We start from the raw sequence: 286,908 nt of genomic DNA, 5'->3' as shown, positions 1-286,908 counted from the left end.
GAATGAAAGGGTTAAAAGAAAATAGAGATGATTGTGTCGGTGCTGTCATGTATGTCAAGCAAGTCCTAAGGAGTTTAATTTGGAAACCATTAGGAACAAAGATAAAGTTGTAGAAAAGAATATATTGAAACTTGGAATTTGCAGTCTTCATTTGTGGATATGTAACATGGAGTGGGTCTTCAATATTGCTTGCAAACTTCCAGCAGTGAAACAAGGAAAAAAAATTTCAGCAAAAAACAGCCAAGAATTTATTCAGAACAAAAAAAAATTCCAGCACTTATTCAAAGTACAATTAAAAATAAGGGTCTCTTTATTTAGGAAAGGAAGTGATACATCCAATACTGGCAATGTTGCACGAAAATTCTTTAATAATCCAGCAGTGACGGGAAAAATTTAAAATTTGAATATCAATATGATCAAACTATTTAAGGACTCGCTCATTGATATGAACAGTGTAACCACAAGACCGGATGTAAAAATTATCTAGGAGAAGTCTTAATGTCTGTTTGGTCTCATTTCTAATGATCAGTTTTTAAAAGCCATTCCAATGTTAGTGTCTGTGAATAGAATGGTAATTCATGGTGTTTCTTTGATTAAAAATTATAGTATCCAATAGGTTCTTTCTCAGAGAGTGCAATTGAAGCCAGGAACAAAGCAAACAAAACTGCACGAGTAGATCATGCACGTTTAACTTCTTTTGCCGAAAATACTTGGGATACAGCTAATTATTTATTAATGACATCTGACATATACCTGTACTGCAAGAAGAACAAAATGCAAGAAGTATAAATCTATACTGCAAGAAGATTCAGCTAATAACTGTTCTGAAGGTAAATATTGGAGAAATCAATGTGTATCTTTAAATTTAGATATTTAATGGTTTTGTTAATTTTGTTAATGATACATTTTAGACAAGGTCACCAGCACCTTGTAGCCAATCTGATATTTCCGATGTCTTTTCACATAATTAACACCGTATGTTTTTTTTTGTACTTGCAAACAAAAAAAAAAAAAAAAAAAACACTAGTTGTCAGAAAAGTTGAAACATAGGAATCCCAAACTTTTATGTTTGAGAAAAAATTGTGCCAACTAGCCTCAAATTGACTCAATTCTAGTGTTTGATCAAAACTAAAAATTGTAACAAGCTTAACTAAAAAAACCGTAACTAAATTTAGTCGACTGATTAATCTTTTTAGTCAACTTATTAGTAAGACTAAATTTATTCGACTTACTTTTTAGTCTAACTAAAATTGGTCGATTACATTTTTAGTATAACTAAAGTTAGTCGACTGAGATTTTAGCGTAACAAATATCAGTCAAATAACTTTGTAATCTAACAATTTAGTCGACTAAACTTTTTAGTCTAACTAAATTTAGTCGACTAAATTTTTAGTTTGCGAAAAACATATTTTTACTGTTACCCAAAAAATACTTTTTTAAAATCTTGCTATGCGTTAGTTATGAAGTGGTTTGAGCGCCAAGTTTTTAATTACAAATTGCTGTAAGTTACAATTTTTATCTGCAGGGTATCTATTTCAAGTTTTTCAGGTTTTTGGAGAAAGGTTTTTGAAGTATACACTTGGAATTTTGTAATAAAACTTATCTAATTAGTCCCCCGTTAGTATTAAGTACTTGTTTTAACTTTCAATGAAAAGCGGTTCAGATCTTGATTTTTTCAATTTCTAATTAAAGTGAATTATAAATCATAAAGCACATGAGAAATCAATTTATAAAAAAAAAATGGTGCCATGTTTTGAAAGGTGTGTTATACGCAGAAGCATTTTCCTTTATATAATACCTGCAATGATTTTTTGAGGTAATAATATGTAATTTATTTCGTTTTACACTCATAAAAACTCAGATGTTTACGGTGACAAAAATAAGATTGAAACAGGCAATTAATGTATTTTATTATTTCTATATTGTGTAATTGAATATATATCTTGTTCAACTTTCAATTTTGTTTTTCTTTTAAAAATTATTATTAAAATGCAAATAGCTAATTATATTTTCAGTATAAAATATCAGCTGTTTTTGACGGAGTTGTTCTGCTAACAAACCAATTTTTATTCAATTCAATAAAAGGAAATTTGGGACAATACTAGGTACAAACAAAAGATGTTTGTTATCTAAATGTAACAAGTTATATTACGTATTTAAGATTTCTTAAAAACAATAAATTTTGATGAATGTCTTCAAATTGATTTGTTTGTCATAATTCATATTATGTTCATATAATTTCATGGTATAGGTAATTCAGTTTTTTTGGCACTAAATCTTGTTTTAGTCAAATAATTTTAGTTAGACTAAATTCTTAGTCGACTAATTTTAGTTAGACTAAAACTAACCTTAACTCCCACCCCTACTCAATTCTGCCATATGTTTTTGTATTCCACAAAAATGTGTCTAAAATCCTATTTCTGCTTAGTGATGCATAGTCCAATTCTTGAAGGCTTGTTGTAAATATTAAATGTTGCTCCACATAAGGATTGCTGAGATACGTTTAGAATGAAAACTTTATTTGTATTTCAATTGTATCAACTTATTACAGTGAATACAATTTTTTCTTGAATGTATAATTATTAGAATTAAAATTTGATAATAAATAATTTCTATAATAAATAGTTTATATCTTAAACTATACTATTTATCATAACTATGAAACTTTTTTAAATTTTAATGTTTGTTGTTAAGTAATTTTAAGAAATAAAAGAGTAATGGTTCGTATTAAGAAAACAAATCAAGGAAGTATCATTAAACCATGCAGCTGTAATTGATAAGCAACTTTTAAAAACGGTTATTTTCATAGCCACATATTGTTAAAAACCTATTTTGGCATTCGAACCTTCATTCTGCAATTAAAGTGAATGGAACTTCTGGAGTTATTATTCTACTTTTATTTGTAATAAAATACTTATTTTCATGTTAAATAAAAAAGGAAGTAACGTAAGTAGAAGACAAAAAATGCCGGTAACCCCTAAAAAAGACAAATTAATATATCATACTAAGATTTTTAAATATCAAAACTGTCGGTTTATATCTTTTTAATCAAAAGTCGAACTAGTCCGGATAAACCGACGAAGAAACCGGAACAAAACCGGTTCTGAAAAAGACCGGACTTTTTTATAAATATATATATATATAGAAACAAATAATATCTCATAATTGATGCTTTGTTAAAAAAATTTCTTCAAAATGTTAAACAGTTCTCTAGTTATAAAGTTCTTTCCTTTTTTTCTATCAGAGCGACCCATAGTGCATAGGTGGTTTTTACAGATCACGATTCAATTCTCAAAAATGGCATGAAGTTTTTCATGATTTATAGAGTATCATTTAGAATTGCTCCAGCGAGTCTAAAAAAAAGAAGTCTATTTGAGAAAAATATTTTCTCCAAGAAATTTACTGACCCGTTCACTCCTGTTAAACCAAGTAAATTAGCTGTTTTAGCCAGAAGTATTCTTTGTTTAGCAAAATTTTTTGATCTCTATGTAATTGATACAAACATCTAACAATAACAGGACTGTGTTAGTAGCGGGAAGTGGAGTAATATGATACACTTAACTTAATTTATTTTAAAAAAAAAGTTTCTTTCGGCTGCATAGCCTATAGAAATTTTTTTTAATGAATAGAAATTTTGAATAGGAATAGAAATTTTGACCAATAGTATTAGTAGCTACATTTTTATATTAGCAGCTACTAATATAAAAAAAGATTAACTAGCCATCAAAGAATATTTCTATTGGTCAAAATTTCTATTTCTATTTAAAATTTTTATTCATCAAAATAAATTTCTATTGGCTACGTAGCCAATAGAAATTTATTTTTTTTAAATAAAAAAAAGATTAACTAGCCATTAAAGAATATTTCTACTAAATATCAGATCTGGTGATGCATTACCTTTTGAATTACTCAGTTAAACTATAAAGTTGAAAGTCTTCAGTTAAACAAATAAAACAAAGTATGATCTTATAAGACAAGAAATCTAAACAAATATATTTTGAAAAATCACCAACAATTTTAATTAAAAAAAAAAAGAAAAAAAAAAAGATAATTCCACTGCCAACTCATAAATCAAATTGAAATACACCCGATTTTCCCTAGCAGTGTGCGACCATTTATTTCATGATACACATTGTAGCCATTGTTCTCCATGCATATATTCGGAAAACAGTCCCTTTCAGTATACAGATGAAGTGTCATCATTTTACAGATTTTACACTTTATGTGTATACTGAAAGGGACTGTTTTCCGAATATATGCATAGAGAACAATGGCTACAATGTGTATCTCTTTCTCTTTTTTTTATTGATTTTTTTACTTTTGCCTGATGGCTCACTAAGTGACTGTTTGTATGGTGGACTCGTCAAGACACCTAAACACCCTTTGCGCTGCCCTTTTCATTTACCTCGTTCGTAACTGCTCTCAATTGGTAAAGGACTAATTTCAGTTGATCTCCATGATTCGTTTAAAGTTTCTGAAATACTAGGTCTCAAATTAGTATTGCTGGATAACGATGGTATCTTTAATCTCAAGTTGATTGTTGTGTTCATTTCATGTTTCTTCATTACATTTGTTGTAGGTACTACTGGAATTTCCGTTGTTGCAGCTGCCTTAAATTGCCGGTTTTCAAAGATGTTTCAACTGACAGGTCAAATCCCTCGTCTAAAACCCATTAACTGCTATGGCTAGGCTGGCAAAATGAAGAAAAGCTTTAGTGAATATGGTTTCAATCTGAAGTTCAGTTATGATTTGCCCAAGATATGACCTTAGCCATAATTTCTTTCAGAATCATTGTATGTTGTCAGCGGTGTAATGAACGACACATCAAGAGGTTACATTCTGTGTGCACAATGCGGTGGTAGACAAATTGTTATGACATGATTTTGTCTTTCAAGGGTTGTTGCCTTTAAATTTTTTGCATGTAATGCATGTCTATCTAAAATCATTTAAGCTGAGCTTACATAACTGAGTTCGAGTAAGTTAACAAAATGTCTATGTCATCGCGTACATAAGTCTTTGGCAAGAAATGGATCCAGGTAGTGCCTCTCCATTAGCTCCATCTTCATCTGTGCTCGAGGAAAGGTAATCATTAAAGAGACATATTCACCAGAATCACTCATGTATATCACTGTTGTTTCTATCCTCCCTTTTTCATCTGATGGCATGATTTCAACATGCTTTTTCTCTAAAAGGATTGTAATTTATCAGTGGAAGTGATCTCCTAAAATAAACCTGGTTTTCACTTCAGCGAGCTTTATGTTGCTTGGATCTATAAAAAAATATTTTAGATGCACATATTACCCACCATCTCATATTTCCCCATTTTCCCCTAAAACTATGATCTAAGAAACTTTTTTAAATGTAACAGCTACATAAACTTACAGATAAAGAAATTTTTATCGCAAATTTTCCCCAAAGTAAATATTCTTTTGATTTTTTTATAGAAACCATCTATATACTATTTTGGAATTGGAATGTTGGATTCACAGTGTTTTTATCAGACACTAGATAATCGGTATCGTACAAGTCGATACCGAGAAGAATAGTCTCGTATCGCGTGGTATCGCTTATATACTAATGTCGATACTATCAGTATCGGTTCGATACCACTCGATACCGAGAAGGAAGGTCTCGTATCGTGTGGTGTCGCTTATGTTCCAATGTCGGTACTATCAGTATCGCTTTTGATTAAAATGTGACTTATTGAATTTTTTATAAACAAAATACAAGTGCAATTGCTTTTTAGAGATTTAGCTATTGCTTTTTAATAATCTACAATACTTTGGCTATCGTCCATTCATTGCTTTTTCCTTTGCCGTACTTTCGTTGGTATTTTAGGATTTTCTTCAATTAATATTGACAAAGATAAGTCTGATTCATGTTCTATATCACTTTCATTTTCTTGTTCGATGGGCCATTTTTTAATGTAATTTTCAAGAGCGGAATAATTCTGCATTATAAATACAAGCTTATCTGCCTTGTCACTATCGAGATTGTATCTACGATCAGTGATGACAAGGCCAGAAGCAGAAAATGCTCTTTCAGATGATGCGGAGGTTGGTGGAGTTGCCAACCAAGATCTTGCAACACCCGAAAGGATAGAAAATTCCGCTGCATGCTGCTTCCACCATGCTAAGGTGTCAGTTTTTCCTGCATTTTTGGATCTTATTGTTTTTTGGTATTTTTCCATTTTAAGTTTAATAGGAGGGTTTTTGTGTATATGATGTGAATTAGTATCTTCATTATACTTTGCTAAAATAATATTGTACTTATTTTCCTCCCAACCTTGTGCATTATCAGCATCGGAATCGTTACTACCGTTGTTATTACTGGAGCTTGAGACAGACAATGAAGAGTTCTCAAAGTGTTCTTTGGTTGTGGGATGGTTTTTAACCAGTTTTTGAATATTTTCATCGTCAACATCAAGAAGATGTCCACGAAAAAATGGATGAAGGTAATGTCCTAGTGCAAATGCGGGTAATTTACGGCCTCTTATTTAGTTCTGATAATAAGTCCTCCAAGAGTTTTTCTAATAACTTGTTGTTTCCATGAGTAACATAATTATTTTTTTCTTTCTCGATGAAGTTGATGAGTGCTGTTACTTTCCACAGTGACATGTTAATTCGGATCTCTGTGTCAGAAGATAAAAAAACCGATAATTCTTTAACAGATTTAAGCACTGGAACAATAGCTTCAAAGAGTAGGAACTGTTCATCTGTAGGTACGGTTTTCTTCCAATCATCACCTTCTGTATCGCGTAAGTATATGAGTGGAACCTTCAGTCGAACCATGACGTGCAGCATATCGTAATGGCTGTTCCATCTCGTGGTTACTGTGGAGGGTATTTTAAAATAACTCACATCTAACTTAGAACAAGCATCTTTCAACGAAGCACTGAAGGCTGTCAATTTATGAAGCCTAGTAGTAAGTGAGCTGGCTTTAAGAAAAGCATCTTTCAGTTCCGGGGTACCCTCAACTGTTCTTTGAAGTGCAGTGTTGAGTTTGTGATCACTGCATGTAACAGAGCCTTCTTCTTTAGTTATTAAAGACACACTATTGTTTAGAGCACATGCCATATTTGATTCCTGATCAATAACACACAGTTTATTGGGTATTTTTTTAAATGATTCAGGGTATGAGAGTGTGTTATCAAGTGGTTTTGCAATGTTGATACCAGTGTGTCGTTCTTTGAATAGGCACACTTCTAATGTAAATTTCTTTAGGGCAAAGTCTGGCGAGATATAATGTAACGTCACGGACATGTATGAATCATTTGGTAAAGCTGATTGAGTTTGTTTTTTGAGAAAGTCGCTGAATGATTTATTGTGGCATTTGGTAACATTTTGTTCATAAACCTCTTAAAATTTTCAGAATCAGCAAAACTGAACGGCAAGCACTCAGTAGCAATCAAAGTAATGATGTCATGATCAACTACTAATTGACGCCGATCTTGAAGTAGGCACTTTTTTGTAACCGCCTTCTTCGGGAGAGTGAGAGTTTTGAAGGCTACATCTTTTGCGGATCCAGAAGCACCTGCCTCGATTACGTTTAGTTCTTCATCTACTTGTGATCTCCGCTCGTTTTTTTTTTTTTTGAAGTTCGATGAATAACTTCCTATGTTGTGTTTGAATATGCTTTCGCAAGCCAGTAGTATTGGCTTGCTTTGTTGCAAGCTTATTTCCATAAGTTTTACACAGAGCAGATTCTCCTGAAAATGTAAAATACAGTTTAATAACAAATAGAATAGTTTTACTTTTTTATTATCATTTTATTTTATTTTTATTAAAAACAACAGAGCCGGGACACTTCGAACTCACTTGGGGCCTGAGGCAAAATTAAGTTTTTGGGGCATTTACTGTAAATTTTACCTCAATAAAATGTCATAAGAGTTAAATAATTTCAAAAAAATTATTACCAAAAAAAGACGCTTTGATAGGCGTGAATTTAATTTTTTTTTTTTTTACAATTAGTATGAAACAAAACCAAATTCAGAGTGGGCTGGCATACAACCTGGCCTTCAATTTAGCACATTATGCTTGGCAATTCATGAACTATTGCTCCACCAATTAAATTAATTTTTTTTTAGATCTTAATAGTTAATAAACAATAATAGTTATAACGTAAAGATGTAAAAAAAACCCTGCATTTTTAGTTAAAAAAAAATTTAAACAAGTTAAACTCTCATGAAAGACATGGACCTAGAACTCCGTGCTTATACGCCATAACTTTATCCGCTTGGCCATGCAAAAAGTTAAGTTACTAAATGTAACAATAATTCTGCCTGTAAAATAAATTTTAGAATTATTTCCCGACATTGCCGGTAATTACCTTTTGAGAATAAAGTATAAAAAATACTTAGTAAATAGTGCTTACCTATATTTTTCTTGAAATAATCCCAGATTAAAGATGGTGTAAAAGGCATAACGAGTGAAGATTAGTTTTCTTTAACAACTAAAGTATACTTATGTTTAATTGTTTAAAACTAAAGTTTAGTTGTTGAATGTTGAACACTGAACAAAGCGAGAATTACGATACCACGAGAGATTTAGTTAAAGTAACGATACCAGAAGAGAAATTAAAATATGAATGCGATATCGCACAATTAACTAAATCAAAATAACTGTAGTGACTGTTACGAAATCAATTCCCTTTGAACAATCATTTCTAATATTCGTTTAGAATAATCATTAACCATTGCCACAGTGTCACGAAATGACTCGAACCTCTTGTCCCGAGAAAACCCTTTGGAGGTTTGAGAGTACACATGTGTAGAATAACACTAGAGTTGGTTTTGAAATCTTTCATCATCGTCCGAGAAAGAAAAATCAGTTTAAAGTTTTTAATTTTATTGCTCAAAATAAAAATTTTACAAAAAAATAATTTCTTTAAAAAAATCTTGTTCTCTATTATAACATATAAATTTCTTCAACATATAATGTGTTTGCAACTCTAAACAAAGCAAAACCAAAAAAAATACATACAAACTATTCTTGAAAGACAAACAGTTTTCTACTTTCAGCTTTGAAATTCAAGCTGTGAAAAACATTAATGATTCTAGATACTTATCCAAAATTATTCTACTCAATTGATTAAGAAGCAAGCCTTTATTAAACTCTTACATAGCATATGTAATTAATAACTGTAAATTTCTCTTCCACAAATAGAAATCAAAATAAATGTTTACTGTTATACTCAATCAAACAGTTTCGAAGATTCCTAGGATAATCCCGATGGATGGCTGGCCTCTTGAAACGTTGCCAATGAAGACTGAAGTTGTGGTGAAGTGACTCTGTGGCTTGCTCAGAAAAGATGCCCAGAGAGTGGTTGTGGCGATCAATAAACTGTGTCACATGGAAGAAAACAGCATGTGCTTTGGGGGTAACACTTGTGTTTGGAAGGTTGAGATAGGAAGCTTTAAACTCTTCAATAAGCTCACAGTAGTTCTGTTGGAGTGTATTCCCAAAGCAGGCATGAACAACAGCATCAAATTTTCTAAGGGTTTCAATAAATGGAAATGCCAAAAAGCAAGCATGCTTCTCTGCAAGTTGTTGATGTGAGTCAACATTTCTCAAAAGCTTTCTACACTCATTGCCAGCAAATTGTCCTCCATGAAAAGGTTGTTGTTGAATGTTGATCATCTTTGGCCACTCATCTGCATTTTGCCAAACCTGACAGAGGTTCTTAAGAGGTGGTTCACAACACTAATAAGAAGGTGAAGTTCCATAGGAGGAATAAAATCTAGGACAAGAGTATCATCAGAAAGTCTTATTATTGGCTGGTGAACAACATTTTGAAAGTCCCTTGCCTTTTTTGTTTGGGCACCGGCTGTTTGTAAGCCTTCAAAATCAGAACGATTGGAGCCAAATGTTCGAAGCTCACCACTGTGATGAAGATTCTTTGACTCAATGTCACACCAGGTGCAAGGGTGTGCACTAGAGTGAGATTGCAAGCCACAAATTATGTTAGCAAGCTTCATGTCGCATGACAACACAAAAGACATTCTCTCTAAACACAGTTTATCCAGGATTTGTTTGACATTGTCATAGTTTTCAGAAGCATTTTCTGCAATGGCCACCAAAAGTTGACGCTTCACTCCTGAGTCTTTGAAATTTTTAAAGAGAGGTTTCTTTGATGGAGGAGAAGTATCTGGTGTTTCTAAGCTCATAATACCAAAAGAAACTTTCACGAACCCGCCTCCACCATCTATCCCCACCTTAATAAGCTGGTCTGACTGAGGGCCTCTGACTTCAGCAACAGTGTTTCTTAATGACTCCATTTTATTGCAGTACACCAATAAATGTTTAGACTCTTGGCTAGTGCTTTTGGATGTATCAGTAATTTCTGAGGTGACAAAGAGGTCAGAAAGTTGCTTTCCAAGAGATTCAAACTTTTCTCTGAAATTTTTCTCCACAACACGCTGTGGAACTACTTTGTTTAGAGTTGAAGCAAGCATATTCATTCCTCTATTTGAAAGACCAATCTGGTTTTGAACTTGTACTAGATGTTGTGCAGTTAAGGTGGGTGTAGATGAAGGAAATAATTCTCTTTGTCGCGATGGACCTGCAAAAAATCACAGAAAGTTACCATTGTATCATTTCCGAAATTCATAGTGTATATTTTATTGCTATGCCCTTTGACAAAAGTTTTTTTTGTTTAAAAAGTACAGTTTTTACCTGGAGTTACTGGAAAGGGTCTTCCTACTCCTTGATTGAGATGGACAGTGCCATGGGGGGAAGAAACTTTGTTGGCATTTACAGAAACAGCCACTCTTTCTGCTGCTTTTTTGTCCTTTTCTGCAACTTCGAGTAAGTTCTGTCGTAACATTGCTTTAGTACAGACATGAGGGATGCCTCTTCCTATCAATGAAAAGCATGCTGAACATCTTTTCTCAACAATTGGCTGTTCTATAAGCTGACTGGCAGTGTTTGTTGCTCCACTTATCTGAGGGCTTCTGAATTTTGCTTTTCCCACACTATAAATCAAGCAATCACATGCTGATTCTCTTGTTGCAGGACGGATCTTTATGTTTTGATAGTCTGGCAAGGAAGGAAGTTGGACATCTCTCCCTTCACCTTTTCTTCTGAGACTTACTCGACAGTTTTCACAGATTCCAATTGGTACTCTTTGGTCTTCAAAGTTGATTCTTTGGCCCAAAATTTCTTGACTGCGTTTAATCATAAAATCAGTCAGCTGCCTGTTAGCTTTGTTCATACAGAGAAAACAGACAGTTTTCCTGTTGTCTTCATGAGTTTTTCCTTGGTTAGGCATTTTGAAAAATGACGCACACCTTGTTCTTTTAAAACGGTTTCTAAACTGTTTGCAGGTTTTTCCCGGAATTTTTTAGTTAATTATTTTTTTGCTAAAATATTTTGTATGTACTATTTGTTAAACAAATAACCATAATAGACAGTTTTTTTGAGAAAGAAAAAAAAACTCTTAGTTTATTGACCTTATTAAATAAACATAAAATTAAAAACTTTAAACTGATTTTTCTTTCTCGGACAATGATGAAAGATTTCAAAACCAACTCTAGTGTAATTCTACACATGTGTACTCTCAAACCTCCAAAGGGTTTTCTCGGGACAAGAGGTTCGAATTAATAGTCATTTCGTGACACAGTGTTGCATCACAAGCAATTTTCTTTGGAGAATTATATGAAAAACTCTAGTTAATGATAGTTACAAAATTAACTCCCTTTGAACAACCATTTCTAATACTCGTTTAGAATAATCATTAACCATTGCATCACAATCAATTTTCTTTGGAGAATTATATGAAAAACACTCTTTAATGGTTGCAAAACTATTCCCTTGGAGATTACATCCGCACAGAAATTTTTCGCTTGAATGGAATAACGACAAGGAAAATTACACATTGGTCTGATCCAGGTCATTCTTTTAGGGGGGTTGTCGGGCCAAAAAAAATATAAAAAATAAGGTTTGCGTTTTTTCAAAATAAAACAACTGTTTCATTTGATATTTAGAATGATTTTAGAAAGGTTATAAGATAGTTAGTAATATTAAATATATTGAATGGTTATATAAATTTTTTTTATTTTTTCTTATTTTTTTAATTTTATCAATAATATTTTGAAGTTTGACGTTTCTTAGGTAGGGGAAGGGGGTAGTTACCCCGAATTTCACCCCCCTCCCTCACCTTTTTGTCCGCCCTTACACACTGTTTAACATAATTTAATAATTGCAAAAATTTAATATAGAAATAAATGTTGAAAAAATCTTTTCTTTCCTTTTAATCACGGTAGAAAAAATTGTAGTAAGAATAACAGATGAGAAATTAAAATACAGAAGTAATACCACACAATTATTTAAATTGAAACAAAGATACCAGATGAGAAATTAAATGATAAACATGATGTCATACAACCAGCTTAGAGAACTTTTTTTTTTTATAATAAATGAGCCATATATATATATCTCATTAATTATACGAATTTACTATTTCAAATTGCAAATCATTTATAAAGATCGCGTGATCTCGAAGTCGATGCTGTAAAGTATCGCATCGAGACCAAGCGATACTAAACGGCACCAACATTAACGATACTTTCGATGCCAGTATCGCGTGATTTCGATACCGATACTGTATGGTATCGCACTGATACCAGACGAGAAATTGAGACTCGAGACCGATTATTTAGTGTCTAGTTTTTATGTGTTTATTCGTTATTCGTATCTTTCATGTTTTGTCGAACTTTAAAACAGAAAAGTCATCTTTTCTGATGTTTCCATTTTTGAACTGTTGCTCATTGTTGTAATAAATGTTGGTTACAATGGTGTTTGCTTATTTCCTTCCCCATTCTGCATGTTCTCTACACATAAAACCATTATCGGTAGCTTGATATGTTTCATGCAACAAGAAGGGTTCACCTTTTATTTTATGCGAATACCTTATATAATCTTTTATTAGCACCTTTCAATGTTAAAATCAATACATTAGGTGTTTGAACTGACAAGGTATATTCACCTCATCTGTTAAATTGTATTTTTTTTCCATTTATTAATCCATGTTGCAATCTCAAAAAAGCTGTGGCTTTTATTATCTGGAATAACTGCTTTGCCAATCCTATCACTTCTGTTAAATATTACCTTTGAATTAGAATTATTCAACCATAATTAACAAGCTTTAAAAATCCTGAAGCTGCAATTTGGTTTGTAAAGTAGCTGATGATTCCAGCAGAGAAGATTTCATGGAAAATATTTAAAGCTAAAGGAACACTTTGTTTGTAAAGTTTGAATGTAAAGTTTGAGCTCATATCTTGAATTCTTTTTTTAAGTTAGCAAGCAACAATTCATCTTTATAGAAAATGTGCAAAAAACTCCAAGTAATTTCATCAGCTTCAACATAGTTACTAATTTCAAAGTTGGTGAAATCAACATGTAGAAATACAAAGCGCTTTGAACTTTTAATTAGCAGCTATCATAGTTTATAGAAAATGTACAACACAAAGACGGTTTATATAAAGCTTCTTATGCTTTTTCTATATCTGAACTAATCAAAGAACCAGAAAATCGGTACTCTGAAAAGGCCTTGATAAAAAAGGGGATTAGTTCTTTTAAAATAATCACTGCAAACACAGCTATACAAGAACAAAAATTACCATCATCATCAGTACCAATCAAACTTCCCTTGTGATATTGAACACCCTTTTGTAAATACACTTTTCCTCGATTAAAGCAATAAAAAGTCAGCACTGACACTCCACTTTCCAACAGAAATATTAATCATGGTATCAATGCCACCTTTCGAAAGTGATTTTAAATGAGACGAGATGGAAGTGGAAACTCTTCTAGTAGCTGTTTTAATATCTTTACACCAGAGAAAAACTAATTATTTTGTTTGAGCAGATTGGATAACCTAGTTCTCACAAAGAGACACTATATAATTCTGGTAATATACTTTTTGATGTCGTTTCTGCAACTTCATGCATTTAGAAAACAAAACTAACAAGCATCATGGCACTGGTCAACTTATAAACACTACCTTACCGAAAACATTCAGGTAACGGAGCTGGATTTCCTTTCATACTCTTGTAAGCCTTTTTTAATTGTAATGCTCTCTATGAAGTAACATCCCCTTCATAAAGTATATATTCAAAGACATAACACACGATCATCAATTACTTTAAATAAAAATCCTGTCGGGAACTTGCGTAAAGCTGAGCTTAATTGATTTAGAGATGACTCTGATAAGGTGTTTTGGTTGAAAAGTTTTTTTTGGTGTAGGATTTTTGGAATGCTTCAATGTTATACATTTACCTCTTTTCAAATAAGATTCTTCAAAAAAAAAGGTTTCTTATAGTTGAGTTTTCTGTAAGGATCCAATTAGCTCGATTGACAAACTTAATCCAACAACTTCGAAGGTCTAGACGATTGTTCTCAGCAAAATATAAGACAGTTTTATATGGTAAGTGATTGTTGTAACAAGAGCATTTTTCAATCTTTTGCATCTAACCACATTTACAACATACATCAAAATACTTTCTGTATTGCAAAATAAAGTATATCTTATATTTAAAAAACACTTAATCTAAATTATATAAATAAAGTATATCATATTTAATAAACACTTAATCTAAATTATATAAAGTATATCATATTTAAAAAACAATCTAAATTATAGAAATAAAGTATATCTTTTATTTAAAAAAAACTAAGCCTAAATTTTATAAATGTTGTGAATTACGTTTATTTGTAAACTTTGAAATCGAAATTTGATATAGTAAGTCAAATTTTTTTTGGCCCACTAATTTTTCGCTTTCAAGACACCAAATCCGGTCATGTTAGAACAATGCAATTAAGGAATAGTTTGTGTGAATTAATAAAAAATTACTCTTTGTCAAAAAGTTTCATTTGTAAAGTAATTTCAAATTTATAAATACTGAACATTCAAAAAGGAAACGAAAATAATGATATGAATAATGTCTAGTATATCATTTTCTAAAAATGAGTAAAATAAATTAAAAAATGAAAAGGATCTTTTTTTACAGCTCTGGCATTAGATGTACCAGAGCACAGTGTGGAACTTCAGTATATGATAACTTAGTATGATAACTTAGCCTCAGTAAATTTTTTTATTAAAATTCAGTATAATATTTTAGCCTCAATAAATTTTTCGCCCTTCCAGCTGAAATAGTTTGTGAGAAATCTGGGCAAACTTTGAGAAAATCAAAAAAACTCCTAATTTACTTAAAAAGGTTTAAAACTTTAACATCACATTTTATATCATTAAAATAACATAATTGTCTTATCATTAGACCTATTCTTAGTCAGAATTTTCACACATGCTTTTTTCATCTTCAAATTTTTCATTAATTTCGTGGTGGTCGTTAAAGGTCGTTAAAGTTGCCTGTTCAATATTTTCAGGGGGTGATTTCACATTCACTTAATGTGTCTGAATCGTTGAAGATTAAAAAATCTTTCACTTCGTGAAGAAATTCAAAGGCAGTCTTACATTTTTCCTAAAACAGCTTTATAAGTTGATTGAGCTAATCAGAGCGCCAGTTGATAATATAGTCCGTACAAAAACGTCTTTTAAATTCGCTTCCCTATTTATCTTACGAGTGTGAAGTTCAAGATACAACCTCCTGTACAACTTATTTCTTGACTTAGCAGCTTCTTTCACCCATTTTTTTTCACCCTGTATAAGTACCATTACTTCTAGTGAAGCAGGCGAATGCAACAGAATTTCAGCAGCATGTGCTAATACTTTATGCACTGAAGATGGAATTATAAACCAAGAACCTTATAAATTAAATAATAATTTATAAGTCTCCATTCAATATGAACCCAACTTCTCTGCATTGATTTCCTGCTGGCAGTTAATCGCAATCAATATATTTTTCAATCGCGATAAAGTTTTAGATAAACCAGATCTTCTGGTTTATCTAAAACTTTACTAATTTCTTTGGATCGGAGAAAACTTTTCGATAAATATTTTTGTACCTGATAAGCAATTGTAAAAAGGTAAGCTTTTTTACCTGTGAGCTGAGATATAAAAATAACATTGGCATGTTTGTACTTGATACTAAAAAAACTGCAGCTTTTCATATTTGCATTTTAATCTTGAATATCAAATATCTCGAAAAAGTGAAAAAATGTGAAACTGAATTTTTTTGGCGGGAGTTAGTAAACACGTCATAGATTTTTTTGGCGGGAGTTAGTAAACACGTCATAGATTTTTTGGCGGGAGTTAGTAAACACGTCATAGATTTTTTGGCGGGAGTTAGTAAATACGTCATAGATTTTTTGGCGGGAGTTAGTAAACACGTCATAGATTTTTTGGCGGGAGTTAGTAAATACGTCATAGATTTTTTGGCGGGAACTAGTAAACACGTCATAGATTCGACGCAATCTCAAATAAACTGTTCTTAACAAATTTTTAAATTCCAACAAAAAAGATGAAAATTATGTTTCTTTCTTAAATTTCGATTTTACAACGGAATTTGAAAGATAAGCCGAAGAAATTATTTTTTTTAAAGTAATCATTAAAAAAAAAATTTAACTTAAACTTAACATTTTATTCTTTTACCGTAACAAAAGTCTTTAAAAGTACGATTTACGATTTTTTTTCGAAATTTTTGACTTTATCACTAAATTTATCTCCAAACTTTGAACTTTCATATTTTGGATCTTTCTAATCCAATGTGTTCTTAATAAAATTCCATAGTCATATATAGAATTTTAAAATGTGGCTTTTTTTAATTTTTTAACCACTTGATTCCAGACTGTGCAGTCAAGTAAAAATTTTAAATTCCTCCTTACCATGCTCGGCTTGGATAAGGTATGCTGTACTTGTGTGACAGACATCAAACTCTTTGAGTTTTTTTGCTTAACAATATTTCAAAGTTTGCAGTAAAAAAGTTCTAAAAGTTTTGAAGAAGTATTTTTGAAGAAGTATTTTTGAAGAAGTATTTCTTATCATTATTTTGTATGCTTTTGAGTATAAGACTCTTTGCTTTGTATTTCATCGGTCATATCAATTTTATTTCAAAAGTCTTTCATAGGTAATTATAAGAAATCACAACGTGAACGATAATTTAACTGAATGTTAGGCTTAAACTGTTAATTTGTCGTGCAGTTAGACACTTTCTTGTAACATGGGCAGTGTTTAATGGTAACAATATGAGCAGTCCCGGAAAGAATTTGATTTCTTATGTTTTTACAATATTGTTTTACAACACTTCTTTTGGCCTTGCAAATGAATTAAAATTCCCTTGCATCTACAAAAGCGGTTTCATATTCCCGTCTTTGATCAGAGTTTTTGATACCTACTTGTTTTCAAATAAAACACCATCCTTGCAGAACGATTGCACAGTTTTTTGTCTTTTTGAAATGCCATTAATGCGATCATTAAATGATAATATTTTCTATTGTTGTTTGGGGACGAAGACACAAGAAATTCAATAGGTGTAATTGCAAATAAATTAGAGCACTAACTTTAATTTCTGGCGCTCTTCAGAAACTTCAGAAAATCGTGATTCTGATTTTGTTACATGATTGCATGCAATCATGTTTCGTTTGAGGGGTTTTTGAAAAAGAGCAAAAAAAATGAGTCCAGCAATTTTATTTGTTGCCAAACGAGAAATTCCATTTGCAAAAAGCTCTGCTTTCAACTTATTCAATGAGGTTATACTTTCTTTTTTTTAAATAGTTTTACATTACATCTTGATTCGTTTTATGTTAGATCTTGATTCTTGATTCATCTTTATTACATCTTGATTCATTGAGTTTACAGCTCTTTACAAAAAAAAATATTAAAAGTTTTTAAAAATTTTTCAAAATCAGAATCAGGATTTTCTGAAGTTTCTGAAGTTTTTTAAATTTCGAATCCAGCAATGGAAAATAGGTATCCATTAACTAAAACTTGCTCATCAAGAGATTTTTTCTCCTAATAAAAGTCAAATTTATTTATATCACTGAGTTTAACAGGACGGATTAGGCGGAATTATTTTTCGTGGTAGCATTTACTGTTTTATCATCTATATTATCATTATCTCATATCAACTTTAAATCTAATTTACGCGGTTTAATGTTGTTTCTTCAAGATATCTGACTCTTGAAGATTCTTGACTCGCTTCCTTCAGCTCGCTTCTTTTGCTACCATTAGTTTCTTCGTAAATGGTTAGGGATGATTTTTCGTCTATTCCAACCTCTAAGTAAAAGTTTTTTGCTTGTTTGAGTTCTATTAAAGTTCTTCAATGGTTCAGGGCAAAAAGTTGAAAAATTCTTGAATGTGTGAATGTGAGAACGGCTGCAAAGTAATTTTTAGTTTTCATGGTTAACCATACCGTCAGGAAACAAAATATTATTGAAAAAATGTAAACAAAATGTCATTTGTTACTAACAGCCGATAACTAAAAGACGCCAACATCCAAACACAGCCAAATGAATGTAATAAAATGTTTAAAGTTAACAGCAGTAATGGTTTAAAACTCTCGAAAATTTTTTCTATGCCAACCTGGTTACTAGAACAAGGGAAAGTATTTGTAAAGAAGCACTTTTAATCTAGTAAATACGAACCCTTAGTAGAAGAAGCCGATCTAATAGAAGCAGAACCACAATACGCCCACATCAAATATCCAAACGGACGAGAATCTACTGTATCAATTAAAGATTTAGCACAATTAGAAGGAGATAAAAAAAAACCCTAATCCTAATCCTGAAAATGCTGACAAAAAGGATTCCATTCACTCAGAGCATACCCCACAATTAAATAAACCACTAATTACAGACCGAGAAAACTTGCTTGATAGGGTACCTGAAATGGAAATTCATCCAGAAGTACAACCTAGCCCTTTTCCAAGACGTTCTCAACGAAACCGGAAAACGCCCCAAAGGTTTGGATTTGAGGACAATTAATTTTATTAATTGGAAGAATGTTACAAGTTATAACTAATTATCAATTTACAACTCTCTTGAGAAATATTATAATCGTCGCTTTATAACTACCATTTAATTTTTGTTGTATTAATCTACGTTATTTGATAGATAAAACCTTTGGAGTTAAGAGGTGTTATTATTTATTATGGGCCTTTAAAATCTATGTTAAGGCGCTCGAATGGTTGGATTACTTTTATAAGATGAGTACTGGGTGGTTTGTAGAATCGAGGTTTCAGTTCGCAGCAGGTAATGCACTGGTTTATGACACTTTTAATCTCTTCTATAGTGTATGGTAAGTTTCGACTGCGGACAAAATGATTCATTCTTGTGATGCCTGAGTGGCAGAGAGCATTATGAAGCTCCTCTAATTTTACTTTATTGTTACTTATATACGAACAAAGTGAGCTTTCATTGCTTGATAATTTTTGAGTCAGTAAAGCGGAGCACGAGGAACGTGTTAAACAATCAGCTGCTTGGTTATACTTTCCTAGTCGATACTGTATGTCGTAGCTGTAGCAACCAAATTCAGTACGCCATCGCATAATTTTATCATTTTTAATTTTGCCTCGATGGTTCTGATTGAACATATACGAAACAGCTTGTTGGTCGGTTACTAAGGTAAAATGGCGTCCGGTCAAATAATGTTTCCACTTCCGAAGAGCTTCTACAATCGCGTATGCTTCTTTTTCAATAGCCGGCTGGTGTGTTTCATATTGGTTTACAGATTTCGAGAAGAAGGCCACTGGCTGACCATTTTGGTTTAATGTTGCAGCCAACGAAAAGTCAGTGGCGTCCGTTTCGACAACAAATGGGATTGTTTCATCAATTTTTTTTACAACAGCATTTGCAATATCGTTCTTTAGTAGTTTAAAAGCGTCTGTAGCTTGTTGATTGAGTGGGAATGTTAGGCACTGTAATAATGGACGAATTTTTTCAGAATAAACTTTGAGTAATAGGAGAAGAGTCCTACAGTTCTTTGTAAAGCTTTACCATTTAGTTGTAAAGGTAAATTAAGTAGGGGTTGCAATCTTTCTGGGTCTACCTTTATGCTGTTATGAGATACAACATAGGCAAGTAGATTTTTTGAACTAACTGAAATTACGCTTTTACTGCTGTTAAAAGTAAGTTTGTTTTCCTTCGCTGCTTCGTATAATTTCTTTAAATTAGAATCGTGTTCAGCTTGAGTCATCCCTGCTACCGTAATATTATCTAAATACGCATAGATGTTTTTTAAAGAGTTCTCATTTATAAATTCGTCAATTTTCCGTTGGAAAACAGTAACGGCATTTGTTAGACCGAATGGCAAGCGAGTAAATTGATATAGTTTGCTATCAGCTTCAAATGCTGTATATGGCTTTTCTTCTGTTAGAAGTGGTATCTGATGATAGGCGCTAGTAAGATCAAGAGAACTGAAATAGTGGTACTTGGACAATTCGTTAATTTGGTCTTCTATTCTGGGTAGAGAATAGGCATTGAGGTAAGTGAACTTGTTTATAGTTTGGGAATAATCAACACACATTCGTTTTTTGTGTCGTTCATTTGTAGTGATTACAATTTGTGCCCTCCAAGGTGAGTTACTTGGTTCTATAATTCGTCCTTTAATAATTTCTTAATTTCGGATTGAATAAACAGCTTATCGACGTGACTGAATCTTCGGGATTTAGTTGGAATCGATCAACAGTCTTTGGAAAGATTTGCAAATAATGTTGCAGGTGATATTTGCGATTTCTTTAAGCTACAAACTGACAAAGGGGGTAATATTCCTCCAAAAGGGATTGTTATATTGCTATGCTGTTTCATAAAAGCTTGACCTAGGATAATATCAGCGCATAAGTTAGGTAAGATTGACAAGGTGATATTATTACTTTTGGTTTTGGAAAATCATATTTACCCTATAGTAGCCTTGAATTTTTGTACTGAGTGATGATAATGCCATCGATACACTGCCGCTACTTTTCGTATATGGGATTTGGTAATTATCTACTATGTATTTGTTGATAAAATTGTCCGAGCTTCCCGTATCTATTAAAGCAGAAAAGTTCCACCCATTTATTTCCACCTTCCGAATTGCGTACGAAAGGCAATTAGTTGTCCAAGCACTAATAATTGCTACTATATCATCGGATTTGGTAACAGCTTATGATTTGTTTGATTTACACACTTTTGCAAAGTGTCCTCGTTTTTGACATTTGTGACATGTAGTTTCTTGAGCAGGACAAGCACTGCGTAGATGGCGATTGTTTCCACAAAAGTAGCACAGTTTTGTGGACGGAGGTGAAGTTAACTGATTATCAGTGTATTTTCTTGCATTATGCATTGCGTTGATTTGGGGTACGCTAGATTGGTACTGTTCCGAGTGCTTTTGAGCAAGTTCTAATGAGCGTGCTTGGTCGAATGCCGATGTTAGTGTGAGTGTCGTGTTTTCCAGTAGCCTTTGACGTATTATACTTGAGTTTAAGCCAGTGATAGACGCATCTCTAATAGACTATATCACAATAAGCATCGGCTGTTACTGCTTTGAAGTTGCAATCTTTTGAAAGAGTTCTGAGAGCTTGTATAAATTTGTCTAGTGTTTCGCCAGCTTGTTGCTTACGTGTTGCTAATTGATACCGAGTAAATATTTCGTTTTTTGGTTTAACGTACAACGATTTGAGAACGTCGATCGCATTTTCAAAAGATAGTGAATCGGATATGTATTCATAAACAGTTGGTGATACAAAGTTTATTAATATTCTGAGCTTTTCGTCAGATGTAGATTCTGAAGATAAGAAAAAATTTTCGAGAGTTTAAAACCAGTGAGTCCATTCTTTACCTGATGTTGAAAAATTTGGATTCGCGTCAAATTTTTCAAGACGCAGATATTTCTCCATGAAAATTACTTTTTTTTTTTTTTTTTATTTTTTTTTTATTTGATAGATAAATTGAAATAATTACACTTCTTGACTCCAAAGGTTTTATCTATCAAATAACATAGATTAATACAATAAAAGTTAAATGGTAGTTATAAATTATAATTTTACAACGATTATAATATTTCTCAAGAGAGTTGTAAACTGATAATTAGTTATAATTTATAACATTAAAGAAACGGAAAAGAGAGGAAAGCAGGAAATGGAGAAAAAAAAGCAGACGAGAGATAGGGAATTAAACAGATAGGGGATGTGCAGGGTAAATATAAGGGTTGGGTAATATAAAGTCAGATAAACTGAAGCACAAATTGATTAAAGAAGGAATACTCGGGAAAAATTTTCATTTTAAAATCGAAATTTTGTGAGTAATAACGATGTCATCTGAGTTAAAAAGAAATGTTGTTTTTAGATAGAATAGAAAATATCAAAGTACGCTATCAAAGTAAGAGCGGTTTTAGAATTAGGTCAGAGCACCAATATTACACAGACCCTTGACATATCCCTTTATCTTTACACGCCAAATCCTCTAGCCCCTAGTTTCCTATCTCATATCTAAAGTAAAACATTTATAAGAATAAGAAAATGGTTGTAAATCGAACCTTCGCACAAATCATATGAAAGTATTTTAATTGTGAAACTGGTGGTACTTTTGTGCCTATGCCTATCCGTTTTTGAATAATCGTGTATAGCCTAAACTTTAAAAAATAGGATCTCGTTACTTATTAAGAAAATATCGATCTAAGATAATTGTATCTTAGAAATTATAAAATATAGCTAAAAACGATCAAAATGAAAAGGGGCTTTAAACTGTCATTAAAACTCCGAAAATTAATTGCAAAAGTTGTCGTGAAGAAAAGGTGATACAACTCACAATTTTATGGTTTCTTAAACTTTATTATCGTTAATCAAATTTTACTAAAAACGAATTGATTTTAAAAAAGGTAGAACTTTGGCCACTTTCTCAGATTTTTTCTTGTTTTAGTCACTCTTAGTTTCACTTAATGTAGAATCCTACCACGTCCGGATAAAATGCACATGGATCCAAAAAAAAACCTGCGTAGAGGATCTACTGCAACTCATGTCAGCTTTTTTTCATCGATTTTTCTCTTCTACCTATTCCTTTCTATCATTTTTTAATCACTGGTACTCAATATGAAGCGTAAAACTTCAAATAGTGTGTCATCAATAGATGATATTTATTGCAAAAAACAAAATACCGAAAAACTCTGGTCTGATGAAGTGTCTTCAATGAAAGAAAGACTTAATGAAGAAAGTAACTCTATTGCTGGTATGCTTTTGAATATTAGAAGCTGTTAGGTACGTGTGTGTGTGTGTGTGTGTGTGTGTGTGTGTGTGTGTGTGTGTGTGTGTGTGTGCGTGTGTGTGTGTGCGTGTGTGTGTGTGGTGTGTGTGTGTGTGTGTGTGTGTGTGTGTGTGTGTGTATGTGTGTGTGTGTGTGTGTGTGTATGTGTGTGTGTATGTGTGTGTGGTGTGTGTGTGTGTGGTGTGTGTGTGTGTGTGTGTGTGTGTGTGTGTGTGTGTGTGTGTGTGTGTGTGTGTGTGTGTGTGTGTGTGTGTGTGTGTGTGTGTGTGTGTGTGTGTGTGTATTGTACTAATAAATTTTTTGATCCTGAATTATTTAAGAATATTTTTTGATTTTGTTAATTGTCTTAGAATTCATAATATTTCCACTAAGCAACTATAGCACTGTTTTTATATTATTTTTAAGGTTGTTTTTAGGCAAATTTGCTGCTAACGAAAAAATCTAAGTTTAAAAAAGTGTCATTTTAAAAAAGCTTTCGTTTAAATTAAAGCCTAAGCAATTCTCAATATCTTAATTGGTAATTCAACAATTATTAAAATTGTTTAGTATTTTAAAAAGATAATTTTTAATGTGGCTATTACAAGAATTTTTTTAAAAAAGAACCTTATTATAAATGTAGAAGGCAGATGTGCTTGCACATCACTAAATGTTAAGATTTTTGAAACATGATCTTTCCCTGATAATGAATCTTTAAAAAAAAGAAAGTAAAATTTTAGCTATTTTCAGGAGTTATATTTGTATCTCCATGACAACCAGTGTTTGTGGCAAGCATAACCAACACTTATACTTGTTATACCCAATTAAAAAAGCAGCAACATCACTGCGATGTTTTTTGAATTTTTTCTGTCACTCGTCTTATGATATTAAGGAGTTAAATACTTAACGTAGATCTTCATCTTACAAAGGCTGCACATGAGATGAAATCAGAATAGGGCTATATTAATTTAAACTTTTCTGTCAACCTTTAGCATTGAAGCAATTTGTGAAATACAGTCAAGAAGAATATGATTTTGTAGAAGCTTATTTGCAATCTTCTCGTGAATGTAAAGAAATCTTCTTGCAATTTGGAACTGATCAAAGGCCAGATTCATCAAAGGTAAACAAAAGATATTACTTTAGAAGCTTATTATGTTGCATATTGATTATAAGGATTACATGATCTAGCAAATGTTTATTTCAATTTTTTTTTTTACACAAAAACACTTGCCACATCTAGAAACTTGTTGCAAGTTAAAAACCAGCCTTAACTTTATAAGTTTTTACCTATTAACAGTGTTTAGTACTTATTATAGCTTTGTTTTGTACTCCTGGTACATTATATGTAAAAATTTTTTTTTGTATAGAAGTTTTAACTAACAGTTTTGGAGTAAAAAAATAATATTTCTTTAGCTAACATTGATATGGGAAGCATTTGAAGGTGTGCTATTGTGGATATCTGACCAATCTTTGGAATCAAATGTAAAATCTTCTGGCTTGTTTATTGTTAGCAAGATACTACAAAATCACATTAAACTTCTTTATTCATCATTAAGTATCAATTCTTCTACTGATCTTGTCAAAGCTGTCTTGAAGTGCATGGCTGTGATGTTAGCTCAAGGTTCTGCTGCTGTTGCAGAATTTGTTTCATGTTTTGATTTTTCTCTGAAAGGTTTAAAGTTTCAAGCGAAAAAGAGAATTAGAAAGGTAATCTTGTGAAAAGTTACAAATTTATTTGTTTTGCTTGCTGTTTTAAATGCTTAATAGTTGAATAATTGAGCTATGTAATTTCAAGTTACTGTTCAAATATATCTTAATGGTCATATGTATCTTATGACTATTGTTTTTTTGGCATCAACGTTTTAGATCATCAATGTTAGGAATTGTGTTTTTTAAAAAAATAGAAAAAAATATTTGATCCAGAAGATCATGTGTTTTCAATCCATTTCTAGAATTATAAAATAATTAAAAAATTATTGTAATTTTAAAAATTTATCTGTGGAAAAAAAAAAAAAAGAAGCTAGTAAATTTCTAACGTTTTTTTTTGTGATTTTTCTATTAAAGCAAAAACCTGATCCCCGCACATGTTATGTTAGGTTTATGCTTGGCTTCTTTGTTTTTGGTGATGTTTGTGCTTTGTTAAAAATGTTAGAAGAGAAAACTGTTGACAGCTTGAAGATCTTTGCTCAAGGTAAAACGTTTTCTTAACTTCATAAAAAAATAACCAAAAAATTATTATTATACAATTGAGCTTAGTTTACATCCAAATTTTTTATGGCAAAAAATGTTCAGGTGATAAAAAACAAGCTAATACCATGTCATATATTAACAATGTCTTTAAAGAATCTTGAATTTTGCTTGTTTGCTTTAGATTTAGTGTCATTGATATTTGATGACTTACATCAGGATTCTCCTGAAGTGATTGGTGCTGTCTTGAATACTTTTTTAAAAAATGTAACTTGATTTTATACTTACTTATTCTTTAGTATAATTGTTAAACTAATTGTACCAGTTCTTCAAACAACCATGGTATTTACTAAAGGAACCTAAGAGAACTGTGATTTTTTTATAATTTAACAATTGAAACTTTATTTTTATAGAGTCCTTTAAAAAAAAAAGCCCTTTAGGATATTTTATTTTTACATTTTTTTAAAGCATCATAAAAAAGTAACACATGGTTTTTTATTTACTATTTGCTTTGAGAAAAACAAAATACAAACAAAAATGAACCAAACAAAATACAATTATTCTAAATAGTTGTAGTATAACAGGGGCATCCAGCATCATCTTGGCCCCAAGAGCCCAAAAATCTACAAAATGCAGGAAAAACTTTGTGTTTTGTCTCATAAAACCTAACTCAAGGATAAATATAGTTATTATGCTATAGTTTCAATAAGATGGGACTCCAACAAAAATGCATTTAAGAGCTACTACTTTTGTTGTATTTATTAACTTTCATTTGTTATATTTTTTTACTTTGTTCTATAAACATTTTTTCAAAGATTTTTTTTTTTTGATAATGTGATCTAAAACTTATTTAAAAACTTTTTTTTTTTTTTTTTGGTAGATAAAAAACTCCAATATCTTCATTGTTCTAATTTTGTGATACTTTGAATAAAATTGAACAAAAGATCCTAACCAACCTATCTTTTGAAAGCACTGTATATCATGCTAATGCCATAAGAGTGGTTTTAATTTTTTTCTTTCTCTTTAGGTGGTGCAAGATTCAAATCTACTCAAAAAAATGAAAATACTGTTTTTTAGTTCATCAACCCTTTTTAAGTTATCAATTTTATGTAAACACAATGAAAAGACCATTAGTGTTACAGCCTTGCAAATGTTAGAGCTCCTGTGTACAAACCAGAAAAAAGGAATCTGCTTTGCAATTAAAAAAGAGGAACCTTTTGCTGGAAAGTATGTGAAGTTTAATTTCTTATACATTTTCATGGAGTGTTTCCTTTTATGGGTAATTTTTATTAATTTATGTTGTTATTCTTGTAAATTGTGTATATTAAATGATAAATATTTATAAACATTATTTTTTAGTTTATATCAATATTTAAGTTTTTAAAAAAGATAAGGTAAAGTAAATAGTTTTTCTCTCAGGTATTTTTGTTTTAATTGCTCTAGATTGTTGAATCCTGTTTTATTAAAGTTTTTGATATCCGTCAAGCAACAAGCCCAACAACAACAACAAAGCGGTTTGTTAGATCTTACTGTTAAAACATTAAAAGCATGTCCTGATCTTGTTGCACCATACATCAATTCTATTGACCTGCAAATGGAACCGAAACCTTCTGAACAATGGTGGACTAAAATTGATTTTGCTGTTAAGGTTTCTAGATATTTATTTAAGGAGGAAAAAAAGAAATAGTTAGGGTTAGGGTATATTTTTTTTTATCTAAGGAAGTTTGGGTATATATTTTTTTATCTAAGGAAGTTAGGGTATATCATTTTTATCTAAGGAGGAGAATAAAGCATTTTATTCGATAAAAAAAATAAACAATTACTCTATCCAAAATTTGTATACTTTGACCATCGCTCATTTCTCAAACTAGATTAAAAATCAAATTTAGACTTTTATGTATGTGGGGTGTAAGATTTAACTCTCAAACGTAGATAAATGTGAAGCCATATCTAGTCAGCATTTCGATTTTGTAGGCAAATAGGTTTCAGATTTATCTCAGATTTATCAGATTTAGAAAATTCTTCTATAGGTTTTGAAGAATGCTCCTAACATTTCGGATATTGTACAAACTCCTTGCGAGTTAAAGCCATTTAAAGAACTCTTTTTCAAAATACTGCTCCCATCCATGCCAAAGCGGCATTATGAAGCTGGTATTAAAGTATGTTGTTTAAAGTATTTTTGTCTTTATCAAAGTTCTGATGCTTTTGTTAGAAAACATTTGTTTACTTTGTCAATTGTTTATGATGTTACTCATTATTAGTTTGTAATGATCTTTTAAGAATATGAGATAATTTGTTTTCTTACACAAACAACATGTTATGTTGTGCAGTTTGAAATTAAATTTTGATCTCACTTTAGAATAGCAGCATTATTGTCTCATTAAGAACTATGGAGCTCTTGAGAATTGTCTTGTCACGTTGCGTTAATTTTAAAGAACTGCTTTCATCCTTATCATTTGATGAAGATAAAAAATCAAATTGGATAGACTCTTTAATCCAATCTTTGCCTGATATTGTTGCAATCATAAAAGTTCGACAAACCTCTGGAAACAATAATGACACAGAGAAAGTTTCTGATTCAAGTGATTTTTGTTTTTGATTAAAATGAGACAAGATAATTCCAAAAAGATAATTTCTAATGAACAAATTTTCTCTATAATTTTTTTGACTTATTTGACTTTATCAACAAAAAAAAGTTGGTCATTGGTCAAAATCATTTTCTGATCAATGACAATTTTAAAACTTTCTCTAGATGTTTTAAATGCAGTTGAGTTAATGGAAAGCAGTATTGATTGTCTCTACCTCTTCCAAGTTTTAAAGCCAGGGATACTCAGTGATTCAGGTTATAATATCTGCAAGCTTCTTATATTTAACAATGATGATGTTAATGCAACTATTGTTAGCAAAAGTTTTCAAATACTTTTGCTAGAAAATTCAAGTGTCCGGTCATGGTTAGACAAGGTCCTTTTTTTTTTTTTTTTTTTTTTTCTTTCATTCTAAGAATAGGCAATAAAGTATAATTTTAAACCTCATTCAATTTTTCATTAACACAGTAATTGAAAACTAAGAATGCTTTTACTTCATAGAAAATATCTGGCTCTAAAAGCTTCTTACATTTGCTTCTCAAAGTGGCCATACAGTGGAAGCATGAAAGCGACATTGTTAACAATGCCAAAACTCTTTTTATAAAGGTAAATTTCATAGTTCACTTAAAAGTTTCTTAGTAAACTATTCCTTTCTGATATAGAAACTTCTATAGTTACTGCTATTTTTAATTTACCATATAATTTTTTTAATATATTTTTAATTTATTAATTTTTTTAGTCTTTTAATTCATACTGATATATATTTTTTTAAATTTTTCTTTTTCTTTTAAATTTCAACCAAAAAGTTGTAGTGGCAAGAAACGACTTTTGAGCCAATAAATAAATCAATTTTTGGCTTGAGTCTTTGAATTGGATTTTTAGGTTTTAAACATTACTAATCAGTTTGAAGAATTAAGTTTTGAAATTACAACTTGGCTCAGCTACTTACTAAATTGGGGCGAACCTTCTGGATGTGAAGTATTTGCTGCATGTTGTATGGATTTGCTCCATGACCCATTTGCACTCTCAAACTATTGTGGTAATTAATACAATTTATGATATTCTTGTTAATGATTTCGGTGTTATAAATTTAGAATCAATTCTTGTGCGTTGACCAGTACTTTATAGCATCCAATTATTTAGTTTCTGATTTCCAAGTTAATATGCTGATGAGCAGTTTTGTTGTTATATCCCTGTTATATCTTCCAGTTCCAGTTTAAATTGATTTTGTGTTGTATTTATTTTAGTGGAAGACACATGTTCAGAGGAAGAGAAGTATGATGATTTACATTACATTTCTTTATTCTACAAAAAGAATTAAAAAGTTGGCTGCTGGTTGTGTTAAAAAGTTTTGTGATGATTGTGTTGTTTTTTTTTTTGTTTTTTTTAAGGCTGCCATGCAGTCCGTTAAGCATCAATATATTAAACAGATTGCTTTCTGAGGGTGAGGTTAGGGTGAGAGGTGAGTTTATTTAAAAGACAACTTATAAGTTTAACAAGTTAAATTAGTTTTCTCTCTCCCAGTTCTCTGATCTCAGTTTTCTTACTTTTAGATATGATTGATAAAGTAATTGTGCCAGTTCTTCAATTGATCATGGTTTGTAGCAAAGAACCCAAGAGAATTGTTAATTTTATTTCTGCTCAAACTTCAAAGAATCATTTAAACTCTTTTTTTGTCTTCTCAAAGCAATGGATTGATTTGATGGAGAAGGTAATTTTTTGCAATAAGAAAACTGAGGTTTAATTATTTAAATTTCAAATAAACATCTATTAATAGTTTAAATAAAAATCAACTAAAACTTTAAAAAGGATACTTCTAATGAAATGTGAAGTTTATCTATGTTCAAAGCAAGAATATTTTACTATGTGATACACCACTTTTCCGTCAAACTTATAAATAAGTTTGCAAAAAATTTTTAAAGTGAAAGTATTTGTAACACAATGATTGCTCAACGAAGCAAACTGCATTTTTTAAATATGCTCATCACCTGCTTACAACTAACAACTGGCAGTAAAAATAATTTTATTAGAATTTAGTTTCATAAAAACAGTTTTTGAGAAGAAAGCAAATGCAGTCAGTCAGAAAGGTTTTTTTAAAAAACCACAAAAATTCTTTGTTCCTTTTTCATCTGTTTACCGTGGTGTGACATAAGGAAGTCCTAGTTTACACTATATAAATAAAGAATTCAAATTCTTGTTTTTGGATAACATTGTAGAATAATAAACTTTCAGTTTTGTCCTATTTTAGGCGTGATTACATTAAATTCTAGGTATAATTTTACTTAGTTATAGACTTTTTAGCAGTTTTTTCTTGGTTTTCTTTGAATTTTCTAGCTGAATTTGCTTTATTTCCTGTTTCTCAGACTCTTTTTCTGCTTTTTTTTCTTTCTCTCTTTTTTGTTTTTTCTCAATTCTGTCTTTCTAATTCTTCTTTAGCTCTTTTTTTCTACTCTAAACTAGCAATATATTTTGTCAGATGTGGTGGGTGTGGTGTGTCAGGTGTGGTGATCAGATTCTGGGTGTGTAAAGTTTCAATACTAACTGGAATTTCCTATAATGGCACTTCTAGAACCATGTTCTGTTCTCAAGTTGTGGGATCAACGCCCTCAATTTCGTCCATTTTCTTTTCTGCTAGTAAAAAAAAAAGGTCACTTGTCCAATACATAAGATTACAATGGGCTCTAAAAAATTGTAATTGCTTATATGTCATCACTTTCTAAATTGTTGTGAGTCTTATCAACTGGACTTAATAGTTGTGCCATAACCAGAATTTCGACTTATTCTTTGGGATTTGTTTGAATTTCATTTTCTTGTACATTTAATGGGACTTTTATTAGACCCAAATTTTCTAGTAAAAAAGGACACAAACCGCAGCATTTAAATCCATTTAGTATTAAATTGGATTTTCCTGTGTTATAGCAATTGCAGTATGGGGCAGGGGCATAAATGTACTTTTTGGAGAAGAAATTCATGTCAGTCCGAATATCTTTTGCAACAAAAATAAACTAGGTCAAATCATTGTGCAAAATAGGTGTAATTAGGCAGCAAACAAATGATGACAATAACATTTTCTTTTCAAAATTTTCCCAAATCTAAGGTCAAATGTGATTTGTTGCTGTCTAAAAAAATAATTATTGGCAAAGGGACATTATTTTTTCATAAAAGTTCAATGAAAGGTCTAGATATGTAATTGCAAAATGTTTGGGACATCTGAAAATTGTCATCTACCCATGAACCAATCTTTAGGAAAGTCAGCTGCAATTTCTTGTGGAATTTGCTGTTCATATGGATACAAAACCTAAGGTTATGCAAATAAATTACTTGCATTTACCGTTATCATAACTGAGAAATTTTCTATATCACTATTTGTGGTTATATTATAAAATTGTTTGTTTTTTTGTCCAATTACATATTTAATAGAGGGTCACAGGTTGAGAGATGATTCGTCAAGGTTCCAAATTCAATTAGGATCCTCAAACATAGATGATAAGTCATTTTCACCCATATATTTAATTCATTTTTGGAACCACGTATTAATATTTTGTTTCGAAACAAGTGTTCCTTGATTGAAAAGCCTTTCAAATTGAAAGTGTTAAATGTCCCTTAAAAATATTGTATGCCCAATGAGTAACAATTATGTTTTGGTCAAGATTCATTTAGATGCACCATTAAGAAGTTTCTTTGTGACTGGCATTGGCTATATCAAGTAGCCAATATTTAGTTTTAACCTCTACAGATTTATCAGAAATTGTTGGATGTCCAATTTGACTCTAAGCTTGATGCTGTGTTTGCTGAACAAGGGTTGTCTTTGGTATTTTATAAAATTTAGATGCTGCATAAATTGTCATGGTCTTCTTTTTTATTTTATCCAATCCTTCATCCATATTTTGTTGTGAATATGTCTTGTAAAATATTTTTGGGCCTAAAAAATTAATATAAAATTTTTTTAAAGCTAGGACTTTCTTTTGTATACAGTAAAAAAGAAGAAAAAAGAAAGACACATCAAATTTTTCATAAAAATATAATTATTTTTACATGTAAGTTGATTGTTTTAACATGCAAATTCAAAGCTTACCATGTTCATGTGCCATTATTAATCAAAACAGTTTCTTACCAATAAGGTTTTCACAATAAAAAACCTAATTTTTCACCATACATGTTCTGATGTAATGTCCAATATGGACCAGCATATATTGACTATTTACATCTCAATAAAACAAATATTCTGATTGGCCGAATTCTCCACTAATTCTGTCAATTTTTTTTTTATGGAAAAGTTTCTACAAAAATATCTTATTAAAATAGCAAAGTTATTTTATCCAAATATTTATTTCACAATATCAGAAAATTTGTTAGATCATACCACAGTATTAAGCTCTAAACATTTTCTTTAAAATATAATGATGTTTGTAATGAGGTTAGGGCAGTAACTTCAACTTTATGATATTCATTAAGCAGCTGATTTCATGCAGTTAGCAAATCTATGATTACTGTTTTAATCACTAATCACATCTGCAATGCCCTAATTTGACACAAAAAAAAAAAAAATTCAGCTGACCAAAGTTTAATGAGCATTCTGTGCTCAGTTTAACATTAAAGTTCCAAAAATATTCATGAAAACAATAAATAATCAGTATCTTTTTGGATTTGCTTTCATTTCTTGAACTTAATGTTTTGTTCTTTGGACAGAATATCAAGTGCAAGATGTGTTTTGTTCTTCAAGCAAAGTTACTTTGTGTCATTTTTGAGGATATCTACCTAAAGATGATAATTTCAAGTATAGCATATATAAAAATAATTTAAATACAATTTATACAAAGAAGATAAATTATTAATATAAAAAAGTAAATTAAAAGTATGAAATATAATATTTATACAAAAAACATTTTTAATTGTGAATACCAAATTAGTGTATAACCAATAGCAAGATAATATAAATTGACAGCCAATATATAACAGTTTCTTTTACCACAATAATGATAGACATCATCTGGTAATTGATTGCTATGAGTTCTAATTGGTGGTTGCTACCTGATTGAAAATTGAAAAGAACATGTAAATGTTCTTCTCAAGTTTCATTCAGGTTTTTGTAAATTTTGATAAGTTAAACTCAAAAATGTGAAAATAGTAAGGGATGTCAAACAGACCAAAATTGGACATGATTTCTAGAGTTAAAGTTGCACTCTGTAATTAAACTTTAGTGATTGCACTCCACTTCTAAGCTTATCAGTGATTGCACTCCACTTCTTAGCTTATTAGTGATTGCACTCCACTTCTTAGCTTATTAGTGATTGCACTCCACTTCTTAGCTTATTAGTGATTGCACTCCACTTCTCTACTGCTCAGTAAGTAGTAAGCTGTTTGATTGCAAAATTTTGTTCAGTTACTTCATAAGTATTTTTTTTTTTTCTGATAACTTTCGTTACAGTGTGTTTAAGTACTATTTTTGCCTTGTGTAATAGTTTCCTAAATGCAACAATAATTGAGCCTGGCCATTTTGTGCTTAAGAATTAAAAAAGTTCATATTATTTTTTATCTATCTCAAAACATTTACATGAACAAATGTCAATTTCCAAAAAAAATCTGTTTAATTAACTTATCAACAGTGATTTAAAATGGAATCTTCTTAAATTACTAATATCAGTTAAGTGAAAGTAAAGTGAAAGATAGTTGTAGATTTATTACGGAATAGTTGTAACATAATGTTTAATTGAACTCTCTTTTCACAGACACCATTGAAATCTTAAAGGCACCTCCTGTGTGATATAACTTGGTTTTTCTGTTTGGGATTGAACTTCCATTACCAACTCTAATATCTTTCATTAATTTTGAACAAAAGTTCATCATTTATAAGACAGAAGTTTGAGGTTACTAAAAAGTTTTAATTCTAACAGATATAAATAATAAAAACTTATATAAAACTAAGAATATGAATGTAATAAGCATAATATGTCAATAGGATTAAAAATGTGTAGCAAGAGATTTTCATCTGCTAACAATATATACAATTTACATGTATAATGTTTGGATTGACCCTACATGATAGTTTCTTAGTGAATAAAAGTTTAACATTAATTTGGTAAAACTTACAAAATTACAAAAATTAAAAACTTACTAAATTACATTTATTGGCTCGAATAAAAAAGCAATCATTACTTGATAGCTACAAAAGATTAGCAATTGAAAAGTTATTTTTCAGGTGGTAGTAAATATGTAAATAATAAATGAAGTAATTATCCATCCATTTCTTTTTCTTTTTTCACTGAATAACCTTATTGTTTTACTTTTTTCAGTCAGACTTAGGAGCAATTAACTTTGTGAAGCAAGAAGGTAGCAATATTAAAGTATTTTTTTTCATGTATGTTTTTAAAATAACATAGTAAATTATGTCTTTAAGAAAAATGATTTTAAATCTACTTGCATTGTAGATTCTAATGTTGTTGAGATGGTTTACAAATCCACATTGATGCTCAGCCAAATTTCTTTGAAATGTGAAAAAGATATCAATGAAGCACTTCAATTCTTTGTGCAGTCTCAACAATTTTTTGTAAAAGAGATCTCCGAAATGTCTTTACAAGCATTAATAAATCATATACTGCATTTGTTTTTCAATATTCTTACTGTTCTTAATAACAGCAACTTACCAAAATTCATATTCAATCAGGTTAGCAGCGTTTTGATAACAAGTTTTCAAGCCATTTTAAATAAAATTCTTGTGTCAGGTGGAAACATTACTAGCGTATTAGCCAACATGATTTTCTTTCAAACTGGCGTTGTGAGAAAATTTTTAACGTGGAAAGATCTGATTTCTGATATCCTAGCTTTTTGTGTTAAACAATCTGCTGAATTACAAATGCACAAGTTTTTGCTGTTTATTGATGGATTATTAGAAATGATATTTGAAATGAGAAAACAGCTTTCAGAAGTATCAGATATGATGGCAGCATTTGACATTTTAAAAAAGTTAATTATACATTTGCCTAGTTCTGTAGTATTAGAGGTACTAAAAAAAATTACACTTGATCTTTTTTCTGAAGAACTCTCTGCAGCATACATTAGCAATTTGAACTCTGTACTTCTGATTGTAGAAAAAAGCTTCTCCTTTAAAGAGTTTTTAAATGATTCATTGGGGTTAAAAAAGTTTCTATTTGACAGTTTTAAAAAAAAAGACAAAGAACAAATAAAGAGCTTCCTACTAATCTACAAGTATTTTCCAGCTTTAGCAGTTAGCTACAAAATTTTGTGTAAATTATTAAAGTTAGAAGAAAAGGAGTTTCATGATGCTGCAATTGTGCTGTCAAAGCAAAGTGTAAAATGGGTAGATTCAATGGTGCTGCAAGTCACTCATCAAGGATTTTCTATTTCAGATAACTGGATTTGTTTATCGACTCTGTTATCAGTTGCATTTAGCTACAAACTTTTGACAAAAGAGCAGCATGAAGTTGTTGGTATTTTTAAAATTATTTTCCTTATTTAAATAACAGATATTTGTTAATTATATAACTTACTATCAGTAAATAGGTTTTTTTTCTTATAAAATTTTTTTTGTAAATAACTGTATGTTTAGGGAATATTTTAAAATTACATTTGGAAGAGCTGCTCAATTACTCATCTTATCATGGGTCTTTGGAAGTCCTTATTCAACTGCAAACCTTTCTTTCACTTGATGAAAGAGCTCAACTTGTTAAAAAACTTATTCATAAATTGGAAAGCAAAGAAAATCTTATTCTTTACTGTTACATAGTATCAGGTTTAAAAGATCATAGAAAATACTCTTCTGTCTTGTTGACTGGTGCTGCAGAAATGTTTGCATTAGCTATCAATAATATTGGAGTCAGAGAGATGAGCTTCAAGCAACTTCAGTCAATTCTAGAATTAATCTCTGAGTTAGGTACAGAGAAATATTTGAAGAAGTTGCAGGGGGTGGCATCTTCATGGAATGAGTTTGTGACCATTATACTTAAACATAATTTTTCAGATAGTTATTGTATTAATTTACTATCAACAGCTGTTAGCTTATTTTATAAAATAAAACAGTTTCAAGCGTTGCATGTTATATCTTTAAAAGAATTGTATGAAATGGTTATAAGTCATTCAAAATTCTTGGAAATAATGCGCCATGAGGGGAATGATAAAGTTAAAGGTTGGTTTAAAATTGAGTTAATGTTTTGTTAAAGGTTTGTTCAGTTTTTTCAGTTTATTTCATTTCATGTAACAAAGAGCATGCCTTAAACTTAGCTGCCTTAAATTCAACTATTTGCAAAAAATAGGATCTTTGGTACAACTGTTATTGAATTTGGTGAAGTTATCTCCTGATCTTTGCAGTCCTTCATTTATACCTATTTTGTTAGCTTCATACAGTGCAACTCTTAGTTTTTGTGGTAAGATACTCTTTTAAAAAGTTTACTCTTTTAAAAAGTTTACTCTTTTAAAAAGTTTAATAAAACATTACGCAGTTTTGTTGTAATGAATGAGATGATTTTTCAAAAAAATAGTTTTTTTCATTTTTTAAAAAAAAATAGACCTTATTGCATTTATAATTTTTATGCCAATCGAAATAATATGAAGATGTATAATTTTAGGAAAATTGTATTTAAAAATGTGTATATAAATAATTACATTTTTACATATAATTGCATTTAGAAATGTAATTACTTAAATATGCGCTAACTTTTTTAAAATTCATATATTATTAAGTAACTACTAGATGACACCTTATGTTGCTTATTCAACTTTTAGATCAAAAGCTTCTATCCTTGCTTAACCTGTTTGAAGAAAATGGTGTCTCATTAAGTCAATTTCAACCTTTGTCATGGGGAACTGCAGCACTTGATGCATATAGAACAGATCAATCAAAACACTTACTGAAAGAGCGATTATTTTCCAGCTTTCTTGATCAAATAGATAGTAAATGTTTAATTCGAACAGCCTGCGAATTTCCAATATATTTAAAGCTAACTGTGAGCTGAGTAGTACAATAATAATTAGTTTTTCTTGATGACATGAATAAGCAAAGTAGTTTATGTTAATGGTCATTGATCACCACAATAGACATGAGTGTAACTACTCTGCAATTATGTGTTATAATGTTTAATAGACAATTCAATGCACAGTGCATATGTTTTTATTTATTGAGGGTTAATTTTTTAGGATAACAGCTTTAAAGCATCTGATTTGTATGATCCCAGATTCTTTCTTACTTTGCTGGCATCCTTCTTCAAACCAGGTAATTTTTTTTATAGAATGTTTAGATTTTTACACAACGTTATTTTGATCCTTGTTATTTTAGTGTATCCATACTGTTAACATAACAATCTGTTTTTGTATCTTCAGTTTATTTTATTGATTGTCGTCAATTCATTGAATCTGGTTGTTTATCTCTTGTCTTTGCTTCACTTTCTTCACATGATGAGGCTATTCGTAAACTTGCCTACTACATCATATCACAATACAATGACCAAATGGAAAGCTCAAGATTTAGAGAAAAGAATCAAGTAATGTTTTGTAATGTGCCAAAAAATCACTGTCTTGTACAAGTATAATACTATTAGATAGAAGTCTGAAAAGTAGTTAGTTTTTTTTATTTTTTAAACTGGAAGGATGTTTTTTAACATTCAGGAGGCTCCATTTTTAACTCTCAGTGAGCTGCAGTTTTAAAAGTATAAGCATCTAGTTTGTACAGATGTGTTTTTATTTGTTCAGAAATGTTGTTGTCTGTTTTACTTAAAAACTTATTGTAGCAAAGTTGTTCACTTAACTTGAAGTTGTTCTGAATAAGCTATTAATTTGGTTGCACTTAAGGTAATTTACCTGCTGATGCTGTTAAAGAACTCAGTTACCAATCAGTTCATGCAGATCCCTTGTGTATGGAGCATGTTGTTTATTCAATATCTCTATTTTGTGTTTAGACCAGGTAACAGCAAATGTCTTGTATTTTATTTTTGTTATGTTTTCCAGCATTCAAGCTTACTTGGTTTATATTCATTTTCAGTAATGTTTTAAAAGTCAAAATTGTTTACAAATACGTTCTTATAAAAATTCTTTTCAAAAAACTTATTGTTTTCAAAAAACTTATCTAGGTCAGCACATGTATCCGATTCTGAGTAACTGCATTCTCTTAAAACCGATAATCAATTTTAAAGAGATGCCGTTTTTCCTTCCTCTCTTCAACAGCAGCTCTTTAGATCATCAACAAGAGAGAGTATGGCTGCTGAGATTGCTCGCAGATAGTCTAAAGGATGCCTCTGATTTCTATTTGTATAAAAAATACCATGTTTTCGAAATGGCATTTGCATACCACGACTCATCAGTCTGTGGAGCCCTAGATCGGGTAAGTAAGAGATCGTTCTCACTTTACCAAAATTACTTCTTTTCTTTTTCTTTTGACATCCTTTTCCTGTCTTCTAATACACATCTACTTCATCTCCTTCCTATATTCATCGAGCCTCTTCTAATGATCTATCTTGAGTCATCCTTGCTTCTTGATTGCTTTACTTGTATCAATCTGCTCTTTACTTGTATCAATCTGCTCTTTACTTGTATCAATCTGCTCTGGTTCCGCCGTACCTTTAAATACCAAAAACTCTTTTTTTGATCGCTTTCGAAAATAAGTTTTTGAATCTTTTTGTAAACTAGGATGCAGTAGTGGCACTGATTCGGTCAGCCTGTTGTATTGACATAGCTGCTTATGATCTTATCAAAACTCACTCGATTGGTAGTTGGTTACACAGAAATCTAAAAAGGTATTTTCACTTTAAAGTTTAAGCTGGTTTTAGCTCTTGTGTTTGTTTTGTGAGTTTGAGCAAAATGAACAAAAAATTTTTTCTTCTGCCTTAAATAAAGTACAAAAAAAGATGCTCTCTACGAAGTTAGAATATTTAGGTTTCTATTTTAAAGCTTCATAATGTTTATGTCGATATCTACTATCTCTACCTTTTTTAAACTTAATCTAAACACGAGAATCAATCTAATTTTTGATATTTACGCTTTTCCGTTTCTGTATACTTTTTAGCCAACTATTTCCTATTAACACCGACGTCAAAGTTCTTTTAGGAGATTGTTGACTTTAGTTTGTTTCCATATTTACGATTCATTAAACAACCATAAGGGGAAAAAAAGGTTATTTAACTGTGTTAATTTCCCCAGTTGTTTGAATGTTGAACAGAAGTTGCAATTTATTTTATAGAAGTAAAGAATTAGAAAGATATCTCAATCTGTTATACGTAATAAACCAAACATTTACAAAAAGCAAAGATCTGTCTTGCTCCCCTCGACTTTACTTTAGTGAAGCTTTGCTTATATCATTAAATGGACTTCAAATATGTCAGTAAGTTGTTATTACTTCCGTTTCTCGACTTTTTTTTCTATTATTATTACTAAATATATAAATATATGACTAATCATTTACTAGAAACCTTCCTGAACGTACTCAGCTTGATGTGTTATGTGTCCTATCAAGTATCGTATCAAATCCTTCTTACTTTGGTGATATGGAAAATTGGATTCGTAAAGAAGATTTTTTATTAATGCTGACTCTAGTTGAGAGCCTTGTTCTTTCACCGAACTTTATTGCTGAAGACTTGGATGAGACCTATTCAAACATTGTTTGTGTTATAATTAACAAGGAAATTCTAGATATGGCAGACCTAGCGAGACGTCCTTGGAGAGAAGTTAAAGCAACGTCAAATCGAAAACATTATTCGTCAATAAAAGAACTTTTTGAAATTACTTCGAAAAAAAATCTCGACGAACATAGCAGTCAGCTATTAACATTTCTACGGGAGATAAACTTGTAAAAGTACGTAAGAAACAAAATTTACTTATGTGTCTAATAAAAATGAAGAAGTAAGCTATTAAAATTTCTACGGGAGATAAACTTGTAAAAGTACGTAAGAACAGGGTGGCCAGTGGTCCTTGAAATCCTTGAAATCCTGGAAAAGTCCTGAAATTTTATAGGTCCTGGAAAAGTCCTGGAAAAACACCCTTTTTTACAAAAAATCCTGGAACTTTTTTTTATACAGTTATATATTCTGTTTATTAAGAAAACAAGAAAATGGAATATTATATATTCCGTTTTCTTGTTTTCATCTTTTACAAAGTTTTTAAAAAAAAAGTTAAAAAAATTTAAAATTTATATATATATATATATATATATATATATATATATATATATATATATATATATATATATATATATATATATATATATATATATGTATGTATAAATGAGTTAGCAAAAACTTTACATAAATATATGTATTTATGAATGATTTATATGCGTATTCAAATATAAATATTCAGTTGTTTCGTTCTAGGACAATATATTTTGCATTTACTGATCCATTTTATTGTCGAGAAAAAATCAATATATCCTTGAATGACCCAAAAGTTCCTTGAAAAATCCTGGAAATATCCTTGAATTTAAAATTTACTTTTAGCTGGCCACCCTGAAGAAACAAAATTTACTTTTGTGTCTAACAAAAATGAAGAAGTTCATTTCAAAGATTATTTATGTTAAAGTGAATACTTTTATTATGATATCGTAATTACGTAATTCGAACTTTTATAGTTTAAAAGATCATTTAGTTCGAACAAATTCTACGATCCTGTCAGGATTTGCTAGTAACACACCGTGTAAAAATGACAGTTAATACCAACTTCATGTCCCCTAGAAACCCCATTAGGGGTAAATAGTATATGGGTACAAGGTTCACCACAAGAAGTTTCAAAATCAATAATGACCGTCCGAGCGAGATATTCACATTCAAAGTTTTTGGTCCATAAATCTCATTTTTGTCAAAATTTAACATTTTTTTTTGTTTTTTCCTCTATATTGAGAATCTATTTATTGCTGCTAATAGAAATAACAACTATTAGCAACATTGGCACCACAATCATGTACTTGGCAGAGTGGATATACTAGGGTGTAAGTTTTAATCATATGTATTTTAAGCCAAAACATGAAATAGACAAATAAAGGTAACAAAAGGATATTTAACAATCTTCTCCTTTTTTGTCAATTGCATTACAAATGCAGATTGTAATGCATATATTTTTCATTACAAATGCATTATTGCAGATTTCAATACCAAGCATCTTTAAAAAAATTTGAAAAACAAAATAGTACTTTTTAATGCATTTGAAAAGTAAGAATATAAACTCAGGTTTTGAAAAGTTTCAATCGTATCCTACAATAATTTTCATTTAGTAAACCATTCTTTTATCATGTGGCAGAATTTAATGAAAGTATCTCTAAACGGAATTCATTAACAAAGTGTGATCCAGGCAGAAATTGAGAAATTTTTATTATCTACCAATATCTATCAATGGGAAGTGTTTGACCCATTAGTTTATCGTGTGACCTGTTGAAGTGATCTTATTTACATCTAAAATTAGTCCGTTTTACCGAAGATTAACTGAGACTGAGCTTCCCCTGAAAACAACATTTTAAAAATAAATACTGAATTTGGTAAAAACTCTTGGATAATAAAAGTAGTGTAAGGGTAAGGGAGTAAAAATTTAATGAGTAAATAAAAATGTTTTGTTTGAATACTGTATTTTTATGTGATTTCCTAAATCTTTTTTTTTTTTTATAAAAAATGCACTTTTTTACTAAATATAACAATCGGGTCTTCAGGATAAAACTTTTGCTGAGACCTAATTATTTCGTGGTGGATACAAGCTTTAAAAAATATTAGGGACACTTCATGCAATAGCTCGCATCACTGCTGTTTCTAATTATGTGATCTATATTTCTGTTACTAATGCTTATCAGGAATGTTCAATCACTGATTATTTGAATTATAGTGCCTGGTATCGATTTGGGTTCGTTCGGGTTAGTTGGATGGTTTCTAACGAACATCTTGAAATTCTAATGAAATGGACCTAGCAATTCAAAAAATATGGGCTTAAAAAAACGTTTAAAACACTTGACTTTTAAAAAAAAGCGAATTTGCAAGTAAAGATACCCCTAGGGTTATGCATTTTAAAATGGATTAACAATAAAAGCAATCCAGTTTCTTTTTGTTTATTTTTTTTAATGGTTTTTTTTATCAAATTTTATTTTTTCTAGTGATTATCTATCAAATTTTATAGTTATTCATAAATAAGTATCATCTTTTCTTCCTTATGCCTTCCTTATGAAACTTTTTATAAATTTTTTTTCTTGTTGATTATGTTACAATGATTATGATGATTATGTTACAACGATTATGATGATTATGTTACAACGATTATGATGATTATGTTACAATGATTATGATGATTATGTTACAACGATTATGATGATTATGTTACAATGATTATGATGATTATGTTACAATGATTATGATGATTATGTTACAACGATTATGATGATTATGTTACAACGATTATGATGATTATGTTACAATGATTATGATGATTATGTTACAACGATTATGATGATTATGTTACAATGATTATGATGATTATGTTACAACGATTATGATGATTATGTTACAATGATTATGATGATTATGTTACAACGATTATGATGATTATGTTACAATGATTATGATGATTATGTTACAATGATTATGATGATTATGTTACAACGATTATGTTGATTATGTTACAACGATTATGATGATTATGTTACAACGATTATGATGATTATGTTACAATGATTATGATGATTATGTTACAACGATTATGATGATTATGTTACAATGATTATGATGATTATGTTACAACGATTATGATGATTATGTTACAATGATTATGATGATTATGTTACAACGATTATGATGATTATGTTACAACGATTATGATGATTATGTTACAACGATTATGATGATTATGTTACAATGATTATGATGATTATGTTACAACGATTATGATGATTATGTTACAATGATTATGATGATTATGTTACAACGATTATGATGATTATGTTACAATGATTATGATGATTATGTTACAACGATTATGTTGATTATGTTACAACGATTATGATGATTATGTTACAATGATTATGATGATTATGTTACAACGATTATGATGATTATGTTACAATGATTATGATGATTATGTTACAACGATTATGATGATTATGTTACAATGATTATGATGATTATGTTACAATGATTATGATGATTATGTTACAACGATTATGATGATTATGTTACAACGATTATGATGATTATGTTACAATGATTATGATGATTATGTTACAACGATTATGATGATTATGTTACAATGATTATGATGATTATGTTACAACGATTATGATGATTATGTTACAATGATTATGATGATTATGTTACAACGATTATGATGATTATGTTACAATGATTATGATGATTATGTTACAACGATTATGTTGATTATGTTACAACGATTATGATGATTATGTTACAACGATTATGATGATTATGTTACAATGATTATGATGATTATGTTACAACGATTATGATGATTATGTTACAATGATTATGATGATTATGTTACAACGATTATGATGATTATGTTACAATGATTATGATGATTATGTTACAACGATTATGATGATTATGTTACAACGATTATGTTGATTATGTTACAACGATTATGATGATTATGTTACAATGATTTCATCTCAATGCTGAATTAACGCACAACTTGTTGATTACATTTCATTTTTTGTTCTATAGCTTTTTTTTTTTGTATCTTTTGTTGCAAATTTAGTTTGATATTTTTAATTTTTACACGTATGGATCTTCCTAAGAAAAAAAGTTCAATTGGAGTAAGTAGAATGCGGAAGAGTGAAACAGTGTACCTTGTTGCCACTCGTTGTCGCGACAATCCAAGCTGAAGAAAATATTTTCGTAACATAGCAACCGTGTTAAAAGTCAATCCGTTTGCTGTGACTGTCGACTGGTAATTTTTTCGAGCAGCTTTTTTCTTTCTTCGTAATTTTAATATAACTTTTCATAATCATTCAAAACTCAATCATTCAACTTGTTAGTAAAAATTAAAATTACTAATAAGTTGAATGATAGAGTTTTTCTTTTTTTAATCATAAGGCATTTTAACTAAGTGACTTAACTATGACAAAGTTTAATGTATGGCAAACTTATATGTAATGGCACCTTCATTGCAAAATCTTTAGAAATTAGCAGAAGAATTTCAAAGAGAGTGAAAAGAAAACTCCCTAAAAGAAAAAGTGATTGTTAAAATTGTGTTGATGAAAAACGGGCTGCTTATCTCATTGTAATGCAGGCATTCTTTAAATTTAACAACCGTACAAAAATCTTGTTAGCCGTACAAAAGTCTTGTTAACCTTACAAAAATCTTGTTAGCAGTTTTATTGATAATTGTTCCAAATAAAAGGTTGGTTATTTCTCCTCTAAAACATCAAACTGGTGAATTATAAAAAAAGATGGAACTATACAAGAACAAATGTGGAAATACTGCCGATTAGCTTTAATGTGGAAATACTGCCGATTAGCTTTAATGTGGAAATACTGCCGATTAGCTTTAATGTGGAAATACTGCCGATATAGCTTTAATTTAAGACATAAACCGAAATTGTAGAGTGATGTTTTATTTTAAAATGTGCTCACATTTTATAGTCTTTAAACGTTTTGGATGATCTAGTTAAAGAATATAGTAATACTATTCACTCTTAAATAAATATGACGCTTGTTGAAGTTAATATTAAGAAAATTGAAAATACAACGTAGAGAAATATATACCAATAAAAATTTGAGATATCAGAACAAAAACCAAAGTTTTCAATTGGTGACAAAGTAAGAATAAGCGAAAAAATTCCATCTTCGAAAATGGCTTCTAGATGAACTGAAGAGTTCATCTAGAAGCCATTTTCGAATGACAACTCTTCAGTTCATCTAGTTGCTAGAATGGCAACTAGATGAACTGAAGAGTTAGCAGTATCTCCAGTGCAAATACAATTCCAGTTACATACAAGATTAAAGATTGTAATAGTGAAGAAATAGCTGGAGCATTTTATGAAGCAGAAATACAAAAAGTTGAACGAGACATTTATAGAAAAGAAAAATCTTGAAGAAAGATCAAAGTCTCTTGTAAAATGGATGAGTTACCCAAACCCCTTCAACTCATGGTTAAGTAATAAAGACTTATTTTATATTCCACACGCATTAAAGTTTGCAAAAATAAAAATGGTACAACAGTAAAATCCTTATGGTTTTTTCAAATTTTTAAAGGTTTGAAATCTTAAATTTTCACAAAGTAGTTGATCGCCCAATGTATTACAACAGAAACTTTTTTTAAATGATCTTTTTAATTCTTAAAAAGGTTGAAATTTTTTCATAGATGCCATTATTTTAAGCTGAAGATCTACTTTTTAAATAAACGATAAAATCCTTCATAGCTTAACCTTCGCAGAAATTATATGGAATGCTACTTATTTTAAGCAACGTTATGAAAAAGCAACGTTGAAAACAACATAATAACGTTAAAAACCGCAAGCTTTGGTTGACGATGTGTACAACTGGTGCATTGGGTCCGTCGTTTGAAATTTTATGAAAGTTTTGGAAACATAGAAAGTGGGCAAATCTTAAAGGTGACGTTCCAAAATGGGCAATCTCTTGGCCAGATACTTTACCCAAAGCAGGCAAGATGATATCTTTCACATCAGCATAACAGCTAGACAATACCCCGTTTACTAAAATGTTTCCACACATCGTGAAAGGAGTATAAAAACCAACTAAAAAAAAAAAGTAGAAAAAATAAAAACAAACTGTACCGTTGATTTCCCTTATTCCGAACAGTCCCTAATTCCGAACAGCTTTAGTTCACTTATTGTTAGAGGCCAGCGATTAGTTACTGTTTATCGGTTTGCGGATTGTGCAAACCGATAAACAGTAACTAATCGATAAACAGTAACTAATTATCTATGCTAAACGGTTCAAATTACTTACGGATTGATTTGATCCGAAAATAATGTATCGGAAAAAAATTCGTTAAAATTTTTTCGGCTTGCAATCTGATTCGATACTTTCGGATCGGATTGCGATTCGAAAAATTTTTTTCGAATCGCAATCCGATCCGAAAGTATCGAATTATTACGGATTGTTATTTTTACGGATTTATACGGATTCAGAAAGGAAAATGTTTATGAAATAAGATTCATTTTTATTTATTTATAATATTCAAATATACAATGAAACAAAATGATATCCTTGTTAAGAAATAAAAAAAAGTCAAAATCACACTGAAAGTTAATCATTTTCCAAATTCATTTCCTCGCCACACAATGTCTTGAATTTTACTGAGTTGCTTAGTGTTTTCTTTCATATATACCAACATCTCAACCTTTGAGATTGAAAGATTGGTTCTTCTAGAGCTGTATATATTCCCTGCTGTTGAGAAAACTCTTTCAGATGTTGATGATGCAGCAGGTATACAGAGGTTTTTTCTGGCCAGCCTTGACATTATTGGGTAAATATATTGGTTTTGATTCCAGAACTCCAGTACATTTGTATTTGCTGGAACTGGTTTTAAATTCAAATACCCCTCAATTTTAGCAGAAATGGCTTTCTTGGTGCTTGTTTCACCTCCAGGATTAATGTAACCTGCACCAAACATTTTCTTCCTCAGTTGTTCAGTGAAATCAAAGTCGTCATCATGTTCATCACCCAACATTGAAGGGGAAGGAGTGCTTTGGCTAGCCAAAATTTCTTTTTTTGACAGTTCTTCCATAGCTTTCTTTACTGTAGTTTTGACTACTTCAAATTTTCCCCCCTCATCCACAAAGCACATGCCCTTGCTGTTAGGATCTAAAAAATGAGCTATAGAGAATTCAATATTCATCAACTCCCCTTCGAACCTTTTGTTTAGATCTTCATTGAAGTAGTGAGCAAACTCTGATGACACCTCGGTTTTTGGCTTGATCATCTCCCTTGGTAATCTTCCTCTGATGTTGTATAGGCAATTAATAACGGAACAGATGCTAACATTCTTTTCGTTACTGCATTTCTCAGAGAATTCTGAGAAGCCTCTCAGAAGCCGAATGACAGATTGAATAGATTCCACTTCATCATCTGTTGGTAAAAGATCTGTCAACTTACAACCTCCAAAAGCTGTAGGGTTCGGATTCTTTAAAGAATGCATCGCCGAAAGAAGATCCACCACAGACTCCACTTGATGGAGGTCAAGGTTCCATCTTGTGAGGCATCTCTGTACTAACTTTGTTCTGGAGTTATTTAAGGCTTTGGCAGCATTAACTAGAGTCATAGCTTTTTTGAGAGGACTGTTTGAAGTGACCTACTAATTTTGTTATTTTGTGGTTGAGAAATGACCATTTTATCATCAACAGCACCACTGACAACTAGATTTAGACGGTGGTTGACACACCAAATTGCACTTTGAACCCCAATTGATTTCCTAACACCTGCTTGGACATTAGCTGCACCGTCAACTGCTATCCAGGTTTTGACTCCAAAATCAAGTTCAAGTTTATTGATAGATTCATTGAGCTTCTCGGCAATATTGTCGCCAGTATGTTGTTTGGGGAAGTAGGACATTTCCACCAAAAAGCGCTTTAATTGGAACTTTGAATCTATATAGTGGAGTGTAAGGCTCATGAAAGACAAATTGGTGTGATCAGTGGTCCACACGTCGGATGTAAAGGCCACTCCATCAAGATTTGACTTGTCTGTATTGAAAATGTTTTTTACTTGTTCCTTGATGAATTTAAAAAGGAGAGGAATGTATTTTGTAGATATGTTCTTTGCTGTAATGGCTCTGAATTGACCGTTGGTTGCAGTTTTCATCATGCGGGTGAATGCGTCAGTTTGTACAATAGAAATATGTTGAGTGTCCTTAATCACCCATTTAGTAATGTCAACAACAGTTCTTATTTGATTGATGTCAGTAACTTCCCAGGCTTGGTCGGGAAAGGCGTGCGATCGCACTCTGATCTTGACCACGCATACAATATTTAATTGCGAAAACTTGCCCACGGCTTCATAGATGTTTTGAGCAATGATATATTAAAAATAACTAGATGTCTAACTTCCGCGTATTTTTTGAAGCAAAAATCGGCCATTATAGGGGGCAAATTTAACAAATCAAAAGCTTCGTATTTGTTTTGTTTTGATAAATAGCGTAAAGATTTTGCCCCCCATAATGGCCGATTTTTGCTTCACTTTTTCTTATACCGATTTACGGCAGTTAGACATCTAGTTATTCTTAATATATCATTGGTTTTGAGAACATTCAAGTATGTTTCCATGTTTGTCCGCAAAGCAAAAAGTTTTAAAAATACACGCAAAAAAAATAACTTTAATCTTTACTAATTAAATGATTTTATATTGGCGAATGCTTTAAAAAGGTTCGCTGATATAAATTGGTTTTATTTTAATACGTTGACTTATTGTTCCAGCCACACACACACAGATATTTAAAAGATTTAATAAAATGGCAGCGTATAAACTTTTTAATAACATATTTTGATTTATATTGTTAAAAAGTTTTATATATACAGCATATGATATATACATATATTACGCTGCCTTTTTATTAAATTCAACTTATTTATGTAATCGTATAACAAGAATATGACAATCAAAGATATCATATATATATAATGCTATATATGTTATGTATGTATAATATATATATATATATATATATATATATATATATATATATATATATATATATATATATATATATATATATATATATATATATATATATATATATATATATATATATATATAACAGTAGGCAATATTGTTTCGTCCCTCAGGACTCTTTAGTAATGTACATAAATATAAAATTATGTAAGGTTAAGATTTTATAATAAATTGTTTATTCGTCCGATTCAGATATAGAACTTATATCTTCACTGGTGCAGCTTTCTTCGCTACTATAATCAGTGGCAATGCTAGCATTAGCTGAATCAAGGCAAAAAACTCTTCGCTTATCTAAGAAAATATCCACAGCGCGACTTAAAATATCATAGCGTTCTTGTTGAGTGAAATTCGTGTCATTCTCTGCTATGATTATAGAGTCTTCCATTGCTGAGTGGTTCATCTTTAAACGCCTATGAGTCAAAATCACAGTCAAAATACTGAAAACGCGTTCGACAGCTGAATTAGAACCAGCAATACACATCAAAAGTTCAACTAAAAGTCTCAAGTTTGAAAACTTAATTTTATGATTAAGAAAAATATTCTGCCATATTTGCAATGGTGTGAGTGCAATGGTGTACTGCGCATTTATTACAAGTTTTGCAGCTCTCCATTCCGAAAGAACCATTTTAAAATCCATTCCTAATTTTTCTAGAGGGTAAAAAAATTCGTTTAGTAACAAAGATATGCTGGCATCACCATACATGCTGTCTGCTGTCCATACTTGCGGATCTAACCAATCCATTGATTCGAATATGGGATTTAACAGCGAATTAAATCTATCATTTATCAATGGCAGAATGATTTCAATTGCTAATTTTCTTACTTTAATGGCAGAATGAATACATTCAAAGTTAAGATTAGCCATATTGTTGAGTTCAATCTCAACAAACTCTGGGTTTGATTTTTTCAATTCGTTTCCTTCTTTGAAATACGAAGAAACAAGATTGGTTGAACCATCTTTTTCATTGATTATAAACTTGAGCAAATATGAATCAATAATATTATCAATATCTTCATTGCTTAATTCCGCTAAGCTTGCCTTTGTTTTATCCACCGCTGGTTTTAACTCATTCACCATTAACATTTGTTTTTCAAAAACCAATGATAATGGTGATAACTTTTCTAAGATGTCCAAATAACCACAAACCATACATAATAGTCTGTAGTTATGCAACCGTTTGGATAATCCAGAAAGTTTAGCACGCATATCTGCTTTAGTATCGCGATCAGCAAGAGAATTGTCGAAACCCACAATAAGCGAAGGCCAATTATGTAAAAGTTTTGTAAAGCCGCGTCTCCTGTGACTTATAAAGCGCGTTCCAAATATTTTAGGTAAGGTGTAGTATGTAATGTTCAAAGCCTCAGCAGCTTTTTTAACTGCGCATTTTAGTTTTCCAGAATTGTGAAATAAATTAAATATGGAAATGTAAAAGCGTTCACAATCTTTATACTGGGAAATATCTTTCATAGCATCTTTTATTGCTAATTCTAAACGATGGTTTACGCAGTGAATTTTTATCAGCCACATTCTATCTTTTTTTAATTGTGTTAACACGCCATTATAAATTCCAAAATTCACGCAAGCTCCGTCGGCCGTAGCGCTTACAAGTTTGTATTTGTAAGCTGACGCAGTTAAAGGAACACTACCGGTTTCAATAAAAATGCTATCAATAGCCTTTTTAATGGTATTGGCACCCATACCACCCAAACTGTTCATATCAAGTAAAGAAACTACAAAACAGGCAGGGGTCCCCTCGCGTTCAACGCGTACAAAAATCAACTCCTTTTCATCCTTTATTTTTCTAGCCTGAGAACCATCGGAAAGAATGGAGAAAAAGTTTGCTTCATTGACAATTTCAGCAACTTTTCCTTTAATGGCACTGGCAATGCATGAGATATATTCACGTGCTAAAAATTAAATATAAAAAAAAAGATATAACTAATATTTTTCAAATTAAAAAATCAAATGGATAAATCAAAAGGATAAGACCATTCGGATGTAAAATCTTGAAAAAAAATTAAACTTTCATTATAATAGTAACGTAACTTTAATTTGATTTTTTCATTTGAATTGTTTTATCAAATTACGAAAAAGAAACTGAACCTAAAAATCAATAACCTGCTTTATTGTTGTCTTTTCCTTCTAAAAGGAGTACACCATTAAGTCTTTGGCATTTGATCAGTGTCTTGAAATGGCTATGTGGCATGCTTGGTTTTAGAGCCATTTCATAGGCTGTTCTAATCATCTTTAATAGCGCTTTGCGGTTGTCTCGTGTAATAGGTAACGAGTTTTCCATATCGAGGTTAGCAACACAACTACTTCCAGGATCTTCTGAGTTACAATTATCAATCAGCACCGCTAATCTATGGCTTTGCCCTCTAAGATGGCGATCAACCTTTATTATTATCAAAGAAAAAATCACGGTAATTTTAAGTAAAATTAAGCAATTCTCTAAAAAATTTATTCACTTAGTAATGTAGTAAATTATAAGATAACTACAGTTAAAAGTTATATAATGGTAGAAAAATTATGTTTAAATTGTTTCCTGGAGTCACAAATTAAGAACAAGCTAATTATTTTAATTTTACCTGATACTTTGTCACCACACAAGTTCCCTCCGTAAACGCTGTCAAAGAATTATTCGATACTCCTTTAACTAAAGCATCCGTTAAAATTTCAGTTTTGTTCCTAGCACAAATCTTACACCATATTTTGACAACTAAGCCATTTTCTTCCGTGTATCCAATAACTGATTCTTTCCCCCACGAAAGAAAAGTTTTTAAGTTCTTAGATATTGGTTTACTATCTTTAATTTTTTTTGCTTCAGATGTCATTCTTAAAAACTTGTTATACTTAAACTTAAATTTACTTATTTCTGTTTTAAATACTAATTAAAGCAAAAAAAAAAAAGCCCACTCACTTTTCATAATCAGTGGTAAAGCAGTTCCGCTGACTCCTCGTAATTTATTTTTACCTTTGGAGTTTAATCATAAAAAAACGCTTTCATATAGTTTGACGTGTTTAAAATTTGATTTTGGTTAGTAAAATAAAAAATAAAAATACAATTCATTTGGAATGTAATTTGTTTGGATACTGATCATTATAGACAGCTAATTCAGGGGTCTAGCGCATTGCGGAATTGTTTTTAACATTTTTAAAGATACTGCTAAAAACGTTCTAACATTGTCATAGTAACTGAATGATTTAATTGTTTCTTTTGTTTGTCGTACTACAAAGAATTGTATGTAATATTAGGGAGTTTTGTAACGTGACGTTTTATCGCGGAAAAAATATATCGTACATTTTTGAAAAACTTTGTCCAAAAAACGCAACAAATGATTTTATGTAGGTGTCGAAGAATAAAAACCCACCCATGAAAATAAATAGTATATACGTATATATAGATGTAAGCTTTTTTAGAAAAGGTTGCACTACAATAATTTTTTTGGGGACGTCGTTTTGCTTTAGAATTGATAAAGTTATTTAATTTTAAATGTTTCATTTTTGTTTATATACAAGTAAATTAAGCTAATTCTTTCGTCCCCACATAAAAATAGATTCTGCAACTATTTATTTATTATGTCAATCAGCTTTTTTTTTTTTTTGGTAGTCTAATAGGGTGGGTTTTTTTGTTTTCTAAGTGGAGATTTTATAAATTTCCCCCGTCTTTAGATATTTTGTTGTAAACGCAACTTTTTACGCAAGAAAAAAAAAAAGGTAAAAGAGTTTTTTTTTTCGGTGCCAAAAGTTTAACGAGATAATTTAAGGAAATATTTCATAAAATGTATATGAGTTGAAAATATTAAAACACGAATATCTATGGAACCAAATAAGCTACAGAAGTGGTTGAAACCATTTTAAAAATAAAATATATTAAGTAATGCAATGCATTTTTAATAAAAAAGATTTACATTGGCTATAAAAATTGCCTAAACCCCCTAGTAATATGTAAAAGCAAAGCTCAGGCCAACTACGCAAAGCGCGAAATGGTTAAAAAAAGATTGACTTTTTTATTTATTTAATAAATCAACATAAAAGACGAAGTTTATTAATTATTCTAAACTTAATTTATAACAGTTTAATCAGGCAACTTTTAATTTTTGTAAGTGTCTCTCATCGGTCCAGTTAAACTTTGGCGCTTGACTATTTTTTGAAATGTTCTCAAAACATCTATGAAGCCGTGGGCAAGTTGTCGCAACTAAATATTGTATGCGTGGTCAAGATCAGAGTGCGATCGCACGCCTTTCCCGACCAAGCCTGACTTCCCATTCAGGTTTGGTAGCCTATTTTCTGCCTTGCCGTGTCTGTGTGTTGGAAGTGCCACAAGTTCCACTTGGTCCAGGCTGTGGCGATGCTGGTGTATCTTTTTGTGACTGTGGACTTCTCTTTTTTCCTCTTTCTTGTGTTTGTTCAAAATCTGAGTCTTTAGAGGCAAGCTCGTCAAAATTGTCTGGTATTGTTGATTTTTGCTTGTCTTTCCTTTCTAATTGTTTATATAAATCCACTAACTAAAGCACAATGCAAAATAATTTGCCAAGGAATTCGATCCACAAAAAAAAAAAAAAAACCCGCAAAAATTTAGTTTGAAATATTCTTAACTTTTAAGGTGGATAACCACAAAAAAAACCAAATTTCATAACTGTAATTAAATTTTGAAAACCACTATTTGATTCAAATTAATGTATATATTTTTTGCAACTTAAATATTGCTAAATACGTAGATCTTTCATAAAAAGGCAGAAAATTGTCAAAATCACGTAAAAATGAAGCATTTAATACCAACACTTGCAACACGATTTTTCAAGTTATTGTAATTTTTGAGCTTTGAAACTTTGCAATTTTTTTTCAACCCATTACTATAAAAACCATGAAATAAAGGGAATGAATTAAAATCCATGAAAACAAACTATTTTTAGCATTTTTATTTGATATTTTGTGGTTTTTGCAATATTTTCAGGGGGTAGAGCTATGTTAAAACACTAAAAAAGCAAAAAACAAATGTATATTTCAAAAATTTTAACATTCATTCCCTTCATCTAGGTATTTTAAACAACTCCTGAAAATTTGAAGTAAATTGCTTGACCAAATCTTAAGATATCATGTTGCAAGTCAAGTTAAGTATCGTTAAAATGCAATTCTGAGAAAAAAAGAAAAACAAAATACAAAAGCAAAAAACTATTAAAATCCACCAGATAAATAAGATTTTTGTAACAAAGTTCCTTCTTTATTGTCAATCCAACCTTTTTTAAATGCTTTTAACTTTTCTCTTCTTTTTTTAACTTTGACATCATTTTTTTTAAACATGTTTTTTAAACGCTTCATATCTTTTTGATGAAATGCCAATCAACTTTTTAAGTCAAATTTTACGTTAAGGAACTTAAAAACTCTGTTAAGACCATATGTACCATTACTGAAGTAAAGAACTGCAGAACAAACACCCACTTCAAGCAAAAATCTTGTAACAAAAATATTTTTTGGACATCGAGACCATATTATGTTATTAAGTCCTTCATTGCAATTTTGTGTCTCTCCATGAGTGAATTTTTTAGAAGAAAATCATCAGATAAGTCATCAAAATCTTTTTTTATTACATCATAAATCCACACAGGAATATTTACTGTAGGCTTATAAATGTCAACTCCTTCTTCACAGTTCTTCTACCTACACCAACTATTTAATCCTCTAGGGTATAGTATATGTCGTCGCAATTTGTCTGGAAAGTTAGTACAATGATTTAGAACAGCTCTTATACCTTTTTTCATTTGGTATACTTTTTCATCATCGTTTGAATTTTTATTGTTTGCAAATTCTCTTATCACCATACCAAAATAGTTTTGAATAGTGTTTATAGAATTGTTGGTGAGGTTTCCAACACCTGTTAATTTTTTCCCACAAATACTTTGCTTTCTTCGCTCTCTTAAACAATTTCCCACATGCTTTTGTATATACCCAACACATTCAAGTTTTTGCACTTCAACTCCATATTTACTATATGGTTTGCTATTAACAACATCATTGAATGATGAAGAATCACCATTACTCAAATAGTACTTATAAATTACCCCATAGTTATTTACGAATCTAGAAAATATTTCTACTGCACCAGTACCTTCCATAGCTCCTGAAGATTTGGAATGATTTAGGTGACATTTGTGATTAGCTTTCCAAGAGTTATACATAGGATGATTCACTTTGTTTTTCCATATTTGACATCCCCTGCAATATTTACTAAGTAACGCAAAGTCAATGCAACTCCCTTCACTTATAGCTGTTACTAGTCTATTTAAAGAACTGTGACCTCATTTTTGCCACGTCCCATCAATAGAAACTTTAATCAAAGCTTCTCCAGTAGTTGTTTTATTTTTTGAAATATTTTTTACTTTATTAGCAGCATTTTTCATAGACTGTAATGCAGCTGAATGGTAAGCCTTTGATAATGTTTTCATTGAATTATTAAGCGCATTTTTTTGCATACATGACATACTCATTATACAAGAGAAATCTTTTATAGCTTCATGCCCTTTACCTATTTCACGAAAAGCTATTATTGTTTTTAAATTCGCGTCAAATAAATTTCTTCCTTGCTTTGAATTACTTTTATAAATTTGATTTGAAGTGTATCTATTGAACTCATATTTACATTCATTGCAACTTATAACTAATTTGTGTGAAAACCCCATTCTAAGTGCTGAATCATCATTAATTACCATGTTACTTTCACAATTTGGACATATACAAAATTTGTCAATAATATCTTTAAGAATTTGAAAGTTGAAAAGAATGTAGTAGTTGTTTTCAGTGTCCGTATTATTGTTAAACCTGAGCTTTTTAGAACTGACACAAGTTAATTGAAATGGTATATGACTCTTGTTTTCAGTACAATTTTTTGAAAACCCATTAAATCTTCTTTTTCTTTTTCATTCATTATTTTTTTTTATTACCCATTACTATAAAATGTGTGTATATATATAAATACTATCTTTGGTTGAAATGTAAATAAAATTTGTTGTCCGAATTGCTATAAATGCAAATAAAGCTCCTTGTACTAATTGTTAAACTATAAATATTTTAGTATGAGGACTCACAGTAATCAATTGCAAACCAAGCTGGCATAATAAACCATATAGTGTTTAAATTTTTAGGCAGTTGATCAAAAAGAGAAGCATTTACAGGGTTGTTGAAAATGACTTAACAAAAAAAAATGCAGTTGCTATGGTTGTTGCTAATGACGCTTTTTTATACTTACCTACAAACTATCCAAAATACAATAATTTTTAGAATGAGTTAGATAAAACTAAGTTTATCATAATTAAAATGTATCATCGAAGCATTATATCACTTAAATATCAAAAAATTGATTTTTTCGTAAAAAAAATTATTTTTTTTGTGGTTATCCACCTTAAATCAAAATAATATAACAATGGCTTACCGTAATAAATGTAGGTGAAGAATAGTAGACTTGATCTGTTGAACGAATTGTTGTAGGTTAAGATTTCCAAATAGGACTGATTGAAAATAAAAAAGAAATCCACTATTTATAGGACGCGCACATTATAAAAATGTTATTTTTTTGGACCACACCATTTAGGGTGGAATGCAAGAACCGAACTTCAAGTTTGAAGTCGAACTTCAAACCTAAAGTGCGACTTGAGCGAATGCACAAAGCGAACTTCAACTCAAGTCAGACTTGAAAACCGCTAAAAATAGACCTTTTCAAGTCTGACTTCAAACCAGACTTGAGAGAGCAAAAATTCCTTCCGAATGCAAGAACCCAACTTGAAATTTCAAGTCAGACTTCAAATCTCAAGTCTGACTTGAACGGAATGCAAGAAGCGAACTTGAACTGAAGTCAGACTTGAAAAACGAGAATTTTTGAATTTTCAAGTCATTTTTTCAAGTCTGCTCCAGACCAATCTTGAAACCAAACTTGAAAAAAAAAAACAGACCGCCATTATCATTTTGCTGATGCGTAACAAAACTTTACTATTACTATATAACTTATTACAACCTTTGCAAGTAAGAAAATGAGTTTTTAACAAGCAAAAGTAGTTACTTGGGCATATTCACCTAATTAATTTAGAAGGTTACATTGTGAAAGTATATTTTTAAATGAATTCATTACAGAAAACTGAATATTAACATTGCGAAAACGTGTGTCTTTTAAAACATCCTGTAACTCGTATGTAATGATTCAACATGTCATATTTTGATGCCATTAGAAATGTTTATTAGCTTTTTGAAATGTCGAACATCCTAGCATTATAAAAGGCTGTTGATTAAGGCACATTTTTGTGATACAGTATAAAAGTAAATTCCATTTAGTAATAAATAGTTGCAGTTATACAAAGAGGTGATACGTGTAAAAGGAGTAAAAGAGAGTTCATGAGAAGTAGTTACAATTACATGAAGTATTAAAAAAACTTTTTTTTAAATGTTCAAAAATGAATCGGTATGAGCTGAATTTTAGAAGAAGAAGAAGAAAAAATAAGCCAAGTCACATACCAAGGTTTATTATTGACAGAGCTAATCCTTTAGAAGTTTACCACGGTATAGAATTTAAAAGGTGCTACAGATTTTTCAAAAAAAACCTTTTTATTATTAGCTAATGACATTATTAACAACAATGTTAACAATCGAGGGTGCCCCTCTTTCAACTGTACAACAACTGGCTATTGCATTTCGGTTTTATGCTACTGGTTCATTCCAAGTGAGTAGATATTCAAGAAACGGTATCAGAAAATGGCACCTTCTTATTGTAGATTTTACATTACGTTTTTAAATAACAACATTTTATACCAACAAATGATTATAACAATAAATAAACTCATTTAGAGAATAATAGAAGGTTTGGAAGAGCTGAAACTCAACTGTTTGTCCAGTGGTTTAGAACATTTCAATTCGAATGGCTAACAAAAGATATCAGTACATAAAGTTTCCAACAGAAGCTGATTCTTTGATAATTCAGCAAAAGTGATTATAAGTTTTCATGGATATCTGATTTTGCTATTTCATACAAACTTCAAACTTTTCTTAGATAAAGAAAATATTTATATTTATCAACCATTATTTAGATTTTACCAAATTCAAAAAATCCCTTTTTTTACCGAAACAAAAAGGGATTTTTTTTTGAATGTTGTTCATGTTTCAGGTGATTCTGGCTATCCTTATAAACAATATTTAATGACACCTTTTTCTAACCCAAAAATGAAAATGAAATCAGATACAATTACAACTTGAGAAGTACACACATGTTGAATGTTGTTGTTGAATATTGTTTTGGTATATCAAAAAAAAACAATACCCTTGTCTTAACATTCCCTTAGGAACAAAACTGCAAAATTCCATAGCTATAATAATATCCTGTTTTGTGCTTCACAACATTGCCCTTCTACAAAATGATTATTGTGGAGGCAATGAAATACAAAATAGCAATGAAGAATGTGGTGCTAAAGCATTCACTAAAGATATTTTTGCAGAAACAAAGCAAAAGTCAAATTTCAGACTTAATTTTTTTAAAAAAAAATTGTGTCTGATAATGGATAAAGTGTGTAATAACAAAAACATTATTTTCAAATATTTATACTACATATTATTTCAAAAGAATTACATTTTATATTTCAAAATAGTATTATATATGAAAAAAACAATTTCACTAATAAATAAAGTGATAAATTAAAACATTCCAAAAGCAATTTGGATCTGATATTGTTAGAAAAAAATAATCCTCACATAGAATAATTCTGTTGTGTTGCTTTTTTAAAACTTTGTGAAAATTTTAACTGTGAAAATTTTCACAAAGTTTTGTTTGTATTGTTGCTTTTTCTGGAGAGAGTTTTTTTTTTATATCATCTATTTCTATTTGTTTTTGCATTAGCTCTTTATCAAGATCATGAATTTCATTATATTGCTTTTTTGTATTTTTTTTTATTAAGAGATTTTTGTTTAACGTTAAACTTTGTTCTTTTTCATGAGTTAATGAGCAAGATGCTATCAATGGTTTTTAAAAGTTTTCTTTTCTGTTTCTATAAGTGGCCCAATAATTTCAGAAGACCTGTCTCCATATGTGATCTCTATTGACTTACATATGTAAATGGTATACTTACATATGTAAATGGTATATATATATATATATATATATATATATATATATATATATATATATATATACACACACACACACATAGTATTATGTAGTATTAGTATTGAGAAAACTAATTTTGTTTAAAGTAATTTTCTCAGTATTTTTAAAAAAAAACCATTATTTTCATTAAAGTATTAGTAAAAAGATAAATAAAAATACATTGTAGTATAGTATCATCCCCAAAAAGCGTCAAAATAAGATTCTGCATTTTCTAGAACATTTGCATGTATTTTAATTCAAATGGAATCTGTTAAAATGGAGAAATCAAGAGAAATTGTCTTGATCACTTAAGTGGTACATATGACCAACCGTTGTTTACCAACAACTTAGGATTTGGAACTGAAAGTGCCAAGATGAATTTATTTTTCTGATGAAAAATACATAGCAAGAACTTTTTTTTTTTACTGTTATTAACTTTTTATTTAATCGTATATTATACAAATATCATTACACGGAATTTGTTTCAGTAAAAGGTTTTTCCCGTAAAAAAAATCCATTACCGCTATTGGTTGCGAAGTGCATTTTCCGATAAACGCCCTAAATTCAACGCCTCGACTATTTTTCAAGTTCGACTTTCTCAAGCACGAGCTTGAAATTTTCAAGTCTCGTTTACGCATTCGCTCAAGTCAATTTTTCAAGTCTGACTTGACAAAGTCGAACTTGAGATTTCAAGTCGAACTTGACTCAAGTTCGGTTCTTGCATTCCACCCTTAATGGTGACGCGAACGGAACGCGATTCGTATAATTCGCTAAGCGAATTAAAGTTAAATTGATTCGTAAAAAATTTTTCGGATTAATAATCCGAACAGCAAAGAGAATCCGCAAAAAAAAAGTTCGCTAGTGGTTCGTAAATTAGTTTTCAGATTATTAATCCGAACATTTTTACGAACTGATTGTTTTAATCCGCAAAATAAGTCGGATTTAGGGTTAGGACTATTGTAATTGTAATTGTAAAAATTAAATACAATTACACATTACAATACAATATTATTGTATTGTAATATTACAGAAACAATAACAAAACTTTACTTTGGTATTGTATTGCTGTGATGAAAAACAATTACAATAAGTATTGTATTGTTTTTTTTTCTAACAATACAATAAAATTTGAGAACTATTGTATTGTTTTGTTTTAATGAATTACAATTACAATAACTATTGTAGTGTATTACTTTACATTAAAGTAGAAAAGCTAACGTATTTTAAAGTATTTATATTCATCTCTGACGAACTTACTATTATTTTTGCTATTTTTTATTTATAGATTTGAAATATATTGCAAATTTTATTTTTTACTTATTTTGATCAGAAGAAATTTACGTTAAAATTATTTTTGTAACTTGGACATGCCGATCCTATAATTATGTGTGGTTATGATGACAAATTACCATGAGTGTGTCATATATAGCACATTTATGATGATCATTAAAAAACCAAGTTATCTCTTTTTAACCGATGAAAGTTGTATAAATTGGGTAAAAACATTATTTTATACATGTTTTTTAAAAAGTAACAAATGCGGTGTTGATCTTCAAAATATAATATAATACGCAATCGGTATTAATCTTGATCTCCTTCGGATCATATTTAGATTTCGCATTACCTATCTTGTTATGTATTTCTAAGCTCTAAATGGCCGCAGAGTATTGCCTGTCTGATGATAGCCTTACTATTTAAAGTTGCCCAATTTACCATTCTGGCACCCCTTCCCCCTCCCATTATGTTTCAGTAAAATAGAATCAATCCTTAAATATTACTTGTACCCTATTTCAAGGGTACAAGGGTATAAAGTCGGCAACTGGACTATTAAAACATTTATTAAATTTTGACGATAAAATAATTTTTTTTACGACAATAACAATATATTGTTATTGTATTACAAAGACGAATTACAATACAATATTTATTGTTATTGTAGTGGGTCCTAACCCTAGTCGGATTGGCTTTTTGCGGATTTTACGAACCAAATCGGCGGTGCCTACTTATTTTTACATCTTTTATTTTTGTGGGATTTTTGAAAGGAAAACAGATTAATAAATTGGAAGACAAGGGTTATGAGAATATGAAAAAATATTTTCAAAATATATATTGCTGCCATTAAATTTTTTAATTGCAAGTAAAACACTTTTTAAAACCCTGAAAAACCAACACTATAAAACCGACTTAAAAAAAAAAGGTAATTTAAATTGCGTACTGTTGGATGTAGAATTTGATGGCGATTATTTATCTGAAAAAAAAAAGTCAAAAATTAGCAATACTTCGTAAGATATCTCAAAAACAGTACTTTTCTGCTCAATTAAAATGTTTCCCAAATTCCGAACAGATTATGGAAAGCACTTTTTTTTGCAAAAGTTGGCGTTTTTACGTGCAACTAATTAACCGCAATATTTAACAACTTTATTTTAACGATATTAACTTAGAAACTAATAAACGCTTTTAACCTTTTTATTGAATTTCTAAACGTCTTGTTTATCTTAACGTTTGTTAATAAAAAAGAAATGTCAAAGTTTTAAAAAAATTTTTGATAAATGGGGAAGCATTCGCGAAGGCTGCAACCGACCTGATTCTAATAACTGAGAATTCTTTTAGTTAGCTGCAGAAACAGGCAGTGACTGTGAAGGTTTTTTTTTTTTAACTGATTACAAAAAAATAATGGAAGACAAGATCTAATAAATAGATAATGCACACTCTGCACCAACACAATGTTATACCCTTACATTAAAATAAAAGTAATTTTAAATTTTAAAAATCTTTTTACCTTACACTAAGCTAGATGTCTACGCTAGGATAAACTATTTAATTTTTTAAATTAAATGCCATTTTTTGGGAATTGATATTACATTCGGAATTAGGAACACGTGTTTTCAATTCCGAAAGAAAACTTTACTTTTTAAATTTAAAAGTTAACAATATTTTTATAATAAAGTTACTTGTTGTTTATAATGGTTCGATTTAGTTTAGGTTCCAGTTTATTTATTTAAAATAATTAATATTAAATTCAAAAAGCAAGCGGAGTTTTTCAACTTTAAGTACGATTTTGTTCGGAATTAGGGAAATCTACGGTAATTCCGTTGCGGAAAGTTCTAGAACATTTAATGACGTTTGGATTTAATAGTTTTAATAGTTTTTGCCAGTGAAAACCAAAGAATTGTAGATATGTGTTTGCGGCTATTTGTGACGATTTTTGAAGGATATTTTAGGAAAAGTATACAGAATAAATGGAGGAAAAAATTTGTAAAAAAGAGTTATTGTTAGGAGAGAAGATTGTTACTATTTATTGATTTGTTTATTGCGAGAAATCTACAAAAACAGAGTTAATAGAAAAGATATGCATTAGTCTTAAAAGAGTAAAAATCTGCTATTGGTTGAAACCACTCATTTATCAATCACGATGTTCTTTCGTTGGAAACTTTTTCTCAGAAAAACAGCTTGTTTAAAGGATATATTTTTTACTATTTTAAAACAACTAGCAACAAGTATGCTATATCCAATTACGCTTATTAGTTTTCTTTCACCAGATGTTGGATAACATCTTGTTAAAGTTTCAAAAATAAAAAGGATTTCTTTTAAAGAGTATATATACCAGAAGCAATTCTTTTGATTGCAACAACTTTGCTGAGGCTTACGGACTGTGAACCAGCTTCAAAGTTTCTTGTCCAAAGCCCATTTCCAACTTGTATCTGCTCTGCATATTTCACTTTAAAGCCATCAGTGTAGATGAGATGCTTATGAGAAAGAGTGACTTCGTTTCCATCGCTGCAAAAGATGTTGAGAAAGTCTGATAGTTCTGTTTCATTTTTGTGAGCGATCATGTAGACCGTGGAGAAAACTAATTTCTTTGTCATTAAATCAAACGACAGAACGTTGTCCCCAACTCTCAAGTCCTTGACAAGTGTGACTTTTGGACAACTTTTCATTGTGACCACTTTTCCGTTTCCAGGGAAACATTTAGAAGGAGTAGGTTCTGCTGCTGCAGCAGCAGATGCACGAGTAACTTCCAGATGCACGAGTAACATATTGTGAGGAAGGAGAATTAAAAACAGAGATTAGAAACGACGTACACACGCAATATATAGGGAAAAGGCGGTTCTGGCGCATTGACCCTTCCCATACTTAAGGATGCATAAAAAATGGTGAACACTTCATATCATGTTCTTGGACAAAACCAATACTTAAGAGTCGTCTTTAAAAATCAAGAAGAAGTATAAAAATAATCATGTTATTTCTATACCAGTTCTTCAAGATGCCTGTTCTTCGCTTGGTTTATTGCCTTGTTTTGTAATGTCCGATGGCCAAGGTGTGAATTCCGTCTTCTAAGATGAATCTTTTGTCGTCGTTAGCGCTGAGTGCTACTTTGTTGATTTCTTCGGTGTAGACATCGTGATGACGTGATCGGAAGACGTTCATGGTGGTGAGTTTTTCTTGTTTAGTCATTAAGCAGTCACCACAAGGTATTGATAACTTCTTGAAAGTCAAGACCTTCATTCAATTTTTTCAAGACGTAAAGACACAAATGGCCACAATAAGAAGTGTTACCAAATTGCACTCTTTCACTGTTATAATAAACCGGGCTTTTCAAGTAGTCGACCAGCTCTACAAGAGGAGGCTGAGCATAAGAGTCAAAACTATACTTTTTATCCCCGTCTTTATACCAACAGACCCAATGAAATCCATCTGTGCTTGAATCTCCTGTGTTGACAATTCCACATTCTTTTTTTGTTGTCTTTTTTGGTAACTCATCCCTAACAAACACACCTTGAAAGTTTTTTAATTTTAACTGTTTAGCAGCCTTTATCAACTGAAAGTTAGTCAAAGCTTTATTAGGTAAAACAATTCCTTCTACGTCAATCCATTGAAAGTCGATCATTTTTTTAATTTCTTAAAAAGTTTATCCGAATTTTTTAACAAGCGATTTTCATCGAATAGCATCTAAAAAAGGAATGCTTGAAAAGGGTGAGTTTGGACCGAGTAATAATCCAGCTCCAACAGATTGATAACCTTTTCCAGTTTTAATGAAGAGTCCATCACCGTGAACATTTTTAGTCCATGGGGTGATAAACAATCCATCTCCACCTTAAAGTTTTTATCTTCATTCCTTTTCCATTTTTGCTCAGGTAAAAAAGACCTCGCCCAGCGATTCCATCCACCATGGCAGAACCAGCAGAAGAACCTACACCTGCTAACAATCCAGTGGCTAGAGCAGGGACTACTTTTGTGGCAAGAGTGCTGCCTATCATACCTAGTAACGGTAAAAGAGCTCAGATGAAACCTCCTTCTCTTTTCGAGTTGTATGCAATTTGTCTTTTGCTCAATTTAAGAGTGACTCCTTTACCAGTTTCATACGCTTTTTTAATTTTGTTCCTTTGCACATTAGTGATAGCTAGAACATGTTTACCGTTCAAGTCTTGATGAGAAAGCTTAATGCTAGTATCGGTTTTGTCTTGAATGGCTTTTTTAATTTTATCAGATTGGCTCTGCGAGATATTAATTTCAATATTTTGATAATTGCTCATTTTTTATGTATTAAAAATTATTTATTTCACTTCTCGAATATGATATCGTATTGTAATATCCTCTCCACGAAAATCAACCAAATCTCCATTCTGATCAATGATGCGAGTAACCATTGTTGAAATTTCAAACAGTTTAACAGGAAGATAAATCAAATGCATTGGTCTCTCGATGATTTTATAGCCTGGACTAACATTTGGATAAAACGAGTAAATGCAATTTAATTGGGTTCCATTAATATAGGATGATCCGATCACGTTGTTAACGATTCTGATGGTGTTAATGCTTGAAATTCTAACGATATGATCCGACTCGTATTCGGAATTGGAGTTTAATTTTCTTTTAGTAAACCCTAAAACTGAAGAGATGCTGTTCTTCACGTTAAAGTCAATCAAATAATTCAAGCCAGGTTTAATGGTTGATTTTAAAGTATTAAGATTGATTCCAATTTGAAGGTTGTTTGGAGAGTAATTTTATTTGCAATAATATAACTTCCACGTTGAGCTGTTTTTATTGTGTTTAAAATAGACTTTTGCAAATAGTCATTGATGTCTTTAATGTCATAGCTTCCTGATGGAATGATAATGTTCTCCCAATGAGCTCCATTGTTCATGCTGTATTTGAAAGAATTGTTTTTACTGCTTACATTTGGAATGCTGTTGTAAGTCTCAAGACCGAGAAAAGCCATTTCATAACTTTTTCCTTCGTCAAAAACGATTTTATCCAAAAAATCAGTGGTGATAACACTTGATTTTCCATCTACATCGATGATTATACCTGACATTTTTTAAATAAGAATTATTTTTTAAATTGTTTTAGAAAAATAAAAAATCGTCAAATCCGCTTCGGTACTTTCCCTCGTTCTTTTTAGAAGAGAGATCGATGACGGCAAATCCGTGAGGTTCATTCCAGCAATGATTGCAAAAGGTTTTAAATTCTTCTATTTTCTAAGGATTCAGGTTCAGGTACATCGTCAGCCGTTTCAAAGAATTGACACTCCATATCATCATTGTCGGAATATTTTTTTGAAATTTCCTCAATAACATCTTCAGGGTTTAAATTCAATTTTTCCATTTCGTCTTGTACATCATCCGTTAACAAATCAACAATATCCTTTTTAGGAAGTTTATTTTCGAAGGATCTTTTGAGTATTTTGTATTCAGGTTGAAATAGTGATTTGCCAAAGACTTGCAAGCGGTTGTAATCTAGCCACCCAGGTCTTAAAAGTAAATTTAAGAGCAACGTTGTTTTTCCGCAACCGGACTTTCCAACGATGATTCCTCGTATACTTCTTGGTAAAAGCGCGCTGTTGTTTCTTTTGGTTTTCCCAATTTTACACGACAAATTCATCACTTCCATTTTTTATATAAACTTTTTTATATATGTTAAAATGTACTGCGTTAAGTGTAGAAGAGAGACTGAAACCATTCACTTGAAAAACGAGATCACAAAAAACAACAGACCTATGTTGAAAGGAATATGCGACTCTTGTGGGATAACCAAATGCAAGTTTGTTTCATCACATACGCTCAAAGGATCATCTTCAGAAACAAAAGGATTTGGTGTGAGTGATTTGAAATGGACGGATCAGCTTGCAGAGGAGCTTCATAAACCGGTGATTCATCATTTTAAAAGAAGAAGGGTGATTGTAAACGACATTGATGAAATATGGGCCGCAGATTTGGTGGACATGCAATTGTTTTCAAAATTCAACAAGGGCGTAAAATATTTGCTAATGGTGATTGACGTGTTTTCAAAGTATGGATGGATCGTTCCGTTAAAAAGCAAAACGGGTCTTGAAGTGGCAGAATCGTTGAAAAAGATTTTTGGTGAAAGAAAATGCGTCAAATTGTGGGTAGATAAAGGAAAAGAGTTTTACAATAAGCACGTGAGAGCGTTGGGTGTGCAATTATACTCCACTGAAAACGAGGAAAAAAGTTCTGTTGTCGAGCGATGGAACAGAACGATGAAAGAGAGAATGTTTAAATATTTTTCAGCCAACAATACCAATAAATATATTGACGTATTAGATGAGATGGTGAAAAATTACAACAACACAAAGCACTCTTCTATCAAAATGACACCAGTTGAAGCTAGCGATGAAAAGAATAAAGGTAGGGTATGGTGGAATCTGTATGGAAAGGATCAAACATTACCAGCAAAACCAAAATTTTCCATAGGTGATCAAGTGAGGATCGTAAAAAAGAAGTCTCATTTTGAAAAAGGGTATACGCCGAGATGGACTGAAGAGGTTTTTACCGTGTCAAATGTTCAGCATACGAATCCACCCACGTATAAAATCGCTGACGTCAACGGTGAAGAAATTCAAGGCACTTTTTACGAGCAGGAGATGCAAAAGACGCAACAAGACGTATTCAGAATTGAAAAAATCATTCGCAAGCAAAAGAACAGATCCTTAGTCAAATGGTTAGAATATCCTGATACGTTCAACTCTTGGGTGAACAATAAAGAATTGTTAAGTTTGCAAAAATGATCTAAAATTTAATTTTTAATATATAAAATGCATGCTCCTCACAAGTTTTTTAGAAATGTTGTATCAGCAGAAGTTCACAGTTTGGATTTGCAATTAAAAATTTTGGAAGAGAGAGTTAGAGAGTTGGAGGAAAGAAGACCGAGTAACATTATTGTGTCTACGAAAACGTTAGATCATCCACCTTATTTCAACGTTAACGAACAATATGAGATTTTTGCCCAGAAAGACATTAAATTTGCTGCTCTCTCACATACAATGATAGCTTTATCCATTGGGTTGAATTTGGAGAAAGGTATTGCAGTGATAACATTAATGAATAAAATTACTTATCAATTGAATTATAGAAAAAACGAAGTTATTATTTCAGAGTCTGTAGATGATGTTATTATGGACGTGAATAGTAACAGCAAACAGGACGTGATTGTTAAAAAAGGAGAAAAACTTTGTAAGATTAACTACATTGATTTAAAATAGTTTTTTTGTTAATAAAAATGGAAATATTGAATGAAAAACTTTATCCAGTTCTTCCAACAGCTCCTGCAGATGAAGGACATGTTTACCGCCTTCAAAAAATAAGTGAAATCCAAAAAGAGATAGAGAGTGAAAAAGCAAAGCGAGTTCATCTGAGCAAAAAGTATCATCGCGTGTTTAGAATCATTTCTAATGTGGATAATGCAATGCAAGCCTTATGCATTGCTTTAGGTGTGACTGGAATTGGTCTTTTATCAACCATTATTGCCAGTCCTGCAGCGATTGCATGTGAAGGTTTGGCTATTGGCATGGGTTTTTTATCCATTGTAGGAGGGCAAGTGAATAAAAAGATGGCATTGAAAGCGGAAAAACATGAAAAGATAAAAGTGTTGGCCGAGTCGAAATTGAACACTATCAGCGAGCACATTTCCAAAGCGTTGATGGACGGGAAAATAAGCGATTCAGAGTTTCAATTGATTCTTGGTGAGCTTCAAAAATTTAAATCCTTGATGGAGGAAATACGAGTCAAAGCCAAAAACGGAATAGATGAAGTTACTAAAGAAAACTTGATCCAAAAAGGTCGAGAAGACGCGATTCAAACGTTTAACAATTTGTTTAAAAAAGGATCAACATAATCGTAAAACCAATTTATGTTTTTTTTCCACGTATTTTAAAAAGGATCAACGTAGTCGTAAAAACCAATTTATGTTTTTTTTCCACGTATTTTAAAAAGATGTTTTTCTTTAAAATACAAGACCTGAATAAAAGGGATGAAATTGTGAAAGAAATTAATGACAGACGAAAGAGGATTTATCAGAACAGCGTGAATGACAACATTTCAGATACGAATTTTCAAGCTGATGTGAGCAAGCTATTTAAACCCATCATCGAGAGCAATGAAAAGATGATCAAAAGCCTGTCAGTCGATTAATGGGTAGTGATGCTATAAGATCTGATTCGCAACCGCATAAACCGAAATCATCAAGAAGACCAAAGTATCAGCAACTTATTGCTCCTATTTGGGAAAAAATGATGCGTATTGAAAAGGGTAAAAAAGGTAGTGGTGTCATTATTCTTCCAAGCGATCCTAATGCGTTGGTGGAAAAGCTTGAATTGAGTGTAGCTGCATGGCATGCTGGGAATAAAGAGTCAAGAAATGTGGCTGTTGCTATTTGCGATGAGCGGTTGAGACAGGGGGAGATTAATAAAGAGGAATATAAATCGTTAATGAGGACCATTGATAAAATTATTTAAAAAATTGTTTTATTTAAAAAAATGCTCATTGTGAACAAAAGAAGATATGTGAAAAAGAACGTTGTTGGTGGAGGTGGTCATTAAAAATTTCATAAAAAGAGCAGCTGCGTCAAGTGTGCCAAAAGCAACAGTGAATTTGCTTAAAAATGCTGCAACAAGTAAAATTGGACAAGAAGTGATTACAGCTGCAAAATCTGCTGGGACAGAGTTAGCCCTTTCAGCCATTTCCGCTGCTAAAGACGTGGCTATTGATAAAGGTAAAAAGACCTTTGAGAAATTAAAGACTGGTTCATCTATTCAAAGTAAGAAAATGTCTAAAAAGAACGCGATTCGAATTCAAGACCTGGTGAAAATGGGACAGGGCATGAAAATAGTATGAAGATAGAATTCTGTTGCGATGGCTTGTTATAAACTTGCGATTTCTTGCGATGAGAGACATTGAAATGAATTAAATAATTTTTTTTATTATATAAAAAATGATAAGTACTGAGCGATTAAGAGTTACTGAGAATCCAGAGTATGATATTGGTATTGAAAAAGTTGATTTTTTTGAGTACCTTCCAACCAATCTCGATTTAAATTCTTCAGGCACGGTTACTTTTGAGATTGACTGCCAATCGATTCAAACAGTACCATCAGAGGCTTACATTCTTATTGAAGGAGTGTTGAAAAAGAGCGATGGAACCTTTTATGATGCTAAAGACAACATTGCACTGGTGAACAACGCTTTGATGTATTTGTTTAATGATGTGACTTATGACTTGTCGGGAGAGCAAGTGGAAAGAGTGATGTATCCAGGTCCAGCCACCACCATTCTTGGATTGATGAAATATCCTTATGGATTTCAGTTTGCTAATGGATTAAAACAGATGTGGTATATGGATACGTCAAATCTTGTTGGAAATTCAGGATTCAATGTTAGACGAGACCACTTGTTTGCAGACACTACATCCGTTGGAGCTTTTTCGTTTAAAATTCCGTTGAAACACATTTTTGGATTTTGCGATGCCTATGACAAAGTTGTTTATGGGTTCAGACACACCATCACCTTTACAAAGAAAGAATGCGATAATGCGATTTACAGAGCGGAGAGCGTTAGTGCAGGAATGATTGATCTTAAAAAATTCAGACTTTATATGCCTCGCGTTGAATTAGATGTTTCGAGGAAAACTGATTTCATGAATTTAATGGCTAAAAAGATTCCCATTCAAGTAGCTTATAAATCAAACAAATGTGAAAGACAGCTTATTCCAGCTGGACAAACAGAATTTACCTGGTTGCTTGGAAAAATCACAGACAAAAGCGTTCCAAGATTTATCGTGTTTGGACTTCAGACAAACAGACCTTCCAGTCAAACTGTTAATCCATCTATATTCGACCGTTGTGATGTTAGCAATTTTTATGTGACTGTTAATGGAATAAAGTATTCAAATTACAATTACGACTTGAATTTTGGAGAAAAGAAAGTGGTCATGGCTTATGCAGATGCGTTCTCTTTTGATGAAAAATATTACGGTACAAATGAACTTGTTTGTCAATAAGGGTTGACCTTGTTTGAGTATATAAAATTGTATCCATTGTTCTTTGTGGATATCAGCAAGCAAAAAGAAAGAATGGCGTCGGAAACAGCTGAATTAGTGGTAAACCTTAAATATCGAACTTCAACTATTGCAAATACAGTTATTTTCGCAGTGGTTATTTCTGACAAACTGCTTAAATTTGTTTCAGATGGAACCAACATGACTGCTGTTTATTAAGATGTCTTTTCAGAAAAAATTGAATTGACTTAAAAAAAAAAATCTTGTTATAATAAAATGAGATATACAACATCGTATTTGAAAAATTTGTTGAATGAAAACGGCGTTAGTAAAACAGCAGATGATTTAATAACGTTGATGATGCTTGCGGTTGAAAATAATTTGATCAGTAAAGATGAGATTTTAGAAAGAGCAAAAGAAAAAAAAGTAAAGCCTCCTCCAAAAGAAAAAAAACCTGTTGATCCAAAATGGGAATGGCTTAGTTTTGTTAAGAAAAAACCCATCGCGGTGAGAATAACCAACATTGAAACGGGCGAGGTGGTAGAATACAAGTCTCTTTACAAAGCGATGGCAGGAACTGGACGTGGATGGAAATATTTAGAGCGTCGAGATGGAAAGGTGGATAATGGAATCAAGATTGAATTTTTAAATTCTGAAAAGCTTGAAAAACGTAAAAAGCAGCAAAATTGATTTTTTAACTTTTGTCATGTTAAAAAATTGACTTAAATAAAATTCTTGGCATAAATAAAAAGATGGAAAGCATGCAAAAGGATGATCTTTTAAATGCTCTTGATGATAGCTTTGAGTCAACTTCTGATACGGCTAAATCAAAAAGTTTGCTTAAATTTCTAAAAAACATAAGAAAACTTCCAAAGGAACATCGAATCATTTTCAAAAAAATGGTTGAAGTAGCACCTTTTGAAGAAGTGATCAGAAATATAAAAGAAGGCATTTATCTGCGTAATAAATTCCTGATAGGAACAAATTGGAAACTAAATGCTAGCGGACGTAATAATTGTCGTAAAATCACTGAACATATTAGAGAGATTAAAAATATGTATTCACGTCTTTCTAAATAATTTTTTAATTCCCCCGCGAAAAGAATTAAAAAACGGTAAAAACTTTTCGAAGAAGAAAATATGCTGAAAGTGTGCCAAGATTTAGAAAAATTGAATTGACTTAAAGAAAATCTTAGTATAATAAAAATGAGTATCTATTCTTCAAAACCAGAATTAATTGCTAAAGAGCGAAAACTTGAATGCATCGAAAAAAATTTTCTTTCCATTAATAAAATGGGTGATAAAACTGATGCTAAAAAGCAAAAAGCAAAAACTACCGCCAAAGAGCGAAAAATTGAAAGCAGCTTAAACAAAAATCTTTCCGTAATAAAAATGGAAAGTAAAACTGTTAAAGATCGAAAAGTATCAATGGCATCATTAAGAAGGGATGCTAAAGAAAAAGCGATAAAAGGATATACCAGAATGACTATGGAAGAGCTTGTTGAGGCTGTTAAAACAACAAGACCCATCATTGGGTATGGTCCTGCTCCTCGTAGACGAACGACTGAGGCGAGACCTTTGCCTGTTAATGATAGTCCTACAGTGGTTAGGTTTGTTCAACCACCTGTAAAAGTTTCTGTAAAACCGACAAAAGTTTCAATAAAGCCGACAAAAGTGCAGTTTGTTGTCAAACCTTCCGCAGTGATAAAACCACCCATCGCTCCGAAACCTGTCATTGCTCCTAAACCATTGTTCATTCCACCAAGACCTGTGGTAAAACCTCCTATTGCTCCGAAACCAATTCATTTGCAAAATCCTAATATTCAAAGACCTGTCATCGCTTCAAATCACATCCTTGATGAGCAGGTTTTAGATTCATCGCCTGTCATGACACCAAAACCAGTCATTCCAACGAAACCTTCATTTTTTTCAAGTCTGACGGCAGTTGCAAAAAGTGTGGCGTCATATGTTGCAAATAAGTTTAATGATATTAAAGAATGGATAGATCCTTACGTTCCTGAAGTAGTCAAGGAGAATGTAAACGAATCAGTGAAACAAATCGATGAAAAGATACAGTCTATCAAATCACTTGTATTAAAAACAGTGTATAAACCTCTCGCGCCAAAACCATTTACAGTAAAGTTTAAAATGACTGAACATTCTGCAGAGCGTGCTGCTAGACTATTTTCTTACACACCTTCTTCTCGATACCAAGACATTGTTTCTTTTTTAAACTTGGTGAGAGAGTCGGTCATTCAAACCATACCAGGAGAAAGAAACACAAAGGTAAGAATTGTTTTAATCTGTGAAATGACTCGCGTAAGCATCTTAACAGGTGAAGTGACTACTCAGATGGCTCACTTTTCATCAAACTTGAAAATTATATTGGAGGGTACAGATTTAAGAACGGTTGTGAGACAAATGGAAGAAAAAATCTTGGAGCGAAGCGCTAATTACAACAAGATGGGATCCAATTGCGTCTTGTCGAAGATTTTAAGAATGGATATCAGATTTATCGATTATGAACCTTTCAAGGGTTCTTCCTACATGGAGCTGTCTAAAGAGCTAAAAGACAAAAAGGCGATCATCAACATGGTAAACAAGGACAACCAATGCTTTAAATGGTCTGTCACCAGGGCGCTGAATCTTAAAAATAGAGACAATGAAAGAATTGACAATGATCTTATTTTAAAATCAGAAGAGTTGAATTGGGAAGGAATGGAGTTTCCTTTAAAGGTGACTCAAGTCGAAAAGATTGAGAAAAATAATCCTGACATCAGCGTGAACGTCTTTCACTACGAAATGAATAAACCTCAACCTATGCAAATATCCAAATTTCATGATCGAAAGCACTGTGTTGATTTGTTGTATATTTCAAACGAAGAAAACAGCCATTATTGCCTCATTAAAAATTTCAGTCGGTTTGCTCGTTCTTCAGCATCAAAACATCAACATAAAAGATATTTTTGCAGAAGGTGCATGCACGGCTATGATCAAGAAGAAAAGCTCCAAATTCATCGAGAATACTGCTATGATAACGCGCCTATGAGAATCGATCTTCCAAAAGAAGGGTCGACCCTTGAGTTTAAAAACTACAACAATAGTATGAGAGTTCCGTACTGCGTCTATGCCGACTTTGAAAGTTTCATCAAACCTATCGATGACAACACTGAGTATAATAATAAAGAGTCATATACCAAAAAATGTCAAAAGCATGTTCCAAGCTCCATCGTCTATTATATCAAATGCTATGACGAAACCATTTACAAGAGAAAGCTTGAAACGTATACAGCAGAAAGCGATGAGGATGACGTTGCTCAAAAATTTGTTACTATGCTTGAAGCTAACTTTATAAAGATTTGGAACGATAGCGATTTACTACAAAAACAATGGGAAAAAAAGAAAATAATCACTGATGAAGATGAAAAGAAATTTAAAGAGGCAACCAAATGCCATATTTGCAAAAAAGATCTTAACGGTGATAAAGTATGGGATCACTGCCATTTGACTGGAAAGTACTGTGGTGCTGCTCATAAGAAATGCAACTTGGATTATAAAATTCCAAAATTTATTCCCGTTGTCTTTCAAAACTTGTCTGGCTATGACAGCCATTTGTTCATCAAGAGATTAGGTGGAAAAAAAGGAAAGATCACTTGTATACCTAATAACGAAGAAAAATACATCAGCTTCTCAAAAAGCATCAAAGTGAGAGATTCTATTGATAAGAAAGGTAAACCAAAAATATTGTATAGAGATTTACGGTTCGTTGACAGCTACAGGTTCATGTCAAGCCCTTTAAAAGATTTAACTGACAACCTTGTTAAAGATTTGTGTGAGGAGTGCTCAAAATTAGATCCAAAAACATGCAAAAAGGACTGTATGGTTAAGAAAGGTAAAAAATGCAAATGTAAAGACAATTATGAAGATTGCGCTCATAGAAGATCTAAAAAAGCAGACATCATGTGCAAAAACTTAAATTCATTCCACAGCGGAGCAAAACGAGATTTGCTATTAAGAAAAGGTGTTTACCCTTACGAATGGGTGGACTCCATTAAAAAATTCTCTGAAACACAATTGCCACCCAAAGAAGCCTTTTATTCTAAACTAGACGATAAACACATCAGCGATGAAGACTACGCGCATGCTCAAAACGTTTGGAACGTATTTGGATGTAAAACCTTTAAAGATTATCACGAGCTGTACAACATCTCAGACGTGCTCATTTTAGCTGATGTCTTTGAAAATTTCAGAGACACTTGCATAGAAAATTACGGTCTAGACCCTCTTTGGTATTACACCTCTCCTGGTTTGGCTTGGGACGCTATATTAAAGGAAACTAAAATTAAATTGGACTTAATAACCGATATTGATATGCTTCTCATGGTTCAAAGAGGGATACGCGGTGGAATATGCATGATCTCAAACCGACTTGGAAACGCTAATAACAAATACATGAAAAACTATGATCCTTCACAACCATCGAAATTCATTCAGTACTTAGACGCTAATAACCTTTATGGGTGGGCCATGAGCAAACCTCTTCCTGTTAGAGAATTCAGATGGATGACTGAAGAGGAACTTTTAAATTGGAAATCCATGCCTTGCATTCTCGAAGTTGATTTAGATTATCCTGAAGAGCTTCACAATTTACACAACGACTATCCTTTGGCTCCTGAAAGACTAACCATTGGAAAAGTGGATAAGCTCGTTCCCAATTTAAACAACAAAGAAAAATACGTCGTTCATCACGAAAACCTAAAACTCTATGAACGATTGGGTTTAGCCATCACCAAAATTCATCGAGGAATCACCTTTGAAGAAGAACCCTTCATGAAAAAATACATTGACCTCAACACCAATAAAAGAAAAGTCGCTAAAAACGACTTTGAAAAAGAATTCTTTAAACTCATGAACAACTCCGTGTTTGGAAAAACCATGGAAAATATTCTAAAGCATGTCGATATTAAACTGGTCACCACTAAAAAAGAAGCCTTAAAATTATCCAAAAGCCCTCGATATGATCGGTACACCATTTTTGATGAAAAACTCATCGCAATTCATATGAAGAAAACACAAGTCACTTACGACAAACCCGTTTACTTAGGAATGAGCATCCTTGACATCAGCAAAACACTCATGTTTGAACACCACTATGACTACATCAAGCCTAAATACGACGATCGTGCAAAACTACTCATGACCGACACTGACTCGCTCATTTACGAAATCAAAACAGATGATTTTTATCAAGACATTGCTGATGACGTACTTGAAAAATTTGACACGAGCGACTTTCCTAAAGATCATCCCGCCATTCAAAACGCTGGATTCAAAGTAGGCGAAAATAAAAAGATCATTGGCAAGTTCAAAGATGAAACCGGTGGAAAGCAAATCACGCAGTTTGTTGGTCTTCGACCTAAACTCTACTCTTACTACATCCCTGAAGAAATAGATGATCAAGAACATAAAAAATGCAAAGGTGTTAAGAAGTGCATTGTTAAAAATCACATCACTCATCAAGACTACTACAACTGCTTAATGAACAAGACAGAAAAACTCACCACCATGAACGTCTTCCGATCACGTCATCACGATGTCTACACCGAAGAAATCAACAAAGTAGCACTCAGCGCTAACGACGACAAAAGATTCATCTTAGAAGACGGAATTCACACCTTGGCCATCGGACATTACAAAACAAGGCAATAAACCAAGCGAAGAACAGGCATCTTGAAGAACTGGTATAGAAATAACATGATTATTTTTATACTTCTTCTTGATTTTTAAAGACGACTCTTAAGTATTGGTTTTGTCCAAGAACATGATATGAAGTGTTCACCATTTTTTATGCATCCTTAAGTATGGGAAGGGACAAAGCGCCAGAACCGCCTTTTCCCTATATATCACGCAGACTTATTTGTCTTGAGATGTAAAATAATGATACGAAGACGTTGTAAAACAAAAAGCAATCATAGAAAATTATAAAGAGTTCGAAGATAAGGCTTTTAACCTTATTGATCTTTGGATGAATGAGAAAAAGAAACTTTTGAACAAACGTAAAGGAAAAAAAAACTAAACTAAACTTTGGATGAACAAAAAAGAAGAAAGAAGGAAAGTTTTTTGATGAAAAGAAAAAAAGGGAGGAAAGAGTTAGAAGTCAGAGCAAAATAATTGGTTAAAGAAGTTTAGCAACAAAACAATTGGTTAAAGAAGTTTAGCAACTGTTTGTAAAAAAAAGAAAAGATATTCGTTTAAAGGCAAGCTAGAAGGGCAAAACAGGAGTAGTTAATAAAAACGGTATTATTTGTAATTTTATCAAAATAATGAATAAAAGAGTGCTAACCAGGATTATATGTTAACATAATTTTTTTTGAGAACTATTGTAGCTAGAATTAATTGAGGACGAGCAACACAATACCCACCCTTAATTAACTCTTGCCCTTCCCTAGCTATACAGATATAAACCCTCTGCCTTTACCCTAACCTCTGCATTTCTTCTATTTAGCCCAAGAATCTCTTTAAACCTCTATACATAAGCAACCGGCCTCACACTAACAGAGAACGATAACAGCCCTCATACTACATCCTCAGATAAAAAGTCAGTCATTACAATATTTTTCATCGGAAATATCCCCCTTAGAAATTATCATTTTTCTTAACAGTTTGAAACCACAGAGCAAAGCTATATGGTGGCCGAATCATGTTCTTCAAAACATTTTTACTTGTTTTTCCATTTAAATATTCTCTTCATAATTTGGGGCTTCGTATTGTATTATTGTCCTGCAGGAAAATGAATCCAGCATTATTTTTATTTTTTTTTTTTTTATTATTTTTTTAAACAACCCTTATGAAAAATACTTTATGTTTAAGAATTCCATTAACTATTTTTTTTATTACACTATCAATTTTAACTAAATCTTCAGCGCCAGAGTTAGTGAAGCATCCCAAACCATGACAAAGCACCCATAATGCTTTAATGTTAACACCATGCACTTTAGTTAAATCTTCTTCGGAGAAAAAAAACTCCTCTTTTTGAACCAAGTGTTCTAAAATTTGATTCGTCTTTCCAAAGTACTTTTCTATTGTCCACTCACTGTGAGCAAAGAACTATTTTTAGTATTTTTTCAGGCTGAAGTAATGGTTTTTTGGACTGCAACTCAACCAAACAGATTAGATTCTCGCAGAGGTCTTTTAACTTGGGCAAAAAAAACAAAGGTTTTCCAACTTTTCTTCACTTCAACGCAAATTTCAGATGCTGTCAATTTTCGATTTCTGTTAATTACAACAGCTCTTCTCTTGTTGTAGTAGTTTTCGGCTTTCTTTATCAAGAAATATTCATGACTTCCCACTTCTCTGTTTTGCTGTATCCCACAATGAACACAAACCTTTGATAATTTTAGCTCTGCTACAGACTTTCATAAACATTTATGTAAATGATTTCTTTGATGTTTCTAGCTTTGTGCGTTCAGATTTTTTTCTCGTTGAATAATATTAAAATAGCAGATTGCTTTTTCGCATAAGTTTCGCAAACTTTCTTCATTTTTGTGAAGTCTTTAAAAGGTTGATTGAAGACAGTAACAGTATTTAACTTTAAAAGGCTTTAATTTGATAAAAAGACTGATGACTGTCACTAAAGTTAGTGCGTGAAGCAGTCGTTTTGCGAAAAATCTACTTTTGGACGTTTAAAGACGTTATTTATTACTATAAAGTCTTCCCTAATGAGATTCTTTCTAAAAACAGAATTTATTGATAAACGAGTTTCTTCTTTAACGGGTAATTTGCTTGAAGTTAGTTAACGTTTAGGAGTTTTGTTCACAGACCTCTATGGTAGCAAGAACTGCTATAACTCCTTATTCAAATTACACCTCAGTAGTTTTATAACGAAAACTTGCAACACACCTTGTTTTATACCAATTTTATTTTTTCATTACTAAGTTCCATTATTTTTATTACTTGAGTTTCATGCCTTTGCTGATGCAAGCCTAAAAGCATTTGGTTGTTGTATCTATCTTAGATGTATTGTTAATGAATCACACTGTTTTGTCTCACTCATTGCCTCTAAATCTAGAGTGGCCCCTGTAAATAAATCAACTATTCCAAGACTGGAGTTAAGAGCAGTGTGTTTATTATCCTCTCTGATGTCTACTGTGAGAAAGGAACTTAAAAACTTTAAGATTGATGACATTTTCTTTTGGACAGATTCCACTATCTGCCTTCATTGATTGAATAATATGAATCAAACTTATGAGACATTTGTACAAAATCGATTGATAAAAATTCGTGATTTATTTCCTATACAATTTTGGCATTATGTGGAGACTACACGAAATCCTGCTGACATTATATCCCGTGGATGTTCCTTCAAATATATTATTGATCATGACATTTGGTTTAAAGGCCCTGATTATCTTAATAATGTTTCAGTTCCATGGTCCTCTTGCAATTTATTTGAACATAAAGATGATGAAAGTAAATTGTGTTTATTAGCTGCCACCAACTCCATTAACATTAATCTTGAGTTTATTGGTATTGAACGTTTTAGTAGTTATGAACAATTGAACAAAGTAACAGGCTGGATTCTGCGATTTGTAAACAATTTAAAGAGTCATGTTCAGAAGACACATTTAACAATGACACCAAAATTATCTGCTGACGAAATTGAATGTGCGAAGATACTGTGGGTGCGATATGAACAACGTGATGTCATGAAAAGCAAAAATTACAAACAGTTCAGAAGAGATCTTGGACTTCAAGTCATTGATGGAATTGTTCGATGTCATGGAAGAATGCAGAATGCTCCATTTTCAAAAGAAGTTAAATTTCCGATTTTTATTCCTTGTAGTAGTCAGCTGTCTAAGTTATTGATTGTTTATTTCCATAAGTTGGTGAAACACAATGGTTTGAAAGAGACTCTTTCAGAGCTGAGGACTAAGTTTTGGATTCCTCAGTGTAGAAAACTGGTTCGCAACATAATTTTAAAGTGTTTCCTATGTCAGTATTTTGAGGGAAAGCCTTATATGTATCCTCCTTCTCCACCTCTACCTTTGAGTCGTTTATGTGATGACTACCCATTTATGAATACTGCTGTTGATTATGCTGGTCCTGTTTTTGTCAAGAATATTTATGGAGACTGTAGCACTATGTTTAATGGGTGGATATTTTTATTTACCTGTGCTAATACCCGTTCTATATGCTTGGATTTGGTTCCCGATCTTTCATCTACATAATGTATTCGTGGACTAAGACGTTTCTTTGCTAGAAGAGGTAAAATTCAAGCAAACCAAGCAAAATTCTATCTGATAATGTTACACAATTTATTTCAGAACAAACACAACTCTTTGCAAGTGACAAATTGATTACTTGGCAATTCAATGTCCCAGCTGCCCCGTGGTGGGGTAGGCTGTTTGAAAGGATGGTAAGGATGGTAAAACGATGTCTAAAGAAAGTCGTTGGTAAAGCTCGTTTAAACTTTGAACAAATGTTAACATTGTTGCAAGAAATAGAAACTGTAATTAATAATCGACCCCTAACCTATGCATATAACGAACCCTGCATAGAAGCCTTAACACCAAATCATCTTGTCTTTGAGCGAAAGCTAAACTTAAATGGTGTAAATAGAAATAGTAATATTGAACATGGCTTAAATAAACGGTATAATCATTTCCAAACAGTACTTGAACATTTTATAAAACGATAGAAGAGTGAGTACCTAACAGAACTAAGGGAGTTACATAAATCTAAACGAAGTATTGGTAGCTTACAAATAACTGTCGGTGACATTGTTTTGATAGAAGAAGACAAAAAATCACGTTCGCTCTGGAAAACTCCAAAAGTCGAAAAAATCTTGGTATCAAGTGATGGTTGTTCACGTGCGGCAACAGTAAAGTACTCACAAGGAGATGGATCTTTTAAACATGTAAATAGACCCATAAATAAACTTGTTCCTGTTGAATACGCGAATCAAAGAGAAGGCATTAATGAACTTAAAGTAACATTTGTAAATAAAAATGATATTCCTCTTGTAATCAAACATTAAAGGCGGGGGAGTGTTGTATCCTCCAGGAACTTATTTGTGTAGATTATTTAAGACGGCCCGAATTTACGGCTTCTTGTTGTTAAGTAAAATATGTAAATGGATGCTTAGAGTTATAACCTTGACGTTAATAAATATCGCGTAGATTTGATATCTATTTACCTTTAGCTTAGTATTTCTTTACTTTCAAGATTCTATACAAGCAACGATGTGTGAGCCGGTGCATTATTATGATGAAAAAGTCATGAATTGTTATATCGCAACTCCAAGCGTTTTTTTGCAAACGGCGTATAACTTGGAAGTATAAAGGTGAGTTTCCGCTCATCCGTTTTAGCTACGGGAAAGGAAAAGGGATGGTAAAATTAATCATAAGAGCATGCGCAGTGATTAATTTTCAAAATTAAATTACAAATTGCGCATGCTCACATGATTAATTTTCCCATCCTTTCCTTTTTCCACAGCTAAAACAGATGAGCGGAAACTCACCTTTATTCCTTGTAAATGTAGAAGCTTCTGACCTAAACTAATGATATATTACGTCATGGTACTCAAAGAAAGCAGTTTACAAAGTGTTTGTTTGTTCGAACCCGACGTGCTTTTTTCGGTCTTCGGCCTTCTGCTGTTTTGCTGCTTTAAACTCATGAAAAGTATTTCTTGATAAACTTCAGAATGTTCAGTTTCATTTTAAACAACTGATTTAGAAGTTTGTGCTTTTTTCAGTATTAATTTTTGTTAACAGAAAAATCTTTGAATGAAAGAGCTCTGGTTTCGACATTTTTAACTCTGTATCTATATTTCGTCATCAGTTATGACCCTTTTAACTAAATTTGGATTATCGTTGACATCGTTTAACAGCCCTTGAGCAATGCTCATGTGACGGTTCTTTTAGTTATAGCTTAGAAATTTTAGAACAAAACTTGGCAGCCTTACGACTCATGCTCAAAACATCTGGAAAAATTGCACGGCATGAGGCAGCTTATATACCGACATCCTTTTCAACTTTTCTTATAGTAATTTGACCATTCTCACTAACACTTTTTTGTTTAAATATTTTCCTCGGTTGTTGATGTGCTGGGTGTCCAGAGAGGGAATTTTTTTTGCTTAATATAGACTCATCTAATGCCACAGTCACCATTTCATGTGCGTTGTAGTCCTTAAGTTTAGTTTTCACACAAAATGTACTAAAGTTTCTTTGATCCATTTTTTATATATGGTGATTATGTCAATATAGGTAGGGAACATATATACCAATATAACAAAATAAAAAAATTGAGAATCTAACGTACATAGCCTGCAAAATTCGAATGGTGACTTTTTTTACTTAACACTTCTTTTAGCTTTCTACTTTTAGCTTTCTAACAGAGAACATAAAGTTGGAATTATAAAGCAACTCTATTATACAAAAAATTTGCGTTCACTTTATACTCGATCATAATCCACAGAAGTCCCTCAAATACTTTACTGTTCCTCAATATTGTGTTTAGTCCTAACCTCATAATCCGAGAAAATTGTTTGGATGGTTGAAAAAGTATTCCTTGTAGTTTACAAAAGTGTAAACCTTGAAATCAGGCATTAAAGTATCCCAAACACAGTTGTATTCAAAATCTCACAAAAAATAAGGAGGCTTTATGGTCCTATGGCTAAATGTCAATTCAGTTTTGCATTTTTGCAGCATATTGATTCATTTTTCCTTAATTATAATAAAGACATTCTTTATTAATTATTTGACAAAGATTTTTAAACATCTAATATAAAAAAAATTTAATAAACAACAATTTAAGAAAGAAATTCTTTTCAGTTTGAAAGGGTTAGAAATATTTCTAAATGTCTAAAAAATGTGGTGTTAAAGATCCGCATTTTGAGAGGCAAGTAGCAATAACTTTTCTGTTAAACTCTCTATTTGATGACAAAAGTCCTTGTTAATAATTGGCATAAGAGAAATTTAAGTGGATGCTTTACATATGTTTGGCATTGAAGTCTGCCAAACAGTGTTTTAGCGTTCTTCTGTAGTTTGGATTTGTAAAGTCACATTTAAATCAATCTAAATAAGCTAGAAAAGTGTGGTGGAGGGCTTCAGCAGTCTGTTTACTGCAAATTCCAAGTGAGCCTCCTTTTCTCTGATGAAGTACTCAACATGATAAACGACAGCATGAACTTTTGAACTTTTTCCTAATTACTGTGATATAGTTTATTCCAGCAGCTGATTGTTACCAGAAACTTTAGAACAGTTTTGGCGGAGAAGATTTTTTGATGATGTTGATGTTTCTGATTCAGAAGTGTCTGAGCTAATGATTCCTAAGCTCACCTTTAAAAATGCTCCACCTCCATCAATTTTCATTTTGGTAAGGTGATTCAAAGCAATGTCTCTTGTACTCAGCATTTTCTCATAGACCTCTCTGATACTTTTGCAGGATTATCTGCAACTTTCACAAACATCTTTTGGGACACGAGTATCTTCAAAAAAATATTCTTTTTCAAAACTTCAATGCTTTTTGCTTTACAAATTCAGTTAATTCACGTTGAACTTTTTTGAAACAAATAAAACGGACAATTTTTCAGTTTTGTAAAGTATGTCTGATTACAAGGTTTACAGTTTTGAAAACCACAAGATATATTCTTTCCCCCACTTAATGGATTTTCCTGGGTTGTAAGGTTAGTATTAAATGGATTTCTAGTGAACAGAGACCTTCATAAAAAAAAACCCTCAAACTATATTTACACAGTTCAAAAATTTAATGGGCAAGTTACACTTAGAGCACCCCAAAAAAGTTAAAAGAAAAAAAGTAAGAGGGGGAAACAATATTTTTTAAAAAAATATTTGTAAAAATTTTTGTAAAAATTGTTTTTGTAAAAATCTGGGACGCATCACATTTTAAAAAATTTGATTTTTTATTGACAGAAAGGAAAAGTTTATCATAAAATAATTGTTCTCATACTTTGTTTTCCAAACTCTTTAATTGTATTTATACATCAATATTATTAGACTGCTCTAAGTTGGCGAAAAAACATTAGACACGCATGAAATTAATTTAGGAACATAAAATGCCTAGTAAAGTAGTATATAGTGATAGTTTAGTAGAACATAGTAACTTAGTAAAGTAGTATATAGTGATAGTTTAGTAGAATACTGGTATACCATTGTATAGATAGCTGCACAATAGTATTAAGTAAAAATACTAAATAAAATACTTAAAAATCCATTGTTGATAATAATAATTTTTTTATTGTCCTTTTAAATGGTTTAATAAAATTTTTTAACTTAAGATTTCCTCAATGTTTACGTGTTCTGCTTGATTTACGTTCAATGGTTTTATAAAATCTTTGAGCTGAAGACTTCAGCTATTTTTTTGCAATTTCTCTTATGTTTGTTGCTGTACAGAAGGACTTCAAACCTACTTATTACATCTAAAAATGGTGAGATTCGTATGTCTGCTCATTGAGCTGTCCTAGGAAGGGGCCACTCACATCAACAAATGTTGTTTACTTTAAAACTAAATAAACTTATTGTAATATGTTTATCAATAACTTAGTTTGAAATATTTAACAATTACCTCTTTGCAATAGTCTTGCGCATATCATGCGCAACTTTGAGCAAAACTTCAAAACAAAACGGAATAGTTTGGGTCAAGTTTACAGCTAAAGACACCGTGAACAACCTTATTAAACTGACTAATTTTTCCATTGGAGAGGACAGCTCAATTGGCCTTTTCAACTCAAGTTTGTAACAAATTTTAAGTATTTGTGTACACGTGTTTCCTTCCAATATTCCACCGTGATAACTTTTGGGAAGGCATCCAATGCTCCCGACAAAATTAGTAAATCCAAACCAAAATTGCATTTTAATGATGCCACATGGTTAACAAATTCCATTAGAAGATGAAGTTCTGGTAATCAAATATTATACTTATTATATATTACACTTAGGGATTTCCCAGCTAGCCAGCCCATAAGGTACCGGGGTGGGTCCCGGCCGGGCCGCAGGATGGGGCCCGTACGGGTAACTCAGACGAATCCCGCCGGTTTTTATCCGCGGGATCCAGACGGGACTAGTCTGGGATTTCAACCAGAAAACGCAAACGGGACCCAGCCGGGACCCAGATGGTATTCAGCCGGGATAGCAAGCAGAACCCATACGAAACCCAGTTGGTATTCAACTGGGATAACCCGCATGGATCCAACAATTATCCCAGGTATTATAGGTATAGTAATAATAGTAATAGTAATAATAATAATAATAATAATAATAATAACAATAATAATAATAATAATAATAATAATAATAATAATAATAATAATAATAATAATAATAATAATAATAATAATAATAATAATAATATTAATAATAATAAAAATAATAATAATAATAATAATAATAATAATAATAATAATAATAATATTAATAATAATAAAAATAATAATAATGATAAAATTAATATAATAATGATAATATTAATATAATAATGATAATAATAATAATAATAATAATAACAATATAATAATAATGATAATAATAAAAATATAATAATGATAGTAATAATAATAATAATAATAATAAAAATAATAATAATATAATAATGATAAAAATAATAATAATAACAATAATAATAATAATAATAATAATATAATAATGATAATAATAGTAATAAAAATAACAATAATAATAATAATAATAATAATAATAATAATAACAATAATAATAATAATAATAATAATAATAATAATAATAATAATAATAATAATAATAATAATAATAATAATAATAATAATAATATAATAATGATAATAATAGTAATAATAATAATAATAATAATAATAATAATAATAATAATAATAATAATAATAATAATAATAATAATAATAATAATATAATAATGATAATAATAATAACAACAATAACAATAATAATAATAATAATAATAATAATAATAATAATAATAATAATAATAATAATAATAATAATAATAATAATAATGATAATAATAATAATAATAATGATAATAATAATAATAATAATAATAATAATAATAATAATAATAATAACAATAATATTAATAATAATAAAAATAATAATAATGATAATATTAATATAATAATGATAATATTGATATAATAATGATAATAATAATAATAATAATAATAACAATATAATAATAATGATAATAATAAAAATATAATAATGATAATAATAATAATAATAATAATAATAATATAATAATGATAATAATAGTAATAAAAATAACAATAATAATAATAATAATAATAATAATAATAATAATAATAATAATAATAATAATAATAACAATAATAATAATAATAATAATAATAATAATAATAATAATAATAATAATAATGATAATAATAACAATAATAATAATAATAATAATAATAATAATAATAATAATAATAATAATAATGATAATAATAATAATATAATAATGATAGTAATAATATTAATAATAACAATAATAATAATAATAAAAATAATAATAATATAATAATGATAATAATAATAACAACAATAACAATAATAATAATAATAATAATAATAATAATAATAATAATAATAATAATAATAATAATAATAATAATAATAATATTAATAATAATAATAATGATAATAATACTAGTAATAATAATAATAGTAATGATAATATAAAAAAAATAACAATAATAATAATAATGATAATAATAATAATAACAATAATAATAATAACAATACCAATAACAACAGTAATAATAATTATTATTATTATAATTATTACAATTATTATTATTATTACTATTATTTTTATTATTATTATTATTATTATTATTATTATTATTATTATTATTATTATTATTATTATTATTATTTTTATTATTATTATTATTATTATTATTATTATTATTATTATTATTATTATTATTATTATTATTATTATTATTATTATTATTATTATTATTATTATTATTATTATTATTATTATTATTATTATTATTATTATTATTATTACCTGGGATAATTAAGGGTCCATGTGGGTTATCCCAGCTGAATTCCAACTGGGTTCCTTACAGATTCTGTTTCCTATCCCTGCTAAATACCATCTGGTTCCCGGCTGAGTCTCGTTTGCGTTTTCTGGCGGGAATCGCGGACGGGTCTCGTCTGGATCCATACAAACATACAGTATTGGACAATACATTTGCAACCAAATAATGCTAATTTAGTTTCTTTATATAAAAGTGCTGCATTTTTTCAATTTAGAGAAATAACTATGTAACTGTTTAGAGACAAAGTTCTTCAAGTTTTATTCATCACAAAGTTCATTATTTGTACATGAAAATTAATAAATTAATCAAAAGTATTAAAAAAAGTTGATTTCCTTCTGGACAAAACAAGTGCAATTCGACAAAATGTTGACCAAGCTGTTTTTCGCTATCAATATTTCGTGGCGAATCCTTTGTTGTCAATCACAGCCTTGCATCTTCGAGGCATAGATTCGATCAGGTGATCAATGAAACTTTGTGGAATCGCTGCCCAGGCCTTTTGGATTTGTTCAAACAGTAGATCTTTATTACGAACACCTTCACGATTAATTCTGCGGTTGACGATCTCCCTCAGGTTCTCGATAGGGTTGAGATCCAGAGATCGAGGCGGCCAATCCATCAGCGATAGGTGGTAGTCTTGAAACCACTGTTTGACTACTTTTGCAGTGTGTTTCGGATTGTTGTCTTGCTGAAAAACCCATTTTATTGGTATATTGCATTCAGCATGAGGTAACATAACATCTTTCAGGATATTTTTATACATGAAACGGTCCATTATTCCATCGTTTCGATGTATTGGACCTAGACTGTTAGCAGAAAAACACCCCCAGACCATTACAATGCCTCCACCTTGCTTCACGGTCTTATGGCAGTTACGTAAATCGAGGCGTTTTCCGGCCGGTCGACGTACACAGCAAATGCCATTGCTCCCAATGATGTTGAACTTCGATTAATCACTGAACAGGACAGTTCGCCATTTCTGCACATTCCAGTCAATATGAGATGTAGCAAACAGGAGTCTTTTCTTCAGGTTTTTTAGTGAAATCAGCGGTTTCTTTGCAGGGCGTCGAGAAAACAATCCAGCTTCAACAGCACGTCGTCTGATTGTTCGGTCCGATACAGGCAGCTCTAATTGCTTTTGTATCTCGACTGATGATATCCAGGGATCCTTCTTGACGGATCTGACGATCATAGAATCCTCTCTAGAAGTGGTGGAAAGCGGTCTTCCACCTTTGTTATCTGCTGCCAACTTCCCCGTAGAACGATATTTGGAACATAGTCTTGATACGGTCCATTTTTTCACGCGATATTTATCACAAATACTTTTTTGTGACATTCCACTTACGTAATCGCCAATAATTTTCTTTCTTAGTTCCAATCCAAGACTGTCGGGAGCCATTTTTGCACATGAAGTCATAAAAATAATAAAAATAAATAATCACACTTCTCAAGGCATACCGTGTTACATTTACCTTGTGATGATACAATAATGCTCTGTGGAACACAACGTCTTGGTTTGATGTGGACTGTATTGATGTAATGAAACACTTTTTGTATTTCACTTCTTGTATTGATGTTCTTCGATAAAACACTTTGATAAAACTCACTTCGATAAACTGTCTTGATAATACTGACTGATTGACTTCCATATACTGACTGAATTACATGTAGATTTACATGTCTCTTATATAGTAAAATGAACCTGTGTGAACCTGTTCTGGAAGATTCTAGATGCTTCTTTTCGATGCTTCTGGAAGCTTCTGGATGCGTCTGGGTGCTTCTGAATGTTTCTGGATATTTCTGGATGCTACTGGATGCTTCCAGATGCTTCTTCTGGAAACTTCTGGAAGCTTCTGCATGCTTCTGGAAACTTCTGGACACTTCTTTTTATAAATAAAAAAATTCCATGACGTTGACACGGACCAGACTTAAGAAAATGAAACAAACCAAAAAAGTTGCACTTGTTTTGTCCGTTGCAAAATGGCGTTTGTCAACGAAATTCTGCCTGTGTGCTGTCACCTATCAGCTGATTGCTCATGTCATGGCATGCTATGACTCCAGACTCCTGAACTGTTTGCTGTGGTAGTATAGTTCGTTTCGTTTTTAAGACGTAAAATTAGGAACACTATTTAGCATTGTTCGATGTTGGTTGCAAATGTTTTGTCCAATACTGTACATACATATATACATACATACACACATACATACATACATACATACATACACACATACATACATACATACATACATACATACATACATACATACATACATACATACATACATACATACATACATACATACATACATACATACATACATACATACATACATACATACATACATACATACATACATACATACATACATACATACATACATACATACATACATACATACATACATACATACATACATACATACATACATACATACATACATACATACATACATACATACATACATACATACATACATACATACATACATACATACATACATACATACATACATACATACATACATACATACATACATACATACATACATACATACATACATACATACATACATACATACATACATACATACATACATACATACATACATACATACATACATACATACATACATACATACATACATACATACATACATACATACATACATACATAAATACATACATACATACTCAAATTAAATCCTTACTCATCCTTACTCAAATAAAACATCTTTCAAAAAAACTTTACAATATTGCTAAATAAGGTATTTAAAATAATTATTTTAATATATTTATAAACTACGTATACTAACATATTAACAGTTGAAATATTAAAAATTAAGCTTATTAGTTCTTAAAATATTAATTTTTATAAATTTTGTCCAAAATTTTATTTATGAGGTGTTACATACATTTTAAATATATGTAATTTATATGTAATTTATACATATACTTATGATTGAAAATAAAATATTTGAATCCAAGTGTATCAGGAATACTTTTACCTCCGTTATTGTGGGGTTTACCTTTAATGGTTTCACAGAAGCATGTTGGGCATTGTTTCAGAGTTAAACTAGTTCCCTTTTTCATACCTTTATTAAAAAATCTTTTTCTTCCTAGATTGCATATGCTGCGTAATATTGAGCAATCTCTTAGGTTTTCTAGCTAGACAAAATCAGAATTTTTCCATTTTAGAGTAACTGTGCCCGGGATACCTTTACCATTCTTATAGGGATATTAGTTTTTTTGCAACCAGGAAATAACCCTGTAGGGTAGATGAAGATTTTCAGTGAATACCCAAGCTTACAGAAAACTTCCCAAAAGGCCTTCCCAAACTTTTATTAACTGGAATCCATTTGTTGTCAAGACAGCAGCGGCAGATGATCTTTTGAAAAAGTGCATGGTTTTGTTTAAAGTGATATTCTCCGTTCTTCATAGAGAGCAGAGAAGCCATAGTATTTAAAAAAAAAAAATTAAGCTAAAAAAAAAGTATGTTCAAAAAAATAAACATTTTTTCTTAAAAAATGTTTTTTGACCAATTTAGAGCATTCAAATGATGCTTATGCATAAATACAAAATTACAGATATGAGTAGTTATTTTATGATGAACGTTACCTTTCTTTCAATATATTTAGTTTTTTAAATGCAAAAAGAAAAGAACCTTCGACATATTTTCAATTTTCTGAAAATGTGATGCCTCTCAGATCTTTATAATGACGGAAATGAAGTGTCCTAATGCTTTCTTACTATTTTCGTTAATTTTTTTGGGTTACTCTGAGTGTAAACTTTAACCTGAAATTTCTGAACTGTATCTACAAAGACTTCTAGGTAAAATTCATTAATGTAAGGATACTATGTAATGGATCGTAATATATACAACGATTGCTTGCGTATTGTACAAATTAAATTACTGTTGCTTGTAGTGTTAAAGATGGAACTGTCATTCGTGCCGACCTTATAGCTTGTTTTTCAATGATAACCGCAGCTATTATGGTATTAATGTCTTAACTAAATTTGATATTTAACAATTACGATACTTTTATCGAGCAATTTGAACAACAGTGGCGATTACTATCACTGATGATATTGTTAACAATTGAAATAAGTTTGATTCATCAGCTTATATACATACATATATGTATCATACATACATGTATCATACATACATGTATCATACATACATATATGTATGATATCATATATGTACGGTTAGAGACTTTGTACATGAAGTATTCAGTTTCAATATAAAATGCATTTCCCACTAGACTTTGTTGCCGTTGGAAAAATGCTCTCTATGCCAAAAAGGTTATTATGTGTCATATATATGCTGTACTATTAAACTTTTTTTAACATATTGCACTAAAAGTAAAAACTAATGATTTTGTTCAAAGGAAGGAAAGTCGGTATAAGTAGCATTCTTCCACATTTCCAAATACATTCAAATGAATTTAAAAAAATGGAAGAATGCTACTTACAAATTTTGGAAGGATTGCTCCAACTGAGGATTAATGCTTAAGTGCAATTTGTTGTATGGTATCAGATAAGCGCAGATTTAAAGAATCAGATAAGCGCAGGCTTAAGGTTTTTAACTTAAATTATTGAGAATTTCTAGATTGAAATGTTTAACTAATTCTGCACAGATTGCTTTAACTAATTGGAAAGGGCATTAGATATCCATGCACTGGAACATCTGCTGTTCAAAATGCTGAGAATCTTATTCTTTCCAAAGATAAAAAAATGCCAGAGCGAATAACCTCTACAGTTCAGAAATTTCTAGTTAAAGATCAAAGTTTGCTACAATTTTCTACTGGCAGACTTTTTATTTTTCTACTTATATTTACTGCAATAATTTATTTTAGTTTTAGGAGGATTGTTGCTACCTCTAGTACTAAAACTAAAGCTCAAAAGCAAGAGCTTTTGTTAATAAAATATATTAAGCAAAACATTACCTAAAAAATTTGTGTTTTATTTACTTCTCACCTGCTTGATTGCTTTATAATCTCCATTGCAATCTATAAAATCATACACTTGAACTGTAATTTCATATCCGCTTTTTTCAAAAAATCTTGCAAATGTTGCCATACCAAGTGGATCAACATCTTTTTTACATTTGCTGCCTCCTTTTAGAACTTCTTTGGCACAATCAAAGACATTGAGTGGCTGATTGGTACCATCAGAAAGTACAGTCCAATCTCCATTTTTTTTCAAATTTGTAACATCATTCTCTACATAGCACACTGATACAGTTATGCCTAATTTTCGTTGACACAAATCCACTAGCATTGATTTTCTCTTTTCAAACTCTTCAGGATTATTTAAAAATGTTGATGCATGGGTAAAGAGACAGATAACATTATTATAAGATAGATCAATTAAACTTGCTTCTCTTAGCTTTTCAAGGCACTTAATAAATGGTTGATCTTCGTGAAATCTGTTTTGAGAACCAGAAATTACAATAAAGATGAGGTTTGGATAGTAGTCTCCTAACTTATCCTCCTTATACTTTAGTATAGGTCTATGATTCCTTTCGTCTTGCTCAAAATCCTTATTGTCAAAGTATCCAGGAGTATCAACAATAGTGAGTTGTAGATTTGAAACACCAAGTGTAGGATCATTCATGCTTAAAACAATCTCTTGAATGTCTGTAAAAAATGTTTTTGAGAACTATGAAACACTTGATAAAAAAATTTATAAAAAAGTAGAAAAACAGCAAATAAAAAAAAAAAAAAAAAAAACTATTATGGTAGAAGAATATTGTGCAAGTGTATAAACTATTATGGAGCAAGTATAATGTGCAAGTTTAGAAAAAGGCACCGGATTTCCAATTGAAAATGTTTGTATCTGAAAAAAGTATTTAATAAAGCGGATTAATATGACACTTGAAAAACAATTTTGCGTTTGAACTTTATGCAAACACATAACATACTTAAAGCTATAATAGTTATTTTCAAATTTTTGTAACCTTAATTTAAAGTCATTTATTTAAAACATAAAAAAACAAACCTTGTTTCTGACCAATCAGAATTTATCTTTAACAGTTTAAGCCCAAGAAAATGATTGATAAATGAGGTTTTTCCTGAACGACTTTGTCCAAACATCATGCTGAAGATACCAATATACATTAAATATATATTATAATATATTATAATATATTAAACTCTTTAAACTAAAAGTAGTAAAATTAATTTTAAAAGGTTATTAATAAAAGAATATATTTAAAATATTATTAAAAATAGAAATCTACCAGTACATTACCTCATATAGATAATCTAAATAGATTAAAAAATTGTACCCATTTAATAATTTCGTATTGTCTTTTTTACATACATTTACCATTTATTAATTTCGTATTATCTTTTTTACATACCATGTAACTTTAAATGGAGAGCGATTTTTTTTATGAGAGCTGTACATGTGAGAAATGAGCTTTTCACGAGGCTTCAAACAGTCAATATTGCTGTACTTTTTAGGTAGAAGCCCAAGTTTTGTTGCCTCTTGCCTCATTCTTTCATATGATGTAGGCATAGAAGCTATCATTTGAGGAAATTCGTCAGTTTTTAATGTTTTTGAAGCAAACGAAGCATTTTTATTACCTTTATAGACATCTTAAAAACAAAAATAAAAACAAAAATTTTTTAAATGAATAATGAATTTTATTTAAATTGATAAAAATTTGAGTAAAGATCAGTTAGAAATTAGCTTTTATTACCTGTTGGTTCTTTATTCAATGCATTTAAAAAGCACTTTGAACAATAATTGCTGGTTTCAGGATGCCCAAAAAATTCACAGTTCTCGTTGAGACACTTCATTTTTAAACTTTTTCTTAAAAAAGAAAAATGTTGTTTTGTTATGTGCAGGTCAACATAAAACTATTAAACTTTTGTTTTCATTTATTTCGATACCTAAAACATTACTCCGCTGATCTCAGAACATAAAAGAGTATTTAGCTGATAAACAAAGTAAAGTATAAAGTTTGTAAACATTTGGGCTTTATCTAGTAACAAATGTTTAAAGCAACTATGGCTTAAAATTCTTAATGCAACAAAGTTGAACATTACAAAAAATACTTAAACACATCATATACTTTTACTTGCTAGTTTGAAATTACTTAAATACTCATGTTGTTTGCATAACATTTCTTGCATATCAAATCGCATTACACAGTAAATAAGAAGTAGTTCAAAACTAGTTAGTATGGTTGAAAGTGAAAATGAACTAACATTAACAGGACTGTTTTAGTAAAACCATGATTCAAATAACTGTTTAAAATAAACAACATAAATTTGAACAGCTTTAGAAACAAAATGTATTCTATGTTGTTATGTGTTTATTCGTTTATCTTTCTTGGTATATTGAACTTTAAAAGCAGCAGCTTCATCTTTTCTGATGTTTTCGTTTTTAATCTGTTGCTTATTAATGAAATATATGATAGCAATTATGTTTTCAGTTTTCTTTCTCCATTCTTCATGTTTTAGATAAAAGCAGTTTCAAGTGCCAACTAAAATGCACTTTTTATATTAGAATATCTTTATAGTAATATCTTTGCAGTGTTCAAAATCCTGAACCCATTAAAAAATTAAGGGTCTGCGAATCGTTTCATTTCCATATCGTCATTCTGATATGAAATCGGAAAAAAAAACAACACCGGAATGATGAGAGTTCCGGTATATACCGAGATTTAAACTAACAATAATACCGGTTAAAATTTTTATAACGATTTTGTCATAATTATTCCGATGACACTTTTTTTTTCCGATATCATACCGGTATGATTACAAAAAGGAATCTAAATAATTCTTAAGAAAGTTTTGCTAAACCATCAAGTTACAGCATTGTTGATTCCACGGTGCATAGGAACATGCTCTAAGACCTTGCAAGACATCCCCAGAAATTTTTTTGGTTATCATTTGAAAACATTTCATCATTCAAAAAATGTAAACAACAATAGGAAGCAAAAACCCGACCCCAATACTCGCGGGTACCCATAGACGGGTAATTTCAATTACTTTAGTTACCCGATATCCAAGCCTTCGAGTCGGGTATTACCCGATTTAAACTACCCGAATATTACACTGATCAACAAAAAAAAACTTTCGGAAAATATCTTGGAAACCAACACTTGTTTTAAGATAAGTAAGACATGCTGATTACAAATATAGAAATCGTTTGTCTCTATCACCCACCGTTGTTGAGATATTTGGCATTGACCATTTATATATGTTTAATATTGTATCAAAGCAAACAACTCGCTGGCAAGTTACAGTAGAGCATATATCGCTGAATAGAGTACTACTTAACATAAATACACATAGTTTAAGATATAATACACTTGTAAAATACATAGGTACAACGTAAAGTTCCTTAAATTAAAAGTTAGTTTGGTTTGAATTTCTTGGCTGTAGACTTGCGTTTGTGCTGACAATTTGGCATGTTGCGCTGAAGCATCCAGCAATAGTCGGCTAAAGTTGCTGCACTCCATTGGCCTTGATAGCGTGACTCCATTACCAAGATGTCCTGATGAAAACGTTCACCATGTTCATCACTAACAGAACCTAGGTTTTCTGGAAAGAAGTCGAGATGTGAGTCGAGGAGATGAATCTTGAGGGATATGTTACAACCCATTAACTTGTACGCACTAATGCACTTCTGCACAATATTTACATAGTCAGGAGATTTATTATTTCCAAGGAAATTGGCTACAACAGACTTAAATGCCAACCATGCTTTTTTTTCAGTTCTGCTGAGTAAATCTTCGAAGTGACTGTCTGTTATGATCTTCCTTATTTGTGGACCTATGAATACACCTTCTTTCACTTTCGCATAACTCAACTCTGGAAACTTGTTGCATAGGTACCGAAAAGCATCTGAGTTTTTGTCTAGTGCCTTCACAAAGTTTTTCATGAGCCCCAGCTTTATATGAAGTGGAGGCATAAGAACTTTTTCACGCTCAACCAATGGCACACGCAGGACGTTTTTACTACCTGGCTCCATTTTATCTCTAATGAGCCAATTCTTATTTATATAGTGGTGCCTCCTATCTCTGCTGTCCCACTCGCAGATAAAGCAGCAGTACTTGGTGTACCCTGTCTGCATTCCCATGAGAATAGTGATCACTTTTAAATCACCACACATATTCCAATTGTAATCGCGATAACAATTTTTTTCAAGAAGTAGCGACATGGTTTCGTACGTCTCTTTTAGATGAGTAGAATAACCAACCGGTACTGATGCATACATGTTTCCATTGTGTAATAATACAGCCTTCAAACTTGCCTTGGAGGAATCAATAAATAGACGCCATGCTTCAGTCTTATGTTCTACACCGAGGCTTACATAAGACCTTGGATTTCAGTGCAGTAGCACATATTGTCACTCATTGCAAAGAACTGCACGAGTTCTTTGTGTCTATGTCGAAATTGTGAAGTTCTTGTACCTGGTGATAGCAAATTAAACTCTTTCAGACGTGAACCTAGCAGTTCAGTTTGACCTTTTGTTAGTGCCAGGTCCCGTACAAGGTCGCAAAGATCATCATTATTAATCAAATGAATTTCATCATCATCAGGATTGTAGTCAGAGTCTGCCATGTTGCTGGAAGACGAACTTTCTTCTTGTGTTGCATCATCGACTCTGTATTCTGTAGGTGATGTTGGTATTGGACAACTGACTGGATCATGTGGAATTGGTTTTGAAACCGAGGGAATATCTGGATACTTCACAGATGAACGAGTCTTGTATGAGAAACCAATGACATTTGTCAAACAGAAATAACAGTCAGTGATGTGATTGCTTGACTCACGCCATATCATAGGAACTCCAAATGCCAGATGGTTGTTATTTTTAGCCTTCCTTATCCAACCCCGTAAGTTGCATGCACATGTCAAACAAATGAACTGTGGTGCCCATGACTTGCCGCTGTCAACCTTTGAATCAAAGTATAGTTCATAAGCTTTTCTCAGAAATGGTGTAAATGTCTTTCGGTGGCTTTTGTCTGTGAGATAACAAAACAAGTCTGGTGAATTGATGCAGCCTCTAGACGCCATTGTTTTCACTGAAAAAAATAGCAAATGTATAGGAATAGTATAACTCATAATAAACACACAACTAATTAATAAACATACAGTTACAAGTTAAGTACACTAAATTAAACAAGCAACTCGTTCATTTACATCAGTTTATAAACATCTAATACACAGTTAATCAGTCACTATCACTAGACACTTGTCATTCATATACTTATTACATTTCCTCACAAGGGAGAATTCAATTCACTTAAAAAGGAAAATATCAAAAATCACTAAATTAGCATTCGATAAAAAATAAATGAACTCAACAGGGTTCATTTCTGTAAAATTATATTAGCCTTCTTAAAAGGCAGGTGAAACATTACCTTACTCGGTAGAAAACAAAACAAACTCGAAATAACTAATTTCGGTCTCGATTAAACCACTCACGGGTTTTCACTTTTAATTACTATGTTTAAATCAAATACTTTATTCATTACTCCTTATCTATAAACTAAAATAGCACACACGGGATCTTTTTTAAGAAGCACAATATTCGAACATAACTTCACTCGATCACAACAAACAACGACTCCCCTGCACATCTTTTAGCGGACCTATTTTCAGAACAGAATATATCATTTTAAAATATCAAAAGAATATGTTTAGTGTTGCCATCTGTTATTAATTTAGTAAACTAAACTCTATTTTCTTATTCATTCGTAACAATAAGGGATTAAAAAATGTATGTTTATGTTAATATCTTAAAAACCTGACGTGATAGAGAAAAACGGTTTTCAGATTTGTAATCAGCATGAAAAACTGCTTTAGAAAATGTAATCATCAAACAAGATATTTTTGGGTTGTTATTCAGTGTTACCCGTAGAAGTACTCGAAAATTGGCTAATAAAATTACACGATTTATTTACTCGAAAATCGAGGTAATAAAGTTACCCGATCCTCGAACCGAAATTTTCGCGCGATCGGGTATTTTCATACATTTTTGTTTGTTTGTTTTTTTTTGTTTTTTTATTGCGTTTTTTTAAATTTAACTTTATTTCAATTCCTTTAATATCACTTTTATTTCTATTTATTAGTTACATCCACTCCATGTTAGTATTAACTTTTAACTAATAAAAATTTAATACTTGCTTGGAGTGGGTGGAACTAATACTCCGTGTAGGTAATAATTTTTAATTTGCTAAAAATTGATACTTATACGGATAGGTGGAATTGATACTCAGTTCTTAACAGTTTTTTTTTTTAAACATTGTGCATTTTTTAAACATCATCTCTTAATATAAAAGTAAAAACTTCTTTTATTTAATTTATTTACTTTTTTATTTAACACGCGACACGCTTTTGTTAGCCGGTTATTGGAACTACACGTAAATCGGATATCGCGTGCTTGTTTTCATAACATCTCTTTAAAATATGTGAAATAGTTCTATATTTTTTTTTTTTTTTTTTTTTTTTTTTTTTTAATGACTTTTTTAAGGTCTTCTTTTATTAATTTTATTATGACCATTTTAAATCCTTCCTATAAAATTATATACATATATCTATACAAATATATATATATATGTGTGTGTGTGTGTGTGTATGTATGTATGTATGTATGTATGTATGTATGTATGTATGTATGTATGTATGTATGTATGTATGTATGTATGTATGTATGTATGTATGTATGTATGTATGTATGTATGTATGTATGTATGTATGTATGTATGTATGTATGTATGTATGTATGTATGTATGTATGTGTGTATGTATGTATGTATGTATGTGTGTGTATGTAAACTTTTTTTTCATATTTCTATTTATTAAATACCTATTTTAGGGCATAATGTATATATATATAATATTTTTATATTTTTATTTATGCCAATTTTAACGGTTTATATTTATTTATAACTATTTTATAAATGTTTTAAGGCCTTCTCTTTACAATCTTCTTATTTTGTTCATATATTATTATTATTATTTTTTTAATCTTAAGGCCTTCTCTTTTTTTACTAGTCAGTTAAATTGGGTGGTATGTTTTAATACGCCACTCAATTTTAATACGCGATCATAGGAACTACCCGAAATACGGAACTAACCGCTGAATCGGGTAATTTTTTAAAAAATTCGGATAATATATATTTTTTTCTTTTCTTTTCAGATGACCAAACCATCAAAAATAATTTTTATTAAGGCCAACGACGACAAAGCCGTCTGCAAAGAGTCTCATAAAGAATTTATAGCAACGCAGGGATGTACAAGTGTTTTGCGCAAACACCTCAAAGGAAAGCATGAAGATCTGTTCACAGAATTGGAAAGAAAAGATGCAGATAGAATGAGGGCTAATAACTCTTTTGAGGTTAGTTCTGTTTATTCTGAATCGCAATCACTATTTGGACCATCTGAACCAGAGCAAACACTCACCAAAAAGTTAAGGGAAGAACCAGAGAAGAAGAAAACCCAGATTAAAAAGGTCTGGGATGAGGATAATATTCATCAAGTTAGGTTGATCACACACATCACTAGTTGGGTGGTAGAAGAGATAAAACCATTTTCAGTAGTGGAAGCTAAAGCATTTATTCAAATGCTCAAAAGTGCTACCTTAGGCCAATAGAATCAAATTTCAGCACATACACTGAGTTACAGAGCAATTCCAAAAATCCATAAGTTTATGAAAAAAACGATTAGTGACTTATCAAATGCAGAAAAAGATGAGCTTGAAAGAATTGCCTTAACATCAAATATCTGGAGTGCCAGAACAAATCATCCTTACATAAGCTTGACAGGATACTACCTAAACAAAAATTTCTGCCTGAGAAGATTCCTTTTCGCAATGAAGTATTTTCCAGAAGACCATACGGCAAATAACATCAGTGCCAAGATAACAGATTTGGTTCACAAAATAGAGTTGAATCTCAAAACAGTGAGGTAGATCACCATTGCTACAGACGGCGCTGCAAACATTAAAAAGGGATCAAAAGCAAATAGAGACATTGATACCAGCATGTGGTGCCTCCACCACAAGACCCACTTGATTGTCACGGGTTCACTTTAGCTGCGAAAGACCATGAAAAGAAAATGTACATATGTCCACAATGGAATCAACTTTACAAAAAGATGACTGTTTTGGTAAACTACTTGTTTGTTTTTTTTTGTAAGCATGTGAAATTTTTGAAAGAAGCTCGGGTATGCTTAAGCAAAAAGTTAAAAGAGGCTCAAAAATATGCTTAAGCTTAAGTATATTTCTAATAAAATATGCTTATTTCATACTTTCTTAAAGTGTGCGCGTTACTAAAGGTTAATCGTTATAAGAAAAATAAAAAGTTGACTTATGCTCTGTATTTGCTTTGGTTTTAATGTAGCTGAATTAATGTTATAGTATAATAATAAAAAATAAAACATATATACTATATACAAATATTATCAATGAAATCAAAGATATAAACTTCGCATTCCCTCTCGTCCGGACCAATAAAAATGTCATCTGGAAGAATTTCGTTGGCACTTTCATAAACGTGATTATCTTAGTGCCATGATAATTTCTCGTCTTTTGAAATGCGTTTTCCTTGACCTCTAAAAAAGATGGCTAACTTTGGTTGCTCTCCTTCTAGCCGAAACATAACTTGAAGGGAACATTGCCTTTTTTCCAATCCTGAGCCGGGTTGTGAGATCCATGTATTATGTGTTGCACCTTGACCCTTGGGTACATACTCGTAAGTTTTCTTACCATGAACAACAAAGGGAAGCGGGCTCTGGTCAATATTGAGCCTTTGTCCAGGTTGGTACCGTCGCCATTTTTTGTCGTAACTTGGATCTTTAGAACCTGTTCTGATACACTTTTCTCTAATAATGGTTCCATTTCTTTGTTATGTTTCCTTTTGTTTCTTTGTTTCGATCTCATTTTTATCTCTTTTTTTTGTAAAAATCGAACTATAACATGAAGTTTTTTTTCCGCGTTTGGATCAATGTTTAATTGTGTATTTCTAGCTTTATTCCAAAGCCAGGAAAAGTTAACAATATGACCTTTCCATCTGGGGCCAATGCTATAAACAATTCGAAGTTTTTTTCGAGAAAAAAAATCTTTCGTAAAAACGCAATTTTTCACGTAAGAAAAAAAGTTCATAATCTCGAAGAATTTATCGCTGTTTGTATTTTTTTCGCCCATTGCTATAAAGCATAAAACGTAAACGTCACTAAAATTCACGAACTTTTTTTATCCGTAATATATAGTAGTAATATAATAGTAATTTTTATTGTAACTTTTATTTATTAGGCCTACTTAATGAATTTAATTAGTCATTAAGTATGCTGTGCTGTCTATTCTATTTTTATGAATATTTTTAAATTCTAGTATTTGGTGTTTAAAAAATCTGTGTAAAATTAAAGTAGAAACATGAGTTTAATTTTTTCGGATGAAGACTTAAATTTCGAAGTTGCAGAAAATGAGCTTCGCCACCGATTGCCTCGAGAGGTTGGTGTTTAAAACATTACTTAAAATTACTATATATATTTTTTTTTTTAATGATTTTTTATCGAACAAAATCAGAAATCATACTAAATAGGCGCAGAAATTATATTTTTGTTTTGTTTTTCAATATCATTTTAGTTTAATGGTCGCTTTTTTAACGAAGATGTTTCTGACAACGTTTTTCGAGAGCAGTATCGAGTCCCAAGAGCTGTATTAGATTTTTTAGAAACTAGGCTTAAAGATGATTTGCAACATTATACTAAGCGAAATGAAAGCATTTCAGTACTTTTCCAAATAATGGTATTTCTTCATTTTATTGGCACAAATATTTTTTTTCATGTTCTCAGAGACTGTCATGGAATCTTTACCAACACAATTTATAGTATTATACAGTGTAGGAGAAGCTATTTTCAATGTTAGTGTATTAAGTTAATAAAACTATTGGAAGTATATATATATTTACATGAATGTAAAATCTTTATTTAGAAATATGATTGATTACATACTTATATTATGTTAATATATACTATATATTACATACTTATACTATAACATTTGTAAATATATATTTAAATATATATATATATATATATATATATATATATATATATATATATATATACATACATACATATATATACATATATATAAAATATAATGTAGCAATACATATTTTTATTTAAATAGTTTGCTAATTAAAACATACTAAGCTTCCCAAGAAGAACCTCTTTGTTTTCTCTTATTTATATTGCTAGTAACATTTTAAGTTCTTTAGACAGCATTTTATTTGTTGTGTATTTGTGTATTATTTTGTTGTGTATTTGTGTATTATATGGCATATTTATCGACTATTTATACTTTTCTTTAGTCAAACACTATGAAAAATTTGTTTAACCAGAATTACTATCGAAAACATTCATAAATAAGTATGGAATTTAAAATTCATACATTGTTAACGAAGCACAACAAGGAACTGAATAATAGATTAAATGCAGTTTTTAAGTAATTAGTTTATTATGAAGTTACCAAAATCCTTTTAAGCTTTATCTATAAAATATCTGCATAAAAACACAAACAAAGAATGTTCAATGATTTTGAAGCGCTAACGTTGTTCCAACAATGGCCGCCAAAAATCACGAAGAAAATATCTAAAATTGAGATCAAAAATCTATCTGAAGTTTTTTTTCGAAAAAACGCATTTTTTATCTGAAAAGGCGATTCCCTTGCTCGTTTATAGCATTGGATTTAATAGCGAAGTTTTTATCTTAAAAACGGAGTTTTTAGAATGTTTTTAGCAATGGACTTTTTTTTTCTTCGCTTTTTACGGTAAAAACTTCGTGTTTTACGGAAAAAACTTCGTTTTTTATGTTTATAGCATTGGCCCCCGGTTTGAAAAAATTCTTTGTAAATAACTTCGTATAGTTCAAGATATTGTGTGGAACGTCTTCCCTTCAGAATTAATCTGCGATAGGGTGATTCGGCATCTTTAATAACACAGGTCTACAAAAAAAAACTTTTTTTCTGTTGCATGAGATATTTAAACTGATTTTTGTGTATTTTTAAACGCTGAATCCAAATATAAGGTCCATTTTTGTTGGCAAGCTCTAGTTTTTTTGCAATAACCAATTTATTTATTTTTTAAAAATTATGTTTTTCATAGGTATTTTTATTCAATAGTTATAAAAAAAGTAGCCATGTCATTGTTTTTATTAGATCAAATATATAATATGATGGCTTCTTCAAATCAACATAAGTACAAGTATAATCCTAACTTATTCTGCTACATCTGTGGTTGCTATACACTTGTTCGACAAAGACGAAACATTACTAATTTTTTAAAACTAGCATATAAGTTATATTTTGATATTTAACTTGGCAACCAAGACAAAAAGAGGGCTCCACATACTGTGTGCCATATTTGTGAAGAAATTCTTCCAGATTGGATAAAAGGAAAAAGAAAGAATTTACCTTTTGGAGTCCCCATGGTTTGGAGGGAGCCACTAAACCACATTGACGATTGTTATTTTTGTCTTGTTAATAATACTGATATCAGCAAAATAAAGAGGCAAAAAATAGCTTATCCCAGCATTCCTTCTGCTATTAGACCAATTCAACATTCTAAAGAGATTCCATTTCCAATTTTTAAAGGTTTATTTTTGTCAGAAGACGAGGAAAGTATGTCTACTACAGAAATAGAAGAATTTTTACCAGATTTGGAAGACTCCTCATGTAATGCTAAACAATTCAATTTTCCTCAGTGTTTTAGTCAGATAGAACTGAATGATTTAGTTCGTGATTTAGGACTTTCTATGCAAGCAGCAGAAGTATTAGCATCATAATTAAAGGAAAAAAACCTACTTGATAGTTTTGCAAAAATTTCTTACTAGAACAAGAGATGAAAACTTTGTTAAGTTTTTTCAGAAGTCAATTTATTTGTTTACTGTCATGATATTTCAGGTCTCCTATTACAGTTAGGTATTTCTGTATATAATCCAACAGAATGGAGACTTTTTATTGATAGCTCAAACTGAAGCCTCAAATGCACAATGGAAATATTTTTGGTTCTGTACCAATTGGTCATTCTGTTTATTTGCAAGAAACTTACGATGACATTAAAATGGTGCTTAACTTGATTAAATATCGCGAACATAACTGGATTATTTATGTAGATCTAAAGATGGTTAAGTTTCTACTTGGTCAGCAGAAGGGTTTTATAAAGTTTCCATGTTATCTCTATATGTGGGATAGTCAAGCAAGAAATCAACACTAGGTACAAAAAGAATGGCCCATTCGCAAGACTCTCACAGTGGGCATGCAAAATATTGTGAATGAACCCATTGTTAGTCGAAATAAAATCGTTTTTCCACCACTCATCTTAAACTTGGATTCATGAAACAATTTGTTAAAGCACTGAAAACTGATAGTGATTGCTTTCAGTATATAGTTACATCATTACCAGGTTTGTCAATAGAGGAAAAAAAAGCAGGAGTTTTTAATGGGCCATAAATTCACTATCTTATAAAAGATAAAGAATTCATTAAAACAAATATCAAAGAGAAAACGGGTTGGTTGTCATTTGTGGTTGTTGTAAAAAACTTTCTTGGAAATAAAAAAGCAGAAAACTATGCAGATTTAGTTGATGAAATGTTGGAAGCTTTTTGTGATCTTGGATGCAAAATGAGTATAAAACTTCATTATATAAATAGTCATCTTGAGCAGTTTCCTGAAAATCTTGGAGATGTGAGTGAATAGCAAGGAGAGCGATTCCATCAAGATCATAAGACAATTGAAGATGGTTACCAAGGACGATGGGACATACATGATGGCAGACTACTGTTGGGGCATCAAGCGAGAAGACTCAGAAAAAGTTTATAAAAGAAAGAGCAACAAGCTAAAGTTTCTTCCTGATTAAACAGTTTTAATCAAACAACATAATCTGCAATCTTTTTTAAAACTAAAGTAAAACATGATTTTGTTATTAATCAATAAAAAATTGATAATTTGGCTAGAACTTTATTTATAGGATGATATTTATAAAATGTTTACTTTAAACAGTTCACATTTACTTTCATCTGCTTTCTGCTTTTGTTTTAGTTTGGTAAACAACTTTTATTGTAAAAAATATATCATAGCACTTCCAAATGTGTTTCAAATCTGTGTTTTAGAATTATTTCTAATGTTTTGCAAAATAAAAAAAATGTTTATTGCAAAAAATCTACAGCTTTCCATAAAAATCTGATGCCAGATTTGAATTCAGCGTATCAAAGTTATGTAAGAACAAGTGTCAAATTTAATGCAATAAATTTTTTGTAGACCTGTGTAATAGTTTCTTTTTTTTTTAAGCCATCGCGAAATCTGACTTTGTGTTACACCAAACGACTCTGCTACAGTTTCTTGATTTGCTTCATAACCATAGGCGTTAATTGCTTATGCTTTAAAGGCAGCAGTATGTTGGTGGCGTTTCTTACCATCTAATTTTCGAGACTCTTCACTTTTTTTCATTGCACTAACAACTTTGTTGACAATTTTATTGAGCACATCTTTCACTGCTAGAGTGATAAGTTCTTCGTTACTTTGAAGAACTTGTGATTGTGAATGTTCACAATCTTGTTTGCTAATTCCGTGAATAACTTTAACATGAAAAGCTAGTCCTTGTTGGCTTTTAAATAATTTTTTGCAATGTTTGCATTCAACACTAGTTTCAACAGCTTATAACGGCAATCGGATTTCACTCATTTCATTGTGAAACCAAACGCTGCCAATGTAGGCTGCTTTCTCTTTATTCTCTTTGACATTATTATTACTATTTCATCAGTATCTGAAAACAAAACTTAGAAATAAAATAAACATTTTAAATATGGTATTAAATAAACTACACATTAAAAGCGAGAGAGAGAAAAACAAAAGAAAGAAATAAAAAACACTTCAGAGCGACTTCTAAACTTTATGTTTTTATGTTCAAGTATTGAGGTTTAGGTTTTGCAACACAATGGCTTCATTACTTCATAAAGTCGTTGCATTGCCAAACATAAACTTCGATTTTTGTTGTTTTTGTTGGTTTAAATTTAGAAATATATATATTTAAAAATTTTAATTAAATAAAATTTAAATTTTTTAAATAGTTTATCGAGGCTCAGGAATATGCTTACATATGCTTATTTTTTTTCCAAATCTGAGCCTCCATATGCTTATAAGCATTATACTTATAAAAAAAAAAACATGCATTTTCACAACTCAGGGAAGAGGACAATTGATCTTGTCATTGTTGCAAAGGCCCTTAAAATGACAACAACTAAGTTGGTACAGAACTGTCTGACGCGCTGGAATTCAGCCTTAGCCCAGCTGGAACCAAAAATTGTGCTTCTTCCAGCCATGGAGCAAATACACTGCAACCCACATTACTTGAAACCTCATCCCAAAACATAAAGGCCGAGGACTTTTTGGATGCCGACAGCTTGATGGCTACTTTGTTGGACAATCACCCCACACGAAAGTATGGAGCAACATATACGCACAAAGGAGGGAAATCAGCTGTAAAAGAAAATGTAATAACAGAAGTAGACAAATACTTTGATGATGCACCAACCAAAAAAAACAGTAAACATTTTGTCAATCCAGGACAATACCCTATGATTGTAAGGCTTGCTTGGCAGATTCTTGCTATCCCAGCCTCATCTGTTTCTTCTGAAAGAGTATTTTCAAGTGTAGGGAACATTTGCACTGTATGGAGAACAAATTTAAATGTTAGCAACATGGAGCAGCTGGCGTTCATGTAAATTACTGGATGAAATTTCAGTAAATTACAAAAAAACAGTAAATGACTGAATGAAGTTTCAGATTTAAAATGGTTAGGCTACTTTTAATTTTGCTAATCCTGAAATTTAATTTTTTTTTTGTTATTTGTAATTCAATGTAATAAATGAATTGTTTTGGCTATTTTTACTTCTTCAAGTATTTCTACGGGTATTCTACGGGTATTTTCTACCGTTATTCTACGGTTATTCTACGGGTATTTTCTACGGGTATTCTACGGAAACGAGTATTTTATAACTTTCTGGTAATTACCCGAATATTTAAATTCGGGTAATTCCCTGACCAAAGATTTTCGACGAATCCGAAAGAGTTTAAGAGAATTAAATTTCTATTGTTTAAAACAATAGGTTTTTAACAATGCGCAACTAGCATAGTTTGCAAAAAAAACAATAACATTGCACGTCCATCTCTTATACGTCCATGATTAAAGACGTCTTAAACTGCTTATTCCGAAAGATGTATTGTTAAGATGTCTTACGGACGTCTTAAACTGGTTATTGGAAGACGTCTTAATGACGTGTGCAAAAGCTGTCTTAAACACGTCTTTAACTAGTTGCAGTCATCTAGACGGGTTAAAGATAAGTAACATTCATCTTAAAGACCTTGCCTTGATAAACATGTTTTCCCGACACACATTCAACCATAGGGGCCAACACTCTATTTTTGATTTGCGCCCATTTTCATAAATAAAACATTCGTATTTTTTCCCTCTAATAACTCTGGTATTCAGGTCTAAGTTTTATAGCATATGTATAGCAACTATAATAACTAAAATAACGTAACTAAATTTTAAATAAAGTAAATTAAACATCAATATAGTTATAATACCTTCATATCACGGCCGCATAGTTTTCAGTTCGTATGTCAACGCGTAAGAAGAGATATTATGAAACTATTAACTATTAGCAACTGCTAGCTTTTACTAATTGTTAATAGTTAAAGGTTGCTTTGTTTCGTTTTTATTTCAATAAAAATGCAAAAGAAAGTAATGAAAACTACATATCCGCCTGTATATTTCAATGTTAAACAAACATTATCAAATACTTTAAAAGAAAATTTGATAAATCTATCACAAACAATTCTGAAAATCTAAATGCAGGGGCATGGGCATGATTTTGTGGTGTTTGAAACGATCCCCCGAATCCCCTCAAGAATATGGTTGCTAAAAACTCTTTTAAGCTTTTTTGCTTGTTTTATGTTAAACTTGATTAAAATTCATCGACAGATTTCAAATTAAATCAAAAAAAAAAAAATTTTCGTTTAAAAATTAAGACCATTTAAAGTTAATTTCAGGGGGTTAATTGGAGTTAATTTTAAGCTTTGTATGGCTATAAATCTTAAATGAAAAGAGATTTTTTTTATGAAATTTGAAATCTGTTGATGAATTTTGATCAAGTTTATGGTAGAACAAAAAAAAGGTTTTTACGATTAAAGGAAACGTAGTTGTAGGAAGAGGGCAGTTAGGGGTCGGGGCGGGGTTGGTTTAGCTCAATTTACCCTAATTTTTTGCAAGCCATCCTCATTCGACGCCAGTATCAACACACTAGAAATAGGCCCCATGCCTCTTAGTTACTTATCTTGAACAACAAAATTCCTGGGCACTCCCCTAAAATATGTGATTTCTTCCCAGGCCCCCAATAAAAAAAGCTGTTGTTCACATTTTTGAATGAGATGTGTTGCAAGGTTTTAGAGCATGTTCCTATGCACCGTGTCGTCTTATGTTGGGTGGGTGGGATTCCAGCAGATGTGGTTTTTCTAGATGTAAAGTTTGGGCAGATAATTTGAAAGCTTTTTTTAAGTTAGCAGGTAACAATTCATCTTTCTCACAGACGTTGTGCAATAAACTCCAATAAGATTTACCAGCTTCAATTTAGGTACAAATTTCTAACAATGTAATTGAAATGCGGAAATACAAAGCCTTTTAACTTTAAAAACTGTTTCTAATTTATTTTAATTAATGAACACTTTCATATAAATTATAAACCCTGTGTCTCATAAAAGTGAAAAATCCGTCGTTATCTAGTTCACCAAATTTACAATGTATAGTCAATAATGCTGAACTATTTGTTACGAGAATTACAGCTATTATAGCTTGCACCTTTAAAGATGCCCTTTATTAGGTTCCTAATGTTTTTTTTTTATTTTCAAAGAACAAGAAACTCCGAACATGTTTTGACAACTTAGAGGCTCACTTCTTTTTTTGATATTTACAAACCCTTATTTCAAATAATATATTCCCTAATAATAATATTATATTTCCTCGATGAAAACAAAAACGTCAGCTCTAATGCTACCATTTTCCAACAGTAATCTTAATCCTGATAATGGTTCAATGCCACCTTTAGAAATTGATTTTAAATAAGACAACGTTTAGGTAATCTTGCGCTTTGTTAAAATAGAAGCTAGATCAGGCCAGAACACAATTTCGTTGTTTTTGTGAACCTTATTGATGAACTTCTTTAGTTTAATCTAACATTCGTAAATATATACATCCTTGTCGACGCTTAGCCCGAAGGGGTGATGCAGTGCTTCGAGACTCCTTTCTCAGACAAGGCAATCCAAACTAATAATTTTGGCTCATATTTGCTTTTTCTATTGAGCTTGACCTCATTAGCCGTTGCGTCGGGATCAGAATTATAATATCTGCGTTGCCAGAAAGATCGGTGTTGCTTCAAAGAAAATTGACTTGCGGTCAATAATCATAATTTTTTCCGAAAAAGTGAAACTAATTTTCGGCACTTAGGACGCACAACCGCTTTCTGAACAGTTGTTTTTTTTTGGCACGTTATGCTCGTCATTTCGTTGATAATTTAGGATGCATGTTACTGGGAGACATTAAATCTCTTGGCTAAGCTACGCTGTGATAAACCATTTTTCATATCAATCAATTTTTCTACTCGTTTTATCTGTTTCTTAGGCATTTTTCTTGCATTCCAATGACTTCAGATCATTCTTTCTGGTCCTATATTGATCTCCTTTTGTTGCAGTTTATCGGGCTGTCTTAAGACATCGGTCGATTTTGGGATATTTTCTATGCGGAAGTGATTAACAATAAAGGCTTTGTCCTCTTTAAGATGCAAATCCAAAAATGTGTACAGTGGTTTTCGGAGTGCCTTTTGATTAATCAAGTTTTTAGACATGTTTAAGTAGGTTCTGAAAAAATAAAGAAATATCGTAAAAAAAATAAAGATATATCGATATATTGGTATGTTGTAGAGGATTAAATAAGGCGATAAAACAAATATTAACAACTATCTCCCGATTTTGGTTCTTTCAACTTTTTCAAAATTATTGGAAAGAATAATATATAATAGAATATTTAAATACTTTGACCAAAATAATATACTATATTCAAAACAGTTTGGCTTTAAAAAAAATATTTCAACTGAGCACACAATTATTCAATTTGTTAGAGAAATCTCAGAATCTTTCGAAAGAAAATAATATACCCTAGGAGTCTTCATTGATCTTTCGAAGGCTTTCAATACCGTTGACCTTAAAATATTGCTTAAAAAGCTCGAATACTATGGAATCAAAAACAAAATGCTAAAATGGTTTTATAGTTACTTTTCAAATAAAAAGCAATTTCTAACCTATAATGATGGCCTTCAAAGTGACTATACTGAAATAACCTGCGGTGTTCCACAAGGCTCTATTCTAGGTCCTCTTATGTTTTTAATTTATATTAATGATTTAAGCAAAGCAGCTAATCTTCGGAGTATTATGTTTGCTGATGATACTAATTTGTTCTTATCAAACAGTAATATTAATGAGCTGTTTTCTGGCATGAACAAAGAACTTAAATGCGTATCTGAGTGGTTTAAATGTAACAAATTGACCAAAAACCTTGATAAAACAAAATACATTCTATTTCATCCTATATCTGAAAAACGTTTTTTACCAACAACCATACCAAAAATTCTTATTGATTAACTAGAAATAAAAAAAGAAACTTTTACTAGTTTTCTTGGCATTTATCTTGATGAGAATGTTACATGGAAACCACATATTGACTACATTTGTACTAAGGTTACCAAAAATATAGGAGTCCTCAATAAGTCAAAAAATTATTTAAACAAAACCATTTTAATCTAACTCTATTACTCATTTATGCATAGTTATATTAACAATGCAAATATTGCTTGGGGAAGTACAAGCAAAAGTATGTTGCGTACTCTTTACCCTCAAACACGCAATACGCTTAGTTTGTTTTGAAAATCGACTTATGCATTCAAAGTTTTTATTCAAAAATATAAAATTACTTAACATTTATGAAGTGAATTTATATAAAATATTATGCTTTATGTTTCAATGTAAAATCAATCCGTCCATACACGTTTTGAAAGATTTTATTACCTTAAAAACAAAAAATAAGTATACACTACGAAATGATAACTCACTCTTTAAACCCTTTTGTCGAACAAAATTCAATCAGTTCTGTATAGCTTATCGTGCACCCAATCTCTGGAACAAAATTTTTTTACCTAATTTTGATTTATCAATTACCTTCCCAGTCTTTAAAAAGAAATTTAAAAAAATCATTCTTTTTAATGACAATATTTTGAAATACTTTTAAATTTAAGAAATTTGTATAAACACGCTCTTTTGCTTTTTGTCTTTTGTCATTTTTATTTGTCTATATTTATTAATGGCTTAAGTTATATTCTATTATAACTTTTTATGGTTCTGGCGACAAGATCATTAGATCTTCTATCAGATATCAAGTTTTTATTTAAATTAGTCTATATATCACTGATTTTATTGCATTACGAAAGCATATATCACGGACTAATTAAATGTAAAACTGAAAAAAAAAAAAAAATTAAATTTGCAATAGGTAGGATTAAAAATTATAAAAAATTGTTAGACAATACATATTGAAGCTACAAAGTTTCTCCAGATTTTTAGTTGTCACATGTTAATGACTTGTTTCCTGTCCAATAAAACCATTAGCTGACATACATTTGGCCTTCTGCGAAATCTTGTAAACGCTTGTTTTGGGCAAAACTTGAAGACAACACTTGAATAAGACATTAGTTTAGTAAAAAGCCATTACTCGACCTTGGTGAAATATTATGAAACGACAAGGCAAAATATATTGAGGGAGTTATACCTTGCTAATGCTCTGCATGGGCATAGATAAAAATTGAAATTTCAATAATTTTTATAGAAAAAGTTATTACAAATAATAAAAGTTAAAAGTACTCTTTAAAAAAGATTTTTAAAAAATTTCTTTCCTCATTACTCCCTCCATTTGTTCCTGAAGACCTATATATAATGCATATATCTCATGTATGCACAATATTTGATAAAATACAAAGGTTATGCATGATTTGGGCTTCTATTTGTTTGCGTGCGGGTCTCAATATTTGGCTGTAAGTCTTCATTCACTACGGTGAGAGTCACTTTTTAACTTCAGAAGATTTTCTGTCTTAGATCTGTTTGTAAATTAAAACGTCACTCAATTGCCAAACAAATGCTACAAAGTGGATAGCTAATTGAGCTGTGTTCAGAATAAGGTTTTAACAAGGTATAACGTAATTGTGCGCATTCCTTTGAAATTTTTCACTCGATGACATTTCAAAGTCAAGAATAAACAGACTGGAGCAAAAAAAATTTGGAAAAATTTTGTTTATTTAGAAAAAGTATTTTTAATATTATTCTAAATAGTTTTGAGTAAAAGATCATTACTTCTAATATTATTTGTCTCACAAACGAATTGCTTTATGAGGATTTCTTTTATGTTTAAGCTCAATTTAATCAGGGCTGTGTAGAGAATGTCTTTGTATTAACACGAAGTAAAGGAAGTTGGAATGATAAACCAACAGCAATTCAATGCAATTCAAATCAGCTTATCAAAATGTTTTATTACTCCTTTCAATAGAACAATCTGATTCTAACAGTAATTGTCTCCCAGAGTCAGACTTCTCTGTTGCAGCTGCAATTGACTCAATTACCAACATAGTATTTGAGTACCAAATCTCTACAAATGAACAAGTGATTTTCAAACAGCCATCTGCATTTTTTAAAAAGAAATTAGAACCTTGTGTATTACGAAATGTTTCAAGTGATTTAGTTTTCTCACACTCAGTTAAAGAAGTTTTGAAATCAATTGCTGATTATTTGATAAAGAAAGTTCAAATTTTTTCAAAAATGTATTCAAGTTCTTTCAAGTTTGACACCAAGTGAAAGTAATTTAATACTGATCCTTTTTTACGAAACTTGCTCCAAGATATTTTTGTGAAATTGACTGTGTAGTTAGATAAAATGTTTTTCAAACACTGACTTTTTCTTGTTTTACATGAAAAAAATATCTATTGGCGTAATTCCTTTTTGAAAAAATTGTTTTCAGCGTGTCATCAGTTTTTATTTTTATTTTCACTACAATTGTTTTCCTTGTGGTGTCTCTTTTGACTACGCACCCTGGTTTTTATTACTGTTACAAAAACGTTTTATTACAAGTTGTTTAAATTTTAATATTACTGATATTTTTGATTTAACAAGTTAAAATAATCTTCTTTGTAAGATCAAAGTTCCAAAGTGCACATATATCGACTAACCGTTGTATATAAGTAAAGAAAAATGAAGAAGTATTGACTTACTTTTTGGGGTAGGCACTGGAAAATATAGTTAGATCGATTTACCTTAAGGGAATGGCGCGGCAAATTGTACTTACATTGACTGCGGTAAGTTTGTAAATTTCTTAATGCAGAAACATCATTACTTTAAAATAAAAAGATAATTTTAGCTCATAAATCCCCTTTTATTTTGAATTATAATAGTTATTTCTTTGCTAATCGAAAGCAGTATTTTGTTTTGCAATGTGACTGGTGTCAATTTGAAAAACGTTGTAAAAGAGATTTTTTTTTAATTTTCAAGTAATAGCTTTAATGGTATTTTATTCTTCATCGGTGTCAAATTAGAACACGTTTTGTTGATTTTCAGACCTATTTTTTATATGATTTTTGTTGGGTATAAAATTCTCTATCATAATAGTTGGTTAATAAAAACCAGCAAGAGATTATGAAGTTATTGTTAGTTAGAACCTTGTCAAACTAAATATTAGTTAGATAAAGTTGCAGATAGAACTTTGGCACTTTAGCAGTTTGCTTGTTTTACGCTATATTGTTGTAAATTTCAGTTTATTTTGTTCATCATGATTTAAATAGAGCGATAAAATGATTAAGTCAATTTTGGCAAAAATGTCAGTTAGAACCTTGTCAAACCAACGCGACGAACTGTTTTTAGTTTAAATAAAACGGCTACCGGCAATTAAAACTTTAAAAAGTTGCTTCACTTTTTCTTACGGATTTTTTGTGAAGTTAGACATCCACTTAATATATATGAAGACCACACTGGAAAAACGAACAAGCTACATTTTTATTGTTTTGTGTAAATTGGATTTTAAATTTCAAAACACCTTAGCTCACTTATTTATTAAGCTTTTTTAATTTTCTCTTTTTTATTATTTAATTGAGCAAGGTCTTTAATAAAAATTAAAGTTTTACTGTCAACATTCTTTAGCCATTGTGTTGTTGTTATTGTTTTACCGATGGCATACAATATATGGAAAAATGCCGGTTCTAGCGCATTGTTACTTTTCCCATACTTAAGGTTGATACATTTGATGCGTTGACTTACCTTTTTTCAAAAATATGTGCTGAAGTTATAAAAAATTTCTTACCGCAATAATATTTGTTTTCTTTCCGTGAAGTTATAAAATTTTTCTTGCCATAATCCGCAACGAAGTAATACAATAATCTTATTGGTAACTACTTGTCAGGTTTTTAAAAATTTTCTAAGATGGCGCCTTATTCCGAACCAAAGACTTTATTAATTTAAAGCAGGAGGCTCAGGACAAGGTCTGCTTTTATAATGTCCGATTGCCAATGTGTGAATGCCGTCTTCCAAAATGAATCTTTTGTCATCGTTGGCGCTGAGAACAACTTTGTTGATTTCTTCGGTGTAAATGTCGTGAAGATGAGATTGGATGACGTTCATGGTTGCAAGCTTTTCTTTTTTATTCATTAAGCAGTCGTAGTAATCTTGGTGAGTGATGTGCTTTTTAACAACGTTATTTTTAACACCTTTGCATTTTCTTTCTCCGTATTTTTTTCCATATTTTTCATCCTCTTTTTCTTCTTCATCTTTTTCTTCTTTAAGAATATCGTAAGAGTAGAGCTTAGGTCGAAGCCCAACAAATTGTGTGATTTGCTTTCCTCCAGCTTCATCCTTGAACTTTCCAATTATCTTATTACTTACACTCACTTTGAACCCAACATTTTTAATAGCAGGATGTTCTTTATCAAATTCGCTCGTGTCAAATATTTCAAGTACATCATCAGCAATGTCTTTGTAAAAATCTTCAGTTTCAATTTCGTAAAAGAGCGAGTCTGTGTCAGTCATTAACAATTTTGCCCGATCACCGTATTTAGGCTTCATGTAGTCATAGTGGTGCTCAAACATGAGAGTTTTGCTGATGTCGAGAATGCATATTCCCAAGTAAATGGGTTTGTTGAAAAATACTTTTGTTTTATTCATGAGAACCGCGATTAAGTTTTCATCAAAAATGGTGTTTCGCTCATAATTCGGTTTTCTAGACCATTTTAAAGCTTCTTTTTTTGTGGTGATGAGTTTAATATCAACGTGCTTTAGAATATTCTCCATGGTTTTTCCAAAGACGGAGTTGTTCATCAGCTTGAAGAATTCTTTTTCAAAAGGATTTTTAGCTTTTGCTCTCTTATTGGTGTTGAAGTCGATGTATGGTTTCATCCAAGGTTTTTCTTTAAAGGTGAAGCCTCGATGAATTTTTGTGATGATTAATCCCATTCGCTCATATAGTTTTAGGTTTTCATGATAGATAAAGTATTTTTCTTTATTGTTTAAATTAGGAACCAGCTTTTCTACTTTCCCAATGGTCATTCTTTCAGGAGCCAAAGGGTAATCATCGTGTTTGTCGTGAAGGTAATCAGGGTAATCCAAGTCGACTTCAAGAATGCATGGCATGGATTTCCAATTTAAAAGCTCTTCCTCAGTAATCCATTTGAATCCTCCAACGGGAAGAGGTTTGCTCATCGCCCATCCATACAAATTGTTAGCATCTAAATACTGGATGAATTTCGATGGTTCATCTGGTTTATAAGATTTACCCATGTATTTGTTATTAGCACTTCCAAGTCGGTTGGAGATCATGCTGATTCCTCCTCGAATTCCTTTTCGTGTCATGTGAAGCATGTCAGGATCACTATAAAGTTCTATTTCAGCTCCAGTCATTTTATAGCAACAGTCCATACCAAGTCCAGGGCAGGTGTATTACCAGGCGGGATCGAGATTGTAATAATTCAAACACACGTCTCTGAAATTTTCAAAGATATCTGCTAGAATGAACACATCAGACACGTTGTACAGCTCGTGGTAGTCTTTAAACGTGACACATTTAAATTCGTTATAAACGTTTTGAGCATGCGCATAGTCTTCAACTTTTGCTGGTTCATCGTTCAGTTTGGAGTTGAATGCTTCGATAGCAGGTAATTGCGTTTCGGAAAACTTTTTAATAGAGTCTACCCATTCGTAAGGGTAAATGCCTTTTTTTCTTAATAAGTCAAACTGCTTTCCAGAATAGTACATAGCCACGTTTTTGCATTGGTCGTTGTTTAGATCTTTAGACAGTTTGTCTAAGCTGAAACCCATGAATCTAAAGCTGTCAATAAACCTTAATTCTTTCCATACTTCTCAAATTTGACTAGTTTTCTTATCAACAAATTTTCTCACTTTGATTTTTTTTGAGAAGCTGATGTATTTCTCATCGTTGTTGGGGATGCAATTGAGTTTACCACCTAATTTCTTGATGAACAAATGGCTGTCATAACCAGACAAATTGTGGAATAGGATGGGTATAAATTTTGGAATTTTAAATCCTCTTTGCATTTGTTATGCGCAGCACCTCGATACTTTCCAGTTAAACGACACTGATCACACACTTTATCACCGTCAAGATCTTTACTGCAAATGTGACATTCTGTTGCATCTTTAAAATTCTTTTCATCCTCATCAGTCATTCATTTCTTTTCTATTAAATCAATCTTGCTGAAAATCTTTCTAAGGTCTGTTTCAAGACTGGTTACAAACTTTTGTGCAACATCGTCATCATTGCTCTCTGCTGTGTACATTACAGGTTTTCCTTTATAAAGGTTTTCGTCAAAACATTTGATATAATAGCAGAACGAGCTTGGAACATGCTTTTGATATTTTTTGGTGTACGACTCATTATCAGGATATTCAGTGTTATCGTCAATGGGTTTAATGAAAGTTTCAAATTCAGCATACACCACAAAGGGGACTCTCATGGACATGTTGAAGTTTTTAAACTGAATGGTTGTCCTTTCTTCAGGAAGTTCGATTCTCATTGAAGCGTTATCATAACAATAAGGTTGATGATTTTTGAGCTTTTCTTCTTGGTCATAACCTTGGAGACGATTTCTGCAAAAATATTTTTTGTGTTGATGTTTTGATACTGAAGAACCAGCAAACCGACTAAAATTTTTAATGAGACAATAATGGTTAGTGTCTTCGTTTGAAATGAGCAGCAAATTAACACAATGCTTTCGATCTAAAAATTCAGATATTTGCAAAGGTTGAGGTGTTTTTTCATCATAGCAAAAGACGTTGATGCTAATGTCTGGATTGTTCTCTTCAAACTTATCGATTTTATGGTAATCAACAGGAAATTCCATTCCTTCCCAATTGAGCTCTTCCGATTTTTTAATAAGCTCATTGTCAATTCTTTCGTTATCTCTATTTTTCAGATTCAACGCTCTGGTGACAGCCCATTTGAAACATTGATCGTCTTCGTTTTCCATGTTGATAATCGCCTTTTTACTTTTCAACTCACTAGGCAGATCAATATAGGAACCACCTCTTAGAGGTATGTAATCAATAAAGTTAATATCCATTTTTAAAATCTTAGACATTATGCAATTGGATCCCAACTTATTGTATTTGACACTATTTTCCAATATTTTTTCTTCCATTTCACCAATTAACTTTCTTAAATTTGTACCCCCTAGTATAATTTCAGAGTCAGATGAGAAACTTGTCATTCGAGTAGCTTCTTCACCAGTTAAGATGCTTACAGATTTCATTTCACACTTTAAAGCAATTCTTACTTTTGTATTTATTTCTCCTTCCATGACTTTGATCGAGGCTTCTCTAACCATGTTTAAAAAGGCGACAAGGTCTTGATATCGAACAGAAGGCTCGTAAGAAAATTGTCTAACAGCACGCTCCGCTGAATGCTCAGTCAATACAAACTTTATTGTTAAAGGTCTTGGTGCTGGAACAGGTCTTGGTGTTGAAACCGGTCTAGGAGCAGGAACCGGTTTACCAAATACAACGTCTTTGAGAGACATTATCGTTTCTTCCACTCCATTTTTCACGCTGCTCACTGCATTCTTCACCTTATTTGGAATGAATGGATCAACGAGAGCATTTACTTGGTTGAAACCGTTGTAGACAGTCGTTGCTATTCTTGAAAACAACCCAGGTCTTGGTGCTGGAACCGGCCTAGGTGTAATAACATTCTTCGAGTCTTGAAAAGGCTCATTAATAATAAATGTTTCATCTGTTGTCACCCGATTTTGCAATAGATCAGGTCTGAACGAAATCAAGTCGTTAGAAACAGGACGAGGAGCAGGAATTGGCCTCGCATCAGTCGTCCGTCTACGAGCTACAGGTCCATACCCAATGACAGGTTTTGTTGTTCTTATGGCTTCAACGAGTTGTTCCCTGGTCATTCTTGAAAAACCTTTTATCGCCCGGTCTCTAGCTTGACTTTTCAATGTTACCATTGAGACTTTTTTATCTTTCAATTCTTTAGAGGATTTATCTTCCATTTTTTTTAGGGGAAGAAAAAAATTTTCAGTGCTTTCAATTTTTCGCTCTTTGGCGATTAATTTTTTTGAAGATTTACCACTCATTTTATTTGCGCCGTGATTTTCTTTAAGTCAATTAAATTTTTTTTAAATCTTGGCACACTTTCGGCATATTTTCTTCTTCGAAAAGTCTCCCGTGAAAAGAATTTTAAAAAATATATGATGGTAACCATGGCAACTATTAGTCCCTCAAATTCTGTTGATCGTATTCCCATTCTTCAAAACCAGAATCAAAATCAACCAAAAGAATATTTCCATCTTTATCAAAGCCGAGTGTGTAAGAAGTGCCATATTCATCAATCACATCATAATGGTCAACAAACACATATCGATTTCCAAGAACATCAATTAGATAACCTGATTCATCAATACTAAGCATCTTTTTAAATACCAAGAAATTTCTTAACCTGAATTCAATTTTTTTCATTTTAGCAACTTTTTCAATTCTTCGAAAAAAAGAATTAAAAAATGTTTAAGCAGCAGGAGCGCAAACTCTACGTCTATCAGAACGGCGACATTTAAACAACGCCTTAATCTTCAATTGTCGTCGTCGCTCTTCCTCATCCTCTTCATCTGACGAATCATCGTCTCCCATCTGTCTCAATCTTTCTCTCATTTCTTGCAACTCTCTCAATCTTTCTGAAGAATCTGGTAAATTTCCTTCTTCGTCTCGCTTTCTCATTTCTCCCAACTGACTTTCCATTTCTCTCAATCGTCTCAATGTTTCTCTCATTTCTTGCAACTCTCTCAATTCTTCTGAAAAATTACCGTCTTCATTTAACTATCTCAATCTTTCTTGCAGCAAATTAATTCTATCCATCTTTTTAATTTATGCCAAGAAATTTCTTAACCTGAATTCATTTTTTTTAATTTCAGCAACTTTTCAATTCTTAAAAAAGAATTGAAAAATCATGATTTTCCAGAATTTAAAAATTATTTAGAAAGACGTGAATACATATTTTTAACCTCTCTAATATGTTCAGTGATTTTACGACAATTATTACGACCGCTAGCATTTAGTTTCCAATTTGTTCCGATAAGGAGTTTATTACGCAGATCAAAGTCATTTTTTATATTTTTGATCATTTCTTCAAAAGGCGCTACTTCAACCATTTCTTTGAAAATGATTCGATGTTCCTTTGGAAGTCTTCTAACGTTTTTTAAAAATTTGAGCAAACTTTTTGATTTAGTAGTATCAGAAGTTGACTCAAAGCTCTCATCAAGGGGATTCAAAAGATCATCCTTTAGCATGTTTTCCATCTTTTTATTTACGCCAAGATTTTTATTTAAGCCAATTTTTAACATGACAAAAGTTAAAAAATCAATTTTGCAGCTTTTTACGTTTTTCAAGCTTTTCAGAATTTAAAAATCCAATCTTAATTCCATCATCCACCTTTCCATCTTGACGCTCAAAATATCTCCATCCACGACCAGTTCCTCCCATCGCTTTATAAAGAGACTTTTATTCAGTAACCTCACCCGTTTCAATGTTAGTCATTCTTACAGTGATAGGCTTTTTCTTAACAAAACGAAGCCATTCCCATTTTGGATCGGTTGGTTTCTTTTCTTTTATTTCACGTATTTTCTTTTCTTTCGCTCTTCCTAAAATCTCATCTTTACTGATCAAATTATTTTCAACCGCGAGTATCAGCAACGTTATTAAATCGTTGCTGATACTCGCGTTTTACTAACACCGTTTTCATTCAGCAAATCTTTCAAATACGATGTTGTATATCTCATTTTATTATACGAAGATTTTTTTTTAAGTCAATTTTTTTTTAAAAAATCATATTGATCGTTTTGACCACTATGAATAAACTTTCGATAACGCTATTGAACAACATTGTAAGCAGTCCAGGTCTGTCAAGTTCATCAAATTAATCGTCCATCTTTTTAATTCTGTAATAATTTCATTCATCTCAAATTCAATTAAAACTAATAAACAGCAGTCATGTTGGTTCCATCTGAAACAAATTTAAGCAATTTATCAGAAATAACAACTGCAAAAATAACGGTATTTGCAATCGTCGAAGTTCGGAATTTAAGGTTTACCACCAATTCAGCTGTTTCCGACGCCACTCTTTCTTTTTGCTCGCTGATATCAACAAAGAACAATGGATACAATTTTATATACTCAAACAAGGTCAACCCTTATTGACAAACAAGTTCATTTGTACCGTAATATTTTTCATCAAAAGAGAACGCATCTGCATAAGCCATGACCACTTTCTTTTCTCCAAAATTCAAGTCGTAATTGTAATTTGAATACTTTATTCCATTAACAGTCACATAAAAATTGCTAACATCACAACGGTCGAATATAGATGGATTAACAGTTTGACTGGAAGGTCTGTTTGTCTGAAGTCCAAACACGATAAATCTTGGAACGCTTTTGTCTGTGATTTTTCCAAGCGACCAGGTAAATTCTGTTTGTCCAGCTGGAATAAGCTGTCTTTCACATTTGTTTGATTTATAAGCTACTTGAATGGGAATCTTTTTAGCCATTAAATTCATGAAATCAGTTTTCCTCGAAACATCTAATTCAACGCGAGGCATATAAAGTCTGAATTTTTTAAGATCAATCATTCCTGCACTAACGCTCTCCGCTCTGTAAATCGCATTATCGCATTCTTTCTTTGTAAAGGTGATGGTGTGTCTGAACCCATAAACAACTTTGTCATAGGCATCGCAAAATCCAAAAATGTGTTTCAACGGAATTTTAAACGAAAAAGCTCCAACGGATGTAGTGTCTGCAAACAAGTGGTCTCGTCTAACATTGAATCCTGAATTTCCAACAAGATTTGACGTATCCATATACCACATCTGTTTTAATCCATTAGCAAACTGAAATCCATAAGGATATTTCATCAATCCAAGAATGGTGGTGGCTGGACCTGGATACATCACTCTTTCCACTTGCTCTCCCGACAAGTCATAAGTCACATCATTAAACAAATACATCAAAGCGTTGTTCACCAGTGCAATGTTGTCTTTAGCATCATAAAAGGTTCCATCGCTCTTTTTCAACACTCCTTCAATAAGAATGTAAGCCTCTGATGGTACTGTTTGAATCGATTGGCAGTCAATCTCAAAAGTAACCGTGCCTGAAGAATTTAAATCGAGATTGGTTGGAAGGTACTCAAAAAAATCAACTTTTTCAATACCAATATCATACTCTGGATTCTCAGTAACTCTTAATCGCTCAGTACTTATCATTTTTTATATAATAAAAAAAATTATTTAATTCATTTCAATGTCTCTCATCGCAAGAAATCGCAAGTTTATAACAAGCCATCGCAACAGAATTCTATCTTCATACTATTTTCATGCCCTGTCCCATTTTCACCAGGTCTTGAATTCGAATCGCGTTCTTTTTAGACATTTTCTTACTTTGAATAGATGAACCAGTCTTTAATTTCTCAAAGGTCTTTTTACCTTTATCAATAGCCACGTCTTTAGCAGCGGAAATGGCTGAAAGGGCTAACTCTGTCCCAGCAGATTTTGCAGCTGTAATCACTTCTTGTCCAATTTTACTTGTTGCAGCATTTTTAAGCAAATTCACTGTTGCTTTTGGCACACTTGACGCAGCTGCTCTTTTTATGAAATTTTTAATGATGTCTACAATACCACCTCCACCAACAACGTTCTTTTTCACATATCTTCTTTTGTTCACAATGAGCATTTTTTTAAATAAAACAATTTTTTAAATAATTTTATCAATGGTCCTCATTAACGATTTATATTCCTCTTTATTAATCTCCCCCTGTCTCAACCGCTCATCGCAAATAGCAACAGCCACATTTCTTGACTCTTTATTCCCAGCATGCCATGCAGCTACACTCAATTCAAGCTTTTCCACCAACGCATTAGGATCGCTTGGAAGAATAATGACACCACTACCTTTTTTCCCTTTTTCAATACGCATCATTTTTTCCCAAATAGGAGCAATATGTTGCTGATACTTTGGTCTCCTTGAAGCTTTCGGTTTATGTGGCTGTGAATCAGATCTTATAGCATCACTGTCCATCAAAATTTTTTCATAATTTTGCAAATCTTCATCAGTATACTCGTTCGGCATTTCAAATTTAGTCATCAGCTCCCAAAGACCTTTTCCTTCATACCTTTCTTCACCTACAATAATGTCATCTCCATCCATTTCAACGTCCATTTTACCAATGTACATTTTATCTCCAACTTTATTCACTTCAAAAGGCTTTTTTTTTTCTTTTTTGATCAGCTTTTTATTGATAGCGGCTGAAACATCTTTTCGTTGCTTTCGATGATCGGCTGGAACAGCTTACTTAAATCAGCTTGAAAATTCGACTCTGAAATGTTGTCGTTGATGCTGTTCTAATAAATCCTCTTTCTTCTGTCATTAATTTCTTTCACAATTTCATCCCTTTTGTTTGGGTCTTGTATTTTAAAGAAAAACATCTTTTTAAAATACGTGGGAAAAAAATCATAAATTGGTTTTTACGATTATGTTGATCCTTTTTTGAATAAGTTGTTGAACGTTTGAATCGCGTCTTCACGTCCTTTTCGGATCAAGTTTTCTTTAGTAACTTCATCAATACCTATTTTGGTTTTGGTTCGTATTTCTTCCATCATTGTTTTAAACTTTTGAAGCTCTTCCAAAATCAACTCAAACTTAGAATCACTTATTTTTCCATCCACAAACGCTTTCGAAATATGGTTGCTGATTGTATTCAATTTCGACTCTGCCAACACTTTTATCTTTTCATGCTTCTCCGCTTTCAACGCTAACTTTTTGTTCACTTGACCTCCAACAATCGATAAAAAACCCATTCCAATAGCCACACGCAATCGCTGCTGGACTGGCAATAATGGTTGATAAAAGTCCAATTCCAGTCGCACTCAGAGCTATGCATAAGGCTTGCATCGTATTGTCTACATTCGAAATGATTCTGAAAACGCAATGGTACTTTTTGCTGAGATGAACTCGCTTTGCTTTTTCACTCTCTATCTCTTTCTGAATCTCACCGATCTTCTGAAGACGGTAAACGTGTCCTCCTTCTTCTGCAGGAGCCGTTGGAAGAACTGGATAAAGTTTTTCATTCAATATTTCCATTTTTTTATTAAGAAAAATTATTTTAAATCAATGTAATTAATCTTATAAAGTTTTTCGCCTTTTTTAACAATCACGTCCTGTTTGCTGTTGCTATTCACGTCCATAATGACGTCATCTACAGACTCTGAAATGATAATTTCGTTTTTTCTATAATTCAATTGATCAGTAATTTTATTCATTAATGTTACCACTGTAATACCTTTCTCCAAATTCAGTCCAATGGATAGAGATATCATTGTATGTGAGAGAGCAGCAAATTTAATGTTTTTCTGAGCAAAAATCTCATACTGTCCGTTCGTGTTGTAATAAGTAGGATGATCCAACGTTTTCGTAGACACAAAAATGTTACTCGGTCTTCTTTCCTCCAACTCTCTAATCCTCTCTTCCAAATATCTTAATTGCAAATCTAAACTTTGAACTTCTGCTGAGAACACATTTCTAAAAAACTTGTGAGGAGCATGCATTTTAACATATTAAAAATAAATTTTTAGATCATTTTTGCAAACATATCAATTGATTATTATCCACCCAAGAGTTGAACGAGTCCGGATATCCTAACCATTTGACTAATGATCTGCTCTTGGTTTTGCGAACGATTTTTTCAATTCTGAATATGTCCTGATGCGTCTTTTGCATCTCCTGCTCGTAAAAAGTGCCTTGAATTTCCTCACCGTTAGCGTCAGCAATTTTATACGTGGGCGGATCCGCTACTGAACTTTTGACACAGTAAAAACCTCTTCAGTCCGTCTCGGTGTATACCCTTTTTCAAAATGAGACTTCTTTTTTACGATCCTCACTTGATCACCCATTAAGAATTTTGGATCTTTTCTTTCTGTTTGAGCCATTCCATTCAGATTCAAACAGACTTTATTCTTATTCTTTTCTTCGCTGGCTTCAACTGGTGTCATTTTGATGGAAGAGTGCCTTGTGCTGTTGTAATTTTTCACCATTTCATCTAAAACGTCAATGTATTTATTGGTGATGTTGGCTGAAAAATATTTAAACATTCTCTCTTTCATCGTTCTGTTCCATCGCTCGGAGACACAACTTTTTTCCTCGTTTTCAGTGGAATACAATTGAACACCTAACGCTCTCATATCCCTGTTGTAAAATTCTTTTCCTTTGTCCACCCACAATTTGATGCACTTTCTTTCACCAAAAATCTTTTTCAACGCTTCAGCTACTTCAAAGCCTGTTTTGCTTTTTAATGGAACAATCCATCCATACTTTGAAAACACGTCGATCACCATGAGCAAATATTTTACACCGTTGTTGAATTTTGAATACGATTGCATGTCAACCAAATCTGCAGCCCATATTTCATCAATGTCGTTCACAATCACCTTTCTTCTTTTAAAATGACGAATGACTGGTTTATGAAGCTCCTCTGCAAGCTGATCCGTCCATTTCAAATCACTCACACCAAGTCCGAATTTAGCTTTAGCTTTAATCACTGGAGCAATGAGATTTCTTTCGTTAATTTCTTTTTGAGTGGGATTGGGGATTGAATTCATCTCTTCAAGCATCATCTGATCTGCTAAATTCCTGTTCTCTTTGTCATTAAAATACTTATAAGCCAAATCGTGGTGATACGCTGCATTGTCCACTCTGTCCACCGGCTTGCTCCATTCTTGATACATGTCCGTAGAATTTAGTTTCTTGTCTAAATTCGTGCCATGACCTGCAAAGTTCATCCCAGGAATATGCATTTTTCCTGGAAATTTTGCCCACGGAAGTTTGATTTTGCTTGACAGCTTATTAATCGATTCAACCAATTCTCCTCCTTTTGTCGCTGAAGAAACAAAACTACATTTGGTCGTTCCGCAAGAGTCGCATGTTCCTTTGAGCATATTTCGATTATTTTTTGTCTTCTCCTTTCTCATATGAATAGTTTCGGTTTCTCTTTTGCATTTAACGCAATACATTTTAACATATATAAAAAAAGTTTTAATATAAAAAATGGAAGTTACTGATTTATCGTGGAACATTAATAAAACTAAAAGAAACAACAACAAGCTTTTCCCGAGAAGCATTCGAGGAATCATCGTTGGAAAATCTGGCTGCGGAAAAACAACGTTACTGCTCAAGCCTGGATTGCTCGATTACAACCATTTGCAAGTGTTTGGAAAATCCCTTTTTCAACCTGAATACAAAATACTCAAAAGGTCCTTCGAAAATAAACTTCCTAAAAAGGATATTTTTGATTTGTTTAAAGTACAAGGAGAAATGGAAAAATTAAATTTAAACCCTGAAGATGTTATTGACGACCTTTCAAAAAAATATTTCGACAACGAGAATATGGAGTGTCGATTCTTTGAAACGGCTGATGATGTTCCCGAGCCTGAAGATCTCGATTCAACCAAAAACAATTTGATGATCTTTGACGACTGGCATCTCACTAGACAAAACAAGTGCGAAAAATATTATATACGAGGACGACACTCTAACGTTTACTGCTTTTACCTCGCTCAAAACTATTTCATGCTCCCTAGACAAACCATCCGAGAAAATGCCAACTTTATTTGTCTCTTTCCTCAAGACCAAAAAAACGTTGATCGCCTCTACAGAGATCATGCTGCTGTTGACATGTCTAAAGAAGAATTTAAAAAGTTTTGCAGACATTGCTGGTCTGAACCTCACGGATTTGCCGTCATTGATTTGTCCTCTAAAAAGAACCAGGGAAAATACCGAAGCGGGTTTGACGATTTTTTATTTTTCTAAAAACAATTTAAAAAAAAATAATTCTTATTTAAAAAATGCCTGGTATTATAATCGATGTAGATGGAAAATCAAGTGTTATCACAACTGAATTTTCAGACAAAATCGTTTTTGACGAAGGAAAAAGTTATGAAATGGCTTTTCTCGGGCTTGAAACTTATAACAGCATTCCAAATGTAAACAGTAAAAACAATTCTTTCAAATACAGCATGAACAAAGAAGCTAATTGGGAAAACATTATCATTCCTGATGGAAGCTATGACATTAAAGACATCAACGAGTATTTGCAAAAGTCTATTTCTTTCAAGATAAAAACAGCTCAACGCGGAAGTTATATTATTGCAAATAAAATTAATTACTCTCCAAACAACCTTCAAATTGGGATCAATCTTAATACTTTAAAATCAACCATTAAACTTGGCTTGAATTATTTGACTGACTTTAACGTGGAGAGCAGCATCGCTTCAGTTTTAGGGTTTGCTAAAAGAAAATTAAATTCCAATTCCTAATACGAGTCTGATCATATCGTAAGAATTTCAAGCATTAACACCATCAGAATCGTTAACAACGTTATCGTCCTATATTAATGGAACTCAATTAAATTGCATTTACTCCTTTTATCCAAATGTTAGTCCAGGTTTTAAAATCATTGAGAGGCCAATGCATTTGATTTATCTCCCTGTTAAACTGTTCGAAATTTCAACAATGGTTACTCGCATCATTGATCAAAATGGAAATTTGGTTGATTTTCGTGGAGAGGATGTTACAATACGATATCATATTCGAGAAGTGAAATAAATAATTTTAATGTATTAAAAAATGAGCAATTATCAAAACATTAAACTTAACATCTCACAAGGTCAAGCTGATAAAATTAAAAAAGCAATGCATGATAAAACTGATTCTAGCATTAAACTCACTCATCAAGACTTAGACGGTGAACATATTCTTGCTGTCACTAACGCGCAATTGAACAAAATTAAAAAAGCATACAGCAATGGAAAAGGAGTCACTCTTAAACTCAGCAAAAGACAAATCGCATATAACTCTAAAGTGGAAGGAGGTTTCATTGGAGCTCTTTTTCCTTTATTAGGAATGATTGCATCTCGTGCAGCTCCAGTGCTTGCTAATGGCTTATTGGGTGGGGTTGCCTCTTCGCTTGGGTCTACTGTGATCGATAAAATTGCAGGACGAGGTGTTGTTTACTTGAGCAAAAATGGTAATGGAATGAAGTTGAAGACTGTAAGTGGAAACGGATTGTTTATAACTCCATGGGCTAAAAATGCTCATGGTGATGGACTCTTCATTAAAAAATGAAAAGGATATAAATATGCTGGTTCTGGTTTGCTGCTTGGACCTAATTCATCCTTTTCAAGCATCCCCTTCTTAGGAGCTATTCTATAAACTTCTCTAACCTTTTTCAAGAACTTAGATAAACTTTTAAACAAATTTAAAAAATGATCGACTTTCAATGGATTGACGTAGAAGGAATTATTTTACCTAATGAAGCTCTAACCAACTTTCAATTGATAAAGGCTGCTAAACGGTTAAAATTGAAAAGCTTTCTAGGTGTTTTTATGAGAGATGATTTGCCGAAAAAGCCAAAAAGAAAAGAATGTGGGATTATCAACACGGGAGATTCAAGCACAGGAGGGTTTCATTGGGTGTGTTGGTTCAAAGACGGCGATAAGAAATATAGTTTCGATTCTTATGCACAGCCTCCTCTTGTCGAATTGGTTAATTATTTGAAAAGCCCCGTTTATTATAACAGCGAAAGGGTTCAGTTTGGTGATACTTCTTACTGCGGTCACTTGTGTCTTTATGTCTTGAAAAAATTGAATGAAGGTCTTGACTTTCAAAGCATTATTAACACCTTGTGGTAAAATTTTTAAAAACTTTATTTTTTAAAAATAACAAACCAACAAACTAACAAAATAAACAAAAAGAACTCAATGCGACTGAACCGACACTTAGAGCTAAAAAATGGATGGAATTGACCGACAGGCAGGCAGGCAGGCAAATGATAAAATCAGCACCTTGGCTATTGGACATTGTAAAAGCAGACCTTGTCCTGAGCCTCCTGCTTTAAATTAATAAAGTCTTTGGTTCGGAATAAGGCGCCATCTTAGAAAATTTTTAAAAACCTGACAAGTAGTTACCAATAAGATTATTGTATTACTTCGTTGCGGATTATGGCAAGAAAAATTTTATAACTTCACGGAAAGAAAACAAATATTATTGCGGTAAGAAATTTTTTATAACTTCAGCACATATTTTTGAAAAAAGGTAAGTCAACGCATCAAAGGTATCAACCTTAAGTATGGGAAAAGTAACAATGCGCTAGAACCGGCATTTTTCCATATATCATACATCATTTTTCCGTTTTAGACTTTTTTTTTTCAAAAAATGTTTGTATAATAGTAAATTACAATTTTAACTGGTGCAGTGTAGAGTGTATGTATCGTTTTGTCTAGAAGAATATCCAATATAATAAATTAAGGAAAACTTAAACTTTATTAACTAGAAATGAGATGCGTTTTAGTAATGGTGATCAGTATTAGTTAAAAAATAAAAGGTGATTATTTTTAATCATCAGTTTCCGAGCTACTTCCTTCAGAACCGTCAGTGATGTCTGTAGCTGAGGTTAAAAGGTTATCAAAGAATGCATGGTTTTCAGGTTAACAAAAGCGCTTGAGAACCTGGAAATCTTTATACTTTTCTTTTCTGATCGCCAGATCAGTAAGGTAGAGCTGCATTAGCGTTGGAAGATTTCTAAGAATTGATCCCTTCTTTTGGGGTTTTGCTAATACAGCGATTTATATTGAGCTATTCAAATTATTTTTATATGACACCGATTTGGATGCTTAGCCTCAAATTGGATTTCCTGGGAAAGGGACATGTTGCTTTAAAGTTTACTTTCATGTCGTCAGTGAAGCTCAAAATCTAGTTGCGAGAAAAACGAATAACATTGAATGGTGTTGGTTTAGCTCAGCTTCTTCTAGGACTCTGCACCAGTCTTCTGGCAACTCCACATCAGCCTTTTGGTTTACCAGGCCCATGTTTCTGTCATACTCCATGTAAGAGTGTCCTCTGATGGGGAACGATAGCTTGACAGTCTTGAAGCGCTTGTAGGTATGGATTATTATCTCCTTTATTCTTTAAGATGCATTTTTCCACATGCTCCATTTTTAAAACTAACTCGTCACAAGTTGTGTCTTTCCTTGGGTATCCAAACCCTATATTGAAGCCCTTAACGAACACTCTGCGTTTCGTAAGTTATCTTTGTGAGGATGTGTTTCTCGGAAGAAGACATGCATTTTGCTGACATTAAACTCTGCTGAAAGATACAGCTTTCTAGTTTTGCCAAGCGCATAGTGAAATGTGTGCACGGATAGCTGCTGTCACATGGTCAGGAAGCCTGTGTGGCCTATTGTTATATCGTCCTCTGATATCTTTAGGAGGACACCCTATTGTAAAAAAAATTATTTGTAAGTGTGAGTATTAGAGGTAGATTAGTTGATTTGCGGGAGGGGGTGGGATGTTAGTGGTAAGTGTTGCAAATTTTTGTTTAACTGTTGTCCTGTTGTTTCTAAATAAACAAATTTCTCGTGCATACAAGTTTTTTTGTCACAAATCCAAATTTGAATTTTTTCTTTTGTTAACAAAATTCTTTAAAAGAATTTCTTCCTATGCCCTTCCCGTTTAATTAAGAATAGTCTACACTCACTCAAAAAAAATAATACCATTGTTAATACCATTAAAAATAAAGTGGTGGTGCTAGTATAAGCTAAAATTTAGTGAATATCTTTCCATAAACAATCCCGTTACGAATACAGTTAGTCTAAGTTAGTAATGGTAAATTAAAATTATTATTGAAATTGAACTGTTATTAGTATAATTATTAGTTTATTAATTTAACTATTTTAAGTCGGCATTTCACTATCTGTATAGTATAGGTTGCTAGACAGTGTGAAAAAAGGGGTTCGATACCCTAACATCAATTCAAAAAAGAGGTTCCACTGGATGTTTAACAATGGTTCGAAAAAAATACAGTCAACTGGTATTACTGCAGTCTATAGCTAATCTAAGTAGTAACAACTTATGATATTTCTGTATTACAAAATTATACGTGACTACATCTAGTAACATGAACTGATTGTATTTGCTCAATAATATTTTAATCTAGCAGTACCAGATCTAGTCATGATTAGCTTTGTAATACAGAAATAGCTACATGTAAAGATTCCTTTTCAATCATTTATAATTATGATAATATAAATTATTATTATAATAATTATCACAGTTATACATTTTTTGATAGGCATGTGTAATAATTATATTTTGCTATTTACCTGTTGAGGTTAAAGCTTTTTTGATGGTTTGTAGTCTCCTGTTTGTAATGCCGAACAAGGAAATAAAGGCTTTGAAGCAGACTTTCTGTTCAACATAGGTTCCACCACGCAGGACTCGTATATGATAAGAATAGCTAAGTTCATGGAACTGGCTATTTCCTTCACGACGAGTAGGTCTTCTCTTCAACACTTTATTTGTCGTAATAAGAGAAGATAGAAATGGATCTTGTTCGTCTTTTGAAGGGTAAGCATTGAATGCCTAAATAAGAGCTACTCTGTCTTCAAGATTTGTTTTTTCGAAGTACTGCAAAAATGTGCGCTGGCAGTTATCGCCTATTGTGTGGTATGAAAGTCAAGCTTTTTCGCGTTATCTATTCTAGAACCCAATGATTTTCTTTTCTTCGGCTTGTCCGTCACTTGTGGAAAATCAGATGCATCCGCCATTTCAACAGGTTTGTTTATAATTTTCTCGATTCTGATTGGTTTAGCGTTGTCACATGTTTTACAGCGAGCAATGTGATCGTTCTTCCAGTGGGCCAGTGGCGGATTAAGACTTTTCGGGGCCCGGGGCTATTTATAAGTAGGAGGCCCCGTTCCACTAACAACGACAAAAATGAATAAAGCAAAGACTTTCTTGAAAACGCTATCACTGATATTTATTTATATACAAATTTTATATTTATTTTATTGAATTAAGTTGAGTGGTTTTTTTCTGCTTTTCTTCCCCGCAAACTCTTCAATCACAACGCTGAAATCCAAAGTTTCTAATAATTTTGACTCAATAGTTAATCTTGCTATATTACTTAAACGACTATGAACCATTGTTGATCGGTGCATGTTCTTAACTCTTTTAAGAGTAGAGAATGATCTCTCAGCCTCGCAATTTGTTATGGGAATAGTTAGAAACAAGTGATATGCTATATAAACATTTGGAAATACATCAATAATATCGGTTTCAACAATCCAATTTAAAACATGCAGTGGAATCAATGTGTTTTCAGTCTCAGATTTATCTTTTTTATGCGAAAAAAAACCCGGAGACTGCAACTTTAATAATGTTACAAATTGTTCTATTTCAAATATGAAACTTTCTTCTAAATCATTTGAGTACACTTCTACAACTTTTTTCGCGCTAACTTTCAATTTCATGGTACTTATAGTTAACAGCTTCGATAGAAATCCAAATAACTTATTTACGTGGTTGCAACCATCACTTCTTATAGTTAATTGTGTCACAAGTTTGTCAATAATGACAAAAAATGTATTCACTCGAAATTTGTCGGATGCGCTTAAAGAATCAACTTGGTTTTCTCCGTTGCTCAATTTTTTATTTACCTTTCTTTTGTTCTTATTCAAATAGTCTTTTTTAATAAACGAGCTAAGTTCTTTTGATTCATTCTCAAACCTCGTAAAGTCGTTTCGTAAGTTTTTTACAAAGTCAATTAGTGAAAGTAACATACTGCTTGCTGTATGCAAATCTAATTCAACTTTTTGAAGAAATTTGCTAACTGCATTAAACCTCTTAAGTACACTGTCCTCCAAAACATTAGCAACCAAATAAAATAAAAACATTTTCTACTTTGATTACTTATTACAGCAATTTTGTTTTTTTAATTACGCTTTAAATAAAAAAAATGGTTAATGTTACATATAAGAAAAAAGATTTTAACATAACAAGACAACTTGAAAAAAAATAAACGTGAATTTTTGTTTGTATTGGTATTTTAACGCAAAAACGTGGTCCTCCAAAACATTAGCAACTTTTTTAAAACTACCCTAAAGAATGTTAATATCAATAGTTAATGGCATATCCTTTACTTTTTAGGATCAAGGAACACCTTCTCGCCATAGACTCTACGAGTTTATTAATTTTTTCTTGTGTAATCTCATTCCACGTGGTTTCAATAGCTTTATATAGCTCATCGGCGTTTTTGAAGGGTCCTTTGTGTTTTAGGGAGAGTTCAACTTGGTACCATAAATTTTCAATCGGGTTGAGATCAGGTGATTGAGCTGGCCATTTCATTACTTTAATTTGATTTGTTTCAAACCATTCTTTAACGAGTTTAGAGGTGTGTTTGGGGTCGTTGTCTTGTTGAAATGTCCATAAAAGAGGCATATTATTATCAGTATGAGGAACCACTTTTTCTTTGAGAATATCACGATAAACATACTGATCCATAATGCCATTTATTCGGTAAATAGGTCCAACTCCACTAAAACCAGAAAAACATGCCCAAACCATTGCACTTTTTCCACCACCGTGCTTGATTGTTCCTCTTGTGTATTTAGGGTCTAAGCGTTTACCTTTAGGTCTACGTACCTTTAAATTTCCGTCAGGACCTTTCAAATTGTACTTTGATTCATCGCTCCAGAGTACTCTATTCCAATCATTTATAGTCCAGTCTCTATGAGAATTTGCAAACTCAATTCTAGCTTTTCTATTCTTTTGAGAAATGAAAGGTTTTTTTGCTGCTCTAAAGCTCAAAAGTCCTGAAAGTTGTAACCGTCTACAAACTGTATTTTGAGACACGGAAAGTTTCAGTTTTTTAATAGTATCATTAGCGCTGTCAAAAGGATTTTTTTTAACATGACGAATAATTTTTCGATCGGTGAAACGACATGTTTTGAGTGGTCTTCCGACATACAATTGACTTGTTAATGGAGTATTTCGTTGCGATTTCCTTTTTGTTTGACTCCTTTCTTGTAATCTTTTACGATACGTTCTCGAAAAGCTAAATTATACTTGTTTCTTGCCATTATAATCCAAAACAGCATACATACGCAATCTTAAATTAATATTGTAATAATTGCAACACTCCGTATTCATCTCTGGACAAAAATTAACAATTAGTTGATTCTCATTGGTTAAGTACTAATAATTACAACACAACAGTTCCCTTGGGCATTATTTTCACACTTGTGCTGCTGATTTTCCGTGAGTTTTTGTGAGTAATTATAAAAAGTTGCTAATGTTTTGGAGGACCACGTTTTTGCGTTAAAATACCAATAAAATCAAAAAAACAAGTTTATTCATTTTCAACTGGTCTTATTATGTACAAATCTTTTTTCTTACATGTAATATTAAGCATTTTTTGTATTCAAAGCGTTATTAAAAAAATAAAATTGCTGTAATTAGTATTCAAAGTAGAAAAAAAGCATTTTTTTATTTGGTTGCTAATGTTTTGGAGGACAGTGTATGTGATGCCAAAGTACAGCCATGAATGCAAACTCTAGCTTAGTGATCTTATTTAACACAAAGCTTCATGACGAGTATCAGATTTTTCTTCTGTATCCTCAGCTATATGACATAGCGCTGCATAAATCCCATCAAAATTTTCTACTAAACTTTTTGAAGCATCTGACCTACATGACCATCGTGTATCTAATAGGCGCTTGAGTGTAGCATGATTTCCTTTCAATAAATCCCATCTATGTGTTGAAGCTACAAAAAATGAATACAAACTCTGGAGAACGCCAAAATAGTTGATAGAATTTATGCACTCACTGACACTGCACTGCCCAACTAAATTTAAAGAATGTCCAGCGCAGAGGACATAAAAAGCTAACTCACTCCGCTCTTTTAAACGTGCTTGAAATCCAGAATATTTACCAGACATATTGCTTGCATTATCGTATGCCTGTCCCCGACAATTGGTTATATGAATATCATATCTTTCCAGTAGATCTAAAATGTCAGTAATCAAAGATTTACCGTCGTGGCTTTTAACTTGTAGAAAACAAAAAAATCGTTCATACACGTGGCCATAGATAATAACGAAATATCACAGAAAGTTGATCCACGTGAGAAATATCAGGAGTCGAATCTACAATAATTCCCCAGTATTTTGCTTTTTTTATTTCGGTAATAATGTGCGTTAAAACCTTTTGAGACATAATATTAATTAGCTCTTCACAAATAGTTTTAGACAAATAATTTAAATTACCTTTGGCTTTATTTGCAAAAGTGTCAATGTGTTGCTTAAAAGCTGGATGAAATTGAGTCAACAGTTTTAACATGCCTAAGTAATTTCCGTTATTTGACGATCCTTTAACTTCATTATGGCCTCAAAATGCTAAACCTCTTCCGGCTAAAAAACGAATAACCGCTACTATTCTATTTAAGATTGCAGAACAATAATTAAATTCCCTTTTAATCTGGCTTACCATATATTCATCGACATGAGTAGTTTGTTTTATGAATTCTGTCCACTTAATCATACATTGAATATGTTCCTTGCTGTTTTCGTGGCCGAAAATAGTTTGTTTAGCTTTTTTCAAATTGCAAAAGCCACTTTTGACAAATGCGTTGTCATATCGGTTGAAAAAAACTTGCAAACATAACAAAATACACATCCAGTGGATTCAGAAAACATTAACCATTTTCGGTCACACTTTTCGCCATTATTCATCATTTTTTGAAAATATTTAACCGAATAATATCTGTACTGGTTTTTGAACATCCGCTTCGAAGATTCGAATTTAGAGTCTTTATTTTGAAAAAAAGCATGCCCCTTATTTAAATACTTCATACGTTCATTTTCCTTTAATTGTAATGGCCATAAAGCAGGGTCTTCGCGTAGAGTGGTATCTAGGAAAAAAAATCATGATAAATAAGCCTAATAAAAAAATAATAAGTGACAATTTATAGAATAAAAATGTTAACTGCCTAAAAAGTAAATTGTTTGTTTAGCAGATGTTAGAGGTGTCATTAAAGATAGTAAAAATTAGAGTACCTGAGTCAAGCTCATTATTATGCATTGTAGATTCAACACTTTCAACTTCTTGAATTTCATTTGAAGGACCTTGGCATTTTCCGTGTTATTGTTTTCATCTTTTCTTTCATTGTTTTTATTATTATGTACAGTTTGTGGAAATTGCATATTAGTTTGGTTTGATGAAAAAAAATTTGTCATTTTCGGAAGTTTAGTTACCATTTCCTCACTCTCTTTCTTCAATCTTCTTTTAGAAGCTCCACTTTCATATTTTCTTAGCATTTTAATTATAACTGTATAACCTGAAAAATGTTAAACTTCTTTTTTTCTCTTTCACGAATTTAGCGCTTCAGCTATTAAATGTATTCACACAAGAACTCTTTTGTGCGGAAGTACAAAAGAATTGTAGAATTGCAATCGTTAATGCATTTTCAATAACAATATAATTATTCAAGTCATTAATAATTTTCCGAAGGGAAATGTTTTTGTAGCAATTTGTACAAATGCTACATTCAATTATTGCTATAAGGCGCTGCTACCAATCTAGTAATTTTTTTTTGTAGAAGTAGATGCGCTCCTTCGTTGTCAAAGACCAGAAAAAATATACAATGCAGCGTTTTCGTTGACAGTTATTTTATTTTTGTGCTTTTGTTTTCAGACAATTTAGTAAATTTAACTTTGGCTCTTTTAAGTTAATAAAAGATTTAATTTTCAGAGTTAATAAAAAATTATTTACTTTGAATCGGGGCCCCTAAAAATGTGGGGCCTGGGGCTATAGCCCCCCCCCCCTTGATCCGCCAATTCAGTGGGCAGATAAACTAGAAAGCCAAATATCTGTGTAATCTGATCGGTTTTCTAGTTATATAGTCATTTATTATATAGTTAAACTGCAGCCGAAAATAACAGGGGGAAAAACCCAAAAAAAGCAAAAATGTAGCTTGATCGTTTTTCCAGTGTGGTCTTCATATTATTGATAAGAACATATGGAATTCTTCTCTAGATCATCGATCATCATAGAAATTTATTTAAATCTGGTCGTTTCGTAGCGATCCATTGAATTTGATAACGAAACTAAGTATGATAGGCAGACTTGGACTGAATAAAATATATTCCCAAAAAAAAGATAGGAAATTCCCTAAATTTTTATGAAACTCCGATACAATTGTGAGAAATTCTCCAGGTTTTAGTTTTAATATGAAACTAATTTGTTAAATAACATAAGAAGTAATCCGATAGTTTAATGTAGTACTTAAAACGATAACTAATATATGAAATGTTTACATCAACACATACAGATGCATTATACCATAATTATTCATATTTTAAGTGTATGTTATATGAGTGTGTTTTTCTATATATATAACTTATGTATTTATTTTTGTAATGTTAGTAAAATATGTAAAATTTGATTTAATATAGGAAACATAACTTAAAGTGTTTTGAAAATTAGTTTAAGCGCAATTATAATATGTGTTGTCGAATAAAAAAAAGACTTGATGGTAGTCGCTTATAAAATACTGCTTATAAAAAACCCTTAATGGGTTTGAAAAAATTTTTTGATGGATTTTTTTTCTCTTCGCAATTGTAATTATGATAAAGCTATCTTCGTCAATCAAAACTCTATCATTAAATAAATAGGTTTTTAGACAGGTAATATTTACTATATATTTTTTATTTTCCATAAAATCCAATATTGAAGAATTATTTTTCTTTTTTTAATTATGAGACAGTTTTACTGTGCTTGAAACTAACTTGAAGTGAGGAAGCTGGTCTACAGGAAGCGTCTTTTTGAATTATCCTTATTTACCATAGAAACAGGTATAGTCTTTGTACCCAACTTAATTTAATACAAATCTTCAAGCATAGGTGTAAAGTGGCATTAACTATTTTCAATTCCATTTGTGGTATATAGTTGGAAGGTTTTGGCTTTTCACTAATCTACTACTTGATGAGAAGAAAAAAATTTCACTGGAAATGAGGGGAGGGAAAATGAATTAAGATAGAATGGAAAAAACAGGTTTAGGCTTGCTTCTTCTACATTTTTGAAGTTTCTTAAGTCATTTCCCACCTTTGTACTGTATAAAAAGTTTATCTTATGTTAAGTACAAAGGTGATGAAGATATATAGAAATGAAGAGAAAGTAAAAATGTTCAATAATATTAACTACAGGAACTCATCTTTTCATTTAAAAACTTTTTGATTGTGTATCCAATAAAGAGAAAAAAAAAAGAAAAAAAAAAAAGGAAACACTATTTCCAATTTCTTTAGAGTACTCCAGGATGTATATTTAAAGGTAATATGTGAGTGATTTTTTTTTTTTTTTTTGATGATTGCTGTTATTAATTAAATATAATCATACCAGTTTGTTTTTCTTTAAACTACAGACAAACATACACAAATTTATATGTATGTATATATGTATGTATGTATGTATGTATGTATGTATGTATGTATGTATGTATGTATGTATGTTTGTATGTATGTTTGTATGTATGTTTGTATGTATGTATGTATGTATGTATGTATGTATGTATGTATGTATGTATGTATGTATTTAAACTTGAATATATTGCTTGTTTTTCTGTTTTAGTAAAATAGATAACAATGAATGCCAAAAGTTATTTTAAAAGAACTTTATCTTCATCTAATCTTTCTGCTGCTGGGGATATTCATGAATATGTCAAATTTCAACTGGAATACTTTCAAAGCAATAACATGAAATATTTAAAATGTGATATGATCAACTCAAGCATTCTTATTCAAAGTTCCTTCAGTAAAGAAATCTTAATGTTTATTTGTGATGAAAAGAGAATAAAAGATTTGTTAATGAATAGTGTTTTAAATTGGTGTGAACTAGCTCGTCCTTTATGTCCAATTAGTACAGAAAATGATGGAAATTCCTTGCTGCATTCAATTTCATTATATACTCTTGGCATCCATGATCGATACAACTTCTTAAGGCAACTTTTAAATCATCGAATGAAAATTGAACCATTAGATGGTGAGGTTTTAACCTTTTTTTGTGTGTGCTCTAGTCTCTTTGTAATATCTTTATTTTACTTCTCTCATAACTACACATATTTTATAATTAATCTAAAAATAGAGTTTATAATCAGTTCAAAATTAGTAATATTGTATTAAGATTTTAGTTGTTATGAAAAGATGATAATAGAGGAGAAGTTTGTGTTATAAAGCCTAATTATTAAGTATTTAGTAAAAGAAAATGTAACTGGTCATTTTATTTTTTAAAAATGTAACTGGACATTTTATTGCCTCACTATTTATAAAAAGTTTATGTTACCTTAATTTGAGAATTGAAACACCAGTAATAAATTAGTCATCATTATAATCACATCATCAACTACTATTTAGCACAGCTTCATTTTTTTACAATGACAAGAATGAGAAAAAAGGTTGATAATACATATTGTTGACAAAGGTTTATACACATGTAATGCAGATGATGATCTTTAAAGGTTTAAAAGGTTTTTAAAGAAATAATTATAACTTTCAGTATTTAGAATATCTTATTGTCAAAACTTTAAAATGCTTGATCCAAAAGTTATGAATATCATGAATGACTTTTAAAGCAAGAACTGTTGAATCTGTTGCTTTTTTTTGTCTTTTAAGTTTATCTATTTTTCATCTTTTTAAGATTTTTTTAATTATAATTCTTTTAATTATAATTCTTTTAATTAGGTGAAATGAGAAATCGTTGGTTGGTTCATTCACCACAAAGTAGCGCAACTCAGAGTTGGGACTATCTGCTGGAATTAACATCTGATAAAAAACATTTTTATCAAGGCAAACTAAAGATTTTCCCTATATCTGTGTCTTTCCATATATTTGTAATGGCCAATATTTTTGGAAGACCAATTGTGGTGCTGTCTGAACAGCCAATCAATGATAATCAACAATATGGTGGCATTTACTTACCACTACTAAGAAATCATAATGATTGCATACGGTCTCCAATAGTACTTGTTTATGATAATAACAGTTTTTCACCTGCACTTAGCTGTGAAAGCGTAGACAGTGGGTTTTTCCTTTCACCTCTTCGTTATGCTGAATCTGCGTCTCACTGTGTTCCATTGGTTCACAAGAATTTAGTGCCCTTTAAAATTCATTTTCTGTTTCCTTCAGAGCTGAGAGATCAGGACAATATTCTCTCAATGTTTTTGGATATTTCATGTCTTGATGTAAAGAAAATAAAAGTAGCGTTTTTAACATTTAAAGCTCCTTTAGCACTTTCAACAGAACTTATGAATTCATTTTTAAAAGAGGCTGTTAAGTTTGTTAATGATGATCTACCTCCAAAAAATTCTAATTTCAATAATAGTTACAGAAGAATGGGAGGCTTTGAAAATTCGCTTTACACAGAAGGGCAATCTAACCAATTTTGTTTACCACCTGTGTCAGAGATACAATCAAGGTTGTATAACAGTGAAATAACTGAGACTAGTAATAAAGTCAGAGGAGTAACATTTCAAGAAGTAGATGTAAAACAGTGTCTAGCACGTTTGTGCACAGCTGTTGGATTAAGTAAATACAAGGGCTATTGCTATGAATGTTTTAATGAGATTTTCAAATCAAAAAAAAATGTTAATAAAAATGAAAATGATAAATATGATTTTGACCGTACTAAAGTGTTCTGCATTTTTGCCGGATGTGAATCTAATGTCAGCACAAAACATTCCACCCTTTGTGATTTGCATATGGGTGGTTTGAGAAAATGTTGCTTAAATGGTTGTGAAAATACTGCAGATGATAATGATGTTGGTTTGTGTTTAACTTGTTATCAAAATAACAAACATATTTTAAAATTTAATGAATCAACTTTTGTTACTAGTTCAGGTTCTAATAAGACAGATAAACATTTTGATGAGTTTTTGTCAATGATTCACAATTTACCACCATTACCTTCAACTGGCATAAATCCATTGTCTGAAGACCAAGCTCCAAGACATACAATTTATGGAAGTGGATATCCTCAAAACACATGTGAAATGAATAATACCCAGAGTTTTAAGTTACCCCCTTCTTTTCAAACATCAAATCAGCAAAGTTTTGAAAATAGTCAATCAAGTTTGATTTGGCAGAAACCATTTGTTGATAGTAACTATAAAACTTGCAAAAAGTGTAAGGTCAAAACTGCTGACTTAAATGACTTGTGTTTAAACTGTTTTCAAAGTTTTACCTGCAAAGAATGTGGTGAAAATACTAATGATGAATTAATTCAAGGTTTGCTATGCAATAAATGCTACATGATGCAACAAAAACATGTAGTTGAAACTAGTTTTAAGAATAATCTTCACAATGTAGCATATCACAGACAAGACTACAATTTACACGAATTCAAAAATCTGGTTTGTAAAATATTTGTAAATCTATTTGTATACCTTTTTCCCATCTACACACAAATTGTTCTCAACGGTATTGGAAAAGTAACTACTGATTTTTCTTCTAAAAAAAAACTTTTACATGTGTGTGTGGATGATAATTTAAAAAAAGGAAGATTGAATCAAACCTGAAAACATTGAATGTAGCTTTAAAGAAATAACATTACTAACACAATTTATTTAACATTAAAATTTTTTATCAGAAAAAAATAGGTGTAATTACAAGTTAACTTGCACGTGTATGATTTAAAACAAAACAAATAATCCAATCCTTCCTTTTTAGTCCAAAGATATGAGTCCTTGTTCAACTCCTGGCTGTATTTTATTTACTTCGCCGCCATTTTCTAAGTGTCATGTTTGTGAAAAAAAAGAAGGTGTGGCTGTGGAAAATTTCTTTGAAATAAAAAAATGTCTGAAATCACAATGTGACTTTTACGGGAGCCCTGAATACAATGGGTTGTGTTCAGGGTGTTTCATGGAACTGACCATCAAGGAATCAACCCAAAAGCAAAGTAGGTTCTTCAATTTTATCTTACCGTGTTTCTTTTACTTATAATAATAGCTGCATGACAATTATTATGGCCACCCTAACTTTTTTTAAAAAACCTTAGAAAAGCATGAATTTTTAATATTTGTTTTTAGTTTTTAATTGTGATACTCTCGTTTGCTATTTCCTTCTTTTAGCAACTTCCAAACGTTTTCTATTAATTTAAGGTCTTAGGAGTTTTCTGGGCAATCTAACAGTAGAATAATCTGTTAGAAAGTAAAATTTTTTAAATGATTTAGCCATATGGCATCTTGCCCCATCCTGCAAATATTTTACTTCATCTGGACAAAACCATTCTACTAGTTAGGGCAATAATTTCTTTCCAAGGACATTTTTGTACTACACTTGGTTCATCATTCCTTCAAATATGTATAGTCTTCCCCATTCTTTTTCACCAAATAGCGCACTAAATTATAACAAAAGTTGAACTGTCTGAATGATCCAACTGGATAAATGGTTTTCTCCAATTTTTCTCTTTTATCACTAAAGCATACCTAGAAAGTTAAAAAGGTAGTTTCACGTCATTAGTTATTTTAAAGTTGAATAAAAAGATAGATTCACGTCATTAGTTATTTGAAAGTTGAATAAAAGCCTGAAAGTATTATTGATTTCCAATCATCTTTACTTAAATTCCTCTAGTTTCTTGCTTGTTTTAATCTTTTTTGCATCATTTTATATCTCAACTTTGTTTGTTTTTTTTTGTTTTTGTTTTTGTTTTTTTTTTGGTCGTTCTTAATTACAACCAAGATCGTGAAGACAAAGTTGAACAATTTGCTTAGACGTTTTGATACCAGACTTGTTAAGTTTTCATCATTTGTTAATTGTTGGTTTTTGAGCATTATTTTGTTTAATATTCTTCGACTAAAAAATTTTTACCACATCACCTAATTCTTTTCGGGCTTACACTATCCATATATATTTTTTTTTCTAACATATTAGACAGATACCCAAGAAATATCACATCTTTTAGCAATATCTCTTTGAAAATAATTGCTATTAGTTAGCAGAGATATAATATTAGCTTTTTTTTTTGCAATGATAAATCTTTTTTTTTTTACCCATATCTACAAATAAAAAACGCTTATTAGATCTATACTTGATTGTTTCTTAAAACGCACATATTTTATAAGTTGTCTCTTAAAATCTACAAAAAACTGGTTTATGTTTAGAAAATTTGACTAAATATTTTACCTGATTTAAATACTTCAATGCTAAATTTAGAGAATTTTCAAAAAAATTCAGTATAAAATGCTGACTTCCACAACTTACATATTTGTAGAAAGATGTTACAAATTGACTGCCAGGTAGGCAAGGGCCGCCCGCAATATAAAATATATTTTATATTGTGGGCGACCAAATGAAATTAAATAATTTATAAGTAAAAATAAGAAAAATAATATACATTTAAATTTTATTAAAGTATATTTAAATCTTATTAGTTTCATAAGGTGGGCATAATAAACTGTCACACGGCTGTATAAGAATGAAAACCGCTTTGTGAGGTATTTTTAATGTGTACCTCTCTCTTTTGCATCTCTTTGTAATCGAGTGTAAAATTTAGCTTACCAACGCAAAGAGGAAAATGCACCAATAAAGCGAAATTATTCGCTCTCATCCTATCCCGATATGGTTTTAAGAGAAGAGTTAAATAATCCCATATTGGCTTCTTCCTATACATTTACAGGCGAAAATCCTTGTTTGACAAAAGGCTGCGCAAGCTTTGGTTCACGTCAGAAAAATGGGCTTTGCGACCGTTGCTATCACTCGAACTGGCAGAATTAATACTTCTAGTAGTCCTGGTTCTCACCACTTTTCTTTCTAACATCTTTTTTAATACAAATTACAAAAATGATGTTAATGTATAATTAATACATTTTAACTTAGTAATCAATGTTACTAAATAAGTTAATATGTAAGTATTATAATGTTAAACAAACGGTTTTGGAACCTTTTGTTTGCCTTTTGTTATTATTATTTTTTTAATATTCTTTTGAAATCGTTTTAGAATTCGTTTAGCAGTTTTTTATTATAATACAATTATTTCAATATTACATTATCAAATTTTTCTATATTCACAAATATAATCTGTAACTAAACAAATTAATTATTTTAAAACCATCAATATTTTGGTTGCACGTTATGAAATATTGGTTATTTCTAGTTTTAGAAATATGCCTTAATGGCATCAGTTTTCGTGGATTTTGTTTTAACCTTATACATAAAAATAAGTTAAATTTTAAAAAATCTCTCTAAAGACTTTATTTTATAAAATTGGGTCGATGAGTTTTTTTTTGACTCGTAATCGTGTTACTCTTTTCAAGGAACAATTACCTTCTAAAACATTTAACTGATTGGTATTCATTGAACAAATTATTTCTTTGAATTGTTAACTATCGAAAACTTAGCGAGCAAGCAAACCATTTTTAATAGTGATGCATTGAATGTAGGCTCTTCAATGTATTAAACGGAAAAATCCAGATCATGTGTATTACTAGCTTATGAGGTTTTATGGCACGCAAAATGACCATTCATCTCAAACTTTATTTTATATTGTAATAATAACTATTAACTATTTTGGTTTATAAATTTTATCCCCTAATATTTAAAATCCAAGCAAATTAGTAATGTTGTAAATGATCACTTATCGTGGTATGTTTTTGGGTTTCATATTTGTTAAATTTAAAATCGTTTATTCCAAACTCAGAGCTTTTGATATGCCATTTTAAACAATGATTTGCATAAGGAAATTGCTGTCGTAATTACAAATGTAGTGCAATTTGAACCTTGCAATGGTTTGAATGTGAATGAAGTTTCAGATTTAATACAAAATGAGCAGCGCTGAGTCGTGCACACTATCGATTCCTAAAACCTCATTACAAATGTAAGGCATCACATTTGTAATGAGGTTTTAGGAATCGATTGTGTGCACGACTCAGAGCTGCTCATTTTGTTTTACAATAAACAACAACAAAAAGCACAACTGATGACCGCAGCACGGTCATCAGATGAGCTTTTTGTTGTTGTTTATTGTAAAGATTGGAAACATCTATTAAGCTTTCAAGCTCCAGTATAGAACACTTATAGCTCTGTTATAATCGTTCGTCTGTATTTTTGTTGCAGCCTAAAAAATTCAACCATCAGATAAATGGTACAAACAATTGGCAAATGCAACTTGTAAGCTTATTGCCCACAGCAGCCATCGTTAAATTGAATTGTTTAAAGTTTCGAAACTGGTTATATCACAAACGATGCTCGCATTTGTTCTAATTTTCCTGTTTCATTTTCTCTGTTCCGACAGCTTCGAAGTGATTTATGTTAAATGATTTCGAAGCTGTCGGACAGAGGCAACGAATGCTTTAAATCCTTGTGGTTACTCATATATGAGGCGTGGAAGATTTTTAGTTTAGAAATTCTTTTTGTTCTTGCTTATTTTTTAGCTAACAAACCTTTTAAGTGAATTTTTTTAGTTCACAAAATGAATATTTAAAAAGTTTTAAAAAGATATGGTGGAGAGAGAAGATTTAAAGGAAGCGAAATGAGCTGAGGCAAGTAATACTAAACTCTCGTAATCGAACGCTTAAAGAGTTAAGAATCTGAAGCGTAGTAGAAAAAAAATATTTAAAAATGATTTCTTGAGAAAGTAAAAAAAATCAATGATGAGCAGGAATAAATTTAAAAAAAAGCTTTAATTTTGAAAAAGATCACATAAAGGTGTTAGTAAAAGGTTAATATTTACAAAACTGAGTTAAAATTCGAACGAGAAAGGATAACGTATGAATAGATGGTGTTAAGTGAAAATGTAACACAAATTATAGTTTTGGGTAATAAGGAAAAGGTGGGTAGCCCTGGAAAGCGGGTAACTCCGGTAACCTTTTAACGTAAAGCTAAAACAGAAGAAGTTATTTAAACTTAAGTACCACAAAAAGCACTCGTTTAGTAAACCTCTGTGCCATATACAAAATATCTGACGCAATGCACCAAAGCAATCGGTTGGGAGTGCAAATTATTGTTTAGTGACATCAGAAGAACGTATCGTTTTTGCATTACTTGTTACCGCATCTAATTTTTGTTAAAGCATTTGGCTTTTTTTTAATTTGTGATCAAATTCAATGTAAAATAATTATTTTTTTGTTACTCTTCAAATATTTTTACTTAAACTGTTATTTGTAAATGCGGTATGATCAGTTGAAACCGGACACCTGTGTGGACGGTATCTCCGGATATCTTTTCACATAATGAAAAATTACAACTTTTCGCATAAAGAAGTTTATGAAGTATGATTTTATAAGAGAAGGATTTATGTGTATACCTGGGGCTACATTCAACTTGAATGTTGTGTTTCGTCATTTTTTTTTTTTTTAGTTAACAGCATTAAAAGCGGCATTCACTTATAAATAACAAAAATTCAAGCACACTGTTTTCAATTTGTTTTCAATTAGTAAATGACTAATATATATAATTGAAGATTCCGCGGGAAGAAACGGCAGGGTCACATTTTTTCATTTTGAGATAAATCATTATTAAACTTTTAAACCTTTATAAGTTTCGAAGTTTTAGGAAAATTTAGAAAAACTTTAAACATGCATCAAATCATTTATTTGATTTGAATTCAAATACAAAATATGCTATTATGGTTAGTAAAGCTAGAAAGTGTAAAAAGTCGTAACTTTCAAAATGTGACTCTGCCGTTTCTTCCCGTGGAGTCTTCAATTCTAAATAATGGCGCTTTGAAAGTGTAAGCGTTCCCAAATAATATTTCAACCTTATATAACAGAAAACTGAATGTGAATTTTTTGAATTAAAAAAAAATAAGGTCAAAAACTGTTAAAATACTAATTCTTACAATTTCGGATACAGAATACGTTACCTTTGTCAAAGATTAAACTTAATGTTTCGCATTTCATGGTTTTAATAGTCCCGCAACCCTGAATCTGAAAATAATCTCATAATCCTGAGGGGTTTTATATTTATAGACTTGTAAATCTTCATTAATTTAAGAACTTTTATTTCGGTCAACTTACAAAATTTGGATTTGATCTTACGTCTGCATTTACAGAGATTATGTTAAGACTAGTATCCAACCAGCACCGTGACCCTTAATCATTAAGATTAGCCGTATTTTCTCGTCTTGGGGCGTGAAAAAATCTTAGAATTGTGTATCTTAGTGTACCTTAGTGTATGAACTTTAAGGCTTTCAGCGGGAAAATGTTCGAACAGCAATTTTTTTAAATCTGGTATAGTATATGCAATGATACCAGCTAGAATTCAGGAAGTTCGTTATTTCTTAAAAAAAATACGCCGCGTAATCCTAACAATATGTGCACATGAATCAGAAATAACCCTAAACTTTCACTACAACCGACTCAGACTGTAACTTATAAATAGGGCTGCAAATAGCAACACTTCAGACTTTGCATAGTATAGATTATATATATTATAATTAAACCACGTCTTTTCAACTCGGTGCAACTTAAAATATTTTGTTTTTATAATAACAGTCCATACTATAGGCCGTTATCATAAAAACAAAATATTTTAAGTTGCACCGAGTTGTACGAGAAATAAAAAAGTTAAGAGTAAAAATTTTGTAAAAAATCCAAAATTGCGGATCTGTGGTACAAAACAACTTGAAACAAACAATATGAAAAGAAAGGTTATGCACGATGAAGAATTATTACTACTGCCAAAAGTTGTAGTGAGGGTGTGCCAATACAAGTTTGAAGAAGAACGGGCCATCTCTCTATTTGGCATGCTAAGTGCCAATAACTAAGGCGTTGGACAACTCATCCTATAGGTGTCAATCAAGCTAAACTGGATAAAAAATTTACAAAGCATCAGGTAACAACACCTTGTTGACATCGAAAGTAAAGAATAGTAAATTACATGGGTGAGAAAACACCGAAATTCAGCGCAGATCCAATTTTACAAGCAAGAAAAGTCACCGGTTAGTTAACCAACTTTAACTAACTGCAATGTTTTAAGGAAAAGCTTGTCCTTTTTCTCCGCAAAAATAATTCTGTCACTAATTATGTTTTTGAGCAAATAAAGCGTCTGCATGCGAAAAGTGAGTACTACTTGGGTACAAAAAAGTATCAATTTTGTTTCGTATGATAACAACAAATTCCCCTCAAGCAAGACCAATTAAAGTTTCCTGGGGGGGGGGGGGTTTGGCTGCGATGTTTTAGAACAGGGGTGGGGAACCTTTCTGAGCTTGGAGGCTCATATATGTTTTTTCTTGAATCCCTGAATCTGTTGCCACATCTCATAGATTGACTTAGTTTTACCTTGCAATGAACTATTCAGCATGTTATGCTTTGCCATCAGATCGCAGAGGAATGCAGCATCTCTACAAAATTATGGATTAGAAAGCTCACTGATCTCCTTTTGACTTGTAAAAAACTCCTCAATTTGTTTTCGAAGCTCAAGCAATTTTTGCAGTACTAACCCTTGTGACAGCCAACGAACTTTGGAATAGTAAGGAAGATCCACAGAATATGTTTCTTCATCAGATTGCAGAAGGTTTCAAAATTGTCGATGGCGTGAAGAATTTGCCCGTATATAATTTACAATCCCTATAACATTTTTTAATATGTCATTCAAAGTAGCAGCTTTTGCACAAAGACTTTGCTGATGGAGAATACAATGAAATGTAATCAGATAATCTGGATCAGGCAATTCTTTTTTCAAGAAAGCAATGAACCCTTCATTTTTTCCACGCATAGAAGGAGCTCCATCAGAACAAATGCTGACTAGATTTTTCAACTGAAGTTGAGCCTGAAAAATTTTTTCTTTGAAAGGTGCAAATATATCACAGCCTCGTGTTTTTCCTTTTAGTGTTGCTAAAGCAAACAACTCTTCATAACTTTTGAAGTCTACAGTTATAACCCGAATAAATAACAGAACTTGGGCAGAATCAGTCACATCAGTGGACTCATCTAAAGCAATTGAATAATATGCGTCCTCCATTTAATATATTGAGATTAATTGCTCAGAACAATTTGTAGCTAGCTCATGTTGACGGTTTATAATTGTTCGCCGAGAAAGCGGAAGCTGCTTATACTTATCCATTTTATCTGGATCCATAAAAGACACTGCTTCAATGAGGCAAGCCTTCAAGGTTTTAGTATCACTATATGGTTTTCCTCCTTTGCCAAAAATGATAGCAATTTTATACGTTGCTTCAGTTGCTCTTTTTCCATGTTCTTGAACAATCGAAATTATCTGCTGTTGTTTGCTCTTTTGAGACTTCAGTTTTGCTAATGCATTTTTTCGAGCTTCTCCCTCTAATTTTGCATACTAATGATCCTTATGAATTTTTTCATAATATCTCTTTGCAGTAACATTCTTCATAGTAGCAATTGTGAGGTCACACAACAAGCAAAGTATTTTATCCTTGGGCGGAATCATGAAGTAATCTTCCTCCCATTTTTCATTAAAAGACCGATTTTCCTCTTGCACTGTTTTTGCTTTTTTAGGGAGAACTGACATTTTGACACTAGTTGAAAAATTAGACATAAATAGAAAACCATGGTATACATTATAATACAAAAACTAACAGTCAATTCATTTCTACTGTCTCAAAAAAAAATCCGTACGGTGTTTTTATTTATTCATTTTGTTTTGTTTTGTTGTTATTTCTGTCAATCAATTACTACTGTACCAGTTTTGCCAAGTTAAACAATTTTTTCCCTTAATTAACATTAGCATTCATACATTTTATTATTTTCTCTATTATATTTAAAATGAAATTTAAGTTAATTTTACATTTCAGCTTCAAACCTTTTGCTCCGTGAAATCGTGCAAATTTGCATTTCTGAAGAATTTTTTCATTTCATTTTGCTGAACATTTTAACTTGAGCGACAAATCATTATAATTATACTTGTTGCGGCAAAATGAAAAGTCTAAAGTCTTCTAAAAAACCCTTTATTCTCTTGAACACACTTTTTGGGGAGCTACAAGAATGAAGGTGCTACTATATATATATATATATATATATATATATATAACGTAATTGCTTGAATTATAGCAGGCAAAGTTTTATTCAAATAGGGGACGAGGAAATATTTCACTGGGGAAGTGAGGGTTACTTTACACTGACACAGCATTGCTTTTAACTGAAATTTTCACAAGAAAATTTTTATAATATATTTTAAATACAAGATTTAAAGATAAAATGACTTTTTTATTTTTTCAATTTGTAGTACTCTTTTAAGCATTGTAATGCAAAACAACGAGCGAAGCTACGCATTTAAATAAATTCTTTCCCCGAAAGTTTTCCTTAGCAGCTGCATGGTCTATTGGGCTAATTGAGCATATCCCCCGTCTTGGTGCCATCATATTTTTATGCGTGTTCCAAACAGCAGGAAATACCAAATTTCTCAACATTTGTCAATATATTAATTGCGATAGCTTTCCCATTATCATTCTGGAAGAAGTATGGCTGGTTTTTACAAAGGAAAATCTTTCGATAAAATGTCGCATCTATGCTCTCTGACTAAGAACAATGGAGCTCTGATGTTTAAAGCAAAGCTCAGCGGTTTAACACGTTGTCGTTAATATATATATATATACACTGTCCTCCAAAACATTAGCAACCAAATAAAATAAAAACATTTTCTACTTTGATTACTTATTACAGCAATTTTGTTTTTTTAATTACGCTTTAAATAAAAAAAATGGTTAATGTTACATATAAGAAAAAAGATTTTAACATAACAAGACAACTTGAAAAAAAATAAACGTGAATTTTTGTTTGTATTGGTATTTTAACGCAAAAACGTGGTCCTCCAAAACATTAGCAACTTTTTTAAAACTACCCTAAAGAATGTTAATATCAATAGTTAATGGCATATCCTTTACTTTTTAGGATCAAGGAACACCTTCTCGCCATAGACTCTACGAGTTTATTAATTTTTTCTTGTGTAATCTCATTCCACGTGGTTTCAATAGCTTTATATAGCTCATCGGCGTTTTTGAAGGGTCCTTTGTGTTTTAGGGAGAGTTCAACTTGGTACCATAAATTTTCAATCGGGTTGAGATCAGGTGATTGAGCTGGCCATTTCATTACTTTAATTTGATTTGTTTCAAACCATTCTTTAACGAGTTTAGAGGTGTGTTTGGGGTCGTTGTCTTGTTGAAATGTCCATAAAAGAGGCATATTATTATCAGTATGAGGAACCACTTTTTCTTTGAGAATATCACGATAAACATACTGATCCATAATGCCATTTATTCGGTAAATAGGTCCAACTCCACTAAAACCAGAAAAACATGCCCAAACCATTGCACTTTTTCCACCACCGTGCTTGATTGTTCCTCTTGTGTATTTAGGGTCTAAGCGTTTACCTTTAGGTCTACGTACCTTTAAATTTCCGTCAGGACCTTTCAAATTGTACTTTGATTCATCGCTCCAGAGTACTCTATTCCAATCATTTATAGTCCAGTCTCTATGAGAATTTGCAAACTCAATTCTAGCTTTTCTATTCTTTTGAGAAATGAAAGGTTTTTTTGCTGCTCTAAAGCTCAAAAGTCCTGAAAGTTGTAACCGTCTACAAACTGTATTTTGAGACACGGAAAGTTTCAGTTTTTTAATAGTATCATTAGCGCTGTCAAAAGGATTTTTTTTAACATGACGAATAATTTTTCGATCGGTGAAACGACATGTTTTGAGTGGTCTTCCGACATACAATTGACTTGTTAATGGAGTATTTCGTTGCGATTTCCTTTTTGTTTGACTCCTTTCTTGTAATCTTTTACGATACGTTCTCGAAAAGCTAAATTATACTTGTTTCTTGCCATTATAATCCAAAACAGCATACATACGCAATCTTAAATTAATATTGTAATAATTGCAACACTCCGTATTCATCTCTGGACAAAAATTAACAATTAGTTGATTCTCATTGGTTAAGTACTAATAATTACAACACAACAGTTCCCTTGGGCATTATTTTCACACTTGTGCTGCTGATTTTCCGTGAGTTTTTGTGAGTAATTATAAAAAGTTGCTAATGTTTTGGAGGACCACGTTTTTGCGTTAAAATACCAATAAAAACAAAAAAACAAGTTTATTCATTTTCAACTGGTCTTATTATGTACAAATCTTTTTTCTTACATGTAATATTAAGCATTTTTTGTATTCAAAGCGTTATTAAAAAAATAAAATTGCTGTAATTAGTATTCAAAGTAGAAAAAAAGCATTTTTTTATTTGGTTGCTAATGTTTTGGAGGACAGTGTATATATATATATATATATATATATATATATATATATATATATATATATATATATATATATATATATATATATATATATATATATATATATATATATATATATATAACGCAAAAAATATATATATTTAATTTTCAATCGGTAAAATTGATTTTGGCCCCCACCCCCCGATCTTGAAAAATAAATTCTTGACGATCGGAGTTTTAGTGATGTTATTCGTAAAAATTAACATGAGCCTCAAGGTGACGCTAGCTCAAAGGTTTCACGACGAAGAATGATCGAAAAATGTTCAGCAAGATTTCTAAATTTTTAATTATTTGTTTTTAAGTTTTTAAACTCTAGAAGCGTATGGTGACATGAGTTTTTCTTAAAAATCATGTTTTCGTTAACTCATTATTCAAAAGAAGAACTTTTTTTTTGCACTGTATAGGTATGTGCGTATCTGCGATTTACGGCACCGTAAATCGCAGATACGGCAAAGATAAAATCTGTGACCATTTTTTCACCGCGTGCTCGAGGTAGGTGTCGTATGGATGGATTTTTTTCGAGGTAGGTGTCGTATGGATGGATTTTTTTCGTCTTTTTTTTAGAATTTTATATTAACTTAGATAATATTTTAAAAGTAGAGTGTTGTAAGTTTACTGCAATTTATTTATTTTTTTGCACTTACTAACTTTTTTAGTGATTTCATTGCTATTGAAAACTTCATTCCTGTTCTGGAAGTGATTTGACATTGAAGGGATGATGGGTTTTTTTTCTAACTTTTGAATCAATTTTATATATCTATTTTCTATGTACCTGCCAAATTTCATAAAAAGATAATGAAACGCTCATATTCTATTTTTGCACGCAGTAAAGGTACCAAATATTCTTCTGTTGTAGAGGTTGGAAGGGGGGGGGGGATTTACAATTATGAGCATTTTGTGTATTTGACTTTTTTATTCATTAAAAAATTGTTTTTTTAGAAAAATGAAACTTTATTTAAAATATTGGTGATTTTTTAAAGTATTCAAAACGTGATAAACACACAAACACACACACAAAAAAACCATATTCTGTTATTAGTTGAATAAAAATATAACCGAGGCAAAGTAATGCGCTAAAAACTAAACAATGAAGTTCAATTATAAAACCACCGTAAGCCGAACGCTAATTTTTAAGGTTGGTTGCAATTTTCTTAAGCATTCCTTATAATAAATTTTTGTCACTTAAATGGGCATAACCTTTAGTAGAATCATTAGTTTATTATGAAATTTTCACCATCGTAATACTGATTTAAAGCTCTTTACAAAGATGTACAATAATTAAATATTTGAATAGTTTAAAAACTTTGCACACATACCTACACTGCACAGTGGGCTAATTTTCAAAAAAAAAAAATCACTATTGTGATTTTATTATTTTGAAGCTACATAAACAAAGCCCTGTTGCATTTAATTGTATAAGAAAAAATTGTATAAATTTTAAAGTTACCTAAATCTACGCAGTTAAACATCTGTTATTAAAAACACTTAATAGGCATTTTAAAAACAAAAAAAAAATGTGGTCAAATAAGTATCGTTTACAAAAAAGTTATTTATCGTTACTAAAAAACTAACTATGGACGATACTATTCAAGGTATTTATATAATATTTTAGTAAAATGTTTTATATTATTTCTCTAAATTTTATGCGAAAAGTGCGAACAAAAAAGTACAGAATAAAGTTTATTTATTTTCTTTAACCTATTTTTCAAGCATTGAAAAAGTAGTGAACCCGCGAGATTCCGCTTAGTTATAATTTGGATGTTGTTCATAAAAGTGTATTCTAAAGATTGATTAAAAGAAAAGGCACCTATTTTTGCCTATTACTTCATTAACTTATATTGTGTAGTGCTGGTCGTGTTTTTTAGTAAACAAAATGGCGGTATTTTGTTTTCTTTACAAAATCAGTCAAATTGTATATAGATATAGTTATTATGTTTCTTGAGAAACTGATTTTGTTAAGTGCAATAAAACAACAAAAAAATTAGTAGCACACATGGATTCGCTTTTTTGAATGTTTTTTGCATCTTGGGTATAAACTTGGAATAAAAAAATGGCAAGCACGTTCTGACATTGAAAAAAGTATAATATTACAACAAAAATTGTTAATCCAGAATGCTTTTAAGCTGCAGCTAGGGTTAATAGTTGATCGACCGAAACCAGGATGCGGTAATACAAATGACGGAAATACAGCTCGAAGATTTTTTAAAAACTCACAAGTGTCTGTTGATATTATAGGAGTGGATTTAGAACTAATAAATCGGTTTCATGTAATTTTACAGGTATTATCTAGTGGCTTTCCAATAGACGCAGACAAACTCGATAACTATTGTACCGAAACTGCACTACTTTTTGTTGAAAAGTATCCTTGGTACAACATGCCTACAACAGTACACAAAGTACTTATTCATGGAGCCTTAATAACAAAAACAGCAATACTACCCATAGGACAACTATCTGAGGATGCACAGGAATCGAGAAACAAAGACTTAAAAAAATATCGCGAAGATTTCTCCAGGAAAAATTCAAGAAAAAATACAATGCATGACGTTTTTTGCAGACTTCTGGTTTCGTCAGATCCTGCAATATCTTCACTTTTAAAATCTCATGCAAAAGTTAGCAGATCTTTGTCTTCTCAAGCTTTACAAATGTTATTACCTCCGGAGATTAACGAAAACTCTGAAACTCATTCGTCTGTGATTGAGTTTATCAACAATATTTCAACAATAAATGATTCAGATGACAGTGGTGATTTATTTTAAAGTAATATAAATGAAACAATTATGATAAATGATGCAAATAAAAGTTTTCCTTGTTTTCCTTGAACAAATAAATAAGTAGAATAAATAATGAATTTTTCAATTTATTTTTTTTAACATTGCGGCATAATAATACAGTCATAATACATTATATATCGGTATTATATATAATGTTTATATATGTAATGTAAATAATACATTAGTCTATTGAACTTAAATGTCGAATTAGAACTAATTGGTTAAATACGAAAGCCCAAAGGCATTTCTAATGATTAATGTTTTTAAAACACCGCCATTTTGGATCTACCATTATTGAATTTTGGTACACTTATGTCAAATTCAAAGTTGGGGATTCAAAAAATTTTCCATTAATTAAAATCATTTTTTGACTTTTGGCCAGGTTTTTTGAAATTCCGCCCACTGTGCACTGTATAAAAATTAATGGGAAAAAAACTATATGCGCCTGATGCGCTTCAGAAATGCGTAACGGAAAAGCGTGCGCACGATGAAGTTCAGTTTAAAAAAAAATAAGCAGCAAAGTAATTTTATTTTGAGCATGAAGAAATTCATAAATTAAAAGCGGGAAATGAAATCCAAACTCAAAGGATCTTATGTCTTAAAAAAGATGTCATTGGTTGCTAAGTAATGCTTAATTGATGTAACATATAAAGCCTAAAGCAGGGTTGCCAGATTGGCCACTTAGCGTCCAAATCCGTGAATCTGGCCACCGCAAAAAATAATCGGCTTATCGGCAATTTGGCTTTGTTTGGTTTCTTTATTCCAGTATTATTTTATTTCTCAAAATGATTATTTTACTAGGCTGATTATGATTTCTAATTTGTTAAGTGTAAAATAATGTTTTTTTTGTTAATGCAGATATAAGGTAAAAAAATTATATAATTAATAGTTGAATATGTTTAATGTTTTTTTATAACTTGTAAATTAGAAGTTATAACAAAGTAATAACGAAGTAATAGTAAAAGTAAATAAAGAAGTAATAACAATTCTAGTAAAAAAAAAACAAGAACAACAGTTTGATTTTATTTATTTTTAGCATCTAAATTTTAATCAGCTATGTCTTCAGAAAAATGAAAGACTTTTTATGATGTTAATCGCCAATATAAAAAGATATGGGAGAAAAAGTTTTCATGGGTTCAAATGGTTGAAGATGGTACCCATAGAGCATATTGCAAATGGTATCACTGCATCATTAAGCCTAAAATGGCCAATCTTGTCAAACATAACAACTCTTTAAAACACAACAAAAGTACTCCATTCATTGAGAGTGTTAACGATATAAATTTATCAGAAGATATTAAAAAAGCAGAACTTCATTTTGCTTTAACTATGACATGCCACTGTGCTGTGTGCACTGTTGACCACTTGAATGAAGTTTTTCTTGTTTATGGAAGTTTACTCAAACATGTAAAAATCCATAGAACTAAATGTATGGGGTTGATAAAAAATGTTATTTCTCCTTCATTGAAAGATGATGTTGTTGAAGACTTTAAAAACAAAAAAATATGCCATAATAATAGATGAATCCACTGAAATTTCAGCAAATAATCATTTGTGCATTTTAGTTTGTTTTTTTAGTGTTTTAAAAAATGAAATTGTAACGAAGTTTTTGGGATTAATTCTAGTCCATGAAACTACAGGGGAAAAAATATTTCACTTGCTTGATGAAGAAATTAAAAAGTGTGGTCAGAGTCTTTCTAATTGTATAGGATTTGCCGCAGATGGTGCATCAAACATGACAGGATGTAATAATTCTGTTCGAACAAGAGTTAAAGATGTTTCACCTAACTGTATCCAACTTAAGTGCATATGTCATTCATTAGCATTGTGCATTGAAAACGCAGTGTCTAAATTGCCTTCTAATATTGCTTTTTTATTGTCAGAAATACCCTATTGGTTTTATAATAGTGCATTGAGACATGAAAATTACATGGACTTATTTAATGTAATGAATGCTGCTACCAAATCTAAGACAACTTGATATGCCCCTCTTCCATTTGAAAAACCTTCATTTACAAGGTAGCTTGCTCGTGGAAAAGTGATGTTTAACATTTTAATGAATTGGGAAGAGCTTAAAGCCTATTTTATTTGTGCTGAACTATCACCTTCAAATTTTAGGTCCAGATTCAAAGCAAGACTTTTGAAAGAAATGATGTTCAGGAATTTGAAATAATGAATAGTCTGTTTTAGCAAACAAAAGCTGATCCCTGTGATCTTTACAAACAAATGAATTTGTTTCAAATGAGCCTTAAGCGCAGAACTTATAATTTTAGCAGTAACAAAAAGAATATATATAATTTTGACTTTGGTGCTAAATTTATAAAAGAATGTGATTCTTTTTTACAAAAGTCCAATCATAGCATTGACTCTTGTATCAAAATAAAAAATGTAAAAGAAAGATGTCTGTGTGTATTAGATGAAGCTTATAGTCAAGTATCATCTAGACTACCATCATCAATGGAGACATAAAAATTTATCGAAATTGAATCCAGATATAATTTTAAGTACAGAATCAAGACCCAATTTTCCTGAACTGCCCTTTTTACATCTAGTAATTGATAACTCGGGTTTAATAGAAGAACAGTATCGGAAAATTCCATTTGTAGATTGGAAAGAAGAAGAACCATTTAAAGTAGGTGGCTTTCCAACTGATACTGAGCAGTTCTGGCTAGGTGTACTCCAGCATAATACTTTTAAAAACCTTGAAAACTACGCTTTAACTTGTTTGATAACACCTGTCAGCAATGCTGTAGTTGAGAGGATATTCTCTCCTGTATCTGCCACTAAAACAAAAGCCAGAAATAGAGTTTCGCTAAATATGTTAGATGCTCTTATACGAATAGGATCAGGACTGATTTTTTCAGGAAAGTGCTGCAAAGATTTCACTGTCTCAAAAAAAATGCTGACTAATTTTAGTTCAGGTATAGTGTATAAATCTGAAATTGGAGACTCTTCATTTTCAGAAAATGTTGATGACTTTGAAGATGATATATAACGATTGTGTAATGAATAAATTTTTAAAAAAATTTGTTAATGGTTTTATTTCTCTTAATAAATGTTTACCCCAAGTTAATATAAAAAAGAAGCAATCTATATAAAAACTTACATGGCATTATTCCATGAAAAGAACTAATCTTTTGTCAACTTTTCATCAATTTTTTTATAAAGGAATTATTACGTTAGAAACGACGATAACATTAGAATCATGTTTTAAATAGTATTTCTTTTAATTAAATGGATAATTATGTTAGTATTAGTATGCGGCAAAAGCTACATACTGGGGTATGAACAGGGGGGCGGAAGCCCCCCAAGTCTTCAAAACTTTTTTTTATTCTAATTCTAATTCTGGCTGTTTCAGCCCAGTTAATTTTTGTTTTAGCCCCCTTATTTTTCTTGACCTTCCTAAGCCACAGTCTCTCTATCTCTCTCTTGAGTAAATTAGATTTTAAACTTCAAAACACCATAGTTCACTTATTTGTAAAGCTAAATATCTGTGTAATTTGATCGGTTTTCTAGTTATATAGTCAATTATGTGTGTGTGTGTGTGTGTGTGTGTATATATATATATATATATATATATATATATATATATATATATATATAGTTAAACTGCAGCCGAAAACAGGGGCAAAAACCCAAAAACAATAAAAATGTAGCTTGATTGTTTTTCCAGTGTGGTCTTCATGTATATGTAAGTGTGTATATATATATATATATATATATATATATATATATATATATATATATATATATATATATATATATTATATAATAATAATAATAATAATAATAGTAATAATAATAATTGTTTTCTAATAAAGAGTTTATAATTTAAGAATCCACAAAAAAAAGTTTTTATTTACTTTGCTTGTAAACTGAACTTTTTTATTTATTTTATAACTGCGACAGTTATTACGGTATGTTGATATGATCTAAAGAATCATTGGACAATTTTATCCGATTGTCTTACTTTAGCCAATAAGATTTACTTTCTGAAAATTAAACCAATGAAATTGCGGAGAGTTTGGCTACTTTTTGGCCACTTTCGGCCATTTCTGGATACTTTATGTAATATTTCAGGCTACCGTGTATCGCAAAATATTAGGCAACCCTGGCCTAAAGCTGCTTCACAATTTTAAATGTATCAAAATATTTATTGATCGGAGTTTATTTCATCGCAAGTTAATATTTTGAAGGTACTGCGTTGATAAATAAGAAGTTTTTCAAAAGACTTCGTCGTGAAAACTTAAAACAAAGTGTTTTTGTGATCACTTCAAGTTAACCCAAGAATCTTGCCACTCGCTGTTGTAAATCTTTAAAGAATCCTACAACAACTTCAAAAGTTTGTTTTTAACAGGTTAGTTTTATCATGGAAAAAAAAAAAACTATAAATTTTACTAAAGCTAAATTTTTTTTATTTTTTTATTTTTATTTTTGTTTTTTTTTTTTGTAGTTTTACAACTTATAAACTCCTGTTATTTTTTCAAATTATGAATAACGAAAATATCCAGCAGTAACAACGGTTTCAGCTGCTCACGTGATGACGATTGTGTCTTTAATTGGTCAAAGTCTTTTTCTTTTCTTTTTTTTTTTTCAGTTTGCTTGTTATTAATGTCCGTTAAACTAAAACGCGCTGAAGATGGAAACACGCAGATCAAACCGTTATTGAAAATAGAAAAATGGATAAGCACGTTGTCACAAAAAGGTTATTGTAGAATTCAAGTATCAGGAAAACCTCAATTATAAACTTATAGTTTGATAAACTATCAATTAATAGTTAAAACTAAATTATGATGATTACAACAAAAATAAATTCGCTTTTATTTAGATGGCGTTGTATGGTGGTATGGTACAGATTCTGTTTAATTCTCGACAAACTTTTACAGAATTTTTTTGAAAAGTTAGGTTTTCTTGTCTTCAACCATTCAAAAGAATTTGCTATCGTTGGCATAATTACCTCTTTAGCTTTAACTGCCGGGTTTTTTCGCATGCGGACGATCAACAGAGTAGAGGAGCTATACATTCCACAAACAAGTCAATCTCTTGTTGACTTGGATCGAGCGAGTGAGAATTTTATACTGAAGGTAACTGCAGAGGAGTTTATTATAAAGAATAAGTTAGGCAACTGGGCATTGACAAACGATGTTTTTGAGGCCGCTCTTGATGTCCACGAAGGCGTTATGTCAATTGAAGGCCTAGAGAGTGTGTGTATAAAAAATCACGCTGGTAAATGTTTTTCTCAAAATCCTTTAGAAATATTTCAGTTCAACAAATCTTTGCTTCATAATATTAACGATACCTTAAATGCGGTTTATAATGATAAAACAATGGTACTTAGCGACGGTGCAGTGGCAGGCTCAACTTTCTCCAATTTTTTTGCGTATTTTAATTACAACCAGAACATTCGGAAAATCACGAGAGCAGAAGCAGTCAGAGTAGTATATTTCGTTAGATACCCTGAAAATAGTAATCAACATTCCGAAAATTCAGCTTGGGAGGCAAAGTATGCTGAATACTTAACCAGAATGCAACGAAATCTAAGTGCTAGGGGTTTGACATTGTTGTATACATCAGGAAGAAGTCTTGATGACAGTGTATCAGAAGCGTCGCTAGGTGATCTGAAGCTCATAGCGTCATCGTTATTTTTCATGGTAACTTTTTGCACTTTTACACTATCAAAGTTTCGAAACTCGGTGAAGGGACATTTTTGGATTGGAAATTTCGGCTTGGTTACTCTGATGCTTGGAATTGGAGCAGCGTTTGGACTTGCTATGCTAGTCGGATTTCCATATGTCGCTTTTGCAGGCGCATTGCCATTTCTCATTATTGGAGTCGGAATCGACAACATGTTTATAATTCTAGACTGTTTGGATCGTCAAGATCCAAATCTCAGAGGCTCCGAGAGAGTTTCTAAAACAATGGGATATGTAGGCGCATCCATAACAATGACCACTCTAACTGATCTAATCGCATTCGGTGTTTCAATGGTTACTGATTTTCCTGTGATAAAATACTTTTGTTTGTACGCAGCTCTCAGCATTACGATCTGTTTTATATTGGTGATCACATTATTTTTGGCTATACTAACTTATGAAGTTCGTAGGATTGAAAGTGGTCGACAAGACTTTATATTTTGCTCAGTGAATAAAAGTTATTTAAAGAGCGATTCTTGGTCTGATAGCAACCAATCGATTTCCTCGAAGGTACTCGAATTCAAATAACTCTTCATGATGTGTTAAAAAAAAATCGATATTGCTTAACGCGTTATTTTATTATTATTTTTTTTATTATTGTTTTTTTTTTTTTACTTTAGCTAATGGAGGTGATAGCAACTTACTTGATGAAGCCCACTGTAAAATGGTTGGTATTTATTTCTTCAATTATTTTGTTAGCAGCTGGTGTGTATGGGTCAATAAATATTGACCAAAATTTTGACATCCTTGACCTTGGATTAAAAGGATCGCAGTTTTTAGAATTTTACAGCTACAGGAATAAAGCATATCCAAATGGTTACGAAGTAAGCATTCTATTAGATACTCCTGTTGACTACTCTGATTCTGAAATTCAGCAAAGCTACACAAATATTAGTTCTATTTCTCTGAATAATAAGTTCTTACTCAATAAAACGTCTAACTGGCTGCTAAGTTACTTAAAATGGGCCAACGAACTCAATTTCACTGTAAGTGGCGCCATGTTTTATTCCAATTTGCAGACGTTTCTTTATCAACATAAAGAATTTTACAGAGATATAAAATTTTATGCTAATGGCACAATTAGAGCAAGTAGAATTTGGGTATTTACCGGTGATAATCCAAGCTCTATCTTTAGGAAAGATATGATAATTTACATTAGAAAAGAACTCAAAAAAGTCACTAATTTACCCGTTTATCCTATACATATAATGTTTATCTACATTGAGCAATTTGTGATCATTTTGCGAGATACCATTCGGAATTTGTTAATATGCTCCCTATCTATAGTTGTAATTACACTGCCTTATTTGAAGCAACCGCTAGTCACTTTTCTTGTTTTTTGGGGCTTTATGTGTCTCATATTCGAGCTTATGGGTCTCATGTATATATGGAACGTTTCATTAAACTCATTATCGATGATTATTATTGTCATGGCAATAGGATTTTCAGTGGATTATTCAGCACACATTGCACATGCATTTACGATTTCAAAACTTGATACCCCTGAAAAACAAGTGATAGATGCGTTAAAAACGATGGGAACAAGTGTTTTTATGGGCGGTAAGAAGATTTCATTTGTCTGCTGTTAGAGTTTCAATTGTTGTATGTATTTTTATTGGTGGTTACATCTAATCTTTTTTTTTTTTTTGGTATTATTTTTATCTTGCTATCCTTACTTTTTGTTTAAAGGGACCAGCACGTTCGTCGGTGTTATAGCAACAGGATTTGCATCCAGTGAAATCTTTAAAATATTCTTTAAAATGGTGTTTGGGATTGTAACATTAGGCTTATTGCACGGATTAATTTTTTTACCTGTTCTGCTATCAAGTACGTTTTTTAGACCAGTTTTGGGTTTGAACATTCATACAACACTTAATATTTATAAATATTTAAAGGCCATAGATTTTGATAGTTAAGAGTTTTTTTATGAGTTTGTGTTTTAACTTTAATTTACACTAGGTTTACACTTTTGATTCGTCGAACCAATTTTTTTCATACTTCACATGACTTACAATACTTTCCTTTTAACAGTTTTTTGCCGTAACAACAACGAACCTCCAGTAAAGACCGACGATTTTCAAGTAGAAGTGAGATGTCTACAAGAGATGCACGAAAAACAAAACGATGAAACTCATCCACTTACTTCACCAGAATTAGTTAGATTAAAGTAAAAACTGAACTTAGAGTTCTCGTATTTACTTCTTATATAATAAGAGAAGACTGCTGATGTCAAGATGTTTTCTTGTTATTTGAACTTTAGGGTCTTTATTTTAGTTAGCCAATGTTACTAATCCAGAAGATTTCAAACTTACTGAGAAAAATGTTTATAACATCCATGCCCCTATTTTCCTTCTGATAACTAAAATAATAAAAATAAAACTACTAAAAAAAAAACTAAAACAAACAAAATATAAACGATTAAAAAAATAAAAATCCATTCTACTTTAAATCCTTTCTACTTTATCTAATAAAAATTTAAATCCTTTCTACTTTATCTTATAAAAATGTATATATAACTATTTCATATACTTACTTCAATTATAATATGATCTTAGCGATGATTATTTATCTTAATATGATTCTTTATGTAATATATCTTAACTAATAATTAAATTCCAAAAGGAAAAAAGTTTTAACTCGCTTCATGGATCTTTCTCCAATGGCCGCGTGCATTTTGAGAACGCGCTCTTTCAAAGCCTAGTAACTAATGACGAAACGACGTTAAACATTAAACATTAAACATTAAGCATTTCTGTACTAATTATATTATAGATTAGCCAATGTTGGTAATCCAGAAGATTTCAAACTTACTGAGAAAAATTGTATCTAGAAATTGTTTTATTTTTTTTGTTTAACCCATATACGATATTTGCTGCTAAAAATATGACACTTTTCCAAAGTATTATTTCTATAAAAATGATGCTTTGAAAAGCCTCGCTGTTTTTTCATATAAATTTTGTCTAGAAACCTATTTTTTCGAAAAATATTTTTCATCTGGTTTTTTATAGAACACAAAATAATGATAATAAAATTAATAATAGTAATAATCATAATAAAAGTAATGGTGATGATGATGATGATGATGATGATGATGATGATGATGATGACGATGATGATGATGATGATGATGATGATGATGATGATGATGATGATGATGATGATGATGATGATGATGATGATGATGATGATGATGATGTTTGGGAACGTTTGGGAACGTTTGGGAACATTTCTTCTTCTTAACAGTGGTCAGTTACGTGTTTCAGCAGGTTAATGAATTAGCTCAGACATCAAAGAAGTCTTAAAAACGGTTGGAGATTAACCTTCGAGAGTACTTGTTTGAGATGAGGCCTCCCAACTCCCCAGATATTAATCTTCTGAACGTTTTAAGTTGGGACATTTTTTAAAAGGATTTAAGCTTAAGTCCTACTCTGACAGAGTCCCTAAAAGTTGCCATTAACAGATCTAAGGCCAAGAAGACAGGATTAAATCAACGAGGCGTTCTCCTTAATGAGGTAATCATCAGGTTTGATTGTTATTGATGTCATCGAATCAAATATGAAACATTTTAGGTTTGAGAATGGTTTTTTATAAAATTATTTGAAACTATTTTTTTTATTTTGACTTTCATTTTAACTTTTTTCCAATGAACTGCTACTGTCAAACAACACTGAATTTTCCAAACAAAATTGTTTATAGGAAAAACGTCTCAGAATCCACATTTCTGTCGTTATAGTTTGAACCACTGGCAAAATCGTAAAAGGTTATATAAAGTTTGTTAAAAATGGGAAAAGACTATTAAGTTTTTTTGCATATCTTCAGCTTTGGCTTCCGGTTTGTAAATCCCCGAGTTTTGAATATCCCCGGACAACAGAGTTTCTTGAGGATTTGATTTTAGAAAATGTTTTTCTTTTTGACTCAACTGTTCAGCTGATTCTTAGATCAACTTTTCAGCTGAATTAATAAATTTAAATCAGTTAGCATATCTCCGCTAAATGTTTAGGGAGCTGATCCCCTTTTATAATTACTGTACTTGATTAGATCGCCTGTATCTATCTTTGAATCACTAGAAGAAGACGAAATCGGTAATACGTAAAGACACGGACATAGTGTTCAGGCTACAGATGCACTGCAAACCACGGTAGCCAGAAATATTAAATAAAGTATCAAGAAATGGCCAAAAGTGGCCAAAAAGTAGCCAAATTCTCCGCAATTTCATTGGTTTAATTTTCAGAAAGTAAATCTTATTGGCTAAAGTAAGACAATCGGATAAAATTGTCCGATGATTCTTTAGATCATATCAACATACCGTAATAACTGTCGCAGTTATAAAATAAATAAAAAAGTTCAGTTTACAAGCAAAGTAAATAAAAACTTTTTTTTGTGGATTCTTAAATTATAAACTCTTTATTAGAAAACAATTATTATTATTACTATTATTATTATTATTATTATTATTATTATATAATATATATATATATATATATATATATATATATATATATATATATATATATATATATATATATATATATATATATATATATATATATATATATATATATATATACACACACTTACATATACATGAAGACCACACTGGAAAAACAATCAAGCTACATTTTTATTGTTTTTGGGTTTTTGCCCCTGTTTTCGGCTGCAGTTTAACTATATATATATATATATATATATATATATATATATATATATATATATATATATATATATATATATATATATATATATATATATATATATATATATATATATATATATATATATATACACACACACACACACACACACACACATAATTGACTATATAACTAGAAAACCGATCAAATTACACAGATATTTAGCTTTACAAATAAGTGAACTATGGTGTTTTGAAGTTTAAAATCTAATTTACTCAAGAGAGAGATAGAGAGACTGTGGCTTAGGAAGGTCAAGAAAAATAAGGGGGCTAAAACAAAAATTAACTGGGCTGAAACAGCCAGAATTAGAATTAGAATAAAAAAAAGTTTTGAAGACTTGGGGGGCTTCCGCCCCCCTGTTCATACCCCAGTATGTAGCTTTTGCCGCATACTAATACTAACATAATTATCCATTTAATTAAAAGAAATACTATTTAAAACATGATTCTAATGTTATCGTCGTTTCTAACGTAATAATTCCTTTATAAAAAAATTGATGAAAAGTTGACAAAAGATTAGTTCTTTTCATGGAATAATGCCATGTAAGTTTTTATATAGATTGCTTCTTTTTTATATTAACTTGGGGTAAACATTTATTAAGAGAAATAAAACCATTAACAAATTTTTTTAAAAATTTATTCATTACACAATCGTTATATATCATCTTCAAAGTCATCAACATTTTCTGAAAATGAAGAGTCTCCAATTTCAGATTTATACACTATACCTGAACTAAAATTAGTCAGCATTTTTTTTGAGACAGTGAAATCTTTGCAGCACTTTCCTGAAAAAATCAGTCCTGATCCTATTCGTATAAGAGCATCTAACATATTTAGCGAAACTCTATTTCTGGCTTTTGTTTTAGTGGCAGATACAGGAGAGAATATCCTCTCAACTACAGCATTGCTGACAGGTGTTATCAAACAAGTTAAAGCGTAGTTTTCAAGGTTTTTAAAAGTATTATGCTGGAGTACACCTAGCCAGAACTGCTCAGTATCAGTTGGAAAGCCACCTACTTTAAATGGTTCTTCTTCTTTCCAATCTACAAATGGAATTTTCCGATACTGTTCTTCTATTAAACCCGAGTTATCAATTACTAGATGTAAAAAGGGCAGTTCAGGAAAATTGGGTCTTGATTCTGTACTTAAAATTATATCTGGATTCAATTTCGATAAATTTTTATGTCTCCATTGATGATGGTAGTCTAGATGATACTTGACTATAAGCTTCATCTAATACACACAGACATCTTTCTTTTACATTTTTTATTTTGATACAAGAGTCAATGCTATGATTGGACTTTTGTAAAAAAGAATCACATTCTTTTATAAATTTAGCACCAAAGTCAAAATTATATATATTCTTTTTGTTACTGCTAAAATTATAAGTTCTGCGCTTAAGGCTCATTTGAAACAAATTCATTTGTTTGTAAAGATCACAGGGATCAGCTTTTGTTTGCTAAAACAGACTATTCATTATTTCAAATTCGTGTACAACATGGAAATTCCTTGCTGCATTCAATTTCATTATATACTCTTGGCGTCCATGATCGATACAACTTCTTAAGGCAACTTTTAAATCATCGAATGAAAATTGAACCATTAGATGGTGAGGTTTTAACCTTTTTTTGTGTGTGCTCTAGTCTCTTTGTAATATCTTTATTTTACTTCTCTCATAACTACACATATTTTATAATTAATCTAAAAATAGAGTTTATAATCAGTTCAAAATTAGTAATATTGTATTAAGATTTTAGTTGTTATGAAAAGATGATAATAGAGGAGAAGTTTGTGTTATAAAGCCTAATTATTAAGTATTTAGTAAAAGAAAATGTAACTGGTCATTTTATTTTTTAAAAATGTAACTGGACATTTTATTGCCTCACTATTTATAAAAAGTTTATGTTACCTTAATTTGAGAATTGAAACACCAGTAATAAATTAGTCATCATTATAATCACATCATCAACTACTATTTAGCACAGCTTCATTTTTTTACAATGACAAGAATGAGAAAAAAGGTTGATAATACATATTGTTGACAAAGGTTTATACACATGTAATGCAGATGATGATCTTTAAAGGTTTAAAAGGTTTTTAAAGAAATAATTATAACTTTCAGTATTTAGAATATCTTATTGTCAAAACTTTAAAATGCTTGATCCAAAAGTTATGAATATCATGAATGACTTTTAAAGCAAGAACTGTTGAATCTGTTGCTTTTTTTTGTCTTTTAAGTTTATCTATTTTTCATCTTTTTAAGATTTTTTTAATTATAATTCTTTTAATTATAATTTTTTTAATTAGGTGAAATGAGAAATCGTTGGTTGGTTCATTCACCACAAAGTAGCGCAACTCAGAGTTGGGACTATCTGCTGGAATTAACATCTGATAAAAAACATTTTTATCAAGGCAAACTAAAGATTTTCCCTATATCTGTGTCTTTCCATATATTTGTAATGGCCAATATTTTTGGAAGACCAATTGTGGTGCTGTCTGAACAGCCAATCAATGATAATCAACAATATGGTGGCATTTACTTACCACTACTAAGAAATCATAATGATTGCATACGGTCTCCAATAGTACTTGTTTATGATAATAACAGTTTTTCACCTGCACTTAGCTGTGAAAGCGTAGACAGTGGGTTTTTCCTTTCACCTCTTCGTTATGCTGAATCTGCGTCTCACTGTGTTCCATTGGTTCACAAGAATTTAGTGCCCTTTAAAATTCATTTTCTGTTTCCTTCAGAGCTGAGAGATCAGGACAATATTCTCTCAATGTTTTTGGATATTTCATGTCTTGATGTAAAGAAAATAAAAGTAGCGTTTTTAACATTTAAAGCTCCTTTAGCACTTTCAACAGAACTTATGAATTCATTTTTAAAAGAGGCTGTTAAGTTTGTTAATGATGATCTACCTCCAAAAAATTCTAATTTCAATAATAGTTACAGAAGAATGGGAGGCTTTGAAAATTCGCTTTACACAGAAGGGCAATCTAACCAATTTTGTTTACCACCTGTGTCAGAGATACAATCAAGGTTGTATAACAGTGAAATAACTGAGACTAGTAATAAAGTCAGAGGAGTAACATTTCAAGAAGTAGATGTAAAACAGTGTCTAGCACGTTTGTGCACAGCTGTTGGATTAAGTAAATACAAGGGCTATTGCTATGAATGTTTTAATGAGATTTTCAAATCAAAAAAAAATGTTAATAAAAATGAAAATGATAAATATGATTTTGACCGTACTAAAGTGTTCTGCATTTTTGCCGGATGTGAATCTAATGTCAGCACAAAACATTCCACCCTTTGTGATTTGCATATGGGTGGTTTGAGAAAATGTTGCTTAAATGGTTGTGAAAATACTGCAGATGATAATGATGTTGGTTTGTGTTTAACTTGTTATCAAAATAACAAACATATTTTAAAATTTAATGAATCAACTTTTGTTACTAGTTCAGGTTCTAATAAGACAGATAAACATTTTGATGAGTTTTTGTCAATGATTCACAATTTACCACCATTACCTTCAACTGGCATAAATCCATTGTCTGAAGACCAAGCTCCAAGACATACAATTTATGGAAGTGGATATCCTCAAAACACATGTGAAATGAATAATACCCAGAGTTTTAAGTTACCCCCTTCTTTTCAAACATCAAATCAGCAAAGTTTTGAAAATAGTCAATCAAGTTTGATTTGGCAGAAACCATTTGTTGATAGTAACTATAAAACTTGCAAAAAGTGTAAGGTCAAAACTGCTGACTTAAATGACTTGTGTTTAAACTGTTTTCAAAGTTTTACCTGCAAAGAATGTGGTGAAAATACTAATGATGAATTAATTCAAGGTTTGCTATGCAATAAATGCTACATGATGCAACAAAAACATGTAGTTGAAACTAGTTTTAAGAATAATCTTCACAATGTAGCATATCACAGACAAGACTACAATTTACACGAATTCAAAAATCTGGTTTGTAAAATATTTGTAAATCTATTTGTATACCTTTTTCCCATCTACACACAAATTGTTCTCAACGGTATTGGAAAAGTAACTACTGATTTTTCTTCTAAAAAAAAACTTTTACATGTGTGTGTGGATGATAATTTAAAAAAAGGAAGATTGAATCAAACCTGAAAACATTGAATGTAGCTTTAAAGAAATAACATTACTAACACAATTTATTTAACATTAAAATTTTTTATCAGAAAAAAATAGGTGTAATTACAAGTTAACTTGCACGTGTATGATTTAAAACAAAACAAATAATCCAATCCTTCCTTTTTAGTCCAAAGATATGAGTCCTTGTTCAACTCCTGGCTGTATTTTATTTACTTCGCCGCCATTTTCTAAGTGTCATGTTTGTGAAAAAAAAGAAGGTGTGGCTGTGGAAAATTTCTTTGAAATAAAAAAATGTCTGAAATCACAATGTGACTTTTACGGGAGCCCTGAATACAATGGGTTGTGTTCAGGGTGTTTCATGGAACTGACCATCAAGGAATCAACCCAAAAGCAAAGTAGGTTCTTCAATTTTATCTTACCGTGTTTCTTTTACTTATAATAATAGCTGCATGACAATTATTATGGCCACCCTAACTTTTTTTAAAAAACCTTAGAAAAGCATGAATTTTTAATATTTGTTTTTAGTTTTTAATTGTGATACTCTCGTTTGCTATTTCCTTCTTTTAGCAACTTCCAAACGTTTTCTATTAATTTAAGGTCTTAGGAGTTTTCTGGGCAATCTAACAGTAGAATAATCTGTTAGAAAGTAAAATTTTTTAAATGATTTAGCCATATGGCATCTTGCCCCATCCTGCAAATATTTTACTTCATCTGGACAAAACCATTCTACTAGTTAGGGCAATAATTTCTTTCCAAGGACATTTTTGTACTACACTTGGTTCATCATTCCTTCAAATATGTATAGTCTTCCCCATTCTTTTTCACCAAATAGCGCACTAAATTATAACAAAAGTTGAACTGTCTGAATGATCCAACTGGATAAATGGTTTTCTCCAATTTTTCTCTTTTATCACTAAAGCATACCTAGAAAGTTAAAAAGGTAGTTTCACGTCATTAGTTATTTTAAAGTTGAATAAAAAGATAGATTCACGTCATTAGTTATTTGAAAGTTGAATAAAAGCCTGAAAGTATTATTGATTTCCAATCATCTTTACTTAAATTCCTCTAGTTTCTTGCTTGTTTTAATCTTTTTTGCATCATTTTATATCTCAACTTTGTTTGTTTTTTTTTGTTTTTGTTTTTGTTTTTTTTTTGGTCGTTCTTAATTACAACCAAGATCGTGAAGACAAAGTTGAACAATTTGCTTAGACGTTTTGATACCAGACTTGTTAAGTTTTCATCATTTGTTAATTGTTGGTTTTTGAGCATTATTTTGTTTAATATTCTTCGACTAAAAAATTTTTACCACATCACCTAATTCTTTTCGGGCTTACACTATCCATATATATTTTTTTTTCTAACATATTAGACAGATACCCAAGAAATATCACATCTTTTAGCAATATCTCTTTGAAAATAATTGCTATTAGTTAGCAGAGATATAATATTAGCTTTTTTTTTTGCAATGATAAATCTTTTTTTTTTTACCCATATCTACAAATAAAAAACGCTTATTAGATCTATACTTGATTGTTTCTTAAAACGCACATATTTTATAAGTTGTCTCTTAAAATCTACAAAAAACTGGTTTATGTTTAGAAAATTTGACTAAATATTTTACCTGATTTAAATACTTCAATGCTAAATTTAGAGAATTTTCAAAAAAATTCAGTATAAAATGCTGACTTCCACAACTTACATATTTGTAGAAAGATGTTACAAATTGACTGCCAGGTAGGCAAGGGCCGCCCGCAATATAAAATATATTTTATATTGTGGGCGACCAAATGAAATTAAATAATTTATAAGTAAAAATAAGAAAAATAATATACATTTAAATTTTATTAAAGTATATTTAAATCTTATTAGTTTCATAAGGTGGGCATAATAAACTGTCACACGGCTGTATAAGAATGAAAACCGCTTTGTGAGGTATTTTTAATGTGTACCTCTCTCTTTTGCATCTCTTTGTAATCGAGTGTAAAATTTAGCTTACCAACGCAAAGAGGAAAATGCACCAATAAAGCGAAATTATTCGCTCTCATCCTATCCCGATATGGTTTTAAGAGAAGAGTTAAATAATCCCATATTGGCTTCTTCCTATACATTTACAGGCGAAAATCCTTGTTTGACAAAAGGCTGCGCAAGCTTTGGTTCACGTCAGAAAAATGGGCTTTGCGACCGTTGCTATCACTCGAACTGGCAGAATTAATACTTCTAGTAGTCCTGGTTCTCACCACTTTTCTTTCTAACATCTTTTTTAATACAAATTACAAAAATGATGTTAATGTATAATTAATACATTTTAACTTAGTAATCAATGTTACTAAATAAGTTAATATGTAAGTATTATAATGTTAAACAAACGGTTTTGGAACCTTTTGTTTGCCTTTTGTTATTATTATTTTTTTAATATTCTTTTGAAATCGTTTTAGAATTCGTTTAGCAGTTTTTTATTATAATACAATTATTTCAATATTACATTATCAAATTTTTCTATATTCACAAATATAATCTGTAACTAAACAAATTAATTATTTTAAAACCATCAATATTTTGGTTGCACGTTATGAAATATTGGTTATTTCTAGTTTTAGAAATATGCCTTAATGGCATCAGTTTTCGTGGATTTTGTTTTAACCTTATACATAAAAATAAGTTAAATTTTAAAAAATCTCTCTAAAGACTTTATTTTATAAAATTGGGTCGATGAGTTTTTTTTTGACTCGTAATCGTGTTACTCTTTTCAAGGAACAATTACCTTCTAAAACATTTAACTGATTGGTATTCATTGAACAAATTATTTCTTTGAATTGTTAACTATCGAAAACTTAGCGAGCAAGCAAACCATTTTTAATAGTGATGCATTGAATGTAGGCTCTTCAATGTATTAAACGGAAAAATCCAGATCATGTGTATTACTAGCTTATGAGGTTTTATGGCACGCAAAATGACCATTCATCTCAAACTTTATTTTATATTGTAATAATAACTATTAACTATTTTGGTTTATAAATTTTATCCCCTAATATTTAAAATCCAAGCAAATTAGTAATGTTGTAAATGATCACTTATCGTGGTATGTTTTTGGGTTTCATATTTGTTAAATTTAAAATCGTTTATTCCAAACTCAGAGCTTTTGATATGCCATTTTAAACAATGATTTGCATAAGGAAATTGCTGTCGTAATTACAAATGTAGTGCAATTTGAACCTTGCAATGGTTTGAATGTGAATGAAGTTTCAGATTTAATACAAAATGAGCAGCGCTGAGTCGTGCACACTATCGATTCCTAAAACCTCATTACAAATGTAAGGCATCACATTTGTAATGAGGTTTTAGGAATCGATTGTGTGCACGACTCAGAGCTGCTCATTTTGTTTTACAATAAACAACAACAAAAAGCACAACTGATGACCGCAGCACGGTCATCAGATGAGCTTTTTGTTGTTGTTTATTGTAAAGATTGGAAACATCTATTAAGCTTTCAAGCTCCAGTATAGAACACTTATAGCTCTGTTATAATCGTTCGTCTGTATTTTTGTTGCAGCCTAAAAAATTCAACCATCAGATAAATGGTACAAACAATTGGCAAATGCAACTTGTAAGCTTATTGCCCACAGCAGCCATCGTTAAATTGAATTGTTTAAAGTTTCGAAACTGGTTATATCACAAACGATGCTCGCATTTGTTCTAATTTTCCTGTTTCATTTTCTCTGTTCCGACAGCTTCGAAGTGATTTATGTTAAATGATTTCGAAGCTGTCGGACAGAGGCAACGAATGCTTTAAATCCTTGTGGTTACTCATATATGAGGCGTGGAAGATTTTTAGTTTAGAAATTCTTTTTGTTCTTGCTTATTTTTTAGCTAACAAACCTTTTAAGTGAATTTTTTTAGTTCACAAAATGAATATTTAAAAAGTTTTAAAAAGATATGGTGGAGAGAGAAGATTTAAAGGAAGCGAAATGAGCTGAGGCAAGTAATACTAAACTCTCGTAATCGAACGCTTAAAGAGTTAAGAATCTGAAGCGTAGTAGAAAAAAAATATTTAAAAATGATTTCTTGAGAAAGTAAAAAAAATCAATGATGAGCAGGAATAAATTTAAAAAAAAGCTTTAATTTTGAAAAAGATCACATAAAGGTGTTAGTAAAAGGTTAATATTTACAAAACTGAGTTAAAATTCGAACGAGAAAGGATAACGTATGAATAGATGGTGTTAAGTGAAAATGTAACACAAATTATAGTTTTGGGTAATAAGGAAAAGGTGGGTAGCCCTGGAAAGCGGGTAACTCCGGTAACCTTTTAACGTAAAGCTAAAACAGAAGAAGTTATTTAAACTTAAGTACCACAAAAAGCACTCGTTTAGTAAACCTCTGTGCCATATACAAAATATCTGACGCAATGCACCAAAGCAATCGGTTGGGAGTGCAAATTATTGTTTAGTGACATCAGAAGAACGTATCGTTTTTGCATTACTTGTTACCGCATCTAATTTTTGTTAAAGCATTTGGCTTTTTTTTAATTTGTGATCAAATTCAATTTAAAATAATTATTTTTTTTGTTACTCTTCAAATATTTTTACTTAAATAGTTATTTGTAAATGCGGTATGATCAGTTGATACCGGACACCTGTTTGGACGGTACCTCCGGATAACTTTTCACATAATGAAAATTTACAACTTTTCACATTATTAAGGATTTATGTGTATACCTGGGGCTACATTCAACTTTAAGGTCTGAAGTTCCCGAAAAACGGTTTTTCGGTTCTTCGGTTCTTCGGTATTTTTCGGGGAATCGAAAGGAATCGAAGGTTTCGGTTCTTTATCAGAATCGGAATCGAAATTTACCGAAATTTCGAATCTTGCCTAAAATAAGGAATCGAAAAGAACCGAAGTTATTGGTTCCTTATCAAGTTAGGAACCGAAATTTACCGAAGGAACCGTTTTTCGGTAATTCCAGTCTCTGTTCAACTTGAATGTTGTGTTTCGTCATTTTTTTTTTTTTTTTTTTTTTTTTTTTTTTTTTAGTTAACAGCATTAAAAGCGGCATTCACCTATAAATAACAAAAATTCAAGCACACTGATTTTCAATTTGTTTTCAATTAGTAAATGACTAATATATATAATTCTAAATAATGGCGCTTTGAAAGTGGAAGCGTTCCCAAATAATATTTCAACCTTATATAACAGAAAACTGAATGTGAATTTTTTGAATTAAAAAAAAATAAGGTCAAAAACTGTTAAAATACTAATTCTTACAATTTCGGATACAGAATACGTTACCTTGGTCAAAGATTAAACTTAATGTTTCGCATTTCATGGTTTTAATAGTCCCGCAACCCTGAATCTGAAAATAATCTCATAATCCTGAGGGGTTTTATATTTATAGACTTGTAAATCTTCATTAATTTAAGAACTTTTATTTCGGTCAACTTACAAAATTTGCATTGATCTTACGTCTGCATTTACAGAGATCATGTTAAGACTAGTATCCAACCAGCACCGTGACCCTTAATCGTTAAGATTAACCGTATTTTCTCGTCTTGGGGCGTGAAAAAATCTTAGAATTGTATATCTTAGTGTACCTTAGTGTATGAACTTTAAGGTTTTCAGCGGGAAGATGTTCGAACAGCAATTTTTTTAAATCTGGTATAGTACGTGCAATGATACCAGCTAGAATTCAGGAAGTTCGTTATTTCTTAAAAAAATAAATGCCAGGCTTCTTTCTTGGGGAATTATTAGCATTAGTTACAGGGCGTAAGATGTGTCACCAGAATGTCATGGTTTTCAATATCAGATTAATTTAATAAGAAGAAAAAATGATAGAAATTAAATTGAAACTCTATTCAAAGTCAATTGTTATTTTATGTAAAGGATTAATTTATAAAACAACTTTTTTTTTTACCACAGTGAACTGAAGCTTCGTTAAATTAACTTAATCTTCAAATAACATTGAATTACTACAAAAAACATCTGCTATTATAAGGTTTAAAAAAATCTTCCAGCGTTTAGCAAATAACGCTGTTTAAATTTAACATCATTGTCAAAGTTTAAACTTTAATATTCAACATGAAATTGTAGTCATGTGACAAATTTTATTTAATTGCATAGCATAGACAATATATATTACAATTATACCACGTCTATACAACTCGGTGCAACTTAAAATATTTTGTTTTTATAATAACAGTCCATACTATAGGCCGTTATCATAAAAACAAAATATTTTAAGTTGCACCGAGTTGTGTGTAACATTTTAAATTGCACCGAGTTGTACGAGAAATAAAAAAGTTAAGAGTAAAAATTTATGTAAAAAATCAAAAATTGCAGATCTTTGATATAAAAACAACTTGAAACAAACAATATGAAAAGAAAGGTTATGCACGATGAAGAATTATTACTACTGGCAAAAGTTGTAGCGAGGGTCTGCTAATACAAGTTAGAAGAAGAACGGGTCGTCTCTCTTTTTGGCCTGCAAAGTGTCAATAACTAAGGCATTGGACAACTCATCCTAAAGGTGTCAATCAAGCTAAACTGGATAAAAAATTTACAAAGCGTCAGGTAACGACATCTCGTTAAATGCGAAAGTAAAGAGTAGTAAATTTCATGGGTGAGAAAAACACCGAAATGCACAGCGCAGATCCAATTATACATTCAAGAAAAGTAAGTCGCTGGTTAGTTAACCAACTTTAACCATACAATGTTTTTAGGAAAAGCTTGTCCTGTTTCTCCGCAAAAATAATTCTGTCACCAATTATGTTTTTGAGCAAATAAAGCGTCTGCATGTGAAAAGTGAGTACTACTTGGGTACAAAAAAGTATCAATTTTGTTTCGTATGATAACAACAAATTCCCCTCAAGCAAGACCAATTAAAGTTTCTTGGGGGAGGGGGGGAGAGGGGGGAGGGGCATTTTGCTGCGAAGATTTAGAAGAACAATTTCGTTGCCAAAACTAATCTAACCATAATCAATCCATTCAATTTATATCTTAAAGACCTCATTTTGATTAAGCTTCAAACCTCTTGCTCCGTGAAATCGTGCATATTTGCATTTCTGAAGAATTTTTTCATTTCATTTTGCTACACATTTAAACTTGAGCGACAAATTATTGTAATTATACTTGTTGCGACAAAATGAAAATAAAAAACTAATTTAATAGTGTCTAAAGTCCTCTAAAAAACCCTTTATTTTCTTGAACACACTTTTTGGGGAGCTACAAGAATGAAGGAGCAACGGAAAAATGGTTTAAATTTATTAATTTATTGAATTTATATTACTTTTATTTAAATAGCAGACGGGACCTTAATATTCCACTGAGGAAAGGAGGGTTACTTTACACTGACACAGCATTGCTTTTAACTGAAATTTTCACTAGAAAAATTTTAAAATATATTTTTGATACAAGATTTAAAGATAAAATAACTTTTTTCACTTTATTATTTTTAGCATTGCAGTTTAAAGCTTGTAGAACTTTTAGATTTGAACGCTTGAAAGATGTTATCTTTCAAGCGTTCCGTTCACAAAGACAAACTCTTTCTATAATTACTTGCAACGTGAATGTCCCTCTCTATAACAGCTTGCAACATGAATGTTTATCATTCGAATATCTAGAAGAATATTCACGTTCAGTTTAGAGTTCGGGATTTGTTAATAAAATACTCGTTCTTTCAAAAATCTCCGAATATGTAAATCTGGGGCCGTCAGATCAGAGAAACAAAACAACGAGCGAAACTCCGCATTTAAATAAATTATTCTTTCCCCGAAAGTTTTCCTTAGCAGCTGCATGGTCTATTGGGCTGATTGAGCATTTCTCCCGTCTTGGTGCCATCATATTTTTAGGTGTGTTCTAAACAGCAGGAAGTACCAAGTTTCTCAACATTTGTCAATATATTAATTGCGATAGCTTTCCCATTATCATTCTGGAAGAAGTATGGCTGGTTTTTACGAAGGAATATCTTTCGATAAAATGTCGCATCTATGCTCTCTGACTAAGAACAATGGAGCCCTGATGTTTAACGCAAAGTTCAGCGGTTTTACACGTTGTCGTTAATTTACTGATAATTTATTTCCGATATATATATATATATATATATATATATATATATATATATATATATATATATATATATATATATATATATATATATATATATATATATATATGTAATATATGTAATACATGTAATAAATAACGCAACGTTAGCTCAAAGTTTTTACGACGAGGAATGATCGAAAAATGTTCTGCGATATTTCTAAATTTCTATTTTTATTTGCTTTCAAACTTTAGAAGCGTAAGTTCTTCTTTTGAATAATAAGTTAACGAAATATAAGTTTCTAAAAACTTATATTTCGTTAACTTATTATTCAAAAGAAGAACTTTTTTTTTTGCACTGTATAAAAATTAATGGGAAAAACTATATGCGCCTGATGCGCTTCAGAAATGCGTAACGGAAAAGCGTGCGCACGATGAAGTTCAGTTTTAAAAAAAAATAAGCAGCAAAGTAATTTTATTTTGAGCATGAAGAAATTCGTAAAATAAAAGCGGGAAATGAAATCCAAACTCAAAGGATCTTATGTCTTTAAAAAGATTTTATTGGTTGCTAAGTTATGATTAATTGATGTAACATATAAAGCCTAAAGCTGCTTCACAATTTTAAATGGATCAAAATATTTATTGATCAGTGTTTATTTCATCGCAAGTTAATATTTTGAAGGTACTGTGTTGATAAATTAGAGGTTTTTCAAAAACTTCGTCGTGGAAACTTAAAACAAAGTGTTTTTGTGATCACTTCAAGTTAACCCAAGAATCTTGCCACTCGCTGTTGTAAATCTTTAAAGAATCCTACAACCACTTCAAAAGTTTGTTTTTAACAGGTTAGTTTTATCATGGAAAAAAAAAAAACTATAAATTTTACTAAAGCTAAATTTTTTTTATTTTTTTATTTTTATTTTTGTTTTTTTTTTTTGTAGTTTTACAACTTATAAACTCCTGTTATTTTTTCAAATTATGAATAACGAAAATATCCAGCAGTAACAACGGTTTCAGCTGCTCACGTGATGACGATTGTGTCTTTAATTGGTCAAAGTCTTTTTCTTTTCTTTTTTTTTTTTCAGTTTGCTTGTTATTAATGTCCGTTAAACTAAAACGCGCTGAAGATGGAAACACGCAGATCAAACCGTTATTGAAAATAGAAAAATGGATAAGCACGTTGTCACAAAAAGGTTATTGTAGAATTCAAGTATCAGGAAAATCTCAATTATAAACTTATAGTTTGATAAACTATCAATTAATAGTTAAAACTAAATTATGATGATTACAACAAAAATAAATTCGCTTTTATTTAGATGGCGTTGTATGGTGGTATGGTACAGATTCTGTTTAATTCTCGACAAACTTTTACAGAATTTTTTTGAAAAGTTAGGTTTTCTTGTCTTCAACCATTCAAAAGAATTTGCTATCGTTGGCATAATTACCTCTTTAGCTTTAACTGCCGGGTTTTTTCGCATGCGGACGATCAACAGAGTAGAGGAGCTATACATTCCACAAACAAGTCAATCTCTTGTTGACTTGGATCGAGCGAGTGAGAATTTTATACTGAAGGTAACTGCAGAGGAGTTTATTATAAAGAATAAGTTAGGCAACTGGGCATTGACAAACGATGTTTTTGAGGCCGCTCTTGATGTCCACGAAGGCGTTATGTCAATTGAAGGCCTAGAGAGTGTGTGTATAAAAAATCACGCTGGTAAATGTTTTTCTCAAAATCCTTTAGAAATATTTCAGTTCAACAAATCTTTGCTTCATAATATTAGCGATACCTTAAATGCGGTTTATAATGATAAAACGGTGGTACTTAGCGACGGTGCAGTGGCAGGCTCAACTTTCTCCAATTTTTTTGCGTATTTTAATTACGACCAGAACATTCGGAAAATCACGAGAGCAGAAGCAGTCAGAGTAGTATATTTCGTTAGATACCCTGAAAATAGTAATCAACATTCCGAAAATTCAGCTTGGGAGGCAAAGTATGCTGAATACTTAACCAGAATGCAACGAAATCTAAGTGCTAGAGGTTTGACAATGTTGTATACATCAGGAAGAAGTCTTGATGACAGTGTATCAGAAGCGTCGCTAGGTGATCTGAAGCTCATAGCGTCATCGTTATTTTTCATGGTAACTTTTTGCACTTTTACACTATCAAAGTTTCGAAACTCGGTGAAGGGACATTTTTGGATTGGAAATTTCGGCTTGGTTACTCTGATGCTTGGAATTGGAGCAGCGTTTGGACTAGTTATGCTAGTCGGATTTCCTTATGTTGCTTTTGCAGGCGTATTGCCATTTCTCATTATTGGGGTCGGAATCGACAACATGTTTATAATTCTAGACTGTTTGGATCGTCAAGATCCAAATCTCAGAGGCTCCGAGAGAGTTTCTAAAACAATGGGATATGTAGGCGCATCCATAACAATGACCACTCTAACTGATCTAATCGCATTCGGTGTTTCAATGGTTACTGATTTTCCTGCGATAAAATACTTTTGTTTGTACGCAGCTCTCAGCATTACGATCTGTTTTATATTGGTGATCACATTATTTTTGGCTATACTAACTTATGAAGTTCGTAGGATTGAAAGTGGTCGACAAGACTTTATATTTTGCTCAGTGAATAAAAGTTATTTAAAGAGCGATTCTTGGTCTGATAGAAACCAATCGATTTCCTCGAAGGTACTCAAATTCAAATAACTCTTTGTGATATGTTAAAAAAAAATCGATATTGCTCAACGCGTTATTTTATTATTATTTTTTTTATTATTGTTTTTTTTTTTTTACTTTAGCTAATGGAGGTAATAGCACGTTACTTGATGAAGCCCACTGTAAAATGGTTGGTATTTATTTCTTCAATTGTTTTGTTAGCAGCTGGTGTGTATGGGTCAATAAATATTGACCAAAGTTTTGACATCCTTGATCTTGGATTAAAAGGATCGCAGTTTTTAGAATTTTACAGCTACAGGAACAAAGCATATCCTAATGGTTACGAAGTAAGCATTCTATTAGATACTCCTGTTGACTACTCTGATTCTGAAATTCAGCAAAGCTACACAAATATTAGTTCTATTTCTCTGAATAATAAGTTCTTACTCAATAAAACGTCTAACTGGCTGCTAAGTTACTTAAAATGGGCCAACGAACTCAATTTCACTGTAAGTGGCGCCATGTTTTATTCCAATTTGCAGACGTTTCTTTATCAACATAAAGAATTTTACAGAGATATAAAATTTTATGCTAATGGCACAATTAGAGCAAGTAGAATTTGGGTATTTACCGGTGATAATCCAAGCTCTATCTTTAGGAAAGATATGATAATTTACATTAGAAAAGAACTCAAAAAAGTCACTAATTTACCCGTTTATCCTATACATATAATGTTTATCTACATTGAGCAATTTGTGATCATTTTGCGAGATACCATTCGGAATTTGTTAATATGCTCCCTATCTATAGTTGTAATTACACTGCCTTATTTGAAGCAACCGCTAGTCACTTTTCTTGTTTTTTGGGGCTTTATGTGTCTCATATTCGAGCTTTTGGGTCTCATGTATATATGGAACGTTTCACTAAACTCAATATCGATGATTATTATTGTCATGGCAATAGGATTTGCAGTGGATTATTCAGCACACGTTGCACATGCATTTACGATTTCAAAACTTGATACCCCTGAAAAACAAGTGATAGATGCGTTAAAAACGATGGGAACAAGTGTGTTTATGGGCGGTAAGAAGATTTCATTTGTCTGCTGTTAGAGTTTTAATTGTTGTATGTAATTTTATTGGTGGTTACATCTAATCTTTTTTTATTTTGTTATTATTTTTATCTTGCTATCCTTACTTTTTGTTCAAAGGGACCAGCACGTTCGTCGGTGTTATAGCAACAGGATTTGCATCCAGTGAAATCTTTAAAATATTCTTTAAAATGGTGTTTGGGATTGTAACATTAGGCTTATTGCACGGATTAATTTTTTTACCTGTTCTGCTATCAAGTACGTTTTTTAGACCAGTTTTGGGTTTGAACATTCATACAACACTTAATATTTATAAATATTTAAAGGCCATAGATTTTGATACTTAAGAGTTTTTTTATGATTTTGTGTTTTAACTTTAATTTACACTAGGTTTACACTTTTGATTCGTCGAACCAATTTTTTTCATACTTCACATGACTTACAATACTTTCCTTTTAACAGTTTTTTGCCGTAACAACAACGAACCTCCAGTAAAGACCGACGATCTTCAAGTAGAAGTGAGATGTCTAGAAGAAATGCACGAAAAACAAAACGATGAAACTCATCCACTAACTTGATCAGAATAAGTTAGAATAAAGTAAAAACTGAACTTTGAGTTGTCGCTTTTCGTACTTCCACTTCTTATATGATAAAAGAAGACCACTCATGTCAAGATGTTTACTTGTTGTTTCAACTTTAGGGTCTTTATTTTAGTTAGCCAATGTTACTAATCCAGAAGATTTCAAACTTACTGAGAAAAATTGTATCTAGAAGTTGTTTTGTTTTTTTTGTTTAACCCATATACGATATTTGCTGCTAAAAATATGACACTTTTCCAAAGTATTATTTCTATAAAAATGATGCTTTGAAAAGCCTCGCTGTTTTTTCATATAAATTTTGTCTAGAAACCTATTTTTTCGAAAAATATTTTTCATCTGGTTTTTTATAGAACACAAAATAATGATAATAAAATTAATAATAGTAATAATCATAATAAAAGTAATGGTGATGATGATGATGATGATGATGATGATGATGATGATGATGATGATGATGATGATGATGACGATGATGATGATGATGATGATGATGATGATGATGATGATGATGATGATGATGATGATGATGATGATGATGATGATGATGATGATGATGATGATGATGATGATGTTTGGGAACGTTTGGGAACATTTCTTCTTCTCAACAGTGGTCAGTTACGTGTTTCAGCAGGTTAATGAATTAGCTCAGACATCAAAGAAGTCTTAAAAACGGTTGGAGATTAACCTTCGAGAGTACTTGCTTGAGATGAGGCCTCCCAACTCCCCAGATATTAATCTTCTGAACGTTTTAAGTTGGGACATTTTTTAAAAGGATTTAAGCTTAAGTCCTACTCTGACAGAGTCCCTAAAAGTTGCCATTAACAGATCTAAGGCCAAGAAGACAGGATTAAATCAACGAGGCGTTCTCCTTAATGAGGTAATCATCAGGTTTGATTGTTATTGATGTCATCGAATCAAATATGAAACATTTTAGGTTTGAGAATGGTTTTTTATAAAATTATTTGAAACTATTTTTTTTATTTTGACTTTCATTTTAACTTTTTTCCAATGAACTGCTACTGTCAAACAACACTGAATTTTCCAAACAAAATTGTTTATAGGAAAAACGTCTCAGAATCCTCATTTCTGTCGTTATAGTTTGAACCACTGGCAAAATCGTAAAAGGTTATATAAAGTTTGTTAAAAATGGGAAAAGACTATTAAGTTTTTTTGCATATCTTCAGCTTTGGCTTCCGGTTTGTAAATCCCCGAGTTTTGTATATCCCCGGACAACAGAGTTTCTTGAGGATTTGATTTTAGAAAATGTTTTTCTTTTTGACTCAACTGTTCAGCTGATTCTTAGATCAACTTTTCAGCTGAATTATTAAATTTAAATCAGTTAGCATATCTCCGCTAAATGTTTAGGGAGCTGATCCCCTTTCATAATTACTGTACTTGATTGGATCGCCTGTATCTATCTTTGAATCACTAGTGGAAGAAGAAATCGGTAATATGTAAAGACACGGACATTTTGTGCAGGCTTCAGATGCAGTGATCCTTGGTACTGCAAACCCTTTTAGAATCGATGTAGCTCTGTAGAGAATTACAGGAAGGAAATTTGCGTGGCCGGAATATTCAGCACCATAACACTTACCCAACACGTGTTATATCTAGAGTTCCAGACTTAACAGTAGAAGTTAATTTTAGTAATACGAACTGCCATCTATCTACTGATCCTAACATTTCAAGTCTTTCAAATATTTAACCAATATTTTTTTTATGGTTGTTGCATTTACAGGATAAGTGGCTGACTATATCTGAGAATAGGCCGTAGAAGTACAAGTTAAAATGGCTAAAACTGAAAAGTTATGTTTTTAAACTTGTACCAATAAGGACTGGAACTCTAGATATCATATTTTAGAAAAAAAACTGAAATAATTATTTTAACGTTTTTTGTTGTTGTTGTTGTTTCTTTTGTTTCTAAAAACTCGAGACCTAGTTAAATTAAATTTTGTTAGTAAAATATATTTTCACGTGTTTTTTGCAGTTTTTTAAATCAGGTTATTTTACAAAGTGATATGATGAAGTAAGATTTTAATCTCCCTCCAAGCTCTTCCGTGTTTACTCAACATTTGCACGTCAATTTCTACTTTTTGTGATGGTAATTTAAAAAATATCAGTTAATTTTTACCGCTTTAATTTTGCCACACAGTAAAATATTTACGCAGTAGAATATTTACACAGTAAAACATTAGCTGGTAATAGCCATGTTTAACATTAATTTTAGATTTTTAGTTAAACTTTCTCGTAAAATTCTCTACATTTAGCAAAATAGAGTTAGGCCAGATGATACCTTTAAAAAAGTCCATGTCGTCGTGTCACTAGACTCACCTGTAAATAAACCATTTGTTTTTTTGGGATGAATGCATTGTTCAAACGTCTCATAAAAAAACGTCTACTTTAGCAATTTGTTTTTAAATTTGCGTTTAGCAATTCAAAATTTTTACCATATAAATAAATTTTGTTTTAGAAGATATAACCAAATAAGCAAATCTTCTCAAGTCAAATCTTCTTCAAGTCAAATCTTCTTCAAGATTAGAAATAAAAAAAATTTAAAAAACTGCAGTTAAAAAAGTCATGTTAATTTTTCAAAAACTAAATAAATAATAATTTTGATTTGAACATGCAGATAATTACTGTGTACAGTACTGTGTCTACAACCCAAAATATTTTGATTATTAAAAAATCAAATGTAATCATTTAGTCATATTTTTAACTATTAACAGTTCTTTTGATCAATTTCACAAACAATCTTTTTAAAAAAATGAAGCTTTTTTCTGATCAGTCTATTTAAATAAAAATTGTTATTTGTATTTTGGATAAGGATAATATTTTTCATTTTTTAAAATCTCAAGACATCAATAAGTAGAATTAAAAACATGATTGTTATTGATAAACTATTACATACATTATATTACTTTTTCATTTGCACTTTTCTTTTGTATCTACATTCTTCAACTTCTTTTATAAGAATTTGGAAGAATTCAGATGTAGAAGTGTTCCCACCGATATCTTTTGTGCGTGCTTGGTTTGAAGTGACAATTTTATGAATACATGATTCTATAAGGTGTGCATGCTTAGGTAATTGAAGGTGATACAGCATGGCTGTTGCAGCAAAAAGCATACTCATTGGATTAGCAACATTTTTTGTTACAATATCCATTCCACTATTTCTTGTTCCTGATTCAAAAACATGAATACCTCTTCCATGATTTTCACCATGAGGTAATCCGGGCCCACCTACTAATGCTGCTGCAATGTTTGTCAGAACATTTCCATAAAGATTAGGTGTAACTATAACATCAAATTGCTCAGGCTTAGAAACCATTTGCATAGCACAATTGTCAATGATCATGTCATTAAAATCAATCTCAGGGTAACCTTCTGCGACTTCTCTACAAACTTTTAGAAACAGTCCATCACTCAACTTCATTATGTTGGCTTTATGAACTGCAGTAACTTTTCTTCTATTGTTTTTTACAGCATACTTAAATGCATAATGAGCAATACGCTCTGATTTTTTTCGAGTAATAATTTTTATCATCTCAATTACACCAGGTATGTTTTCATGCTCTAAGTTAGTGTATTCACCTTCTGTATTTTCTCTAACAACAATCAAATCCACATTATTGTGACGAGTAATAATGCTTGGATAAGATTTAAATTTAACTACATTTGCGTATAGGTCCAACTCGTGACGAAGTAAAACGTTATACGATTTACCCCCAGTTCCCATACTAGTCGCCCAATTACCTTTTAAGGCTGTTCCATTTCTTATCACTGATGTTTTTATGTCATTGAATGATTTCATTTTTTCTTCCTTCGTATCTCCAGTTAGGTAACATTCTTCAAAATCGACTGGAACACCAGCATTCTGAAAAACCTCTTCTATTCCTAGTATCAAAGATTGACCAATTCCATCAGCTGGTATTAATGAAACCGTGTGTCTACCACCATATGTAGCATCTGGAACATAACTATTGTAATGAGAAACTTTATTTACTAAATATTCTGGCCTTGAGAGCAGTCCTGAGATCAAACGACGACTACAGACTCTTGAAGATTGCAAGAGTGTAGCCATTTTGCATGTTTTGAAACGTCTGTTTATTTTATCTCCGTTAGTTCGGTTAATACCCCGTTCACATTAAAATGGCATTTTTAATAAAACTTGCTTCACGTAAAACAATTTCTTTGCATTTTTTAACAATGTTTCTTAGATATTCACTTTTTTGTTTCTTCATTATTTTATTCTATCTGAATCTCTGTATATTTTCTAATTAAATTTATATTTCTTGTTTTGTCTTCATTTTTAAGTACTTTTTCTTAAAAAAGAAGTATACTTCTATACAACATCGAGAGGTTGTTTTATTTAAACAGCTTTTAAAGTAACTTGATTAAACCTAAACTCGTTTTAGTTTGGTGTAAATGCCAAAACATTAAATGTGTCTAAAATAATATAAAACTGTGTTTCATCCTTAATATGAACGGAATGTTACTTATTTTGGTTTCGTAAACAAGGGTGTATTTTTATAGCTTTTTTGACAAAAGCTTTTGTAGAAATTTGAAGAGAGTTAGAGCATGCTAAAAATGAAGTTTGTAGAATAATAGCCATATTTCTGTAAGTAATAAAGCTTGTGTTTTCTAGGATTAATTAACTAGAAAGTCAGCCTATAAATAAACCCGAACGAGTTTCTTAAAGGCGAAGATACATCTAGTTTATTAATTAACGCATTTAAACCATGTGCACATGTGTTTCCATTTTGAGCAACATCTAAAATTAAATTTGGTAATGTGGGCTTTACATGACTGGTAGATTAACATATTAGAAATCTTTTTTTATTATTCTATTGTAAAAATGTTATACTATAATAAGAATCTTTTTTTTTCTTTTTTTTTTGAAAAAAAAGAATTACTGCTCAGGCCTAAGTTTATTTGATTTGATTTTTTGAGTGAAACAGTTTTCTTATTCTATGACTGGTTATAATATATACATAATTTTTTTTTGCATCATTAAGAGAGTAAGTTTTAGAAATACTTTACATAATAAAATTACAAAAAAAAATATTAAAACCAAGAAAAAGAATTGAATTTTCAAATTTATTTCAACTAAGATTTTACTGAATTATTGTCAATTAATCTGGTCAACATTATTTATCATGCTCTAGACAAAAATATTTATCTAGACAAAAATATTTATCTAGACAAAATGATTCGTCTCTTATAAAATTAATATAGATAAAATTATCTATCATAGATATACAACACTTCAGACCCGTCAAACTTGAATTTATATATATAAAAAGAAAATGCATCCAGGACACCAACCATCTTGCTTTGATAGAGTCAAAATGGGTTTCATGATTGGTTTTGCTGTTGGTATTAGCTCTGCTGGTGTTTTTGGAACATATTCAGCACTGAGGTATTGCTATTTTGAAAACTTTTTGTCAGCTTTGAAAACCAAAGTTTACTATAAAAAAGTATATGTATAGTCCTTTCAACAAAAAGGTTTCCTAAATAAAAAACAATATCTGATTTAATTTTAGATTAAGAGATTCAAGGCTTTAAGATGAAATCTTTGTAAAGGGTGCCATAATAGATAAATTCATAAACTTAAAAGTAGGTAAATAAGAAAAACCCATTTTAACAATTATTTTTTTTGATCATCAACACCAATCCATACTTAAAATATTCCTAAAAATGTTGTTTTATTTTTAACAGAGCAAGCATCTACTCCCCATAAGAGTTGATGTTTGCTATGTGGAGAATAGAAGAAAAAGCATTTGAAAATGTTGCATCTATTTATTGAAATAACTAAATTCAATAAGTATGTGCGAAATATTTAGATATTAAAATAGTTATTAGTTGTTCACTTGGTTTCAGAGTGTAGTTTACACTTTTTAATAAAATAATTGTCTTTTTAAACTATAAGTTTACATGCTCCTATTCAACAAATAAACAATTTTGATTTTTTTTATCCTACTTTTTAATTAGTTCATTTTCGGCACTCAGTATTAAAATCATATGAAGATTAGCTGTGATATCTTTTATGAGATTGCTGTCAGGGTATTCAAAAACTGCTTAACCCATTACTGCTGCTAATATAAATATGTAATTGAATTAGATTTACATTAATTTTGTAGTGATTTGCAGTTGAGTTTTAAAGTTTAGGAAATCACTATATATATATATATATATATATATATATATATATATATATATATATATATATATATATATATATATATATATATATATATATATATATTCATTCCTGTGAGAGCTTGAAACCAGTTAAAACTTGATTTGCTTTGTTAGAATTAGTTTATATGGGGGTTTTTCATGCTGTTAAATGAATTGCTTTCTTAGTGTCTGCAGCCTGATTTAAACAAAATAATTTAACAAGTTAATTGTAACTTTTAGTGACTTAGTGAGTTACTAGGAAAGGTTACTTTTTTCAGGTATGTTAGTTTCAATATTCTTTTATTTTTAATATCTTGTATGAATGATATACAACACTTTAAAAAAAAAAAAAAAGAAAGGTAAGTAAGATTGTTTTGGTTATAGTTTTTAAATTTCAATAAAAATGAAAACAAGTTACATGATTTTTTTATTTCAAAGAAAAAAATATTCTTAGATCCTTTTTCAAAATATTATATAATAACATAGCTAATAATAAGTTTTTATGAGGAAAAATTAGACAAGAAAACAAGAAAATATTGCAAATTTATTTTACTTGTAATTTGTATAAATTACAACTTTTGGATAGTGTATATTAACAACAGTAAACGTTACCAAAAGTTCTCATACATCATGTTGTAGCAACAGTTGGTTTAACTTTGAGTAAAATTTTTAAGCATCATCCAGAATTCACAGATGGATTTCAGTAAGCAATATCAAGTACACCTGATAAAAAAAAAGGTGTCCACTCTAGATATCTTACAGACAAAAGTCAATTATAAAACAAAAATATCCATAATGATTCAATACACAGCAGTTAGTTTTCCCTTCCTCTTAAGTGCATTTTAAAAAAGTATGAGTTTTAACAAAGGCTATCACGAGCCAAGAAATTAATAGATCTAAAAAATTGAACTTTAGCGCAGTTATTTTTTAATGTCTAAAGTTAGATATTCAATAATATTAATAATAGATATAACAGTTATAATAGGTATAATAACAGTTCTGTTATTAAAAATCTTTATATCTCAACCCAGTTCTTCTATATCTCAATCTTCATATCTCAATTCAAATTCTTCTTGTTGAAGGTGTACAATATTTTAGTCCAAATAATTCTAGTGAGAGATTTAATTCCAAATAATTCTAGTGAGAGATTAATTTAAATAATTCTAGTGATGATTATAGCAGTAAACCTTTCATCCTCAACAATACCATTTGTCAATATTGCTCTCATTTTACATTTATACATTCTTTGCAGACACACCATTTTGTTCTTTTTGTCCTCTTGTGATGTGTAGTAGGATTTTTTATAGTGTTCTAATTATTGAACTGATCAGTTTAATGAGATTGTGTGACTCTTTACACCATCTTCAAATATATTTAATTCTTTACTTATTAGATGGTTTCAAATTTATAAGGCATTCTTAGCCACCTGACACTTATTTTTAGCCACACTTTTACATGGCTAAAAATGGGTGGCTATGAATCAAGGTTTCTTTAACTAAATTATTAATATTAATATAAATACACCTCTTAAAAATTCAATTATTTTAACAATAATAAATATATTTTTAAGTAGAATAATGAGTTTAATGTAGGGCTGTTTTGTTCGTTGTTTCAATCTGTAATGTTTTTTGTTTTTTTAGGATGGGTCTTCGTGGACGTGAATTAGTTTCTAGCCTTGGTAAGGTTATGCTGCAAGGAGGTGGAACTTTCGGCACATTTATGGCAATTGGAACTGCTATCAGATGTTGAAGGATTCAAAAAAAAATTAAGATCGAGCAGATTTTATTTGGCCTCAAAATCAGCTTTCAATGACTGGCGGGGTTCGCTGCAGCTTCTAAACAAGAAAAATTCTAATAAATTCTCAGTTTTATTAATCTTTAATATAAAAAAATTTGATAAAAAAAATTCTTGCGGTATTCCCGTTCTAAAAAACGTTAAGCACTTAGAACTTTTGAGTCGTATACTCTTTTCAAATGAAAATGTGCGGTTAATAAAATACTGTTCACACTACTATCCCATTTTAATTGCGCGGTGTTACTAAAAAACAAAGTTAACAAATCTTTTTTTTGTGGCATGAAATCTGCTTTTTGCGGTATTTAAAAAAAATAACTGCCATAAAGTTTTTTTTTTGTAAAAGCGAAAATTATTTCCAAATGTAAGAAACGAACTTAAAATTTCAACTCGGGCTTCAAATCTGAAATCTGACTTGAGCAGAATGCAAGAAGCAAAATTGACCTGAAATCATATTTAAAAGACGAGAAATTTTTGAAATTTTGTCATTTTTTGAAGTCTGGTACGGGCAAACCTTGAAACCAAACTTGAATAAAAGAAAAAACCCTATTATCGTTTTGTAGAGACGTATCATACTTGCTAATAATCACATAGCTTGAACCTTAGCGAATACAAAAATGAGTTTTTACAGAGCAAAGTAGTTACTCGGGTATACTGATGTAATTAATTTAGGATATTACATTGTGGAAGTATTTTTGTCATTCACTACAGAAAATTCATATTGTGAGAACGTCTCTCATAATAATGGCGTTCTAGTTTTCTTACAAAAACCTCATAGAACTATCTTATACGCCGCATGTTATAATTGCAATGTATATTATGACTACAAAATGTTTATGAATATTTTGAACTGTCGAACATTCTAGAATTATAAAATCCAAAAATTAGTTGAGATTTTATGTTTTTGATATGATAGACAACCTCGTTGCCTAATTGTCATATAATATGCAGATTCAACGAGGCTGTCTATTATCTCGTAACACACATCATCCTAATTATGTGAGCATACATTTTCATTGTGTATAAAAAAAAATTCTATTCAGTAATATGCAATCCGAGAAGTCAAACAAGTGATAAGTGTAAAGTAGTAATAAAATAAATTGAAATACTTAGAATTTTAAGTATTCAAAAAAAAAAAGATATTTTCTTTGAAATTTTTTATTTTTAAAAGACAAAAATTTAATATCATTTTTAATTTTTTTCTTAATAAGAAGTGAATTTGTCCATCATTTTTTCAATTTCAATATTTCTATTAGGCATTGATGAATAAGATTTTTTAATTCATCTGAGGTTGTTTGATCCCAGCATTTCTTTATTTTTCTTTTAACTCATTGACATTATTAAATTGTTTTATGTTCTCACATACCAAACGAACCAAACAGCTCAATATGTTTTCAATAGGATAAATCCAGATTATTTGGAGGCTATTCAAAAATATTTCTTTGTTTATAACCAACTTGTTGTATGGCTTAAGCTATAGATGCTAGCTCTATCTTGTTGAAAAATTAAATTTTAGTTACTTATTTTTTAAAACAAGGAAACAAACTTTAAGTAGTTCTTGTATAGTCTTCAGAATCTAGAGTACCTTTAACAAATGCAATCATTAATTTTTTTCTACTTCCAAAGGCTACCCAAACCATCAAACTACCATCTCCAAAATGACGTTGAGATAATTTTTCTTCCCTTCTTGAACCATGCCAATAATACTGATAACCATCAAGCTCATCTAAACAGAACATTTTTTCATCAGATCATGCAACACCGCTCCAATCCTTGTTTCAATGCAACTTCTAACAATGTCAAGTCTAGCTTCTTTTGTCTTTGAGTAACTGCTGGTTTTTTTTTTTTTTAATTTGTAATAATTAATTAATGGATTTGATTTGATTAGTCGCTTGATGATTACTCGAACACTTGCAGCTAATGATAAATCATTTTTCAGCAGTGAATTTTAAAAAGCTTACTAACTTAAAAAATTGCTCGTTGAGCGTTTTATAATCTTTTTACATTCTCTTATCTTCTATGTAAAAATATTTAAGAGAAAAATTCAATTTGAAATATTTTAACAAAGAGGTTTTAAAATTTTATCGTTTTGAAAATATTCATAATTTCAATTTTTTTTTTTTTTTTTTTTTTTTCATTTTTTTTCTTTCTATAAACTCAAATTTTTAAAACATTCATAGGTTATAAAAAATAAATTTGCAGGCTAAAAAAATATATATATTATTTGAATAATATACTTAAACTTAGTATTTAGATATTTGTTTAATAAATAAGCTATAAATTTTTATAAAGTAGTTTTAAAATTTTAACGCGGGGTGTATTTAAGTTTGTGTAATTTTGTTTTGTATGTTCTTTTAGAGAGAAAAAGGTTTTATTAGAGGAACTGAAAGTTTTAATTAGTTAACAGTTTGTCAAGTGGTTAAGAACGTTTCAATCCAGGTTGCTGAGACATCAATATATAAAGTTTCCAACAGAAGCTGGCTCTTTGATAATTCAGCAAATATGATTATGGAAGTTCTCACTTTTCTATTTGCTGGAAACTTTAAAGGTTTCTTTGGTAAAGAAAAAAATTTATATTTATCAACCACTTTATAGATGTTAACAAATTCAAAGATTTCCGGGATGTGCTGGTGCACATATTGATGGGACACATTTTCTCCACAATCCTGGTGGAGAAAATGCAGAAATGTATCAAAATAGATAGGGATTTTTTCCTTTGAACTGTCACATCATTGCATGTCTTTCAAAAGAAATTTTATCTGCTCGTGTTCAATGACCTGGAAGTGTTTACAACTCACGAGTTTTTGCTGACTCAGACATTAAACAAGCTTTAGATACTCGTCAACACGTTCATGTTAAAGGTCATCCTTGCAAACAATATTTAACAACAACTTTTTCTAAACCAAGAAATCAAAGTGAAATCCGATAAAGTTACAGTTTGAAAAGCACGCGTCAGTTGAATGATGTTTTGGTATTTTAAAGAAAGACAATTTCCTTACCTTAATATACCCTTACGAACGAAACTGAGAAATTTCATAACCTTAATAATATCCAGTTTTGTGCATCGCAATATTGCGGCAATTTTGTGAAGCACAAAACAGGGTATAGGAAAAAATGAAATGCGAAATGGCAATCAGGAAGGTGGTGCTGAAGCATTCACATGAGATTTTTTCGGAGAAATTAAAAAAAACCAGAAATCATCACAGTGCGATAGTTAAAATATAAATTACAGTTTCACTGCAGTAAATTGTATCATATATATTTATATTACTATTTTTTTCTCCGTATTTTTTCTTCTTTCTGGATTTTCCAGGAGATTTCCATGTATTTTATTTCAAGTGGAGTCTGTTTAAAAAGGAGAAATCAAGAGAGATTGCCTTGATTACCAAAGTATTATTTATGACTTACCTTTGGTTACCAATAGTCCAGGGTTTTGAACTGAAAGTGACAAGAAGAGTTTACTTTAGTAATGAACAGCACATAACAAGACTACTTCTTTTTTTTTTTTTACTGTTATTAATTTTATATTTATCGTATATTTTACATCATTTCAAAATTCGTTTCAGCAAAAGTTTTTTCTCTTAAAAAAATGCTTTGCTGCGATTGGTTGCTAAGTACTTTTTTCAAAAAACGTCTTGAAGCCAACACCTTTTATACTTTTCAAGTTTGACTTACTTAAGTACTTGAAATTTTCAAGTTTTTTTTCTAACTCTAAAATTCAAATAATTTAGCATAAGTTCACTTCTTGAATTCCACCCTGGATGTATTTCATTGCATTTTTAGCTTAAAAGAATAAAAGAAATTATAATTAAGTTTCTCAAAATAATTTTAATTGGTCTGCCATGCTCCAATTTCGCCGCAGGTTTATATTTTGTTTCCGCTTTTTCTTTCATTTGTTTGCTCTTTTCTTATAAATTTTTTTCGTTCTTCGCTGACCTTTTTTTTTCTTTTTGTATCATTTCTCTCTTTTCTCCTTTTCATCATTTTTCTTTTCTTTCCTCCTCTTTTTTATACATTTTGCAAAACTTCATCACTCGTAAAGATTCCATAGCTAATTATTTTGTATGTCTATTTGCTTTGCGCTTAATTGGTTCCGGAAGTTTGAGCACATCACGAATTGAAGTTGAAGGGGTTGAAGTTGATGGCATAGAGGCTGAAGGTGCTAAAGCTGCTGGTATAGAAATTGAAGAAACTAGAATTTTTGTTTCAATATGTAACGCTGAGGAAAGTACGGGGTGGTGCAAAAGTTTCTACACCCTCGTGTCATGAAATAAAAACTCAGAAATTTTTTTCGGAAGCAATCAATTTTAATCTGCTTTCAAGATCATAATAAAACAAAGTCTTGAGTATGTTAATAACCTGTATGACAGCCATTATTCGCTAAGCAACCCAAAGTTCTACGACAAAAACTTTCACAAGTTTTGGATATATTGAGCAGGTATGTTCTCCCATTCGTTTTTAATGCTGGAAATTAGCTGGTCCTTTGTTCGAACTCTAGGTTCTTTATATACTCTATCCATTTATCTGTACAAACATTTTGAGGTTCTCATTAATCCATGCCATTGCAGTCTTTGATGTATGGCACTTTGCGCCATCTTGCATGAAAAGAGCATTTTTTGGGACATGGAATAACTTTTTATTATTCATATCTTCTTTATAAAATGGTAAAATGCTTACATTTAACAATCACTGTTTATAAAGATGTTTTTATTAATGAAATAAAGCTGAGTTTTTTATTGTGTAGAAACTCAGAGCATAGTCACAAGGAATAAAAGAAGCTTATGCAATAAATCAATCTACTTTTATATTTTAGAGAAATAATAGAGAATAAGGTGTTTTATTATCAATTGGTAGCCCAGAAGACTATAAATTTAAAAAATTTAATCAATAAAAGACGCAAAAAATGTTAAATTATTAAAATAAAACTATTTTATTTATATTAAAACTTACATGATGCTTTGAAGAAGATTAAAAAGTTCAACATTGATATTAATATCAATGACAATATATTGTTAATACAAAGTGAAGCTGCACTGGAAAATGTAGGAGTTTAAAGGCTTTCTGAAGTGGCTTATTCAACTTGTTTGGAAGAAAATTTAGAATCATCACCTATCAAGATGAACATTATTGACATTTAGTAGAAAAATGACTGCACTTGAAAAAGAACACGTTTTTGTTTAGCTTTATACCATGAATCAATTCTTGAGAGAAAACGACGAAATAAAACCCCTTTTAAATCCCTAACAAAGTTGACTATTTTACAAAGAAGTTGATCCAGGTTCATTTTTGTTGATGCAGGATTTTCTGCAACAAGGTGGTCAATTAGAGCACTTATGACCGTCATGACGTCAAATTAAACTTCAATACAACTTTGCTACTATGCAAAACGGAAAAAAAAAACTATGAAAGATTTTTATAAATAAGAATTACATTTCATGAATACTGACCAAGTTTGGTATAATTTGAAACCGATATCATCAAGTTCCTCTTTCATTTCTTTCGTTAATACAATAATCACTCCTCCGCCGCAATATTCTATCTTCGCCTCAGACGAAATTACACGCGGTACCAATAACACAAATGAAACAGATGGTCATTTTATCAAGAAAAACACTATTGGTCCTGATTTTGTTCGTCAAAATAGATATTCAAAAGTAGATTCTGAAACAGCTTACTTAAAGAATGAAAATTCTTCTTTGTTATCTAAAGTTAAGCTAATGGAAGATTACATCCAACAAATGCATTCAAGCTTGAAGCAGTTCTTTGAAAATCAACAAACACATAAAAACTCAGCGATCAAATCGAGTTTGCTCGAAAATTCACACCTAAGGCTTGTGATAGATTCGCGCGAGGAAAGAATTATGGAGCAACAGGATCGCATATTTCAACTTCAAGTGCAACTTACGAGACTCAGGGGCGAGATGCGCATTTTAAAGAAACGTTATTTGAACGAAAAACTAAAAAACGCTTATAAATTAAGTCAACCTAAACTAACTGAAACTACTTCAATTGAAAATTGTACAAGCACTTCAAATACTATTACAGAAAGACGCCACGACGATAATTTGCTGTTTAAATCAGAAACTAACAGGCCTTATGACGTTAAAGAAGAAGCCAACGATGGCAGCGCCAAGATAAAGAAATCTGGCAAAGATTATCTTATGATTGAAGGAAAAACCTTCGGTGAACCTGAGAAAATAGGTCTATCATATAATTTTCTTGTCGATAGAGAAATTAGTTCGGTTCCAAGAAAGGTTATCTTACCCGAAAATACCCCAAATATGAATTATCGAGATTGCGCCGTAAAATGTTTTGATTCCAAACATCTTAAGAATCCTAACTTTGTTTACAAGATTGGATCCAAAATGGATTGCTTACAGCAAACATCTCTATTTGATATTGAGTTGAATGCAGCCAAGATGAATGAAGAACTCAACAAAGTTGAAAGTTTAGTAAACTTTTTTTTTTCGCAGTTAGGTTGAACACTAAAACTAAAGTCCATAAAATATTTTTGTATAAAATTAAAGATGACTTTTTTTTAACCAAAAATAGAAAAAGGTTCCTTTAAAACCTTTTTTGCAATTTGCTTATTTCTTTAAGGAGTATGGTAACTAGGTCCTAATATACAGCCTTAGCACAGCAAGTTTATGTCGGGTTGATTTAAATTAAAAAAAAAGTTTTAATTTTTACACTCACAGCTTTCTGATATTCATAAACTCTTCCATATCCTCTTTTTTTAAATCTATTTCTTTCTCGATAAGGAGTATGGTAACTAGGTCCTAATATACAGCCTTAGCACAGCAAGTTTATGTCGGGTTGATTTAAATTAAAAAAAAAGTTTTATTTTTTACACTCATTTTTACAGCTTTCTGATATTCATAAACTCTTCCATATCCTCTTTTTTTAAATCTATTTCAACTTCATCTTCTTTATAAAGAACCCGCTGTGCTAATGATAACTTTTATCTTCCTCTCTAAAAATTGATATTCTCGGGGTGGCTTTAAAAAACAATTTTTATTCGTTGAACAAAATCTGGAAAGTGTGTATGTTTTAAAAACATAGTTTTTTTTTTTTGAGAGCTGGAACATTCATTGACTTTTATTTCTTTTTTCACGTGTTGTTTTTAAAATGGTTGCTACTTAATTATCTTTTTTAGAAAAACCTTTTTGGGGTTGCCCATTTTCTGCTACCTTTAAATGTAAATTTTCTCCCATCTTGTAAACTGATAGTTTTTTGTACATAGCTTTTTAAATCAAAATTTATCTTTTTAAACCATGCATTTCTTTTCAAATACATTAGGTCCCTTATGATCTTCTCTAAACTCCCTTGAAATATGCGCCGCATGCTTAGAACGAAAAAAGTGGCTAACTCACGTGGACTCGTGTAATAAAAATGGAGGAAAAATAAGTGAAAAGAAATACTTGCGAGACGTACTCTTTCAGATGGTTTTTAGGGATAACCGACCGCACAAAACACGAGCTGATATAAATTTTTAAATAGGATGATAATGTTCAGTAATTTATATATTTTTTATTCGTAGTCATAACTGTTTTTTTTTTCCTCTTAAAAGTTAAAAAGTATCATAATAAAAGTCGTAAACTTTCTTAACAAGTTTAAAATGAAATAGAAGAGTGAGATGATGAGGAGTGAGATGATGAGGAGTGAGATGATGAGGAGTGAGATGATGAGGAGTGGAACGATGAGGTGATAACATATGGTCATACCCATGAAAAATACCCCCCTGAAAAAGTATTTTGATGTAAAAACCGTCTGATGCAAGTCACACATCTGATGCATATAAAAACCGTCAGATGAGATTCAGATCTACAAGGTTGTGGTTTAGAAAAAGTCGTTGTCAATTCAATGTTTTATAACAGTTTTGTTTTGTAAAGCAATTACAAATTTTATATGAGAGCAACATTTAGCACATTTTGACCCCCTATTAAGAACATCGGTTAAAAGGCATGATGGAATTTGAGTGAAGGAATGTTTAAGTTGCTACGAAAATGGTTTAAATGATTGTGGAAAATGTGTGATTACCGAAAACATTCTCTTCCCCGTAATGTTTCATGACAAAACGAAAAACCTTTCAGGCTCGACTTTATATTTTGAGTTTCATTTAGTAGTTTTTATGTAACTTATTTGAATTGTCTAATCTTTTTTTACATTTCTTTAACATCATTGTGTAGTGCCAAATAAAAAGTAAATAAAACTTAAAGGACTTGCGTTGACAATTTTAGACTTAATATTTTTCCTGTTTTATCACATTTTTAGTAAAAGTTTGGAAACAACTTCTTATAGTCAGAGGAGACATTTTAATAGCAAAGTGTACCTCCTGCATTTGAGCAAAAATTTCCAATGTATAGTAAATGTGATTATAAATTTTATAAAATGTACAGTGTTCATTTTTTAGTGATCTAGTATTTTTCTGACACTTTTTAAAATAAATACAGAGTTGTTCAAGAGTAATAGTGGAAGATTTTTTTAATAAGCTAGGCTACTATGGGAACTGGAAAGAAGCCACTTTTTTGTCCAGCATTTATCAAATGTAGAAAGGGTTGGGCTCATGAAATGGTGGAGAGACCTATGGCATTTTGGAACTCCGTCATATTCTCTGATTAGTAGCAATTTGCATTAGTCTCAAGCAGTGGAAAGGTATGGGTATGGATACTCTGTAGCTAAGAATTTGAAATCAAAAGATTGTAGCAAATAGTAAAACATGTTGGCTTTTTATATATGGCTTGGGATACAATATGGTGCGATGGTTGTTCAGAGCTTGTGGAGTGCAAATGTAATCAGCTAAATATATTTCTATATTGCAGCAAGGAGTTCTTTCAATATTCTCAAATGATAGGATGATTAAACATGACTCCTTATTTATGGAAGATGGAGCACTTTGTCATACTTTTAAAGCGAAATTTAGCTGAATCAAAATGGGGGATTAAGAAACTTCCATGGCCAAGTCAGTTACCTCATATGAATTTCATTGAACACCTCTGGGCCATATTAGAACGGAAACTTCACAAAAAGAATAAGAAGCCATCGTCGAAGATATTTTTTAAAATTACTGCATGAAAATTTATCAAGAAACACGTTTCGAGGGTCCTAGCAATTCAAAAATGCAAACGGGATATCAAGTTAGTATTAATTATTCACATAGTAATTATTTAAACACTTTTTTATTGAATCATTTTCAATAAAAAATTTTTCTATTCAATTCTGTAATGTCTATGTAGATTTCGTAAAAAAATAAAAACTTGTAGCTTTTATAATGCCACAGGATGTCGTAAGGCACCACGATACCTTTTTTCCTGATGAAATATTTCCAATTAAATTTCTAGACTTTAATGTGGTTTGCTTAAAACAGTTTTTTTTTTTAATGAGAAAATTTTATACATGTTTTTAAGCTCTTTAAAAACACAAAAAAGGAGATATTCGTGAATTTACTTCTAAAATAATTTGATCAATTTAATATTCAATTTAATATGGTGTGGTCCATTTCTTCCATCTGTCTATCTATCCTCTATTTAAAAGTGCATCATAAAAACAACAAACTTAATATTCATTATCTATAGCGAAATAATAAATTTGCAAAAAACTAACCCAAAAAAAAGATACTAAAAATAAAAAAGTTTATGCTGTTTTAATTAATCTGCAATTTAAAAATTATTGACGAATTATTTCTGTAGTATAAAACAGTAAAAAAGATAATTTGTTTTTTATTTTCAATAAGAAAATATATCGTTTTAAAACTTATTTAAACTAAAAAAATAAAGATTATATGTAAATCATAACATTTCTAGTCCTTCAAAAAAGTCTCCTCAAATAGTTTGTATTTGTTTATAAATTTGAATCTATGCTCATTCAAAATCATTAGAGCAAGACATTTCAACATCTAACCGACTCAGATAAAATTTGTCGAGTGGAATTGTTGAACGTAGATCCGCAGATGAACCGTTGCTCTGAAATATCAATACAAGTTAAAAGAAGAGCACACTACTTGAAAAGACAAAAAAAAAAAAAACATTCATAGTTTTCTTTTTGTACAAAATAAAGCAACTTTTAGTTTTCTTAAACAATTTAAATTCAACATTTTTTTCAAGATTCTAATAAATAAATGACTTTAAGTATTTTATTTTACATTTTTATATATTTTTTTCGTTTGAAACAGATAATTAATAAAAGATAATCAGAGAATAGAGTATAAAAGAAATAATTTTCAAGTAACACTTCTTTGAAGCTAAAACCACACTTACGAGGAATATGCCCTGTGTAATGAGGAATCATCCCAAGAGTTTTATTATAAATTGAACCAAACGCATGCTCCTCGCTGAGTTCCAATGAATCAGAAGGACTAAAATGAGAAAATAATAATAATAACAAAAAAGGATTTGCAGAAATAAAATAGGTTAGACTGCAAATTCTTAACATATTCAACTTTCAAACTCAAATTTAAAGTCTGTTTTAATGTTTAATTAAGCATACAGCTTTTACAATTTCAAATTTCTCTTTTCAAAAACAAAACAACACATACTAGGACATTTTCTTAACAAATTTAATTTGACATTTGAAGATAAATTAGTGTTTGAAAAGTGGAAAAATAAATTGCATCATATGTTTAAAAAAATTGGTTTACAATTAGAATCTTATAATAATATTATGTAATTATGAAAAGAACAACTAGAAGGGATGCAACAACAAGTTTTGTAAAGTCTATGGATAGCTCTCTTCAAACCACTGTCAGGCTTCCTTTTACAAAGCCAGTCATTTGAAAACATGAAATCAAAGTGTAAATAGTACTTAAATCTTTGAGTGTGGTGCTGTTTATGGCAAGATCAATCATTGGCTAGTTTCTTATAGAAATATTACTTTTTTGACTGTTTTACAGTTGTTTTTGTTTTCAATTTTTTTTTTTTTTTGCATAAATAACAAATTTCACACATAACTTGTTACTACTTTCAAAAACAAATGTTCCATGACAAGCTGCACAGTAATCTGTTACAGGTCATTTGTTTTAAAAGTGCTAAACTTTTTACAAAATTTGCAGTTGCTTATGGTATCAAATCTTAAGAAGAGATGCAATAATAATACTCACATCTTACTGAAAGCAATTTCAGCATGTTGGTCTTTTTTATTCAACATTCTCAATGAATTTTTAGAAACACTCAAATCTTCATATGCATTTTTTACCCATCGACTGTAAGTACAGCCAAGCATGTGTTTCTCATTTTTTGGGATATACCCTTTATAACCAGAAATTGGAAATTCCACAATTGATATTTTGTCATCTTAAAACAGTAGAAAAAGTAGTAATAACATTTATTCATGAAATATGTATAAAAAATAAAAATAAAATGTACTAAACACTAATAATACCAACCAAACTTTTTTCCAATCTTAGAGAAGTGAATTTTCGATCTATAACCAGGATGAGATGATTCAGGCTTAGGATAATCTTCTTTGACTGTAAGTTTTTCAAAACTTTTTACAGATCCCAGTAGTTTCTTTTGTGCTTGTCTTTGTAGAAGATCTCTTCGTTTAAACTCAGAGATTGCATCATCTGTTGTTCTTTTAAAAGTTTGCCCATACTTCAGCTTATGCTGGGGAATGTAACCTAAGTAGAATTCATAGTTAGAAATGATGTAAAATTTTTTTAATGAAAAAATATAAAAACAAGTAAGATAGTCACCGCCATTTTATTTTTTTCTGAACAAAGTAAAATACAACTGTGATTGTACCAGTATAACCAGGGATTAGCTCCTTAGCATGTAAACAGTTTGTTACTTCTGGTAGGTTTTCAAGATTCTCTTTTGAGTGTACAAGCTTCTTGTGATTGTTCTTCTCTGAATTAACAAATATCTAAATCAATACAAGTAATTGACAAAAAAGTAAACACTTAACAACTGCTGTGTAAAGTTAAAGGGCTGATTATTATTTTAAAAAATATAAATAATCTTTAATTACATAAATCTAAATCTCTATTACAAACTAAATATTTTTGATTCTACATAAAGGGAATTCAGTTTTGTGAACTATATTTTTTGCTTTTTCTTCTAGCAAAAAATAAACCTCTACTCATCAGCTTTCCCTACTAAAAAACATCAACCTACAAAAACTGCATAAAAATTATTTCACTATGAATAGCTTTTCAACTTAAGTAACAGATTTTACCTGACTATTAAAAAATACCTTTTTGTGCTACTCTTTGTGACTCAACATATTCTTACTAAACAAAACAAAATGCATCAACTGTTATTAAGCAATGAGTATTTTTCTTGCTCTTACCAAAGCCATCTAATACAGGTTGTAACTATATATTGACTGTAATTTTTGACTACGATGTATGTATGTATGTATGTATGTATGTATGTATGTATGTATGTATGTATGTATGTATGTATGTATGTATGTATGTATGTATGTATGTATGTATGTATGTATGTATGTATGTATGTATGTATGTATGTATGTATGTGCTTGTATACATTCATCCATGCATGTGTATATATGTAATTACACTAAGGTGAAAAAAACATTGATGGTTTTTGCTAATTTTGTTCTTTTTGATCAGTAGATTTTGACTGTAAATTTTGATTGAAATTGGAATGAGTTTAATGCTACCTCAATAATCTTAAACTTTTGTTTAAAAGTCTTTGGGAAGCACATAATTAGAAAATCTTTCTATTATTTTCGTAAAAGTTATTTGGAATTCTTCTTAATATTAGTTTTTATATTTTTATTTATGAGCATTTTTTTTCTTTCTTATTAGTTGAATATCAATATTAATAGTTATTAATATTAACATTTGAGAAAACTGTAAAAAGAACATTTGATTTGAATCACAACATACAATGAAATTAAAATTTATAATTAGATTTCTAAAAATTGCACAAACCTTACTTTGAACAGTAATATTTGATTATAGCAGTAATTGCATAGAAGTTAATATTAGTGATCTACCAAATATGGCTCTTTCCATTTATTGTTTGGCCAAAAATTAAATTGAAAAAGTCATATGTAGTGAATTCTGAGTCAATAGTGTGGATAGAGATTTGGCAAAGAAAAAGAAAAGAAGAAAAAGCACATAAAGAAACTCAAGGATTTTTGAAAGAAGAAAGAATTTATCACAACCCTTAGGTTTTATCCAGAAAACAGTTTTTTTTTTCAAAGCAGTTTATCCAAAAAAATAGTTTTTATGTCAAAGCTGTTTAAAACCACTATTTCAAAACCAGAGAAAAATACTATTGTTGGATATTCTAAATACAATTATGGTTATAAACTGAACATTAAAACATAACTGAATGCTGAAAGGAAAAACAGTTGACTTTCTATGTATTTAATTTTACATGAAGAACATGTGCACTTATCAAAAAAATCAACAATATATAAAATCATACAGTTATGCCTAATATTCTGACTTTTATTTTTTTTTTAACAGTTCACTAAGTTTTAGTTTTATTATAATACCTTCCTATTACCATACTAGAAGGAGCCAAGAAAAGCACAAACGTTGAAATTTTAAAATACACCAACACAAATATATACTACATCATTTTAGTACCTCAGAAAGTTGGCTTGTATGGAAACCATATGTATGACCACAAGTGTACCTAAGCTGAGGTGTATGCCCACAGTATCTAAATCAAAAAAACTAAAAAAATGATAAATTCTAATGCTGATGGTAATAATGATGCTGCTGTTGCTGATAATGATTATGATGATGATGATGATGATGATGATGATGATGATGATGATGATGATGATGATGATGATGATGATGATGATGATGATGATGATGATGATGATGATGATGATGATGATTAGGAGAAGATGAAAAAAAATTGATAGTAGTATTTAGTATAAGAGCTATTTTAACTTGTACTGTAAATATTTCATTTATTAAAAGGATATATGTAACACTTACAGTAATTATAAAAATTATTATAAACATCCTGCTTGCTGTCATTAATATTGTGGCGTAAAATTAAAAATTTATAATACAACATTAGGTAAATATAATACATGATGAGTCTGCAATCACTTTAGCTAGCTATGAATGTATAAATGCTATGTATATACTTAAACATTTATACCCTGGTATGATACTGGAGCGATTAGGATTTAGGAGTTCTTTTTTCAGCAATATGGAACTTCTATCTTGACCAAACGCCATTATTGTTTGTTTTCGTTGCCAAAACAAACCCATGAGTATTTTTGTAATCGATGTAATTTCCCATATAGAGAGAAGGAGGGAAAGGAGCGGAAAGAGGGGAGCGGATAAACCGAGAAAGAGGGGAGGGGGAAGGAGAGTACTCTCGCGTGCCTAATACACGAGAGAGGACGTTTATTAATTTTTACTTGTTATTAACAAAAAAACTAAAAATTCACACCTAAAAAAGGAGATTCAGTGAAAAAATTAAAATATATATACAGTATTGGACAAAACATTTTCAACCAACATCGAACAATGCTAAAAAGTGTTCCTAATTTTACATGTCTTAAAAATGAAACAAACTATACTACCACAGCAAACAGTTCAGGAGTCTGGAGTCATAGCATGCCATGACATGAGCAATCAGCTGACAGGTGACAGCACACAGGCAGAATTTCGTTGACAAGTGCCATTTTGCAGCGGACAAAACAAGTGCAACTTTTTTGGTTTGTTTCATTTTCTTAAGTCTGGTCCGTGTCAACGTCACGGAAGTTTTTTAACAATTAAAGGAAGTATCCAGAAGTTTCCAGAAGTTTCCAGAAGTTTCCAGAAGAATGCAGAAGCTTCCAGAAGCTTCCAGAAGTTTCCAGAAGAAGCATCTGGAAGCATCCAGTAGCATCCAGAAATATTATCCAGAAATATCTATAAAAATGGCTCCCGACAGTCTTGGATTGGAACTAAGAAAGAAAATTATTGGCGATTACGTAAGTGGAATGTCACAAAAAAGTATTTGTGATAAATATCGCGTGAAAAAATGGACCGTATCAAGACTATGTTCCAAATATCGTTCTACGGGGAAGTTGGCAGCAGATAACAAAGGTGGAAGACCGCGTTCCATCACTTCTAGAGAGGATTCTATGATCGTCAGATCCGTCAAGAACAATCCCTGGATATCATCAGTCGAGATACAAAAGCAATTAGAGCTGCCTGTATCGGACCGAACAATCAGACGACGTGCTGTTGAAGCCGGATTGTTTTCTCGACGCCCTGCAAAGAAACAGCTGATTTCACTAAAAAACCAGAAGAAAAGACTCCTGTTTGCTACATCTCATATTGACTGGAATGTGCAGAAATTGCGAACTGTCCTGTTCAGTGATGAATCGAAGTTCAACATTATTGGGAGCGATGGCATTTGTCGTGTACGTCGACCGGCCGGAAAACGCCTCAATTTACGTTACTGCCATAAGACCGTGAAGCATGGTGGAGGCAATGTAATGGCCTGGGGGTGTTTTTCTGCTAACGGTCTAGGTCCAATACATCGAAACGATGGAATAATGGTCCAATACATTGAAACGATGGACCGTTTCATGTATAAATGTTACCTCATGCTGAATGGAATATTCCGATAAAATGGGTTTTTCAGCAAGACAACGATCCGAAACACACTGCAAAAGTAGTCAAGCAGTGGTTTCAAGACAACCACCTATCGGTGATGGATTGGCCGCCTCAATCTCCGGATCTCAACCCTATCGAGAACCTGTGGGAGATCGTCAACCGCAGAATTAATCGTGAAGGTGTTCGTAATAAGGATCAACTGTTTGAACAAATCCAAAAGGACTGGGCAGCGATTCCACAAAGTTTCATTGATCACCTGATCGAATCTATGCCTCGAAGATGCAAGGCTGTGATCGACAACAAAGGATTCGCCACGAAATATTGATAGCAAAATACAGCTGGGTCAACAATCTGTATTTTGCTATCAATATTTTTACTGACAAATTTTAATTCTTCTACTGAAAACTGCTGAAAAAAATTTATGTTATGTAACTCAAGTAAACCATGGTATGTACCAAGTAGTCATTATAAAGAAAATGTTCTGTTTAATATATAAAATAGATACAAATATATATATATATATATATATATATATATATATATATATATATATATATATATATATAAATACAATGTTCTACCTGATATAATATATTATATTAGATAGAACATTGTATTTATTTATATATAATTTTTATTTGTTTTTATTTTAAGTGCTATATGTGTTTTTTTCAAGTTCTCTTGTACAGTTCCTTTAAAAAAAGTATTATGTTAAAATTTTTAATAGCAGTACTAATTAGTAAGGCTGTAAAGCAGCCGTTGCTAAGTATATCTATACCGTTGCTAGGGTATTTTTTTAGTTAAAAAATTGGCAAAATTGGATCTAGGATTTCTATAGGCTTTTTATCACCCGAGCACATGGATTTTTTTTCTGATATTGGAAGATGCATATTTAAGGAAAATAAATAACTTATACTGTTTATGGTGGACCTAAGGCCACGGTTGTTATGGGTAATCTATCAAAGCACGTTGAACGCAAAAAGTGATTTTTGGCAGGTTACTCCTTCCCAGGTCCTTGCATGCACATGGTTTTTGTTCCGAAAAATCAATGTATGTCTTAGTGTCTTTCAAAAACACCTAAAAAAACTACGTACAAGTATTGGCCTTAAGAGATATTAGAGCTCAAAGTTAGGGTAAAATTTCAAATGTTGTGGTTTCGGACAACGATTTCTAGACTACTGAAAATGTAATCATGTTGAATTTTTACTTTTACTGTAGAAACCTACCCAGATTAGTAAAAAAATTAAAAAGAAATGTTTCTGTCATATTCATGTTGCTAAAACTGCTCCTGAAAGTAGCAATTACACTCCATGCGCAAAATTTTCTCAAAACGGGCCAAATTTTGGGAACCAATATCTCCGAAATCAATAAAAATTTTAGAAAAAAAAATTACCAGTGGCCTACTTTCAGTGTTTTTTTACAAAATATCTAAAAATGAGTGCAATTTGAAGACATCACTTTCAAAATTTGTTTATTTTGCCTACATTTCTCAGACAATGGCTTTTAAGCTTATAATAATTTATAACACTTAAGCTAATTTTATAACAACTTGTTAACTATTTTGAGATTTAAAAAGTGAAACTTTTTTTCTTATATTTACATAAGAATATCAAAATAAACATTATTTTTACAATTTAAAACATTTTGAACATGGTTATATATATTCAGGAAAACATCCTCAATTAAAAAATATCATCATAAGAATGGATGCCCTTTTGAAACATATGGTTTACGCATCTTCCTGCTAAGTAGTTTAGTTAAAATGCAGCTGTGTCGATTCTCGAATCTGTAGACATATTGGGATGCTTCCGACACAAGTTTTACCGCTCGCTCAACACTCTGGGAGTGAGAAGGAAAGTCGGGGATTTCAGGTTCAACATTATTGTCAATCATATATTGGATTTGCTCAATTGAAAAGTTTTGTATTGTTGGGGGCTCCGTAAATTTAGTATTGATGATGTCAACCAACTCATACCAATGATTAGCATTAAAATTAATTTCCGGAATTTTCTTCAAATTTACTTCCAAACTTGTGTTGCTTACTCTATAAATATAAATCAAAGCCAATTACCACATTTTATGTGTCTTTTTTTTTAAATTTATTTCAGTTAATTATAAAAAAAATACCTTTGCCTTAGAGCCAGTAAGATTTGAAAACCAAAGTTTCGTATATTACTGTCATTATCTTTTAGCATGGCAAATAGAATATTTTCAGGTTTTAGACACAATGCGTTGTTTTTAATATTTTTTTTAACAATATGTTTAACATCATCAAACGGGAGATTATTTATTCTAGTAATAGTAGAAAAAATAAGGCGTGGGGATTCGTGGAATTTTGAAGATTTTTTTATTTCGAACCACGCTGGAGCGTAAACCTGAACAATAAAATATACATGTTTTTTTAAAGAAACGGTTGGTTGATTGTCTCTAGTATACAAAAAAAGAAGGCGCATAGCTAGTGTTAACCACCTTGCATGGTTAAGCGGTCCAATTTTATAGGCAGCCCATTTATTAGAAACTTTACCAATATCTATTCCTTTGCAATATTCAAATAAAAGTCTTTGATCGCAACTAAGGTCTGTTAGTATTTCTTCTGGAATATATGTATATACAATTGGGTTTTCAATACATTCAAACAAAACTTGATTTCTATCCTGAATATTTTCAGCACATCTTTTACCAAGTAGACCACTGAAGCTTCTTGGCCCGGTTGTGTCACCATCAAGTTTCACAAAAAGAGCTCGTAACGGAAGTTCATTTTGATGTAAGGCGCATCAAATTAGATGTAGTTTTCTTTTTAAAAACTCTTCTAGTTTTGCAACTAAGCCACTTATTGGTCCAGTATTGGTAGCAGTATTATCAAGAAGAACAGTTTGTATACTTTCCAAACTGTTATGTTCTTGTAAAACACTGAACGTTTAGGTAGCAAGAACTAAGCCTGTAGCACCAGTGACAGGAATCGTTCTATGAGTCAAATAATTTCCACTCGATTCTCCATCTTTATAAGTAAATGTGAGGTGATGTTCAGGTTTAATGCATTTCTTTAGTACTTCTCCTTAAGGTGAGTTTATTACTTTACTTGTTTTAGTTATCTGATCGAGCTTGCTATCAACCCCAAGACAAATTAACTGCTTTTTTTTTGTTCTGAGTCCACATCTTCACTAACGATTTTTACTTTTGAGTTGGCCCTATCTAATTTGCATTTATCAATCAAAATATCTTTTATATCAACATCATTTTTCAGGAGATATTTTATGTCATATAGTAAAGCATTTGCAAGGGCTGCACCTACGTTTGACGAACACTCGTTTCTGACTAGTTCCATTGCAAATCTTGGAAGTTTAACCAAGTTGTATTTTCCAATAGGATCATTTATCGGTTTCCATTCACCTTCATCCTAAAAAAAGTTAATAAAATAAAATACTTTTTGTTTCATCTACTACAAATTTTTCATGCATTTATTAAATATTTAGCTCCGTATTGGTTAAATCACTTGTTTCTTTTATTAAGTTTACGTGTCGTATGAGGGATTCATCTTCATCAACTAGCTTATGAGATATTTTTTTTCGTTTTTTATCAAGTCTTTGAATCCTTTTGACAGAAAATCTATCAACGAAAGAAAGTTGATATGCACCTTTTGGACCAATTTTTTTCCTCTGATCACGAAGATAAGCTCTGTCTTCAAAGGTACTTTATTACTTTGAGAGCAAAGGCATACAATATGTTCTTCTATGGAATTTTCTTTATAACATGAAACTTTTCTGTCACTACAGGGAAACACATCTAATGAACAGGAACATGCAGAAATATCAAAAAGTTTGTCTAAGTTTGCATCAAGATTTCTTTTAGCGTTTGCTTTTCCGTGCTTGCGATTAATATCCTTAACAAGTACGAGAAGATCTTTAACTTTCCTATTAATGGATTTGTCCGTTATAAGAGGTAAACTTGGGTTTACTGTAGCCCAAATTGATTTTATGTTATTGCTTATTTGCTGAGTCACTAATACGATATCTGCATTTGGATTTATATGAACAAGGTAGTAATAGCACCGAATAGCTTGTCTAAAACTGCTTGGATCTGTTATTGATAATTCACATGGGCCACCACAATATTTTTTTTCACTTTTCATCCGTGTAATTGTAGCCTTTACTTTTGGCATTTCTCGTGGACTAATTATAAATGTAAACTGTATTAAAGTATAACACTTAGAGTCATGGATAACAGCGTGACTTTTTAGTGGCGGTGAAAGCACCAAAAAAACCTAAAATATCAAAACTTACTATTAAAAATCGGCTTTGCTAAAAAATAAAGAAATAAAACCCTCTTGAAAAAATTTTGAAAAAAAACCCTCGTTTTTCAAAATGAGGTGCCCATGAGCCCCAATCATTTTCATTCAGGAATTTAGTAAAACCATTAGTTCCTCCAACTAAATTAAGTAAATCCATTAGTTCCTTCGAAAAGTTGCAAAACAAAAATTATTTAGTATAAATAGGTAAAAACATTACTCTAAATATAATAATCATAAGTATTTACCATTGGTATTAAAAGATTTCTTTAATTTGCGATTTTTTTTTTTAACCTACTTTTTAATACTTAATATTTAATTTTAAAACCAACTTTTAAATACAAACAAGTTATAATACTTTTAAATACAAACAAGAACTTTTAAATACAAAAAAAATTTGCAAAATTTAAATTTAAATGCGTGTAAACGATTTAACGAAAATTTATTGGCTTCTTAAAACAATTGCGCTTTTTAAGAAAACGTTAATTGGTTACTTTATAAATTCGAAACGAGATATTTTAAAAGGAGATTATTATACTTAAAATAAAATATTTCAACATTTGAAATTAACAATTTAACTAAACTAGTCCAAAATTAAGACTTGAAATGTAAATCCGCAAGCCATTTTTAAACTAGGATACTTGAGATTTGGCAAACCTCATTTCTAACCTAGACGCAGTAACTGCAACATTACGCAATTTAAAATTCAAAAAAAAAGCTAAAATAGACCTACCCTAATATGTATGTATATATATATATATATATATATATATATATATATATATATATATATATATATATATATATATATATATATATATATATATATATATATATATAAAACGAAGAAACAACAACTATGTATGGTACTTAAAGTTTCATGCCTAGCGGCAATCATCAGCCATGAAATACAAATCAAAAATCTATAAAAACCGTTACAAATTGCAAAAATTACTGTATCGTGTGCTCTGACGTCATATTAGGAAAAAGAGGAGGAAAAGAAAGAAAGGAATAAAGAAGTAAAGAAATGAAAGAAAGCAATAGAGAAATAAAGAAAAGAAAAGAAAGAAAAGAAAAGAAAGGAAAGGAAAAGAAAAGAAAAGAAAGAAAAGAAAGAAAAGAAAGAAAAGAAAGAAAAGAAAGAAAAGAAAGAAAAGAAAGAAAAGAAAGAAAAGAAAGAAAAGAAAGAAAAGAAAGAAAAGAAAGAAAAGAACGAAAAGAACGAAAAGAAAGAAAGAAAAGAAAGGAAAGAAAGAAAGAAAGAAAGAAAGAAAGAAAGAAAGAAAGAAAGAAAGAAAGAAAGAAAGAAAGAAAAGAAAAGAAAGAAATAATATAGGCCTAGTCACCAGTATCAAATTTCGAAAGAAGAAATTTATTTCTATGCCTGCATTTTGAAACCAATTCGTTCTTCTTATTCAATAAGGTACCTTCATTAAACATAATAATCATGTACTTCTCATGCAGGCATAGCATGCAACATTTTGTGGCCGGGTTGTACGATTTGCAATGTTTGATTATCTTCCACTTAACGATAGGTGTGAAATTTTCTTCTTTCATTTTCCATATTTCTTTCGATAGTTCTGTGTCGTTCTTATATTTTTCAATGTTAAAGGATTTTTGGTGGTTCGCATACCTTAGTTTGAAAGGTGTTTCGCTGATGCCGTAATATATTTTATCTTTCATTACTGGGTTGCTGGAAGAGATGGTGGCTTGGTAGACTATGTTTTTTGCAAGACAATTTTGATGTAAAGGACACTTAGTTTTATTGATGCAATTACAGGTTTTTTCTGTAATGTTGGGGTTTTTTTGCTGCTGGTTTTTTTGCTGCTGGTTTTTTTGCAGAATGCTTTGGTTGTGGGAATTTATGATGTCTTTTATGTTCGGCATGCAGCTGTAGCTCACTTTAATGTAATTTCTATTGAAAATCTTATGGAGTTTGTGGGTAACTGGGAAATGTTTGTCGACCAAGTTTAAAAACCGCTTTCCTATATTTGTGCAAACATTTTTGCTGTATGGAGGATTGAACCAGATAATTCTTCGCTTACGACTTTTGTTGTTAACAGGTTGTAAATTGGGGATGTATATAAGCTTTTGGTCGTAACCTGATTTTTCTAAGGCTTCCTCATACATATAAGAAGAATTTCTGAAGATTTGTTCGCTAGATGAATTGGCAGACAATCGTAGCTCGATGGAATGCGGGATCTGCTTTAAAATGTTAGGAGGATGGTTGGATTCAGCATGAATATAGCTTAAAACATTTTCAGGTTTACTATAAGGCCGGAAAGAGCAGTCATTGAGGTTTAAAGTGACGTCAAGATAATTGACAATTTTCAAATTACATTGGATGGAAATAAGTAAGCCATTGTCTTTGAAGATTTGAACAAAGTGCTTTTTTATTCTTTCCATTTGCGTGCCGCTGGTGTTTTTAAATATAGCTAAACCATCGTCTCGATATAGTCCAAAATCAGCTTTGTTGTAATGTTGCGATAGTTGGAAAAGTAGGAAAATGCCAACAAGTTCACAAACCTCGGCACCGTCAAAAGCACCCATGGTAACATCAAACAAACCGCTTTTCTTTTTAACCCAAACTTGATCGTTATTAAAGAGTATCGATTTTCTTGCGTGTTTGATAATCATTTTTTGATCATTATTAATTGTTACGTGCTTCTCAGCAAAGCTAATTGCGTTGTTTAAAAGATTTTCATTGATTGAAGGGTAGAAGTCATTTATGTCAAAGATAAGAAACTTATACAGGTGTTTTTCAGTGATTATCTTAAACCAATCAGTGACATTTTGCGTACATATCCATTGATTGAGACCAAGTATACGTTTGATATCATGGTTTATTTTTGATAGTATATTTTTACTGATTCTTCTAATTTCATTTTTAGCAGGGTTTAGTAGTCTGACTGTAGGGTTGTTTATAAAGTTCTCTTTGTGGTCTTTCAGGGTTAAAAAACAGTTAGATGTTCCATTTATTTCAATTTTGTTAAAAACTTCGTGGTTTCTTAAAATTCTTTTGGTTTCTATATTTACTTGGTCTTTTATTATTGGATCGGCTTTTTTGTATGAAGACGTTATAGCACTTGTGAGTAAATTATTATATTCGTCTTTAGACAACATATACATGTTTGATGTTTTGTCAGCGTGGGTTAGTGTTTTATTTGATTTTCGTAAGTTCATTATGTCATCATTTAGCTTTGTTTGGAAGTTGGATCTTATTTTACGGAACTTGATGTTTTTGACTAGATCTAATAAATCGTTTTCAAAAGGTGTCATTTCTTTAACTTGTTGTGGGCACTTCTCGGTGTTAATTCCGAAAGTTTCAGACCTATTGTTTTCTTTGTTCTTTAAGTTTTTGTTGTTGTAATAAATTGCTTTCCATCTCATTCTTTTTATCATCAGTTCAGTTTTCTTTAGCAATTGTAATCTGTAATTTTTTTTAGATGGTATTGGAATATTTTTGATTGAGTATCTAAAGTTTATTTTCTCCATTGATTTGACGACTTGAGTAGAGTGCTCAACAGAAGGAGCGAATATTGATTACACGGAAAGCTTTTTATTTTATCAGTGACATAAATTTATTTAAAATTAGAATATATATATATATATATATATATATATATATATATATATATATATATATATATATATATATATATATATTCTAATTTTAAATAAATTTATGTCACTGATAAAATAAAAAGCTTTCCGTGTAATCAGGCTTTAGAAATGATTATAACAAAAAACATCAAATAAAAAAGCATAAAAACTGTGGCAGATAACATTAAAGTGAATTTGCCGGAGATGACATTCTAAAGATACCCAAAAGCAGTACAATACAATTCACAAACATTTAAGTAGAAAAAACTGTTTTCCAAATGGTTGTCGCGCATGCTTCTAGTGGAACAAAAATAACAACGTGCTGATGAATTAGAGCACTGTTTAAACCTGTTAACGTAAACAGGATTTTTTTGCATCGGTATGTGACAACCGATGAAACATGGGTCCCCCGTTACTCTCCAGAGTCAGGTCAGCATTCTTTTGTGCATAAAGGAGCTGGTAAAATCATCTAAAGTGGCCTAGGGCACAACAGTCGGTCGCAAAGGCCTGACAAGTACTTTTGGGATGCCTGGGGCATAAATGTCATCTAATTTCTGTAAAAAAGAAACCCTCTCCCCCCCCCCCCCCCCATATTACAGAGAAGAAAGTTCTTTTTCTCCAAAAAAGTGCAACTTGTTACAAGTCCATGGTTACGATGGCAAATCTGAACAATATAGTCAGAGAAGAAAAATCTGAACAATATAGTCAGAGAAGAAAAATGTCAGAAAGATAAAAGGAAGAACAGAAACAAGTTAGAAGGGGAATTTTTCAGAACAAAAAAAAAAAGAACTTTCATTACATTTGAAACAAATCCAAGAAATCGTTTTTGCGAAATAACTACTCCATTCATCCTGACGACAAAGCATAGTTTTATCTTAATATCATGAACTCGTTTCATGTTCTGGCATTTACAACGTTTTTAAACATTTACAACGAATTCAAAGCAACTTAATTTAATCAAGTTACATTAAAAACAAGTAAAAAACAGCACGATGTTGTTTTATCCTTTCTTACGAAAACTCTAGGATTTCAAAAAACAAGTAAAAAAATCATTTAATATCAAAAAATGACACTCAAATTACTAAGCAAAACTAGTTTTTACCGTAAAACAAGCTATATTTAAAACGCCTTATTTCTTTTCTTTTTAAAACGCCAACAAGTTATAAATCTCGTTAGTTTAGTAAAAAAAACAGAAGTAAAATTTGGGAACAGATATTGTTGACGAACAGAAGAATAAAAAGTCTTTAAAATTTAAATTACAATTAGTAATAATAATGTTAAAATTTTGTTAGGCGTGTCTTTTTACGGTTGTGTTCGATAAGTTTTTATTCCTTTCTTATACTCAGGTTATGACGTAGGTGTTAGAAGTTTGGGTGTATGAGGATATATGGGGTACCTCAAAGTTCTGTGTAATAGTACCACTCGGACCTAATAATATGCGCGTTCTTTACCGTGGACTGCTTGTGATATGATTTCGTTTATATAATTTTTGTGATGCGACTTTGTTATATTCGCTTCTGAACTTTTTATTACATTCTGATTTTGTTAATTTATAAGTAAAAATTTAGGAATCAAAACTTTTTCCAATATAAAGATTGTTTAAAGTTAAAAATTAAATTTTACATAAGAATTTTTTACTTTTAATAACAGCAAAAAAAAATTATATCACTGAAGTTGTCATGCGCAGTTGGGAGAACATAAAAGACTACAACATTTATAACATCTTATTTATATACAAACAACAAATGTTTCAGTGTAAAACTTGTTTTATACAACTTTAAAGAGCTTTTTAAGTGAAATATGATTTAAAGGACTTAAAATGATATCAAATATTGTCTTTTAGCGTAGAAGAAAAGTTATTCTTCTCAGATTCATCTTCGTCATAACTTTTCCACTCATATAAAGGCAATTTGGTGCCTAACACACATAACGAGGCTTCGGATGGTAAGACATGCTAAAAAAAGCGTTATAAAAAAGAACAAGATGAAGAGTTTAAAATAACAAACAGTTAAAAAGTCAATAAATACTAGAAAAGTTGAAAATAAGTTTTAGCTTCAATGAACATCTGAAATATATTTGAGGTATGCTTGTCAAACTCATTTTGGTAAAGGAATTAATAGCATTCAGTTAAAAAACAATTTTTTGAATCCTTGTCAACAGCATTTCCCTAGATAACTAATTTATCATGCTTCTACCTGAATTAAACCGGGTTCCATATCAACTTTTTCACTGCTATCTTTACATGTTAACTGTTCAAGTTTTTCTTCATTGTATCGCATTTCTTTAGAATCTCTATAGCTTTGTATTTTTTGGTAAAATACCCTTTTGAAAAAAGTTTTTATAAAAAAATTGAATGTGTTAAAAGATTTTAAAAGAAATTATTTCTTTTCTTAAAAATTCGTCCAATAAAAGTCTACAGTACCAATTTGAACAGCATTAATAACGTCAGTAAAAAATTACAAAAATGATCTAGAAGCTAAAGTAATAATAAAAACCAAGATTCTTGGTAGTTTTGATTGAAAAGACTTGATATTAGGTCGATGTTTGTACGTTCCAATGCTTCCAGTTCTTTAGAAACATTGATGATATGTTGGCGATGAATATCTACCTTAATAAAAATAAAAACGAATACGCTAAATAACAGTTTAAAAAAATACATAAAAAATCATTATGCTTATTTTCAAATGAAACTTAAATAATTACCTCTTTTAATAGCCATCTGTTATCAAGAAACTCTAACTCTGTTTGTTTTTCTAAATTGCTGAACGCACTCTAAAATAAAAGCTTTGTAGGTCTATTATTTACATGACACTTTCCTTTTTTTAGTTCAAAAACATACACTCTGTAAAAAACAAATAATTTCTAAAAAAGTTTACTTCAGAAGCCTGCTTTTTGTGCTTTGAAAGATTTTCTTCATTTTGTTTTGTAACCACATGCTTGTATGTTGAAAAGCTGTGTTGGAAAAATTTTTCAATTTCTTTATATGAAGCTTCCATATCATCTATTTCATGAAGCAGATCTTCTATGCGCCTCTCATCAATAAACTGGCCTTCAGCCTTAAAATTTATTACTTTGGATAAATCTTATGGAATATAAAGAGAATCAAAAATTAAGACAGTATCATACCTGATATTTCTTCAGCTGTTCAAGATTTTTTGCAAACTCCTTTGTCAGTTGGTCAATCTCTGCAATTGCATTTCCCATTTCTGAAAATTTAAAGTGAAAATATAATTTGCACACTAACCTAAAGAAGAGATTTTTTACTTCTATCTTTTTATATTTCTTCTACAACTCTATGATTCTAGTATAGCTTAGATCAAGATACATAAAACTCACTCAAAGAACTAATGGTCAATTAAATAACTCAGTCACTGTCATGATGTCACTAATGTATAATAAAAGAACTTCATATATTTTTAATGACTATTGCTGGCCTTTAAGTCTATCTTTCTAAACTACCTTCCAAACGATTATCTTCAATCCTCATAGCATTAAACTTTTCAGCGAGGGCCTCTTCAACTTTTTTATATGGTATAGAATCAATAGCTTCTTCTTCTTTAGCAATTTTAAAAGCCTGAGCAACTACATCCCTGAGCCGCAAGTTCTGCTCTTTCAACAGGAATAAATTCTTTAAAGAAAAAATATTAGTACATGAAAGTAAACCTGCTTAAAACAAATTAAACAAACTCCCCTAAATAAACTGTAAATGTCTAAAATACATGTACTGGTTATTAATACTAATTTTGTAAGAATATTTAGATAAAATAATTTTTACTCTGAAATAAATGTAAACTTTTCATACTAAAAAGGTTATAAAAAATTAACTTGGAAAAAACTTATAAAGAAAATCTGCTTTAAAAAGATTGAAATAATCTCATTGTTCCAGTACACATGATAATTTGGTGTTCAAATATGATTTTTAAATATATGATGTTCAAATATGATTTGTAATAAAAGAAGCATGTTGTAAATCACAAAAAACACCTTGAGTAAAAAAACTCGAATATTTATTATTGACATTAAACAACAAGTTTTATTTTACAAACAAAAGATTACAGGTAGTAAATCTTCCTTAATAAACCTCTGATGAACCTCTGCAAAATTTTAAATTATTACAAAAACTAACTTTCTGTTTTTGCCGCGCATTTTGAAGCTGGGATTCCTCAAGATATTTCTTCATGTCAATTATTTGTAGTTCTTTGATTTGCAGCCTAAGCAGAGAAAGTTAGCTCTATTTCCTATGCAAGACCTTTCACTAAAAAATGTACTTAAACCAAAAAATAACAGCAAAATGAGAGCAAGGAAAACTCTGAATCTAATTTTCTCTGGAAATGGTTATTTGTTATTGATATTATGCATGTATACTAACAAATTTATAAATTTTTCATAGATTTAAGTTAAAAAAAAAAACATCAAACTGTTTCGCCATAACAACTTCTTTAAAACTCAATCTAACAGTAGATGCTTTCTTCTTCTTTGATTTCTTTGTAGACTTTTTTTTTTTAGGAGGCATACTAACTATTTATCATATAAATATAAAAGAATGTTTCGTGTATATATATGTATATATTTAGGAGGCAAAAAAAAAAGTTTATAAATATATTTTTAGGAGGCATATTAATTATTTATCATATTAATATAAAAGAATGTCTTGCTAATAATGCCTTAGATAGGATTATTTTACTGAAACCCGCAAAATATTTTGTAAATTATGACTTTTTTTTATATGAAATATAAAAAACAAATAAAATACATATAAACATGAATTTATTAGAAATGATTAATGAAGAGCCAACATACATTTGCTTTAAATTTACGTAACTATGTATAGATGTATACATATATCACACATATATCTAAATATATACAGAACAAAAAATTTTTAAATTTTAACAAAAGTTTTTCAGTTTTTTGTTCAAAATTAAATTTTCAGAAGTTTCAGAACAAGCAGTTAAAAAGCAGGATGCAACATTCAAACACAAAAAAAGGGCACACTAATGTAAACATTTGGTTTTAATAAAAAGAATACAATCAAAAATACGCTATATTCTTTAGTTAAATACAGAAAAATTTTATCAATGCTCAATTAAATATTTCAAAACACTTTCAAAAACATCAGATAGCCAAACCAAATACACTGACAATGCAATACATGGTCTTGTTTTCCCATCTGACAGTGCAACTCCCTAAAAAAGAAAATAGATGCCATACATACACAAAGAAAAAGCAAAGACACAGTTTTTCTTTCACTGAATTAATAATAAGCAAGGTATTGAAGAAAATAAAATTGCACTTACCATCTGAACCATTATCCCAGTAGCAAGAGCTGGCAGTATGTAGACCAGCACCATTCTTTTGCATTATAACACAGGTCACTAAAATAAAATGTTTACTTATTTATTGGTGCAAAAAGTGCAGGCTCTTTGATTTTAATGCATTTTTTACTGACAAATTTCAAAAAAAGTTAACTCAAAATATTTAATCATAATAGTCTCCATCAAAGTCAATAATTTCCTGCCACTTCTCCAGTTACTATTCAATACTACTATGGTAAAAGTTAGCATTCTTCAAGTCAAAAAACTCTTGCAAGTGTTTTTTGCATTTGATTTTTATCTTGGAACTATTTGTCCTTCAAAAAGTGCTTCAATGACTGAAACAAATGAAAATCATTTTCTACAATGTCCTGAGAGTATGGTGGTTGGTCAAGACAATTTGGCTAAGGTTTGAAGTCCAAGAAAGCACACATGTTTATGAATAGCCAAGTTGAGATGTTATGCAAAATATAGTGTTGAATATAATATTGTGAAAAGAGATGTCAAAGATGTCAAATATAGTGTTGAACTCAAGGAGGGATTTATTAAGGTTTATATATTTTAAAATTAGCTAACCACAATGCAACAGTTTTTTTTCACATTATTTATTGATTTATGTAGCTTAAAATGTTTCTTTCAGGTTTATTTTTGACTAATTATAACAAATGCTATTTTTGATTAATAATAACAAAATTCAGCTCGCTTTTCAGCTTTTAATGATTTTTTGTTTTATTTTGTTCACTTTTGTTTAATTGTAAACTAATTATTTAGTGTTTAAATTGGAGTTTATTTAACTTTTGATTGTTATTTTTTTATTTATTGGTTAATTGATTTATAAATTTTTATGGTAAGTTCATTATTTCTGAAAAGTCAATAGCATTTTGATAAAATTGTGTTTTCTTTTTACAAAAAGCAATAGCATTTTATAAAAAAGAAACACAATTATATCAGAAAATGTAGTTTGAAATTCTTGTTTGAAATTATGGTTTTGAGTTTTTTTTTACTATGTAATTACCTTTTTTAAAACATCAGTTAAAGTGGACCAACTTTTTTTAATAAGCATTTTTGCAACCAAGTCTTAAAAACATTAAATCTAATTTTTCCATTTATATATATATATATATATATATATATATATATATATATATATATATAAAATCTATAATTAAAAAAATATACATAAGTTCATTAATGCATATATTTTTTAATGAAAAAAAAGATTTGAAGCAAAAGAAGTTAATGAAGCATAATTAACTTCTTAGTTGTCTTTTTAATAAAGAGCTTTTTTTTTACACACATTTAAGCCCACTTTATTGAAGTTTTAAATAAACATTTTTAAATAACTCCACTTTAAGATTGAAATATATTTTTAAAAATTTCACTTTAATAAGCTACTATTTTAATTTTTACTGCTATTCATGAAGCCTTTTGTTTAAAAAAATACTGAGTGGTTTTTTTAAAACTTATCTTTATAGGATATTTTATTCTTATTTGTTTAATCTCAAACCAGAAGTCAACATTTTTCTTACAAACCATTGTGTTTTGGACCAATGTTCATCCCCTGCTATGCTGACTCACTCACATATTAAACATGGAAATTCGGTATTTGTCAAAAATCATGATTTTTCATGATGCAACATTTTTACCTAAAATGTTTTCTAATAAGTATCCTAACATGATCAGGATGCATTTATGACAGAATTTTCTAGTTTAACTGCAGATTCAAACACTTAAGATTAGTAAATTTTAATGGTTTGAGTTTTATTTTTTAGTTAGATCTCTTAAAGTAAATCAAATACATACATACATACATACATACATACATACATACATACATACATACATACATACATACATACATACATACAGTGAGTCCAAAAATTATTAGCCCACCCTTGCATATCTACTTTACATTTGCTGTCATATAAAAATCATAGCAGAAAATTACTCAATATTAGTATCATTGTGTGATCTATTGTCATTAGTATATATACTACAAGTTTCAGCTTTTCTATTCCTTTTGTTTTTGTTTTATTAAGGAAATAGTACAAGTTTGTTCAAATATTATATACAAAAAATATTAGCCCAGAGGAAAGAAAAAAAGTTTTATCCATCAAAAACAGGTATTTCATCAAAGCTAATACCACGTTGGGTAACTTTTCATTTTGATGCATTCTAGTAATCTATTTGGTACTAACTTTGTTTTTCAAGAGGTTTCCAAATTCATGGATATTCTTCAGCTTGTGTTTCTTCATCCTCCATCTGATCTCATCTCATAGATGTTCTATGGCATTGAGATCGAGCAAGAATAAAAGCCAAGCTAATATTTGAAAATTATCTTGCTTGAGCCAATCCTTAACTAGACCTGATGTATGGTTAGAATTATTGTCATGGAGGAAGAAAAAATCTTGTCCAAAATTAAATTTTTGGATCGATGATAACAAATGCTGCTCTAAGATATCTCAATAATAAAATTGCTTGATCCAAAATATATAATTTGCCAACTCCATTTCGCGTGAAACAACCCCAAACAGTAACAGAAACCCCATTATGCTTGACTGTAGCCAGAGTACAATACAGATCAAATTCTTTCTTGGGTGTCCTCCATACCACCACCTTCCCATCAGACCTGAACAGATTAAATTTTGATTCATGAGACCAAATGACGGTATTCCAAAACATAATCAGCTTATTCAAAATTGTTTTGGCGTACTTCAGACAATTACCTCAATTGAACTTGTTGACTAATGGCTTCTTTCATGCTACATAACTGAAAAGCCCAGCTTCAAGAAGTCTGTTTAGAATAGTATTGGCGTGTAATGATATTCCTAATTCAGTCTTATCCTCAATCTTTACAGCATTGCAGATTTACATTGATCGATTTAACTTTGTGTACTATCAATTAATCCAATATTTGGTTGTTATTCTTTTTCGAACATGCCTGAATATATTATCAATGCAACTTGTCTGCTTGTATTTCCTAATTATGGAACATACTGTCCCTGGAGGAAGATTTGTCTTAAGAACAATATCCCATTGAAAATCACCAATCTGATGGTGCAGAATTACTAAAGTTCAAAAATCATTACTATGTACTTTGTTTTTAGGCACCATTTTATTTGATTGTTATCTAATCAAGAAATCCACATGTATTTATACTTTGATTTGTGGTTCTAGATGTAACATTGACACATTTCTATAACATTCTGAAAAAATGACAAAAGTTCTAGAAGTTTTCAAGAGAATTCTTTTCTTTCCTTTCCTCTGGGCCAATATATTTTGTATGTAATATTTGAACAAACTTTATCTGTTTTGTCAATAAAACAAGAACAAAAGTAATTGAAAAGCTGAAACTCTTAATACACACACACACACACACACACACACACACACACACACACACACACACACACACACACACACACACACACACACACACACACACACACACACACACACAATAACAGAAAACACAATGATACTAATATTGAGTAACTTTTATATGACAGCAAATATAAAGTAGTTATGCAAGGGTGGGCCAATAATTTTTAGACTACCTGTATGTATGTATATATAAACGCATGTACATACGTACATACGCTTGTATGTATATATATGCATATATATATATATTATATATATATATATATATATATATATATATATATATATATATATATATATATATATATATATACATATATACTAATAATAATAACAATAATAATAACAAAAATAATAATAATAATAACAATACTGATGATAATAATAATAATAATAATAATAATAATAATAATAATAATAATAATAATAATAATAATAATAATAATAATAATAATAATAATAATAATAATAATAATAATAATAATAACAATAATAATAACAGAAATAAATAAGATAAATCACCTATGTATTTGAATGGCTTTCCAAGTTTAGTAAGTTGATTTAAACACTGCTCAACAACACTTGATGTCCATTGGTTCACTTTGTTATGTTGGTAGGCATTCCCTCCGATAGCACCTTCTATAGACTAAACAGCAAGCAACAAAAAATATGCAAAAGATTGAAAAATATGCTGGAAATTTTTTGTAGCAAAACCAAAAAATTTGCTCATTATGGAACCTATTATCAGATAAGGTTAGTGAAGCCAGAAAAATTAATGCATTCATATCTTAAAAATTCCTAAATGGCTAAAAAAAAGTTTCAAAATAGAGTTATCAAGGCCATTTTTAAATAACTAAATTAAAATCAAATACCTCTTTTATTATATTGCTAACTTCTTCAACCACAAATGATGCCTTAGAATAAAAGTGTAAAAAAACATTAAAAAATTCAAAGTTTTTGATGTTTGTGTATGTGGGTTTATATAAGACCACAGGAGAAAAAAATAGACGCTATATTTTTCAACTTTTGAGAAATATGAATATATTTGAGATATGACAAATTTTACCATATTCCCATGTTATGTATAATAAAAATTGCCTAGTTTATGGACACATTTACTTACACATACATATATGCATACATACATACATACATACATACATACATACATACATACATACATACATACATACATACATACATACATACATACACACATACATACATACATAAATACATACATATACATACATACATACATACATACATACATACATACATACATACATACATACATACATACATACATACATACATACATACATACATACATACATACATACATACATACATACATACATACATACATACATACATACATACATACATACATACATATTTACATATTCTTTCTACTACAATCTACAATATAATTTGGAGTATTATCTCACTTGCAATCACTTATTTATAATCTAGAAGGTTGATATTATACATATATGATACAGCTTCCTTTTACTTACCTCTTCTGCATTTTGAAAATCATCCATTTTTCTTTAAAATGTCGTCACGGTTAAATGAAATCAAAGTTTGTTATCTTATAAGCTTTATTAAGGTCAAATTTTTGCGCTTAAGCCTTTGCGTAAGCATCGGTGTTGGGTTTTTCGGTTTTTAACGAATAATAAACGAATTATAACCCACTTTATATCAGACTTTAAAGATAAATCGAAATTTTTTATGCTTATTAAAATAGAACTCTTTATGTGTTTAAAGCAGCAAATTTTTTGATGTGATAAATTGATGTTCATACATAAATTTTTTATTTCAAATGTAAACTCTTTTAAAAAGTAACTTAAACGTTTTTAATCGAAAAATAACAAAACAAAAAAAACATAAAGAATGCGATGTATCGGTTTTCTTTCCTCTGGAATTTTATAGCTCTGTATGTCTACATGCAAAAGTTGTTTTTTTAACTTCCACGCACCATCCGTTAAAAAGCACAAAAAAGTACAGAAATATTTTTTTGGAAAATCTATTTTTTTTTAATTCAAAAAATCACAAGAAACCTAAACTTAATCAGCACTTTGGGAACAATAAAAGTTCTCCACAGATTTGCAATGATTATTAATTAAAAATCATTGTTATGCAATGATTAGTTAATTTTAAAAAGTTTTTTAAAAAGTTAATTTTCTCATGAAATCCGTTCGCATATTTAAATCAAGTGTATTTAAAAAATCACTTAACTGTAGTTGTTATTGCCGTTGTATTATTTACTCTAAAAAATTTCATTAACACATTTCCTGTAATTTTTCGTTTGAAAGGTAGCTTAGATACATCAGAGAATGATTCAAGGCTTATTTTTAAAAATATTATTATGTGAGAAAATAAGAGTAGGAATTCAAGTAGAAAGCTAAAAGAGTGAGGAAATCCACGAGATAATGGATAGAAATGCCGCAGATAATCAACAAAAATTGTCATAAGGGTTGTTGAAAACTTTTCTGGGGTCTTTATCCTTTGCTATCCTCAAGAAACTTTAATCATATTTTAAAAGATACCCAGTAGAATATGAAGTCATTTTAAAAAGGTTATCTGAAGACGTAGGTGAGCATGTTTGGGAATACTAATGGGAATGCAAAAGCTTTTTGTCATAACTGTAAAAGGTTTTTACCCCTAATCTAAAGGCTATGATTTGATTGGGTAATTTGGCGTGTAATTTCCCTGAAGAAGTTTTCTGAAGTTAAAACTGAACTTTCGTGTAAACACAGAAGTCGGAGTGAATCATAACATCAAAATTATCATCAGTTTTACCAATAACCAAGTTCTTTAGATTCCTTCATAGAATAAAATTTTCATAGAGTAAAATCTTCATAGATTTTGCCACGTTTTTGGAGCAAATTTTTAACAATATCTTTAGATATTGATTACTGAGCATCATTAACCGCAGCACAAACGAGTATTTTATGAAGTTTTAAAAATACTGTTTGGTTATGATCATGTACACTTTGCACCAAAGTCTAAGTTTTTTAAATTACTTTAATTACCGTAATTAGGCTAAAAACATGTTTCTTTTTTTACATCTTTAACATTCAGTCGAGCAATTGTTGTATTTATTGAAGCATATTTTACCCAAATTCGATCGCAGCCCTTGCTCCACCCCACCCTACGCGCCGGCAAATTAATAGTTCTACCAAAATGTTTTTTGTTTTATCTTCAAGAGTATTTAATTTTTCATATATCTTTAAAGTTAGTTAGGAACACAATACCTTCACAGACAGCGTTCAATCCCAGATCTCTATTACAATACTTAATTTTGTCATTATTAGTCCAAATTCCTTTTGTAACATTTTGTTCTCGTAACTTTACTGGATATTGCAGGATACAACAAATAGGAGAAAAAAGCAACATTTTTTTATTTGAATATTTTAAGAGAGAAAAAACATTTTTTCGCGAGAAGTTTCCTTGAAATTCAAAAATAGTGCAAAAGTTTAACACTTTTTTAGTTAAGCTTAAATATTTAAGGATTTTCCAAAATTTTTCCAAAACCTTAAATTCTGAAACCTCGTAAACAATTTTTGAAAAGATATTGAAAAGTATATTTAAATAGAAAACTGTAGGAAGTTGAAAAATTTCTTTTACTTTTGAAAATATTGTAAAAATAATTAAGTATAAATTACCACAGAGAACGAACACGTACGAAATACTGTATACTTTGCTTTGCATTGATGTAATGCATTTCTGTAGGACACCAAGTGAAGACATTCTCTCTTCGGCTTTCTTTATAACTGCTAGGTAATATACTCTTATTACTGTCTTGAATATTTTCTTAAACAATAATTTCCTCTGTTAATTTCTTAGTTTTGTAAAATTTGTCTTCCAACTTCCGTCACTTCTCATTCATGAATGTTCCAGCTTGAAATACGGACGGCCGAGAAGACACAAATTAAAGAAATGCAGCGAACATCGCTAGTTAATGTTTTTATATTTACTTTTTTGGTTGCTCAATGTCAAGGAAAACAAATATGAAAGTAAATTTTAACTTTTTAAAAAAAAAATTTATCGAACGAGTAGGTTTATTTATGGTATGGCGGGAAAATTCCTTCTGTATCTCCCTTCCTCGTTTATTCGCTTTACAAATATATAAAACAGAAAATAAAGAAGCAGCCGCCAAAGAACTGCCAGTTTCACGTGTCTAGAGTTGGGGGTATGAAAATAGTTTTCAATTATATTCTTCTAAAAATAATATAAAGCTTAAAATCAGTGGTGGATTGAGAAATCTGGGCCCCCTAGGCTAATGACATATTATGGGCCCCTTGTGCAAAAGTTACCAATCTGACAGAAAAAATTGTATGATGAGGCTTCATAAAGACAGGAGTCAGGAAGATCAACTTAATTGCGTAGGAAAGGGAACTAATCTCGAACACCTGAATACGCAATAAGACGCTTTTGCATAGCAGCCAAGATGCTGTCTATGATTTGTAGGAAAACGCTTATTCTAAAATCTTCCCTTGGTAACAAGCTAACTTCCTCTTTGTTGCCTTCATGAGTTGTGGTTTGAGTACTTCTAACACGCTTATGTGCACTTAGCTCGTTGTATGCATTATTGCCAGTAAGCTCCTGACCTTTACGTTCAAACAACTCAAACTCTTTTCTTAAACTGCTCATGTAGTCAGTTAGTGACTGACAGCTGTATTAAGGTCCAAATCTGTGGCTTGTAGACGTATCCTTGAAGCGATCCATAATGGTCAACCAGAGTTCAGCCAAAATTTTAAAATCAAGCTGATTCAGCTTCTTAACTAAACCGTCTGCTTCGCGTCTTGTGTCTGCTCTTTCACAGACATCGTCTCTAATATTCTCCAAAGCATTTTTTATTTCATGGTAAACCAATTACAAAACCTTTTGCTGCCTCTGCTCTGGCTGACCATCTGGTTTCACTAAGACTCTTCAAAATGGGTGTTAAGCACAGACCAGCGATGCGTTGAAGCACTCATAAACGAGTAAAGTTTCTCAATAATGTCAAAGAACGATGATGCTTGTGATTTGCAGCTTGCTGCTTCATATCCTGCTAAGTTCAACGAGTGTGGAAAGCACGGGATGTATTCAGCATATGAATTCCGTGCCTTTATTATTGCTTGCTTAATTCGGTAAACATAAGTGTCCATTAGTTGCTGGCCCAAAAACTTGATTACCTCAACGACAAGTTCGAGCACCGATCTGAAGTATTTACATTCCGCATCGAATTGCTTGACAATGTTTTCATCGATACGAGCTGCAGCCACTAAAAGGTTTCTGGTGCTCTGAACGGCAGCTATGTAGGCTAAAGACTTTTCATGCGCACAGATAACGGCTAACCCATTCTTCCAGCCACTGGACTCATCACCACACAAAGCATTTTTCTGCGTTCGAAAGTAAAAAACTTTGGCCCATTATCGTCATTGCCAAACTTACTTCCTGTTTCGTTATCATCATCATTTTCTACATTTGGAACATCTTGAGAATGAGATGTTGCCTCGGGCACAGCAGCACTTTGAACAGAAGGATCATCAAGAGGTATTTGTTCTGTAACTGTTACTGAACGTTGCTTCCCAAAGACCTCCGTGAGCTTAACAGCTTTTGACATTACTTCTGTGTGTGCTTCTATTGCAAGATTTCTTTCACGACACCTTAGAGCTATTGACTTATGATGATATGACATTTTAGCAAATTCACAAAAGATCGGTATAATACTGTATATCAAACTTTATTTACTTAGGAACAAGATAATGTTTCCATGATTATTGCATATGATCAAAGCCTGAATCTGACTGACAGATTATAGATAATAGACGCACGGATTTGTCATGGGGCCAAGGAGTCCGTGTACGGGCCCCCTAAAATCACGGGCCCTTAGGCTGCAGCCTAGTTAGCCTAGTGGACAGTCCGCTACGGCTTAAAATTATGAAATGTTTATTTTAAATTTTAACCTGGACGTAAAATCTAAATGAAAAGTAAAACACTTTTTAACAATTTTCGAATTTTTTATAATATGAAATAATACACCCAAAGCACTTTAGAAATGGAGTCGATCCAAAGCCATTGTGACCCATAACCTTATCTAAAAGAGTAGGGTCTGAACCTGACCCCTGAACCCCCCCCCCCCCCTATAGTATATAACTTCTGAAGAATTTTTTTTTCTTTTTTTGTAGCGTTTGCTTAAAATTACATCGCACAGAATACTTGTAAAACTTTTTAAAAACCATTTGCGAAAAAACATTTTTATGAAAACGATTCATTCAGTTGACGAACGTGATATACGTTTCAACATGCACAGTCAAACCACAAACTAATAACAAAAAATAATAAATTTTGGTGTCTAGATTTGATAAATTTTTTTACCGGCTTATATTCTATTTTATGAAAAACTTTGTATTGCACTTGGGTAAAAAATTCGTCTCTTCGATAGTTTTAAACAAAAATGATCAGCTAATAGAATCAAAACGGTTTAAGCAGTCTTAATGTAAGCAGTCTTAGTGTAAAATCATTTTTAACAAAATAATTTTATAATTAAATATTTACAAAACATTTCAAGATTAGTAACGAGTCAAGTTTTTTTTCTTCCGTGTCATTTGAAAAGCTCCATAACCCGTAAGGCTCAATTTCCATAAGTTTTTTAGAGCGTGATCAATCGATCAATCGATCAATTGAATGCCAGTGCAAAACGAATTAGTTGGAGTTTAACAACGTTCATCATGCGCAACGATAAATAATACTATTTTAGTATTTGCACGTTAGCATTCAATCACTTATCGCGCTTTAAAAAATCTTCACTGGATTTTTTTTCTGCTGCATTTCGGTACCTTTTAAAAGCTGAACAAAAAGTCATTTATAAATCCAATTATTTCAAATTGCTCTTCAACACAGAACGTTTCTTGAAGTCATACCGATCGTTGTTTGTACGCCGAAACCATTCTACAATTCCATTATTCTACAATGAATAAAACCTTAACTCGCTTATTTCAGTCTCATTTATCCCATTTCGCAATGATTGCTAATGTTTATGGCTTACTCCGGTCATGGCTCTCATCTTCATCGTCGTCGTTTTCTTCTAAAGCCCAATGTTGTGCTTCTCCCGAACACAACAAACAAAACATTATTGTACCCCCAAGATAAATAAAGAAAGTGATCCAAAACACCAGTTGCCATTGTGAGCGTTGCTAAAATAATGCAAAAGAAAAAGAGTTACAGAGTAAAAATTGCAATAAAATCAAACTTTGAATAAAGGTGTGATGCTTAACTAACTTTATCTTCGGTTAAAAATCCAACAAGAAGAGGACTTAAAAATCCTGTGGTGGTTCCAGCAGTGTTTGTAATACCCATAACAATTCCTGCCAAAGACGGAGCGATATCAAGAACGTTGACTTCATACCCGCTGTGTAACAGCCCTGACATGGCAACTCCGACGCACATACTTAAAACCGCAAACATAGGCGAATCTGTGTACCCTGCAATTACTATCATTACAGCTGCGGACATTGCTCCTGTAGATAAGAAAACACATTTTAAGTAAATTCTTTAAAGAAATATAAGTTAATAAAAACTGAAATTTGTTTCTTCAAATATGGAGCTAATCTTGCAGTAATTTTAAAGTTATAAGAATGTTAACTAACCAATAGCGTAAAATAGTTGACGAACAGCTCTTGTACTCATGAATTTATAGCGCAATAAATCAGCAACCACCCCTCCAAGAGGACCAACAATTGCTTTCAAAAGGAAAGGTAAGGAAGCAACAAAGCCCATCTAGAGAACAGAAAAATTAATTGATTCTCAATAATTCGTTTACATATATGGGTTGAAGTTTACATTTTTATATTTTGATTATCTTTTTACCGTCTGCACGTTGAAACGCATAATGTCCATAAGAAATAATGGTAAACATATGAGAATAGTGTACAATCCCCAATCGCTTGCCACGTTGCCAATTATAACAGCCCAAACAGGTTTTGATGCCAACATGGCTTTCCATGGGACTTTCATGCTCTGTAAAAGAAAAATGCAATGTGAGTCAACAGTTGTTATTATAGATCTCTGATAAGTCAACTTATAAATACGACATAACTGCAAAATATAAATGCGACATAAAAAAAAGAGAATATTTTTTAAAATATTGTAAACTGAGTAACAATACCTTCCTTTGAGTGACGTTTTTATTTATATAATTTCTCTCATCTTTCGTAATAGTGGGATGAGAATTGGGAGTTGCATGCACAACAAGTAGCCATAGTAAAAACCAAGCGATTCCAAATAAGCCTACATATTTATTTGAAAAAAAATTGTCTAATAGAAAAAAATATATCTGAAGGAACCAAGATAAATAGATTTGTTTTAAAAAAAAGAATATCTACCAAAACAGTAAAATACTGATGCCCAGCCTCCATCAAAACCATACTTGGTTAAAAGACCGGTTAATGGCATGGTCACAACTGTCCCAACGTTCATTCCAGCAACAGCTATTGTTACAAGAGTGGATCTTTCTTGTAAGGGTGCCCACAAACTCCATATTTGATGATTGCAGGGTAGCATAACACCCTAAAATTGTTGCATTAGAGAATATATCAACATTTTGCAACGATATTTACAAAGTTCTCATACATCTTGCTTTATGGAAAAGAGCTCGTTATAATCTGTTGATGGTTACTTTAACTAATTTTAAAACTTTTATTACACCATAAAAGTATTTAAAATATATATTGTTAGACTTTTCTATTACTTTTTATTGTAAATTATAGCTGAATTACTAAAATTTTGAGTAATGGTATTCATTTTATCCTTTAGCTCCCTCTATTTGAAACTGTTTTAAATTTATTCTATTATTTTCCGAATAAACAAAATGTTCTTGTAATAAATATTTAACTCACCAAAACAAGCCCTTCTAAAATACGCAGCACAACTAAAGCCCATACGCTGTATCGCGTTGCAACGGGCGTCAGTAGAGTCAGTAAAGATGCAAGAAAGATTGCTCCACCAAATATTTTGGTTCCTCCGAAGCGCATGGCAAACCACCCGCCTGGAATTTGTAAAAACATGTACCCATAGTAGAAAGATCCAAGTACGACACCTAAAAAAAAAAAATTTTTCCATGTTTTGAACTTGAACGGCTGTAGTTAAGAATTCCCAGGTTTATGACTAACTAATTCGGTTTATTTAATAGTTACCTATGTGAAATGTATGAAAGTTTTATTAGTTACAAATTATCCAATTTTTTAACTATCTTGGGAGAGTGTGTCAAATGGGAATGCGTATGAGAAGCAAATTTGTTGAAAGTTACTATTTTTGTTAGCATACTTTTGATAATTTTGTTAAAAAAAAAAACTTTTTACCTTGTAACCTTGACGACCAATTGAATTCAGGAGGCTGGAAGAAAAATAAAATCGATTATCGATAATAAATGTTTAAAAGTTCAATGAGGGTTAAAGCATAAGTTGCATGGGGTTCGAGAGAAAGTTGCTACAAATCCCACAAATGAAAAGTAATGAAAAAAAAAAAAAAAATTACCATGGTAACTGCAAAACCTCCTTGTGATATTGTGTGATTATTGGTCATAGCTCCTATTGCTACGTTAAGGTTTACACGTATGGCATACATGTTCATAAAACCCATGAACATCATAATTGCTAAAATGTATCTCTTTGGAAGAAAAACATCAGTTTTTGAATCCAAGTTATCGGATATTGTTGAAGAGCTTTCTGAACTACCTTCATTTAAATCGTTTTTCCGTCTTGGCTCAGGTGTGTCTAATTTTCGTACCGCTAGAAGACGCGCTTTTTCACCGGTTTCGTCAATGTTTGAATTTTCTTTTTGCTTTTGAAGCTCTGACCGATTTTGAGTTTGTTTTGTCGTATTGTGTAAAGGTAAAGGCGTTAATTTGCTATTAGCTGAGACTTCAGAATTAAAAGCTGGAGATGGTTTGTCATCTTTTTCTGCTCTCCCCGGTGTTGGCGATGATTTTCTCTTTTTATGATGATATGTACCTCCCGGATAAGTAGAGTAGTACTCTGTTCCGCGTTGTTTAGGTGTATCTTGCGTAGTGTCTTTCCAACTGTTTGAATCAACCAAATCCCTTTCTGGGTTATTGACTTCGTTTAGTGGACTAACTTTCCCAATGTTGTTAAAATTATTTTCACGAATATTATTTCGCAGTGGTACTGAATGGTCGGTGCTATTTTTGAGTTTTGCCTCTTTAGAGGGCTGAACTTTAGGTTGATTATCGTTATAAAATTCTACGTTTGCTACTTTAATATCCCAAGTTCCATCACTAAACTCCGTATTTTTCTCATTACTCCAATTATACACTTCTCCGTAACTTCTATCTAAACTTGAATCATGTTTTGCTTTGTTGCTTGTCAAAGCTGATTCGTCTTTTTGTTCGGCATTCATTGTCTGCGGGTGTTTTCCGCTTTTTACTGCATCTTTCTCAGGACTCTCTCGCGAGACATCCTTTACATTTGGTTTCGATAAACCAACTTTTGAAGGTCTGTGTGTTTGATAAAAATTCGATTTCAAATTTTTGCTTCTCAGTTTTTCTTCCTTGCTATGATCGGCCATGTTGCTATCTCAGTGATCACCTGCTCTGCATAATCTACAAATTACGCGCTTCGTTAGCCGCGCATGTTTTTAATGGATAAGGCTCAAAAAACAGACGCAGCAAACGTTATAAATTTAGTGAACATTTTGAACTTGTTAAAAAATCATAATATGTTTACTTTATTACTTTTGTCATTTATAACCCTCTAACATTAAAACATAATACAAAATGTACCTACTTTTTAAAGGTTGTTCTCATGCAGCATGCCAAAAATGAGCAAGCTTTGGTTCTTCTGGCATCAAGCATACCCCCTCTGCACGTTAAAAATACGCAAGACGTTAAAGCATAAGATTTAGAAGAAAAAAAAAAAAGTAAAAGATGCATTCTGGGTTTTAAATATTCGTAGAATTTTCTACTATATTTCTGATTTTCAACAAATTTTCTGTGCGTGCGTGTGTGTGCGTGTGTGTGCGTGCATTTCTTTTATCCATTTATTTATTTATTTTTTGTAAAAGTGTTAAATGGTGTTGATATAAACGTGAATAAACGTAAATACCGAAAAATGTTTTTAAATAAAGCATTTTTCACTGCACATTCAACCCAGTCATTAATGCCATGCACTTATGAAATTATCTTTTTTGCACTGTTATTGTCTAAAATCTTGATTTATTTTTAGCAGTAGAAACACGATCGGCAATATTTACATTGTGGTATGAAAGATATTAAATGAGACAAATGACAAAAAAACTTTAAATTTCTACTTCAACCATATGGAATATTATAGAAAAGAAAGAAAAAACAAGAAGCGTGGTCAAACGATCAGACTGTCAGCAAAGTACCTCTGCTACTGAAGACAAAAGAATTGCTGCCATTAGTCAAAAAAATAGACTATTAGCTGATCCAGAAATTACAAATATTATGAATAGTTTCCGAGAAGAAACAATATCTGTGACAACAGTAATGAGACGATTGATGAAAGCAGAGCTTGGTAAAAGAATAACCGCAAGGAAACCACCTGTTCGGCCTCAAAATAAGAAAAAGAAGATTACAGTAAGCTAAACAGCATGAAGATTTGGCTGTTGATGATTCGAAACGCGTTATTTAGACTGACGAGTCAAAGTTTCAAATTTTTGGTTCAAAGAGAAGTAGTAAACGGACGATTAAGCAGTGTGTGGTGCCCAACTGTAAAACATGATGGAGATAGTGTCATGTTGGGGGGAAGAGGTTATTTTGGTGGTAATAATACTGGTGGTAATGTTGAAATAAAGGGAATAATGACAAAAAAGAATTGAATTAGAAAATGATAAAGTAATTTAAAGAGTGATTTGTCTTTCCTAGTCACCAGATCATTCCCCTATTAAATTTTTATGGGATGAATTTGAGAGAAATGTCAAAAAACTTATGCCCAAAAGTGAAAAATATGTAGGAAAAGCTTAAAAGTGAGTGGCAAAAAATAGACTTTCAAAAATGCCACGAATACGTGTAGCGGTGATGAGAGCAAGTTATAAATTAAATTAATCAATTTTTTTTTTTTTTAATGTAACTTTCATTAATAGCAAAAGAGCATCTATTTCAAGTGATTTTTTCCCTCTCATTTTTAAGTAAAACATTAAAAACTTTAAGAAATAGAACACTTATGGACTGTAGTGAATATATATATATATATATATATATATATATATATATATATATATATATATATATATATATATATATATATATATATATATATATATATATATATATATGTATGTATGTATATATATATATATTCTTTTTTTTGTATTAATTTAGCGATATAATTCATAAAGAAGCTATTTTTCAATGCAGTTAGTTGTCCTCTAATTCCAACCTTGTCTGCAAGAAGACCATACACACGATTGCAATCAAATTTAACCATGCACTCTGTGTGTTATAAGTAGAAGCTTTTTTTCGCTCTAATGTTCGGTGCTGGAACCAGAATTACAGAAAGGCAATTGTTTCTTGTGTATCAGAAGAAAATAAAGCCTAAACAAACATTCGCCGTCACTAGTCTATCAAACGTCAAAAATTAGACGCCGTTTTTACGCCTCGGTGTCGCTTTTCTTTAAAAACAAAAACATTGCTAAAAAATCCATGCTGTATCTTAAACTCGTTACAAAAATGAGCAACATTTGAATTTACTTTTTATTTTTAAAAAAAAAAAACAAGAAAATAAGTGTAGAATGTTTTCTACAATATCAGAAGACTTCCTTGCTAAAGAAAAATTGTTACTATGGGATCCAAAATCTGTAAAAATAAAAACTCAAACGATTGAAAAAACGTTGGAACCACTTGTTAAAAAGGTCTGTTTGCATCTTGATGAAGTAGACTATCCATGACTACAAAACGCACTTGCCTCCCATAAAAATTAGTTTAGAAACAAATAATTTTATAGTTTCAAATAATTTTATAGTTTAATTTTTTTGAATAATTTTTTAAATTTGTTAATTTCCACACTTAATTGCTATAACATTTTTTAAAAAAATTTTAATCCAATTTTTAGGTTACAACTTTGGTAAGTAAGTCTGGTAAACTTAAAAAGAGAAGATCAAAGAAAGGTCCTGAAATTGCAAATGAAATTGAATTAGCAACTTTTCGGCTTGTTGAAGTTGGTGAAAGTATTGCTAATGACTTTCCAGAAATAAAGCAACCAATACTTGATGCATGCAAAGAAGCTAAAATCTCAGGTTAAAATTTATTGACATTTACTTTGAAAAATAGTTTCACAAAGATAAATTTGTGTAAAGGAATAATCGGCATGCAACCCCGTTGTTTCAGAATTTTGTAAACATCTCCAAAAATAAGGCTATTGAATTATTTTACTGAAATTAGTTTTTTCTTTTCTTTTTAAAAAAGCATATCTTTGGTGTTCTTTTATTTTAAAGAACTAAAAGTTAGTTGTTCCAAACATTTTGAAAATCCACTCAAAATACTTAAATCATGGAAATGTTACTGTTAATATTTGAAAATTGTATAACAAACCAAAAAATATGAACAATAAATGTCAGCTAAATTTTCTTTCTAAACTATTCTCTAATGGTTCAGGGAACATAAAAAAAATTTTTTATACTGAAATAAGTTTATGCAGTTGGGTTAAAATTATCAACTGGTTCTACTCTTCTCTTTATCTACAATAGAGAAAATACAGTGCTTTTAATGTGGATTAAGATTCTACATACTAGTGATCTTATTAGTTATATGAACAACTACTAAAGTAAATTCAAAACATTTTATGTTTTTTAGTCAACTAGAGCTGTCTTGTCCCTGTAGTTATTAAATAAATTAAATAAATTCTAAACTAGAAATTAAATTTCACATTAGTATTTGGTAAATAATTGGTTTTAGTATTGAAGCACTTGTTGTTTTTTACAGGTGAATTAATTAAAGTTGTTTCAAAGTTTCAAGGTTGATCTTGGAGTATCAAATTGTTCTTTAAATTTGGCTTTTTTATAGTCTCCTTTAGTACTTTGGTGAAAAATACTTTAAACTGGGGAGTAAAACAAACATGTTTTCCTTAAAAATATCAAGACTTTTACAATAATCGGTTAACAACTAAATATTAAAAATCCTTGCATGTGGTTTTGGAGCATGTGAAAAACATCTGTTTTATTTATTTTTTGAAGAAATTACCTGATAAAAGTATGATTTACTAATGAAAATTTTATCAGTTTCAAAAAAAAAAGGAAATAAAATGACTATAAAAAGGCTACATTTTGACTTTCTTTGTTGTAATTCAGTCCAACATGGGGTGAAGTCTTTTCAAGAAATAACAAAAAGTTTGATTTTATCCCTGAGATCATAATATCACAGGAAAAAAAAATCAAATTTAGTCTAATTGTATTGAGTTTAAAAAGTTTTAGAGAAATCTAATGACAAATAAAAGATAACAATGGTTACACTTAAAAGTTATGAAAGGCTTTTTTTTTTAACTACATTGGCGAAAACATTTTTAGGAGAAAGAATGCGACAATCATCAAGTGATTTTGCATATGATCCATGTGATCATGTGAAAAGAAACAAAATGGTGCATGCTGCACGAAATCTACTTTCATCAGTGACACGTCTCTTGTGTGTGGCAGACATGGCTGATGTATATAATTTGCTAACTACATTATCCATGGTATGTAAGTTTTATTTTACAATAACATCAATTTTCTTCACATATAATTAAATTTATTGTAAAAATCTGACAGTTTTGAGAAAACAAAGGTCATTTTAATAAGCACTGCAACTGTTTGGTGCACTGAAACTTTATTTTACATACACCGTTAAAGTGAACAGACATCCATTCTAATACCTGTAGTTCATAAAAAGTCAATATGAGCTGTTCACAAGAGCAGAAAATTTTTAAACAATAAAAGTCTTTAGCTATTCAATGTGTCCTGTGATATACACCTGGAGAAGTGAAATGCATAAGATTTCTAGTTCCAATAGCCCAAGTGTGACAAGGGAAAGCTTTATCAACTGCAAATAATCATTACAACGTTGAGTAACTTTCAACTTATCTTGAAGAAAATCTATAGAAACTTTTGCTGTAACCAAATATTTTCAGCAGTTAACAATTTATAACCAGTCTTTGTTAATTGCTACATAGTTTTTCTGATCAATAAATGACAATTTATATTTAAATCTATTGAAAATGACAATTTGAGGTTCAGATGAGGTAAAAAATAAATCAAACAAAGCTCTAGTGATAATATCCAGAATGTGATGTCTAAAAATAAAAGCTGTTTATCAAAAGTTCTCTGAACTATTGTTGTAGAACCTTTATGAATACCAGTATTAGAACCTGTTGTATCACCCAGGTATAAGCCAGCTAACCAAAATTTGGACGTAACATTCCAGCTCTAAAGTAATTTAATTATTGTGTTTTTCAAAATGATACTAGTTCACAGATCTTGGTGATGCCTAATAGTTTCTCTATTTTTTCCAAATACAACTACTGGCAGACAATCATAGTTTGCACCATCAAAATCTGGTAAAGGTTTGCCATCAAAATGAGCTACAAGAGATGTTTTAGGTAAAAATGTTTCTTTGATGTTCTTACTAATTGAATATTTTACTGCTCTTCTAGTTCCAGATAAGGAACTGGCTGAAAGAATAAGTTTATCTATGTTAATCCCAACTGGCCTTAAAGCTGGGGCAACAATGTGAAATGCTTCTCTTGGTGTTGCTTTTGTATGATCTAAGCTTGCTACAAACAATTGATTTACAGTTGAACACAGTTTCTCAAATTTACTGTTTTTAGATATTGTTATAGTCTCAGTGAGAAGACATATGATCTTTCTACTTCATTTTTAGTTAAGTTTTGTTAGATGTTAATAATGGTAAATGCTAATATGAAGTTCTTCATCTGATTAATTACACTGGTCTGCATCAAAAATGTTCCTGGGGGTTGTTCTTAGGTGGTTCTTAATGAAATTTGCCTCCTAAATCTGAATCAAGCATTCATATTACTCAATCTAAGATATAGACTGAGCTCTTTAGGTGGATTAGAAAGATCATTGTCCATTTGACTGCAAGTGGTTGTGTAGTGCTAACTTTTCTCCAGATGATGGTCAGCAGGAGTGGTTGTATATTGCTATATCTGTAAACAGTATTTAAAATATGTCTGAAGGTTTATTCATCATTGTCACTATTTTTACAGGCAAATAACTCAACAAGATAATTTATTTTACCCCAACCTATTGCATAATTTTGCAGTAGTTGAAGGTAGTTTAAATAAGATACCTCAAAAAATTTCAGTGATTTTGGATGAAAATTGGTTTGCGGATTTAACTTTAAAGATTATTGTGATTGTACAAAAAACACTATAAAAAGCACGATAAGCGGAAATTATAATTTTCATTTGTGAGAATATGTTGAAAAGTTTTCTAAGCACCTTTTTTATAATTTATGATTCTAAGTTTATAAAAAGATGTTTATCTAATTTAGTAACTTTTTGAATTTATTCAAAAATATCATCATATAAATGGGACTAATATCCTTTTGACATATATGCTTGGTGCATCTTTCTGCTAAGCAATTTTGTCAAGATGCAGTTGTGTCAATTCTCAAACCAGTAAACATAATAGGATGCTTTTGATACTAGTGTAACAGTTCTCATCTTACTCACTGAGTGTACTAGTTCTACACTCAAGGAGTAAGATGAGAAGTCTAGAACATCAACAGGTTAACAGAATTGTCCTTCTTTTGGAACATACCCATCAACTATAGGATTTGTGATAGGTTCAAACAAAACTTGATGTGAATCCTGAATATTTTCAGCATATCTTTTGACAAGAAAGACACTAAAGCTTCCTGGTCTAGTTGTTACACCATCTAGTTTTTAAAAAAAAACTCTTAGAGGAAGTTCGTTTTGATGTAGCACGCACCCAATGAGGTGCAGTTTTCTTATCAACAGCTCTTCAAATTTTACCACTAAACCACTTATTGGGCCAGTATTTCTAGCAGTTTTATCAAGAAGAACTGCCTGAATACTTTCAACACTGTTAAACTCTTGTAAAACACTGAACATCTCTTTTGCAAGTACCAGTTGTGTCAATAATAAGAATTGTTCTTTGAGTTAAATAGTTCTAGTAGATTTTCCATCTTCATAAGTAAATCTAATTGATGTTCAGGTTCAATAGATTTTTTGAGCAATTCCCCTTCAGTTGAGTTTATTATGGTAGAACTTCAAGTGGTGTGATCAAGTTTGCTATCCACATTAACTGGTTGTTTTTTTTTAGATCTTAACCTTCATTAACTATCTCTACTTGTGCTTTAGCCCTATCTAATTTACACTTGTCAATCAAGATGTGATTGATTCAACATCTTTTCTCAAAATATGTTAAATGTCATGTAGTGTGACGTATTTGCAAGAGCTGGATCTAAGTTTGATGAATACTCATTTCTGATTAATTCCATAGTAAACCTGGGATATTTTAACTAAATGGTAGTCTCCAGGAAATTTCTTTATTGGTTGCCATTCAGCTTCTTCCTAAAAGAAATTGCAGCACGCAAATTTGTGTACTTAAAATATATCACTAAAAAATATAATAAATTTGTGTACTTAAAGTATATCAATAAAGTTATAGTAAGTTTACCTGTTTCAGTTGAATGGCTAGTTTTTTCATTTAACAAATGCCAGATGCGCTAAATTTGATTAGCTGCTGTAACTTAAAAAACATTTTATTGGTTGTATTACATATTCCAAACTAGATATTTTAAAACTAGATAGCTTGTTTGGAACTTAAAATTTCAAAGATTAAAATTCCATTTTAGAAACCAAGAAATTTAGTCCATAATTGAGGACTTTAAATACAAATCCGCAGGCCACTTTTAATACAGTACTGCTGAAATTTGGTGGAGCTGTTGTTATACCCTAGTTACTAAATTTCATATTTGAAAATAATGGCAAAATTGACCTACCCTAATATATATATATATATATATATATATATATATATATATATATATATATATATATATATATATATATATATATATATAAGACACGCACATGCACACATACACACATACATGTGTATATATTTAATATATATATATATATATATATATATATATATATATATATATATATATATATATATATATTCATATATGCATATATATATCTGTGTTTTATTAGGTGGAAAAACAATTAAGTAAACTTAACAATGTTCAAACTAAAGAAGAATTATTACTAACATTTGACAGTTACAGAAAGGATGTAACAAATCTTGCAAATTTGACAAAGTTACGACAAGCGGTATGAATACTAAATATTTTGATAAATTTAGAATTTATCAAAGATTTTTATAAACAGTCTTAATTTTCTTTAAAATGGCTTTTAGAAAAAAATATTTCAAAGTTTTATTTAAAAATAATGTGATCACTTTGAAGCTTGTGAAAATCTTTGAGAATTTTTCTAGTAGTTGTAGCAAAAATATGCTTATGGAAACATTCTACAAGTTTTAATGATAAAAAAAAAATTTTAGGACTTGAAAGATTATCAAAGCAAAGATGAGCTGGCAGCAGCATGTGTTTCATTGAAGAAATGCAATCAAATGCTACTCACAGCATCAAAAGTTTGTTTTTTTTTTTAAGAATTTTGAGTAAGTTTATTTTCAAGGTTAAGGTATTAAAATATTTATTTTACAAAACTTTGTGGTTATTTATACATTTCTGTATAGATCAACCATATTTTTTTAATGGTCTTTGAATAGTTGTTTAAGTAAACATCAAGCGGTTGAACAGAAGCTCAAAAGACTTTCTGGTTTTACTGCTATATCAATGTTGCAGTCATCTTTTTATAGTAATTTTATGGATTCAGTAAAATGAGCATTTAAAGAATCCCATTCTAGTGATCTTAAGACTTTTCCCAAAATGATCTTAAGACTTTTTTCATTTGTATTTTAGTAAAATGCTGTATAAAAGATTTTTGTTGGTTTGTATAATTTGGCCTTAGTGTTTGTATAACTTGACCTTGTTGCTTTGTATGATTTTACCTGTTGTTTTGTATAATTCAACCTTGTATGCTTCATATAATTTGACCTTGTTGCTTTTTATAAATCTCAGTTGATAATTACGAAGTGAGTATATGCTTTTAATGGAATAGAGTATTGTTAGAATAAGGAAAGTTAGTTAAAATGAATGTAACCAAAGAAATATTATTAAATCTATCAAAGTAGTTTATCTGCATATAAATATTCTTTTTAAGTTTTGATTTAAAAAAGTAAAAAAAAAATCTTGATTCATTAAAAAAGTGGGTTGGATGAATAAATCAACAGAATATTTAAGTCAAATGGTTTATTAATTGAGCCAGTGTAGAAGTCAAAGAAACTTTTTTTGATCCTTTCGAAGGAGTTTAATGTCTCAAATTATGCCAGAATGGTAACTTTTTATTTTTGTTTTGTAAATTATGTTTATCTATTTTTAGACATGCATAACTCACCCTGAAGTTTCATATGCAATCTCAAACAAGAATTTTGTAATGAAAGAAATCAACTCAGCATTTCGCATTATATCAAATACTGTTCAAGCAGACAAAACTGTTCACAGTTCAGATAAATCAACTGGTTTACTTGCTGATCTTAATCAACTAAAGGCAAGTATTTCAGTTTCAGTTTGAGTACAGTAGAAAGTAGTTTTTTCATTCTTTTGAATTTAAAAATTTTCAACTTATAATCATTTCTAAACTAGTCACATGATTCTTTGAGTTAAATAAATTTTAAATTCTTTGTAAAAGTTGGTTTCATGTAAATGAATGCTGTTCATCATTTTCATCTGAAAATGCTGAACAGCATTTTTTTTTCTTCTTTTTTCTTCATAAAAAGCTCTGGATGAAAATAATGAAGAACATTCATAAAATAATGAAAATAATGAAAAGCATTGCTATTTGATTTTCTACTTTTTTTTTTTTTAAAGATATCTGTTTTAAATGCCACATTCCAATCAAACATAGAGAAAGATTTAGTTAATGAATGTAACAAATTGCTTAACACAATTGTCTATGAATCAACAAGTTTAGCGGAATCTAAATGTACACGAGAGAACACAAAAAGTGCAATCTACTCTGTGTGCAGAAAAATGAAAGAAGAAATGATTAAATTTAATAGTGCCATAATAAATGTAAGGAAGACTTTACTGTGAAAGTTTTTAAGATTTTATTTCTTCTTCTTTACAGTTATTTGATTCAATAATTTTGTAATTTCTTTTCCATTTTTAGATTCATAAGTATTTTTAAATAATTTTCTTAGGATAAAAATGGAAGGAATGAATTAAAAGAGGCAAAAAGCAGCATGCAGAGAGTTGTTAAGAATCTCACAAAACTGGTACATGTTTCAGTATATTTTTTAAATTGATTTTGAAAACATAAAATGCATCACATTTTTGGTGAAAGCTAACAAAAATTAAAATTCCCAGCATTCAAATCATTGTACAGCTTGTAACTTTTAATTCTATTGCTTATTTTTTAGCTTCAAAGATCTGCTGCTGAACATGTTTCAGTTGCTTTTTTGGATGTAGAGACCCCTCTGCATTTACTGGTAAAATCAGCACAATCAGGCAATTGTGAAAGAGTTGAGAAATATGTTGATATATTCTTAAATTGTGCTAGAAGACTTGAGGAGGTTGTTTTTTTAGTTTTTCATAAAATTTGTTTTCATTATGTCAATTTTATAAAAAATAAGTTTTAATGTATGAATTGTTGTTATTTGTGTCAAAAATTTAGTATGACATTACTTGTTAAGCACTTAAAGAGCTCAGTTTAATGAGAATTACACCACAGTCAATTTACTGAAAGGTTTAAACTTAATTTTATGTTTGCATAAATATAATATTATGATTGCATAAATAATATTATGATTGTATAAATAGTATTATGTTTGCATAAATATAATATTATGATTGCATAAATAATATTATGATTGCATAAATATAATATTATGATTGCATAAACATAATATTATGATTACATAAATATTTAATTATTTAACTAAAATTGTGTGCATGTTGTGCCACAAGTTATGATATTAAGTTAAGATATGTTGTACATTAACATAATGTAAATACTTTTTTTTCTGCTACTAATTTTAATTTTTAATGCTCATTTTGTGTATTCTGTATTTTTAAATTCAAAATTGAAAGGTCTCAGCAATTGCTTGCTCAATGTCACTCAATGCTGAAGGATCAAAAATGGTTTCCACTGCTGCTGCTCAGACAAGTTTTCTTTGTCCAGAGGTAATACTTATTTTGTGTTATGCTTTTATACTATGATTTTATTTGTGCCTATGTTAATGTGAATAAATCAATTTTCATAGTTTATAACTTATTTAATAATTTTTTTGGAAACAGGTAATTAATGCTGCAAGAACACTTGCATTATTTCCAGAAAGTCAAGTTGCTAATGAAAATATGGAAGTGTTTCGAAATAACTGGAATATCCAAGTTAAGTTGCTTACAGATGCTGTTGATGACATTACCTCTGTTGATGATATTCTATTTGTTTCAGGTACAACCAAATTGTTGTTATAAAAAAAATTTTTTTTTTAATTTTAAATGAAGAATATTTGTTTATAATATGTTATTGCTTTTCATATCTTCAGAGTTATGCATATCTGAAGGTATCACCCAGTGCATCGAGTCAGCGCAAAGAAATGATGCTATTACACTGGATGTAACTTCAAACTTAATACACATGCAAATGATCCGCTTGTGCCATATTATTCAGATGGAGATGGACAATTATGAGCCAGGACCTTTCACTGATGCAGTATCGAAATCCTTGCTCTTTTTAATGGAAAATAGTGTGTTGAATGTTCAGTTAAATGTCAATAAAAAATGTTCAAAAACTCATTAACTTGAATTAAATGAAATTTAATAAATATTTTGTTTGTTTAAGAAAAAGTAATTTATAAATAAAAAATAATTTGTTTTAGCTGTGCTACGCTTTGATGAGCAAATTAAATTGACTGTTAGTTCCTTATTGTCTGGTTTTTCTTTCAACAAAAATGATTTTGTTGATGCTACCAGGATGGTTCATGATGGATTGAGTGATCTTCGTAATCTAGTCCTAATGAGAAATGTATTAACTTTTATCAATTTTTTAGATTTTTTTTCTCCATACTAGAAGGAGTAATAAACCAGATTAATGATTAGGATAACCGTCTATTTATCTATTAAAATTTTAGATAGAGTAAGGTATCTTAAGTTCTTCAAATTTGAATATTTCAGCGCCTTGGCCCAACTTAACTTTTTACATATAAAAAATTTATACTTTAACCCTCAATCATTTGATTAACTTTGCTTGCTGTAATCTTACCTTTTCAGATTCTCCTAAACTATAGCCTTAGTGTATCACCTTTTGTGTGTAACTCCTACATCACAATATCTATTCTATCACACCTGCAAAGCCAGAACTTATCAATCAATATTTTTCATTTCTTTTTTTTTAGGTTGATACAGAAACTGAAAGTGAAAGCGAGTATAAAAGTGAAGAAAATTTGTTTGAGAAAATAGTTTATGAACAAGATAAACAAAGAGAAATTAAGGCATACGAGCAGCTCAAAGCTGGGGGTTTGTTTTAAGTTTAAATTAATGGGACTTCTCTTAAACATATGTTTGTAATTTCTAAAAAGTATTTGGTAAAAAGCTGTCAACAATTTTTTCTAAGTATTTTTCTTTTGAAGGGAAAGTTCATTTTCAAATTCAAAGTGAAGCTGAAGATGAAGCTGGTGTTTGTCGTTTATCCTCAATTATTGTTAATGGAGTTGAATGTTGTCCTTGCAAACCTGGCTACAATGTTGTAGTGTTAAATGAAATGGGAGTGGTTGTATCATCTAAATCCTATGACACTACTTCACATTTTGCTGGTGTTGCCATGGCAAAAGATCTTGAAAGTTTGCCTCAACATCACATTGTTTTAATTGCTGTGCAAGGTCTTACAGGTATTTTTATGTGTTAAATATTTGATATTAATTTACATATTTATTACTAATTGTATGTTGTATTAACTATTAAAGCCTTTTTTGAGTTCTTACAACAGTTGTTGAAACAAAACTTTACCAATTTATTTTTTTAAATTTTTACCAATAGATTTTTATAAGTTAAAAATTGTACAGATATTATCTGTACAATCTTTAACTTACAAAAAAACATTTTATCTTAAGATATTGTAGAATTAAAATTAATATCAAGAAAAAGTTGCTTTTGCCTATTTTATGTCTGATATTCCTTTAGGAAATGGAATTATGGCTGCTTCAAATGTTCTCAAGAGTCTTGGAGCAGTTGAGCCTATTAAATTAGGGCCACATGACACTTGGGCGTTTGCTGGATATAAAGGTGATTATAAAATAAAGACCTGGGTATCGCAAATCTCTGTACCAAGTCATAAAGGTTCAGCTGTTATCTCAAATTTAATCAATTCTCCTGCGGCTGAAATTGGTACATATTTAAATAATTTTAATCTCTATTTTTTTTTTTTTTTTAATGTTCAGGACCAAAATTTTGAGTTTGCTCCGTCTCAATAAATGCTCTTTATAAATGATTGTTAATGGAACTTCTATTTTTAATGCTTCTTCATAATAATCTTTAAATGAATTTAATTTTCAGCAGCTGTTAACAAAGAATCAAAATATCGTGAAAATATCAGCTACCCCTCATCACAAAATTTGGTAGAGAATGTTTTCAATTCTGAAGAGAATTCCGAGGAGGCTTCTAAGGTGCAGAGCTCAAGGGTATGCTTTACAATTTTTAAAATCCATTTGTTAAACCTAAACTTTGGTGATAATTTATGTGTGGTCTTTCATGTTAAATATTTACAAAAAAAGCTTGGTTGTTTGTTTGAAAATAGCTGTTATTGAGTGAGCTTCCATTGGAGGAAAGAACAAAAATAATGCGGCTATCAGAAACTTTGGATACAGAAAGGAATCGTTTAGTTACTGAGATAAACAAATGGGATTCTCAAGACAATAAGATTATATCTCTTTCAAATGATATGTGCATTATCATGCTGGATTTGAGTGATTTTACTAGGTATGTTAGTCCACGTGAACTTTCAATTAAAATTGATAAACAATTTTTTTTTTAATGATATGTAAAGGTGAATAGTACCAAAAAGGTTAATACATGTGTGGATCAATTTTATGTATGCGAGCATCTATGTATGTATGCATTTGGGCATTATATTTTTGTAATTTTATTTTTATGTGTTCTTTAACCTTACATTTAGAGGTACCGGACCGTTTAAAACAACGAAAGATGTTGTGCGAGCTGCTGAGGTTTTTATTTTGGTATTTTTATTTTGTTTTATTGCGACATTTAATCTTGAAAGTTAATTTTATTCTTCAAATATTTCAGCTAATTGCTAATTATGGATCTCAAATAAATAAACTTGCTTCTGAAATTGCGCTAATGGTAAGTTTGTCCACTGTATCATTTATATTTTATCATAGCTATGAATTTTAAAAGTTTGACACAATTTACTGACCACAGCGTCATCAACACTGTGCAGTTACATTGTGTCTGAGAATTTTTCAAAGTTCTTCTGTTAATCCATTCCAATATCTCCTTTAGTGTCCTCACAGTTTAACTAGAAATGATCTGATAGCTTATCTCCAGCGAGTGACATTATATTCCCATCAGTTGACCATGACTGCACGCAATAAAGCTGACTGTCAGGTAATAGGAGGGGAGGCAATCTTAACAGGAGTAAGTTGTTTTTTTTTGTTTTTTTACATAGATGGATTGTTCTATTTGACATAGTATATGAAGACCAAAGAGGAAAAAAGGCAGTCGCATTATAAAAAATTTTATTAGGTAGGAAAGATAATCTTTTCCAAGTAAAAAACATTCCATGACTGAAGTTTAAAAAAAACAGCCCTAAATAATGGGGAAATAATACTCCTAATTTTTAAAATTGATTTCGAAGCTGCAAAAGTGTTACTCGTTTTTCACTTTTGGTCTTCATATAAAATACGAGAAATTAAATTTTATAGTCCAAATAAATTATTGTTTAATTTGCTATTTATTTTTTGATCCATTTATTACAAAGAAAAATTTTATATGTACCTTTGCGTTTATTGTTATTGAAAATGTGTTAATATTAGAGTTTCGTTTTTTTTTTTTTTTATTTTTAATGTTAAGGTCGAAAACGTTGCATCTCTTATTCAAGCGGCTCGAAATCTAATGAACTCAGTTATCCTCACTGTAAAAGCGTCTTATATAGCATCTACTAGACATAAACAAACAGACAAGGTTAGTAAAAAGTTCACTAGGCATTAAACATCGCTAAGAAAGTTTGAATAAAGTTCATTTACTTTCTGGCTTTTAGGTGGAAGTAGTTTCGTGGAGGACGCGTTCACCTGAGAAAAAGTCTCCATTTAGGCTTGATTAATAACGATTGGTTAGTTAAATCTTGATTAATAACGATTGGTAATTTAAATCCTAGATCCATGGTTTATCTTCTTTACCTTGTATATGAGTTGCACAGATACACCTTTTCATCTTAATACTACTTACTCTTGAAACGGTTTTCGTTAAGCCTTCACTTTAATTTAAGATATTACAACTAACTTTGGTTATGATGTCTTTATATAAGGTTTGTTGTAAAAAGTGGTATGTAATTTTGTGTAGAAATACTGTTTTAAATTTTCTGATATTTATTTTTGTAAGATATGGTGTATTTTTATAATATTTTTACAAATGAAACTTTGCGGATTTTCTAAATTTTATGAATTAAAAAATCTTGGTTTTTTTTCGAAAACTAAACATAAATCATCTTAGTAGATGCATTACACTTTCTTTTCCTAAACTATTAAAAAAATCTATTTCTCCATATCTTAGCTCTCCAATCATTTTCTAAACTCGAATTTAAAATCTTTATAAATTTTTATCCTCGATCAAATCCTTTTTCATAAAAAACGTTGTCAGGTAACTCAACGAACGAGGTTGAGAATTGTGTCACATTATTTACACCAGATCAAGCAAATTCCATTTCTTTTGAATTTGCATGTGCCGTTAAATGATGAAGGATATGTCGTTAATTACTAATTCACTGGATGAATTGATTTTAAAACAACATGAAGAATGTTCCTCGTGATTTGCAAAAAAAAAAAAATTGAAAAATGAACTTGAAAAATATCCTTTAAGATCTAACAACCCCAACGTAATTCCTAATTGCGGAATAAAAGAATGTACAATAAACATTTTAAATCAAAATGATTAACAAACTGCAACCTGTAACAACTGTAAAGATTCCTCCCACATTCCTATGATGCAATGTTTAAAAATGATGTCATATTCTTGGGGAATGTTAAAAGTTAAGACTATAGAAGTTTTTTTAACACGAGTGATTTCGCTTGTTCTACCTCAAAAACGTTGATTTTAGAAGGAAAATTATCAATGTTTTCTGCCCGAAATTTTTCTTTGAACTAAATCTGTGAAAAGTAAATTATGGTATAAGGATGTTAAAGATAATAAAAGTAAACGAATATTAAATTTACTTCGAAATGAAAAGTCCACGTTTGTCTTTTCGAAATATCAGCTTTTACAGACTTATGGATCTTAAGCAACAACGAAAAGAAGAGTTGTAATCTTTTCCTACAAAGTTATGCAAAAACAATTTCAGTCATCAGAAAATTTGTTCCGAACTAAAAACTCTCAGACTTGAAGCGTTCTTCCCGGGTGTTTTTCATTTTTCATTAAAAATTGAGAAATTGAACTTTTACGATTTTTAAAGATTTCAACAAGTGAAATTTCATTACATTCTTCTAATAAACACCAAATCGCTTCAAAAATATGAAAATCTTTTACTTTAGTTAAAATTCAAACATGTATTTTAAAAATAGTTTTAATGTATAACCTTGGATAGTATGACTGGACTTGAGTCATTCATTTCCAAAAAAGTAACAATGTCAAATATTTGATTGCCTTGGAGATGCCCAACTTATACCAAAACAAGATTAAGGAAAAATAATTCCACATTGACTATACTTAAATACGCTTCAGTGTTGTATGTCCGTTTTTCTCCATTAACATATTTTTTTGGGCATACTACATTTGTCCTCTAAATTGTCAATATATTATAAAATTGTAATAATTAAGGAGGGCTAGTAAAAAACAATTAAAACTAGGACTTCCTCCCTCTAATGATTTTCAGCAACGCCAATAATCAAAAAATGAATTAAAAATCTGATCAAATACTTACCAGCGGTTATACCAGTACTTATCCTCTTTCTTTAGCTTACTATGTACAATCTTGCTTACAAAAAAAAAAAGAAAAAAAGAAGCCTCAAGATGCGAACTTTTAACTTCTAAAAACACGTTTTTTTTATAATCAATTTTATTGTCACAATTTTTCATTTTCTAAATTTCAATATGCTCTCTTCTTCACTTATTAATGCATATATATATATATAACTTAGGAAAAAATGGTTTAATAAATACAAACTAAAAAATGCATTTATAAATAAAAATAAAAAAGCAACTTCAAAAGAAAAAAAAGAAGAAAAAAAAGACGCGATAATAAACACGCAATAAGGATAATAAACATTTGAAAAAAAAGTTCTTTTGAACGGGTTTTAAAATTTTTAAAAATTATCCAAATAAAAAATCAAACTGATGGATTAAAAATGATCATTTTTTTTAACAATACATTAACATACTCTAGACCACGCATTAAAATTGTTATAAATATTAGGTTATATATATATTCACTAAAAGATATATTCGCTAAAATTTAACTTAACGGTTTTTATTTTTAGATTTTTTTTTTTTTCGTAAAAAAAAAACTTTTTAAAAAATGAAAGAAAAGAACGACGTTTAAAAAATCTAAAACTTTACAACATATCTACGAGGCCTCCATTTGAGGCCAGCTTTGAAGCTTTATTTTTTGGGTGAGTGTTCCCTCTAAAAGTCTTTCAAGCCATCGTGGTAAATCATTTCTCACGCACAAAGCTGCTTTTTTTATCTTTAATTTTTCCGAACTCGTGTAGCCGTCAGCTTCGTCGTCGCTGCTTTCAAAGCCAATAAAACTAGTAGAGGTTGTTTTTGAGTTGCTTTGTTGAACTTCAGGTCGGAATATGTAAGCATATTTACGAAAACCGTTTAGCGCTAACACAGTACCGGGTAAAAATTCTCCGAATCTTTTAATCTGCATTATTTCTGTGCACCATATTAACTGTTCGTGCAGCGTTATCCACGTGAACTTGTAAGAAGGGTCACTAAGACATAAAACGCACAAGCATAAAAATTAGACGTTGGCAAGGAAGAGATGTTTATGCGAAAAAAAAATAAAAAGGTTGCTTAGCAACGATAAAGTAACTGCTGCATGATGATAAACAGAAACTTGAAAGTAAAGGTTAAAGATAAGGTCCAAGTCATAAAGGCTTGGAATAGGTAATCTTAACTTAAAGGATTTAAGCCCTTAAAATTTAATAAACATGAGTGACTTAACCAACCCTGTAAAATTGTATATAGCATCTGCAAACGCCTGGGCTATAGGAGAAGAAGCTACTTCTTCTGCAGAAGATACATCAAGTACTACCGCTACACAAAATTGTCCCGGGCGGGCGTCATTGATGAAGGTCTTTTGCGTCTTGTACCAAAGTTTATCAAGACCTAATACGCAAGTATTTTCGGAACTCGAAGTATGACGTGGAGTTTTGTCTTCATTTAGCGTGCTTAAGTACTCACTAAATCAGCAGTTGTTAAATTTTAAATATTGCATAAAAATAGTAGTAGCATATATAGTTTGTCACTAGAATGTAACAAGATATATTTATCAACATAATCTCCATGCATAAACTAAATATATATAAAATAAATAATAAACTCGCATAAAAAAAAAAGAAACCTTACGATAAAAAGGGAAGAATAAAACCGATTGATATTCCAACAACAATAACAAAAACAAATAAAATAGTTGCTGTGTTTTGCCTAAAAATAAAAATAAAAAAGTTTTAAAAGTAAATGCCACATCTGATATAAAATTTTTCTCCTTTGTTGGCTGAGAATAAGACTAATACCATTTAAATTAGATATGCAATTGCAGGTGTCACGATGTGAAATTGCAGGTGTCACGATGTGAAATTGTCTTTAAGTACTTTGTAAAGTCCCGTTAAATTTTTGAAACATCAGATGGAATTTTAGAAAAAAAAAAAAATTCAAAAAACTCAGACTCTTGATAATAAAATTTGTTATAGTAATAAAGGTTTCATTGAAGGGGAGGATGAGGAAGATGAGGAGAAGATGGAAATGCTTTTTTAACATCTCTTCACCACTTCAACACGACGAAAAGATTGCATTTTCCTGTTGCACATTTTTAACATAAACTTGATGTTTTTTCATTGTCTGTAACTAACATTTAAATTTGAACCTCATTTTAATGATCTTAATGTAAGTCTCTGACACCTTGCTGCATCCTAACTACAAATTTCAGTGGTTTAGTGGCTTAGTTTTAAGTTTTTGTTCATTAGACCATTAGTTTTATACTAAAATCATATAAAAATCTTTAACAAGATGAAGACTAGCAAATATATTTAAAAAAATATAGTTTAAAAGAAAAAAAAGTTTAAGCTACCAGCTGGGATGATCCATAGAATCATTGATGTGCTGTACATAACTATATGTTTTCTTGACAAACCACCAAAATATGCTCTATAAAAAGAGGAATAAAGATTTCAAAAAAATCCAGAATATAAAACATTTTATCTAAGAAACGTTTTAAGTCTAAACCAATATTATCACTTTCTTAACTTTAACTCCTATAATATATTGTACAAAACATAATATAATACATAATCTAATACAAAGAGATACATAGTAGAGTAGATTAGATATGTATTATAATACTTCATTTTTATATATGTAAAAAACGCCTCATTTCTACATATAAAAACTCAAAAATATAATACTCCATTTCAAAATGCTTACATGAGCATGTTCATCTATGAGATCTAAGGCTTTAATTTCATAATTCAACTCCTCTTGTCCATTTATCAAACCATCAATGTATAATACTAAAAGATCGGTTGATTTTTTATCTGTGCAAAATCCTCCAGCATACCAGCTGTAAAAAATATTATTATCAGCACTGCGCTGCAACATTACAAGCTAAAAAAAGCATCAAAAAATATGAATTTTCTCTGAGATTTAAACTTTAAAAAAAAGAACATTAAAAAACATTTTCAGCAAATTATATAAAATTTAGGAATATGATGGTAAGCCAAGATTTTATATACCATTTTACATACATATTAAAAAAAAAAAAATTAATGTTAATTTACTTGAAAACTTTGTTAAAAAAATTAATTCAATAAATCCAACTAAAACAAGATTAAAAACCTAAAATTATAAAAACTAAATTAAAAATAATAATAAAAAAAAAATTATATATTGAAAAAAAAAAAAAAAACAACCTTTAAAGACAGTTCTTTATCAGCGCAGAGAGTTACTTTACTTTGGTTATTAGCATTTAATTTGTTTACAAACTGTACTTGGATGTCTTCATACAAATAAAGGAAATGAACACGCTTTTTATTATACTGTTTGGCTATTTCACGGAACTTTTGTAAAGGCTCACTGAAATTTGAACTTTTTTCAAACACCAACACAAGACATAACCTAAAGAAATTTTAGTAAACTAAAATAAATCAATTCTAAAAATTCCTCCAATTCAGGTTTGGATCAACGTATAGCTCTGATATTTTTATATATTTCTAATGCTCCTCTAACAATACCAACAACTCAAGTTTTTTCAATAACTAGGCAGCTCTGGAAAATTTGCAATCTAAAAGGTGTTTGAGCAGATAAGTAATGTAAAGCAATAAAAGATTCAGATTAGTTACTACTAAATGATGGAGATATGGCTGACAATAAAGAAGTCAAGTTCAAAATGGGTTAGTTAGTTTGTCAAGATACCTTTTGAATTGTTCTAATTATTGTGTCATTTTAGGATGGTTCAAAACTGATCCACTGGAGAAAAAAAATCAAATCCAAATTCAAAAAAGAGTGAAAAACTTTTTGGCTGTTGAAAACTTTAGCCTCTGAAAATTGCTACACATTCAACTGGGCTGTTATTTTTAAAAAAAACAAAAGCAAGTTCTTCTTTTTTATTTATCTAACAATCACTAAAATGTTTTAAAGCTTAATTTTTTTAAACAGAAGTAAAAAATTATTACCATCGATCAGAAGCATACTTTTTAGGGCACAGATCATCAAAATACTTCTGAGAAGAAAGTCGAGGTACATGGAAGTGTAAATTACTTGATACAACTTCACGTAGTTTTCCACGCTTCAATGCATCTCCCTGTAGACAAAAAAGAAATTAGTTTTGTACTTTCTTAAGTAACATTAAACCACTTTGGCTGTAAATAGAAAATTTATAAATAACACTTTCATAGAAAAAATCTAGTTGCTTAAATAAACCCATTTTAAAAAATGAAACAACGGAAATATTTAACTGGATTGAGTACTTCAACACTGCTTGTAAGCCAAAGAACATTTGAATAAACTATGTTCAACTTGTATTATATAAACTTTAATACTCTCTCTAATAAAGGTGCTTCAATCTATAAAATTATATTACTATAGAAATTCTTTTCTCTTCATGTTTTCAACCTCCTCAATTAGTCTTAAGTCCAGCTTCAAGGTGATTTAATTACTTCTATACACACATTTTTTTTAAAGTACATTTTCTTTTTTTGTTCTTGAATTAAAACTTGTGTTAATGAGAATTTTACATCCTTTATTTACATCCTTAAAATATTTAATTGAAAGATGTTTTTTACAGAGATAAATTGTATAGGTTGATCATTATTTAAAAAGGTTATTGAGTATACTGCATTTCCATGTGTAGCTTTTAATCTTTGAGGTAAAGACTACTTAAATTTACAAAAAGAATCCTTATCTACATTTTAAAATCCTTGTATAAGAAAGTAACAATACTTGTATATCAATAATATAAGTAAGAGAAGATATCAAGCAGAGGATGCCCATCTGATATTCAAGAAACAAGTTCCAGAATATTGAAAATGCTGTTGCGTTAAAGTCCAGCTCTATCCTAGACCCTCAGGAACCCTGTTTAAGCTATCACGTAAAAACATTTTTTCTCAAAAACAAAGATCAGCTGAAAACACTGTGTTCACTCAAAACCAAAATAAAAACAGAAATGAAATGTTAGAAATCATAAAAAAATTACCCGAACTATCTCAACTGGAGATGATGGCTCTTCTTTAAGCATAACAATAGTAGGATCAAATTTGTTGACAGTGTACTTTTCCCGCAACCGCTCATTTCGAAGATCTTTTACATCAATATAAACAAATTTTACTTTTGAACGATACTCATAGGCAACTGATAAATATAATAACGGAGGAAAAATGTGTCTACTAAACAACAAACATTGAGGTTTGTTGTCTTCAAAAGCCTGGTTAAAATACCATTCTTGATCTTCTGATGTAATCTGCAAAAAAAAGTAATTAAATAAAAGCATTTGACTTAAAATTATTGAGATAAATAATAAAAACTACAACAACAACAACAACAATAATAATAACAATAATAATAGTTAAAAACTGCAGTTAACCCACATTTGGTTTATTGCTATACACCATATTGGCATTTAACAAGAAAGGTTTAAATGACAACTTTCTTCTGTTGTGTTTAATAGTCTTTATAGATATATATAAATGTGTATTTCAGAATGTAGACAGTATAGATGGAAATCGGCTGGCAAAAAGAAAAAATTAAGATGCATTAAAATTTTTTGATTTACATAATGACAAATGATGAAAATAAAGCATTTCCAGGATAAGATAGTAATGATAGTGAAAGTCTACCCCCTCTCCCCCTCTGAGGCACCAAGCCACTGGGAAATAAATGCAACATCTCTTTAGAGATTATTTTTAAAACAAAATAGTCAGAGCTGTGAAAAAAAAATAACTCTGAGCCAGCAGAGCATTGCCCTAAACAAGGAACAAAGAGTAAATTTTATGACTAAAACTGTGAGCTGCAAAAAAAGTTCTGCAATAAAAACAAGCCTCATATAACCACTGGAAAAGACCACAGGAAAACAAATCAAAAAGTTTTAATGCTCATCTTAATCTTGTAAAAAAAAAATGCGGTCAAACAGTAAGCAAAGAAGCTGGAGAAAAACTTGTTATGAAATTTTGTGCCACCTTCTCTGGCAGATGCGCTTTTCTAAATCCCCATATAAAAATAAAATGAGAAAAATTGAAGTTATCAACTGCAAAATCATCATTAGATAAAAGAAGGGCTTGATTTTTAATGTTAGTGATTTTTTTTGTTAAAAGTGTCCCACTCAATTGGAAATTTTTAATCTGAACTTGTCACCTCACTGTTGATAAACTCAGATCAATTGACTTTCATTTATTTAACAAGATTAAGCAAACTTATGTTTCATAACTTGTGTCTGTAACCATGTTTCTAAATTGAAACATAAACATTTACAGTGGGCTGAAGCTGGATATTCAGCTCTAATGCAGAAAAAGAGAACAATTGACAAAAAAAGTTGTGAATTGTTATTCAACAAGAATTTTATTGGTTGAATATTTTGAGAAAGTATAAACAATTAACCTAGGATATTTTGCAAATTTTTGGATATGCTGCACACAGGAACTAATAAAACTGATTTAAAAAATTTAAAAAGTTTAATCAAGATAACAGAAGAATTCTTAAGAGTGTTGGACAATATCATAAAATTCAATGAAATAAATTAATATTTGCTTGAGCATTGAATATATATTTACCAGACTTGGCTACCAGCATTTGTGCCAGAAGTCTCAAGCAAACTTAAACTTAAAAGGATTTTATTTCAGATAAAGAATCTATGACAGTTTCAAACCAGTACTTTGCAGACCTCCAGAATTGTATGTCAGATAAAGAATAGAATTATGAGAGAAGTGTTGGACTAAGTGTATTGAATTGTTAGGAGAAAGTGTTCAAATAAATTGCATGTATATATGTATATACATAAATACATACATATATCCATACATAAATACATACATATATCCATACATATATCCATACATACATCCATCCATCCATACATACATACATACATACATACATACATACATACATACATACATACATACATACATACATACATACATACATACATACATACATACATACATACATACATACATACATACATTACATACATGTATATATGACATAGACTTACAAAATCAATATTGTCATGTGGATAAAGTGTGGCCAGGAAATCTCTAATGCTCCTTTCAGTTTTGTAATACTGCTTATACTTTATTGCTCTTCCTGCTATTACAGCAACAAAAGCTGGGAACCAATTAACACCTAAGTCATGTGCCAACTTCTGATCTTCACTGAACTGTAACTCATAAGTTCCAATTCCGATGGACTCTAAATTGCTGGATACTTTCTCCCATAAGGGTTGTAATTGTATACCTATATTCAATTATTTTAACTAAGGTTTGAAAAGAAGGTCCATACTATAAATGTATGTATGTATGTATGTATGTATGTATGTATGTATGTATGTATGTATGTATGTATGTATGTATGTATGTATGTATGTATGTATGTATGTATGTATGTATGTATGTATGTATGTATGTTGTTATGTTATGTTATGTTATGTTATGTTATGTTATGTTATGTTATGTTATGTTATGTTATGTTATGTTATGTTATGTATGTATATATACATATCACACAATACAAATTTCAAAATATCAAAAAATCTGAAAAAAAATTTAAATAAAGAAAAACAATTCCAAATGTAAACACTGCATACATTCTAATGACATATCTTCAAACACAGCAATAAGAAAAAGTTTATGATAGCTGTCTGGAAGCACTATATTTTGATAACTATATCTTGTTAACATATTTTTCCTTTTGCGTCGATGTGAATGAAAATTTGATCCAAATGGAAGATCTTGAAACATAAATGAAAAATATCCTTCAGGCCCTGGTCGAACTTCGTGATGAAAATTTTTCCAATTGTGCTTCTGTGTATCTGTAGTTCCATAATTATCATACTGCTGCTTACGATCAGGGTCTGATAAAATCTAGAAATTGAAATAAAATGCTAAGATAGAAAAAAAGTGGTGATCTAAACAGGTGGTAATATAGTCTTTACTAAAAAATATACCAGCATTTAGCTTTGAAATTTTTTGAACAATTCAGTTTGTATATCCAATAATTTTCAAAATTATGCATTTCAGTTTGAATTACCTTTCAATACTGGAGTAGAATGCCACTCCAACATGGTAAAGTAATTCAAACTAAAAAGTAAAATAAATACTTTAAATAGGGAAGAGTTACAAGATCATATTTAAAATACTATTCACAACAAATTGAGGGGGGGGGGGGGGGAGGTTGAAAGTTTTCTGAATCAATTATAAAAAAAAATTAAGTCCTAATTAATAAATTATTATATTTGAAACAGTTAGTATAACCAACCATCATGCATTAAATATGCAGCTGGTAGTACATACAATATGAAAGACTTCTTAACTCCCAAAATGGTTTGAACAGACTTGAGAGTTGAAATTTAGGGTTAAGAATAGGTTTAAGGAAGTTGGTTGATTGTATTTTTTAATCAAAGGTATTTTCTACAGTATACTTGAAATTAAAAAATAAACAAATTTTACTAAATAAACAAATTTACAAAACAAACCTTGTATTTATCTTACTATTAGGATCTGGTCATTTTATTTTTCAAGTTCAACACAAATTTATTAGCCTGAATTTATGGTGAACTAATGAAAAGTCATAAAATAATTACCACAAAGGCATGAGATATGAATTGCTAAAATAATGTTTATGTTCTAACAACATTATGAAATTATAGGAATAAAATTCATTGATATTATTTAGGAATATTATAGGAATAAAATTCATTGATATTATTTACTCATTTTTAGTTGAAAAAGGAATAAGTGAAAGGATTGAATTTGTAAACAAAAGTGATTACTTCATATGCTTCATTTATCTCCATCATTTTTGCTGCTGCATTTGGATCTTTATTTTTGTCAGGATGCCTATAAAAATATAAAAATCATATATATTGAAATAACTGTTTAAAAAATATTTTCAAAGATTAAGTTTCTGATCACTAATTAGAGCATTCATTCATATTTTTTTTGGCTACAATTGAGCGCTTTTTATATCCCTTTTTCAAGTTAATGTGAACACAATAAGTTTCAGTCAGATTCACCATGGAAGTAGTTTTATCTTTTTGATTAGAACTTTATTGCTGCTGAAATTTTATGTTTTTATTGCCACACAATGTATATGTATATTTGAACCTGAGCAAGATTTAACTCTTCATCTTGAAACTTTTTCAGAAAGCATTTCAAGTCAGTGATGTGGAAGAACAACCTAGTAAAGAAAAACTTCCTTGAAATAAACTTTGATGCTTGGCCTTGAAAAAGACATGGGATTGCTTTCAAGGAGTTTTCTAATTTCAAACTTCATTTCTTATTGGCATTTAAATAATATTTACTTAATGCTGTTCATAATACTGTTGCTTTTCTTTTTTTTTTTTATTCACAGTAGTCCCCCTGTCCTTCTTTTTAAGTTTTTACACAATAAGTATCAATTTTTTGTTATTATAGATCCCCGAAAAATATAGCAGATAAACATAGATGATAAGAATAAGGCATAAAAATTCTAGGTTAGGCTAAAAAAAGATTAATACAAAAAGATCAAATGCAAACTTTTATTATTCAACACCAGATAAAATTCATACTTAGTAATTTTTAAATATTGAAAAAAATTTTAATACTATAACTTAGTTACACACCACTGCTTTGCCAGCTTTTTGTAAGCATTTTTAATCTGCTCTTGAGAGTATGTTGGATCTATACCAAGAACATCATATGGTTGAATGGCACTGCTGAAAGTTGGCAAAAAGAACACCACAAGAAGGAAGTAATATGACATTGAAAAAAGTCTAAATAAAAAAATCTGAAGTTAAAAAAATAAGCTACATCTGCATTTTTAAGAAAAGCTATTTTATTGCAAATAAGTTGGTGAGCAGGACAAACTCTATAGGTTTTAAGTAAAGCTAATTTTTAAATTTATTGACATTTAATAGCTTATATTTTCATAAATGTGTCTATATATACATGTGCATGTGTTTCATGGCTGTTTTACAGCATTATTGTACACATACAATAACTGTAAATGATTGCTTATACTACTTTTTTTTAAACTAGAATCTAACACAGTTTTACGCTTCTTTGTTTACATTACTTCTTTCCTTTTTTTTTTTTTTTTTTTATCTAAAAGATGTCTTAAAGATACCTTTTATTAGAGAGCAAGTTATGATTTATTAAGAATTTTTAGAAGAATAGCTCGTTATTATCATAGATGGTAGCCAGCTATAAGATGCAAAATAAGAAAAAATTTCCGTTTTTGAATTTAAACGGTGCCGAATTGCTCGCAAACACTTTGCTGACTTAGACTGCATCTAAAATTGGGATTGGAAAAATGGTCCACCAAAAAATTTAAAAATATTATTACATCATTTGGTATAAAAAAAAAATATGCAGAAAACATATTTTTTTAAATATCCACATTTAAAGAAAATTCAAAAATGGCCATAAAAGGTTTCCAGTTAAAGAAACAAGTGATCTTGATATTGGTGTACATATTTATATAGAATTTTAAAAAATTTTTTGAAATTTCAATAAAAAAAAATTTAACTTTTAACGCAATTAATGGGCATTACTTTTAAATTAATCAAATACGAATTATATACCAAAGCATATGTCTAGAGGATAGCACACAGTTTTTTATTTAACCCATTAAATCAAACCGCAATTGTGGAGACCTTTAAAAAGCTGCGAGTGCAAGTTTTAACTTATAAAAAGAAGAGGCCCTAGATAAATTGGACAAAAAATCTACTTTAATTTTGATGAGTAGGAATCTTATGATTTTCCTTTTCATGAATTGAACCAATTCATGCTCTTGACAATTGAATTTAAGGTGTGACGAAAGATTCATTTTTAAAAGCAATGATGTCGTGATGAAGATAAACAAAATATATAAAAAACAAAATAATAATAATAACAATAATAATAATAATAATAATAATAATAATAATAATAATAATAATAATAATAATAATAATAATAATAATAATAATAATAATAATAATAATAACAATAATAATAATAATAATAATAATAATAATAATAATAATAATAATAATAATAATAATAATAATAATAGTAATAATAATAATAACAATAATGATAACAATAACAATAATAATAATAATAACAATAATATTGATATAAATAATAATAACAATGGTAATAACAATAATATTAATATAAATAATAATAATAATAATAATAATAATAATAATAATAATAATAATAATAATAATAATAATAATAATAATAGTAATAATAATAATAATAATAATAATAATAATGATAATAATAATAATAATAATAGTAACAATAATGATAATTTATAATCATAATGAGATGTTAGCATAAGATATAGAAAACAAAATATTATACACGGTCGTTTGTAAGAGGAAAGTTATTATACGCATGCGCAGTAGAGTTTAAAATAATTTAAAATTTTAAAAATGGCTACGGATGCAAAACTTATCATTGACAACGAGTAACTTGTTTAATTTTAGATAATTAAATAGGCTTTTAACTATTTTTTAAATGAAATTATTGTGAAAATAACTTTCACCTGTACTAAGAAATGTTTTAAATAAAATACAAAACCTCTGAATGTGAATAAAATCTACTTTCAGCTAAAGCTACTTTTACTGTTTTTGTTTATAATCTTTAAACCTTTTTTAAAAAAATTTTGAGCGTATAAACTTTTAAATTTTTATTTATTCAGCAACATGAACCTTTTATCTTTTTTGCATTTTTTGCTTATATGAGGATTCAATTTTTTTTGCAGGGTTAGTATAAAATCTTAATCGTTAACTTTTTGTAAACTGTTGCTATGGTACTCTTTTCCGATGTGACTATATATATATATATATATATATATATATATATATATATATATATATATATATATATATATATATATATATATATAAAGAGAAATAGAGAAAGAGATTTCAAAAAGAGTATAAATATATAGGAATTGGTTGATAAATATGAATGAATTACTAGGATTTGTAAAAAAAAAACATATATAATTGTGTATATATACCATTTTTTAAATAGTCTAATATTAGATAAAATGGAACTTCACAACAAAAATATTAAACTCCTTTGCAGAATTTGTGGACAGTTACTTGGTAAAAAGCATTATTTTACAGGAGAAATTCTTAAAGTAAAATTAGAGAAGCTGTTTCATGTTGAAATGACAGATTTGGAATTTGTCCATCCTCCAAAAATGTGTAAAAAATGTTATTGTACAATAAACAATGTGCTTTCAAGAAAAACATTAACTGCCCTTTGTCTCTGTACTAAATGGAAACCTATTCTAACACGCTTTCTTCTTCCATCATTTAGTTTCTAGGCATAAATAAATAAAAATTCAATTTTATACAAATTTAATACATCAACATTTATGCGGATATTGCAAAATCTTATTTCTATCATTAGAACAATCAAACTTCCCTATAACTTTCAGATATTTACAGTTGTCATTTGCACTACACTGGGTGACATTAACCAGGGTCAAGTCGTTATGTAGTGGGCCAAAGACATTTTTTGAGCGCCACTCAAAAAAGGTTTGAAGGTTTAAGGTTCCGAAACAAGAAAGAATCCAAAAATGATAATTTAAAATCAGTGCATGTTTAGGTAAAATACCTTAACCAATATGCATGTTTAGGTAAAATAACTTAACCGATATACTGCTATGCAAACGGTTACAGAATTTTAAAAAATAAGGATTTTACCTGCTCCTACCGGAGCGCTCTTTCTATATGTTATAAATGCTACAAAGATACAAATAAAACTAGACCTCAGTTTACATTATTATAATCTGAATATAATTTGTTAATTAATGTTTTTGTGAAGAATAAGGCCACTGCCTCAAATATATATATATATATATATATATATATATATATATATATATATATATATATATATATATATATATATATATATATATATATATATATATATATATATATATATATATATATATATATATATTTTAAATGACGACATCTTGTATGAGAGTTGAATAAATTTAATATATGAACTTCAATAAATACGAATTCTCTCAATACTAATTTTTTATTTTATCTAAGAAATTTTCGCTAGATTATTGATACTAGCATCTTCAGCTTTAATTACAAATATTATTAAATTAAATTACAAACAAACATTAACGGTAATGTCACGTTTTAATGGCTTCTTTAAACTTCGCTTTAGTTGGGCTTCTTTAATATTTCGTAGGTATAAAAAGTATGGCGTCCAGAATTGCGTTTTTACATATTGACCGTCATCTAAATTCATACCTCCATTTTTAGGTCCGCATTTGTTGAACTGAATTTCGATTGCCTCTATATATATATATATATATATATATACAGTGGCGGCTCGTCAATAGGGGCCATAGGGGCCCGGCCCCACTTATATTTATTTAAGATAAAATATAAAATATTTGGTAATGTAATTATGTGTATATATATATATATATATATATATATATATATATATATATATATATAAATATGCAACTATTAGCCTAAACTATTTGCAGACAGGTTTTATAAAAATAAATAGTTCTAAGTTAGTTCTAATTTTAAACTATATTAATTTATAAGTAATATGTTTATTTGCAATTTATTCAAAGTATTGTAGCGTTGTTTTAATTCATTGCCAATAGCGGCTGGGCCGATTTTTACTGGCCCTATTTATTATGTTTATATTAATATTATTTTTGATGCGCGCGCAGAATTTGTTGTGCTTTCAGATGGGACGAAAAAACGCACCGCAAGGCCTCATTGAACTGGCCCTTGAAGAAAAGAACCTTAAAAACATCGCGAAGTTCAAAAATCTCATCCACCATTTTTAATTCTCGATTTAAAGAGGGAAGAATTTACCGCTGCAAAAAGTCATTAGGAGTATAAATTAATAGGAATAAAAACATGGCAAACATGATATTTAAAATAATGTAACAGAAATTACTGGTATAAATGTTGGTCTGACATAAACATTTAAAGAGATTTAGGAGACAGTTAGGTGAAAGAAATTAATTTTTAATAATTTTCTGAAACTAGATCTTCTAGGACAAGTCATTTTATTCTATAATTATAAACAGGAATAATAAAAATTATAAGTTCATTGATTAGTTTGGAAAATTGATTTTAAAATATCATGGAAAAGTTTTGCATTTCTTTTATAATCAACTATCTTGTACATTTTATAATTTTGTTTAGTGAACTAGAATTTTTAGGCATATATTGTTTTATTTATTTTTAAAAATTTTAAAGCTTGTTTTCTTTTTTTTTTTACAGGGAAAAAAATTGTGACTCAACCATATTAATAATGATCTTGGTTTGTGTATTGTTTAGCAAGTTTATATATTGTGACTCAAGAAAGCTTAGCCATTTCTACGAATATAATAAGAGCTACAAACTGTTTGCACTTTTGAAATTCTTGTTCTTTTCTCAATGAGGGATTGCTAAAGTTTATTTTTTTCAAATAGCTTATGTATTATATTTTGTTGCATAATGAATCAGTCATTGAAAATTATTTACATTTTTTGGTGGCAGTTTAGTCATTCTACCTTTTAAGTTGCCAATTAGGTTGACACTGAACCAGAGCCAATATCAACCATGATGATAAGCATTAAACACAAGTTTTAAAGACTAGATTTTCAAGTAAAGATTAAAATTAGTCAATATTATTATTAGTTTGATACAACAAACTTACAAACAGCTAAACAACAGAAGATATAAATAACTTTTTTTTTTTCAATTACAAAAACTCTACCACTGGTGGTACTGTTACATTTCATAATACAACTTCAACAATTGCTGCTTCCAAAAAGGCACTAATTGAAAATATATTCAAAGTTTAGATTATTTAAAAATGTTGGACATTGACTGTTACCATCGAAATAAAATAATCAGAATATTTTATTGATATTTTTTTTTTTTTTTTTTTTTTGGGGGGGGGGGGGGGTTAAAGCTAAAGCCAAAGAACTTAAACTGTAAAAATATTCATGTTTGTTGTGTATGCTTACAAACAGATATGAAGTTTTTATTTTTATTACATAAAATCGTTAAAGCATCTTTGACAATGTAAATAATCTTGAGAAGTTTACTATTATTTATGACTGACATTGTAAATGTTGTATTTAAGAATTATGGATTTAATTAAGTATGAAAAATATGTATTTAATTTAAAAAAATATGTGTTGCATTATGAAAAAATCTTTTAAAAAACATGTTTATAAATTTTTTAATGTATCTTTTCTGTTTTTCTTGACCTTTTCGTCATTCTCAGAAAACGTTATGTGAATTACATGTTAATCTCTGATTAACATGTAATATTAATCAGAGATAGTTAAATGTATATGTAATGTTACATTCTTTATTATGTTATCGAGTGTTAATTAAGATTAAGTGCCCTTCTTGACTGAACTAGTGTTGATAAAAATTTTTAAACCATGCGAAAGTCATATTCTAGTTACAATATAGTTTAAAGTTATCTTATTACAATAACTTAGGTTCATCAATAAGATAATTTAACATGAACAAAATTGATAGTTTGTTAGCTAAACATTTCTCGTCATTGGGCCTTCAAGAAAAACTAGAAATCAAAAATCTTGGGGCATACCAACCAAAAGGTGTTCGTATAACTCAAGTTGATGGTAAAAAAACACGAACATTTTGTGTAGCATGGTTTGAAAAAAAATCATGGTTAAGTGTGAGTGATGAAAAAAATTCGTTGTTTTGTTTTTATTGTGTTTTGTTTGGTGGCGAGAGCTTGTGGACAGAAAATGGCTGTAAAGATATGAAACATCTCTCTGAGCGAATACAAAAACACGAATCCAGTAAAACACATATAAATAATTCGTTGCAGTTTCAAATGCTCGGAAAGACAAATATTTTATCGACAATTCATGCTGGATACAGTCTTAGCATAAAAAAACATAATGAATTAGTTGACAAAAACAGACAAACATTATCGAGGATTATAGATTGTATAAAATTTTGTGGTGTACACGAATTGCCCTTAAGAGGACATGACGAAACTATTGACTCAAATAATCGAGGGGTATTTTTAGATATGGTTTCATACACAGCTCCATTAGATAGTGTGTTTAGCGATAATCTTAAAAATTCAAAAATAACAAAAAGTACTTCGAAAACAAACCAAAATGACATTTTAGAATGTATGTATAAAGTATACATAGAAGAAATTAAACGTGAGATTGATAAAGCAAGATTTGTTTCCTTGCAAGCAGATGAAACAACTGATGTATCTTGTCGTTCTCAGTTCGTCATTATTTTGCGTTATTTAAAAGGTTATCAACCAGTTGAAAGATTTATAGCATTTATTGATGTTAATGATAGAACTGCTATGGGTCTTACAAATGTATTAAAAGAAGAATTGAATTGTTTTGGTCTGAAAGAAAAATTAATTGCACAGGCTTATGATGGTGCAGCAGTTATGAGCGGATCAAGGAATGGAGTCCAAAGTCTCATGAAAGAAGTTTACCCAAATGCCCATTATGTTCACTGCTATGCACACCAATTAAATTTAGTTTTGAAAAAAGTTTGTTCGTCGAATAAGCGAGTAAGAACATTTTTTTCTACTTTAAGTGGATTTGGCGTGTTCTTTACGTCCTCGCCAAAACGAAATGATTTACTTCGCGAAATTTCTTTTAAGCAGATACCAAGAGTTTGCGAAACACGATGGAATTTTCGTTCAAAAATAGTTACTTGCATAAAAGAAAACAAAACAAAGATTGTGGATTGTTTTAATAAAATCATAAACGATGAAGGATAGGATGATACAAGCGTGTGGCAATCTGTTGGGTTCAAAAAATGTTTGGAAGATTTAGAGTTCAACTTTTTTTTATCTTTCTTTTATTCAATTTTAAAACATGTTGATGTACTTTACAATATATTGCAATCAAGTAACAGCAACACTATTACAATCAAGGAAGCTTTTGAAAAATTTGAGTTATCCATAAATTTTGTGCGAAATAGCATCACTGATGAAGTTCCTGGATCGATTCTTAACGATTGCAAAGAAATACCTGAAAACCAAATGAAACGAAACACATCAATTGAACTACTAATAGAAGATGCTAAAGATGCTTGTGATAAAGTTATTTTCGAAATTAGCGACAGGTTTAGAAGCATTGAAATATTTAAATCATTTTCAATTTTGGATCCGAAAAATTTCAATTTTAACAGACAACATTTTCCTCGGAATCTTATAAAAAATATTCTAACAAACTATCCAATGCTGAGTGAAGTTAAGTTGATGTCCGAATTAACCGTTTTGTATGAAAATGCTTTTTTTAGTGATGTTGGCAATATTAATGCCCTATCCCAATTTATGCATAAAAATAACCTGATTGAAACATTTTCTGAAGTATCAAAGTTGATAGATATTGTTTTGGTCACACCTGTGTCTACAGCTGATGCTGAACGGTGTTTTAGTACTTTAAAAAGAGTTAAGACACTTTTAAGAAATTCCACAGGTCAAGATCGGTTGAATGCATTAGCTGTACTATCAATACATAAAGATTATTTACAGGATATTGATCAGTTTAATCAAAAAGTAATCGAAATGTTTTCTCTTATGAAACAGAGAAGAGCAGAATATTTGTATAAATTAATATGCTTAAATCTTTGTTTTTAACATCATTCTTTATTTCAAGAGATATTATACCTTTATAAAAATTATAGTGTTAATCGTAACTTTTTATATTTGTGACTTACTTCTAACTAACTAAAAGTTTTTACCACAAAATTAAAATAAAAAAAAAATCTAAAGAAGTAATATTAAAATCTGTTCAAATTATAATGCAGCACTTTTAGGGCAGCTTTTACTGCTTTTTACGAAGGTTCAATTCAATGCCATTAAATACTTATGCTTTATTTTGGGAGTATGCTAGCGCTTAACTCTGTCAACCAATCGAAAAACGCTAGCGACCAAAGACTTTCTAACAAACACCGAAGTATCAATTACGCTGACAGCAAATCGTTGCGATATTTTTCGGTTAATATTTGCTGGCCCCACCAAAGTTTAATGTCACCGGCCGCCACTGTATATATATATATATATATATATATATATATATATATATATATATATATATATATATATATATATATATATATATATTATGTATATAAATTATGTATATATACATAATATATATATATATATATATATATATTATGTATATAAATTATGAATATATATATATATTATGTTATTAGCATATAACTATATTATGTTATAAAATATTATACAATATTATGTTACTAACATATAACAATATTATGCTGTCTTCTTAAGAATATTGAGCTCTCTATTTGTCGAATACACTAACAATGTTAGTGTATTTTACAAATAGAGTGCTCAATATTCTTAAAGAAGAGAGCAGTAATAAAAAAGTCAAACATTTATCTAGTTTTTTGTTCTTTGACAGTCTGTTTAACTCCTTCAGAAGGTTTTAAAAAAAAATAGATAAGTGTTTATACTATATATATATATATGCATATATATATATATATATATATATATATATATATATATATATATATATATATATATATATATATATATATATATATAGTAACATCGGAAAAGAGTACCATAGCAACAGGTTACAAAAGTTTAATGATTAAGATTTTCTTTTAACCCTGCAAAAAAAATTGAATCCTCATATAAGCAAAAAATACAAAAAAGATAAAAGGTTCATGTTGCTGAATAAATTTAAATTAAAAAATTTCTACGCTCAAAAATATTTTAAAAAAGGTTTAAAAATTGTAAACAAAAACACTAAAGTTGCTTTAGCTGAAAGTAGATATTATTCACATTCAGAGGTCTTGTATTTTATTTAAAAAATTTTTTCGTACAGCTGCAAGTTATTTTCACAATAATTTCATGAAAAAATAGTTAAAAGCCTATTTAATTATCTAAAATTAAACAAGTTACTCGTTGTCAATGATAAGTTTTGCATCCGTAGCCATTTTAAAAATTTTAAATTATATTTAACTCTACTGCGCTTGCGTATAATAACTTTCCATTTATTTCTAAAGTCTAAACGACCGTGTATAGCAAAAGAATATTTCTTATGTTTGTGAACGTTATTTTTGTAAATAACGTTGTGGATATGGCGTAAAAGATCGTCCACGCAGTTGAAGACCAAGAAAACGCCTAAGAAAGGAGATTTTATCATGGGAAATGCTAGCTTGTTAAAATCCACAGCATAGATACTAAAATCAAGCTGTATTTATTCAAGTCATTGAAGGAAGAATGGGATGAAATTCCACCTGCTTGTATTAATCGATTATTTAGTTCACTTGAACGATAATATTTCAGTTATTTAGAGAGATTTTCTCATTTAAAGAAAGTTTTAGCGGCTAAAATAACTTACAATTATTTTTTATGTTTCATTTGTACTGTGAGTGAAAAAAGAAAGCCTCAGTTTGTTTCAAGCTTCTTGTTTCTTTCGGTGATAAATGTTCAGTTGCGCTTTTTTAAGCTCTTCTAATTAAGCTTGGAAGATATTACAGCCACTAATGTCCTTAATGTTTTTTTTGAAAAAAGCATTTATGATTTTTCTAGTTTTTCTTTTAACCTTTTTCTGGTTGTTTTTTTATCCCGTATTTCATATGAGTAGTCAAGTTATTTTATAAAAATTAGTACTAATTAGGGTCGGTGAAAGGATTTTTGATGCCCTACGCAAAAAATGTTGTGCTGTTTTTCCCTCTCATTCCTAATCCCCTCACATTGTGTAAAATCAAATATTCCATCCGTAAGATCTTGAGGGATAATGATAGGGGTGATGCCAGTCAAGGTCCTCTTCACCGCGGTTGTATCCATACGCACGCTGAGCCATCGCGTTGATCTTATATCATCATTTAGTGTGTACCATTTAGTGTGTATTTAGTATCTACCTGCCTCTAATCAAGCATATGTAAACAATTTACGTTGTTTTCAAAATATTTATTACAATAAGTCATTTTCAAATAAAAAATTAAAAGTTAAAAACTTAAACGAACAATTCGATCCAATTAGATTTTACTGGAAACTTCATTGATTACAGAATATAAACTTCGGCGGTCATTTTCTCAGCCTCAGCCTTAATCCGCTCCTGTTTACTTATGCACCTCTTTTTTGATTTTTTTGTGCGTAAAACTTTCAGCATTAAAAATCGATTGAATGGACCTTTCCCATAAATCGGCAAAAGCGCAATGCATTGTGGTAGTTGTATTTATTTAAATCAAAACAAATGTTGAAAAGCCTAATAATTTTTGTTGTATTCCCATTGGAAATTCGCTTGTAAATCGGCATTGTGTTTTTAATTGTAAGCTGCCAAGTTAGCTACAGTTAGCTGAGAGCTAAAAAAAGAGCTGGAAGAGCATAATTAAATAACTTAATTAGATTTGTAAATGTCATCTTAATGTTTAAAGGAGATCATTACTAAAAATAGGCGACAGTATTTCTTCGCCTTTTTCATATTTCTTTTTATGTAATGAAAAACCATCTTAAATTTAAATTTAAAACAATCAGCGAAGTAAAATTTTGATATGTAAAAACCATTTTTTATACATGGAATAATATAGAGTGGTATACGCAGCCATAAATGTGGGTCCTATAAATGTGGATTCGAGTCCTCAAATTAAAGCAAACTAACAAAAATTGAAACTGGTTTCAATACAAAGTAATCGCTTTAATCTTTCAATATTTTATTAGAAAAATATATTTAGATTACATGATGTGCTTAGAGTTTCTGTAAGATGATGCAACATTATTTCTCTAAAAAGCTGAAAAGTGAATGTCATAAAACCAGAGCGCAAATAAAATGCCACATCACGGAACTCTTCCTATAATTTTTTGACAACTAACATATCCGGCTTCACAATCGAAGTTTATTCATGATAAACATTTATCGTTTTATAGACTTCATTTTGAACTGAGAAGAAAAAGATTAAAAAAATTCTGCTCCTCTTTCTATGAATTACAAGCATTAGTTAATAGCGTACAAAAACTTGAAAATAAATTTGATTAAAATCTGTGAAAAAAAATTGGAAACATTCATAAAAACGAAGATTTAAGTCCGTATATATAGTTTAACTCATAGACAGTTTACTTAAGTATAGCGTCTTGAAATCTTTAATCTTCAGAAGTTCTCATGTATTAACTTCACTTAATGTATCTATAGAAACTAAAACTGAGAAAAAAAGAGGCGTGTAAGTCTTTGATTAATTTGAGAATATTTTGATCTCATTTTATCAGAATTAAAAACCCAGATTACACTTTTCTATCCAAGATTATATTTGAATAAAAAGTATAAGTAGCCGTCCTTCATTCCCAGGATGATGTGTCCCTCATTCTCAGCCCAACTTGCTTTTACTTGCTTGACCTATTTGCTACCAAACAACGAGTAAAAGTAGGTTGTGAGTTTTAAGCAAAAAAACAGCAATAGCTATAATGAAAGTAGAATAGATTTTCGTGGTTTTTGTGAAGATTTTGTTCGATTGAAATTCATAAGCAAAATGATCATAACGATTTTTATGGAGATTTTATTTGATATTTAAAACTCAATCTTGATTATTTATGAAAATTAAATGGAGCAGAAAATGTTTCTAACTTTATAATTTCACTTTTTTTCACAATTAAGGATATTCATTTACAATTGGTTAAAATTTTCTGCAGTTTACTTTTCTTTCTATGGATTTTTTTAATTTAAATTCTATAAAAACAATATTTATATGCGTAATAAATTTACATAAAATAAAACAATAAATTTATATCTCTAAATGATAATAAGTTAAAGCCAAATTTCCTTAAAGAGAAGAAGATATCGAGAAATGTATATATTATTTGAGATCAAAGAAAACTGAAAACCGAAAAAAAAGAAAGAAAGAAATGTACAAGTAAGTGATAAATGCAGAAACGAATCCTGTATTCAAACTAATGCTGATATCATTTGCCATTAATAGGTTTTAAAAAGTTTATTATTCTGTACTTGTTTTTTGATTGTCCTTTCCCCTTTCTTCATTTGCTTGTTTTTTACCTCGATATCCTTTAACTCTTTTCCATTTCATTCTTCTGTTTTGAAACCAAACTTTGACCTGCCTTTCGCTTAAACTTAAACTTACTGCGATTTCATAACGTCGAAGCCTCGTCAAGTAGTTGTTTCTCGCGAACTCATTCTCAAGATCTCGAATTTGATCTTTGGAGAACGCTGTTCTTTCTTTACGTGATTTAGTTAGTGTTGTTGTTGTTGTTGTTGTTGTTACCATAGTGTCTGAAATTCAATTTATTTAAAAAATAACATTTTATTATTTTCATATATTTTGATATAAATTAATTTACTGAAAAGAAACACTTTTTAAACGACTGGCAATTATTTAAAATGTGCCCATAAATATTGTAAATGAATATTTACTATAAAAATCCTCCTAAATTAAAATATAATTTCAAGTCAAGTTTACAAGCTGCATAATTCAACAACCTACTGACAAAAAACTCACCACAAAGTTCTGCGTATTGAGAATCTTGTAAGCTGTGTCTATAGCCTAACATTTCTGTGTTCAACAGAGAGTTGCAGTAGCCTGAATTACTAAAGTTAGGCAAGGCTCCACTTGAAAGTTCATTTTCGAGAAGTTTATATGCTCGAAGCATGTTTGTACAGCTTGCATCGTACGAGGTTAGAATTAAACTGTCTGATTCGTAATTATGTTTAGAAGAGGTTAATGGAGGATATATGGTGGCAAATGTGGTATTTGAAATTACATCATAAAATGGGCATTCAGTTTCAGTTTTTATTGAACGAAGACATTCTTGAGAGTCGTAGGAATACATAAAAAGATCAGGGGTAGAGATGCGATACCTGTCTAAAGAATTGATATCTTGAAAGCTGTTCTTATAAAGCTTATTGATGCTCGGATTTTCAGGAAGATGTGATAGCCGGGGTGGTTTTTTGATGTTAGCATCTGAACGGTTTATATCATTGTTGGCTAAATACATCGTCGTCATTTGATCTCTACTGCTGCTTTCTTTCGTCTTTTAATTCTTTTACCATATAAGTTCACTGCTCCTTTTTTAAAAAGATTGCATAAGTAGTTTAACTATCAATATATGTTTTGCAAAATGACAAAATTTATTTCTGTAATTTCTATTAAAGCGCAAATGAATTATGTTTTAATGTCTGAAGATTTAATTTTCCGGATTAAGCTATCAAGAAATCGATTGTTCCATGTGACCTTTATTTAGGTTAGGTTGATCACTATTTCTTCATCCTTCATTTAGAAATATTTATTTTAAAAAGTTAGCTTAATCACTAAGATTTACAAGATGCATATATTCATGTTGCACTACAATCATTATCAATTAAATGCGTTAGCGCATTATTTCGAGGGAGGAATTTATCTTCGCAGAATACAGCAGTGCACGCTATTTAACTAAAACGCAAAAACGTCAGCTTTCTGCGGTTGTTTTGCCATGTTACTTTCTTAGAAATGATAAACACTCCTTTTTAAACTTAAGCCGCGACATCTTAAGGTAGAGGTTAAGCATAGAAGTAGAATTAAATCTACTGAATTTGCATAAGGAGAGTTTTCCTTAACGATGTTTTATGCCAAGCTTCTTTTTTTTTTTGTAATAAAGTTTAGAAATTTTCTACTAACAGTTGAACAAAAGTACTTTTTCTAAAGCAGAACGACAGACCGACGTTTTAACGAAGACATTTCGTTGCAACAAAAACGCTTCACTGAGTTACAGTAGAGACACTCAAAATTATAACGGAGACACGATTAATACAATTATGAAGAAAAATGTGACTCAACAATCAATTATGCTTTTCACTCAGATTTAAAATCTGCTGACTTCCGGTCTTCTAAATGAAATAATTAAGATGAAATATCAAAATAATAAAAACGAAACAATATGCTAAAAAGTAGCAGCAGAAATATTAAGAGCAGGGGTAGTAATAATAACTGAAAATGATAAAAGACAATTCAATTATAATTAAATCAATAAATTGCATTAACATTGTATAAAGTATATGACGAAGGTGTTCATGCTTCGAATAAATTTTCTTTATGAAAGTTCATATCAAAGAATCATGACGGTTTTTTTAATCACACACAGCACTTGTCAGTGTTAATTAAAATATACAAGAAAACTGTTTAAATATTAAAAAAAAAAACACGCCTTTGGGGTTGGGTTTAGAGATACATGATAATGATGGTCTATAAATATAAACTTTAGTTAAGAAATTTTAAGATAGCAAGTGCAAAGGTTATTTGTGCGCGTTTAAAACTCAGAATTGACGAAAGTGAGACCGTAGCATGTTTTTTTTTTTAATTCAAATATTTTTAATGAAAACCGATAAAATAGTAATGAGAAGCTGTATTCTTTAAAAACCTTTCACTACCGATTCATTAACACTATTTGAACAAGAATTCATCGTTGATGTTCTGGAAATTGATTTCTATTCCAATCCAAGGCGTTAGATATTTCTGAAATGTACTGGTATTGACTTTAATTCTGGTCAAAGGCATTAGGAGAAACATTGTTTTATTAAATTGTAAATGTGTTATGCACGAGCAAACTCCATTTTGAATCTAAATTATCATTAGGTTTAGTGAAATTTATATTTTTGTTTCTATTTTCTCTTCTCTAAAAAAGCATCGCTATTTTCGACGAAAACAAATAAAAATTGATTACATTTTTTAATTTTTAAATATCTTTTACGACGGGATTTTATAATACAGAAATATTTAAAACCTGACTTTTAAATATATATTGAAAAACTCAGAAGATAAAAAAAAAAAAAAAAAAAAAAGAATGAAAATTTTACTTTAGTTCAAGATGACGTAAAACGAGTTTTAAAAAGTTTTATCTTTCCTAATATTTTAGTAGTTGAGTATTTGAAAGAGGATTAAAAAATTTTTTTTTATACAAACTAAACGTTATTACATTAATAATTATAGTGTGTGTAAAATGTAAAAAAATTTATTTGACACCTTTACTAAATACATATAGTAATATGTAAAATGGCTAAGTTGTAACCATAGACACTAAATGATACAAGTTATAATAGTTTTAAAAAATGGTTCAAAATAGCAATGTCTTTTTCTTTTTTTTGAAAAAATGTTTTGAATTATCTTTAATACTGCCTAAGCAATGAAATTTCTCCTACGATTATAAAAACTACTTGAACATCTCTCGATTTAACAAAAAAAAGTCTTAATGTGTACCGTTAATGTGTACCGTTTTCACCCAATGATATATTAAGAATAACTAGATGTCTAACTGCCGTAAATCGGTATAAGAAAAAGTGAAGCAAAAATCGGCCATTATGGGGGGCAAAATCTTTACGCTATTTATCAAAACAAAACAAATACGAAGCTTTTGATTTGTTAAATTTGCCCCCCATAATGGCCGATTTTTGCTTCAAAAAATACGCGAAAGTTAGACATCTAGTTATTTTTAATATATCATTGTTTTCACCACTTGTTGAACTCAGAAAAGAAACGAAGAATTAGGATGCCAAAAATCAAAGTTGGAACTTCTAAGTTTTTCTATAGTCAAAAATGGATGAACAATATAGCTTCAAATATTTGGGTTAAAGCGACAAGTTTTTTTGGTCGACGAAGAGAGATTGAAGGATTGCATCGTTTCAACAGTCAAACATAGAGGTGGATTAGCCATGATTTGCGCCTGTTTTCTGAACAACCATGCTGGCGATTAAACTAAGATTGGGGGAACTCTAAGGAAAAAGGGATATCCTAAGATTTTAGATTTGAATACAATTCCGTTAGAGAAACGTTTAATTGAACAACTTTTTTTTATTTTAGAAAGATAGCGACCCTAAGCACTCTTCATAATAAACAAAGAAGAACGTTTAATTATGTGAAATAGCCACCTTAGTTGCCAGACTACTAGGATCAAAAGCTTGATCTTTGGAAAATGATATGAATTTCATGGAGTGATAGAATGCCACGTTTACTCAAAGAGGTCTTCAAAAAGAAAGAAGGATTTTTTGACTAATATTCAAATGGAATTGTATTTATTTTTTAGTGGAATTGTATTTATTTTTTAATGAAATTGTTTTCACACCATAAGATACAACCTTATCTTTTTGTTGTAGATTATTTTGAGTTGTAGTGCAAATACATGTTAATGGTTTCCTTCAGGCGTCGTGAGTATAAATTAAAATTAAAAAATACACTACAAGTTTCATCTAACTTTAGGTAATGGTATCAGAAAAATAATATGTAAAGAAAATCTTACATTTAAGCAAACAAAGTTACTCGTTTGATTAAAAGTTACTTAAATAATAGTTTTGTTTTAAATAAAGCATTATCTGTTTAATTTTTAAAACGATAACTACGTCATACATATGGTTGTCAAAACTTCTTTTTTTTTTTTAAAAAAAAAATAGTGTTTTCGATCATACGGTAGACATTATTATTTGCGAAATTCAATGACGACATCTGCGTTGATGTAAGCAGGTTGGCACTGATTAGTAGCAAACAATGTAAATTGTACAACCTACCATTCACATTGAACAAATATAGTCAAAACCAAGGTGGACAAGTTTAACTCCTTACTTAAAAACCCACAAATCTACTTTGATGATTAACGCTTATATTTAGATTTTTCTATTTCATTTTTGGTAAATTTTCACCAATTAAGCATTGTCTGATTGTCTCATCTCACAACCAAGAGCTGCCGAATCTCAATTATATGGTCAGAATGGATTCCCTGATCCTATTAACCTGTTTTTCAAATAAACTCCAGCACAGAATTTTACACTTTGGCTCACTTTTTCTAGTTTTTAGCTTTGAAAACATCTGCTGTAATTTAAAAGTGACAATTACAATATATGTATCTTCTGGGTCGAGGAACTCATATTCGAAAGGTTAATTCAGGTACTTTAAAATTGCTAATAGTTACCATTCAAATACCCAGCATCCCATACACAAAGCGAAAGAAAAAATTATTAGGAATCGGAAATATAGATTTAAACCAACTATTTGCACGACGTAAAATAATTTTTTTTTTTTATTTGACGTCTAAAAAGAGAGGTAAAAGAATCAAAAAGAGATCTTAAAAATTTACTGCATTTATTTCGTACTTTTTAATCTTCGTCTTCCAGTTCAAGATCATCCAGATCTTGAAACAGTGATTCATCTACTTTGACGCCTTTATCCGTTAGAAATTGAATATCAGAGTCAATTAATGTAGAGTCTCTCTCAAACAGCTGTTTTCCTGTTAACTTTTTATTTTTCTCTAGTAATTCAATTTTTCGTTTTCCATTTATACGCATCTCTTCGTCAAACTGTATTTTCCAAGCCAAAAAATTTTCTAACGTTACCGGTGTACCTTTATACTAAAAAAAAAAAAAAAAAAAAATTAAAAAGTACGAAGGATTAAAAACAAAATAAATAAAAAACCAATCTAAGTATTGACGGATGATATGTAGTGATATAAAATGTTGCATTATCAATGGGATTGGCTCGGCTACACGAAGTTTTGTTACTTTTTTATGTGAATGGGGCAGAACAAATCATTATGTTAGGAAGGAATAGCCAAAACGTAAAGTGGGATCATTTGGAAACAAAAATATTGTACTAGTTTACTCGGCATTAATTACTTCATCTCCTCTCCATAAAAAATTAGAAACCCTAATTTAGACGAAGGAAGGAAATTTTGTGGGTACCCAAATAAAAACCCTAACAAAAAATAGACAATTTGAAGAAAAGTTTTGACAACTAGAAAAACCAGCATGAGGGTCATTTAAAAATAAATCCCTCAACTAATGCGAAATGTGGGTGTACTATTACAGTTATACAACCATATGGGGTGTAATATCAGGTTGGAAAGAAAGTTCTTTCGCGCTTTCATCAAATTGATTAAATTAATTTCAATCCTCTGAATAAACACAATCAACCTACAATATAATTGCCATTACTACCAACAACAATTTTCCATTTATTAGGCAAGGAATGAATCCCATGATTGGGATTGCCTGCAAAAGCTACCTGGCAGTGTCTCAAAGAATTTATGAATATCAGCTTTGAGTTAGCAAACATCATGAGGCTCTTTGTTGACACATAAAATTGCAGGGCACAGAAAAGGTGATAGTTGCTTGGAGCAATGTCTGGAGAATGACAGATGAGCAATTGGCAAGATCTCCCATCCCATCTTTATAAGCTAAAGACATGTTGATTTTGCCATGTGTCTGCACATTTTTGTGCAGAAAATAAATTTTTTGGTACTGTGGCTGCATTTGGGTGACTTTCTGCTTGAGTCTTTTCAGGTTTAGACAGTAATAATCAGACGTTATAGTGGTGCCGGGAGTAAGAAGCTCAAAATGCACAATTTCATGTTTATCCCACCACACTGACAACATGACCTTTTTTGGTAATGATCTGCTTTAGGCTCTGGTTCTGCCTGTCTTTAGCGTCAACCTGCTGACACTTTCATATGTGGTTTACATAAAGCACCCACTTCTTAGTGATTAACTGAACTAGCCAGTCAAACTATCATTTTTTGGAGAGCAATATTTTACAGATCTCTGACTGCTTTTCCTTGTCATGTTGTCTCAGACTGGGGAACCCAAATTCCCAACTTTATAATCTTTCCCAATGAATGAAGACTACAGCACTGATGTGTGAGAACATCAAAGTGTGGAGGCTATACAATAACGACTAAGTCTTAAATCTTCTAACACCAGTTTGCACACCACTTCAGAATCAACTTCAATTGAAACAAAAATATTGAAATCAAATTTGACAAGTGTGTTTGGTACCTTGATCTAGTTGCTTAGCATATTGCGTGCAAATTTCAAGAAAATAGTGTACTATTGACGTATTAAAACAATATGCTAGAACCTTCTAGAAAATTATTTATTCTAGAACTTTCCATGTTCTAATGAGATCCATTTATAATGGTGCAAGTGCAAAAGAACATTCTTTACAACCCAACATGTCCCACAAAATTAATTCCATGCACACCTAGACGTCATTGTTGGAAACTTTAATTCCATCAGTGACAAGATAAAGTGCCAGTAAAAGTGAAGTGCAAAATACTTGCAGAGGATTATGGTAGCTAAAGTGAGATGCTTTAGATGTCAAATATAAAAGGAAAACAAATTTATAAACATTTCCAATAACTTGAACATTCCTTTTTTTTTTCATATTTTTTGCATTTCTATAAAAGCTCACAAAAAACAATAGGTGATCAAGAAAATCTAACTACATAATTGAATTCAGTGTAAAAAAATGCTATTAGAATAACATTTTACGTTCTGTACCAAATAAACTTTGTTCTTCAATTTAAGTAACTTTTAACTATTTGATTAAACACATTAGAAAATTAACATAAACTTACCAGGTGCCAATCCCATAAAAATATTACAGTCTGTATTTACAAGTCTATTTACAGAACTTAAATTTTAAGTCTGCAAAAACAATAGAATTATACAAAAATATCTTATGGATGGATTTAAATCTTTATTTCTGAATATGTAGAGGTGTTTTTTTGTCATATCAGAGTTTGGATTTTGACTTTTTTCAATAAAATACTGATCTTTTAAAGATTTTCTTCAAAAGTCTTTTAACTTTTAAGTTATAATAAAATCCCCTCTGTCCCCATATTTCAGTAATTCCTGGAAAATACATTTGATTACTATTTTCATTAAATCAAAATGCCTGAAAATAACAATCATATTTTGCAATCACTTAATTCACTCCTTCAAATGCTCTAAAAAAAAAACCTTTACTTTTATTTCATCCAAACGTTGCTGTTCTAATGCAATTTCATCTTTTTTATTTTGAATATCATTTTTAATGTCTTGAACAAATTCAAGAAGCTGCTCTTGTGCCTCAGAAACCAATGTAAATATCATCACTGCACCCAGATTCTCTTCTGCCTGCAGAAAAAATTTTTTTTTTTTTTACAAAAGTTATTTTAAAAAGATTTTACTTCAATTTATTTTCAGAGGTTTGGAACTTAAAATGTTAAAATCATGCTACATATAAATCTCTATTTTACAACATACAAGAGCATGTTATAACCACATCACTTACTTTACTTTCAAGAAAAGTTTGCAAGGAATTTATACGCTGTTCAGTCATTTCTTCTGAGCATTCTGTAATTTCAATTATTGGTGCAACTTCTGGGTATGTTTCCACAAAAGTGAACTTTAATTGTACAGTAACTAAATGATAACAATTATATTCAAAAACTTAAATACTGTTGTATTTAAAGTTTTTCACATTTGTGAAAAGTATTTGAAAATTAATTTAAAGCAAGAATGAAGTTTGAACACTTAATTGTTGGTTAATAATTTCAAATATTAAGCAAACAAACTTAAGTCCTTAAGACAAAATCCCCCAGACAATAACCAAAAAGAGAAAAACCGCAAAGACAGCTTGCGAGAGAAAAATTTTAATCAAAATTTTTCAACAAAATTAAGTTTTTAGACCCCAAAGCCATCACCATAACCCACTGTATGCATAAAACATAACCAGATGTTAGAATCTAAGCTGTGTTTTCTTGAACTATCTTGATTCTAAGCTGTAACAAACCATTGAAGTCACAACTCACAATGGTCAGGAAGCATAATCAGCATTTGTGCATTGTGTTGAACCAACTTAAGTTGTCCATAAAGATTTAAAACCTACACTTTTAGGGTCAGTACAGAGAGCATTTTTTATAAAGTAGAAAAAATTGTTGCTTATTTTAGTAAAAGTTTTCCTTTTTATATTTTTCCATATTTTTTTTGGTTTTTGTTTTTGAAGTGAATTTGATGATCATTATAAAAGTTTTAACTACAATAGTGTTGTATATTTAGTCTTGTAAAACTCTAACTTTATAAACCTAAAACACAATGTCTGAAATAATATCCAATCACCAATCACATACCATCAAATTTTAAGATATTAATATACAAATACTATTTTGAATGATCAAATTATTCAGAGGTATTTTTGTAATAATTCATTTCCTTAAAACCTGAAGAAGAAAAAAAAAAAAAAAAAAAAAAGTAAAAAGAAAATCTTTTGAAATCTATAGTAAATAAACTTTAACATTTTTTTTTAAAAAACAATAGATGTGCTTTTACCACTAAAAAAAATTACTCAAAAGTACTACAAAAAATAAAATGTTTTTCTCTTGTAGGCTTTTTGAGTCAAGTAGTTTGTTTTAGGGGCTTCTTTCTTGTGGACTTTTGTCTGCTAGCAGAAATATTAGGCTTACAGGTTTTCTGTTGTCCTTCTGATAAAGAGCATTGATTTCAATGTATATACACAAAACTGTCAAATAAAAATAATAAATTTCAAATTATTGAGCAAATAACAAATTGGAGAAAAAATTTTCTTGTTATTCTGTCATGTAAAATTTCAGCTAAACTTAATAGCATTTTTTGATTGGATTAACCATTATTTCCACCAATTATAGCAGGATGGTAATTAACTATTATAATTTTTGGGAGGCAAACGAATAGATTTTTGTAACTATTTGGTTGCATGATGGCATTTGCCTTTCTTGATAAGTATATCAATATGAACATGTTAAATAAAAAAAACAAGTTTTAAAAAAAGTAGTTTTTCTAAAAATATTAGTTCTTTTTTGAAATTGAAAAATTTATGTTTTTATAATTTTAGCATACTTGTTACTTTGTGTTCATCTCTTGTATCTTCATTTGAGCCTTTTATATTGATAACAAATACGTATGGTTTTCTAGATATAACTAAAGACATTTATACATAATTACTTAGTATACAAATACATATAATACAAATACTTACATATTTGTGCTTTTGAGCAAACATATGCATAATACCATTTTTTTAATAAGAAACTTGTTTGTAAGAAACTAGTACTAGAAGCCCTGAAATCTTAAGAAAGTATTAGTACTAAATTACTTTTCAATAAGAAACTTATGTTACTAAGAGTTTTAGGAATGTTTCCTAATTTTTTGTTCTGTTCAGGGACAAACCTGAGAATTATATCTCACTGAATGACATTGACAGAATTCAAGTAAATTTAGTTGATTAATTGTAAAAAATCTTATCTTACTTGTTAATATGTTTTCAAATTGCATTTTGCTTACTTCTTCTCTCTTTTGATAATCCAAAACTTAAGAAGCTCTTAAGAAACTTGTCATACTAGAGCTATATAGCCTTAAAATAAGAAACTTTCTAGTACAAGCCTATTTGCTGAGTTTCTTACACAAAAAAAAGCATATATATGAACATCCACTTACTTTCCAGCTCCTCTGAGTAGATAGATTCAAGTGCTTCAATTTCATTATCTTGCTCATCATGATAGTCCATATATAAATTCCTATAAAATCCATTATTCATACATTTGCATTGTGTATAATTTGAATCATAGCTGTATGTACATAAACATCCCAAAGAGAATTTTTTTAAAAATAATATTACATTTTGAGTTGTTAATAATCCCTCTGGAAATTAGATTTTGAAAATTTAAAAATTACATGTGAAAAGTTTTAAACAAATTCTTGTTTGAGGGAAAGCAAAACATTTATTTACAAAAATGTGTTTTGCTCTCTTCCAGCTTATAAATAAATCACATACATACATACATTACATACATACATATATACATACATACATAAATACATGCATACATACATACATACATACATACATACATACATACATACATACATACATACATACATACATACATACATACATACATACATATAGACAGACAGACAGACACACAATTATTAACAATATACACACATAATTAACTATAGATTTATTTTCACAAATATCCAAAAAGAAATATAGCTAAATATTTGAAGAACTTAGTTGTCAATTCCAATTTTCTATGTTAATAATGTTAATTGTTATTTTACGATTTTTCACGGACACACCGCACGATACATCCTATGCTTTCGTTATCGTCCGTAACGTTAAATTCAAACTGTGTCAGTCCGAAACGAAAAATTTGCAAAACTTCTTAAAAATAAAATTTACTGTTGTAATTTGTTCGATTTTTTGTTATATTTTGATAACGTTATTTATTTTTTTTTGTTATACGATATTTTTTTTTATTAAATGTTTTTGTTATTTTTTTTGTATTTTGATATTGGATAATGTTATAAATTGAAATGCAATCCAATTGTATCAATTTTCAATTGAAGAAAAACGTCGAGCAGCCGACGGGGTTTTCGTCAAGGGAAGCAAAAAAATCGGAGCAGAAAGACCAAAGTTTTGGAAAGCATGATTCCATTGATAAAAGTGTATATGAATGGTTTATGAACGCACGTGAACGAAATGTACCAATTGGTGGGCACGTCGCTAGTGAGAAATCTTTAGATTACGTAAAAGAACTCAACATAAAGGATTTTCAGGCTTCAGAAGGGTGGCTAGATCGGTGGAAAAACTAGCAGTTGTTTTTCGAACTAATTCTGGCAAGGGAAGATTGTGTACAAAGGGAATGACAGCAAGTTGGGAGCACACCCATTTGCCCTCGATCCTCTCAAGATATGAATTAAGGGATATTTACAACACTGACGAGTTTGGTTTATCTTATCAACAGTATCCGTTCACCTTTATAAGAAAACCTTTAATCTAAACGGTGTACAATTTTCAGGAGAAAAATTTAGCAAATTTCCTTTAATAGACCAAGGAATTGGTGAAAGGCTGCCTATGTTGATAATTGGAAAGGCAGAAAACTTTGAATGCTCTCTATCGTAAGAATGTTATGAGGCGTCAGATCAAATAAATTGATGTTGGTAAACGACCCTAAAGATGAACATTCTATGAGACAACTCGCGAGGTTAGAATTATTTTGTTCTATCTCCAATTTTAAAAGTTAGGAGAAAATGAGTTATTAATTTTAGTTAATATAAATAACTTTTAAAATACGCATTATTTTTTAATTTTTTTTCTAAATAAATTGCTTAAACATAAATTATTTAAAGATAAGTTATTATTTCTTTAAAAATAAAGGCTAAAACTTTAAACAATTTTTACTTTTAGAAAAAATCAAAAACTTTCTCCCAACGTTTAAACTTGGAGATAGAACAAAATAATTCTAACCTCGCGAACTATAGATTGCCGATTCTGGAACTTTTTTATTTTTTGCAAATTTTTTTTGCGTGCCACTTTTTTTGTGGACATGGGTTCTGGCTCATATATATTTTGATCATAATATAAACATGAATTTTTTCTCCGTTTAAAGCGTGCATTATTTTTAAAAAACTTTATTTTTAAAAATTTTTCAGTTTGTAATGTCTAACGTGATGGTGCTTGTTCTCTGTTGAAAGAGGGTCATTTTTATATACGTATTTTTAGAATTACCACAAGGTATTACCAATGTCTTGATAGTCGTTTCCTTCATCCAATTTTTTCAAGACGTAAAAACGCAAGTGACAGCAGTAAGACGTTCATTTTATAAAATTAAATTTAAAAAGGGTATGCTTGAGAATGGAGAGTTTGGTCCTAGCAGCAAACCAGAACCAATAGGTTCATACCCTCTTCCGCTCTTTACATAAGCTCCATCTCTTATTGAACTCCCTTTTACCCACGGTGTTATAAACAATCCGTCAGAGTTTTCAGCTTCATTCCGTTGCCATTTTTTTTGACATACACAACGCCTCTTCCTACAATTTTATCCACCATCGCCAACCCTGCAGTTGAAGCAAGCCCTCCCAACAAACCTGTTGCAACCACTGGAGCCGCTCTTGCTGCAAGCATTCCTAACAAAGGAAGTAACGCACCGATAAATCCTCCTTTCACTTTTGAGTTGTATTCGACCTGAGTTTTGCTCATTTTAATGGTTACTCCAACTCCTCGTCTGATAGCGTTCACAATTTTTTCATGTTGCGTCTCCGTCACGAACAGCACGTCTTTTCCATTAAAATCGTCTTTTGAAAGCCTGATTCTCACAGGCTTACCATCCATCATCGATTTTTTTATTTTGTCAATCTGCCCTTGTGAAACATTTACTTTTACACTGAAATATTTGCTCACTTTTTAAACGTCGAAAAATATTTATTTCATTTCTCGAATGTGATATCTGATCGTAATGTCCTCACCACGAAAATCAACCAAATTTCCATTCTGATCAATGATGCGAGTGATCATCGTCAAAATCTCACATAATTTTACAGGAAGATAAAGCAAATGGGTGGGTCTCTCAATAATTTTAAAACCTGGACCCATGTTTGGATAAAAGGAGTAAATGCAACTTAATTGGGATCCATTAATATATGCCGACCCGATGACGTTTTTGACGATTCTGATTGTGTTGATGCTTGAAATTCGGACAATATTGTCAGACTCATATTCAGAATTGGAATCCAACTGTCTTTTTGTGAGCCCCAAAACTGAAGCGATGCTGTTCTCCACGTTCAAATCCATCAAACAATTTAAACCTAGTTTGATGGTTGATTTTAAAGTATAAGGATTGGTTCCAATTTTGATGTTCTCCGGAGAATAACTGATTTTATTTGCAGTAACATAACTTCCGCATTGTGACGCGTAACTTTTTATCGTACTTGAAACAGACTTTTGCAAATACTTATTGATATCTTTAATGTCGTAACACCCATCTGGAATGACAATGTTTTCCCAAATTGCTTCATTGTTCATGCTGTATCTGAAAGAATTGTTTTAGCTGTTAATATTTGGAATGCTGTTGTACGTCTTAAGACCGACCATGACCAACGTGATAACAACAAATTTTTTAGACAAAATCATTTTTGACCCTTAATCAAAAACGATTTTGTCTAAAAAATTTATTGTTATCACGTTTGATTTTCCATCCACGTCGATTATAATCCATGACATTTTTTTTATTACGCATCATTTTTTTAAATTATATCTTTTGGAAAATAAAAATCGTCAAATCCGCTTCGATATTTTCCATGATCCTTTTTGGAGGACAAATCGATCACTGCAAATCCGTGGGGTTGAAACCAGCAATGCCTGAAAATCTTTTTAAACTCTTCTTTTTTCATGTCTACGGTGACATGATCTCGATAAATATGGTCCACGTTCTTTGAATCCTGCGGAAACAGGCAAATAAAGTTGGCATTTTCTCAGATGGTTTTTCTGGGGGGCATGAAACAATTTTGAGCCAAATAGAAACAATTGACGTTGGAATACCTTCCTCTGATTTAATATTTTTCGCACTTATTTTGCTTGGTCAATTGCAAATCGTCAAAAAATTACCAGATTATTTTTCGTGGCGTCAAGATCTTCCAGTTAAGGCACGTCGTCGGCTGTTTCAAAAAACTTGCACTCCATGTCCTCTTTGTTATCATAATTTTTCAAAATGTCCTCAATGACACATTCAGGATTTAAATTCAAAATTCCCCTTGTAACTTGAACAGTTCCAGGATAATCTCTTTTGGCAGTTTCTTCTCGAAGGAACTTTTCAGTATTTTATACTCTGGCTGGAAAAGGGACTTTCCAAACACCCGCAAGTTGTTGCAATCCAACCATCCAGGTCTCAGCAACAAATTTAGCAGCAAAGTTGTTTTTCCGCAACCGGACTTTCCTGCGATGATTCCTCTTACACTTCTCGGCAAAAGCCTGTTGCTGTTCCTTTTGTTCTTACCAATATTCCATGACAAATCGGTGATTTCCATTTTTATCTTAAAAAAATCTTTTTATATATGTAAAATGTACTGCGTTAAATACAAAAGAAGAATGGAGACAATTCGCTTGAGAAATAATATAAGCAAAAACAACAAAAATATGCTTAAAGGAACTTGCGATGTTTGCGGAACGACCAAAAACAAATTTGTTTCGTCGACAAAAAGGGGGCAACTTGGTCGAATCGCTCAACAAACTGTCCAGCAAAATCAAACTTCCCTGGGCTAAATTTCCTGGAGAAATGCACATTGCTGGCATAAACTTTGCAGGTCCCGGCACAAACTTGGATAAAAAACTTACTTCCACCGACATGTATCAGGAATGGAGCAGGATAAAATAAAATATAAAAATAAAATATAAAATTTGCTGTACAAACTATTTAAACCCAATATTTTTCTCCTTTCTTCATAACAAATACCATTCAGTGATTCAATCCTTGTCGATCTACGCTGTACATATTCGAGTCTCTTAATATCTTTAGTCCAATATGGGCTCCATATAGATGCTGCATATTCAAGTTGCGGCCTAATAGTTGACTTGTATAACAATTTTAATATGGAAACATCAAGGTATTTGAATCCGTGTTTTAAAAAACCCAATGTTCCATTTGCCTTATTTGCTACACTGATAACATGATTTTCCCATTTAAGGTCATTTGATATTATCACACCTAAATCTCTTTTAACTTCGGTTTTTTGCAAAATGTGATCTCCTAATTTGTAACTAAATTGAGGATTCAAATTGCCAATGTGCATTGTTTTACACTTTTCTCTGTTGAATTTGATAGACCACTTATTCGACCAATCTAATAACTTATTTAAGTCTTCTTGAAGAGCGCTGGCGTTTCTGTCATTATTAACTACTGGCATTATTTTTGGATCATCGGCAAATAATTCTAATTTATTTAGTATGTTTACTTTTAAGTCATTTATGAATATGATAAACAGAAGTGGACCGAATACAGAACCTTGGGGAACTCCACTTGTGACTTCCTGCCAATCTGAAACAAACTCACCCAGAACTACTCGTTGTTTTCCATTACTAAGAAAGGATTTAGGGTGGACAATGCAGCATATCATCACGAGCTCGCTTACAAATATTTCAACGACAGGCAGAACAGAAATTTGGCAGATCAAATGATGCTTGAAGAAATGAACTCCATACCCAACCCTACGCAAAAAGAAATCAACGAAAGAAAACTTATTACACCCGTTGTCAAAGCCAAAGCCAAATTCGGATTGGGCGTCAGTATAAAAAAAAATCCCCATGAGTGATCTGAAATGGACGGATCAGTTTGCAGAGGAGCTTCACTAACCAGTGATTCATCATTTCAAAAGAAGAAAAGTGATTGTGAATGACATTGACGAAATATGGGCTGCAGATTTAGTCGATATGCAATCTTTTTCAAAATTCAACAACGGAATAAAATACTTGCTCATGGTGATTGATGTATTTTCAAAATATGGATAGATTTCACCCTTAAAAAGCAAAACGGGTCTTGATTTGGCTGACGCGTTTAGTAAAATCTTTGAAGAAAGAAGGTGCTCCAAAATGTGGATGGACAAAGGAAAAGAGTTTTACAACAAGCATGTGAAAGCGCTTGGAGTGCAATTATACTCCACTGAAAACGAAGAAAAAAGTTGCGTCGTTGAACGATGGAACAGAACGATGAAAGAGAAAATGTTCAAATACTTTTCAGCAAACAACACCAAAAAATACATTGACGTTTTAAATGAAATGGTGAGCAACTACAACAACACAAAACACTCTTCCATCAAAATGACTCTTATTGAAGCCAGCGAAGAAAGGAATAAAAATAAGGTCTGGATGAACCTGTATGGAAAAGTGCAAACAGAAAGACAAGAACAGAAATTTTTCATGAGCGACAAAGTGAGGATCACTAAAAAGAAATCTAATTTTGAAAAAGGGAACACGCCGAGATGGACTGAGGAGGTTTTTACGGTGTCAAAAATTCAGCACACGGATCCTCCCACATCACCGACGGTAATATTGAAGAAATACAAGGCACTTTTTACTAGCAGGAAATGCAAAAGACTCATCAAGACATATTTAGAATTGAAAAAGTGATTCGCAAACAAAAGAACAAGCCATTGGTTATATGGCAAGGATATCCAGACTCATTCAACTCGTGGGTGGATAATAAAGAATTGATCCGTTTGCAAAAATAATCTAAAAAGTTTTCTTTTCTTATTTAAAAAGGAAATGGAAAATAATCGTGTCAAAATGATGGTTCTAACTGAACCTTTCATTAAAGAATACCTCAAAACCGATGATTACGAAGAAGAATATAAAAATACACCCAATTACGAAAAATACCATTACAGCATTAAAAATGATTTGGATTTTATCATTACTCGTCAACATGAATTGAAAATTTGGATTGAAAATAAAGTGCGGAAGGATTAACTTGTAAAAAGCGGAATTGTAAAAGATGATATATTCGAGCATGCTCGCAAAAAAATAAATAAAATCAAAAACAAA

At 30.5% G+C, this 286,908-nt stretch overlaps 21 protein-coding genes and 4 pseudogenes across 39 annotated transcripts; 10 read left to right on the top strand and 15 right to left on the bottom strand.

Moving 5' to 3' along the window:
- Positions 1-5,764: 5,764 nt before the first annotated feature.
- LOC149891296 (uncharacterized) lies at positions 5,765-6,803 on the bottom strand (annotated as a pseudogene).
- Positions 6,804-22,813: 16,010 nt separating this feature from the next.
- On the top strand, positions 22,814-41,842 carry LOC145199812 (nucleolar pre-ribosomal-associated protein 1-like). Of its 2 annotated transcripts, XM_090081457.1 has the most exons (28): positions 22,814-23,096; positions 24,101-24,228; positions 24,522-24,815; positions 25,173-25,299; positions 25,480-25,562; positions 26,323-26,522; positions 26,739-26,943; positions 27,326-27,454; positions 27,655-27,877; positions 28,048-28,256; positions 28,382-28,486; positions 28,763-28,919; positions 29,128-29,155; positions 29,272-29,342; positions 29,434-29,591; positions 34,174-34,210; positions 34,309-35,328; positions 35,448-36,023; positions 36,151-36,261; positions 36,620-36,840; positions 37,031-37,106; positions 37,214-37,374; positions 37,682-37,793; positions 37,960-38,210; positions 38,516-38,622; positions 39,066-39,206; positions 39,291-39,677; positions 41,687-41,842. In XM_090081457.1, the coding sequence occupies exons 1-27, from the start codon at positions 22,961-22,963 to the stop codon at positions 39,673-39,675; spliced, it is 5,451 nt and encodes a 1,816-aa protein (XP_089937583.1). In that variant the 5' UTR covers positions 22,814-22,960; the 3' UTR covers positions 39,676-39,677; positions 41,687-41,842. The 2 variants fall into 2 exon arrangements, with proteins under 2 accessions (XP_089937583.1, XP_089937582.1); XM_090081456.1 differs by lacking the exon at positions 41,687-41,842 and having other exon boundaries at positions 39,291-39,728.
- Positions 41,843-45,231: 3,389 nt separating this feature from the next.
- LOC149891293 (uncharacterized) lies at positions 45,232-92,900 on the bottom strand. Its single transcript, XM_090082071.1, has 8 exons — positions 92,678-92,900; positions 92,336-92,573; positions 91,972-92,070; positions 91,857-91,930; positions 90,949-91,610; positions 87,440-87,623; positions 62,227-62,637; positions 45,232-45,566 (listed from the first exon to the last, which is right to left on the bottom strand). The coding sequence occupies exons 1-8, from the start codon at positions 92,775-92,777 to the stop codon at positions 45,232-45,234; spliced, it is 2,103 nt and encodes a 700-aa protein (XP_089938197.1). The 5' UTR covers positions 92,778-92,900.
- On the bottom strand, positions 45,974-53,008 carry LOC149891294 (E3 SUMO-protein ligase ZBED1-like). The gene is made up of 2 exons (XM_090081222.1): positions 52,765-53,008; positions 45,974-47,738 (listed from the first exon to the last, which is right to left on the bottom strand). The coding sequence occupies exon 2, from the start codon at positions 47,093-47,095 to the stop codon at positions 46,085-46,087; it is 1,011 nt and encodes a 336-aa protein (XP_089937348.1). The 5' UTR covers positions 47,096-47,738; positions 52,765-53,008; the 3' UTR covers positions 45,974-46,084.
- LOC149891295 (zinc finger protein 862-like) lies at positions 49,049-51,596 on the bottom strand (annotated as a pseudogene). The gene is made up of 3 exons (XR_016450571.1): positions 51,091-51,596; positions 50,621-50,897; positions 49,049-50,409 (listed from the first exon to the last, which is right to left on the bottom strand). The product of XR_016450571.1 is annotated as a zinc finger protein 862-like (transcript).
- Positions 92,901-99,581: 6,681 nt separating the features above from the next.
- Positions 99,582-100,871, top strand: LOC149891292 (uncharacterized). Its single transcript, XM_090082480.1, has 2 exons — positions 99,582-100,446; positions 100,582-100,871. Exons 1-2 carry the CDS (start codon positions 100,369-100,371, stop codon positions 100,861-100,863), a joined length of 360 nt encoding a protein of 119 aa, XP_089938606.1. The 5' UTR covers positions 99,582-100,368; the 3' UTR covers positions 100,864-100,871.
- A 33,219-nt stretch (positions 100,872-134,090) lies between these two features.
- On the bottom strand, positions 134,091-134,839 carry LOC149891291 (uncharacterized; annotated as a pseudogene).
- Positions 134,840-136,251: 1,412 nt separating this feature from the next.
- LOC145199851 (uncharacterized) lies at positions 136,252-142,554 on the top strand. 3 transcript variants are annotated; one of them, XM_090082182.1, is made up of 6 exons: positions 136,252-136,375; positions 136,826-136,850; positions 137,148-137,558; positions 138,257-139,923; positions 140,240-140,468; positions 142,065-142,554. In XM_090082182.1, exons 3-6 carry the CDS (start codon positions 137,162-137,164, stop codon positions 142,283-142,285), a joined length of 2,514 nt encoding a protein of 837 aa, XP_089938308.1. In that variant the 5' UTR covers positions 136,252-136,375; positions 136,826-136,850; positions 137,148-137,161; the 3' UTR covers positions 142,286-142,554. The 3 variants fall into 3 exon arrangements, with proteins under 3 accessions (XP_089938308.1, XP_089938307.1, XP_089938309.1); XM_090082181.1 differs by having other exon boundaries at positions 136,826-136,857; XM_090082183.1 differs by lacking the exon at positions 136,826-136,850 and having other exon boundaries at positions 136,265-136,375.
- Positions 142,555-147,025: 4,471 nt separating this feature from the next.
- LOC149891290 (protein ZBED8-like) lies at positions 147,026-147,469 on the bottom strand. Its single transcript, XM_090082070.1, has one exon. It carries the CDS (start codon positions 147,467-147,469, stop codon positions 147,026-147,028), a length of 444 nt encoding a protein of 147 aa, XP_089938196.1.
- Positions 147,470-154,678: 7,209 nt separating this feature from the next.
- Positions 154,679-156,620, top strand: LOC149891289 (uncharacterized). Its single transcript, XM_090082069.1, has 2 exons — positions 154,679-154,945; positions 155,010-156,620. Exons 1-2 carry the CDS (start codon positions 154,679-154,681, stop codon positions 155,517-155,519), a joined length of 777 nt encoding a protein of 258 aa, XP_089938195.1. The 3' UTR covers positions 155,520-156,620.
- Positions 156,621-157,579: 959 nt separating this feature from the next.
- On the top strand, positions 157,580-162,064 carry LOC149891288 (patched domain-containing protein 3-like). 2 transcript variants are annotated; one of them, XR_016450902.1, is made up of 7 exons: positions 157,580-157,895; positions 158,136-158,243; positions 158,367-159,741; positions 159,852-160,791; positions 160,921-161,058; positions 161,263-161,504; positions 162,004-162,064. XR_016450902.1 is itself a non-coding variant. In XM_090082444.1 (6 exons), the coding sequence occupies exons 2-6, from the start codon at positions 158,218-158,220 to the stop codon at positions 161,400-161,402; spliced, it is 2,619 nt and encodes an 872-aa protein (XP_089938570.1). In that variant the 5' UTR covers positions 157,580-157,895; positions 158,136-158,217; the 3' UTR covers positions 161,403-162,064. The 2 variants fall into 2 exon arrangements, 1 of the variants encoding a protein (XP_089938570.1); XM_090082444.1 differs by having other exon boundaries at positions 161,263-162,064.
- A 1,337-nt stretch (positions 162,065-163,401) lies between these two features.
- On the top strand, positions 163,402-170,615 carry LOC149891287 (uncharacterized). Its single transcript, XM_090082068.1, has 6 exons — positions 163,402-163,449; positions 164,595-164,835; positions 165,324-165,530; positions 166,229-167,895; positions 168,212-168,440; positions 170,037-170,615. The coding sequence occupies exons 1-6, from the start codon at positions 163,402-163,404 to the stop codon at positions 170,255-170,257; spliced, it is 2,613 nt and encodes an 870-aa protein (XP_089938194.1). The 3' UTR covers positions 170,258-170,615.
- A 5,917-nt stretch (positions 170,616-176,532) lies between these two features.
- Positions 176,533-180,594, top strand: LOC145202003 (patched domain-containing protein 3-like). 2 transcript variants are annotated; one of them, XM_090082481.1, is made up of 6 exons: positions 176,533-176,918; positions 177,159-177,266; positions 177,390-178,764; positions 178,875-179,814; positions 179,942-180,079; positions 180,284-180,594. In XM_090082481.1, the coding sequence occupies exons 2-6, from the start codon at positions 177,241-177,243 to the stop codon at positions 180,397-180,399; spliced, it is 2,595 nt and encodes an 864-aa protein (XP_089938607.1). In that variant the 5' UTR covers positions 176,533-176,918; positions 177,159-177,240; the 3' UTR covers positions 180,400-180,594. The 2 variants fall into 2 exon arrangements, with proteins under 2 accessions (XP_089938607.1, XP_089938608.1); XM_090082482.1 differs by having other exon boundaries at positions 176,801-176,903.
- A 2,697-nt stretch (positions 180,595-183,291) lies between these two features.
- Positions 183,292-184,844, bottom strand: LOC145202459 (isocitrate dehydrogenase [NAD] subunit gamma, mitochondrial-like). The gene has a single exon (XM_080075410.2). The coding sequence runs from the start codon at positions 184,499-184,501 to the stop codon at positions 183,335-183,337; it is 1,167 nt and encodes a 388-aa protein (XP_079931536.2). The 5' UTR covers positions 184,502-184,844; the 3' UTR covers positions 183,292-183,334.
- Positions 184,845-185,177: 333 nt separating this feature from the next.
- On the top strand, positions 185,178-188,474 carry LOC145202401 (reactive oxygen species modulator 1-like). Its single transcript, XM_080075331.2, has 2 exons — positions 185,178-185,839; positions 188,241-188,474. Exons 1-2 carry the CDS (start codon positions 185,727-185,729, stop codon positions 188,347-188,349), a joined length of 222 nt encoding a protein of 73 aa, XP_079931457.1. The 5' UTR covers positions 185,178-185,726; the 3' UTR covers positions 188,350-188,474.
- Positions 188,475-197,741: 9,267 nt separating this feature from the next.
- LOC145180637 (ciliary microtubule inner protein 2B-like) lies at positions 197,742-202,638 on the bottom strand. Its single transcript, XM_090083625.1, has 7 exons — positions 202,485-202,638; positions 201,953-202,028; positions 200,130-200,250; positions 199,772-200,005; positions 199,487-199,679; positions 198,648-198,745; positions 197,742-198,353 (listed from the first exon to the last, which is right to left on the bottom strand). The coding sequence occupies exons 1-7, from the start codon at positions 202,595-202,597 to the stop codon at positions 198,280-198,282; spliced, it is 909 nt and encodes a 302-aa protein (XP_089939751.1). The 5' UTR covers positions 202,598-202,638; the 3' UTR covers positions 197,742-198,279.
- Positions 202,639-205,620: 2,982 nt separating this feature from the next.
- Positions 205,621-208,947, bottom strand: LOC149891286 (uncharacterized; annotated as a pseudogene). The gene is made up of 3 exons (XR_016450927.1): positions 207,573-208,947; positions 206,066-207,335; positions 205,621-205,982 (listed from the first exon to the last, which is right to left on the bottom strand). The product of XR_016450927.1 is annotated as an uncharacterized LOC149891286 (transcript).
- Positions 208,948-213,539: 4,592 nt separating this feature from the next.
- On the bottom strand, positions 213,540-216,468 carry LOC149891285 (coiled-coil domain-containing protein 83-like). Of its 6 annotated transcripts, none has more exons than XR_016451072.1 (9): positions 216,245-216,467; positions 215,953-216,037; positions 215,286-215,454; positions 214,953-215,032; positions 214,703-214,882; positions 214,530-214,598; positions 214,322-214,430; positions 214,022-214,148; positions 213,540-213,780 (listed from the first exon to the last, which is right to left on the bottom strand). XR_016451072.1 is itself a non-coding variant. In XM_090082935.1 (9 exons), the coding sequence occupies exons 1-9, from the start codon at positions 216,337-216,339 to the stop codon at positions 213,652-213,654; spliced, it is 1,047 nt and encodes a 348-aa protein (XP_089939061.1). In that variant the 5' UTR covers positions 216,340-216,464; the 3' UTR covers positions 213,540-213,651. The 6 variants fall into 6 exon arrangements, 5 of the variants coding, with proteins under 5 accessions (XP_089939061.1, XP_089939064.1, XP_089939065.1 ...); XM_090082935.1 differs by having other exon boundaries at positions 214,322-214,434; positions 216,245-216,464; XM_090082938.1 differs by lacking the exon at positions 215,286-215,454 and having other exon boundaries at positions 214,322-214,434; positions 216,245-216,301.
- Positions 216,469-216,737: 269 nt separating this feature from the next.
- LOC149891284 (dynein light chain Tctex-type 1) lies at positions 216,738-222,333 on the bottom strand. The gene is made up of 5 exons (XM_090082940.1): positions 222,043-222,333; positions 221,395-221,436; positions 221,045-221,168; positions 217,124-217,201; positions 216,738-217,012 (listed from the first exon to the last, which is right to left on the bottom strand). The coding sequence occupies exons 1-5, from the start codon at positions 222,067-222,069 to the stop codon at positions 216,942-216,944; spliced, it is 342 nt and encodes a 113-aa protein (XP_089939066.1). The 5' UTR covers positions 222,070-222,333; the 3' UTR covers positions 216,738-216,941.
- A 4,663-nt stretch (positions 222,334-226,996) lies between these two features.
- LOC145201996 (sialin-like) lies at positions 226,997-247,845 on the bottom strand. Its single transcript, XM_090080800.1, has 11 exons — positions 247,786-247,845; positions 231,316-231,390; positions 230,048-231,131; positions 229,873-229,906; positions 229,411-229,610; positions 228,898-229,081; positions 228,681-228,802; positions 228,383-228,532; positions 228,163-228,292; positions 227,795-228,033; positions 226,997-227,709 (listed from the first exon to the last, which is right to left on the bottom strand). Exons 3-11 carry the CDS (start codon positions 231,095-231,097, stop codon positions 227,551-227,553), a joined length of 2,268 nt encoding a protein of 755 aa, XP_089936926.1. The 5' UTR covers positions 231,098-231,131; positions 231,316-231,390; positions 247,786-247,845; the 3' UTR covers positions 226,997-227,550.
- Positions 233,161-246,250, top strand: LOC145200658 (catenin alpha-2-like). Of its 3 annotated transcripts, none has more exons than XM_090080798.1 (23): positions 233,161-233,401; positions 233,602-233,785; positions 235,052-235,218; positions 238,729-238,848; positions 239,078-239,167; positions 240,019-240,186; positions 240,507-240,710; positions 240,839-240,913; positions 241,058-241,210; positions 241,728-241,820; positions 241,935-242,091; positions 242,186-242,386; positions 242,519-242,664; positions 243,035-243,155; positions 243,269-243,526; positions 243,819-244,022; positions 244,194-244,315; positions 244,432-244,613; positions 244,810-244,858; positions 244,938-244,994; positions 245,154-245,288; positions 245,724-245,834; positions 245,911-246,250. In XM_090080798.1, the coding sequence occupies exons 1-23, from the start codon at positions 233,282-233,284 to the stop codon at positions 245,971-245,973; spliced, it is 3,180 nt and encodes a 1,059-aa protein (XP_089936924.1). In that variant the 5' UTR covers positions 233,161-233,281; the 3' UTR covers positions 245,974-246,250. The 3 variants fall into 3 exon arrangements, with proteins under 3 accessions (XP_089936924.1, XP_089936923.1, XP_089936925.1); XM_090080797.1 differs by having other exon boundaries at positions 244,191-244,315; XM_090080799.1 differs by lacking the exons at positions 233,161-233,401; positions 233,602-233,785; positions 235,052-235,218; ... (4 more) ...; positions 240,839-240,913; positions 241,058-241,210 and adding an exon at positions 241,312-241,383 and having other exon boundaries at positions 244,191-244,315.
- Positions 247,846-247,869: 24 nt separating the features above from the next.
- Positions 247,870-258,002, bottom strand: LOC145202228 (dnaJ homolog subfamily C member 16-like). Of its 5 annotated transcripts, XM_090080805.1 has the most exons (14): positions 257,901-257,986; positions 257,398-257,547; positions 256,567-256,633; positions 255,825-255,874; positions 255,382-255,658; positions 254,791-255,032; positions 252,778-253,041; positions 251,759-251,886; positions 250,997-251,201; positions 250,512-250,691; positions 250,159-250,235; positions 249,438-249,515; positions 249,038-249,271; positions 248,363-248,800 (listed from the first exon to the last, which is right to left on the bottom strand). In XM_090080805.1, the coding sequence occupies exons 5-14, from the start codon at positions 255,533-255,535 to the stop codon at positions 248,428-248,430; spliced, it is 1,935 nt and encodes a 644-aa protein (XP_089936931.1). In that variant the 5' UTR covers positions 255,536-255,658; positions 255,825-255,874; positions 256,567-256,633; positions 257,398-257,547; positions 257,901-257,986; the 3' UTR covers positions 248,363-248,427. The 5 variants fall into 5 exon arrangements, with proteins under 5 accessions (XP_089936928.1, XP_089936927.1, XP_089936931.1 ...); XM_090080802.1 differs by lacking the exon at positions 255,825-255,874 and having other exon boundaries at positions 247,870-248,800; positions 257,901-258,002; XM_090080804.1 differs by lacking the exon at positions 257,901-257,986 and having other exon boundaries at positions 257,398-257,554.
- A 5,297-nt stretch (positions 258,003-263,299) lies between these two features.
- On the top strand, positions 263,300-265,426 carry LOC149891283 (zinc finger MYM-type protein 1-like). The gene is made up of 4 exons (XM_090082067.1): positions 263,300-263,867; positions 263,958-264,349; positions 264,719-264,909; positions 265,087-265,426. The coding sequence occupies exons 1-4, from the start codon at positions 263,300-263,302 to the stop codon at positions 265,424-265,426; spliced, it is 1,491 nt and encodes a 496-aa protein (XP_089938193.1).
- A 3,149-nt stretch (positions 265,427-268,575) lies between these two features.
- On the bottom strand, positions 268,576-270,852 carry LOC145202498 (uncharacterized). The gene is made up of 3 exons (XM_090082589.1): positions 270,280-270,852; positions 269,772-270,053; positions 268,576-268,715 (listed from the first exon to the last, which is right to left on the bottom strand). The coding sequence occupies exons 1-3, from the start codon at positions 270,782-270,784 to the stop codon at positions 268,672-268,674; spliced, it is 831 nt and encodes a 276-aa protein (XP_089938715.1). The 5' UTR covers positions 270,785-270,852; the 3' UTR covers positions 268,576-268,671.
- Positions 270,853-274,864: 4,012 nt separating this feature from the next.
- LOC145180641 (RWD domain-containing protein 1-like) lies at positions 274,865-280,674 on the bottom strand. Its single transcript, XM_090083126.1, has 5 exons — positions 280,029-280,674; positions 279,432-279,512; positions 277,849-277,979; positions 277,542-277,691; positions 274,865-275,147 (listed from the first exon to the last, which is right to left on the bottom strand). The coding sequence occupies exons 1-5, from the start codon at positions 280,126-280,128 to the stop codon at positions 274,896-274,898; spliced, it is 714 nt and encodes a 237-aa protein (XP_089939252.1). The 5' UTR covers positions 280,129-280,674; the 3' UTR covers positions 274,865-274,895.
- Positions 280,675-286,908: the final 6,234 nt, after the last annotated feature.

The sequence above is a fragment of the Hydra viridissima genome, unplaced genomic scaffold, assembly GCF_058129835.1.
Source record: "Hydra viridissima isolate aposymbiotic clone 2 unplaced genomic scaffold, HvirCarnegie_v1 scaffold_3, whole genome shotgun sequence".
Classification (NCBI taxonomy): domain Eukaryota; kingdom Metazoa; phylum Cnidaria; class Hydrozoa; order Anthoathecata; family Hydridae; genus Hydra; species Hydra viridissima.
The sequence above is the reverse complement of the archived record's forward strand: the minus strand, read 5'-3'. Positions and strand labels throughout refer to the sequence as shown.

Excerpts from the sequence above, each read along its gene's own strand:
- LOC149891293 (XM_090082071.1), bottom strand. The coding sequence starts at position 92,777 with ATGAAGTGTCTCAACGAGAACTGTGAATTTTTTGGGCATCCTGAAACC. Across the intron at positions 92,071-92,335 it reads TCTCCATTTAAAGTTACATG|CATGATGTTTGGACAAAGTC; the intron begins GTATGTAAAAAA and ends TGGTATCTTCAG. Across the intron at positions 87,624-90,948 it reads ATTATAAAGCAATCAAGCAG|TCAGTATATGGAAGTCAATC; the intron begins GTGAGAAGTAAA and ends CATGTAATTCAG.
- LOC149891288 (XM_090082444.1), top strand. The coding sequence starts at position 158,218 with ATGGATAAGCACGTTGTCACAAAAAG. Across the intron at positions 158,244-158,366 it reads AAGCACGTTGTCACAAAAAG|ATGGCGTTGTATGGTGGTAT; the intron begins GTTATTGTAGAA and ends GCTTTTATTTAG. Across the intron at positions 161,059-161,262 it reads TTTACCTGTTCTGCTATCAA|TTTTTTGCCGTAACAACAAC; the intron begins GTACGTTTTTTA and ends TCCTTTTAACAG.
- LOC149891284 (XM_090082940.1), bottom strand. The coding sequence starts at position 222,069 with ATGGATGATTTTCAAAATGCAGAAGAG. Across the intron at positions 221,169-221,394 it reads TTAGCAATATAATAAAAGAG|TCTATAGAAGGTGCTATCGG; the intron begins GTATTTGATTTT and ends CTTGCTGTTTAG. Across the intron at positions 217,013-217,123 it reads CTGGGATAATGGTTCAGATG|GGAGTTGCACTGTCAGATGG; the intron begins GTAAGTGCAATT and ends TTTCTTTTTTAG.
- LOC149891283 (XM_090082067.1), top strand. The coding sequence starts at position 263,300 with ATGAACAAAATTGATAGTTTGTTAGCTAAACATTTCTCGTCATTGGGC. Across the intron at positions 263,868-263,957 it reads ATACACAGCTCCATTAGATA|TATACATAGAAGAAATTAAA; the intron begins GTGTGTTTAGCG and ends GTATGTATAAAG. Across the intron at positions 264,910-265,086 it reads ATTTTCGAAATTAGCGACAG|TGATGTTGGCAATATTAATG; the intron begins GTTTAGAAGCAT and ends TGCTTTTTTTAG.
- LOC149891294 (XM_090081222.1), bottom strand. The coding sequence starts at position 47,095 with ATGACTCTAGTTAATGCTGCCAAAGCCTTAAATAACTCCAGAACAAAG.
- LOC149891285 (XM_090082935.1), bottom strand. The coding sequence starts at position 216,339 with ATGCCTCCTAAAAAAAAAAAGTCTACAAAGAAATCAAAGAAGAAGAAA. Across the intron at positions 214,883-214,952 it reads AACAGCTGAAGAAATATCAG|GCTGAAGGCCAGTTTATTGA; the intron begins GTATGATACTGT and ends ATAAATTTTAAG. Across the intron at positions 213,781-214,021 it reads TGGAACCCGGTTTAATTCAG|CATGTCTTACCATCCGAAGC; the intron begins GTAGAAGCATGA and ends CGCTTTTTTTAG.
- LOC149891292 (XM_090082480.1), top strand. The coding sequence starts at position 100,369 with ATGAGTTTAATTTTTTCGGATGAAGACTTAAATTTCGAAGTTGCAGAA. Across the intron at positions 100,447-100,581 it reads GCCACCGATTGCCTCGAGAG|TTTAATGGTCGCTTTTTTAA; the intron begins GTTGGTGTTTAA and ends ATATCATTTTAG.
- LOC145201996 (XM_090080800.1), bottom strand. The coding sequence starts at position 231,097 with ATGGCCGATCATAGCAAGGAAGAAAAACTGAGAAGCAAAAATTTGAAA. Across the intron at positions 229,907-230,047 it reads GAGGTTTTGCAGTTACCATG|CCTCCTGAATTCAATTGGTC; the intron begins GTAATTTTTTTT and ends TTTTTCTTCCAG. Across the intron at positions 228,034-228,162 it reads TCAACTATTTTACGCTATTG|GAGCAATGTCCGCAGCTGTA; the intron begins GTTAGTTAACAT and ends TCTTATCTACAG.
- LOC145202228 (XM_090080802.1), bottom strand. The coding sequence starts at position 257,537 with ATGTCATATTACTTCCTTCTTGTGGTGTTCTTTTTGCCAACTTTCAGC. Across the intron at positions 251,202-251,758 it reads AAGTATGCTTCTGATCGATG|GTTATGTCTTGTGTTGGTGT; the intron begins GTAATAATTTTT and ends AAATTTCTTTAG. Across the intron at positions 249,516-250,158 it reads TCTATGGATCATCCCAGCTG|GCAAAACACAGCAACTATTT; the intron begins GTAGCTTAAACT and ends TTTTATTTTTAG.
- LOC149891287 (XM_090082068.1), top strand. The coding sequence starts at position 163,402 with ATGGCCAAAAGTGGCCAAAAAGTAGCCAAATTCTCCGCAATTTCATTG. Across the intron at positions 163,450-164,594 it reads AATTCTCCGCAATTTCATTG|TCATCAACATTTTCTGAAAA; the intron begins GTTTAATTTTCA and ends TCATCTTCAAAG. Across the intron at positions 164,836-165,323 it reads AACTACAGCATTGCTGACAG|GCTCATTTGAAACAAATTCA; the intron begins GTGTTATCAAAC and ends TCTGCGCTTAAG.
- LOC145180637 (XM_090083625.1), bottom strand. The coding sequence starts at position 202,597 with ATGGGTTTGTTTTGGCAACGAAAACAAACAATAATGGCGTTTGGTCAA. Across the intron at positions 200,251-201,952 it reads ATACAAGCCAACTTTCTGAG|ATATTTGTTAATTCAGAGAA; the intron begins GTACTAAAATGA and ends GTATTGATTTAG. Across the intron at positions 200,006-200,129 it reads GCTAATCCCTGGTTATACTG|GTTACATTCCCCAGCATAAG; the intron begins GTACAATCACAG and ends AATTCTACTTAG.
- LOC149891289 (XM_090082069.1), top strand. The coding sequence starts at position 154,679 with ATGGTTGAAGATGGTACCCATAGAGCATATTGCAAATGGTATCACTGC. Across the intron at positions 154,946-155,009 it reads ATGGAAGTTTACTCAAACAT|ATGATGTTGTTGAAGACTTT; the intron begins GTAAAAATCCAT and ends CTTCATTGAAAG.
- LOC145199812 (XM_090081457.1), top strand. The coding sequence starts at position 22,961 with ATGAAGCGTAAAACTTCAAATAGTGTGTCATCAATAGATGATATTTAT. Across the intron at positions 26,944-27,325 it reads AAATTGATTTTGCTGTTAAG|GTTTTGAAGAATGCTCCTAA; the intron begins GTTTCTAGATAT and ends ATTCTTCTATAG. Across the intron at positions 37,107-37,213 it reads GGCATCCTTCTTCAAACCAG|TTTATTTTATTGATTGTCGT; the intron begins GTAATTTTTTTT and ends TTGTATCTTCAG.
- LOC145199851 (XM_090082182.1), top strand. The coding sequence starts at position 137,162 with ATGAATGCCAAAAGTTATTTTAAAAGAACTTTATCTTCATCTAATCTT. Across the intron at positions 137,559-138,256 it reads GAAAATTGAACCATTAGATG|GTGAAATGAGAAATCGTTGG; the intron begins GTGAGGTTTTAA and ends TCTTTTAATTAG. Across the intron at positions 140,469-142,064 it reads GGAATCAACCCAAAAGCAAA|CTTACCAACGCAAAGAGGAA; the intron begins GTAGGTTCTTCA and ends TGTAAAATTTAG.
- LOC149891290 (XM_090082070.1), bottom strand. The coding sequence starts at position 147,469 with ATGGAGGACGCATATTATTCAATTGCTTTAGATGAGTCCACTGATGTG.
- LOC145202498 (XM_090082589.1), bottom strand. The coding sequence starts at position 270,784 with ATGACGACGATGTATTTAGCCAACAATGATATAAACCGTTCAGATGCT. Across the intron at positions 270,054-270,279 it reads TCAATACGCAGAACTTTGTG|ACACTATGGTAACAACAACA; the intron begins GTGAGTTTTTTG and ends ATTGAATTTCAG. Across the intron at positions 268,716-269,771 it reads AAAGGACAATCAAAAAACAA|TTCAAAATGAAGTCTATAAA; the intron begins GTACAGAATAAT and ends TTTTCTTCTCAG.
- LOC145180641 (XM_090083126.1), bottom strand. The coding sequence starts at position 280,128 with ATGAATAATGGATTTTATAGGAATTTATATATGGACTATCATGATGAG. Across the intron at positions 279,513-280,028 it reads CTACTCAGAGGAGCTGGAAA|TTATATCTAGAAAACCATAC; the intron begins GTAAGTGGATGT and ends AAATGTCTTTAG. Across the intron at positions 275,148-277,541 it reads AACGTTTGGATGAAATAAAA|TATAAAGGTACACCGGTAAC; the intron begins GTAAAGGTTTTT and ends TTTTTTTTTTAG.
- LOC145202401 (XM_080075331.2), top strand. The coding sequence starts at position 185,727 with ATGCATCCAGGACACCAACCATCTTGCTTTGATAGAGTCAAAATGGGT. Across the intron at positions 185,840-188,240 it reads GGAACATATTCAGCACTGAG|GATGGGTCTTCGTGGACGTG; the intron begins GTATTGCTATTT and ends TTGTTTTTTTAG.
- LOC145202003 (XM_090082481.1), top strand. The coding sequence starts at position 177,241 with ATGGATAAGCACGTTGTCACAAAAAG. Across the intron at positions 177,267-177,389 it reads AAGCACGTTGTCACAAAAAG|ATGGCGTTGTATGGTGGTAT; the intron begins GTTATTGTAGAA and ends GCTTTTATTTAG. Across the intron at positions 179,815-179,941 it reads AACAAGTGTGTTTATGGGCG|GGACCAGCACGTTCGTCGGT; the intron begins GTAAGAAGATTT and ends TTTTGTTCAAAG.
- LOC145200658 (XM_090080797.1), top strand. The coding sequence starts at position 233,282 with ATGTTTTCTACAATATCAGAAGACTTCCTTGCTAAAGAAAAATTGTTA. Across the intron at positions 240,914-241,057 it reads TTAAGAATCTCACAAAACTG|CTTCAAAGATCTGCTGCTGA; the intron begins GTACATGTTTCA and ends CTTATTTTTTAG. Across the intron at positions 244,023-244,190 it reads TTCTCCTGCGGCTGAAATTG|CAGCTGTTAACAAAGAATCA; the intron begins GTACATATTTAA and ends TTTAATTTTCAG.
- LOC145202459 (XM_080075410.2), bottom strand. The coding sequence starts at position 184,501 with ATGGCTACACTCTTGCAATCTTCAAGAGTCTGTAGTCGTCGTTTGATC.